General features: G+C 55.3%; 9 protein-coding genes and 1 long non-coding RNA gene across 24 annotated transcripts in view; 3 read left to right on the top strand and 7 right to left on the bottom strand.

Annotated features, from left to right (window-relative positions):
* The first annotated feature begins 9,570 nt into the window (after positions 1–9,570).
* OR1I1 (olfactory receptor family 1 subfamily I member 1) lies at positions 9,571–10,518 on the top strand. Its single transcript, XM_012758312.2, has one exon. It carries the CDS (start codon positions 9,571–9,573, stop codon positions 10,516–10,518), a length of 948 nt encoding a protein of 315 aa, XP_012613766.2.
* Positions 10,519–18,573: 8,055 nt separating this feature from the next.
* SYDE1 (synapse defective Rho GTPase activating protein 1) lies at positions 18,574–27,065 on the top strand. The gene is made up of 8 exons (XM_076001495.1): positions 18,574–18,752; positions 20,261–20,602; positions 21,724–22,368; positions 22,497–22,711; positions 23,377–23,503; positions 23,727–23,887; positions 24,815–25,040; positions 25,692–27,065. The coding sequence occupies exons 1-8, from the start codon at positions 18,665–18,667 to the stop codon at positions 26,105–26,107; spliced, it is 2,220 nt and encodes a 739-aa protein (XP_075857610.1). The 5' UTR covers positions 18,574–18,664; the 3' UTR covers positions 26,108–27,065.
* On the bottom strand, positions 27,051–36,322 carry HACL2 (2-hydroxyacyl-CoA lyase 2). The gene is made up of 16 exons (XM_076001496.1): positions 36,125–36,322; positions 35,427–35,571; positions 33,425–33,626; positions 33,152–33,279; positions 32,927–33,065; positions 32,730–32,841; positions 31,306–31,405; positions 31,092–31,189; positions 30,844–30,980; positions 29,928–30,062; positions 28,502–28,616; positions 28,240–28,409; positions 28,090–28,160; positions 27,930–28,001; positions 27,642–27,747; positions 27,051–27,512 (listed from the first exon to the last, which is right to left on the bottom strand). Exons 2-16 carry the CDS (start codon positions 35,559–35,561, stop codon positions 27,334–27,336), a joined length of 1,899 nt encoding a protein of 632 aa, XP_075857611.1. The 5' UTR covers positions 35,562–35,571; positions 36,125–36,322; the 3' UTR covers positions 27,051–27,333.
* A 35,101-nt stretch (positions 36,323–71,423) lies between these two features.
* NOTCH3 (notch receptor 3) lies at positions 71,424–108,124 on the bottom strand. Its single transcript, XM_076001494.1, has 33 exons — positions 108,007–108,124; positions 105,231–105,309; positions 101,737–101,879; positions 101,315–101,653; positions 101,107–101,229; positions 100,781–101,014; positions 99,342–99,497; positions 99,057–99,242; positions 98,337–98,450; positions 97,293–97,406; positions 96,527–96,760; positions 96,315–96,425; positions 95,674–95,866; positions 95,444–95,595; positions 95,142–95,255; positions 94,511–94,666; positions 93,347–93,572; positions 92,859–93,060; positions 92,587–92,734; positions 91,980–92,164; positions 91,378–91,510; positions 91,038–91,295; positions 90,836–90,954; positions 89,890–90,455; positions 88,367–88,699; positions 85,925–86,079; positions 84,693–84,915; positions 84,215–84,299; positions 80,774–80,936; positions 78,715–79,019; positions 77,964–78,111; positions 74,819–74,916; positions 71,424–73,487 (listed from the first exon to the last, which is right to left on the bottom strand). Exons 1-33 carry the CDS (start codon positions 108,122–108,124, stop codon positions 72,450–72,452), a joined length of 6,951 nt encoding a protein of 2,316 aa, XP_075857609.1. The 3' UTR covers positions 71,424–72,449.
* Positions 108,125–119,768: 11,644 nt separating this feature from the next.
* EPHX3 (epoxide hydrolase 3) lies at positions 119,769–123,940 on the bottom strand. Its single transcript, XM_012758379.3, has 7 exons — positions 123,421–123,940; positions 123,223–123,308; positions 122,672–122,829; positions 122,386–122,514; positions 120,811–120,914; positions 120,579–120,715; positions 119,769–120,473 (listed from the first exon to the last, which is right to left on the bottom strand). Exons 1-7 carry the CDS (start codon positions 123,661–123,663, stop codon positions 120,248–120,250), a joined length of 1,083 nt encoding a protein of 360 aa, XP_012613833.2. The 5' UTR covers positions 123,664–123,940; the 3' UTR covers positions 119,769–120,247.
* A 1,799-nt stretch (positions 123,941–125,739) lies between these two features.
* Positions 125,740–213,010, bottom strand: BRD4 (bromodomain containing 4). Of its 4 annotated transcripts, none has more exons than XM_076001491.1 (20): positions 212,921–213,010; positions 161,887–162,205; positions 158,302–158,439; positions 156,829–156,964; positions 154,849–155,138; positions 153,922–154,284; positions 153,018–153,146; positions 146,629–146,838; positions 145,743–145,942; positions 144,997–145,292; positions 143,799–143,909; positions 134,633–134,685; positions 134,118–134,511; positions 132,926–133,504; positions 130,125–130,237; positions 129,877–130,039; positions 129,642–129,772; positions 129,184–129,389; positions 128,866–129,112; positions 125,740–128,590 (listed from the first exon to the last, which is right to left on the bottom strand). In XM_076001491.1, the coding sequence occupies exons 2-20, from the start codon at positions 162,169–162,171 to the stop codon at positions 128,522–128,524; spliced, it is 4,113 nt and encodes a 1,370-aa protein (XP_075857606.1). In that variant the 5' UTR covers positions 162,172–162,205; positions 212,921–213,010; the 3' UTR covers positions 125,740–128,521. The 4 variants fall into 4 exon arrangements, with proteins under 4 accessions (XP_075857606.1, XP_075857605.1, XP_075857607.1 ...); XM_076001490.1 differs by lacking the exon at positions 212,921–213,010 and adding an exon at positions 212,464–212,517; XM_076001492.1 differs by lacking the exons at positions 158,302–158,439; positions 161,887–162,205; positions 212,921–213,010 and adding an exon at positions 157,584–158,267.
* Positions 213,011–213,106: 96 nt separating this feature from the next.
* LOC142870557 (uncharacterized) lies at positions 213,107–224,432 on the top strand. 2 transcript variants are annotated; one of them, XR_012918875.1, is made up of 4 exons: positions 213,170–213,258; positions 214,623–214,654; positions 216,005–219,276; positions 221,529–221,624. It is a non-coding gene; the product is annotated as an uncharacterized LOC142870557 (long non-coding RNA). The 2 variants fall into 2 exon arrangements; XR_012918874.1 differs by lacking the exons at positions 214,623–214,654; positions 221,529–221,624 and adding an exon at positions 223,580–224,432 and having other exon boundaries at positions 213,107–213,258; positions 216,005–218,955.
* Positions 224,433–224,531: 99 nt separating this feature from the next.
* On the bottom strand, positions 224,532–240,904 carry AKAP8 (A-kinase anchoring protein 8). 3 transcript variants are annotated; one of them, XM_012758351.3, is made up of 14 exons: positions 240,790–240,904; positions 238,596–238,661; positions 237,267–237,299; positions 236,447–236,717; positions 235,509–236,010; positions 234,594–234,723; positions 234,314–234,360; positions 232,536–232,569; positions 230,677–230,764; positions 228,776–228,917; positions 228,432–228,525; positions 228,188–228,318; positions 227,204–227,299; positions 224,532–226,272 (listed from the first exon to the last, which is right to left on the bottom strand). In XM_012758351.3, the coding sequence occupies exons 1-14, from the start codon at positions 240,806–240,808 to the stop codon at positions 225,724–225,726; spliced, it is 2,202 nt and encodes a 733-aa protein (XP_012613805.2). In that variant the 5' UTR covers positions 240,809–240,904; the 3' UTR covers positions 224,532–225,723. The 3 variants fall into 3 exon arrangements, with proteins under 3 accessions (XP_012613805.2, XP_012613806.2, XP_012613807.2); XM_012758352.3 differs by having other exon boundaries at positions 238,623–238,661; positions 240,790–240,903; XM_012758353.3 differs by lacking the exon at positions 240,790–240,904 and adding an exon at positions 239,903–240,204.
* A 227-nt stretch (positions 240,905–241,131) lies between these two features.
* Positions 241,132–271,675, bottom strand: AKAP8L (A-kinase anchoring protein 8 like). 3 transcript variants are annotated; one of them, XM_012758347.3, is made up of 14 exons: positions 271,223–271,674; positions 266,073–266,147; positions 261,796–261,828; positions 261,255–261,495; positions 259,021–259,474; positions 258,827–258,923; positions 258,677–258,747; positions 258,324–258,384; positions 257,403–257,511; positions 255,829–255,970; positions 255,635–255,740; positions 255,269–255,399; positions 241,593–241,688; positions 241,132–241,508 (listed from the first exon to the last, which is right to left on the bottom strand). In XM_012758347.3, the coding sequence occupies exons 1-14, from the start codon at positions 271,356–271,358 to the stop codon at positions 241,203–241,205; spliced, it is 2,058 nt and encodes a 685-aa protein (XP_012613801.2). In that variant the 5' UTR covers positions 271,359–271,674; the 3' UTR covers positions 241,132–241,202. The 3 variants fall into 3 exon arrangements, with proteins under 3 accessions (XP_012613801.2, XP_012613804.2, XP_075857604.1); XM_012758350.3 differs by lacking the exons at positions 241,132–241,508; positions 241,593–241,688 and adding an exon at positions 242,918–243,093 and having other exon boundaries at positions 271,223–271,665; XM_076001489.1 differs by lacking the exons at positions 241,132–241,508; positions 241,593–241,688 and adding an exon at positions 249,454–249,929 and having other exon boundaries at positions 271,223–271,675.
* A 2,476-nt stretch (positions 271,676–274,151) lies between these two features.
* WIZ (WIZ zinc finger) overlaps positions 274,152–278,103 on the bottom strand; it is a 24,902-nt gene continuing 20,950 nt past the window's right edge. For all 7 annotated transcript variants that reach the window (XM_076001487.1, XM_012758335.3, XM_012758337.2 and 4 more), the window contains 4 exons: positions 277,271–277,798; positions 276,637–277,056; positions 276,174–276,369; positions 274,152–275,273 (listed from right to left, as the gene is read on the bottom strand). In XM_076001487.1, the coding sequence (XP_075857602.1) occupies positions 275,114–275,273; positions 276,174–276,369; positions 276,637–277,056; positions 277,271–277,798 (1,304 nt within the window). In that variant the 3' untranslated portion in view covers positions 274,152–275,113. The remainder of the gene's footprint in view (positions 275,274–276,173; positions 276,370–276,636; positions 277,057–277,270; positions 277,799–278,103) is intronic.

Raw genomic sequence — 278,103 nt, 5'->3', positions numbered from 1 at the left:
ATATATAGAAAAAATTAGCTGGGCATGGTGGCACATGCCTGTAGTCCCATCTACTCGGGAGGCTGAGGCAGGAGGATCGCTTGAGCCCAGGAGTTTGAGGTTGCTGTGAGCGAGGCTGACACCACGGCACTCACTCTAGCCCAGGCAACATAGCAAGACTCTATCTCAAAAAAAAAAAAATATTTGGTAAAGGACTTGAATGGATATTTCTCCAAAAAACGCATACAATAGGCCAACAGGTGTATTAAAATATATACAACATCACTAATCTTCTGGGAAATGCAAATCAAAACTACAAAGAGACATCACTTCACAGTGGTTAAAATGGCTATTATTTTTTTAAAAAAAGATGTGTGTGAAGAAGATGTGAAGAAATCAGAACCTTTTGGCCGGGCGCGGTGGCTCACGCCTGTAATCCTAGCACTCTGGGAGGCCGAGGCGGGCGGATTGCTCAAGGTCAGGAGTTCAAAACCAGCCTGAGCGAGACCCCGCCTCTACCATAAAAAATAGAAAGAAATTAATTGGCTAACTAATATATATAATATAAAAATGAGCTGGGCATGGTGGCGCATGCCTGTAGTCCCAGCTACTCGGGAGGCTGAGGCAGGAGGATCACTTGAGCCCAGGAGTTTGAGGTTGCTGTGAGCGAGGCGGACGCCACGGCACTCACTCTAGCCTGGGCAACAAAGCGAGACTCTGTCTCAAAAAAAAAAAAAAAAAAGAAATCAGAACCTTTTGATTTAAAAATTGGAACTTAAAAACTGGTAACTTAAAAATGGAATTAGCATGTTATGCAGTGCTCTTACTTCCGGGTGTATATCCGAAAGAAGCAAAATCAGGACCTCAAAGAGGTGATCTACTCCTCCTGCAGCACTATTCACAACAGCCAGGATATGCGAACAACCAGGGCATCCATCAACAGATACAGAAAATGTGTCATGTGCAAACAAAAGAATATTTTTTCAGCTTAAAATAGAAGGAAATCCTGCAATCTGCAAAGGAATGGATGAACCAGAAGTACATTATGTTAGCTGAAATAAGTCACAGGAGGTCAGACACTGTGCGGTTTCACTTATACATAGACTCTGGAAACAGAAAGTAGAATAAAATGGTGGGTCCCAAGGGCCAGGGAGAGGGAAAAACGGGGAATTGTTATCCAACAGGTACGAAGTTCCAGCTATACAAGATGAATAAGTCCTTGAGATTTGCTCTGAAGCATTGTGCCCCACATTAACGATCCTGTGTTTTGCATGTAAAACTTTGTTAAGAGGGCTAGATCTGCTGTTAGGTGTTCTTGCCACAATGAAAGAGGAAAGAAAAAAAGAAGGAAGGAAGGAAGGAAGGAAGGAAGGAAGGAAGGAAGGAAGGAAGGAAGGAAGGAAGGAAGGAAGGAAGGAAGGAAGGGAGGGAGGGAGGGAGGGAAAAAAAAAGAAAGAAAAAGAAAGAAAGAGAAAGAGAAAAAGAAAGAAAGAAAGGGAAAGAAAAAGACAAAGAAAAAGAAATAGAAAGAAAGAGAAAGAGAAAGAAAGAAGAAAGAAAGAGAAAGAACAAGAAAGAAAGAAAGAGAAAGAAAAAAGAAAGAGAAAGAAAGAAAAAGAAAAAGAGAAAGAAAGAAAAAGAAAGAAAGGGAAAGGGAGAAAGAAAGAAAGTGAAAGGGAAAGAGAAAGAAAGGGAAAGAAAAAGAAAGAAAGGGAAATATAAATAAGGAAAGAAAGGGAAAGAAAGAAAGAGAAAGAAAAAGAAAAAGAAAGAAAGGGAGAAAGAAAGAAACAGAAAGAAAGAAAGAAAGAAAGAAAGAAAGAAAGAAAGAAAGAAAGAAAGAAAGAAAGAAAGAAAGAAAGAAAGAAAGAAAGAAAAAGAAAGAAAGAGAAAACAGGAAAGAAAGAAAGAGAGAGAGAGAAAGGGAGAGAGGAAGAAAGGAAGAAAGAGAAAGAAAGAGAGAGAGAGAAAGGGAGAAAGGAAGAGAGAAAGCAAGCAAGCAAGCAAGCACAGCAGTCACCCTGTCCGTCAGCGGGGAGCAGGTGTGGCGGTGGGGAAGGCACCGTCGAGGCCTGGCTCACCTCTGAGCCGGCTTGCAGGAGCAGAGGTGGCTCCCTCCGGGGACAGCCTCTGTGCCTCTGTCTTTGCCGCCTAGAGGTCTTGCGCAGCACTGTGGGAATTTGCCCCGCCAGTTTGCAGTGGGGGGCAGCCTGGACAGCGGGGCACCTGACACCCCAGGGACCCCCCTCAACAAGTAAGATGTGAGAGTCAGTGGCATGCCACCAAGCACCCCTCCCTCCATGGAATAATTCCGAAAGCGAGGTACACGTGACGCCCTAGTCCCCCGCGGGGTGGAGCCCTTTTCCCAGAGAGGGACTCTCCGCGCCTGGGACCAACGGCCAGATAAACCACCTGCCCCCGAGTGCGTTATGATGACATAATGCACTTTGAACCCAAGTCAAGGTGGTCAGTTCTACTTGGCGGCTGCCACCACACCAGGAGCCCTGGACCACCCAAGAAGTCAGGGACCCCTGGATTCTTTTTGTTTTTGAGACAGAGTCTCGCTCTGTTCCCCGGGCTAGAGTGCCGTGCGTCAGCCTCGCTCACAGCAACCTCAGACTCCTGGGCTCAAGAAATTAGTTGGCCAATTAATTTCTTTCTATTTTTAGTAGAGACGGGGTCTCGCTCTCACTCAAGCTGGTCTCCAACTCCTGAGCTCAAATGATCCTCCCGCCTCAGCCTCCCAGAGAGCTGGGATTATAGGCATGAGCCATCGGGCCTGGCTCATCTCCTGGATCCTAATCAAGGAAGAAAAAAAAAATACATATATATATATATATTTTTTTAATGGGCTCTGTAAAAACCTTTTAGGTATTGGATAAAAAAGTATTTGTGACCAGGCACGGTGGCTCACACCTGCCTGTAATCCTAGTACCCCGAGAGGCTGAGGCAGAAGGATCACTTGACCTCAGGAGTTCAAGACCAGCCTGAGCAAGAGCAAGACCCCGTCTCTACTAAAAATAGAAAAATTAGCTGGGTGTCATGGTGCAAACCTGTAGTCCCAGCTACTGGGGAGGCTGAGGCAGGAGGATTGCTTCAGCCAAGGAGTTGGAGGTTGCTGTGAGCTATGGTGAAGCCACGGCACTCTAGCCTGGGTGAGACTCTATCTCAAAAAGAAAAAAAAAAATAGCATTTGTGCCTGGACAAATGGGTAGGGAGTGCCTGAAGCCCAATACTCTAAAAGAAGAAATATGGGCATTGATCCTAGGGGGAATAGAATGAACTAGAACAGCCGTCCTCTCCCTCCTCCCTCCCAATGTTCACTGATGCTTTCTGGGTACCAAACTTGATCCCACATAAAGACTCTGAGTGGCCAGCACAATCAGCTCCTAAACTCCAAACCAACATAGACTAAAAATTTGGGCTCTCAGAAGAAGTATGTGATTAGCCCCGCCTCACATCAATTTCCCAGAGGGGCAGAAACGTTATTCCTGTTAACATTTTTTATAAGACCATATCAAAACACGCGCTCTTTTTTTTTTTCCTTCTTGAAGATATCTCTTGTTCTTCTTTATCTCTTCTGCTTCCTTTCTTCCACTCCTCCTTCTGTAACTGGTTTCAGAATCCCTGGGACAGTCTGGATGGGAGACATCAACGTCCTGCCGTGGCTTTGGGCGGAATACTTTTTCAGGACCATGGACAGTGGCAAAAGTATGCTCACCCTCTGGGTTTTTAAGCTGGGTTTCCTCCTACCACTGGGCTCAAACTGAAAGTAATTTTAATATTTAAAAATAGGCCAGGTGTGGTGGGTCATGCCTGTAACCCTAGCACTCTGGGAGGCCGAGGTGGGAGGATCCCATGAGCTCAGGAGTTCAAGACCAGCCTGAGCAAGAGCAAAACCCCGTCTCTTCTAAAAATAGAAAAATTAGCTGGGCATCGTGGTGCAAACCTGTAGTCCCAGCTACTCAGGAGGCTGAGGCAGGAGGATCGCTTGAGCCCAGGAGTTGGAGGTTGCTGTCAGCTAGCCTGGGCAACAAAGTGAGACTCTGTCTCAAAAAAAAAAAAAAAAAAATCCACATGTGTAATATGTCATAGCATACCAATAATAATTGTAAGTCTGTATAGAAACTGGTGAAATACAAACAAAGTCTTTCATTTAGCGTACAATATTTTTACCAGTGTCAGTTTTCTGGGCTTGACAAGGTACTACGATGATGTCAAATGCCATCAATAGGGAAAGCTGGCTAGCAAGGTACACATGGCCTCCGTACTATTTCTGCAGATTCTTATAAGTGTTAAATTATAAATTTAAGTAAATTCAAAATAAAAAGTGTGTGTATGAAGAAAGAGAGTTTATTGCTCAGGAAGCCGAGCAGTCCGGGGGCCCAAAATGACTGAAAATATGAAAGAATGAAGATAAAAAGAAGAAAATCCTGAGAAAAAGTTTTTAAGGGCCCAGAGATTTGCAACTTGTATCATAGACAAATGGTTGATGCCCTCCATATATAAAGAGCTCTGTGATGGTTCGTGGTATGTGTGAACTTGACTGAGCCATGGGGTGCCCAGATAAACAGTGCTGTTGGGTGTGTCTGTGAGGTCATTATAGATATCTAGATCAACAGATAGATAGATAGATCTACATACAAACATCTGTACTGGTAGATAGATAGTTATATAGATATTTCATTGGTCTGGAGAACCAGGCCAATGGAGAACCCTAATACAAACTCCTAGAAATTTTTTTTAAGCTCCTAGAAACTGGTAAGAGAAAGACCAACAAACAGAAAGAGACATGGACAAAGGCCCTGACAATATAGTTCACAGAAAACACAAATGTCCTTTAAATATTGTTTTAAAAATTGGGACCCCCTCACTCATAGTCAGAGACATGCAAATTAAAGTCATGCTGAGTAATGAGCCGACACTGGTTCCTTCATTGCAACACATGCAAGAATTTAATAATAGGAGAAACTGTACGCAGAGATGGGAAGGGGGCAGTGGGTGTATAAAGCTGTATGTGCTATCTACTTGGTTACTCTGCAAGCCTAACGTTTCAAACTGTACTAAAATAATAAGGTCTAATTATTTCAAAATCGTTTTAAGGTGTTATTTTTTTCATCAATCAGAGTGACAAAAACAAAATCCAAAAGATGCTGCTTGGCTGGTGGTGCATTGTTGGTGAGGCTGCAAGAAGAGAGGCGCTCGTGTATCTCTGGGGTAACTGCACATTAGCACAACCCTTGCGGAGGGAAATTTGGGGATAGCTGTCAAAAGGCAACCTTTGGCCCACCAACTCCACTTCTGGAATTCAGGCTACAAATGCGCTGATGTGCATGCAATAACACGTGGTGTGCAAAGTGTTCATTTTAGCGAAGAATGGAAACACATTCATCGATAGAAACTTAGTTACATACATTTCGGCACCGTGCATTCAACAGAAAATAAAGCGGGAAAAAAAGAATGAGGATATTAAAACATCACCAATATTAACTGTGATAAATCCAAGGTGCAGAACAGTATTATGCTATATGCTGGTTTTACATACAAAAGTGTGTGTGTGTGTGTGTGTGTGAGAGAGAGAGAGAGAGAGAGAGAGAGAGAGAGAGAGAGAGAGAAAGCAATCAATGGGCTCACAAAGAAGCCACTATCATGGCACCAGCCTTTGAGAAAACAAAAGCTCTACTGCAAGATGACCAGCAAAGAGGCAGGAGAAAACGCTCAAATCTGTCTCCCCAAGCTGGGAGCTGAGTTGGGTCTTATAAGCATAGGATAATGAGGCAAGATCTGATTGGATGTTGCAATGTGGGTGATGCCAGGGCTCGATCTGATTGGATCCTGGGGCCCGCCATGCCGTGTCCGCTTCTTAATTTAGTCCCCGCTTTCCGTGGGGTGGAACACTTAGGTTCCGCCTATGGCTGCACGCTTGGTTCATCTGGACATTCTCCGGTTATAGGGCCTCCAACCCAGGGATCCCTGGCCGCCGAAAACAACTCGCAACTGTGTTACATAAAAGTTCAGCCGGATTGGTCTGGTGCAGTTACATGTGTTCATAGTGTGTGTGTGTGTGTGTGTGTGTGTGTGTGTGTGTGTGTGTGTGTGTAAAGGCATTATCTGTGAAAAGTGCTTGCTAAGAGCTGGAGGGTGGACGTCTGCATTGGGGGAAGGCATGTCATTATTTCATTGCATAACTACTTTCTCAAGAGTTAATGTTACCCATTTGAAAATTTAAATTTTTTAAGCATATTATGGGGGTACAAGTGTCAATGTTACTTATATTGCCCATGCCCCCCTCCCCCCTCGAGTAAGAGCTTCAAGCGTGTCCATCCCCCAAACGTTGCACATCTCACTCGTTGTGGTTGTATACACCCGTCCCCTCCTCCCCCCTCCCCCCTCCCGACACCCGATAAATGTTACTCCTATCTGTCCACTTAGGTGCTGATCCGTTAATACCAATTTGCTGGTGAGTCCATGTGGTGCTTGTTTTTCCATTCTTGAGATGCTTCTCTTAGTAGCATGGGTTCCAGCTCTATCCAGGAAAATACAAGAGGTGCTAGATCACCATTGTTTCTTAAACCTGAGTAGTACTCCGTGGTGTACATAGACCACATTTTATTAATCCACTCATGGTTGATGGGCATTTGGGTTGTTTCCACAGCTTTGCAATTGTGTACTGTGCTGCTATAAACATTCTAGTGCAGGTGTCTGAAAAGTTAAATTTTTTAGAGAATTCAAAAGGCCAGTGGAGGAGCAGGCAAACACAGGAGCAGTCTAAGAGACAGGGGCTCCCCGGGAAAAGAGAAGTGGGGGAGGTCATGACACAGACAGCCCCAAGAGCAGAGAATGAAGGCTTGCCAAAACTGTTGGTGAGCAGGGGTAGAGGAGGGAACCCCTAGTCCCCACCCAACGTGGGCTTTGTGGGGACTACGATAGGCAAATGCAGGTGGAGCCTGCTAGGAAGACATTCTTTTTTTTTTTTGGAGATGGAGTTGAGTCTCACTCTATTGCCCGGGCTAGAGTGAGTGCCATGGCGTCAGCCTCGCTCACAGCAACCTCCAACTCCTGGGCTCAAGCGATCCTCCTGCCTCAGCCTCCCGAGTAGCTGGGACTACAGGCATGCGCCACCATGCCCGGTTAATTTTTAGTAGAGACGGGGTCTCGCTCTTGCTCAGGCTGGCTTCCAACTCCTGACCTTGAGCGATCCTCCCGCCTCGGCCTCCCAGAGTGCTGGGATTACAGGCGTGAGCCGCCACCGGGCCCGGCCTAGGAAGCCATTCTTGAAACCTCAGCTGCCAGCACAGCACCTGACCTGTGACAGATGATCAAGAAGGGTTTGATAGAGTCATTCCCTTGATGTCTATTTATTGATGGCTTTATTACCTTCCAGGAGCTTTCTCTCATGAACCAGACAGTTTTTTTTGCATGGGTGCAACGAATGAGAGGACGGCTCAGACTCTGGCATCCAAATGCCCAAAGGAGGGCTGGCACCGCCAGGCCTCCCTGCCTGGGAAATGCCGTGTGGCTCCGTCTGGGCTGGGAGGGGACACTAGGGAGATGGCCCAGTGACAATGAATCCCTAGTGGCTGCTCTGTCTCCTTACCCACCCCCTGATCCCAAAGCACACCCTCTCGCCCAAAGAACAGGTCTCAGGAGGCAAAGAACAGAAACAAAATAATTAGCGTCTTGCTCCTTAACAAAGAGCCATGGGGAAGGAGTCCCTCAGAGTCCCCAAACCATAAATATCCTGCTGGGCCCTGGCCCCACCCCACTCAGGCTGGGGGAGGGGGGGACATGAGAGTCTCTTCCATAGACACCAGCCTCGTCCAGGCCCCTTCCTGGGGACATAGCGCTGACCGCAGGGTCCTCTGGTGGCCGGGGGAGAAGGCGGTTTGCTGAAACTCTCCTCTTGGTGATGGTGTCCTGGCGAGCAAGTGAGAGAGGGGGAAGGGACTGAGCTGGGAGTGGGGGGGGCTGGGGGAGAGGCGTCCATTGCCTTCCAGGATCAGAGAGACAGACAGAGAGACAGACAGAGAGACAGACAGAGAGAGAGAGAGAGAGAGCACCGAGAGCCACTCTAGCTTCTCTGAACGCACAAAGCGCACAGGGGCAGAGCGTCTGCGGCAGGGCAGGCAGAGGAAACACACGAAGAGCCTCCCCCGGGGGACACCTGCACACTCCGCACAGACTGTGCAGGACAGGTTGCCGTCCAAGTCAAAATAAAAAGTCACTGACGTTAACGTTTTACTTGGAAAGCAAGAATTGCTACTTGGGGCATACAGGCAGACCACGTGGTGGCCTTCAGGTATGCCCAAAGATCAAAGAGCAGGTTGGGGGTTTGCAAAAAAGAGAAATGTCACCTGTGGTCTTGAAAGAAAGGTCATTGGTATCAGTGAAGTTTTGGGGAGCCACGGTGGTGGGTAAGATTAGTCTTAGAGCCAGGGGCACGGTGGCTCACGCCTGCCATCCCAGCACTCTGGGAGGCCGAGGAGGGAGGATCGCTCAAGGTCAGGAGTTCAAAACCAGCCTGAGCAAGAGCGAGACCCCGTCTCTACTATACATAGAAAGAAATTAATTATACTTCCAGAGTTCTTTCGCTGATTTCAAAAAAAAAAAAGAAAGAATAAAAAATTTAATATAAAAAGAAGAAATTAATTGGCCAACTAAAAAAATATATATATATATATAAAATAAATGAGCTGAGCATGGCGGTGCATGCTTTTCTTTCTGTGTCCGGTTTGATTCGCCTAACATAACGTCCTGGAGTTTCGCCCATGCTGTTGTCAATGACAGGCTCTCCCTATTTCCTGAATGAACGGAATTCCACCGTGAATGGAGACCCGGTTCTCCTTATCCATTCATCTGTTTTTAACAGATGCTAAAATCCATCGCTGGTGGAAGGGCTAAAGGGAAGGAGAGAGGGAGGAAAGAAAAGAGGGAGGGGTATTAGGAAAGGAAGAGAAGGAAGAAAAGAAAACAGCCGGGTTCCCTTCACTGTGTATAGGGTTTTGGTTCAGGTTTGATTCTGCTTGACTTTGCTTTCTACAAAGCCCCACTTCAGTGAAGAGAAAGAACTGTGTTTATAGTCAACACCCAATTTGACTATAAATAATTAGGTTAGGTCTTTGGGATGCTGACCGTCTGTGACTATCTGTACCTGGATAACTTGGCTTGGGGGTAACAGAAACCCACTGAAGATGGTTTGATGATAGCTTCACACAAAGGATTTTTTTTTTTTTTGAGACACAGTCTCACTCTGTCACCCGGGATAGAGTGCCATGGCGTCAGCCTCGCTCACAGCAGCCTCAAACTCCTGGGCTCAAGCAATCCTCCTGCCTCAGCCTCCCGAGTAGCTGGGACTACAGGCATCCGCCACCACGCCCAGCTAATTTTTTCTATATATGGTTTCAGTTGGCCAATTAATTTCTTTCTATTTATAGTAGAGACGGGGTCTCGCTCTTGCTCAGGCTGGTTTTGAACTCCTGACCTCGAGCGATCCTCCCACCTCGGCCTCCCAGAGTGCTGGGATGACAGGCGCGAGCCACCGCACCCGGCCTGACTCCCCTCCCGTCTCTGTCCCCGGCAGACAGGCCGCGCATGGAACCAGGAAACCAAACAGCGGTGTCAGAATTCATCCTCCTGGGACTCTCAGAAGAGCCGCAGCACCAAGCCCTCCTGTTTGGGGTGCTCCTGTGCGTGTACCTGGTCACCGTCTTTGGGAACCTCCTCATCAGCCTGGCCATCGTCTCAGACGCCCACCTCCACACGCCCATGTACTTCTTCCTCTTCAACCTCTCTCTGGTCGACGTCCTATTCTCCTCCACCACCGTCCCCAAGATGCTAGCGAGCATCCACACCCGGAGCGGGGCCATCCCGTTTGCCGGCTGCCTGGCCCAGATGTACGCCTTCCACCTGTTCGGGACCATGGACAGCTTCCTCCTGGCCGCCATGGCCATCGACCGGTACGCGGCCGTGGTGCACCCGCTGCGGTACTCGGCCCTCATGAGCCCCCGCGCCTGCGGGCTGCTGCTGGGGGTGCCGTGGGTGGCCACCCACCTGCAGTCTCTCGTGCACACCTGTCTCATGGCTCAGCTGACCTTCTGCGCGGGCGCCCGGGTCCCCCACTTCTTCTGCGACCTCATGCCCCTGCTGAAGCTCTCCTGCTCGGACACCCGCGCCAACAAGCTGGCGGTGCTGGCCTTCGGCGTGGCCATGGGCGTGAGCCCGCTCGCCTGCATCCTGCTCTCCTACCTCTGCATCTGCCGGGAGGTCTGCAGGGTCCCGTCGGCCCCGGGCAAGTGGAGGAAGGCCTTCTCCACCTGCGGCTCCCACCTCACGGTGGTGTCGCTGTTCTACGGCACCATCTTCGCCGTGTACTTGCAACCCGAGTCCCCCTCCTCCTCCTCCCGGAAGGACAAGGCGGCCGCCCTGATGTGTGGCGTGGTCATCCCCATGCTGAACCCCTTCATCTACAGCCTGAGGAACAAGGACATCAAGGCGGCCCTGCGGAAGCTCAGCGCCAACGCCGCCTCCTCGCGGTCCTAGGGCAGAGCCGGTGCTGTGAGCCCGCCGCGTTCCAGGGCCACTGCTGGTCCCGGGCTCAGGGGATCCTCCTGCCTCAGCTGCCCCACCCATCCCAGGATACAGCTGCTAACCCCGGCTGGTCTTTTTTTTTTTTTTTTGTAGGCACGGGGTCTTGCTATGTTGCCCAGGCTGGTCTCGAACTCCTGGCCTCAGCCGGGCGAGGTGGCTCATGCCTGTAATCCCGGAACTCTGGGAGGCCGAGGCGGGCGGATTGCTCGAGGTCAGCGGTTCGAAACCAGCCTGAGCAAGAGCGAGATCCCGTCTCTACTGGGAATAGAAAGAAATTAATTGGCCAACTAAAAATATATATAGAAAAAATGAGCCGGGCGTGGTGGCGCATGCCTGTAGTCCCAGCTACTCGGGAGGCTGAGGCAGGAGGATGGCTTGAGCCTCAGGAGTTGGAGGTTGCTGTGAGCGAGGCTGATGCCACGGCACTCACTCTAGCCCGGGCAACAGAGTGAGACTCTGTCTCAAAAAAACACAAACAAACAAACAACAACAAGAAAAAGAACCTCAAGCAATCCCACCCCAGCCCTCGAGGAGTTCAGAGCCTAACGAGGAATAGACATGTGTAAATAAATCCTTATAGTACAAGGTGGTAAACGGGGGGTAAAGAGATGAAGGGGCCCGGCGTAGTGGCTCACACCTGTCATCCCAGCACTCTGGGAGGCCGAGGCGGGAGGATCGTTTGAGCTCAGGAGTTTGAGACCAGCCTGAGCAAGAGCGAGACCCCGTCTCTACTAAAAATAGAAAGAAATGTGATGGACAACTAAAAATATATAGAAAAAACTTAGCCGGGCATGGTGGCGCATGCCTGTAGTCCCAGCTACTCGGGAGGCTGAGGCAGGAGGATCGCTTGAGCCCAGGAGTCTGAGGTTGCTGTGAGCGAGGCTGACACCACGGCACTCACTCTAGCCTGGGCAACAGAGTGAGACTCTGTCTCAAAAATAAATAAATAAATAAAAATAAACTGCACGGCTGCGCTGGCTGGGGCGTCAGCACAACGACAACATTGATGCCGACGGCTGAGTGGCTCTCAGGACCATGCTGCGATGCTGGGTTCTCTATATGCACCATCGCATTAAGTCTTTTTTTTTTTTTTTTTTTTTTTTTGAGACAGGGTCTCGCTCTGTCACTCAGACTAGAGCGCAGTGCTGTCATGGTAGCTGACTGCAACCTCAGACTCCTGGGCTCAAGCGATCCTCCTGCCTCAGCCTCCCGAGTAGCTGGGACCACAGGTGTGCGCCACCATGCCCGGCTAATTTTTCTATTTTTTGTAGAGATGGGGTCTCGCTCTTGCTCAGGCTGGTCTCGAACTCCTGACCTCAAGGGATCCTCCCACTTCAGCCTCTAAGAGGGTTGGGATTACAGGCGTGAGCTGCTGTGCCCAGCCTCATTAAATCATTTTTTTTATTATTTTTATTTTTTATTTTTTTTTGAGACAGAGTCTCGCTTGTTGCCCAGGCTAGAGTGAGTGCCGTGGCGTCAGCCTCGCTCACAGCAACCTCAGACTCCTGGGCTCAAGCGATCCTCCTGCCTCAGCCTCCCGAGTAGCTGGGACTACAGGCATGCGCCACCACGCCCAGCTAATTTTTTCTATATATATATTAGTTGGCCAATTAATTTCTTTCTATTCACAGTAGAGACGGGGGGGTCTCGCTCTTGCTCAGGCTGGTTTCGAACTCCTGACCTGGAGTAATCCTCCCGCCTCAGCCTCCCAGAGTGCTAGGATTACAGACGTGAGCTACCGCGCCCGGCCTCTTTTTTTTTTTTTAAATTTCAGCATATGATGGGGGTACAAATGTTAAGGTTACTTACAATGCCCTTTCCCCCCTCCCCCCTCGGGCCAGAGCTTCAAGCGTGGCCACCCCCCAGACGGTGCACGTCTCACTCGTTGTTAAATCTTAAATAACATCCCTATAAGGTAGGTGATGTAACCACCCCCCCTTTTTTTTTTTTTACAAATGAGGAAACTGAGGCTTGCAAAGTAAAGCTACCAGTAAGTGGAAGCCAAGGTTCAAACACAGGACCCGTCTCAGAGCCCCCGATCTTGATGACACAGTATGTTTTCAAATTTGGAGACTAAAGCAGGGCTCTGCAGACTGCAGTCTAGAGCAGGGGTCCTCAAACTTTCTAAACAGGGGCCAGTTCGCTGTCCCTCAGGCCGCTGGAGGGCCGGACTACAGTTTAAAAAAATCTATGAACAAATTCCTATGCACACTGCACACACGTATCTTATTTTGAAGTAAAAATACAAACGGGCAGGCCGGGCGCGGTGGCTCACGCCTGTCATCCCAGCACTCTGGGAGGCCGAGGCGGGCGGATCGCTCAAGGTCAGGAGTTCGAAACCAGCCTGAGCAAGAGCGAGACCCCGTCTCTAATATAAATAGAAAGAAATTAATTGGCCAACTAATATATATATAGAAAAAATTAGCCGGGCATGGTGGCGCATGCCTGTAGTCCCAGCTACTCGGGAGGCTGAGGCAGGAGGATGGCTTGAGCCCAGGACTTTCAGGTTGCTGTGAGCGAGGCTGACGCCACGGCACTCACTCTAGCCTGGGCGACAGAGCGAGACCCTGTCTCAAAAAAAAAGAAAAGAAAACTGGGACCCAAATAGGCTTTAGCGTCAGAGATGTGAGAGAACCGGTTCCGGGTGCTTCTCTACCCGCTGCGGTGGGCGAGGTGAAGACGGTCCAAACTCTGCTCGGACCGCTTTGAAAGCATCGCAGCTGCAGTTACAGGAAGTGGACACCAGGTGGCGATAGTGCCATTTCATAAAATGGGTTTAAAAAAAAAAAAACGCCTGTGTCTTTTTTTTTTTTTTTTTTTTTGGTCAGAGACCTGCACTGTAGCTGTAAGCTGGCCTAGTTTCACCGGGATGGGGCGGTGCACAGAGCAGAGGGAACCGTGACAAGGTGCACTTAAGTACGGGGATGGACAAGGCCTGTCCCTCACAACAAACGGGCTGGTGAGAACACACCACAGATGAGAAGCCAGCAAGTCATTTCTGTCGAGGACGGGAGAGCAAATGTCGTCAGGTTTACGGACCCTACTGTCTCTGCTCCGATGACTCCGCTCTGCTGTTGCAGGAGGGCCGGAGCAGCCGGAGGTGACGCCTCAAGGAATGGGCCTGGCTGTGTACCAATAAAACTTTATTTATAAACACTGAAACTTAAACTGCATATCCTATGACATGTCACAAAATGTAATCTTTTTGTTTCCAACGTTTTTTTATGTTTTTTTTTTACTTTTGAGACAGAGTCTCGTTCTGTCACCCAGGCTGGGGAGTGCGGTGGTGTCAGCCTAGCTCACAGCAGCCTCAAACTCCTGGGCTCAAGGGATCCTCCTGCCTCAGCCTCCCGAGTAGCTGGGACTACAGGCATGCACCACCATGCCCGGCTAATTTTTCTATTTTTTTTTTTTTTTTTTTTTTTGCAGAGACGGGGTCTCGCTCTTACTCAGGCTGGTCTCGAACTCTTGGTCTCAATCGATCCTCCCGCCTCGGCCTCCCAGAGTGCTGGGGGGGACAGGGCTTGGGGGGAGGGGGTGGAAGGTGGATAAGGGGCAGGAGTGGCCAGGAGCCGCTTCCCACAAAGCGTGAGAAAGACTCACTAAGCTAAGGTTTAGCTGAGGGAAAGCTAAGGTTCAGGCTGAAAGTCCCAGAGGGGCAGCTGTACTCCCCCAAAAGTCCATTTCCCAGGAACCTGTTGGGGGTGGGGGTGCTTTCATCTCTGTAAACCCGTGTGGTGTGTGTGGGGGGCTCCCCGAGTCCACCGTCAGCTTCAGGGGTTCACAGAAGGTCTCGTATAACTCAGCAAAGCTACCGTGGCCACGGCTCATGACAGCGAAACGACGCAGACTGAGATCCGCCGGGGCGAAAGTCGCAGCGCAGCCGCGTGCAGGAGGCGCCAGGCTCGAGCGCCGGGTGTCGTCTCCCAGCAGAGCGGAGCAGGCTGTGCTCTTCTTCGTTCTTGCAGCCACGACGTGCAATGACACATGCAGCAGGCCTGCAGCTGATGAAAGGGGACACGCTGGTGACAGGGCATGGGGGAGGGGGGATGCGAGGCTGGAGCTGGCCCCACCTCCCCCGAGCACCTCTGCTTCAGCTCCACAGCTGCCCGGACCCACCCGGCTTTTGCAAGAGCAGCCTGGAGCACCCCCTGCCCTAACCTGGAAGTTGCCGGAGGTGACCGAGCCCCAGGCGTGGAGGCCGCTGGGAATGACGGCGGCAAAGGGTGGAGAGCGCCCGGGGTCTGCTCTGTCTTCCCCCGTCTCAGGGACTGAGGACCGCAGGGAGCTGGCAGGACGAGGGACTTGGCCTCACAGACACACCCGCTGCACCCTGATAACCACGGGATTTGGCCACCCCCTCGGGCAGGTGAGGGACCTGTCCTCGTCCACGCTTGGGATGCCCCGGAAGCCAGCCCCGAGCACCCTGAGCACGAGTAGTTTATCTGGGAAATAAACAGGAAATGCCGGAAGTGGAGTGGATATGGGAGACGGGGAAGGGAAGGAAGTCAGGAAAGAATGTATCAATAAGCGGATGTCCAGTGTGCGCAGCTGGAGCGCAGTGCAGTGCGGACCCCTAGGGGGCGGTATGGGGCACACGGCGCCCCCATCCCACAGGAGGGTGGGAGAGCTGGGGTATTTCTCCACCAGCTCCCACCCTCTGCTGCCCAGACCTGACCAGCCCCAACTCTTGCATTTTGGTCTTTCAACAAATCTGTGCACGTGCCGGGGGCTGGTTTATCCACCAGGCACCAAAAGGACAGCACATCAGGCCTGCCGGCAATGAGAACATCTGGGGGAAAGAAAATATAAACACAGGCCATTCGCGGTGGCTCACGCCTGTCGTCCCAGCACTCTTGGGAGGCCGAGGTGGGAGGATCGCTCGAGGTCAGGAGTTCGAGACCAGCCTGAGCAAGAGCGAGACCCCGTCTCTACTAAAAAAAATAGAAATTAATTGGCCAACTAAAAACAGATAGAAAAAATTAGCCGGGCATGGTGGCGCACGCCTGTGGCCCCAGCTACTCGGGAGGCTGAGGCAGGAGGATCGCTTGAGCCAGGAGTTGGAGGTTGCTGTGAGCGAGGCTGACGCCACGGCACTCTAGCCCGGGCAGCAGAGTGAGACTGTGTCTCAAAAACAAACAAACAAACAAAAAGAAAATATAAATACACGTGCATGCACACACACACACGCACACGCACACACGCACGCACACGCACACACGCACACGCACGCACACGCACACACACACGCACACGCACACACAGAGGCTCCAAAACCCGTATAGCATCAAGCAGCATCCAGAAGAGTAAGAAAACAAACACCCTTAACTGTGAAACAGTATTCATAATTATTTTATTAAACACAATTTGCAGAAACTTTGTTCTCATTTATCAAGAATTTCTGACTGCTAAGGAAGAGTGATAGCCAATGGGGAATTAAATGGGCCACGTGTAGGGAGATAGAGGCAGCAGGAAAACCTGTCAAAAAGGTTTATTAAAAATAATAACAGCCTGGGCACGGCGGCTCACGCCTGTAATTCTAGCACTCTGGGAGGCCGAGGCAGGCAGATCGCTCAAGATCAGGAGTTTGAGACCAGCCTGAGCAAGAGCGAGACCCCGTCTCTACTATAAATAGAAAGAAATTAATTGGCCAACTGATATATATATAAAAATTAGCCGGGCATGGTGGTGCATGCCTGTAGTCCCAGCTACTCGGGAGGCTGGGGCAGGAGGATCGCTTGAGCCCAGGAGTTGGAGGCTGCTGTGAGCGAGGCTGACGCCACGGCACTCACTCTAGCCTGGGCAACAAAGCGAGACTCTGTCTCAAAAAAAAAAAAAAGAAAAGAAAAGGGAAAAAAAAGGGCAGCAAAAAGAGATGGGATCAGAAATCTCCTTAGATCACGGAGGCAATCTGGGTTTTACCCGGCAAGGGCTGAGCGGTCACGGAAGTGTGCCCATAATCCGATTTCCGTGTGAAGTCCACTCCAGGCGCTATACGGAGAATGGGACATGAGAGCGAGGCGGGTTATATTCTTTTTCAAGATGAACACGGCAGAATCTCCCGCCCCATATCCACTGCACGCGGCCACCCGGACATGCCTCCTGTGAAAAGAGGTGGGACCCTGTGTCTCCTCCCCTTGAAGCTGGTGCCAGAAGTGACACAGCGTGACACCGGAGACCGGGTCAGAAAAGGCAACGCAGGTTCTGCCTTGAAGCTCTGGGTGGCCATTTCACAGGTCTGACTCCCCTGAGGCCGCCATGCTGGGAGGAAACTCGGGCCACCTGGGGATGCCCCGTAGGTGCCCTGGCCCACGTACCTGGTCCCCAGCCCGGCGGAGGTCCCAGCCAGCAACTGGCATCCGTCGCAAGACCTGTGAGTGAAGATGCCTCCAGATGATCCAAGCCCCCCCCCATATTTTTTTTTTTTTTGAGACAGAGTCTCGCTCTGTTGCCCAGGCTAGAGTGAGTGCCGTGGCGTCAGCCTCGCTCACAGCAACCTCAGACTCCTGGGCTCAAGCAATCCTCCTGCCTCAGCCTCCCCAGTAGCTGGGACTACAGGCACGTGCCACCATGCCCGGCAGATTTTTTCTATATATATTTTTAGTTGGCCAATTAGTTTCTTTCTATTTTTAGTAGAGGCAGGGTCTCGCTCAGGCTGGTTTTGAACTCCTGACCTTGAGCAATCCACCCGCCTTTGCCTCCCAGAGTGCTATGATTATGGGCGGGTGTGAGCCACCGTGCCTGGCCCACCCCCCCATTTTTGAGTCACCCCTAGCCTTGCAGTCTTCCCAGCTGAGGGACAGAGCCAAGCAATGCCAGCTCCGCCCTGCCCAAACTCCCGCCCCACAGCATGTGTGAGCATCATAAAAATGCTGTTTGACACCACCAAGTTTGGGGATAGTTTGTCAAACAGTAGCAGTGAACTTGAACTTGGGGAGGGGTGTGAGGATTGGGTGGGGGAGGCAGAGGCAAGAATGACATCAGCTGGGCAAGGGGGCTCACGCCTGTAGTCCTAGCACTCGGGGAGGCCGAGGCGGGAGGATCGATGGAGGCCAGCAGTTAAGATACCAAACTGAGCAAGAGTGAGACCCCGTCTCTACTGAAAATAGAAAAAGTCAGCCGGGCATGGTGGCGCATGCCTGTAGTCCCAGCTACTCGGGAGGGAGGCTGAGGCAGGAGGATCGCTTGAGCCCAGGAGCTTGAGGCTGCTGTTGAGATGACTCTACTGCACTCTAGCTGGGGCAACAGAGTGAGACTCTGTCTCCTCCAAAACTTTTTTTGAAATTTAAAAATTGTTTAGGCCAGGTGCGGAGGCTCATGTCTGTAATCCCAGCACTCTGGGAGGCTGAGGTGGGAGGATCGCTCAAGGTCAAGACTTCAAAACCAGCCTGAGCAAGAGTGAGACCTCCGTCTCTACTAAAAATAGAAAGACATTAATTGACCAACTAAAAATGCATATAGAAAAAATAAGCCGGGCGTGGTGGCACATGCCTGTAGTCCCAGCTACCAGGGAGGCTGAGGCAGGAGGATCGCTTGAGGCCAGGAGTTGGAGGTTGCTGTGAGCTAGACTGACTCCATGGCACTCTAGCCTGGGTGACAGAGCGAGTCTCTGTCTCAAATAAGTAAATAAATAAATAAAAAGTTTTTAAAAACAGAATGACACCAAAGAAACCAAGGAAGGGGAGCGTCATCGACAGGAACGCGGCAGGGGGCGGAGAAGTGGGGCGCGGGGGGCGGAGAAGTGGGGCGCGCCGCGCGCTGTGCAGGTGACCCCGAGAGAAGTCCCGGACGCTGTCGCCGAGGGCGGGCGGGTGCGAGGGAAGACAGGGTCGGGCCTGCGCCGCGACCGCAGCAGCCGGAGCGCAGGGGCGCCGCCCGGAGCCCCCCACCTCTCGTCCCCGCCCCAGGCGACTACATATCCCAGCATCGCCTGCTCGGGCCGCGGGAAGGGAAGGGGAGAAAAAAAAAAAAAAAAAGTTTGGGCCAAGCATTCCGGGAATGCGCTTCCTGCTGGCGCGGGGCGGGCGGGGCGCGCGGGGCGGCGCGGGGCGGCGCGGCCGGAGCCCGGGGGCGCACTCGGCCCGGCCGGGGCCCCAGCATGGCCGAGCCGCTGCTCAGGAAGACCTTCTCCCGCCTGCGGGGCCGCGAGAAACTTCCCCGGAAAAAGTCGGACGCGAAGGAGCGCGGTGAGCGCGGGCCGCCAGGGGAAGAGGGGCCGAGCCCCGCCCGGCCCGGACGGGGATGTCCCGGGGCGCCGGGAGGGACGGCGGCGGGGCGATCGGGGCAGCCCCGCGAAGCCCCCCGCGGCTCAGGACGGCTGGCGCCGGGGCGCGGAGGCCGCGGCCGGGAGGGAGGGGCGCGGACCGTTATGTGCGCCGGCCGCCGGGGATGCCAGCGCCGCGGGCTCCTCGGGAGGCCCGGGAGGGGGCCTCGCCCCTACAGGAAATGGGGCCACGACAGAGCGCCTGGAGGCTGGAGGGGAGGAGGGGCTGGGAGGCCGGGGCACTGGGGCCCAGTCCGGCCGCGCAGGGGGTGCGGGGAGCCCGGGACGCGCGCGGGCCGGGACGTGGGGGGCGCACTCCCGCCGAGGAGACACGGGGCGGCGCATCAACCGTAGTAGCCGCCCCCGCCCCCGTCACCCCCCCCTCCATAACCAGTGGCGGCAGCTGCGTTTGCCTGAGACAGCTCCAGGAAACTGTCCCCTTGATACACACAGACGGGGAAACCGAGGCACGGAGCAGTTGGGTAATGTGCCCCGTGGCCAGTGAAGTGATTGAAACAGCTCTTTTGAGTATCCTGTCAATAGAGACCGCATTCCCTTTCCCCGGCCCCTGGACGGGGTCCTGGGGCGTGGACATCGGAGGGGACCTGAGCAGGGGTCAGCAGGCTGGCAAGATGAGATCCTAGCGAAACCGGGAGCTGCTGCGTGGGATAGGGGGTTCCGGGAAGAAAGGAGTTAAAGGAGGGAGGCCAGACCACTCCGGGACCCGGCCACTCCCTCCCCAGGCCTTCCCAAAGATTCCCAAGGTCCCCAGGGCGGGAGAGGGGACAAGGATGCCCACAACACAAACACACACAGGAAACAGCCCGGAGTGTGGGAGAGGAGGGAGGCCAGAGCGAAGGGAAGGCCCAGAGGCATTGACCATGGGGGTGTGGCTTGCACGGGGACAGGGCCCATGCAGTTTGGAAGACAGGCACGGGGGAGCAGAAGGGGTGGGAGACTGCGGGTGACATGCCGCGGGAGAGAGAGAACCCAGCGCCTGTGTCCTGAGCCAGCCGGCGACCCCCGGCGACCGTGTGTGCTTGACCCGGAGGCTCTCTGAGGCCGCCCTGCAGCGGGGCACCCCGGCTGCTGACCCCAGGGCCACACGGAGCTCGGGGAGGGAAGCAGCCCGCCCCCTGCCAGGGTTAAGGAGAAAGGCTGGGGAAGTGGAGACTGAATTCAGTGCCTGAGGGCCTCTTAGGAAACCCCACGTGGACCCCCCTGAGGCTGGAGGGACAGAGTCCCCCTTGGGGTGCCAGGGATGGAGAGGGGGTGGGCTCTAAGCTGGCCTGTGGCCGCCCACTCCAATCTACACGGCAGGCCTTCAGGGACAGTGACTTATCGCGGCATCCTGCCTGCCATCGCTGGAGTGGGGCTGTTCTGGGGACGTTGGGGGAGGGGCCGGGCGTCACACCCCCTGCTCTCCACCAGGTCGCCCAGCCCAGCGCCCAGAGCCCAGCCCGCCAGAGCCGGCGCCCCAGGCTCCCGAAGGGCCCCAGGCTGGAGCGGAGGGGCCCCCCAGCCCTGAGGCCTCCCGGAGCCCTGCCCGGGGTGCCTACCTGCAGAGCCTGGAGCCCAGCAGCCGCCGATGGGTGCTGGGTGGGGCCAAGCCACCTGAGGAGGCCTCTCTGGGGCCTGGGGCTCCCGGCAGTGGGGAGCCCGCCGGTGAGATCTGGTACAACCCCATCCCTGAAGAAGACCCCAGACCCTCTGCACCTGAGCCCCCAGGCCCGCAGCCAGGCTCTGCTGAGCAGGAAGGCCCGGCTCCCCAAGGTAAGCCCAAGCCTCACACCCCCTCCCCCCAGGTGAGCACTAGCCTCACACCCCCTCCCCCCAGGTGAGCACAAGCCTCACACCCCCTCCCCCCAGGTGACCACAAGCCTCACACCCCCTCCCCCCAGGTGAACCCAAGCCTCACACCCCCTCCCCCCAGGTGAACCCAAGCCTCACACCCCCTCCCCCCAGGTGAGCACAAGCCTCACACCCCCTCCCCCCAGGTGAGCATAAGCCTCACACCCCCTCCCCCCAGGTGACCACAAGCCTCACACCCCCTCCCCCCAGGTGACCATAAGCTTCACACCCCCTCCCCCCAGGTGAGCACTAGCCTCACACCCCCTCCCCCCAGGTGAGCACAAGCCTCACACCCCTTCCCCCCAGGTGAGCACTAGCCTCACACCCCCTCCCCCCAGGTGAGCACTAGCCTCACACCCCCTCCCCCCAGGTGAGCATAAGCCTCACACCCCCTCCCCCCAGGTGAGCATAAGCCTCACACCCCCTCCCCCCAGGTGAGCACTAGCCTCACACCCCCTCCCCCCAGGTGAGCATAAGCCTCACACCCCCTCCCCCCAGGTGAGCATAAGCCTCACACCCCCTCCCCCAGGTGAGCCCTAGCCTCACACCCCCTCCCCCCAGGTGAGCACTAGCCTCACACCCCCTCCCCCCAGGTGAGCACTAGCCTCACACCCCCTCCCCCCAGGTGAGCACAAGCCTCACACCCCCTCCCCCCAGGTGAGCACTAGCCTCACACCCCCTCCCCCCAGGTGAGCACAAGCCTCACACCCCCTCCCCCCAGGTGAGCACTAGCCTCACACCCCCTCCCCCCAGGTGAGCCCAAGCCTCACACCCCCTCCCCCCAGGTGAGCCCAAGCCTCACACCCCCTCCCCCCAGGGGAGCCCAAGCCTCACACCCCCTCCCCCCAGGTGAGCACAAGCCTCACACCCCCTCCCCCCAGGGGAGCCCAAGCCTCACACCCCCTCCTCCCAGGTGAGCACTAGCCTCACACCCCCTCCCCCCAGGTGAGCACTAGCCTCACACCCCCTCCCCCCAGGTGAGCACTAGCCTCACCCCTGCCCCCAGCCCAAGTTCCTGGACGCTGAGTTCCCTCTCCCGCCAGGCGCGGCCCCCGCCAGCCCCGCCAGCAAAGCCGCGCGCACCAAGTCCCCGGGCCCGGCCCGGCGCCTCTCCATGAAGATGAAGAAGCTGCCCGAGCTGCGGCGCCGCCTGAGCCTGCGCGGCCCCCGGGCTGGCCGCGAGCGGGACCGGGCCGCCCCCGCCGGCTCCGTCATCAGCCGGTACCACCTGGACAGCAGCGTGGGGGGCCCGGGGCGCGCGGCCGCGCCCGGGGGCGCCCGGAGCCCGAGGACCGGTTACCTCAGCGACGGGGACTCCCCGGAGCGCCCTGCAGGGCCCCCGTCGCCCACCGCCTTCCGGCCCTACGAGGTGGGCGCGGCCGCCCGGGCGCCCCCGGCCGCGCTGTGGGGCCGCCTCAGCCTGCACCTGTACGGGCTGGGCGGGCTGCGGCCGGCGCCCGGGGCCTCGGCGCGAGACCTCTGCTGCCTGCTGCAGGTGGACGGCGTGGCGCGGGCCCGCACCGGGCCGCTGCGAGGGGGCCCGGACTTCCTGCGGCTGGACCACACCTTCCACCTGGAGCTGGAGGCCGCCCGGCTGCTGCGGGCCCTGGTGCTGGCGTGGGGCCCCGGCGCGAGGCGGCACCGGCCCTGGGCCCAGGGCACCGTGCTGCTGCCCGCGGTCTTCCGAGGTGGGGCGCGAGGTGCGGGGGCGGCGGGGCAGGGCCCGGCTCTGGGAGGGGGTGTGGCTTGGATGGGGGGGCGCCAGGGTACAGGAACCCCAGGGACAGACCTGGCTCAGGCCCGCCTGTGTCCGCAGGGTGCCAGGCCCAGCAGCTGGCGGTGCGCCTGGAGCCCCAGGGGCTGCTGTATGCCAAGCTGACCCTTTCGGAGCAGCGGGAAGCACCTGCCACAGCCGAGCCCCGAGTCTTCGGGCTGCCCCTGCCGCAGCTGGTGGAGCGGGAGCGGCCCCCGGGCCAGGTGCCCCTCATCATCCAGAAGTGCGTTGGCCAGATCGAGCGCAGGGGGCTTCGGGTGAGCCCCCGCCGCGCCCCGCCCCACTGGGCCCCCAGACCCCAGGTCCACTCTCCGTGACCCCCCAGTGTGCGGGCACTGGACCCCTCCCCAAGCACGAGCCACTCCTAGCTCCAGCCTCAGCCCAGACAGAGAGGCAGGAGGCTCCCCCAGACTGCAGCACCCCGCCCAGAACCCAGGGCTCAGCCAACCCTTTAATGACAAGATTCAGGCCCTCCTGAGACCCAGGGTCTGGTGGGGAAAAGACGGGCCTCATAACTCACAGATGTAAAACTGCCACTGGGACGTGAGTTAAGAAGGGGAGGTCACCTGGGGTCTGGGAGCGCTTGCAGCAAAACCTGACCTGGTTGGGGTAGTCAGGGAAGGCTTCCCGGAGGAGGAGGAGTCAGGGGTTTCCCACGCCAGAGGAGGCGGGAGCCAGGACGAGGGATCCAAGCAGAGGGTTTACAAGGTTAGGTTGTCCAGGCGGCCAGGTAGGGGCCCCGGTGACAGGTTTGTCAGAGGAGCAGGGAGGCAGCCAGCAAGGCTGCATAGCCAGTCCCCAAACTCTCAGAACACAGTGTCCACTGCCACCCTGGCCAAGACCTCCAGCCCCCCTGTCCACTGGTCCTGAGTCAGTCTGTGGCCCCGGCCAGAAGACACCCTCTCTCTGTTCCCCCCGCCAGGTGGTGGGGCTGTACCGTCTGTGTGGCTCCGCAGCAGTCAAGAAAGAGCTCCGGGACGCCTTTGAGCGGGACAGCGCGGCCGTCTGCCTCTCTGAGGACCTGTACCCCGACATCAACGTCATCACCGGTTAGCGTGGCCCCCCCTCCCCTGCCTGCTCTCCCCCATCCAGCTCCCTTCCAGGCCGGCCCTGTGGTCCCTCTGGGACTGCGCCCCTCCTGTCCGACCCTGCTTTCGCCATCCTGCACCTCTCTGCCTCCTCCCCCCCCAACCTCCGCTTCCTGTCCCCAGCTGGCCCCTCTGGCCCCAGAAGCCAGGGGCTCCCTGACCAGAGGGAGCTGTGTGTCCGCAGGCATCCTCAAGGATTACCTGCGGGAGCTGCCCACCCCGCTCATCACGCAGCCCCTCTACCAGGTGGTGCTGGAGGCCATGGCCCAAAGGCCCCCGAGCAGGGCTCCGCCCAGCCCCGAGGGCACCCGAGGGCTCCTCAGCTGTCTGCCCGATGTGGAGAGGGTGAGTTGGGCCTGGTGGGAGCAGCGGGACACGGAGCGGGCTGATGACACCCATACAGTGCTTCGCCCGTGCCTGGGCCTTCGGCGGGCATGAGCTTGCAGCAGCGGCGGCAGCAGCAGCGTACCCCTGTGCAGCAGCTGCTGTGGGTATTCCATGTCACAGATTTGGAAACTGAGGCCCGAAGCAGTGGAGTGGGTTGCCCAAGGTCACACAGCCAGCACGTGTCCAAAATGCACCCTGAATGTAGGTCTGTCAGCCTCCCACAAGGGGGGTCCCTGGCCGTGGGGTCCCGGGCAGGTCTCATCCTTCTCCGCGTCTCAGTGCCTTCATCCCTGCCGCGGGGTTTGTGCCAGCCCTACCTAACTCTCAGAGGCGTGGGCGGGCTCAAGTCCAAGCTCTGCCATCCCAAAGCCTAGTTGGCGACGGCCTGTCTCCCCTGCAGCAAAATGGGAGCACAATATTAATACCTAATGACTGACAGCCTGAGCCCGATTACAGTTATGAGATTTTTTTTTTTGAGACAGAGTCTCGCTCTATTGCCCAGGCTAGAGTGAGTGCCGTGGCGTCAGCCTAGCTCACAGCAACCTCAGACTCCTGGGCTCAAGCGATCCTCCTGCCTCAGCCTCCCGAGTAGCTGGGACTACAGGCATGCACCACCATGCCCGGCTGATTTTTTATATATATATCAGTTGGCCAATTAATTTCTTTCTATTTATAGTAGAGACGGGGTCTCGCTCTTGCTCAGGCTGGTCTCGAACTCCTGACCTCGAGCGACCCTCCCGCCTCGGCCTCCCAGAGTGCCGGATGACAGGCGTGAGCCGCCGCGCCCCGGCCAGTGATGAGACCTCGAACCTCGGTTTCCCCACTCCCAGCTGCCTCAGCCTCCCACAGGGGCCTCCCTTTGTCCTTCTCGTGCCCTCCCCCCAGGCCACGCTGACGCTTCTCCTGGACCACCTGCGCCTCGTCTCTTCCTTCCACGCCCACAACCGCATGACCCCGCAGAACCTGGCCGTGTGCTTCGGGCCGGTGCTGCTGCCGGCGCGCCAGGCGCCCGCACGGCCCCGCGCCCGCGGCTCTGGCCCGGGCCTCGCCAGCGCGGTGGACTTCAAGCGCCACATCGAGGTGCTGCACTACCTGCTGCAGTCTTGGCCGGGTGAGCCCGCCCCCAGGCCCGCGGCGCCAATGGGAGCCAGGCCGCGGCAACGACGCCGCCTACGGGGCCCAATCAGAGTCTCCAGACTGAGGCAGGCCACGCCCCCTCGGCAGGGTCCACCCCTGGTTGCCTGAGCAACCAGTTCAGCTTCCTTCAATCCATCTTTTTTTTTTTGTGAGTGCCATGGCGTCAGCCTCGCTCACAGCAACCTCAGACTCCTGGGCTCAAGCGATCCTCCGGCCTCAGCCTCCCGAGTAGCTGGGACTACAGGTGTGCGCCACCACGCCCGGCTGATTTTTTTTTTGTACATATATTTTTAGTTGGTCAATTAATTTCTTTCTATTTTTAGTAGAGATGGGGGTCTCGCTCAGGCTGGTTTCGAACTCCGGACCTCGAGCGATCCGCCCGCCTCGGCCCCCCAGAGTGCTGGGATGACAGGTCCAATCCATCTTTGATGCGGTCAGAGGCCCTGCCTCTTGACATGCCAATCAGAGGCCCGGTTGCCTAAGCAACCAGCTCTAGCTCCGCCAATGAAATCCTAATCCGGTCGAAGGCTTTGCCTTTCCACAGGCCAATCAGGGGCCCGGTTACCTTAAGCAGCCAATCAGAGGTCGGTTGCCGCCGCGCGTGACCCACCCTCTCTCCCCGTAGATCCCCGCCGGCCGCCGGAAGCTCCGGACGTGGCGCCGTACTTGCGGCCCAAACGCCAGCCGCCGCTGCACTTGCCGCTGGCGAGCCCCGAAGTGGTGACTCGGCCCCGCGGCCGGGGAGGCCCCGAGAGCCCCCCGAGCAACCGCTACGCCGGCGACTGGAGCGTTTGCGGGCGGGACTTCCTGCCCTGTGGGCGGGACTTCCTCTCCGGGCCCGATTACGACCACGTGACGGGCAGCGACAGCGAGGACGACGACGACGACGAGGAGGAGGAGGCGGGCGGGCCGAGGGGCGCCGCTGACTTCGAAGACGACTTCGATGCGCCCTTCAACCCGCACCTGAACCTCAAAGACTTTGACGCCCTCATCCTGGACCTGGAGCGAGAGCTCTCCAAGCAGATCAACGTGTGCCTCTGAGCCAACCCGGCCGGGCTCCTGGTTGCTAAGGCGGTGCCCTAACAACCGAGGAGGACCAGACCTGCTTGCCCAGGCCGAGCGCCTGGTTGCCAGGGAGTTGTCAAGGGACCAGTCTCCCTTTGCCGGGCATCGTTCCCAGTTGCCGGCGCCCAGTACTGCGGACCTTAGGGACCAGCGGTTGTGGCCATCTTTCCCGAGCACCAAGGGCTTCTCCTTTTGTGGCCAAAAGGCAGTTCTCCCGCTTGCTAGGCTGGCCTCTCTCTTGCCTCCCCTTGGCTGGGGAAACACCGGTTACTGTGAGCATCGCCCTGGGGTGGTGAGACACCCCTAGTCAGTCCTCTTGCTGCTGCCAACCAAATCAGTATTAGCTTTGAGCACTGCACTCTGTTTCTCCCTTGGAGGACCCAGGGGCCATCGTGAGGTGCTGTTTTGCAGGGGGCAGCCCCTATCCTGGGCTCAGCTGGATAGGGGCCGCCGGGGGCTTACAGAGAGATAGCTGGTTTCCCCACCCCCTTTTCCAGGGAAGACCCCATGATTGGCCTCCAGCCAGCAAATGGAGGTAACAGAGTCTGCCCCTTTCCCTCCCCAACTTCCCTTCCCCTACCCCTGAAAAAAATTTGAGCACTTAACCCCTCCCTTTTGGAGGGGCCCCACCTGAAGCGTCAGGCTCGGGGCACTTTGGTACGGAACATATTTATTGCCTCCGTGCATGTGTGTGTCTGTGTGTGAGGATGAGTGTGCATGGACACGCCTGGAGCAGGCGTGGGGGGCTCTTTCAGGGACCAGAGAGGGGGAAGAGTTCACAGCGCCCAGTCACCCTGAAATGCCCAGTAATGGTGCCGCAGTGGGCTCCAGAGTTCCAGTGGGAGAGTAGGGTCCCCTCCTTTCTCTCTCTTCTTTCCCTCACCTCCATCTTTGTGGACAATAAATCAATATGCACAGGTTGTGGGACTGAGTACTTGGGCCCACACGGGCCAGAGTGGTTTATTCAGTCTTTTAAGGGAGGAGTGGAGAAAGGGCACCATTAGACACAGGGAGAAAAAGGCGCAAGGGCTCTCCAGGGATGCCAGGGAGCCTCTGAGCTTTGGTCCCTCCCCTCCTCAGAGAGGACGGTGGAGTCACCGGGCCTCAAGGGATAGCCCCAGGGCAGGCAAAGATGAGACTCCAAACCAGCTAGGTACAGTCCAGGGGTAGGAAAGGAGCCAAGCGCACTGGCCCACAAGGTCCTACACGGCAATGGAGCCATCGCGGAAGTCCGTCCTCCCAATGAGGATGTTGACCACGACCGGGTGGCCTTCTCGGCACTGCTGCTGGGCATCATGCAGCACCTTGACCACCTGATCCTCATTCTCCCGTGAGAGCAGCAAGCCCCGGGCTCCCAGCCCCATGGCTGCCTTGTGATAATCTAAAAGGAGAGATTAAGTCAGAAGGGGACAGGGACCCAGGCCACCATGCTGCCAGCCCTGAAGAAGAACACAAGCCTGGCTGGGCTGAGGCAGATTCCCAGACCCTCCACCCTGCGGAGGCTCCTCACCCGTGTAGGCCAGGCTACAGGCCACATTGCTGCCCAGAGAGGGCACCTGCTCCCGGGAAATCTGAGTCCAGCCCGCATCATTCCCTATCAAGGCCACCACTGGGATCTGCAGGAAGAAGATGACACCAAGCTGCAGCTTTCAGCCCTGAGGGGTGGCCAGCCAGAGGACAGAGACAGGGACAGGGCCCCTGCCAGACATAGGTGGCTCCCTCCGCACCTCAGCCCACCCCTGACAACATCTCTCCCAGAACCCCAAGCTCTGAGCTTCCCTTTGGGCGGCCCGGTCACCTTGTGTCTGACGAACGTGTCAAACTCGATGAGGCTGTAGCCAAAGGCTCCGTCCCCAAATAGGCACCAGACCTAGAAGGGGTGGTGGGGGACCCGGGATGGTTAGGGTGGCTCATGACCCAGAACGCACGCAGCACGTCTCCCACCTCCAGCGCCTCACCTCAGCATCTGGCCGGCACAGCTTGGCCCCGAGTGCAAATCCCGCACCAACTCCCAGGGTCCCAAAGGCCCCTAGGAGAAAGAAGCAAGAGTGGTGGGCATGAAAGGGTCGGGGAAGCGCAAGCGGCCCCAGGCCTGGGCCCCTCCTCACCAGGATCGAGCCAGCGCAGGGGGCCGCGTGGCTGGACCAGGTGGGCGGCGGAGCCCACGAAGTCCCCGCCGTCCACCACCAGAATCGCGTTGTCGGGCAGGGTGTCCTCCACCAGCTGCAGCACCCGCACTGGGTTCAGGTGCTGGGCCACGGGCATCGCGGCCTTCTCCCTGCAGTGGGGCAGCGGGGGTCAGCAGGGTCGCCAGGGCGGGCAGCGGAGCCTGCGGGGAACCCCCCTCCCACACCCATCCCCGGCCCCCACCGAAAGGTCTGCTCCTTCTGCCGGTCGGCTTCCCGCAGCTCCTCCACCCAGTCTGGGGCCCACGTGTGGCCCTGAAGGCCTTCCGCCAGCTTCAGCACGAAGGAGCCCACGTCCCCTGGAGAAGGGAGAGGGCACAGCTGTGGGAGGTGGCTTCGTCCTGCCCTTGCAGCACCAGGGGCCCAACGACAGCAGGACACCAACAGCCGCGTCCAAGCAGGAGGCCCAGAAGCAGGCCAGGGCTGATTCGAGAACAAGACGGGTGAAACGCAGCCCAGAACCCGCCAGGAAAATGCTAGAGGCCGGGCAAGGCCCGAGAAACAAGGCTTAGGGTGCACAAAACAGGTTATCACACAGCCGAGCTGGTCTCATCACCTCCCTCTTCCCCACACCCCAGATCACAAAGTCCTGTCAACCCTGCCTCTGGAACACACTGATAAAAAATAGCTGCATCTCCTAACACTGTGGGAGGCCGAGGCAGGTGGATCACTCGAGGTCAGGAGCTCGAAACCAGCCTGAGCAAGAGCGAGACCCTGTCTCTACTAAAAATAGGAAGAAATTGGCTGGACAACGAAAAATATATAGAAAAAATGAGCCGGGCATGGTGGCGCATGCCTGTAGTCCCAGCTACTCGGGAGGCTGAGGCAGGAGGATCACTTGAGCCCAGGAGTTTGAGGTTGCTGTGAGCGAGGCTGACGCCACGGCACTCACTCTAGCCTGGGCAACAGAGTGAGACTCTGTCTCAAATAAGTAAGTAAGTAAATAAATAAATAAGAAGTTTTTTAAAGAAAGAATGACATCAAAGAAACCCAGACATCTCTCAAACCCAGACACACGGAAGCCCCCAGCGAGCATTACTGGAGTGAATGAATAAACAGCCTGGCGACACACTTTTCGCCATCCTCGTTTTTGAAGCAATCAAACAGAGGCCCCGAGAAGTGGAGCTTCTCTCATCACTTCTGTCCTGGCCACTTTTAACAGCCCCCCCTGGCCTCCGCCCGGCCCCCTCCAGCCTGCCGCCCGCCAGGTGCCGGGCGAGGACCTGTGCACACATAAAGGGGACGGTGCCACTTCTCTGCTTAACGCCAGAGCGCCCCGTCGCCTGCACTGCCAGCCAGAGTCAGCATGCCTAGAACGGCGGCCCAGGTGGGTGACGGCAAGATGGCAGAAGGCTCAGCGCCAAGGAGGGAGCTCTCTGTCCCGGGCAGCGGGCAGGAGGGAACGTGATCACATGCACGTTTCCAAGCCCCCCGCTCTGCCACCTCACCGTCTGTCCTGCAGACGCGCCCAGCCGTCTGAGAGCCGACTATGTGTCTGGCTGACTGGCTGCCACCAGCTGGGGCAAGGTGTGGGTCTCAATCACCCGGCTGAAGCCAGCTGCAGCAGAGGACAGGGCACGTGTGTCGGGGGCAGGCACCGGGGGGCTCACCCTGCACGACCTCCTCGGGCTTCCAGAAGACGTCCGAGTTGAGCAACATCTCTTTGCGGTTGCGATTGACGATGAGGACCTTGCTTCTGCGGTTGAGGACACGGCCGTAGGATAGGCGGAAGTCACACACAGCCCCTGGGGCGGGAGACAGAGGGCCCATGTCCTGAGGACGGCCCTCACCTTATACTCGATCCGCTGTAGTGGACCGAATGCGAGAGGGTCCCCGTTCCTCACCTCTCCCTGCACCCAGCAGTCTGCAATGACTTGCAGCTGCCCACCCCTTGAATGTGGGCCGGCCTCGTGGCATGCTCTGGCCAACAGAATGTGGCAGAGGGGGCGGGGTGCCATTCCTGAGACGCGGCTTGGAGAAGCCACATGCCTTCCACTCTCCTCCTCTTGAATAACTGTGCTCCCCCAGCCCGCCTTCTCATCTGCCACCAAGCGAGCCAGCCTAGGTTAGCCCGCTGGAGGCTGAGAGACATGGCGGGGCGTGGGGGCAGGAGGGCGGAACGCAGTTACCCGAGCCGAGGCCGTCCCAGACCAGCGACAGAGCCTGCCAGCCCTGAAATGGACGAGCGAGCCCAGCCCGGATCTGCACCGGGGACCGCCAGCTGCCTCTCCCCGCCTACCCAGGTGGAGACTCATGAATGAGCCAGGCGAAACCAGAACCACTGCCCGACCTGTAGCTAGGGCTTGAGAAACCAGAAACGCATTTTAAGCCACTGAGTTTGGGGATGGCTATTACGGCAACAGCTAACTGCTACACCTCATATGCGCCTGGAGGGGCTCAAAGCGCTGTGTGTGAAAAGGGGTGTCGAGCACAGTAGGTGTGCGCTACATGCTCATCCTGTGCCTGGAGCTGGGCCTCAGGGCGAGGGGTGCCTGGAGGAAAGGAGGGGAGGACGCTGAGGCCCACCTGCCAGGACAATGACATCCGCCTTCCTCAGGGCGGCGCTGCGGTTCTGCCGGATGTGGAGGGGGTGGTTGCGGCCCAGCAGGCCCCGTGCCATCCCCCCCAGGAAGCAGGGGACGCCCAGGGTCTCCACGGCAGTCCTGGGGGTCCAGACAGAGCAGAGGTAAGCGGTGACCAAGGGCCTGGCCCCTCCCCGCAGGGCACCAGAGGACTCGGGACACGACAGCAAGGACGGGGCTGGGGCTGCTCACTGAAGCGTGCAGGCAGGTGTTGGGGGCAGCAGGGCCTGGCTTCCCAGCACCATGAGTGGCCTCTTGGCTCGGCTCAAGATCTCCACACAGCGCTGAACCTGGGGCGAGAGGTGGGGGCTCCAAAGCTGTCCTTGAGTCGCCGACAGCCCCACGATCAAGGCCACAGTGCTGATTCAGGGACAGGGTCGGGGGCCCAGGAAGAGAGGTGACTCACCTGCTGGGGGGAGGCCTGGGGGATGTCCAGGGGCAGAGGTCCCTCGGGCTGAGGCTCCCACGCCCCCGCAAAGACTTGGGCCAGGTGATTCCGTAAGTACCTGAAAGGCGGGAAGGCCGGGGCCAAGGAACCGGGATTAATTCCAGGGATTCCACGTGCTACAGAAGGCGAGGGGCTGGGCAAGGAGCCAGATGGAGACAGGGGTGGACAAGCGACAGCCTAGAAACAGACCCCCAGTGGCCGAGTCTCCCGCTGCTGCCTTCCCTCGGTAGTTTCTGGGGACCACCTGAACCCGACATAGCCCCCCGGGGACAAGTAACACAGGCCTGGAGTGCCAGGACCAGGGACACGGCTGTGGGTCAGACCGACGTGCACTTAGGTCCTGGCCCTGCCACTTCCTAGCTGTGTGACTTTGGGCAGGTGACTTCACCTTTTGGAGCTTCCTCGTCTGTAAAATGTAAAAAAAAAAAAACCAGAACTTCCCTCTCAAAGTCCAAGGATCTATCCACTGAGGCTGTAAGGCTCTTTGCAAAACATCTGACTCGCAGGGGTTATTCACATGGTCCTCTCCTGCTTGGGACTTTGCCTGCTCTCTCCTTACTCGCCGGGCCCCGGGGCGCCAACTTTCCTTAGGGCCCTGTGCAGCTCCAAAGACACAAAGATGTTAACCAGGCCTGCCCAGGTCCCGTCCTCAAGGAACACTCGTTCCAGCCAAAGACAGACGCGTGGGCACTGGCAGGAGCCCGGCAGTCGGAACTCAGAGCCAGAAGCCTCTGCTCCCTCTGTTAAGGAGAGGCCGAGGTTGCAGAGAAAGAGAAGAGGCGGAGGATGGATCCGCGGGCAACCCCGACATTTACCGAGAGGCCAGGAAGAGCCAGCTTGAGAGGGGCAGCCCGAGGGAAAGGGAGGAACACAAGGGGACAGGTGCATCTGGAACGAGGCCACTGAACAAAATCACTACTGCCGGAGCCAGACCTCACACTCTTCCCACGCGCCCAGAGCACAGGAACCTGACTGTCCTGTCCGTCGAGGTTGCCCCATGCCTGTCCCGATACCTGGCGCGTAGCTGGCACTCGCTAAACATTTGGAACGGGAGGGGCAAGAACAGGCAAAGGGAAGGGGCAAAGGGGAAGGGGAGGAAGGGGAGGGAGAGGGAGAGGAAGGAGAGGTGGAGGAGGGGTAGGATGGCTGCTCTAGGCCTCTCCCCTCTGCTCACCTGCTGCCTTCACAAGGGCCACCTTGCTTTTCCAACCCACCAAGGTCATTCCTGCCTCAGGACCTTTGCACATGCTGTCCCCTCTACGTGGAACCCCCGGGGATGACTCCTCCCAGTCACGTGCAAATCAAAGGAGGATGGAGAGACGGAGGAGGCCGCAGGAGAGAGCAGGGGGTGGAGAGGGCATGCTGGGGCTGGGGCTATTCACCAGGAGGTCCCTCGAGCAATGAGGCCCTTGGCCGGCTTAGCTGGCGTCATCTCCTTCTGGACCATGAAGTAGGGGTATAGCAAGTCAATGGGTAGCTCCACAAACACGGGACCTGCCGGGGCGGGAAGGACACTGAGCCCACAGCACCTCCCCCTGCCCCTAGGCCCCACGGCCTGACCACCCCCAGCCCCACCGACCTGGGGTGCCTGACTGGGCGGCGGCCATCGCAGCCCTCAGGGTGGGCACGATGTCCCGCACCCTCTGCACGGATGCACAGAACTTGCAGAGCGGCTGGAACAGGGACATCTGATCGATGGCCTGGAGTGCACCCCGGTTCTGGCAGAGACAGGGGTGGGGCAGGGTCACCACGGGAGCCCTTCGAGCCTCCCTGGGGCTCCCACCGCCCCCCGAGGCCTGGGCACCTGCAGCAGAGTAGCGGCGGCCCCACCCAGAAGCAGGAGCGGGGACTGTGCCATCTGAGCATTCTTCACCGCGGTCACCGTGTTGGTGAGGCCGGGGCCTGCTGTCACCGCTGCCACGCCCACCGTCCCTGGAACGCAGACCCCGTCGTCATGGCTGTGCCCGCCTTCCTGGCCACCCTCCCACCCCCATCCCCGAAAAGCCCCGAGCCCTCAGACACCCCATCCCATGCTCCCACCAGCCCCCAGCCGCCCCCAACCCCCCAGCGCCCTCACCGGTCAGGCGGGCCACAGCGTCGGCGGCGAAGACGGCGGTGACCTCATGGCGTGTGTCTACCACACGGATGCCCAGCTTCTCGCAGGCCACCAGCAGCGGGGAAATGTGCCCGCCCACCAGCGTGAAGAGAAACCGCACGCCGTGGGCCCTCAGCACGGCCGCCACGTTCTCCCCGCCGTGCCGGGCGCTCGTCCTGTCCACCTGGGGGGTGGGAGCAAGAAGGTCAGGCCGGGCCCGGTGGCTCACGCCTGTAATCCTAGCACTCTGGGAGGCCGAGGCGGGAGGATCGCTAGAGGTCAGGAGTTCGAAACCAGCCTGAGCAAAAGGGAGACCCCGTCTCTACTATAAATACAAAGAAATTAATTGGCCAACTAATATATATAGAAAAAATTAACCGGGCATGGTGGCACACGCCTGTAATCCTAGCACTCTGGGAGGCTGAGGTGGGCAGATTGCTCGAGGTCAGGAGTTCGAAACCAGCCTGAGCAAGAGCAAGACCCCGTCTCTACTATAAATACAAAGAAATTAATTGGCCAACTAATATATATATACAAAATTAGCCAGGCATGGTGGCGCATGCCTGTAGTCCCAGGTACTTGGGAGGCTGAGGCAGGAGGATCGCTTAAGCCCAGGAGTTGGAGGTTGCTGTGAGCGAGGCTGACGTCACGGCACTCACTCTAGCCTGGGCAACAAAGCAAGACTCTGTCTCAAAAAAAAAAAAAGAAGGACAAGGGCCGGGGCAAGGGCAGCTGGAGAGAGGAGCAATCCCCCTGCCCCAGGTTGGGGGGCTAGAGCAGAGTGAGAGGTCAGGGGGACCTCGACTCAGGCAAGCACGCGTTATACTATACACCAGGCTCAGAGCAAAGAACAACAGGTCAGCAGACGCTGCTATCACTATATCCTTCCTACAGCTAAGGACGCCAAGACTTGGTGCCCAAGCAAGATTCAACGTCTGATAGAGCCCACACTCTCAAGCACCCCGCTCTGTTACGCTGCCCCCCGCCCCTGCCCCGGGTTGGCAGCAATCAGGGCAAGGGGAGAAGGAAGATGGATCTATATAACCCAGGGGAGTGTGGCCAGGGGCACAAGGCAGGGAGCCACCTGCTGACGTCTGCCTGCCCTCTGGAATCCCCGCAGGGCCTGGCAGCTGCACTGCTGCCCCCAGCCTACCTGGCCCCTCCCACGCAGCGCTAAGCAGGCCCAGGCCCAGCTGACAGGCTGCCACCCCCACGTGCCTGGCACAGGAGCGCCTGCCGCCACCCGCACACAGGGCCTTTGCCTTGCCTCTCCACAAGTCCCTGCTGTCAGTGGCATCGCTCCGGGCTAAGAGGAGAAGGACTGGAGAGGGGTTTGGGGAGGGAGAGCTCGAAGCTGGACCCAGCTAGGAGAAAAAAGACTGGGGAGAGGCTTTGGGGAAGGGGTTAGTTCCTGCCAGAGGAGTAAGGAGTTCGGGGCGCACGCAGCCCGTGGGCTCAGCTCTTCCGGACAGGTCACCTAGGGGCAAACGACCACACAACCTCTCTGAGCCTCGGTTCCTGAGGACAGAAACAACAGCACCTACTTTCAAGGGTGTGGCAAGGGGTACGGGAGAAAATCCCTCCAAAGCGCTGAGCTCAGCAGAGGAAACCTGTCACTGCCGCCCCTCTGGTGCCTGCCCTCAAGCCACTGATCCCTCGGGGTTTAGGAAATGCAACCAGAGTGTGGCTATCTGCTCCGTGTAAAGGGCTCCGGGACCCCGGGGACGGAGGCAGGCAGGGTGTGAGTGCCCTCCCAGTGGCTTCCGGATTGTCTCTTACTAGTGGCAAAGTCCAGGCCGTCACATGCAGCTTGGCAATGGGGGGCAGGGCCCTGGACAGAATCTTCCGACCAGGCCCTCTGGGCTAGTCGGGGCTCGCTTTCCCTGCCTGTAAAATGGGTGAGCTGGAAGGAGCGCCATGAGGCCCATCCTTCTTTGGCCGCCCCGCAGCCCACCTCCCGTCTGCAATCTCCCCACCTCCGCACCTTGTGCATCAGCTGATAGAAGAGCCCCAGGCGGTGCGCGACACCCAGCAGGGCGGCCACCAGCGTCCCGCAGGCCAGGAGCAGGAAGGAGGAGAAGGAACACCATGGAAGCACGGAGGCCAAGGGGGTCTCCATGAGGTGGCACCTAAGGGACACAGGGCAGGGCCAAGACCTGAGCACAAACAGGCAGGACAAAAAAAAAAAAAGCACACCCCCCTGTCGCCCCGCCCAGATGCCGGGCCACGCCCCCAGACGACAGTTTCTGCTCGGCCACGCCCCCAACCCCCAGGCCACGCCCTTAGGCGCCCAAGCTCTGGCTGAGGCCACGCCCCTGGCGAGCCAGGCCACGCCCCTTGCGGCCCCAGCCCCAGCCCCTTACGTCAGCACCACAGGTTAACGCGGCGACGACCACATCAGGAGAGTTATTTTCCCACTTACCTATGCGTCACAGGGCCGGCGGGAAGCCACGCCCTCTCCCTAACCTCAGCCCCAGCGGTGAGCCCGCCTCGCGTTACGTCGTCAGGCCACGCCCCCCACGTTACCACGCGCGACCCCTCCGCTCAAGCCACGCCTCTCCCCTCAGACAGCGCAGAGCCAGAGCCTGACCCCCGACCCCAGGCCACGGGTCCAGGTCAAGTCGCATCGGGATGGTTCTCCGACGCTGGCTCGACCGCCGAGGCTCTTCGACCTTCACGTACAGGAAATGGCGCTGACTCCAGCAGAATTCGGCGGCCTCAGGATCACATGACCCGGGCGCGCGGCTGAACCCCCTCTTTCAGCTCTCTTGGCTCAGCGGCGCCCCGTAGTGCGGCCCGACGCGCGTGCGCAGAGCCGGAGCCGTGCCCCGGGGCCGCGCGTAAGAGCCCTGTCTCTATTGGCCGCCTCGCGCACAGGCCCCACATCCCCTCGCCTTTCATTGGTTCGCACCGCGGCCCTTCACATTTCTTCCCCTCCTCTTTTTTTTTTTTTAACCGATAGGCCACGCCCTTCTGCGTCTTCATTGGCCAAGGCCTTTGCGGGCCCACCTTCCGCAGCCTTCCATTGGCCGCACACAGCGGGAACCTAGGTTCGAGCCCCGGGAGGGCAGCTCGCGTTCTACCCTAGGCGGGCCTAGGGTAGTGCCTTTTCACGCAGGCTGGGTGTGGGTGTTCGACAGCCCGCGCCCCAGGAGCCCCGCCATCCAGGACCTCGTCCCGAGCAGCAGGCCCCGCCCCTCGCCCGGGGCCCCGCCCCCATGCTGGCCACGCCCCCGGGGCCCGCACCACGTGGTTTGTTTAATTGCGGGGGGGGGGGGACCGGGCGCTCCGAAGCCCTTAGGTCCCTGGCTGCAGCCCGCGCTGCGCCCCGGTGCTACTATACTGTACTATACTATATCCTCTACTGTAAATGGAAAGAAATTAATTGGCCAACTAATATATGTAGAAAAAAATTAGCCGGGCGTGGTGGCGCATGCCTGTAGTCCCAGCTACCTGGGAGGCTGGGGCAGGAGGATCGCTTGAGCCCAGGAGTCTGAGGTTGCTGTGAGCTAGGCTGACGCCACGGCACTCTAGTCTAGGCAACAGAGTGAGACTCTGTCAAAAAAAAATAAAAATTAAAAAAATAAGAAGCATCAAGGAATGACAGAATTGTGACTTGGACACAGGAAGGCCAGCTCCAAAGTCTGTGTTGTTATCCACCACACTGTCATTTTTTGGAAGAGAACCCTCCCTTTTGCTCAGCTCCATCCTAATATTGTCCGTGAACTCACATTTTTGATGTATTCGTTATGCCTTCTCCGATACCCTTTAAAATACATGCATCACCATTAAAACAAAGAAACATGCATCCTCCTAGCCAGGGGTCCTCAAACTTTTTAAACAGGGGGCGGGTTCACCGTCTCTCAGACCGTTGGGGAGTGCGGTGCACACTCCACACATGCACACTGTGGGCCCGGGACCCATCGGCTGCTAAGCAGGACAGGCAGCGGCCGCAAAAACACCCCGCGGGCCGGATAAACGTCCTCAGCGGCCGGCGTGTGGCCCGCAGGCCGTAGTTTGAGGACGCCTGTGGACCTAGCCCTAAAATCATAAAGCCCACACTTTTGGAAGCTGCGAGCACATGCTGTTACGTTGCTGGCATCGACAGTTTCAGTGCCCAGGGCTAACTTGAGAGCTTTGGGAAGATTGCATCTCCTGGCACCAATGCCTTCTGGTTTGCAAAATGCTTTCCCTATTTGCTGCTTTCACAAACCTGTGTTTGGTTGGCCTTTCATCGTGGGCCTGCCACCAGGCAGATAAGGCAGCGCCCAAATCCGATGTTAGTGCATTCGTTTCCTAGGGCTGTAGTAACGGCTGAGAGGGTTAAGACAACAGAAATTTACTCTCTCACAATGCAAGAGACCAGGAGTCCCAAATCAAGAAATCGAGGTGTCTGCCGGCTTGGTTCCTTCCGGGAGCTCTGAAGGAGAATCTGTTCCATCCGTGTCACTCTCCTGGCTCCTGGTGGCTGCCAGCAACCCCTGGCAATCTTTATGTATTTATGTACTTACGTATTTTTTAGAGACAAGATCTCACTCTGTCACACAAGCTGGAGTGCAGTGGCCCAGTCATAGTGCTCTGCAGCCTTGAACTCCTGGGCTCAAGCGATCCTCCCGCCTCAGCCTCCCGAGTAGCTGTGCACGCCACCATGCCCGGGTAATTTTTTTCTTTTTTGTAGAGACGGAGTCTCGGGGTCTCGCTGTTGCTCAGGCTGGTCTTGGAACTCCTGCCTTAAGCAATCCTCCCACCTCAGCCTCCCAAAGTGCTGGGGTTACAGGCGTGAGCCACCGTGCCCGGCCCAGTGCTTGGCATTCTTAACTGGTAGATGCGTCACTCCACTCTCTGCCTCTGTCGTCCCATCACCTTCCTCTCTGTATCTCTGTACGTCCTTTTCTGTCCTTTTAAGGACACTTGTCGGCCAGGCGCGGTGGCTCACGCCTGTAATGCTAGTACTCTGAGAGGCTGAGGCGGGTGGATCGCTCGAGGTCAGGAGTTCGAAACCAGCCTGAGCGGGATCCCGTCTCTACTAAACAACAACAACAACAAAAAATAGAAATTAATTGGCCAACTAAAAACTATATAGAAAAAATCAGCCGGGCGTGGTGGCGCATGCCTGTAGTCCCAGCTACTCGGGAGGCTGAGGCAGGAGGATGGCTTGAGCCCAGGAATTGGAGGTTGCTGTGAGTGAGGCTGATGCCATGGCACTCTAGCATGGGGAACAGAGTGAGACTCTGTCTCAAAAAAGAGAAAAAAAAAAAAAAGAAAAAGGACACTTGGGGTTGGGTTTAGGACCCACTCTCCTCCAGTATGATCTCCTCTCATGGCCCTTACCTGAAATACATCTGCAGAAACCCTATTTCCAAATAAAGTCACCTTCGGAGGTTCTAGGTGTACATGACTTGGGGGCAGCACTATTCTACTCACTGCAGTTGGGTTGTAGATTGTCTCTTCGAATTTTGAAGCAGGGAGAGAGAGAAACACAGGTGATTTTTTTTTTTTTTTTTTTTTGAGACAGAGTCTCACTCTGTTGCCCAGGCTGGAGTGAGTGCCGTGGCGTCAGCCTAGCTCACAGCAACCTCAAACTCCTGGGCTCAAGCAATCCTCCTGCCTCAGCCTCCCGAGTAGCTGGGACTACAGGCAGGCGCCACCATGTCCGGCAAATTTTTTCCTCTATATATTAGTTGGCCAGTTAATTTCTATTTATAGTCGAGACGGGGTCTCGCTCTTGCTCAGGCTGGTTTCGAACTCCTGACCTCGAGAGCAATCCACCTGCCTCGGCCTCCCAGAGTGCTAGGATGACAGGCGTGAGCCACCTCGCCCGGCCAACACAGGTGATTTGTTGGAAGCATCCGGAGATGCCAAGAGGAGGCAGGATGCAGGAGGCTCAGACGTGAGACACAGAAGCTATGAGGAAACAGGAACCCTGAGGCTGAAATAAAAAGAGGGTTGAGAAAACCATCAAGGGGCTGGCTGGAAGTTACACAAGAAGCCAGGTACCGTGGCTTACACCTGTAATCCCAGAACTTTGGGAGGCTGAGATGGGAGGATGGCTTGAGGCCAAGAGTTTGAGACCAACCTGGGCAATATAGTAAGACCCCATCTCTACGAAAAAATAAAAAAAAACTAGCCAGCCGTGGTGGTGTGTATCTGCAGCCCTAGCTATTTGGGAGGCTGAGGCAGGAGGATCACTTGCGCCCAGGAGTTCGAGGCTGCCGAGAGCTATGATGAGGCCACTGCACTCCAGCCTGGATAACAAAGTGAGATCTCATCTCTAAAAAAAGCCAAAGTAAGAGTAGAGGAGGAGTCATCTGCAAAATGGTGGGGGAGTAACCAACGAGCTGACGGGAGGGAGTTTGGGTACCTTGCACGCAACTCCGCAACTCCGGCTCGCCGATGCAGACTTGGCAGGAGGGCTCAGGATCGGATTTGGTGGAGGGGGTGAGGGTTGGCGGCCATGGCTGAGGCGGGGACAGCCAATCTAGATGGCTTTCCCCAGAAGCGTGGCCAGGAAGACATTAAACAAAGGCATCTGGCTGGTACAAAGGGTTGTTATGTTTTAGAACCTCAAGATGCAACAACCTCCAAACAGGTTTTTCCACATTCCTTTTCTTTTTTTTTTTTTCCTTCTGAGATGATGTTAATAGTCAGCTGTTACCCACGCCAATTGCCAGGCCTCCACTCTTTTTTTGAGACAGAGTCTCACTTTGTTGCCTAGAGTGAGTGCCGTGGCGTCAGCCTCGCTCACAGCAACCTCAATTTCCTGGGCTCAAGCGATCCTCCTGCCTCAGCCTCCCGAGTAGCTGGGACTACAGGCATGCGCCACCATGCCCGGCTAATTTTTTCTATATATATATTAGTTGGCCCATTAATTTCTTAATTTCTTTCTATTTATAGTAGAGACGCAGTCTCTCTCTTGCTCAGGCTGGTTTCGAACTCCTGACCTCGACCAATCTGCCCGCCTCGGCCTCCCAGAGTGCTGGGATGACAGGCGTGAGCCACCGCGCCCGGCCCAGGCCTCCACTCTTAAGGTTTCTCTCCTTAAGAAGGGGAGGGATGAACAGACATTCACGGGGTCATGTTCCATGAACGCAGCCTTCTTGCAAAGAGGTGGAGGCCCCGAATCGACCTCTTGTTCTACACTTGCCCGCTCCCCCCCCAAAACGAAGCGTTACCCACAATGAGATCCAAATGCAAATTTTTCCTGCTTGTCCTGGGTATTGAAAGGGGCAGACTTCTTTAAATGTACTGTAGCAGAAATTCTACAAAGTAGCAAGCCCAGTGTTGCCAGGGGCCGGGCAAAGAGAGGAACTGGGAAGCTACCGTTTCATGGGGACAGAGTTTCAATTTTGCAAGATGCAAAGAGTCCTGGACAGATTGGAGTTGCTGTTGTAGCACATTATGAATGCGCTGTTCACAGCACACAGTTCTGAGGGTGCTGTTGAACCACTTAGACGTGGTTAACATGGGAAATTTGGGCCTGTGGAGGTGGCCCACGCCTGTCATCCCAGCACTCCGGGAGGCTGATGAAGGAGGATCGCTTGAGCTCCGGAGTACGAGACCAGCCTGAGCAAGAGCGAGACCCCCATCTCCACTAAAAATAGAAAAAAATTATCCGGACAACTAAAAATATATGGAAAAAATGAGCCGGGCGTGGTGGCGCATGCCTGTAGTCCCAGCTACTCGGGAGGCTGAGGCAGGAGGATCGCTTGAGCCCAGGAGTTGGAGGTTGCTGTGAGCGAGGCTGACACCACGGCTCTCTAGCCCGGGCGACAGAGCAAGACTCTGTCTCTTGGGGAAGAAAAATAATAAGGGAAACAAATATCGTGTGCCCACAGTGATTGGTATTTAACGGGAAGTGCAGCAAAGTATAGAGTTAGAGGGACAGAGGGAGGGCCGTCTTAGCCAGGGTCGGCAGAGAGGCTCTCTGAGGAGGTGACATTTGAGCAGAGACACCAGGAGGCACTGAGGCAATTACCTGCACAGAGATCCCAGCAGAGGGAATGGCCCATGCCAAGGCCCCGAGGCGGTTTAGTAGTTTCCTTTGGCTGCCCTAACGCATTACCTCAAACTGGTGGCTTAAAACAACAGGAGTTAATTCCCTTATAGTTCTAGAGGCCAGAATTTGAGATCGAGGTATCGGCTGCGCTATGCACTTCTGAAAGCTCCAGGCATTCCTTGTCTCGTGGCCATATCGCTCCAATCTCTGCCTGTGTCTTTTTTTTTTTTTTTTTTGAGACAGAGTCTCACTCTGTTGCCCAGGCTAGAGTGAGAGCCGTGGCGTCAGCCTCGCTCACAGCAACCTCAGACTCCTGGGCTCAGGCGATCCTCCTGCCTCAGCCTCCCGAGTAGTTGGTACTACAGGCATGCGCCACCATGCCCGGCTAATTTTTTCTATATATATATTTAGCTGTCCAAGTAATGTCTTTCTATTTTTTTAGTAGAGATGGGGTCTCGCTCTTGCTCAGGCTGGTCTCGAACTCCTGAGCTCAAGCGATCCTCCCGGCTCGACCTCCCAGAGTGCTAGGATTACAGGTGTAAGCCTCCACGCCCAGCCTCTGCATGTGTCTTCACGTAGTCTCCTAGCCTGTGTCCACGTCTTCTCCTCTTCTGTCTCTTGTAAGGATGATGGCCACTCTAATTTAGGATGATCTCATCTCAAGATCTTTCAGGAGTACGAGACCAGCCTGAGCAACAGCCAGACTTGTCTCTACAAAAATAGAAAAAATTAGCCAGGCGTGGTGGAAGGTGCCTATACTCCTAGCTACTCGGGAGGCTGAGGCAGGAGGATCGCTTGAGCCCAGGAGTCGGAGGTTGCTGTGAGCGAGGCTGACGCCACGGCACTCACTCTAGCCTGGGCAACAAAGTGAGACTCTGTCTCAAAAAAAACCCAAAAAACAGACAAACAAACAAAAAAAAAACACCACTCGGCAAATCTCAAATAAGTACGCTGAGTGAGAAGCCAGCCTCAGAAGGTTACGTGTCATCCGACTCCATTTAGATGATGTTATTCAGGTGACTAAATCATACTGAGGGAAGACAGGTCGGTGGGGAAGGGTGTGAGTATATGGGAAACAGCACAAGAAAGTTTTGGGGGCGTGACGCAGCTATTGCGTGTTATGGTGGTGATCGCCTGCCTTAAAATTCATTGAACTAAATTCTAAAAAATGCAACTTTACTGTATGATACTTTAAAAATAAAATTATGCATATAATTGTATGCATATATGTGTAGATAAAAATGAAATTATATATATGAGTTCATACATGTATGTGTAGATAAATAGACAATTATACACACACACTATGTCCATAAATAAATAGAACTTTTTTTTTGACACAGAGTCTCGCTCTGTTGCCCAGGCTAGAGTGAGTGCCGTGGCGTCAGCCTCGCTCACAGCAACCTCGATCTCCTGGGCTCAAGCAATCCTCCTGCCTCAGCCTCCCGAGTAGCTGGGACCACAGGCATGCGCCACCACGCCCGGCTCATTTTTTCTATTTTTGGTAGAGCCTCGAGTCTCACTCTTGCTCAGGCCAGTCTTGAACTCCTGGCCTCCAGCGATCCTCCCACCTCGGCCTCCCAGAGTGCTAGGACTACAGATGCTAGCCACTGCGCCCGGCCAGCCGAGGGCCTGTGTTTCTAACCACTCAAACAGCCCTGTGAGGGCCTCCCCCGCACCCGGAGCTCCTTCTAAGCTGACGCAAGCCCCAATCCTGTTTCTGTCTCCTTGAGCCAAAGGCAGCGTAGCCCTGGCCGCCCACCGCCCTCACAAGGTATGAGTCAGGCCTGGCCCCACACCTGCAAGTGAGGTGATGCCTAAGAGGGAGTGGTGGAACCAGTATTTCCATCCGCTCAAGCAAATAAAGGAAAACCAGCAAGCCATTCACAGCTGGGAATAATTAAAAATCCACAGAAACCACAAACACATTACATTCAGTGATTTATAAATGAACTGATTCCCGAAATCTAAAGGGAAATTGGAAGCAGCCTACAAAAATGTTAATAAATTGAAATCGAGGCCGGGCTTGCAAGTCACAGGCGGGTGTTGGGACTCGTTAGTGGGTGATTGGATGGAATAGTTGGGATTTGTCTAGAAGCCTGGAGGAAAGGGGTGTTTAAGTCAAGGTTTTGAGCACTCAGGGAGGTCCAGACAGGAGGATCTCTTGAGTTCAGATAAGGGTCTTCTGTCCAGTGGGGCGCGGTGGCTCACGCCTGTCATCCCAGCACTCTGGGAGGCCGAGGCGGGCGGATTGCTCGAGGTCAGGAGTTCGAAACCAGCCTGAGCAAGAGCGAGACCCCGTCTCCACTATAGATAGAAAGAAATTAATTGGCCAACTAAAAATATGTAGAAAAAATTAGCCGGGCATGGTGGCGCATGCCTGTAGTCCCAGCTACTCCTTGGGAGGCTGAGGCAGGAAGATCGCTTGAGCCCAGGAGTCTGAGGTTGCTGTGAGCGAGGCTGACGCCACGGCACTCACTCTAGCCTGGGCAACACAGAGCGAGACTCTGTCTCAAAAAAAAAGAAAAGAAAAAAGATAAGGATCTTCTGTCTTTCAGGAGATGCTGCCCGGGAATGAGGCAGGGACCGAAGCCACATTGCACTGGGCCAACGAAGCCTGCTCAGTGAGATTGCATCATCTGTAGGTGTGACTCCCCAGGCCCTCTTAGAAAGGAATTTGGGGGCAAAAGAAAAGATCAGAGTTCAGTTCTCAGCCCCAAAATTGTACCAGCAGGAAATGGGATGAAAACGCTTCAGAAGTGGCCTTGGGTGTTCTTTTTTTTTGTTTTTTTTTTTGAGACAGAGTCTTGCTCTGTCGCCCGGGCTAGAGTGAGTGCTGTGGCGTCAGCCTCGCTCACAGCAACCTCAGACTCCTGGGCTCAAGCCATCCTCCTGCCTCAGTTCCCTGAGTAGCTGGGACTACAGGTGTATACCACCATGCCCGGCTAACTTTTCTATGTTTAGTAGAGACGGGGTCTTGCTCTTGCTCACGCTGGTCTCAAACTCCTGACCTTGAGCCATCCTCCAGCCTCGGCCTCCCAGAGTGCTAGGGTGACAGGCGTGAGCCCCCGCGCCTAATACAGAGATTTTAAAGGGAGGGTTTCAGCTTCAGTCTGTTGCTGTTTCACTGTAGCTGATGGTCCCGATCAACCCCATCTCCGGAGAAGACAGTCTCATGACCTCTGCCCGGGCAATTCCATCGAGCCATAAGGATGAAGCTTTGAAGACCGCTGGCCTCAGAGCCTCGGTCCCCCACTGGCTGCCGGCTGGAGGGTGCCTCTCCTCTCCGCATCTCCAGACAGGCAGCCGGCTTCATCAAAGCCAGCAAGAGAGAGACTCTGCCACCAAGACAGAAGTCAGAACCTTCGTCACCTGATCATGAAAGTGACATCCAAGGCCGGGCGCGGTGGCTCACACCTTTAATCCTAGCACTCTGGGAGGCCGAGGCAGGAGGATCGCTCAAGGTCAGGAGTTCGAAACCAGCCTGAGCAAGAGCAAGACCCTATCTTTACTAAAAATAGAAAGAAATTGGCCGGGCGCGGTGGCTCACGCCTGTAATCCTAGCTCTTGGGAGGCCGAGGCGGGCGGATTGGTCAGGAGTTCAAAACCAGCCTGAGCAAGAGCGAGACCCTGTCTCTACTATAAATAGAAAACAAATTAACTGTCCAACTGATATATATATAAAAAATTAGCCGGGCATGGTGGCGCATGCCTGTAGTCCCAGCTACTCAGGAGGCTGAGGCAGGAGGATCGCTTGAGCCCAGGAGTTGGAGGTTGCTGTGAGCGAGGCTGACGCCACGGCACTCACTCTAGCCTGGACAACAGAGCGAGACTCTGTCTCAAAAAAAAAAAAAATAGAAAGAAATTAATTGGCCGACTAAAAATATACAGAAAAACTTAGCCGGGCGTGGTGGCGCATGCCTGTAGTCCCAGCTACTCGGGAGGCTGAGGCAGGAGGATCGCTTGAGTCCAGGAGTCTGAGGTTGCTGTGAGCGAGGCTGACGCCACGACACTCACTCTAGCCTGGGCAACAGAGCGAGGCTCTGTCTCAAAAAATAAATAAATAAAAATAAGAAACAGCAGGTAACTCAAGGGGAGGGAACTATATGAGGCCATGAGTACCGGAAGGTGGGGTCACTGGGACCGTCTTAGAGGCTCCCTGTCCTCCTATCCCGACTTTGATTTCAGGACTCCAGTCCCTGACCGCTTGTTTCCCCAACTTTTATCTTCACCCCCTCTCCTGTCTTTCTGGTACTAGAAAGGGTTTTTGCTCCCTCCCCTTCCTAAAGTAGTCTTTCCCTCTTTCTTTCCATGGGACGAGGATGACAGTCGTTTCAGGGGGGTGCGATGGATGGGAAGGAGGCGAGGATCTCACCAAACACATCCGCTGGGAATTTCCAAGGCAGTAGCCCCGTGGGAGTCATATGGTCACGCGCTCGTTCAATATGCGGAACGAATGAGCAGCAGAAACGTGGAACGCAGGGACGCAGGGAGAGGCCTTGCAAAGGCAAGGCAGGAGGGGCTGCATGAAAAGGCAGAGCTGTCAAATGTGGTGGCTTGGTTTCCCCACTGTGATCAGAAGGGTTATAAATGGAAAGAGCTTCCCTTAGGCGTGGCCTCCTCCCTTGGGAGATGCCACTTGCCATCGGGGACAGGATTTCAACAGGAAATGGAGGACACATGCCTGCTGGGTGTTCCTGGGGGAAGTTTTCACAGGGACTGTTTGTAAAGGCGTGGACAAAGGTAAGGGCTGGTGCAGCACCCCGAAGCTAGCAAAAGTGATGAGCTGTTAAAAACTCTTTTTTTTTTTTTTTTTTTTTTTGAGACAGAGTCTCACTCTGTTGCCCGGGCTAGAGTGAGTGCCGTGGCGTCAGCCTCGCTCACAGCAACCTCAATCTCCTGGGCTCAAGCGATCCTCCTGCCTCAGCCTCCCGAGTAGCTGGGACTACAGGCGTGGGCCACCATGCCCGGCTAATTTTTTCTATATATTTTTAGTTGGCCACTTAATTTCTTTCTGTTTATAGTAGAGACCGGGGTCTCGCTCTTGCTCAGGCTGGTCTCGAACTCCTGACCTCGAGCGATCCTCCCGCCTCGGCCTCCCAGAGTGCTGGGATGACAGGCGTGAGCCGCCGCGCCCGGCCACAGAGTTTCAGTTTGGGATGAGGAAAGTGTTTTGGAAATAGATACAGGTGGTGGGCACTGTTAATGTATTTAACACCACTGCGTGGTTAAAATGACAAGCTTTGTGCCATATGTATTTCTTGCCATATTAAAAAATATTTAGTTCCCCTTCTCTGTTGCTCTTATCATGCACCAAAGAAGCAAAAGGATCCCAGGGGAAGCCAGCTAGAAGCCAGCAATGAATACAGGAGCACTGAACGTGCATCCTCACAGGAAGAGAAAAAAGGCAAAGGCAGGCTTGGGTTGGTGACAAACAGAGCATCCCTCCCCGTTCCCCCCAAAAAGTGACCTATTTCTCAGTGTGACAAAATAAAAAGAATGCTGGAGACCACGCCTCGGTGGCGCCCCCGAGTGGCGTGCGGCGGGCACTGCAGACCGCGGCGCGTGCCAGCCAAGCCCAGGCATCAAGATAAATGCAAAAGGCGTCTTAAGCGTATGCCAGGGCTCCCGCACCGCCGGCTAAGAAGGGATGTTTAAGGCCGGGCGCGGCGGCTCACGCCTGTCATCCCAGCGCTCTGGGAGGCCCAGGCGGGAGGATGGCTCGAGGTCAGGAGTTAGAGACCAGCCTGAGCAAGAGCGAGACCTCGTCTCTACTATAAAAACAGAAAGAAATTATCTGATCAACTAAGAATATATAGATATATATGTATATATATATATATATATATATATACAGCATGCCTGTAGTCCCAGCTACTCGGGAGGCTGAGGCAGGAGGATCGATTGGGCACAGGAGTCGGAGGTTGCTGTGAGCGAGGCTGACGCCACGGCACTCACTCTAGCCTGGCCAACAGAGTGAGACTGCCTCAAAAATAAATAAACAAAAATAAAATAAAAAATTTCAAACCTAAGGCATGAAACTACAAGGAAAAAAAGAAAGACATAAAGAATAATAAATTTATTTTTTAAAAAAATTTTTTTAACAGATGGGGGTCTTGCTGTGTTGCCCAGTCTAGTCTGGACCTCCCGAGTTCAAGCGATCCTCCCCGCTCGGCCTCCCGAAGTGCAGGGGTCAGGGGCTGCGAGCGAGTCCCCATTGCGAACCCCCGCGGCTGCGCGCCAGGGTCCTCCTCAGAGCCGCCCGCACCTCCTGGTTGCGCAGCGTGTACACCACCGGGTTCAGCAGCGGCGTCACCACCGTGTAGAACACGGCCACCAGCCGGTCCTGGCCGGGGCGGCCCCGGGACTCGGGCCGCAGGTAGACGGCGGCGGCGCAGCCGAAGTGCAGGGCCACCACGGTGAGGTGGGCGGCGCAGGTGGAGCAGGCCTTGCGCCGGCCGGCCGCCGACGGGATCCTCACCACGGCCGCCGCGATGAAGGCGTAGGACAGGAGGATGGGGACGAAGGTGGCCAGCACCACCAGGACGCTCAAGAAGAAGATGCCCAGCGCCCTGCGGGCCCCGCCGGCGCAGCTGAGCTTCAGCACGGGGGCGATGTCGCAGAAAAAGTGCTCCACGCGGCGGCCACGGCAGAAGGGCGAGGAGAAGACCAGGCCGGTCTCCACCGAGGCCACCGAGAAGCCCGAGCAGAAGACCAGGGCTCCCAGGCTGAGGCAGACGGCCGGCCTCATGATCACGGAGTAGCGCAGCGGGTGGCAGATGGCCGCGTACCTGTCATAGCCCATCAGGGCGAGGAGGAAGCAGTGGCTGCAGCCCAGGCCCAGGAAGAAGAACATCTGGGCCCGGCAGCCCGGGATGGAGATGGCCTGGTCCTCCATCAGCAGGTGGGCCAGCATGTTGGGGATGGTGACCAGCGTGTAGCAGGTCTCAGAGAGGGACAGCACCGCCAGGAAGCGGTACATGGGAGTGTGCAGGGTCCTGTCCACGTGGATGATGGCGATGATGGTGGCGTTGCCACTCAGGGTGACCAGGTAGGTCAGGAGGAACAGGGTGAAGAGCGTGGTCCGCAGGTGCGGCAGGTTGGAGAAGCCCACCAGCAGGAACTCGGTCACCAGCCTGCTCTCGTTGGCCCACTGCTTCTCGGCAGCCTGAGGGGAGGTGACAGAGGAAACGGAATAGAGCCACCCCCTGCAGGGCTCTGCTCTGGGGCACCATCCCTGTGTTGCCAAAAAGGAAAGGGAGGCCGGGCGTGGAGGCTCACGCCTGTCATCCTGGCTCTCTGGGAGGCCGAGGTGGGAGGATCGCTCGAACTCGGGAGTTCGAGACCAACCTGAGCAAGAGCGAGACCCCGTCTCTAGTATAAAAATAGAAAGAAATTAATTGGCCAACTAATATAGATAGAAAAAATGAGCCGGGCATAGTGGCGCATGCCTGTAGTCCCAGCTACTCGGGAGGCTGAGGCAGGAGGATCGCTTGAGCCCAGGAGTCTGAGGTTGCTGTGAGCGAGGCTGACACCACGGCACTCACTCTAGCGTGGTGGGGGTATTTATTTTTATTTTATTTTTTTTTTTTTTGAGACAGAGTCTCACTTTGTTGCCCAGGCTAGGGTGAGTGCCATGGCTTCAGCCTAGCTCACAGCAACCTCAAACTCCCGGGCTCAAGCAATCCTCCTGCCTCAGCCTCCCGAGTAGCTGGGACTACAGGCATGCACCAAAATGCCTGGTTCATTTTGTCTATATATATATATATGTTAGTTGGCCAATTAATTTCTTTCTAATTTTATAGTAGAGATGGGGGTCTCGCTCTTGCTCAGGCTGGTTTCCAACTCCTGACCTCGGGCGATCCTCCCGCCTCGGCCTCCCAGAGTGCCGGGATGACAGGCGTGAGCCGCCGCGCCTGGCCGAGGGTATTTATTTATCCACCCGATCCCATTAGCCCTTGGCTGAGCGTGTCTCCCTCGGGGCGTCGCTGCCCCAGCGCTTCTGGCTTACCATGTGTCCGGAGCATGCAGCGTCTGGCCGGTGAGCAAGGCGCGGTGAGAGCCACGAGGACGGGGTGAGGGTTTGATACGGTCTGCTACAGTCCCCGTGAAAAGACTACCTTAGAAAGACAAAGCCTTGCGGCGTCCATACCTGCAAGGAAGGACATAAACGCGTTCATGGGTCAGCAAGATTGCGGAATATCGGTGCTGCACCCGGCCTGATTCCTTTCTTCTTATTCTTTGTGTATCTATTATAGGTTTTTGCTTTGTGGCTACCAAGAGAGGCTTACAGAACACATCTTATAGTTATAAAAGATTATTGTAAGCTGATGGCAACTTAACTTTGACCATTAAAAAAAGCACGCCTCTACACTTTTATTCCTACTCTCTATTGAATTTTTCAGTTCAGTCATTCAATCTCTAACTCTATGATTTCTATGTGTTTTTAAAAATTCTATGTCTTTGCCAACCTTATAATTTTGTTCACGATTTTTTCCAAATTTCTTTTAACTTTTTATCTGTATTTTATGGAAGTTCCCTGAATTTCTTTAAAAGGATTACTCTGATATATATATATATATATATATATATATATATTTTAGTCATTCCATAAATTTCCTTTTCTTCTGAATCCATTACTGGAGCTGTGTTAGGTTTTTTCCTGGAAGTGTCATATTTCCCTATGTTTCATAATCCCTGTGTCCTTATATTTTTGACGAGACAGCCACCCCCTTCCGGCCTTTGCAGGCATTCTTTGGTGTTGACAGACCTTCATTAGTTAGTCGAGTTTGGGGTTCTGGGTGGGCTGGCTGGGTGTACTGCCAGAGAGCCAGACGTTGGTGTGGGGTCTCTAGTTGGGCTGGGTTGCTTCCTATGCTCTGGGGTCAATTGGCACTGTTGGCTGTGCTCCACCCTGGCGAGACCACCGGCTAATTTTTTCTATATATATTAGTTGGCCAATTAATTTCTTTGTATTTATAGTAGAGACGGGGTCTTGTAATCCTAGCACTCTGGGAGGCTGAAGCGGGAGGATCGCTCAAGGTCAGGAGTTCGAGACCAGCCTGAGCAAGAGCGAGACCCCATCTCTACTATAAAAATAGAAAGAAATTAATTGGACAACTAAAAATATATAGAAAAATTAGCCGGGCATGGTGGCGCGTGCCTGTAGTCCCAGCTACTCGGGAGGCTGAGGCAGGAGGATCACTTGAGCCCAGGAGTCTGAGGTTGCTGTGAGCGAGGCTGAAGCCACGGCACTCACTCTAGCCCGGGCAACAGAGTTGAGACTGTCTCAAAAAAAAAAAAAATGCTAAAACCTTTTGTAATTAACGTTTTTAATGAAGCAAATTTCAACAAAAATCGCTCTATGGCATCATCACAGGCCTCCTGCAGGGATAAGTGGGCCCCTCTCGGCCATCTGATAGAGGGGGAAATGGAATGGAAACACCCCTCAGTGTGCACTCGCTGCAGGAGCGTCCTCTGCTATAATTACCCGGCCTCCATTTGGTTGTGTCCAGTGATGGGAGACTCACTACCTACCCCCACACACACACACACAAATGTCTCCACTACATAGAGCACACACCCTGTGCTCAGTTCAGCCCTCCAGTGACCGGCAGAAAGATAAAGTAGAGTCTGGACTCGAATGTCGACGTTCAAGTTTACTTACCAGGGGCAGCGTGACCCCCGGGCAGCCGGCTTTGCCGCCCCTGGCCTCGTCTGCGGAAGTGGGGATGGACCCGGCGGGCTGGCAGCTATCAAAGCGATCATTCCGGTTCCCCGACGGCGCTGCGCATCCCTCGCTCTCTGCCTTCTGCCGGGGAGAGCCGGGGGTCCCCTTCCCCGGCTGGCAGCCCTGGAGAAGGGGGACGCGGGGCGGTCACTTGCTCACGCCCCCGCCGTCCTGGTGCCGGCACCCAGGCCCGGGCGTCTGTCCCTGGAGCCCGCGCTTTAGGGGCTGCGAGTTTCCTGGGCTCCCTTTTTATTCTACCCGCATCCACGGAGCACCTCTTCCCTGCCACGGGCTGCCGTGGGGTCTGAGGACCCAGCAGGGGACTGAGCAGGCAGGGATCTCTGCCCCGGAGCAGCAGAAGTTACCCATTAGGGGAGGGAGTCCCGCAGACACTGGAGAGAGAAAAGAAGCCCAAGAAACCGCAAAAGCAGAACACTACGAAGGGAGAATCCATCGGGGCCGGGGGCACGGTGGCTCACGCCTGCAATCCTAGCACTCTGGGAGGCCGAGGCAGGAGGATGGCTTGAGGTCAGGAGTTGGAGACCAGCCTGAGCAAGAGCGAGACCCCATCTTCGCTAAAAATAGAAAAAAGATTAGCCGGGCAGAGTGGTGGCACCTGTAGTCCCAGCTACTCGGGAGGCTGAGGCAGGAGGATCGCTGGAGCCCAGGAGTCTGAGGTGGCTGTGAGCGAGGCTGACGCCATAGCACTCAGGCCTGGGCGACAGAGGGAGACCCTGTCTAAAAAAGAGAGAGAGAGAGAGAGAGAGAACTGGGGAGCCGAGGAAGGCTGCAGTTTAAATAGGATGGTAGGAAAGGACTTGTTGAGACTGAACCTCAGTAAGCCCAGAATTTCTTCTCCGACTTCTCCTTTTCCACTTTCCCTTCTGAAGCCAGGGCCGGCCGGGCGGCTTCCCCGTCCAGCCAAAGACCCCAAAGTCACACTCACCGTGGCCCAGGGAGGCTCCCGGGCGCCTGTCCACACCACGGTCGGCCCAGGCAGGGAGGGGCTGAGGACACGGGTCCTGTTATACCCGGGCTCCCCGGAGCTGCCATCCCAGGGGCTGCCAGCCGCTAACAAGCCCCACAGGGCCCGGACTGCCGCCGCCCTGCGGGATTTCTCCCTCCAGGAAACTTGAGGCCCTCGGGGCTGCCTCCCCGGCCCCCCGGGCCCCGACTCGCGGAGTGAGAGCACCGACTGCCACTGTCCTTTGAGCATGGCCGGGAAGCACTCCCGCTACACTGGCGCTGCGGTGCTGGCCGAGCCCACCCCGCGCCCCAAAGCTGCTCCCCTGAGGAATTGCAGCGCCATGCCCGCCCGCAAGAGGCCAGGGGAGAGGGGGTCACTTGATAGCGCCGTGGGAAGGCTGCCCAGGTTTAACTTTTCACGGTAACTTCAGCTTCCACCATCTCCGCTCTCCCCAGATTCAATTAGTCGCCAAATCTCCATTCTTCTCTCCACCTTCCCCCCACCCTCCCCTCAGCTCCGCCCTAACTCAAAGCAGCATCGTTCTCATCTGTAGCAAGAGCCTGCAACGTCATCTCCCTCTAGTGTGGCCTCGGCGCTGGCCTCCAGAACAGGAGGCTCTAGCTGTGTCACTCCTCTGCTCAAGCACCTTCCATGGCTCCCCATCGCCCTCTGAGTAAGGCGGAAAATTCCCCCTCTTTGCATCCAAGACCCTTGAGATCTGGCTCCCGCCGCCTTCTCTCATTCCAACTCCAGCCAAGGCTCCTGCACCCACAGCCCCAGCCACCATTTATTCAATTAGCAACAAGGAAGGAAATCAGGTGTGGAGACCCAGCCATTCCGAAATGCTGACTGCGATTTCCATACTCTTCCACACTATTTTGCTCCTTTCTATGCTGTCTCTTCAGGTAGTTTTTTTTTTTTACTCTCCTCCTCCTAGATTCCTTCCAAACTCCTATTTCTCCTAAACGATACATCGCGAGTGTCACCTCCTCCAGGAAGCCCTCCCTGATCACCCCAGGCTAGTCACATGCAGTGTGTGCCCTCCCAGAGCCCCTAGGTTTCCTCTTCATCCTGTCTGTGTCCCTGTGGGTCTCCCGTTAGCTTGTGAGCTCCTTGGACGTGGCCTCATCTCAGCCCGCCTCCCGGGAGCATTAAACCCGGACGATGGGTCTTGCGATGCCCTCCTCGCTCCCTTGCCGTGGTCCCTGCCTTTTCTGCCCCAGCCTTCCTCAGTCTCCTCCCCTCCTGACCCCTTATGATGAGAATCCTCCGGGCTCGGCCTCAGACGTGTCCCTGGCTGGCGAGGACAGCCTGTGACGTTGCATGCCTGCCCTGTGCCGACACCCCCGTCCCGCTCTGCGTGTCCCCGACACGCAGGCCCCGGGGCGAGCACTCCAGCGGGACCGTGTTTACTTGGGGGCCCCCGGAAGACACCGGCCAGGCCCGTAAGAACGAGAAGAGAAGCAAGCCTACAAAGCACATGTCCTCAAGCCGGCTGTGTCTGGGGACAGCTGGAGTCCAGACCACCGGGGACCTCCGGGAAGCACCGCAGAACATTCACCTCCGGCCGGGCGCGGTGGCTCTCGCCTGTCACCCCAGCACTCTGGGAGGCCGATGCAGGAGGATCGCCTGAGGTCAGGAGTTCGAGACCAGCCTGAGCAAGAGGGAGACCCCGTCTCTACTATAAATAGAAATTAATTGGCCAACTAAAAATACAGAAAAAATTAGCCAGTCATGGTGGCACGTGCCTGTGGTCCCAGCTACTCGGGAGGCTGAGGCAGGAGGATCACCTGAGCCCAGGAGTTGGAGGTTGCTGTGAGCGAGGCTGACGCCGCGGCACTCTAGCCCAGGCGACAGAGTGAGACTCTGTCTCAAAAAAAAAAAAAAAAAAAGTCTTTTCCCTGTGGGTCCTTTGTTGATAACAACTACAGGCCAGTATTTTAACCTCATGGCAACCTGAGGCACCGGGTAAACAGTTGGTACAAATAACAGACGCAACAAAAAGCGTGGGAATGATCTGAACAGAGCTCTGGAGCCTTGAAGTGCCATTGAGCGTACCAACATATGTATGATCGGGGTTCCAGAAGGAAAGGAGAGAGAGAAAGAGGCAGAAAGAATATTTGAAGAAATCATGGATGAAAACTTCTCAAATTTGGCCAGGCGCAGTGGCTCCGCCTGTAATCCTAGCACTCTGGGAGGCCGAGGCAGGAGGATTGCTAGAGGTCAGGAGTTCAAAACCAGCCTGAGCAAGAGCGAGACGCCATCGCCACTATAAATAGAAAGAAATTAATTGGCCAACTAATATATATATATAGAAAAATGAGCCAGGCATGGTGGCGCATGCCTGTAGTCCCAGCTACTTGGGAGGCTGAGGCAGGAGGATCGCTTGAGTCCAGGAGTCTGAGGTCGCTGTGAGCTAGGCTGACGCCACGGCACTCACTCTAGCCTGGGCAACAAAGCACAACTCTGTCTCAAAAAGAAAAAGAAAACTTCTCAAATTTGATTGCAAAGCTCAGATGTATTCCTGGGAATCTAAGGGCCACCTGAATGCCCAGACTGCGTGTGTGCCCAGAGCTTTGCACATGCTCAATAGAGACTTGAGAAGACCCTGAGCTCTCACCTCAGGTTGGCCTGGAGGTGCCACCTGTAAAACTCTCTAAGGCAGAGTTGTCAACCGACTAGCTTCGTGTCAAAGATACGCCTTATCACCCATAGAGAGTCCCTCAGCAAAAACCGAGGTGTTTTCTGTTTCCAAGCATTTAAGAAAATATCTGTGCAATCTTTAGCTGACCACTAACCTAACTGAGTAAAGATTTGAATGGCCACATAGGACAAAGAATAGAGATTTTACAGAATTAGTTCAGAAAAGTGATGAAGAAAATTATAATGGGGCCAGGTGCAGTGGCTCGCGCCAGTCATCCTAGCACTCTGGGAGGCCGAGGCAGGAGGATTGCTCAAGATCAGGAGTTCAAAACCAGTCTGAGCAAGAGCGAGACCCAGTCTCTATTATAAATAGAAAGAAATTAATTGGCCAACTAATATATATATAGAAAAAATTAGCCGGGCATGGTGGCGCATGCCTGTAGTCCCAGCTACTCGGGAGGCTGAGGCAGGAGGATCGCTTGAGCCCAGGAGTTTGAGGTTGCTGTGAGCGAGGCTGACGCCATGGCACTCACTCTAGCCTGGCAACAAAGTGAGACTCTGTCAGAAAAGAAAAGAAAAGAAAAGAAGAGAAGAGAAGAGAAGAGAAGAGAAGAGAAGAGAAGAGAAGAGAAGAGAAGAGAAGAGAAGAGAAGAGAACAATAGCTACAACAAGCAGGAGCAACAACAAATCCTGAAGAAGGGGAGAATCTGACTATTCAAAGTCGCCACATTATATTATTTTTGATTTTTTTAGAGACAGGGGGCCACTCCGTCACCCAGATTGGAGTTCAGGGACCCAACTCTCACGCAAACCTCAAACTCTTGGCCTCAAGCAATCCTCCCCTCTCAGCCTCCCAAGTAGCTGAGACTACTACAGATGTGTACCCACTATGCCTGGCCTGTATTATTTTAAATGTCGAATTTTCAACAACAAAACGAGACATTTAAAGAAATAAGACACCATTCATACCCAGGAACGAAGTAATCAATGAAAATTATTTCTGAGGATGCCCAGACATTAGACTTACCAGACAAAGACTTTAAAGCAGATTTTTAAATATATTCAAAGAGGTAAAGGAAATCATCTCTAAAGAACTAAAAGGGCCAGGCATGATGGCTCATGCCTGTAATCCTAGCACTCTGGGAGGCCAAGGCAGGAGGATTGCTTGAGCTCAGGAGTTTGAGACCAGCCTGAGCAAGAGCGAGACCTCATCTCTACTAAAAATAGAAAAATTAGGCAGGTGTCATGGTACATGGCTGTAGTCCCAGCTACTCGGGAGGCTGAGGCAGGAGGATCACTTTAGCACAGGCGTTTGAGGCTGCTGTGAGCTATGATCATGCCACTGCACTCCGGCCTGAGCAAGACTCTGTCTCAGAAAAAAAAAAAAAGAAAAGAACTAAGACAAAGTATAAGTCTGATGTCCAACCAAATAGAGTATATCAATAAAGACATACAAATTATTTTTTTTTAAGAAAAAAAGAACCGAAGAGAAATTATGGAGTTAAAAGTTACAATGACCGTAATGAAAAATTCCCTAGACAAGCTCAACAGGAGATGGACAAGTCAGGGCTGCGTGGCAGAGTGAGCAAAGCCAGCGGGGAGGGAGACATTTTCCTGTTTGTGTAGCTCTCAGGATCCCAGACTTGCTTGAGCTGCCATAGGTGTTTCAGGTTTTATTTCCAAGAGTCTGCTCGTGCACACAGCTAAGATAAACTTCTCTCAGGCCAAGGATTCAAGCGTAAGGAATTTATTTTCGAGATCATTCCAGAAAGCTCCTGTAGGAGGAAGAGCAGGTGGCTGCTTTGGGCAACTGGGGCTCAGTCTCAACGGGGATCCTGCAAGAGACTCTACGGGTCACATCCCAGAATCGCCCCCAGAGAAAGGCTAGGAAGCTGGGGCATTTACCCACCAACTCTCACCCATCGCTCACTTGTTGAGGGCGGTTCCAGCTCCACACACAGGAAAGTCCCGAGGGGGAGGGTCTCGGATGTTCACAGTCAGACACTGTCAGCAGGCACCGGAATGGTGCGATCCGCAGCAGGTACGTCCCTGCAACAGGGTGCAGCCTACAGATCCCCCAGCTAGCCTGGAATGCCATCAGAGCACACACTGGGCCTCTATAATTCACCACTCTGCTCCCAACAACTTGCCCAGGACTTGGCACACAGTAGGCGCTCGATAAGTGTGTAGAGGATAAATGGATGAACATAAAATGAACTTGAGACAAACATATTTCATCCTCGAAGACAGACAAAGGATGGGGGAGGAGGAGTAAAAATTCGCTAGCAGGTTCCACTAAATTCATGCTCCTGCAAACCTAATTGCCCCTGGGCCGGGCGCGGTGGCTCACGCCTGTCATCCTAGCACTCTGGGAGGCCGAGGTGGGCGGATTGCTCGAGGTCAGGAGTTCAAAACCAGCCTGAGCAAGAGCGAGACCCCGTCTCTACTATAAATAGAAAGAAATTATCTGGACAACTAAGAATATATACATATATATGTATATATATATATATACATACAGCATGCCTGTAGTCCCAGCTACTCGGGAGGCTGAGGCAGGAGGATGGATTGGGCACAGGAGTCTGAGGCTGCTGTGACCGAGGCTGACGCCACGGCACTCACTCTAGCCTGGGCAACAGAGTGAGACTCTGTCTCAAAAATAAATAAATAAATAAAAATAAAATAAAATAAATGTTTATAAACCTAAGGCATGAAACTACAAGGAAAAAAAGAGAAAGAAAGAATAATAAATTTATTTTAAAATTTATTTAACAGATGGGGGTCTTGCTGTGTTGCCCAGTCTAGTCTGGACCTCCTGGGTTCAAGCGATCCTCCCAGCTCGGCCTCCCGAAGTGCAGGGCTCAGGGGCTGCGAGCGAGTCCCCATTGCGAACCCCCGCGGCTGCGCGCCAGGGTCCTCCTCAGAGCCGCCCGCACCTCCTGGTTGCGCAGCGTGTACACCACCGGGTTCAGCAGCGGCGTCACCAACGTGTAGAACACGGCCACCAGCCGGTCCTGGCCGGGGCGGCCCCGGGACTCGGGCCGCAGGTAGACGGCGGCGGCGCAGCCGAAGTGCAGGGCCACCACGGTGAGGTGGGCGGCGCAGGTGGAGCAGGCCTTGCGCCGGCCGGCCGCCGACGGGATCCTCACCACGGCCGCCGCGATGAAGGCGTAGGACAGGAGGATGAGGAGGAAGGAGACCAGCACCACCAGGACGCTCAGGAAGAAGATGCCCAGCGCCCTGCGGGCCCCGCCGGCGCAGCTGAGCTTCAGCACGGGGGCGATGTCGCAGAAAAAGTGCTCCACGCGGCGGCCACGGCAGAAGGGCGAGGAGAAGACCAGGCCGGTCTCCACCGAGGCCACCGAGAAGCCCGAGCAGAAGACCAGGGCTCCCAGGCCGAGGCAGACGGCCGGCCTCATGATCACGGAGTAGCGCAGCGGGTGGCAGATGGCCGCGTACCTGTCATAGCCCATCAGGGCGAGGAGGAAGCAGTGGCTGCAGCCCAGGCCCAGGAAGAAGAACATCTGGGCCCGGCAGCCCGGGATGGAGATGGCCTGGTCCTCCATCAGCAGGTGGGCCAGCATGTTGGGGATGGTGACCAGCGTGTAGCAGGTCTCAGAGAGGGACAGCACCGCCAGGAAGCGGTACATGGGAGTGTGCAGGGTCCTGTCCACGTGGATGATGGCGATGATGGTGGCGTTGCCACTCAGGGTGACCAGGTAGGTCAGGAGGAACAGGGTGAAGAGCGTGGTCCGCAGGTGCGGCAGGTTGGAGAAGCCCACCAGCAGGAACTCGGTCACCAGCCTGCTCTCGTTGGCCCACTGCTTCTCGGCAGCCTGAGGGGAGGTGACAGAGGAAACGGAATAGAGCCACCCCCTGCAAGGCTCTGCTCCGGGGCACCATCCCTGTGTTGCCAAAAAGGAAAGGGAGGCCGGGCGCGGAGGCTCATGCCTGCCATCCTGGCTCTCTGGGAGGCCGATGTGGGAGGATCGCTCGAACTCGGGAGTTCGAGACCAACCTGAGCAAGAGCGAGACCCCGTCTCTAGTATAAAAATAGAAAGAAATTAATTGGCCAACTAATATAGATAGAAAAAATGAGCCGGGCGTGGTGGCGCACGCCTGTAGTCCCAGCTACTTGGGAGGCTGAGGCAAGAGGATCGCTTGAGCCCAGGAGTCTGAGGTTGCTGTGAGCGAGGCTGACGCCACGGCACTCACTCTAGCGTGGTGGGGGTATTTATTTATTTATTTTTATTTTATTTTATTTTTCTTGAGACAGAGTCTTGCTTTGTTGCCCAGACTAGGGTGAGTGCCGTGGGGTCAGCTTAGCTCACAGCAACCTCAAACTCCTGGGCTCAAGCGATCCTCCTGCCTCAGTCTCCCAAGTAGCTGGGACTACAGGCATGCGCCAAAATGCCTGGTTCATTTTGTCTATATATATATATATGTTAGTTGGCCAATTAATTTCTTTCTAATTTTATAGTAGAGATGGGGGTCTCGCTCTTGCTCAGGCTGGTTTCCAACTCCTGACCTCAAGCGATCCTCCCGCCTCGGCCTCCCAGAGTGCTGGGACGACAGGCGTGAGCCGCTGCGCCCGGCCAAGGGTATTTATTTATCTACCCGATCCCGTTAGCCCTTGGCTGAGCATGTCTCCCTCGGGGCGTCGCTGCCCCAGCGCTTCTGGCTTACCATGTGTCCGGAGCGTGCAACGTCTGGCCGGTGAGCAAGGCGCGGTGAGAGCCACGAGGACGGGGTGAGGGTTTGATACGGTCTGCTACAGTCCCCGTGAAAAGACTACCTTAGAAAGACAAAGCCTTGCGGCGTCCATACCTGCAAGGAAGGACATAAACGCGTTCATGGGTCAGCAAGATTGCGGAATGTTGGTGCTGCACCCGGCCTGATTCCTTTCTTCTTATTCTTTGTGTATCTATTATAGGTTTTTGCTTTGTGGCTACCAAGAGAGGCTTACAGAACACATCTTATAGTTATAAAAGATTATTTTAAGCTGATGGCAACTTAACTTTGATCATTAAAAAAAGTACACCTCTACACTTTTATTCCTACTCTCTATTGAATTTTTCAGTTCAGTCATTCAATCTCTAACTCTATGATTTCTATGTGTTTTTAAAAATTCTATGTCTTTGCCAACCTTATAATTTTGTTCACGATTTTTTCCAAATTTCATTTAACTTTTTATCTGTATTTTATGGAAGTTCCCTGAATTTCTTTAAAAGGATTACTCTGATATATATATATATATATATATATATATATATATATATATATATATTTAGTCATTCCATAAATTTCCTTTTCTTCTGAATCCATTACTGGAGCCGTATTAGGTTTTTTTCCTGGAAGTGTCATATTTCCCTATGTTTCATAATCCCTGTGTCCTTATATTTTTGACGAGACAGCCACCCCCTCCAGCCTTTGCAGGCATTCTTTGGTGTTGACAGACCTCTATTAGTTAGTCGAGTTTGGGATTCTGGGTGGGCAGGCTGGGTGTACTGCCAGAGAGGCAGATGTTGGTGTGGGGTCTCTAGTTGGGCTGGGTGGCTTCCTATGCTCTGGGGTCAAATGGCACTGTTGGCTGAGCTCCACCCTGGCGAGACCACCGGCTAATTTTTTCTATATATATTAGTTGGCCAATTAATTTCTTTGTATTTATAGTAGAGACGGGGTCTTGTAACTCCTTGCACTCTAGGAGGCTGAAGCGGGAGGATCGCTCAAGGTCAGGAGTTCGAGACCAGCCTGAGCAAGAGCGAGACTGCATCTCTACTATAAAAATAGAAAGAAATTAATTGGCCAACTAAAAATATATAGAAAAAATGAGCCGGGCATGGTGGTGCATGCCTGTAGTCCCAGCTACTCGGGAGGCTGAGGCAGGAGGATCGCTTGAGCCCAGGAGTTGGAGGTTGCTGTGAGCTAGGCTGACGCCACGGCACTCACTCTAGCCTGGGCAACGGAGCGAGACTCTGTCTTAAATAAATAAATAAATAACACTAATTCTTCTCAAGGTCTGCCAAAACATTGAAGAGCAGGAAACACTCCAAAACTCAGTTTAAGAAGTCAGCATTGCCCTGAAACCAAAACCAAACAGAGGCTTAACAGAAGACGAGAACTACAGGCAACATCCCCAGTGAAGACAGATGCAAAACCCTCAACAAAATACCACCGGCCCTAATTCAACAGCACATGAAAAGGATCCTTCACCCCAGTCAAGTGTTCTTCGTCACGGGGCTGTAGGCATGGCTTGATGTACGCAGATCAATAAACATGACTCATCACGTTAACAGAATGAAGGGCAGAAACCACAGGATCATTTCAATAGATGCAGAAAAAGCATTTGACGAAATTCGACATCCCTTCGTGATAAAAAAAAAAAAAAACTCTCAACAAATTAGATACAGAAGGAACATAGCCCAGCACAATACAGGCCATATATGACAAACCCACAGCCAACATCCTACTGAACAACAAAAAAAAATTTGCAAGCCTTCCCTCTAAGATCTGGAACAAGGCGAGCAAGACCACCCTCACCACTTCTGTCAGCACGCTGCTGGGAGTGCTAGCCAGAGCAATAAGGCAAGAGAAAGAAATGAAAGGCCTCCAAACTGCAGAGAGAAAGAAGCTAACTTGTCCCTGCTTGCAGATGACGTGATCTTTTACACAGCAGTCCTCCTTTTCCGTGGGACGTACAATCCAAGACGCCCAGCAGACGCCTGGAGTAGCAGACAGTAATGAACCTCATATAGACGACGGCTCTTCCGCCTGCTAACCAAGACTGCCACTAGGCGTGCGGGCAGCAGAGACAGCGTGAACACACGGGACTAGGGGGTGACTCACACCCCAGGCAGGATGGGGCGAGATGGCGTGAGATTTCATCATGCGACTCAGAACGGCATGCATTTTAACACTCATGAGGTGCTCTTCTCGGCTGCAAAATGTGGAAAGAAAGAAAAAACTTAACGAATTGTTTATTTTTGTATTTTCCCCTTTAATGGTTTTGGACCGAGATCGAATCACTGGTAATTGAAACAGCAGAAATCGCATATAGGGGGAAATTACTGTATAGGAAACACTGAAGATCCCACCAAAAAAACTGTTAGAGCTAATAAATGAATTCAGTAAAGTTGCAGGATACGGAATCTACACACAAAAATGAACAGCACTGCTGTAGACTAACATCAGTCTATCTGAAAAAGATAGCAGGACGCCGGGTGCGGCGGCTCACGCCTGTAGTCCCAGCACTCTGGGAGGCCGAGGCGGGAGGATCGCTCGAGGTCAGGAGTTCGAAACCAGCCTGAGCAAGACCGAGATCCCGTCTCTACTATAAATAGAAAGAAATGAATTGGCCAACTAATATATATAGAAAAAATTAGCCGGGCGTGGTGGCGCATGCCTGTAGTCCCAGCTACTCGGGAGGCTGAGGCAGGAGGATCGCTTGAGCCCAGGAGTTGGAGGTTGCTGTGAGCGAGGCTGACGCCACGGCACTCACTGTAGCCTGGGCGACAGAGCGAGACTCTGTCCCAAAAAAAAAAAAAAAATACCAAAGACATCCTTCACAGAAATAGGAAAAACAACCCTAAAATTTGCACGGAACCACAGAAAACCCAGAACAGCCAAACAGATCTCGAGCAAAAAGAAGACCCCACAGCCAAAAGAGCGATGAGATGCATCCATTTGAAGTATAATTTCTGATCATCACAAAACATTATTAAACTGAAACAAACATGTAAGCAAATCACAAACTGGAAAAAAAGCCGTGATCCTAAAAAATGTTTAACTCTTACAAATCATTAAAAAAAAAACAAATGAACACCCAGGTCCACCCTCAACATAGGAGAGTTCAAATCAAGGGCCACATACCACATGACTGAATATTTGAAGTTAAATGTATAGCTGGGCCCGGCAAGGTGGCTCACGCCTGTCATCCCAGCACTCTGGGAGGCCGAGGCAGGAGGATCGCTCGAGGTCAGGAGTTCGAAACCAGCCTGAGCAAGAGCAAGACCCCCGTCTCTACTAAAAATAGAAAGAAATTAATTGGCCAACTAAAAATATATAGAAAAAATTACCGGGCGTGGTGGCGCATGCCTGTAGTCCCAGCTACTCGGGAGGCTGAGGCAGGAGGATCGCTTGAGCCCAGGAGTCTGAGGTTGCCGTGAGCTTGGCTGACGCCACGGCACTCACTCTAGCCCGGGTAACAGAGTTGAGACTGTCTCAAAAAAAAAAAAAAAAGTGCTAAAACCGTTTGTAATTAACGTTTTTAATGAAGCAAATTTCAACAAAAATCGCTCTATGGCATCATCACAGGCCTCCTGCAGGGATAAGTGGGCCCCTCTCGGCCATCTGAGAGAGGGGAAATGGAATGGAAACACCCCTCAGTGTGCACTCCCTGCAGGAGCGTCCTCTGCTATAATTACCCGGCCTCCATTTGGTTGTGTCCAGTGATGGGAGACTCACTACCTACCCCCCCCCCCCCACACACACACACACAAAAGTCTCCACTACATAGAGCACACACCCTGTGCTCAGTTCAGCCCTCCAGTGACCGGCAGAAACAGAAAGTAGAGTCTGACCTCGAATGTCGACGTTCAAGTTTACTTACCAGGGGCAGCGTGACCCCCGGGCAGCCGGCTTTGCCGCCCCGGGCCTCGTCTGCGGAAGTGGGGACGGAGCCGGCGGGCTCGCAGCTATCAAAGCGATCATTCCGATTCCCCGACGGCGCTGCGCATCCCTCGCTCCCTGCCTTCTGCCGGGGAGAGCTGGGGGTCCCCTTCCCCGGCTGGCAGCCCTGGAGAAGGGGGGCGCGGGGCCGGTCACTTGCTCACGCCCTCGCCGTCCTGGTGCCCGCACCCAGACCCGGGCGTCTGTCCCTGGAGCCCGCGCTTTAGGGGCTGCGAGTTTCCTGGGCTCCCTTTTTATTCTACCCGCATCCACGGAGCGCCTCTTCCCTGCCACGGGCTGCCGTGGGGTCTGAGGACCCAGCAGGGGACTGAGCAGGCAGGGATCTCTGCCCCGGAGCAGCAGACGTTACCCATTAGGGGAGGGAGTCCCGCAGACACTGGAGAGAGAAGAGAAGCCCAAGAAACCGCAAAAGCAGAACACTTCGAAGGGAGAATCGATCGGGGCCGGGGGCGCGGTGGCTCACGCCTGCAATCCTAGCACTCTGGGAGGCCGAGGCAGAAGGATGGCTTGAGGTCAGGAGTTGGAGACCAGCCTGAGCAAGAGCGAGACCCCATCTTCGCTAAAAATAGAAAAAAAATTAGCCGGGCATACTGGTGGCACCTGTAGTCCCACTACTAACTCCCCAGTCTAACTACTCGGGAGGCTGAGGCAGGAGGATCGCTTGAGCCCAGGAGTCTGAGGTTGCTGTGAGAGAGGCTGACACCACCGCACTCAGGCCCGGGCGACAGAGGGAGACCCTGTCTCAAAAAGAGAGAGAGAGAGAGAGAGAGAACTCGGGAGCCCGAGGAAGGCTGCAGTTTTAAATAGGATGGTAGGAAAGGACTTGTTGAGACTGAACCTCAGTAAGCCCAGAATTTCTTCTCCGACTTCTCCTTTTCCACTTTCCCTTCTGAAGCCAGGGCCGGCCGGGCGGCTTCCCCGTCCAGGCAAAGACCCCAAAGTCACACTCACCGTGGCCCAGGGAGGCTCCCGGGCGCCTGTCCACACCACGGTCGGCCCAGGCAGGGAGGGGCTGAGGACACGGGTCCTGTTATACCCGGGCTCCCCGGAGCTGCCATCCCAGGGGCTCCCAGCCGCTAACAAACCCCACAGGGCCCGGACTGCCGCCGCCCTGCGGGATTTCTCCCTCCAGGAAACTTGAGGCCCTTGGGGCTGCCTCCCCGGCCCCCCGGGCCCCGACTCGCGGAGTGAGAGCACCGACTGCCACTGTCCTTTGAGCATGGCCGGGAAGCACCCCCACTGCACTGGCGCTGCGGTGCTGGCCGAGCCCACCCCGCGCCCCAAAGCTGCTCCCCTGAGGAAATGCAGCCCCAGGCCCGCCCGCAAGAGGCCAGGGGATAGGGGGTCACTTGATAGCGCCCTGGGAAGGCTGCCCAGGTTTAACTTTTCACGGTAACTTCAGCTTCCACCATCTCCGCTCTCCCCAGATTCAATTAGTCGCCAAATCTCCATTCTTCTCTCCACCCTCTCCCCCGTCCCCTCAGCTCCGCCCTAACTCAAAGCAGCATCGTTCTCATCTGTAGCAAGAGCCTGCAACGTCATCTCCCTCCAGTGTGGCCTCTGCACTGGCCTCCAGAATAGGAGGCTCTAGCTGTGTCACTCCTCTGCTCAAGCACCTTCCATGGCTCCCCATCGCCCTCCGAGTAAGGCGGAATATTCCCCGTCTTCGCATCCAAGAGCCTTGAGATCTGGCTCCCGCCGCCTTCTCTCATTCCAACTCCAGCCAAGGCTCCTGCACCCACAGCCCCAGCCACCATTTATTCAATTAGCAACAAGGAAGGAAATCAGGTGTGGAGACCCAGCCATTCCGAAATGCTGACTGCGATTTCCATACTCTTCCACACTATTTTGCTCCTTTCTATGCTGTCTCTTCAGGTAGTTTTTTTTTTTTTTACTCCCCTCCTCCTAGATTCCTTCCAAACTCCTATTTCTCCTAAACGATACATCGCGAGTGTCACCTCCTCCAGGAAGCCTTCCCTGATCACCCCAGGCTAGTCACATGCAGTGTGTGCCCTCCCAGAGCCCCTAGGTTTCCTCTTCATCCTGTCTGCGTCCCTGTGGGTCTCCCGTTAGCTTGTGAGCTCCTTGGACGTGGCCCCATCTCAGCCCGCCTCCCGGGAGCATTAAACCCGGACGATGGGTCTTGCGATGCCCTCCTCTCCCCTTGCCGTGGTCCCTGCCTTTTCTGCCCCAGCCTTCCTCAGTCTCCTCCCCCCCTGACCCCTTAAGATGAGAATCCTCCGGGCTCGGCCTCAGATGTGTCCCTGGCTGGCGAGGACAGCCTGTGACGTTGCATGCCTGCCCTGTGCCGACACCCCAGTCCCCCTCTGCATGTCCCCGACACGCAGGCCCCTGGCGAGCACTCCAGCGGGAGCGTGTTTACTTGGGGGCCCCCGGAAATCACCGGCCAGACCCGTAAGAACGAGAAGAGAAGCAAGTGTACAAAGCACATGTCCTCAAGCCGGCTGTGTCTGGGGACAGCTGGAGTCCAGACCACCGGGGACCTCCGGGAAGCACCGCAGAACATTCACCTCCGGCCGGGCACGGTGGCTCTCGCCTGTCACCCCAGCACTCTGGGAGGCCGAGGCGGGAGGATCGCCTGAGGTCAGGAGATCGAAACCAGCCTGAGCAAGAGCGAGACGCTGTCTTTGCTAAAAATAGAAATTAATTGGCCATCTAAAAATACAGAAAAAATGAGCCGGGCATGGCGGCGCATGCCTGTAGTCCAAGCTACTCGGGAGGCTGAGGCAGGAGGATGGCTTGAGCCCAGGAGTTGGAGGTTGCTGTGAGCTAGGCTGATGCCACGGCACTCTAGCCCAGGCGACAGAGTGAGACTCTGTCTCAAAAAAAAAAAAAAAAAAAAAAGTCTTTTCCCTGTGGGTCCTTTGTTGATAACAACTACAGGCCAGTATTTTAACCTCATGGCAACCTGAGGCACCGGGTAAACAGTTGGTACAAATAACAGATGCAACAAAAAGCGTGGGAATGATCTGAACAGAGCTCTGGAGCCTTGAAGTGCCATTGAGCGTACCAACATATGTATGATCGGGGTTCCAGAAGGAAAGGAGAGAGAGAAAGAGGCAGAAAGAATATTTGAAGAAATCATGGATGAAAACTTCTCAAATTTGGCCAGGCGAGGTGGCTCTGCCTGTAATCCTAACACTCTGGGAGGCCGAGGCGGGCCGATTGCTAGAGGTCAGGAGTTCAAAACCAGCCTGAGCAAGAGCGAGACGCCATCGCCACTATAAATAGAAAGAAATTAATTGGCCAACTAATATATATATATATATAGAAAAAATGAGCCGGGCATGGTGGCGCATGCCTGTAGTCCCAGCTACTCGGGAGACTGAGGCAGGAGGATTGCTTGAGCCCAGGAGTCTGAGGTCGCTGTGAGCGAGGCTGACGCCACGGCACTCACTCTAGCTTGGGCAACAAAGCGAGACTCTGTCTCATAAAGAAAAAGAAAACTTCTCAAATTTGATTGCAAAGCTCAGATATATTCCTGGGAATCTAAGGGCCACCTGAATGCCCAGACTGCGTGTGCCCAGAGCTTTGCACATGCTCAATAGAGACTTGAGAAGACCCTGAGCTCTCACCTCAGGTTGGCCTGGAGGTGCCACCTGTAAAACTCTCTAAGGCAGAGTTGTCAACCGACTAGCTTCATGTCAAAGATACGCCTTATCACCCATGGAGAGTCCCTCAGCAAAACCGAGGTTTTTTTCCCAAGCATTTAAGAAAATATCTGTGCAATCTTTAGCTGACCACTAACCTGAGTAAAGATTTGAATGGCCACATAGGACAAAGAATAGAGATTTTACAGAATTAGTTCAGAAAAGTGATGAAGAAAATTATAATGGGGCCAGGTGCAGTGGCTCACGGCTGTCATCCTAGCACTCTGGGAGGCCGAGGCAGGAGGATTGCTCAAGATCAGGAGTTCAAAACCAGTCTGAGCAAGAGGGAGACCTCGTCTCTACTATAAATAGAAATTAACTGGCCAACTAATATACATAGAAAAAATGAGCCGGGCATGGTGGCGCACGCCTGTAGTCCCAGCTACTCGGGTGGCTGAGGCAGGAGGATCGCTTGAGCCCAGGAGTCTGAGGTTGCTGTGAGCGAGGCTGACGCCATGGCACTCACTCTAGCCTGGCAACAAAGTGAGACTCTGTCAAAAGAAAAGAAAAGAAAAGAAAAGAAAAGAAAAGAAAAGAAAAGAAAAGAAAAGAAAAGAAAATTACAATAGCTACAACAAGCAGCAGCAACAACAAATCCTGAAGAAGGGGAGAATCTGACTATTCATAGTCGCCACATTATATTATTTTTGATTTTTTTAGAGACAGGGGGCCACTCCGTCACCCAGATTGGAGTTCAGGGACCCAACTCTCACGCAAACCTCAAACTCCTGGCCTCAAGCAATCCTCCCCTCTCAGCCTCCCGAGTAGCTGAGACTACTACAGATGTGTACCCACTATGCCTGGCCTGTATTATTTTAAATGTCGAATTTTCAACAACAACAAAAACGTGACATTTAAAGAAACAAGAAACCATACATACCCAGGAACAAAGTAATCAATGAAAATTATTTCTGAGGATGCCCAGACATTAGACTTACCAGACAAAGACTTTAAAGCAGATTTTTAAATATATTCAAAGAGGTAAAGGAAATGATCTCTAAAGAACTAAGAGGGCCAGGCATGATGGCTCACGCCTGGAATCCTAGCACTCTGGGAGGCCAAGGCAGGAGGATTGCTTGAGCTCAGGAGTTTGAGACTAGCCTGAGCAAGAGTGAGACTTCATCTCTACTAAAAATAGAAAAATTAGGCAGGTGTCATGGTACATGGCTGTAGTCCCAGCTACTCGGGAGGCTGAGGCAGGAGGATCGCTTGAGCCCAGGGATTTGAGGCTGCTGTGAGCTATGATCATGCCACTGCACTCCAGCCTGAGCAAGACTCTGTCTCAGAAAAAAAAAAAAAAAAAAAAAAAGAACTAAGACAAAGTATAAGTCTGATGTCCAACCAAATAGAGTATATCAATAAAGACATACAAATTATTTTTTTTAAGAAAAAAAGAACCGAAGAGAAATTATGGAGTTAAAAGTTACAATGACCATAATGAAAAATTCCCTAGACAAGCTCAACAGGAGATGGACAAGTCAGGGCTGCGTGGCAGAGTGAGCAAAGCCAGCGGGAAGGGAGACTTTTTCCTGCTTGTGTAGCTCTCAGGATCCCAGACTTGCTTGAGCTGCCATAGATGTTTCAGTTTTTATTTCCAAGAGTCTGCTCGTGCACACAGCTGAGATAAACTTCTCTCAGGCCAAGGATTCAAGCGTAAGGAATTTATTTTCTAGATCATTCCAGAAAGCTCCGGTAGGAGGAAGAGCAGGTGGCTGCTTTGGGCAACTGGGGCTCAGTCTCAACGGGGATCCTGCAAGAGACTCTACGGGCCACATCCCAGAATCGCCCCCAGAGAAAGGCTAGGAAGCTGGGGCATTTACCCACCAACTCTCACCCATCGCTCACTTGTTGAGGGTGGTTCCAGCTCCACACACAGGAAAGTCCCGAGGTGGACGGTCTCGGATGTTCACAGCCAGACACTGTCAGCAGGCACCAGAACGGTGCGATCCGCAGCAGGTACGTCCCTGCAACAGGGTGCAGCCTACAGATCCCCCAGCTAGCCTGGAATGCCATCAGAGCACACACTGGGCCTCTATAATTCACCACTCTGCTCCCAACAACTTGTCCAGGACTTGGCACACAGTAGGCGCTCGATAAGTGTGTAGAGGATACATGGATGAACATAAAATGAACTTGAGGCAAACATATTTCATCCTCAAAGACAGACAAAGGATGGGGGAGGAGGAGTAAAAATTCGCTAGCAGTTTCCACTAAATTCACGCTCCTGCAAACCTAATTGCCCCTGGGCCGGGCGCGGTGGCTCACGCCTGTCATCCTAGCACTCTGGGAGGCCAAGGTGGGCGGATTGCTCGAGGTCAGGAGTTCGAAACCAGCCTGAGCAAGAGCGAGACCCCGTCTCTACTATAAATAGAAAGAAATTAATTGGCCAACTAATATGTATATATATAAAAAAAATTATCCGGGCATGGTGGCGCATGCCTGTAGTCCCAGCTACTTGGGAGGCTGAGGCAGGAGGATCGCTTGAGCCCAGGAGTCTGAGGTTGCTGTGAGCGAGGCTGACGCCACGGCACTCACTCTAGCCTGGGCAACAAAGCGAGACTCTGTCTCAAAAAAAAAACAAAACAAAACAAAACAAACCTAATTGCCCCTAAATTTAGCACATTCCCTATTTCAAAGAGGGACTTTAAGAATTATCCAGGCACAGTGGGGCATGCCTGTAGTCCCTGCTACTCGGAAGGCTGAGGTGAGAGGATCCTTTGAGCCCCGGAGTTGGAGTCCACAGTGAGCTAGGATCATGCCGCTGCACTCCAGCCTGGGAGACAGAACAAGACCCTATCTTAAATAAATAATAAATGCTTGGAGGCATCAGCACATCCCACTGGGATAGTGATTGTTTAAAGCAGAGGTTGTCACCCAGGTGTGGTTCCACCTCCCGGGGAACAACCGGCAACATCTGTAGGCATTTGTGATTGTCAAAACTGAGGAAGAGGTGCTGCTGGCATCTGATGGGTGGAGGCTAGAGATGTTGTTACACATCCTACAAGGCACAGGACAGCTCCCCAAAGCAGAGAATAATGGGACTCCACATAGGAATGTTGCTAAGAGTAAGAAGCCCCAGGTTACAGGATGGATACATGACCCAATTGGAGTGGACAGAAAATCAACCACATTTGTAGAAGTTCCTCCATTCCCTGGAAAGTGTAATATGGCCTGTGACCTTTGCACTTATTTTGCTAACACAGAGAGAAGGGCTGGAGCCATATGGAGTGGGGAAGAGAGGTTAGGCCGGGCACCATGTGGAGCCTGAAGGTGCAGATGATGCCCAGAGAAAGCTGCAGAGATGAAGAAATACTCAGCCCTTGTCATCTCACTTGAGCCACTAAATCAAATCTACCCTGAAGCTAATCCAAGCTAAACAAACAAACAAATTCTTCTTTAAAGCCAGCTGAGTTGACTCTTGTGTCATTCGCAACCAAGAGAACTCCAACTAACAGGTAGAGTCAATGGACATTGTATCCCATCCTCCTTTTCTGGAGGGCAGCAGTGTAAACACAACCTTCTCTTGGAGCACAATTTGTTGCAAGAAACAGAAAGCCACCCAAGCTGGCATAGGTAAAGAAGTATTTATTAGGCTGGTCCGAAGGTAGTGAGTTATCTCACGTGATTGTTCACAGTCAGTTACAGATTGAACTCCTTGTTCTACTACTTTCCCCCCTCCTCACTACTGCACTTGACTAGTCTTAAAAAAAAAATTAAAAAAAAAAAAGAAGTATTTATTACATGAGTTCAAGATTATCTCCAGAACCCAAAGTAGCAGGAAGTAAAAGTGAGATTCATGCCAGCATCAGGCACTTAGAAGGCGATTAACAAGTACCTGTTGATATCAATGGAATGAATGCTGAATTAACTGGAATCGATTGCATTGGGAACGAATACTGTCTCCAGGCTTCAGGAGCCATTGGAGCTCTCATTTCTGATTATTAGCTGGATATTAGCTCCATTCTTCTGCTCTGCTTCTTGCATCAGCACCCACTGCCTCAAATTGGCCACCCATATTTCTTAATCTGCTGGTGGCCTTAAAAGCTCCACCAACGGATAACTTTCTTATCATCCCCATCAAAGAAAGTTCTCGAGCCAGGGAATCCAATTGGCTCATCTCAAGTCAGGTGAGCCCACCTGATCTGATCAGTGGAGTCATCGGCCAAAAATGGAAGCATGAGTGGGCAGGCAAGTAAAATGGGTTTACCTCCCAAATGGGAGCTTGAGTTAGTCCTGAGGAAAACCCCACCAGCACCCACCCAACCTAGACACAAACCAGTGACACTGGGTGTTAACTATTCCTTTATTAGGTGGTGAGGGGAGTGGGGACTGTACAACGCAGGACCTGGGAATTCAGCTACACAGGGATTGTGACCAGAAGCCATATTACAAAAATAGCCTAAAAATACTTCTATTCTGCCATGAGGCCGGGCCAGGGGAGTACCAGGGAGAGGTGCCACCTGGGCAGCTCCTCTCTTTTCCCGAAGTCCCATATTTACATGGAGACAAAGTGGAATACACACATCTCCCCCGGCCCTCATTTCCCACCAGCCACCCCGCAGTTCCCGAAGGGAGGCGGCCCAGGCTTTGGGGGTGGTTGGAGCTGCAGGTGGGTTCTCAGGCCAGAAGGGCCCTTCCCCTTGAAGGCTACAAAACAAGTCCCATCTGGAATGCAGTGAAGTGAGGGAGGAGGGGTGGGGAGGAGGCTCCCAACTTTCCCCCGGATCCCTGGCCCCGGAGCGTGCGCCCAAGGGTGCCTACTTGGTACATACCCGGGTCGTGTACTTGGTACACGGGATCCCAGTCATGCCTGTGTACTCGGTACACAGAATCCAGCTTGGCCTAATGGGCCCACAGACTCAGCCCCACAGGGGCCCTGGGGGGTTCGGAGGGGGGGAGGGAGCATCTCCATATATATATTTTGTAAAAAATAATAATAATAATGTTTGCTTAAATGAATTTGTTTCTATACAAAACGTGTAAAAAAAAAAAAAAAAAGGAAAGAAAATAATAATAATTCACTCGTTTCAGAGTGTGAGCAAATGAGAGGCCAGGAGGGGCAGGAAAGGAAGGAGGGAAGAGAGAATTCTGGGGGGAAGGCAAGAGGGGGTTCCCACCCATTCATAAATAAAGGAAGACTGAAGCCCTGGGCTGGGGACCTGTCTGGGTCACACCGCAGGGCAAAGGTGCAGGAGGACTGGTGGAGAGAGTGCAGGAAGAGAATGGGAAGACTCAAAGGGAAGGAGAGAGGGGGAAGAATCAGGATGGGATGTCTCTTCAGCCCCCCAAGATCCAGGAGCGCAGGTGTGTCTCAGGCCAACACCTGCCTCTTGGGGGTGACTTCCGGCTGGGGCCCCAGCTGGGTCTGGGCCTGAGCGAGCGCGCTGGGGACAGGCAAGGGCTGGGCGGGCAGCGCCCCGGCGGCGGTGGCCGTGGCCGCGGTGGCCGTGGCCGGGCTGGGCGTGGAGTCGGACCAGTCCGAGAGGGAGGGGGGCGACGGGCTGGCCCAGTGCTCGGGGGACTCGGGGGACGGGGTCAGGTAAGGGTGCTCGCTGGGGACGCGCAGGAAGCGGGCCTTGGGGGGGCTGCCGCGAGCCCCGGCGGCCGGGTACTCCTCGCCGTGTCCCGGGGCTGCCAGGTAGGGCGGTGGCCGCTCCTGGGGGGAGACGGGGGCCCCAGCGTTGAGCAGCTGCGGTCCGGGGGCCAGCGGCAGCAGGAACGAGGGGCCCGGCGGGGCAGGCGGGGGCAGGCGGGCCCAGTCGAGGGGGACGGCCACGGGGTTCAGCAGGCCCAGGCTGAGCACGCAGCCCCCCGGGGGCTGGCGCCCCAGACCCGCCCGGCCCGCGCCGCCCAGCTGCGCCAGGGACACCGCGGTGGCCGCGTAGGGGCCCTCGAGGGGGAAGCCGCCGGGGGACGCGGGGGGCCCGCCGAAGGGCCGCGGGGAATCCAGCGAGTCCACGGGCGACAGCGTGACCGAGCTATCGGCCAGGGGGCCCGGGCAGGCCAGAGTCAGCTTCTTGCCGCGGCCCCGGGTGCCCTGCGGCCCCAGCCCCGCCTTCCCGGGGGGCCTCCGGCTCTTCTTGGCGCCCGACTGTGCCGCCTTGAAGCCCGGGAGGAAGGCCCCCGGCGGGCAGAGCAGGGGCCCCAGGCCGTGGGGGCCCGGGGGGCTGCGGGGCCCGCTGGGCTGGTCCAGCAAGCGCACGATGTCCTGGTGCAGCCGCTCCTGCGCCACGTCGCGCGGCAGCCTGTCCAGGTGGTCGGTGATCTCGCGGTTGGCGAAGTGGTCCAGGAGCAGCTTGGCGGCCTCGTAGCTGCCCTCGCGGGCGGCCAGGAACAGCGGGGTCTCCTCCTGGGGACCCCGAACCCACACGCGTCAGGGTCGGCCTGGCCAACACCGGCAAGCTCTGCCAGCCTCCGGGGGCCCTGAGAGCTAAGAGTCTGCCCGCGCACCTGGGGGACAACCTGGCTGCGCCAGGGGGAACCTGGGCAAGTTCCTTCCTTTAATCCACACTCATCCAGCACCTCCTAAGTGCCAGGCCCCAGAGCCAAGACTACGGTGGGTCACCGTGAGGTGCTCACCTTAGCCACGAAGTTTAAGGGGGCACCAAAAACCTCAGTCGTCAAAGTAAATGATATTTTTATGCAATGGTTTTTTTTGAAGAAAAAAAAAAATAAGATTAATGTAAAAAAAAAATCAGCGGGGAGGGGGGGGAATGGGCATTTATTGAAACCTTAAAATCTGTACACCCCCATAATATGCCGAAATAAAAAAAAAAAAAAAACGAGAGGGTTGTATCACACAGAGTAGTCAACGCCATGGGCAAATTTCGTGTAAAAGAAGGCAAAAAAGTGGTAAAAAAAAAAAAAAAAAAAGCAAGCAATAATGAATAAAATATTGAAATTTTAGGCTGGGCACAAGGGCTTATGCCTGTAATCCTAGCACTCTGGGAGGAGGCCGAGGCGGGAGGATTGCTTGAGTTTAGGAGGTCAAGACCACGCTGGGCAACAAAGAGACCCTGTCTCTACAAAAAAAAAATAAGAAAAAGTAGCCGGACACAATGGTGCATGCACCTGTAGTCCCAGCTACGTGGGAAGCTGAGGTGGGAGGATCGGATGGCTTGAGCCCGGGAGTTTGAGGCTGCAGTGAGCTATGATGACGCCACTGCGCTCCAGCCCAGCCAACAGAGCAAGACTCTGTGTTTAAAAAAAAAAAAAAAATTGAAATTTTAAATACAAACAGAATCTGCCCTGCATGCCTCTGAGCCTCACCCTTCCCATTTGCAAAATGAGATTCCATAACACCACCTTGAGAGAATTTTTAAACAACAACGATCATAACAGTTACCTTTCACTGAGCACTGAGGACCTGCTAAGCACTTTGCAAATGCATTAGCTCCCTGAACCCTCAGGAGATGCAATGAAGTGGGTACTATTGCTTCCCCACTTCACAGATGAGGACTCTGAGGTTCAGAGAAGTTAAGCAACTTGCCCAAGGTCACACACAGCAACTGCCACAAACTTCCTCCTCTGATCCACTGTCAGAGCCTCTGTGCCCCAAATCCCACCCCCGAAAGCCGGCAGGGCCAATGTCCCCACCAGCCTTACCTCACCCTGCTCTCTGCCACCTGCAGGGGGCTGTGCCAGTAATGACGCCCAGGTGGGCCGAGGGCCAGGGCTCACCTTGCTGTCCTGCATGTCCTTGTTGGCTCCGTTTTTGAGCAGGGCCAACGTGGCCTCCACATTGTTCACAGCTGCGGCCCAGTGTAAGGCTGATTTCCCTGGGGGGGTGGGGGGAAGGAGGGAAGGTGAGGCCCAGGTTCCAGGCCCCCCACGGCAGGGAGGCTGGGGATTGTGTGTCATATGGCCTGCGTGGAGAGAGGGCAGGCCTGCCGTGAATATCCGGGCACCTGCGTTTGGGTCTATGTGTGTGCAGATCTGTAGAATGATTCTTTCTGTCCAAGCATGTGGGGGGGGGGCTCAATTTGTGTGCGTGTGTGTGTGTTTATGCACACAAGTGATTCTTCATACATAGCAGGCACTTTGTGGACTCACTCGGTTGAACCCAGAGCTGTGCAATGCAGCCGCCACTAATCACATGCAGTTCTTTCGATTTAAATTAAAATAGGTACCAGGACCATTCAATGAGGAAACAAGTAGTCCTCTCAACCAATGATGCTGGAACTGCATCTGCACATACAAAAGAATGGAGCCGAACCCCTACCTCACACCATATGCCCCGACGACCTCAAAATGGATCAGAGACCTAAATGTAACAGCTCAAACTATGAAACATCTAGCCAGGCATGGTGGCCTCATGCCTGTAATCCCAGTGCTTTGGGAAGCTGAGGTGGGAGAATCACTTGAGGCTAGGAATTTGAGACCAGCCTGGGCAACATAGCAAGATCCCATCTCTAAAAAAAAATAAATTTGTTTAAATTAGCCAGGCATGGTGGTATGTGCCTGTAGTTCTAGCTACTCGGGAGGCAGGGGCAGGAGGATCACTTGAGCCGAGTTCAAAATTACAGTAAGCTAGGATCAGGCCACTGTACTCCAGCCTGGGTGACAGAGCAAGACCTCATCTCAAAAAAAAAAAAATAATAATAATAATAATAAAAAAATATGGCCGGGCGCTGTGGCTCACGCCTGTAATCCTAGCTCTTGGGAGGCCGAGGCGGGCGGATTGCTCAAGGTCAGGAGTTCAAAACCAGCCTGAGCAAGAGCGAGACCCCGTCTCTACTATAAATAGAAAGAAATTAATTGGCCAACTGATATATATATAAAAAATTAGCCGGGCATGGTGGCGCATGCCTGTAGTCCCAGCTACTCGGGAGGCTGAGGCAGAAGGATCACTCGAGCCCAGGAGTTTGAGGTTGCTGTGAGCTAGGCTGACGCCACGGCACTCACTCTAGCCTGGACAACAAAGCAAGACTCTGTCTCAAAAAAAAAAAAATATATATATATATATGTATATATATATACACACACATATAATCTATATAGAAGAAAAGAAAACATAGTAGTAAATCTTCAATCTTCATGACTTTGAATTAGGCACAGATTCTTAGATATGACACCGAGAACACACGCCATGTTAACAACTAAATAGATAAATTAGACATCATCAAAATAGACTTTTGAGGCCGGGCGTGGTGGCTCACGCCTGTAATCCTAGCACTCTGGGAGGCCAAGGCGGGCAGATTGCTCAAGGTTGGGAGTTCGAAACCAGCCTGAGCAAGAGCGAGACCCCGTCTCTACTATAAATAGAAATAATTGGCCAACTAACATATATATAGAAAAAATGAGCCGGGCATGGTGGCGCATGCCTGTAGTCCCAGCTACCCGGGACGCTGAGGCAGGAGGATTGCTTGGGCCCAGGAGTTTGAGGTTGCTGTGAGCGAGGCTGACGCCACGACACTCACTCTAGCCTGGGCAACAAAGCGAGACCTTGTCTCAAAAAAAAAAAAAAAGGAATGTAAATCAGAGCCACCCTGAGATATCACAGTACAATTCCTAGCAGCACTAGGAAGCCTATAATCAAAAAAGACAGATAGTATGGACCAGGTCCAGTGGCTCACGCCTGTCATCCTAGCACTCTGGGAGGCCGAGGCGGGCGGATTGCTCAAGGTCAGGAGTTCAAAACCAGCCTGAGCAAGAGCGAGACCCTGTCTCTGCTATAAATAGAAAGAAATTAATTTGCCAACTAAAAACATATAGAAAAAATGAGCCGGGCGTGGTGGTGCATGCCTGTAGTCCCAGCTACTCTGGAGGCTGAGGCAGGAGGATCACTTGAGCCCAGGAGATTGAGGTTGCCATGAGCTAGGCTGACGCCACGGCACTCTAGTCCGGGCAACAGAGTGAGACTCTTGTCTAAAAGAAAAAAAAAAAACAAACAAAGAATTCTCTAACCCCTCCTTGCTAGTATAGCGGTGAGTAAAAAGTTGAAACATATAAAATAAAATGAAAGAGTTGTCCGACCCTATGGCGCTGACGTTGAGGACTCCTGCTCCACGTTGCTGTGGGCGTCTGAGAGTGTCTGCGGCTGCGTGAGGCCCTCTGGGCCTGGAGACGGACTGCTGGGACCCTGCACAGGTTGGGCTCTGGACCAGCAAGACACCTGCGCCCGCCCGGAGCTGCCACCACGAGCAGCTTTGGCCGATTTGCAAAATTACCGCAACTGCCCAGCAGGTGGCGCAGTCGATTAAGTTCCCCTGATGAAGCGGATGGAAATGACACGTCCTGGGAAGGGTGCCTTTTTCTTTTCTTTTCTTTTTTTTTTTTTTGAGACAGAGTCTTGCTCTGTTGCCCAGGCTAGAGTGAGTGCCGTGGCGTCAGCCTCGCTCACAGCAGCCTCAATCTCCTGGGCTCAAGCGATCCTCCTGACTCAGCCTCCCGAGTAGGTGGGACTACAGGCATGCGCCACCATGCCCGGCTCACTTTTTCTATATATATGTTAGTTGGCCAATTAATTTCTTTCTACTTTTATAGTAGAGACAGAGGTCTTGCTCTTGCTCAGGCTGGTTTCGAACTCCTGACCTCGAGCGATCCTCCCTCCTCGGCCTCCCAGAGTGCTGGGATGACAGGCGTGAGCCGCCGCGCCCGGCCAAGGGTGCCTTTTCCTAAATCCCCGAGGCGCGCTAAGGGCTAGGGCGGGCCGCCTTGCGGGACAGTGCAGGGCCAGAGTGGAGCTCGGTGAGGTGTGCGTGAGCCTCGGGGATCGGGGCCCCGTGTGGGTGTGAGTTCACCCCGATGCCACAGTCAGGGCCCAGGTGGCACGCCACCCCACCCCCGCCCCAGCCTCCACCCGCCAGGTCCTCTGCCAGCCTACCCAGCTCGTCCACGGCGTTGACATCGGCGTGGCTGGCGATGAGCTCTTCCACCATGCCCTCCACCGCCAGGCGGGCCGCCAGGATCAGCGCCGTCGAGCCATCTGCCATGCGGGCGTCCAGGTCTGTAGAGCGGTTCCGGATGAGAATCTGGGGGAGAGAGAGAGAGAGGACGCAGTAGGAAGAGAGGAACAGAGGGGGCAGGAGCACCCCTGGCTCCCCTGAAGTCCCCAACCCCCATAGTCCTGAAATGGATGAGCTCCAGGGAGCGGCTGCTTCTCAGAGACTGTATTCCAGTGTTTCCCCATTTTCCAACTCATAAACGTGAGTTTTTTGTTGTTGTTGTTTTTGTTTTTGAGATAGGGTCTCATGATGTTGCCCCGGGCTAGAGTGTCAGCCTAGCTCACGGCAGCCTCCAACTCCTGGGCTCAAGCCATCCTCCTGCCTCAGCCTCCCGAGTAGCTGGGACTACAGGCATGCACCACCATGCCTGGCTAATTTTTTCTGTATATTTTTAGATGTCCAGCTAATTTCTTTCTACTTTTAGTAGAGACGGGGTCTCGCTCTTGCTCAGGCTGGTCTCGAACTCCCGACCTCGAGCGATCCTCCCGCCTCGGCCTCCCAGAGTGCCAGGATGACAGGCGTGAGCCACGCAGCACCCGGCCCACATGAGTTCTCAAAGGCAGCTCAGCCCCCAAGTGCGCACACACCGGCCGGCCTGGCTCTGAAGTCCACAGGGCAGGTGTGTCTCACCTGGAAGACCCCCTGGGCATCGGCGGTGACGGCCGTGTGCAGGGGCGTCCGGCCCGAGTGGTCCTGGGCGTTAGTGTCGGCCCCGGCGTCCAGCAGCCGCTTGGCGGCGTCGGCCCGGGCGTAGCGGGCGGCCAGGTGCAGGGCGGTCTCGCCCGTGCGGTCCGTCCGCGCCCCGAGCTGGGCGCCCTGGCAGATCAGGTCCGAGATGATGCTGGCTGAGGCGTCATCCGCCTCGTCCTCCTCGGCCGGTGTGGGTTCCAGGGCCCCGCCGCAGAAGGAAGCCAGCATCAGCGGGGTGAAGCCGTCTGCAGGGACGAGAGCCTGTCACCGGGGAGGTGGGCACCGGGCTCTTCCCGGCGAATACCCTCAAGAGCGCCCCCGTTTCAGGGGCAAGCGGGAGACGTAGGAGGGCAAGGAGTGACGGATCCGCCCACCCGCCCAGCCACGCCCAGGACGAGGAACCCTGGGTGCTGTGATTTGTTGCGGGACTCCCAGGGAGCAGGGGACACAGGATGAGGAAGGAAGGGAGTCAAGCAAGCAAGCAAGCAAGCATGCAACCTCAGGAAAATTCCCGAAGGGTTATTCCAGCCTGACCCCGCAGGGGACTCTGGAACCTGAGTTGTGCCCAGAGTTATAATCCAGCTCAAGAAAAAAGAAGGGAAGGGAAGGGAAGGGAAGGGAAGGGAAGGGAAGGGAAGGGAAGGGAAGGGAAGGGAAGGGAAGGGAAGGGAAGGGAAGGGAAGGGAAGGGAAGGGAAGGGGAAAGGGGAAAGGGGAAAAGGAAAGGAAAGGAAAGGAAGAGAAAGAAAGAAAGAAAGAAAGAAAGAAAGAGAGAGAGAGAGAGAGAGAGAGAGAGAGAGAGAGAGAGAGAGAGAGAGAGGGAGGGAGGGAGGGAGGGAGGGAGGGAGGGAGGGAGGGAGGGAGGGAGGGAGGGAGGGAGGGAGGAAAGAGAAAACATCCCTTTCATACTCCTGCATCCACTAGCTATGGGCCACCCCCAGGGACATAAAATCCCAGGCATTTCTGGCCCCAGTAGCCAGAGGGACTTTAAAAGCAAGCCACAGTGCAGGGCACCTGGAGCAAAACCAGAACAAAGCTGGGGCGGGAACACCCTGAAATGTGGTAAAGATGGCTCTAACAGGGTCCAGACACCATAGCCTGCTACACTCTGCATGGCCCTCTGCCCTGGTTTTCCTCGGGAAGCCACCTGCATCCCATTCTCCATCCTCAAGCCCCAGGTAGAGCCCAGTCCCCTTCCCTGGCTCCAGGACAGGTATGCGGGCCTGGCCTGGTTAATCTGCATATTCCCACCCCCTGGCCACACTGATTGGCTCAAAATGAGCATGTGACCCTAGTCTGCCCAATCGGAATGTGTCCTGGGACTTTTGCTGGAGCCGTTGAGAAGAAGGTTTCGTTTTGGAAGATAGGAGCCTAGGGACAGAGAGAGGAAGACCAAGGCCTGGATCCAAATGTGCCTGCTGCTTCCAGTTACATGACTTAGTAAAGCCCTTGATTTACTTAAGCTAGTTTTGAGTTGGGCTTTTGTCATTTACAACCAAGAGTCTTTTTTTATTTTTTTGAGACAGAGTATCACTCTGTTGCCCAGGCTAGAGTGAGTGCCGTGGTGTCAGCCTAGCTCACAGCAACCTCAAACTCCTGGGCTCAAACAATCCTCCTGCCTCAGCCTCCCAAATAGCTGGGACCACAGGCATGTGCCACCATGCCCGGCTCATATTTTCCTATATATATTAGTTGGCCAATTAATTTCTTTCTATTTATAGTAGAGTCAGGGGTCTTGCTCTTGCTCAGGCTGGTCTCGAACTCCCAACCTTGAGCAACCCGCCCGCCTCAGCCTCCCAGAGTGCCAGGATGACAGGCGTGAGCCACTGCGCCCGGCCCACAACCAAGAGTCTTGATTCGACAACACACACACACACACCCCCACAGAAGTCCTAACACGCCCCAGGTCTCCCTAGAACACAGGCTCAGATGTCACCTCTCACAAGTAGGATGGATAAGGGGCACCCCCTGGGGTGGGGTGGGGGGGCACCGTGCCTGACCTGGCCCTCGCACGTTGACATCCATGCCGTCGGCATCTGCGTCCCCCTGAGGCGGTGTCGGCGCCATGGCCGGGGCCACACGGATGTCGGCGGCAACCAGGTGGTGTTGAGTCCACTGGCGGTAATCCACAGCCTCCTCGGCCCCCACGCCAGGCTCCTCCACCTGGGGGGACAGGGACACAGGTCCTCGGATCTCACCCTTTGGAGACTGGGAGAGACACCCCCAGGGACAGGGCTGGGTGTTCCCGCAGGACCGTCCCGCGGAGCTGCACACATAGCCCTGGGAAACCGTTAGCAGTTAGCTGATTTTTTTTTTTTTTAATAGATTGGGAAATGGATGTGCACCAGAGCTCCGGGAGCTACTGAGAAGTAAGAGATGGGATTTCAATCCGGGTTGGAAGGAGCGAGAGGCCGCAAACCCAAAGTGAGAGACCCACAAAGAGGCAGGGTGGCACCTGCCAGCACGCACACTGGACACGGACACACCCAAAAATGGAATTAAGAGAATAATTCCATTGACAACAGGATCAAGGAAAGGGAAATGTTTAGAGTTAAATTTAACAAAAGAACCCAAAAGCTCCAATGACACTCTACAAAAAAGACACCTGCACTCGAATGTTTATAGCAGCACAATTCATAATCGCAAGGCTGTGGAAACAGCCCGAGTGCCCATCAATCCAAGAACGGATTAATAAAATGTGGTATATGTACACCACGGAGTACTATTCAGCTCTAAGAAACGACGGTGATATAGCACATCTTATATTTTCCTGGTTACAGCTGGAACCCATACTACTAAGTGAAGTATCCCAAGAATGGAAAAACAAGCACCACATGCACTCACCAGCAAACTGGTACTAACTGAACAGCACCTAAGTGGACACACAGGTACTACAGTAATAGGGTATCGGGCAGGTGGGAGGGGGCGGGTATATACACACACAATGAGTGAGATGTGCACCATCTGGGGGATGGTCATGCTGGAAACTCAGACTTTTGTGGGGGAGAGGGGGAAAGGGCATTTTTTGAAACCTTAAAATCTGTACCCCCATAATATGCCGAAATAAAAAAAAAATTAACAAAAGAGGTACAAAACTTGGACTCTGAGAATTGCGAATCACTGGTAGAAAGAAACACAGCCCGGGCAACATAGCAACACCCTGTCTCTAAAAAAAAGAAAAAGTTTTTTAAAAAAATTAGCCTGCACAGCGGCACATGCCTTTAGTCCCAGCCACTAAGAAGGCTGAGGCTTGAGCCCAGGAGTTGGAGGCTGCAGTGAGTTATGATTGCTCCACTGCACTGCAGCCTAGAATGACAGAGCAAGACCCTATCCCTAAAATTAAAAAAAAATATTAATTTTTAAATTTATAAAAAGACACATAGAGGTGGAAAGGCGGTCCTTCCAGGACCAGTATTAATCCGGAAAGTGATCTAACAATCAATAAGCCACACGGAATTCCCACCCGGTACCCCAAACACGATCAGGACCGAACACTCGCACACAAACCTACGTCTTTACCTCTGCAAGCCCAGCACCCGGGCCTCGTCGCGCAAGAGCTTGATCGATTTCAGATTCCCCCGTTCAAAAGGCGCGAGAGACATGATGGAAACAGGATAGAATATCCTTAACCAGCCCTGCCTAGGGATTTGACAGCTCGGGGGCCCCATAGCGCCTGATCAACCGAGATCTGATCTTAAGGACCGAGACAGGGAAGTTGAGCTTCACGGAAGGGGAAGGCTGGGCGATGCACAGCTAAACAGAAAGGGTCAGAGAGGATGGGACCGCATTTGACGCAGGTTCAAGTTCCAACTCTGCCCCTTAGTAGCTGTGTGGCCCTGGGCAAACCACATTAGAGCGAGCTTCTCACTGGCAAAATCAAGATGACGCCATCACTCCACGATGCTAAGATGTAGCCAAAGCACAGTGGGCCGACGCGTTTAACACCCACTTTGGGATGGGAAAGGAAGAAAAAAAAAAAGAGTCTGGACGGAGCAGATTCCTTTGGCTGCGGATTGTAACGTACAGATGCCTCCATTTCACACACGCTAAAATACACACAGAGGAAAGGGGGCTGCAAATGGAAGCGCGTGTCCATTGCTGCTTTACAGGGTCCCCGAAAAGGTGAAATGAGATGGTTTGTGTGCACTGGAGACATTCAGCAGGTGCCCATGTAATGCTGGTGAGAGCCTGTCATGACCGGGATTGTGCCCCCTCTAAGAATCACACATTGAAACCCTAACCTTCCATGTGACTGTAATTGGGAGCTAGGGTCTTTAAGGAGGTGACTGAGGTTCGATAAGGTCGTACACGTGGGGCCATAAGCCAATAGGACTCGAGTCTAACAGGATACACTTAATGCGCTTATAACTGGAAAAGACAGCAGATTTTTTTTTTTTTGAGACAGAGTTTCGCTTTGTTGCCCAGGCTAGAGTGCCAAGGCGTCAGCCTAGCTCACAGCAACCTCAAACTCCTGGGCTCAAGCCATCCTCCTGCCTCAGCCTCCCGAGTAGCTGGGACTACAGGCATGCGCCACCATGCCCGGCTCATTTTTTTTCATATGTATTAGTTGGCCAAATAATTTCTTTCTATTTATAGTAGAGACGGGGTCTCGCTCTTGCTCAGGCTGGTTTCGAACTCCTGACCTCGAGCAATCTGTCCGCCTCGGCCTCCCAGAGAGCTAGGATTACAGGCGTGAGCCACCGCGCCCGGCCAACAGCAGATGATCTCTCTCTCTCTCCCTCCCTCCTCCTCCCCCTCCCTCCCTCTCTCTCTCTCTCTCTCTCTCCCCCTCCCCACCCCCTCTCCTCCATGCACCACGGAGGCACAGAGGAAAGGCCATGTGAGCACCCAGCAAGAAGGTGGCTGTTTGCAAGCCAGGAAAAGAGCCCTCACCGGGAACCAACCCTGGCAGCACCTTGATCTTGGACTTCCAGCCTCCAGAACGGTGAGAAACTAAATTTCTCTTGTTGAAGCCACCCAGTCTGTGGGATTCTGTTCCGGCACCCCAGCCGGCTAACACAGAGCCCACGGGCACGGCGGGGCTCGGGGACAGGAAATGGCCGTCAGGACTAGCAGGTAGCACTTCCAGGCTGAGCATCCTGAGCAAAGTCGGAACTAACGAGGAGAAGGCCAAGTCGCTGTCTCCGCACCAAGGGGCCTGCTCCGGGGAGACCCGGGCTGGCCTGGGAGCAGAGGCCCGGCTGGGGAGGGGCAGGATGAGGTAAGGAAACTTCTGCGCACCTGGAGGGACTCAATGGGCCCCCCCCATGGCAAATCTCCTTCCTCCCTCTGAAGCCACAGAGCCGTGGCAAGGAGAAAGTGAGGTCACCAAGCAGGACCAGGGAGGTGGGGAGAGCGGACACTTCCCCTGGGCTCTCCCACCAACCACTGGGGACCCCCCCACCCAGGACCCTGAGGGCAGGTCACGGGAGGAGCAGCACCTTCAGTCGCTTGGCCTCTGGGCACTCCGAGTCCATCCAGTCTGCGGCCACCTCCCCCATCAGACTCTCGCCTTTGGCCATGCTCCTGTGCGGACGGTGGGAAGCAGGGATGTCAGAGCGGGCGCTGGAGGTGCCCCGCGCGGAAAGAGGATTTGGTGTGGGGTCAGGGCACAGGTGGTAGAGGTGGGGTCGGGGGTCTGGAGCCGGGATCAGGGGTCTTGGGTCAGAAGCCAGAGGGGGCAGAGTCAAGGCACGGAGAAAGAAATGGGACGTGGGAAGTAAGTCGGGGGACCCCCAGGGACGTGGGAAGTAAGTTGGGGGACCCCCAGGGACCGTGGGGTCAGAGGACGGAGGGAGGGAGGACGGAATCTGCAGCCAGGGTGAAGCTGGGATCCCAGGGCAGAGCCGGGTCAAGCTGGGGCCCAGGGCTCCCGGGACCCCATAGCCGGGAACAGGGGTGAGCGGGCAGGGTTCTCACTTCATGCCCAGCGCATCTTGGCCCACGGGCTCCCGCCGGCCCTTGTGGCCCGCGGCCACGTCCTTGTGCAGCGCGAAGCCCTCCGGGAACCAGAGGGTGCTGTGCTCGCGCTTGCGCCGGGCCACCATGACGCCCAGGACCAGGATGACCAGCAGGAAGACGGCACCTGCAGCCAGCAGCGGCAGCAGCGGCACGCTGGGCTCCGGGGGCTCCAGCGGCTCCCCTGCGGGCGGGAAGCGGAGGGCCCGGCTTCAGGCACCCGGGCACAAAGGGCACCCGGGCACAAAGCCAGGTTTCAGGGGGCGGGGCTTCAGATGCGGGGGCGGGGCTTAGGTAGTGGGCAGGGCTTTAGCCACAGAAGGGCGGGCAGAGGGTGGGGCTTTGACCACCACGAGGGCGTGGCTTCAGTCAAGGGGGCGTGGCTTCGGTTACGGGGTGGGGCTTCTGTCGGGGGCGGGGCTTTAGCCACAGAATGGCTGGCAGAAGCTGGGGCTTAAACCATGGGCGGGGCTCCAGCCACTGGGGCACGAAGCAAGATTTCAGGGGGTGGGGCTTCGACCACGGGGGCGGGGCTTTGGTCACAGGGTGGGGCTTCGGTCGTGGGCGGGGTTTAGCCACAGAATGGCTGGCAGAGGGTGGAGCGTCAACCATGGCGGGGGGCTCCAGCCACGGGGGCACAAGGCAAGGTTTCAGGGGGTGGGGCTTCGACCATGGGGCGGGGCTTCAGCCACGGGGGCGTGGCTTTAGTCACAGGGTGGGGCTTCAGTCATGGGCGGGGCTTTAGCCACAGAATGGCTGGCAGAGGGTGGAGCTTCAACCATGGCCGGGCTCCAGCCACGGGGGCACAAGGCAAGGTTTCAGGGGGCGGGGCTTCGGCCACGGGGTGGGGCTTCGGCCACGGGGTGGGGCTTCGGCCACGGGGTGGGGCTTCGGTCGTGGACCGGGCTTTAGCAACAGAAGGGCGGGCAGAGGGTGGGGCTTCGATTATGGGCGGGGCTCCAGCCACAGGGGCACAAGGGAAGGCTTCAGGGGGAGGGGCTTTGATCGCAGGGGCGGGGCTTCAGCAACGGGGCGGGGCTTCAACCACGGAGGCGGGGCCTCAACGCAGCGGATTCGAGTGGGGAGGCGAGGAGGATTTCACCATGGGAAAGGGCTTCAGCCCACACCCTCCTGCCCACCCATCCTCCAGTGCCCGCCGCTGCGCCCGCATCACCCTCGGGGCCCGGCGGCACCTCGCACGTCGCGCAGCGGGTACGGGAAGTCCAGGCGCTCCACTGCCGACAGCGCGCCCAGGTAGTCGGCCGCGCTTTGGGCGTCGGGGAAGCAGTGGTCATTCTCGGGGGACTGCAGGCAGAGCCGGTTGTCGATCTCCAGCATCACCACAGAGCTGCGAGGAGGACAGCGGGGAGGGACCAGGGGCCTCAGCGGCAGCCTGGTGCACCCCCTGGCACCGACACCCACCCTCGCTGCCCAGCACCTGGCTCGGAAGAGCCATCTCCGCGCACCACGTCGCCATGGCCCGCCTGGCTCCCAGCTGGCGTCCGACCCCAAGGCACCCCCAAAACCTGCCTTGCTGTGGCCAGCAGTGTGCCCCAAGCTATGAATCCGACCGTTGGTGTTCCTACACCGTCAACATCTCAGTAGCCACCCTCCCCCATCCCAGTGGAAGCTCTTGGAGCGGCGCTTCACTGGGCAGCCCGTTCACCTCCCAGCTGCTATGACAGCGAGGGCTGCTCTTTCTCCCGACCCCCCACAGTGGGTGCCGGAAGTCAAGGCGCTCAGCCAAACGGGGACCGCCCCCTTGGGAGGCGACGTTCCCTAGGGCAGCCCCCCTAGGGCAGCCCGCAGCAAGGGACTGGCTGAGACGCAAGGCACACACGGGCGGGAACCGACCCTGAGGTGCTGCTGCACGCCTGGGCTCCCCGTGGGATCCGACCTGGGCCAGGCTCCAGCTGGGGCTACCGCCGTCCTTAGTTGCCCCCCACCCCGTCCCTCACGGCTCCTTTTCTCTTCAGAGCACCCCTCCAACACATCACATGAGTCTGAACCCCCACCCCCACCCCTGCCTCCAGGAACCCAACTTGACACCCTCACTGTCTCCAAATTCCTTCCTTCATTGGGACCCCAGTATCACCGTGCCCTGATTCAATTCCTGTGTCTCTGCTGCTGCTTTTCTTCTTTTCTTTTTTCTTTCTTTCTTTTTCGTTCTCTCTCTCTTCTTTCTTTCTTCTTTCTCTCTTTCTCTCTTTTTTTCTTATTTTTTTTTAACTGAAGAAGTGTACAAACCTGGGTATCTTTCTCTCTTTTCTGTCTTTCTTTCTTTTCTTTCTCTCTCTCTCTCTCTCTCTCTCTCTTTCTTTCTTTCTTTCTTTCTTTCTTTCTTTTCTTTTCTTTCTTTCTTAGAGGCAGGGTCTCGTGCTGGTGCCTGGGCTATACTGCAGTGGTGTCATCATAGCTCCTTGCAGCCTCAAACTCCTGGACTCAAGCGATCCTCCTGCCTCTTTCCTGTTTCTGTCTTCAGCCCCCAGCTACCGCCTTTGGGGGGGTGTCTTCCCAATGCCTCCACATCCCTGAGACCCTGGAAGCCCCAAAGTGACCCTGGTTTTTCACCCTATGTCCCCGTTATTCCGGCAGCCCAGCCGGGGACTGGTTCCTAGCCACCCTCCTCCATCCTCCCTCCCCACTCCCTCCCCATCTCTGAAGCCCAGCCCTCCTCTCTGGGGCAGGCTCCCACCCTCTCAGGACTTCTCTTCCTCCTCAACAATGGCCCCACGGATCTTGTGGCCTTCAGGGCCTCTGCCAGGCCTCCAGCGGGATAATCCTCCATTTCCCATTTCTTCTGGGGCTGGGGGGGCAGGGGAGCTGTTGTTTTTGTTGTTGTTTTGTTATTTGTTTTTTTAGAGATGGGGATGTCGCTGTGTTGCCCAGGCTAGATTCCTGGGCTCAAGGGTCAAGTGATCCTCCCACCTGAGCCTCCCAAGTAGCTGGGACTACAGGCTGGCGCGGCCGCCACGCCCGGCTCTATTCTCTATTTCTTCAAAAACAAACAAACCTTACACAGGCCTGTAACCACTGCCAAACCACCTGCCACTCCGGAAGGAGGCAGCGCTAGACCTGGCAATTCTGCCTCCCATGCCCATCCCCCCACTAGGGGACACTTGCTCCCAAATTTTGGGTGGTCACGACTACAGATGTCAGGGGCGGTGCCACTGACATCTAGCGGGCAAATGCGTTAAGGGTACAAGACTACATCAATGGGCCCCCGCGCGGTGGCTCACGCCTGTCATCCCGGCACTCTGGGAGGCTGAGACGGGAGGATCGCTCAAGGTCAGGAGTTCAAAACCAGCCTGAGCAAGAGCCAGACCCTGTCTCTACTATAAATAGAAAGAAATTAATTGGCCAACTAAAAATAAATAGAAAAAAAAATAGCAGAGCATGGTGGCGCATGCCTGTAGTCCCAGCTACTCGGGAGGCTGAGGCAGGAGGATCGCTGGAGCCCAGGAGTCTGAGGTTGCTGTGAGCGAGGCTGACGCCACGGCACTCACTCTAGCCCTGGCAACAGAGTGAGACTCTGTCTCAAAAAGAAAAACAAGACTGCGTCAACGGTGCGTCGCTCACCGGCGTCCCCACCGCCGCCCCGTGGCCCCCGGGCTACCCCAGGCGCAGTCACTCACCCGATCACCTCCGGGGCCAGCTCGCGCCGGCTCCGCGGCTCGGAGTCGGGGCTGGGCCGGTGGTAAGGGAAGACCATGGCCTGGCCGCGCGCGTCCAGGCGGAAGCGCAGCGAGGTGCGCAGGATGGCGCTGAGCCGCTGCAGGAAGTCGGCGCCGGAGCGCAGCAGCTCCTCGGGCGGCAGCAGCACGGTGAGCACCAGCACGCCGCGCGCCAGCAGCGCGGGCACGGCGCCCGCGCAGTCCAGCCCGTCCCAGCCGCACTCCTCCGTGTTGCAGCCCTGGTCGCAGCGGCCGTCGGCGAAGTGGTCGGCGCAGTACTTCTCGTACACCGGGCTGGGGGCAGGGGGGCGCAGGGTCAGGGGGGTCCCGCGCCCTTCCCACACCCCCGCCCCGGGCCCCGCACACACAGCAGAGAGCAGGAGAGACTCGGCAAGGCCCGCGATAGGGGGCCTAGGGGGCCGGCCGTATGCACCGGCGTTTGTCAGGCTTTCTGCAACTCCGGTCGTTTACTGGCTATTAATAAATCAATAATATTAACTAGCCAGGCGCGGTGGCTCACACCTGTAATCCTAGCACTGTGGGAGGCCGAGGCGGGAGGATCGTTTGAGCTCAGGAGTTCGAAACCAGCCTGAGCAAGAGCGAGACCCCGTCTCTACTATAAAATAAAAAGAAATCAATTGGCCAGCTAATATATATAGAAAAAATTAGCCGGGCATGGTGGCGCATGCCTGTAGTCCCAGCTACTCGGGAGGCTGAGGCAGGAGGATCGCTTGAGCCCAGTAGTTTGAGGTTGCTGTGAGCGAGGCTGACGCCGCGGCACTCACTCTAGCCTGGGCAACAAAGCGAAACTCTGTCTCAAAAAAAAAAAAAAAAAAATTCGTAGGTGGACAGAAAGACAAATAGGGAGGGACAAACGCAGTGCCTAGGCAGACAGAAAAACAGAAAGGCAGGGCGCATGGAAGAGCAGACAGAGGGACAGAGGGACGCACCAGCTCCCTGGCAGAGAGAGAGAGGCAGGGCACGTGGGAGCTGCAGACTGGGTGCACGGAAGGAGGGGTGCACGGAGGGAGCCACAGACGGGGTGCACGGAGAGAGGGGTGCACGGAGGGAGCCGCAGACAGGGTGCGCGGAGGGAGGGGTGCACGGAGGGAGCCACAGACGGGGTGCACGGAAGGAGGGGTGCACGGAGGGAGGGGTGCACGGAGAGAGGGGTGCACAGAGGGAGCCACAGACGGGGTGCACGGAGGGAGCCACAGACGGGGTGCACGGAGGGAGGGGTGCACAGAGGGAGCCACAGACGGGGTGCACGGAGGGAGGGGTGCACGGAGGGAGCCACAGACGGGGTGCACGGAGGGAGCCACGGAGGGAGGGGTGTACAGAGGGAGCCGCAGACGGGGTGCACGGAGCAACGACGGCCCAAGCGAACGGGACACACGGACGGACAGCCCGAGGCCGGGCGGACGGACAGGGAGACTGGCGCGGAAGGCCGCACGCACGCAGGCACGCACGGCGGGCGGGCTCACTTGCAGGCGCGCTCGCGGCCGCCGGCGCGGCAGTCGAAGTTGTCGTAGAGGCAGGCGGGCGAGCTGCAGGCCGGGTCGCAGCGGCTGTTGTTGAAGAGGCGCCAGCACTGCAGCGCCTCGCACTGCCGCCAGGGGTCGCCCACGCTCAGCGAGCAGTCGCCGCCGTCCCAGCCGCAGCCCGGGCTGTTGCACTCGCGGTCGCAGCGCCGGTCGCCGCGCTTGGCCTGGCAGGCGGCGCGCGGGCACCGCGGCTCCTCGGCGACCTCGGGCGCCGCGGCGGGCGCCTCGCAGCGCGGCCCGGCCCAGCCCGGCGCGCACGCACAGCGGAAGAAGGGCGCGAGCGGCGCGGGGCGGCAGGTGCCCCCGTGGAGGCAGGGGGCGGCGGCGCAGCTGGCGTTGGCCACCCCCGGCGGCGACCCGCGGGCGCCACGGCAGGAGGGCGCGGGCGACCCTGGGGGGCAGGCGCAGCGCGGCCCGCGGGCCGTCTGCTGGCAGGGGACGCCCGCCGGGCACTGCAGCTCCCGGCAGGAGCGCGCCACCCGCTCGCAGCGCGGACCCCAGAACGGCTGGGGGGTGGTGGGGGGGCACGGGCAAGAGATGGGGGGAGGGGCGGGGAGGGAACGAGAGAGAAAAGTGGGGAAGAGGAGCGAGGGTGGAGAGGAGAGAGAGGGAAGAGTGAGGGGTCAAGGCTTGGGAAGGTTGAGTCCCCAACCTCCCCAAGTCCCGCTCCACCTCTCCCGCTTCCAAAGGAGGCCCCACCTGGCGGACAAGCTCCGCCTTCCCCGGGAGGCCACGCCCCCAATGCCAAACTGGGCCTCTTTCCCCTCAAACATCAGTAATTTCCGTATTTCCCAGGAACCCTTTCCCCTCTAAAGCCACACACCCCCCCAACCCCCACCCCCAGGCCGCATGCACTCCTCCCCTACAGGGCGCCACCCATACCTACCTGGACACAGTGGCAGGCAAAGGTCAGCCCACCCCCAGGGCCTGGGCTGGGACGGCACTGGCCTCCGTGCTGGCATGGTTGGGACTCGCAGGGAGACAGGGCGGCCTGACAGCGGGGACCTGCCCGAGCAGGAGCAGGTGGATCAATCCCGTGGGAGATGGGCAGGCAGGGTCCCCAGGCCAGCCCCCTCTCCCGGGCTTACCTGTGAAGCCAGCGCGGCAGAGGCAGCGGAAACCCCCACCTGGGTCCTGCAGGCAGTCCCGGGTGTGTGCCGCGTGGCAGGCACCTGCGCGACACTCATTGATGTCCGCCTCGCAGCGCAAACCGGTGTATCCGGGGGGACAAGTGCAGCGGAAGCCGCCTACCAGGTCCACGCAGGTGCCATTGTGTAGACACCGGGGGCCGGAGTCCAGGGCTGGGCCTGGGCCACAGTCATCCTCATTGATCTCACAGAGCACGCCTGGTGACGAGGAGGGCGCAGTGGTCACCAGGGGTGAAGATTCAGGATCCCAACCGGCCTCCCAACCCTGGCCCTGTCATACCCAGCGTCCCAGGGGGGCAGGAGCAGAGATATCGAGCCACGAGGTCAATGCAGGAGCCGCCGTGCTGGCAGGGCTGGGAGGCACACTCGTCCACATCCTCCTCACAGTCATCCCCCGTGTAGCCGGCCGGACACTTCAGCAGGGCGAGGGGGGGGACCCGATCAGCCCAGAGGGACGCAGACGCACCTGGCCCCACCCCGTGAAGACACAGAGAAGCCCAGCACGAAAGGCCACACACAGACACCTGACACACACAGAGATGCCCCGCGTGCAGGACACATGCACCCAGACACACGGAGTGCCGAGGGACACGCACAGACCAACACGCAGGAAAAACACCCAGGTACCCCCCCCACGACACACGCGACCAGGGACGTGCACTCAGACGCACACAGAGACCACGCAGATATGCCCAGGAAATGACAGAAGACAGAGGCACACCTGGACAGACACAAACCCCCCAGATCTACCCAAAGGGACACCCATGCAGATATACCCAGAGTCACAAAAGCAAAAACCCGGCTGCGTCTAGAGAGAGACACAGACAAACCCGAGCACTGCGAGCTCCTCTTCCCTCCCCCGGGGCGCGGGCACCCTCTTACCTCGCACACGTGGCCCCCCATGTAGCCACGGCAGGTGCCCCCGTGCCCGCAGGGCTGGGCCAGGCAGGGGTCCACCTCCTGCTCACAGCGGCTGCCGGTGCGGCCCTCTGGGCACGCGCAGTAGTGGGAGCTGTCCTGGTCCACGCACTGCCCGCCCGCCTGACACAGCTGATCCGGCCGCACCCCTGCAAAGAGGACAGTGGCGTCAGGAAAACAGGCAGCCCCAGACCCCTTTCTGCCCGCCGCACACAGCATCGCCCACCGTCCCTGCTGGCATCAGTCCCAGGGGCTCGCCCCACGCTCCGCCGGCTCCACACGCATGCCCCAAGCTAGCGGAGTCCGGGTCACCCGACACACACACACGCCTTTGATGCCCGCACCGGCTCAGGCGTCGCAGGCACCCCTTCAGCCGTCTCACGGTGACAATCACACACGCCGTCCCGGCCGGTTGTCACACGGCCACACACACCCAGCCACCCACCCTGCCGCGCACGTGAGCTCGGTGGGCACCGCCATGCAGCTCGCGCCAGCAGGGGGTACGTGCACGCCGCCCCTCCCGGAGCCCCTCACACCGGGCCGTGCGCCACCCCCCTGCACGCCGCCTCACCGATTTGGGCTGCGGCCTCCCTGCAGGGCAGGCGCCGGACGTCGCAGAGGCGGCCGCTCCATCCCGGAGGGCAAAGGCAGTAGGCGCCGGTCTGCACGCAGTGACCGCCGTTCTGGCAGGTCGCGCTGCGGCACCAGTCCACCAGCGTCTGGAGGGGAAGCCCTCGGAGTCAGCGCACTCCGAGTCAGCGCACTCCGTCCCGAGCGGCCCCCACCCCCACCCCAGAACAGCCCTCCAGGCTCCTCCCCCAGGGCCCCAGCGGCTCCGCCCACCTGGCACTGGGCGCCCGCGAAGCCCTCGGGGCAGGCGCAGCGGAAGCCAGGGTGGGCGGCGCTGCAGATGCCCCCGTGCAGGCAGGGCCGCGACAGGCAGGGGTCGGCCTCGTACTGGCAGTGGGCGCCGGTGTAGCCGGGGCGGCACAGGCAGCTGAACGCGTTCACGCCGTCCACGCAGGTCCCGCCGTTGAAGCAGGAGCTGGGGTGGGGAGGGGGCGCAGAGTAGAGGGGGAGGGTGGGTCAGGCCCCGCCCCCTCGCAGGCCCCGCCCTAGCTGTCCCTGGTTGGTCCTAGTAGCCTTGGGGACCTCCCACTCGCTGACCCTTGCGCCCAGGTACCGCAGCACCAAGGTGGGAGCCGAGTGCAGGCTCCGCCCCCTCTGCAGTGACTTCCAAGCCCCATCTTGTCATCACTGTCCAGAAGTGGGTGCCTTCCCTTGTCCCCCCTACTCCTTCCCAGGCCCCATCCCGATAGAGGCCCGCCCACCTGGGGCTGCAGTCCGGCAGGTCCCGCTCGCAGTGGAAGCCACCGTAGCCCGGTGGGCAGGTGCAGGCGAAGGAGGCCACGTGGTCGGTGCACGTGCCCGGGCCGCAGGGGCTGCTAAGACACTCGTCCACGTCGCGGGCGCAGCGTGGGCCAGCGAAACCAGGGAGGCAGGAGCAGGAGAAGGAGCCCACGCCGTCCTGACACGAGCCGCCGTTCAGGCAGGGGTCTGCGGGCAGGAGGAAGGTGGTCTGGTCACCTACCTTGCGCCCATCAGCCCAGCCTGACTCAGCTATGCCTTGCATAGAGCGGAACTCGGGAGGAAACCAAGTTCAATTGGGAGGGCACACGTATAGTCGCAGGGATCGAATTCTGTCCTCCTCTGTGGTCTTATCCCCTCCCTTATGTGGAAACCTCAGCTATGCGGAAGAAGAGTATTGGAAGAACGAGAAGGTTCCTTTGAGCTGCCAAGCAGATGCTGCTAGTTGTACATCGTCTAATTCCTGGGCCACGCACAGACCTGTGCAAGTGGCCACGAGCCACAGGTGGCTCTTGAGCCCTGGGAATCATGACTGAATTGAGGCTGGGCACGGTGGCACATGCCTGTGGTCCTAGCTGCTAGGAAGGCTGAGGCAGGAGGATCACCTGAGCCCAGGAGTTAGAGACTGCAGTGAGCTATGATGGCAACACTCCAACCTAGGTGACAAAGCCAAACCCCATCTCTAAAGAAATGACAAAATAGCCGGGCGAGGTGGCTCACGCCCGTCTGTAATCCTAGCTCTCTGGGAGGCCGAGGCGGGCAGATTGCTCGAGGTCAGGAGTTCAAAACCAGCCTGAGCAAGAGCGGGACCCCGTCTCTACTATAAATAGAAAGAAATTAATTGGCCAACTAATATATATAGAAAAAATTAGCCGGGCATGGTGGCGCATGCCTGCAGTCCCAGCTACTCGGGAGGCTGAGGCAGGAGGATCGCTTGAGCCCAGGAGTCTGAGGTTGCTGTGAGCGAGGCTGATGCCACGGCACTCACTCTAGCCTGGGCAACAAAGCGAGACTCTGTCTCAAAAAAAAAAAGAAAAAAGAAAAGAAAACGCAGTGCTGGCACTTAGTTCAAGCTTGGGGAACGTGTCCCCTAGAGCAGCACCCCCCCAAGAGCTCCCTGCACTTACTGGGGTCACAGTCGTCGATGTCCTGGTCGCAGGAAGGGCCGGTGTATCCCCCACGGCAGGTACAGCTGAAGCTCCCCGCCAGGTTGGTACAGGTACCATGGGAGCCACAGGGTGAGGGGCCGGCACACTCGTCCACGTCCTGCTGGCATCGTGGGCCTGGGGGTGAGGAACAAGGTAACGCCAGGGTTAGAGGGTGCGCGGCAGGGTCTGAGGGACCTAGGACTCCGGAAGAGCCCGCAGACCAACACATGCAGAAGCGGGGATAAGCCATGCTGTCCTTTGCTTCTGGGCATTTTGGGTGTGCTGTTCCAGGACTTCCTCCTCCCCGTGTGGGAGGGGGGTGAATGCGTGCTCTAAGGACTGCTCCTCCAGGAAGTTGTCCCCAAACCCTCAGCCTCAGTCCTAGCATGCCCGACCCCACTTGGGTCCCTTCCTCTCCCCCAGAGCTGGCCCACATGGGCTACAAGTGTCCGTGTCCAGCTCTGTCTTTTCCCAGGAGGGAAGCTCCTCTCAAAGGCAGAGCTGGGGGGTGGGGGTCAGCCCCTCTCTGGGTCCCCAGCACCACCCAGTATGGGACAGGGAGCAAAATAGGCGGGAAGGAAGGAGGAGGCGGAAGAAGCAGCCGGCGTACCTTGCCAGCCCGGGGGGCAGGAGCAGACCGCCAGCTGCCCGGGGGCGGACTCACAGTGGCCCCCATGCTCACAGGGGTTCGGGGTACACGAGGACAGCAGCTCACACTGACGTCCTGTGGGGAGAGCAGGCAGAGTGAGGCAGCCTTGAGGGACCCCCCCCATTCCCATCTCCCTCTGGGGTCCCCACCTCCCAAACTCTTGGGGACAAGGAGGAAAAGTAAAGAGCAGAGTGGAAAGAAAGGAAAAGGACACGAGTGCGGGGGGCAGGGGGGCCTGGGGCGGGAAGGCGGGGCACACACACCCTGGACGCCAGGGGGACAGGCGCAGCGGAAGCCCATCCCATCGCTGGTGCAGGTGCCGCCGGCGCGGCAGGGCTGGGACTGGCAGGCGTCTCGGGCCAGGCCCTGGCTGCAGCGGGGGCCGCTCCAGCCAGGCTCGCACACGCAGCGGAACCTGGCGGGGGAGGCAGTCAGGGCTGGCAGGTGGGCCAGGGAGGGGGACACGGTGTCGGAGGTTGAGGAGGGGCCTCACCCGCCGGGCGCGTCGTGGCAGACGCCGTGGCTGCAGGGCTCGCGGGCACAGGGGTGGCTCGGGGGCAGGCAGAGCGGGGGCAGGGAGCCGGGCGGGCAGAGGCAGCGGAAGCCGTTTTCTCCGTCCACGCAGGAGCCTCCGTCGCCGCACGGGCTGGACGAACACTCGTTGACCTCCACGTTGCAGAGCGGCCCTGGGGAGCACGCAGGCAGCCTCGTCCCGGGCGGTGCAGCCCACCGGGGAGGGACAACCGAACCCCACCTAGCGCGTCTCCACCCCGGGCAAGGACGACTTCTTTCTCTCACCACGCGTCAGCTCCTGCGCAAACCAGGACAGCCCCCTTCCTCAACCAAGAGCTGCCCTGCCCCCAGATCAACCTGGTCCCCAAATTCACGTGAAGTCACTTTCACTTCCGCCTAGGATAACTTTTAAAGCCATCGACACCATCTGCGTTCTAGAATGATCCCGAGCGAAAATGGGGACAACCTCGGGCCCACGTGCCGAGCGAGCACGACCTCAGGGCAAAGCACGGACGCTCTCGTTGGAAAAGAACGTGCAAAGAGAACGGCTACGCTCAGAGACGGGTGACCTCACCGCCATTCTATAAGGAACCCCCCTGGCCATGGCGGCCGCCTGCCCACCTGTGAAGCCGGGCTGGCAGACACAGTCATAGCGGTCGATGCCGTCCCGGCACACCCCAAAGGTGCAGGGGTTACTGGCACAGTCATCGATGTTCACCTCGCAGTTCACACCTGGGGGGAGGGGAACGCGGCAAGGGGTAAGCCACCACTGTGCCCCCGCCATTCCCCCTCCCTCCGGTCGTGCTGCTCCTGCCCCAGGCCCCCAGCCCCACCTGTGGTGCCGGAAGGACAGCGGCAAAGGTATTTGTCCACCAGGTCCAGGCATTTGCCCCCGTGGCGGCAGGGCTGGCTGCGGCACTCATCCACCTGGCTCTCGCAGCGCGTGCCCGTGTAGCCTGGGGCACAGGCACACGAGAAGCTGGCGATGCCGTCCACGCAGCGACCGTGGTGGCATGGGTCCGGAGAGCAGTCGTCCACGTTGCGCTCGCACAGCGCGCCCTCAAAGCCTGCGAGGGCCAGAGGGTCAGGCTCCGCCCACTCGCCCAGGGCCCGCCCACAGCTGTGGCCATGGCCCAATCCTGCCTCAGCTCTCTCTCAGGCCCTGCCCATCAGGGGGCGGGCTCAATTCAGGCCCCGCCCCCAGCCTGCCTCCCCTAACATCCAGCTGCGACCTCTAGGACGCACCTGTGGCCAAGACCCTCCCAGCAGTTAAATCCCACCCCCAGCTCCGGCCCCGCCTCCAGTCCTTACCTGATCCGCCCTGTTCCGCCCTGCCCTGGACTGCCCATGGGAGCACCTGGGCGGTGCCTGGGGAAGGTGGTGGGATTGGGCCCGCCCCCTCCTGTTACTCCGCCCAGCCAGACCCCTTGGCCCCGCCCATATCTTAGATCCAGCATTGGCTCCACCCTCAAGCTCTGTCATTGGCCCTGTCTGAGTCCTGTCTTGCTGCAGCCCCGCCCCCAAGCTCTCCTCCGGTCTGTTATTGGCCCTGTCCCCCGCTAGCCCCGCCTCCAGATTCTGAGCCAGCCTCAGCCTCACCCTCCGCGCAGCGGCACTCGTAGCCATCCGGCTGGTCCACGCACTTGGCGCCGTTCCGGCAGGGCGTGCTGGCGCATTCGTCCACGTCCAGCTGGCACATGGACCCGCTGAAGCCTGGCGTGGGGGAGTGGGACGAGCGCAGGCCCAGATAGGGTCAGTGCGGTCACCCCCTCACCAGCCCCGCCTTGTTTGGGTGGGAAAACCCACTGACTTGCATTTACGTTCACGTCAATGTTTCTCATAGCATGCGTTTTCTATTACAAGTTAGCATGGTCTTATAGGGGTCCGCGAGCATGGCCTTATGGGGGTCTGCGAGCATGGCCTTATGGGGGTCCGCGAGCATGGCCTTATTTATAGGGGTCCGCGAGCATGGTCTTATAGGGGTCCGCCAGCATGGCCTTATGAGGGTCCGCGAGCATGGCCTTATAGGGGTCCACGAGCATGGCCTTATAGGGGTCCGCCAGCATGGCCTTATAGGGGTCCGCCAGCATGGTCTTATAGGGGTCCGCCAGCATGGCCTTATAGGGGTCCGCGAGCATGGCCTTATAGGGGTCCGCCAGCATGGTCTTATAGGGGTCCGCCAGCATGGCCTTATAGGGGTCCGCCAGCATGGTCTTATAGGGGTCCGCCAGCATGGTCTTATAGGGGTCCGCCAGCATGGTCTTATAGGGGTCCGCGAGCATGGCCTTATAGGGGTCCACGAGCATGGCCTTATAGGGGTCCGCGAGCATGGCCTTATAGGGGTCCGCCAGCATGGCCTTATAGGGGTCCGCGAGCATGGCCTTATAGGGGTCCGCCAGCATGGCCTTTTAGGGGTCCGCCAGCATGGCCTTATAGGGGTCCGCCAGCATGGCCTTATAGGGGTCCGCCAGCATGGTCTTATAGGGGTCCGCCAGCATGGCCTTATAGGGGTCCGCGAGCATGGCCTTATAGGGGTAAGCCAGCATGGCCTTATAGGGGTCCGCCAGCATGGCCTTATAGGGGGCCCCTCCGGAAGCTGCACAGCACAGGCGCGTCCTAGGGCCCCCGTCGCAGGGTCCTCACCCGAGGGGCAGGTGCAGCTGAAGCCGTTGACGCGGTCCTTGCAGGCGCCGCCGTTGACGCACGGACTGCTCTGACACTCGTCGATGTCCAGCTCGCAATAGGTTCCCGTGAAGCCTGAGGGCAGGGGAGGGGGATTAGGGCAGTGGGGGGGACACCCTGTGGTCTGAAGGGGGCTCCACCGGGGAGGTACTCCCCTTCCCACTCCTAGACGGCCTTGGTCCCACCCCCCGCCCAGCCTCAGGGGCAGTTTCCAGCCACAGCCTGGACCCTCACCCGGCTCTGGTTTGGACTGGCCCAAGGCTCGTGAGACTAGACTCTACGGGGGCCTCCAAACCGCCCCCTTCCCCCAGTCCACGGACTACGCCCTGCCGCCACGCCCGAGCCCCAGGGCCCACCATAACCTTGTGCCCAGCCCCAAGTCCAACCCAGCCTTAGCTAGCGCGAAGTTGCAGGCTCCACCTTAACCCCGCGGCACCCCGCCATCCCACCCCCCCTTCCCCAAGTGGGTCCCCACGCCCGGACCCCCTCCCAGCCCATCCACCGACTCCGTTGGACCACTCCTCACCCGGGATTCCGCTCTGACCCTGGCCCCCCCCACCCCGCGTCATGCGTCATCCCAGGCTCCAGTCCCCAAGGGTCCCACCCCAAATTTAAATCCAGCCCTCATCCTCCTCCCAGCCCCATCTCCCCGGTGCGGCTTTTCTCTCGGCCGCTGCGCACCTGCCATGCAGATGCAGGTGAACTGGCCTATGCGGTCCAGACACGTGGCTTGGTTGCGGCAGGGCCCCGACAGACACTCGTTGACGTCGGTCTCACAGCGCGGGCCGGTGTAGCCGCGGCCGCACTGGCACAGGAAGGAGCCCTGCGTGTTCACACAGCGGCCCAGGTGCTCGCACGGGTTGGCGCCTGCGGGACGAGACCCCCCCCATCGGTGTGGGCGTGGCCGGCCGAGGCCCCGCTGCTCCGCCCCCCCAGTCCCCGGATGGTGGTGCCCCACCCCCTCACCGATGGAGCACTCGTCCACGTCCTGGTCACACGCCCCGCCTGTGAAGCCGGGTGGACAGGTGCAGATGGCCCGGCCGTTCACCGGGTTCGTGTCGCAGATGGCGTCCTCGTGACAGGGGTTGCTCACGCAAGCGTCGTCGAGGTGACACAGAAGGCCTGGGAAGCGGTAGGCAGAAGTCAGCGACAGGCCCTCCAGCTCTGCCCGAGGGTCCCACACCCCTCGCATACTGTGTTCCGCACTGGCAGGATCATCGCTCACTGCAGCCTCCAACTCCTGGGCTCAGGCGGTCCTCCTGCCTCAGCCTCCCCAGTAGCTGGGACTACAGGTGTGCGCCACCATGCCCGGCTAATTCTCCTATTTTTTGTAGAGATGGGGGTCTCACTATGTTGCTCAGGTTGGTCTCGAACTCCTGGCCTCAAGTGATCCTCCCTCCTTGGCCTCCCAAAGTGCTGGGATGACAGGCATGAGCTACTGTGCCTGGCCTACCTGCCACCTGGACTCAGCTATTATTAGCTTAATCTATCGATCTTTTTTGTGGGTGAACTATTTGAAAATAAATTGCAAACATCCACATATGGTTTTATTTTATTTTATTTTATTTTATTTGAGACAGAGTCTCACTCTGTTGCCCGGGCTAGAGTGAGTGCCGTGGCGTCAGCCTCGCTCACAGCAACCTCCAACTCCTGGGCTCAAGCAATCCTCCCTCCTTGGCCTCCCAGAGTGCTAGGATTACAGGCCATGCCTGGCCTATTGACTCTTTATTTGATTACAAAAGGGCCCCGCCCTCAAGCCTTCACCTCTACAGTCCCCTCTGCAGGGCATGCCCCCCCTTCCATTTCCAAGTCCCCTTCCTAAACACCTCCTCTGACCTTTGCCACTTGCAAAGGTCCCCTTCCTTTCTAGGTTACACTTCCCAGGAGCTCCCATGGCTTCTTCCCGGGACCACATGTCAGCCTCCTCCCAGGCCTCTCCCTTCACCCCAAATCCAGCTCTCCAGTCTAATCTTTTTTTTTTTTTTTTTTTTTGAGACAGAGTCTCACTTTGTTGCCCAGGCTAGAGTGAGTGCCGTGGCGTCAGCCTCGCTCACAGCAACCTCCAACTGCTGGGGTCAAGCAATCCTCCTGCCTCAGCCTCCCGAGTAGCTGGGACTACAGGCATGCATCACCATGCCCGGCTCATTTTTTCTATATATATCAGTTGTCCAATTAATTTCTTTCTATTTATAGTAGAGACGGGGTCTCGCTCTTGCTCAGGCTGCTTCCGAACTCCTGACCTCAAGCAATCCGCCCGCCTCGGCCTCCCAGAGAGCTGGGATGACAGGCGTGAGCCACCACGCAGTCTAATCTTTCTAACACTCAAGTCAGACTTTCTCATTGCCACCCCCCACTCAATAACCATCAATGGCTCCCTGCTGCCTACCGGGAAAACGGCCACTCACCGGTCTTGCCCATGGGGCAGGCACAGTAGAAGGAGGCCACGCGGTCATGGCAGGTGGCCCCGTGGAAGCACACGGCCGTGGCACAGTCATCGATATTCTGACTGCAGCTCTCGCCTGTCCAGCCGTTGACACACACGCAGCTGTGGCCGCCCAGCGTGTTGAAGCAGGTGCCTCCGTTGTGGCAGGCATTGGGCTGCAGCTGACACTCGTCCACGTCCTCCGTGCAGAATTGGCCTGGGGCACACAGACGCGCCCATCCAGCCGCCCGCCGCCCGCCCGCCCACGGCCTGCCGCCCGGCCCGCCACGCCCCCCCCCGTGCGCCCACCTGTCCACTCCGGAGGACACTGGCAGTTGTAGGTGTTGACGCCGTCCACGCACGTCCCCCCGTTGAGACATCGGTGCCCTGGACAGTCGTCCACGTTCACCTCGCAGTTCTGGCCCTCGAACCCTGGCACAGAAAGAGGCGGGGAGAAGGCGGTCACCGCGGGGCCGGCCCGCCGTCCCCCAAGCCCAGCTGAGCCCGGCCCACTCACCGGGAAGACAGGCGCAGTCATAGGTGAGGTCGCCGCTCTGCCTGCAGGTGCCCCCGTTGCGGCAGGGAGAAGGAGCGCAGGGCACGGCGGGGCTCTCGCACAGTGGCCCCGCGTAGCCGGCCGGGCACTGGCAGCGGAAGGAGCCGGGCGTGTTGAGGCAGGTGCCCCCGTGGCGGCAGGGCCCGCCCACCCGGCACTCGTCCAGGTCGCTGCGGCAGCTGCGGCCCTGGTAGCCGGGCGGGCAGGAGCAGGCGAAGCGGCCGTCCGCCCCCACTGAGCAGCGGGCGCCGTGGGCACAAGGGCTGCTGAGGCAGGGGTCCGGCAGGGAGCAGTCCGGGCCTGGAGGGACCGGGGCAGGGTGAGCTTGGGAGCGACCACACCTCGCCTCGCCCTGGGCTCCCCTCGGGGCTCTGCCCTCTCACCTCGGAAGCCACGGGGGCAGCGGCAGGAGAACCGGGCGGTGCCGGCCACCACCGAGCTCTGGCAGACGCCGCGGCCGGCACAGGGGCCCGAGTGGCAGGGGTCTTCCAGCTGGCACCGCTCACCCACCCAGCCTGGGGGGCACCTGCGGGCAGAGATGGCTTGGTGCGGCCAGCTCGGAGCAAGGTGTCCCCAGACAGCAGAGGCGCACACAAGGCAGGCAAGAAACACACGGGCAAAAAAAAAAAACAACACCCAGCAAACACACACACACATTCATTCATGCAACGGCTTTTTACTGAGCACCTACTACGTGCCACGCAATAGGAATACAGCAGCAAACGCAATAAAAGTGGTCTCTACCCTCTGGATCTGCATAGCCAGGTCCAGGCAAAGAGAACATACACACATGACAAATTAACGTACAATGTGCCAACAGGGTGTGGTGAGGTACACAGGGGACCAGGAAGGTGGGGGGGGGGCGAGTTGGCTGGGAGTGGCAGCCTCCAAAAAAAAACACATCCATGTCCCAGAACCTGTGACCGTGACCTTATTTGGAAAAAGGATCTTTGCAGATTGTAAAGGACTGTCACCATGAGGTCGTCCTGGCTCATCCAGGTGGGCCCTGAATCCAATGACAAGCGCCCTTGTAAGAGACAGACAAGCCAAGGAATGCCTAGAGCAGGCGTCCTCAAACTACGGCCCGTGGGCCACATGCCCGCCACCGAGGACATTTATCCGGCCCGCCGGGTGTTGTTGCCGCCGCTGCCTGTCCTGCTTAGCAGCCGACTGGTCCCGGGCCCACAGTGCCCACGTGTGGAGTGTGCACCCCACTCTTTAACGGTCTGAGGGGCAGTGAGCTGGCCCCCTGTTTAAAAAGTTTGAGGACCCCTGGCCTAGAGCCACCAGAAGCCGGAAGAGGCAGGAAAGGATTCTCCGCTGTGGCCTCCGGAGAGGCCCTGAACACACCTTGATTTCGGACTTCGAGCCTCCAAAATGGCAAGAGGGTAAATTCCTACTGTCAACGCCAGACACTTGGTCACAGCAGCTGCAGAAAACTAGCACCCAGGCTAAGAGGAACAGAGTGGAGGAGGGTGGCGAGGAGAGGTGAATGTTATATTTTCATAGACAGAAGAAGGTGAGGAGGGGGCCATGGGGCTGCGTGTGGGGAACAGCATTCCAGGCAGAGGGAACAGCAAATGAAAAGTCTCAGACTCTCAGAGACAGGACACACCCACCGGGCCCATGGGGCTGGCAAACACCCAGGGGCAGCTGAGGGCTCCCACGTGGATGCGGGGGCCTCTGGCTCACAGGGACAGACGCGAGGACGTCCACAGTCCCTGGGACGCCCACAGCCCGCACGTGGGGTCAGGGGCTGGAGCGGCCCGGACCCCTGCGTTGGCGCCCGCACCTTGGAGGTGGCCCTCCTTCCTCGAGCCCACCAAGGCAGCTTTTGGGTGTGGGAGAAACGAGAGTCGGTGCGTGGGGTTGGTCTCAAGATTGGAAATCTCCAGGGGGCACTGGCGGGGTGGGCGGGAGGGGCTAGGAGAAGCGACAGGGTCCGGGCTCCGCCCCCGACGCCGCCAACCCTCACCCCCCCGCCCCTCGGGCCGGTCCCCTCCCTCTGGCTTGTCCTGAACGCCTGGACCGAACTCAAGCAGGTGACTGACTCAGTCTTTGGCGTCGCCCACGAGATCCCCCCCCCCCGCCCGCCTCCACCCCGGCCCCTGGAGAAACAGGTCGGGGCGCGGCCGGGCAGGGGCGCGCGGCGTCGGGAGGGCCAGGCCCGCCCCCAGCCCCCTCCCCAAAGGCCCGCAGGGCCACGACCGCGCGCAGGGAGGGGGCGCGCTGCGCCGGGCGCGGAGGGCCCGGGTCCCACCGCCAGGCAGGGCGCGACCCGCGCGGCCCCCTCCCGGCGCCCCGGGCGGGTTCCCACGCTCCGCGCCCGGCGCCCCCGCCGACCGGTCGGGCCGGTTCCAGCCCCGGCCCGCGCCCCGCCCCGCGGCCCGAGCTTTGGGGGAGACGGAGGGGAGAACGCAGACTGGGGGGTGGGGTGTGCAGGGGGGAGGCGAGGACTAGAAGACAGAGGCGAGAGCTCGGAGCCTACGTGCGGGGAGACCCGGGGGTCCACAGGAGTGGGGTGACAGTCTGGGGCATCCTGGAAAGGGCTTGAGCATCTGGGACCTTGAAAGAGGGTGTGGAGGGGTGGGGCGTAGGGAGCGGTTCCCACAGCCCGCGCTGGGGCCCGAGCCCGCTCCGCTCCGGCCGATCCCGGCTCCGGGCGCCGCGCGCGCCGGTGATTCACCTGTTGGGGAGGCGGGGCGGCCGCGGGCGCATTCACCTGTCGGCAGTATTCCAGGCGCGGAGCCGCACCGCGCAGGCGCCCGGCCCCAGGGCTCAGCCTCCCAGGTGAGTGGCTCCAGGTAAGGTCGCCCTTTCCCCCAGCCCCACCGTCGCAGACCCCTCAACTCTACTAGGAACCCCCCCCTCCGCCCCCATAGCCGGGCTCAGCCTTCCACACAGGGGAGCCCAGGTGGGGCTCCAGCCAAAGTGCGTGGGTGCGTGTCAACTTGAAAGGGGCTCCTTTGGGTCTAGAGTCACCCCAGACCTACCCAGCTAGGGCCTCGCCCAGTGTCTGGCACACATGATGTCGAATAAATGAACACATTAATGAATCAATTAATGGCTGCTGAGTGAACTGCTATTACTAATTATAGCATAAAAGAAGCCAAGCAGTTCCAATAACCTTGAGGGGTCCCCCCACATCGATCCTATTTCCTGAGTCCCTACCAAATAACACTGTTTATGGAGCACTTAATATACACTGAGCGGCTGAGCACATCATATGAAGAAGCCTCGTTTAATCTTTACGATTACAGCCAACCCCGTAGGAGGAGTTCTTGCTGCCCCATTTCCCAGATGCAAAAACTTGAGGCCGCAGAAAGCAAAGCCAGGGAGAAGCACTATTTCACAGATGCAGTGAGGTTCAGAGAGGGGAAGTAAGTAGCCCAAGTAGTTCAGACAGCAAGAGAGTGGCAGAGCAGGACTGTATTCCAGGCCCCCTGTGCCCCCCACCCCACCACCACTAAATGCTGAGATATGGGAGCATGCGGATGGCGTCCCCACCCCTGCCCACCCACTGCCATGGGTCCCTGAAAGTCTGTTGATTGAATAATTAATGCCCGCCTCATCAGGGGCTTAACGCATGCCTTCAGATGGCCAAGAACTCTGTGAAGCTAGGATTACTGGGCCCATTTCCCAGACCAGGAGACTGAGGCTTATAAGGTTTAATTCCCAGCCAGTCAGCAACATGACGTGGGATGTGAACCCAGGCCAGGCAGGCTCCAGAGCCCCTGCTCAATTTCCAACGGGGAAACAGGAGAGGTTGCCCAAGCCACACACATGTAGGAAGTGGCAAAGGCATGGTGGGGGACGCAGAGGAAGACAAACCGCCTCCCCACATGGGGCCACAGGCAGCCCCGAGACAGGCACTCACAGGCAGGCAGCCTCCCGGGAGGGCAGCTGGGTGCAACGGCCTCCATTTGCACACGGGCTTCCGTCCAGGCAGGGGGGGGCTGTGGGGGGGGGCGAGGGAAGGTAGGGGGTCAGCCGGGTGCCCAGGAACCCCAGCCCTGAGTGGCAGACCCCCTCCCTCCATCCCTCCCTCCCTCTACCAGGCGACAGCTGCACTGGGCTGGGGTGTCTCTGAGGGTGCAGGGAGCCCCCTCATCCCCGGTTCCCACGGCCCCCCGCCCAGCCCCAGCTGTTGGGGCTGCAGCTGTCCCTGCCAGCTCGAGCCCTGGGAACCACAAGGCAGGGGCGGGCAGGAGGAGGGGCTGACTTGGGCCAGATGTGGGGGCTCGGGAAGCTGCCCGTGCTGAGCTGTGTACCATGGGGGGTGCCAAGGTAGAAAGTGAGGGTGCTGAGTGCTATAGGGTGGTCTGGGGGCTTCGTGCCCGGGTCCTGGGTTGGGACCCCGTCCCCTGGAAGGGACAGGGACAGAGAGTCCCCAACCCCTGGGTTGGGTCCCGGTGCCCTGGAAGGGACAGGGACAGAGAGTCCCGGGGTCACGGGTCTTCTTTCCCCTGATGTAGGGCACCCACTTCGGCAGGGCAGGCTCTCGGGACAGGGGCCAAGGCATGTACCCACGGGTGAGCACGGAGTTTCCAGGGGCAGCGGCGCTGGCTGTGGCGGGTTGGGGGGTGTGTGTGGAAGGAAGGGGCAGCTGGCACAGGACGTGTGCTGCCCTGCCCAGCACTGCCACCCCTGAGGGCTGGGTCCCTCTGGGGTGTGGCAGAGTCTAACTGTCCTGCCAGACGGGCCAGCCGTGTGGCCGGGTCTGAGTTAGTGGGGCGCTGTGTGTTTGCGGGCAGGTGTGTGTGCACGCGTGTGCGTCCGCGTGTGCGTCAGAGAGAGGGAGGGAAATTGAGAAAAACAGAGACAGAAAGACATCAAAGAAGAAACCAGAAGCAGGTACCAGGAGAGAAGGAAACAGAGAAGGGCAGAGAGAGAGAGATAGCAAGGGGGGACAGATGAGCTGAGCTCAACATGAGAACGGGTCCCCCTGGCATGTGTGCCCTTCCTCAGGGGACAGGGGGACAGGAAAGACACTGCACTCTACACTCAGGGGGCCGTGTGACACGGGCCGCACACTCATGCGTGTGCCGGCGTCACCCTTGCCGTGTCCACGTGCAGCTCAGGGTGAGGCGGTTCACGCGCGCCGGTGTGCGTGTGCCCGTGGGTCTGTGAACTGCTGGTCCATGCGGGGGGACAGATGTGTGTGCTGTGTGCGTGCGGGCTGCGTGTGCTGCGTGTCCGCATATGGGAACCGCGTATCTGCGCGTGAGGCTGCGTCCTTGCGTGGGCCTACGTGTGCACTCGTGCGTGTGTAGGGTGGATGTGCCGGTCTGTCTGCACGTGCGAGCTGGGAGCAGGCGTGTCCCGGGGTCTGTGTCTGTGGGTGCCCGAGTGTGCCAGGCCTTGGGCTAGAGACGCGCAGGATGCGTGGTCACCTTTGATTGCGTGCGTGCGTGCCAACGCGTGAGCTGTGTGCGCCTGGGTGTGTCTCGCGCGAGCCAGGTGTGCACGTCGGCCTGCGAGCTGCGTCTGTGTGCGCCCGTCTGTGTGTGCGTGCGCGTTTGCAGCTCTGTCTCCGTGCGACCCAGAGCCGTGTGCGCCAGCGGGTGTGTGGCAGGCCATGTGTGCATGTGCCGGCCCGCGGGGGCGGGCGCTCCTGCCCAACCCTGGCCCGTCTTCGCGCGGGGCTGGGGCTGAGCTGGGGAGGCTGTTCCCTCCCCCACCCCACACCCTGCCCAGCGCCCGGCCGCAGAGCAGCGCCCCGACCCCTGGCCAGGGCCCTCGGCCCGCGCCCCTCCCCCGCCAACCAGGCCTCCAGCGGCGGCGGCGGGGGCGCCCCCGCACCCCCGCTCCGGCCCGGCCCGCCGCGGGTCCGCGGGTCCCGCTTTGTCTGGCAAAGAAAGCGCGAGGCCGGCCGGGGGGAGGGGGTGTCTAGACGGCGCGGCCATTGTCCCGAGCGGGGGAGGGGAGAGAGGAGAGGAGGGGAGGAGGGGCGGGGGGCCCCCGGCCGGCTGGGGAGGGGCTCGGGCCTCGGGGAGGGGGCGCTGGAGCCCGAGGGGAGCACGTGGGCCCTCGCCCCTTCCCCTCCCCGCGCAGGGCGGGGCCCCAGGGCCGCCGGGTCCCCGCGGCCCGAGGAGCGGGCTGGACTGCAGCGGGGGCAGTGGGGGGGCGCGGGCACCGCGGCGGCTCCAGCTCCGGATCCGGGTCCGGGTCTTGCCGCGCTCCGGCCTGGGAAGTTTTCTCCGAGTTCTGAGCTCCGAGAACTTCGCGCCCCCTCCCCGCCCCCCGCCCGGCCCAGCCCGCCCGGGGTGTCGGGGGGAGGGGGCGCTTTTGTGCAAGGGGTCTCTGGCTTAGGGGTACTTGGGCCCCCAACTGCACCCTTTCCAGGACTCCAGGCGGGAGTGGGATGGGGGCGAGCCCCGGAGTCTTAGTACCCCCGCGATCTTGAGTCTCGGATTCGCGAACCTCGAGTCCAAGTCGCCGACTCCTGGACCCCTTCCTCTACGGCCTCGATCGCTCAGGGGCCTCCGGGGCCCTCCCCATTCTGAGTCTCCGGGACCCCCAGGGCTGGCACGCAGCCCCCGGCTCCTGCCCCGACCCTGGCTCCCAGGACCCCCCGCCCAGCCCTGGACTTCGGGGTTCCTGCGCTGCCTCTTCCCCGCCCCGGCCCGGTCCGCCCGGCCCCGGCCCCTCACCTGCAGCCCCCGGCCCCGCTAGCAGCAGCAGCAGGGGCAGCGCCCGCACGGGCGGCGGTGGCGGCGGCGGCGACGTCGGGCGACGGCGGCGGCGGCGGCCCCGGGCCCCCGGCCCCATGGCGGCCGGCCGCGACCCTCCCCTCCTCCCTCCTCCCTCCTTCCCTGGGCTCCGGGCGCGTCCCGGGCCAGCCTCCGCGCCGCCAACTTCGCCGAAGTGAGGCCGCCGGGCCGCCCCGCCCCCAGCCCTCGGCGGCTCGCCCCGCCCCGGGGCCGGCCCTGCGCGCCCCCGCCCCCCGCCGGCCTCCGGGGTCCCTGCCCACCCTCCACCTGCACAGCCCGGGCCCCTCGGAGAGAGACCTAGGCCGGCCGCGCGGAGAGAGGCGGCACACCGGCTCCGTGGACAGCCCCACGCCCCACCCTCCTAGCCGTGCGCAGAGCCAGGGCGGAAACGCAGACCCCCAGAAACCCCCAAAACGGAGGCCAGGCGAGTGCGGGGCGGCTCGTGAGCACACAGCCAGCAACGCGCGAATGCAGACCCATGCACCAGACTGCGTGGGGACTCGAACATCTGAAACGCGCGCAAACCTAAGACGCAGGCCCGGCCAGGCCGGAAGCCTAGAGGGGCAGGGCGCGTTTGCAGCCTCAGGGCTCGGACACACAGTAGGAGTCTCGTGCATGCGTGGGTGCTCACACCCACATCCCTGCTCACTCTCGGCCCTCCCTCTCAGCCCCCTTCCTACCCTGTGTGACCCTCAAAGATCCACCCGAGCGCCCCGGCCCGACCCAGTACCCCACGAAGCTTTGCCACTCTCGCTCTATTTGATCAATTGCCTTTTCCAAAATCAGCCGCACTGCAATGCGTTCCTGCAGCCAACCTCTGTCCCTGTGTCAGAGAATGGGGACCCTGAGAGGCCCCAAGTCTGGCCCTGGAGAAAACCCCCAATCTTGGGGAGCAAAAGCTGAACACAGTGACACCCCCCCAACACAGAGGGCTCGGGGCCGGGCCAGATGTAGTTACAGGGTCACAGAAGGGGACAGAGTAGCCGGTGAGGCTCCTGCCTGGGCGGGTTATTTATTTGCCCACGCTTGTATTCGGCAAGTATGACTAAGGTCCCAGCTCTATGTCTGTCTCTGGTCTAGGGATTGGGGGTACCCCTTAACCCCACTCTAGAGAGAGTCTCCCAGAGGAGGCTGTGGTGTCTTAGCTCTGAAAGATGACATCCCATCCCGGGAGAGGGACTGTCCGGCTCCCAGAAGGGGGGACAGAGCCGTGAGAGGGTGTCCAAGCCAGGGGCCAGGAGGAGGGGACACAGGCCAGGCTGGCTTGACGTTCTGGTGTCTGGCCTGGTTGGATGCAGGCGTGCGGTGCTGACTCCAAGGAGTCACCCACAAGGCAGCTGAATGCTGGGGCCGAACGTGGAGGACCGGTCCGAGTGGGAGACAGTCACATGCATGCCCCAGAAATCTTCAGGCAATTTCTTTTAACTTTTTATTTTGAAATACTATCGAACACAGAAAGTTGCAGAAGAGCACCAACAATTCTCGTATACGCCTTTCGTTCGGGCCAGGCGCGGTGGCTCACGCCTGTCATCCTAGGATGACTCTGGGAGGCCGAGGCGGGAGGAGCGCTCGAGGTCAGGAGTTCGAGACCAGCCTGAGCAAGAGCGAGACCCCCCCGTCTCTGCTAAAAATAGAAAAAAAAAATTAGCTGGACACAGTGGCACGGGCCTGCAGTCCCAGCTACTCGGGAGGCTGAGGCTGAGGAGGATCACTTGAGTCCAGGAGTCTGAGGTTGCTGTGGGCTAGGCTGATGCCACTGCACTTTACCTGGGGTGACTGGGGGAGACTCTGTCCTTCCTCCAAAAAAGCCCTTTGTCTGCTCCCCAGCCACCCGCACTGTGCCACATTTGCCGTATAATTATATATATATATATATATGAAACATGCATATATGTGCACTTCTTTGGCTGAACTATTTGAGAGCAAGTTGTAGCTGTGATGTTCCTTGGCCCCCAGTAGTTCACTGTCTGTTCCCTATGAACAAGAGCATCCTCCTGCACAAACATGCTCCCGTTTTCCCCGCAGTCCGTTTTCAGAGTTCACCGATAACGTTTTCTTTGCTGGCCCAAGGTCTAAATCCTGGATCAGTCGTTGCAGCTAATTAATCATCATGTCTCTGGGTCTCCCTTAATCTGAGTCAGTCCCTCAGCCCTTCCTTGTCTTTCATGACAATGACCTTTTTTTTGGAGAGTCAAACAAAGTTAGTTGTTTTGAAGACCGTCCATCAGCTGGCTGGCGTGCTGGTTCCTCGTGGCCAAGGTCAGGTTGTACATCTTTGGCTAGAACCCCAGAAGCCATGCCGGGTCCCCCCGAAGCGCATCCTACCAGGAGGGACCCCGTGTCAGCCTGGGTCACTGAGGTGAGGTGGGCCACGTTTCCCCACTGTGTGAATGCCCTGGTGCCTGTTGCAGTTTCACCCACTGGGTTTGGCATCAGTTCATGATTTCTTCTGATGATTTTTTTTTTTTAAAGTGGCAGTAAAATTCACGTAACATAACATTGACCGTGGGCCTTTTTAAAGAGCACAATTCAGCGGCATTTAGTGCATTCACAGCGTTGTGCGGCCACCACCTGTACTGAGTGACAGAACATTCTTATCATCCCAGACGGAAGCCCTGAGCCCATTAGCAGACGCTTTGCATTCTCCTGTTTCTCCCCAGCCCCTGGCAACCAGTAATCTGCTTTCTGTCTCTGTAGATTTGCCTGTCCTGGACGTTTCACACAAATGGAATCGTACAGTATGTGGCCTTTTGTGCCTGGTCCCTTTCATTCAGCGCTGTGTCTTCAAGGTTCATCCATGGCGTGGCATGGACCAGTGCCTCGCTCCTTTTTACGGCTGAGTAGTATTTCATTGAATGGCTGCACCATTCACCCACTGATGTTTTGGATGAGATTTTATATATATATATTTTTTTTTTATTTACTTATAACTTATTTATTTATTTTTGCCCACCTTGATTTCAAGGACGATTTATTTTTTGTAGAGATGGAGGGTCTTGCTACCATTGCCCAGGCTGGTCTCAAACTCCTGGCCTCAAGCGACCCTTCCCGCCTCAGCGTTCCCAAAGTGCTGGGATTACAGGTGCGAGCCACGGCGCCCGCCCGGCCTCAGGGATGACTTTTAGCCGCTTCGGCCCGGCGCCACTCACCGGCGGCGACGCCTCGCCCGCCCGCGGCCGCCACTCGCGGTCCCCACGGCGGTCTGCGCCGCGCATTGACCACGCGTCCGCCTCGCTCTTGTGTGATGAGGAAAGCTTGAAAGCACTGGAAGCTTCTTTTACTTTGCAGGCAGCTTTACTTGTAATCGGAACAGGTAACATACACACATGTGTTTTCACTGCGTTATTTTTAAATGTTCGCAGTTTTATTTTGGCACATGAGAAATTAGAAAAGCCATAGCACGCTGCCGGCCAGAGTCGCTGCGCGCCTTCACCTGTGGCCGCCGGCGCGGTCCAGGCTGGGCCGGACGTGGTTGGGGGCTGGAAGAGGAAGAGGCCGAGAAGGGGCATGGAAGAGAAAGGAGAAGCGTGGAGGGCTGAGGATGAAAGTTGGATGAGTGGCCAGGGGCAGGCATCGGAGATGACCTCTGGCCCTGCCCGGGCTGGCGGCTAAGCCCAGCCCCGAGGCCCGGAGCTCAGGAGGCCGTGTGGGTGCCGTCCTATGGGTGCAGCCCCTCTGCGAGGGGAGACACCTGCACGTCTTACGGGCGCCGCCGCAGAACCTCGGGCAGAGCAGTGACTTGCTAGAGGCTTTCCGGAGGAAGAGTTGGGATTGGAACCCGAGCCTCGGTGACTTAGGCCACATGGAGTGTACAGGGGCGGGGTAGGGGTTGGGCAGAGAAAAAGAGAAGAGTTGCATAAGACGGTTCACACAGTGACTCACAGCGAGATTGTGCTGAGTCAACAGGCCCGTGGGGCAGGCTCAGCGCGGGTCCCGCCCCCTGTGCCCATCACCCCCCCACACCAGCCCTGCTTTCAGGCCTCCAGGGTTGGGCCTCACCCTCCCCAGCCCCATTAAACCCCCCATCAGCACACAGGGTCAGACTCCACCTGCAGCCCAGTGGCGTAGCAGCTCACGCCTGTGACCCTAGAACTTTGGGAGGCTGAGGCAGGAGGATGGCTTGAGCCCAGGAATCTGAGGCCAGTCTGGGCAACATAGCAAGACTCCCATATGTGCAAAAAAAAAAAAAAATTTTTTTTTTTTAAATTAGGCAGGTGAGGTGGTAAGAATCTGTAGTCCTAGTTACTCAGGAGGCTGAGACAGGAGGATCGCTTGAGCCTGGGAGTTCAAGGCTGCAATGAGCTTGCGAGCACGCCACTGCACTCCAGCCCGGGTGACAGGGTGAGACCCTGTCTCTAAAATACATACAGTAAGACCCATCTGGATCCAGCAGGGCTCATGTTCTCCTGGCCTTTGCCCGGGCTCTTTCCCCTGCCTGGGACACCCAGCTGGACCGAGTGACCCTTTGCTTCCTCCTCAAGCAGGAACTACAGCAAATGAGTCCTCTGCCAGCATGCATTTTTCTTCTGGTTCGAGGGGCCGCTGTGCCGTTTCTCACACACGCCACCCCTTTGCCTATGCTGGTTCCACTTTGTGCAATGCCTTCCCTCCCCCCAATTCCTGTTCCTGGTCACCTCCTATTCACTCTTCCAGGGTCCCACTCTGGGGAGCCCTCCCCGCCCCCAGGCGGAGCCCCTCCGCACCCCTGATGCCCTTTTCTTCAGCTCAGCCTTATTGAAGGGGTTGGGGTGCTTCATCCGCCCTCCAAAGACTGGGGGCTCCATGGGTGCCGGGCAGAGGACGAAGGTTCTTGAGGGTCCCAGCATCCCCTGGCAGGGGGCAGGCACAAAAGCGGGTGACATGGGAGGTTTGGCGGCTCAGGAAGCGGCTGACGGAGTTGGGGTACCCAGCCCGGAATTGCTGCCCCCCGGGGGCCCAAACCCTTCTCTTCAGTACCATTTTTTGGGGGTTGCTGTGGGTGCAGAGAAGGGTCTGGGGATTGAGGGGCAAAGCCAGGGTCCTCAGGGAAGGCCAGCTCCCCGCCTGGCCAATCTGAGACAGGCTTTTCTGCTGGAATGGGTGCTCGAGGAGGTGCTGAGCTCCTCATCACGAGGAGCAATCGAGGGACCGGGACGCACGTTTCGCCAGTCTGTGGCTCTGCCGCTATGGCAGCAGAATGGGTCGGGGTGCCGGGTGCGGAGTGAGACGGGCCGGGGTTGGTGAGGACACAGGCTAAGGGCGGCACAGGGGAACGGGGGCTACAGGAACAAGCGCGCATCTACGGAGCAGCCGCTCAGCAGAAGGTGGGGGCCCTGCTCCAAGCTCCTGCTGCTGCCCTCAAGCCATGGTGGCGGGACTGGCCCAAGGTGTCCGGCCCGCGGGGGGACAGGACAGTCAGAGCAAGCATTCCCACGGCCTGGCCGCCCGCGACCCCACAGTTCCCAACGCGGCCGGGTGGGCTGGAGCCCCCTCCCCTCCCCTGCCCGCCGCCTTGGCCGGGGCCTGCATTTCTCCTCGGTGAGCTCAGTCCCCGGGGACTCGGGCCCTGGGGCCAGGCCAAGACACAGCTGCCGGCCCGCCGCCCAGGAACCTGAGAACGTGACCTCAGCCTCTCCTCCCGGGAGCGCAGGCCGCCCTCTGTGCCTCCCTGGAGCCCTCCAAGGCCGGGCGCAGCCCCTCTCCGCGCCCCAGTTCCACCGCCCTGTCCCAAAGCCTTGGCACGGGGCGTTTCCACTGCCCGGAGGGAGCATGTGCCCCGTGCCCCGGAGGCTCCTGTCACCTCACTGCCCACTCTGACCCTCCGGCTCTTCTCACCTTCACTCCGTCATTTGTCATTCGACAAACACTCACTGCACACCTACTTGGTGCCACGCCCTGTTGTCCATAGAGGTGACCCAGGACAGACCTGGTTCCTGTCCCTGATGGGGCAGACACATGAGAAACAAGAAGGTGAACAAGGATGGGCGTGGTGGCTCAGGCCCGTAATCCTAGCACTCTGGGAGGCCGAGGCGGGAGGATCGCTCGAGGTCAGGAGTTCAAGACCAGCCTGAGCAAGAGCGAGACCCCGTCTCTACTAAAAATAGAAAGAAATCAATTGGCCAACTAATATATATAGAAAAAATTAGCCGGGCACGGTGGCGCATGCCTGTAGTCCCAGCTACTCGGGAGGCTGAGGCAGGAGGATCGCTTGAGCCCAGGAGTCTGAGGTTGCTGTGAGTGAGGCTGACGCCACGGCACTCACTCTAGCCTGGGCAACAAAGGGAGACTCTGTCTCAAAAAAAAAAAAAAAGAAAAGAAAAGAGAGGAAGGAAGAAAAGAAAGAAAGAAAGAAAGAAAGAAAGAAAGAAAGAAAGAAAGAAAGAAAGAAAGAAAGAAAGAAAGAAAGAAAGAAAGAAAGAAAGAAAGAAAAAGAAAGAAAGAAAGAGAGAGAACACATAAGAACCATCGGGACAAGAGGGTTCAGAGGGAGCGAGAGATTTCAGCGTGGGGAGGTCAGGACAGGCCTGGCTGAGAAGGGGATCAGAGGGAGGAGAGAGGCCTGCAAGGGAAACAGCCAGGGGAAGGGTGTTCCAGGCAGAGGGAACGGAAAGTGCAAAGGCCCAGAGGAGAAAGGGGTGGCCGGAGAGGAGCGACAGACAGCGAGGCGGCCAGGGTGCCGCTAAGCGAGGGGGCTCGAGGGGCAGGAAGGCAGGGGAGCTGGCGGGGCGGTGTCCCAAGAGGCCAGAGCGTCTGGGATTCTGGCCCCAGCACAGTGGAAGCCCCTGGAGGGTTTTAGCAGGGGAAGCTGGTCTGGCTTAGTTTGTAAAGGATCACTCTGGAAGTTCCGCTTCTCCTCCCAGGGAGCCCTCCTTGGTCCTTCGCAGGGCCTTCTCTGGGCTCCCACGGCCTCCTCCTCCTCCTCCTCCTCGGTCAGGGCTCTGACCCCTCCCCATGGGATCCTGCGGGCGGGCTCGGCGCTGAATCCCCAAGTCCAGCATGGAGCCTGGTGCCCCGCAAGCGAAGTCGCCGCCAGGTGAATGAATGAATCAGGAGCTGGGACCTGAACGTGCCCAAGGCCAGCCCTTGAGACCACCACCCCCAGACACTCCCTGCCTGGACACAGATACATCCAGCCCCCGTTAGAACAGGGCCTTGGTCAGGGGAAAAGATGGGGGCTGGGAGGGGGAGCTTCCCGAGGGAGGGGGCGTGAGAACAGCTGGGAAGAAAGGGAAGTGGAGGGAAGGGAACGCACTTCCGTGGGGCGCCTGCAGCTCTGTCTGCAGCCTGGGGAACAGGGACGGGGGAGGCCGTTCTCCGGCCCTTCTTGGGGAGCGGGCTGTGGTTTCCCTGCCCCGGGCCCCTGCAGCGGGTCTGAGGGCCTGTCCCCTGTCCTGCCCGCCCAAGCTCTTGGGCTGCAGACCACACCAACCTTTTGCGCCCTGGCCTCCCTCTGGACTTCAGGTTCTCTTGCTCGCCTCCAAACCACGATGCTGTGATGTCCCCCAACTGCCTTGTCCTGGCCTCCCTGGCCCCTGAAGCTTGTCCTCTTCCCTGTAGGGGTGTCACTTGCTCCCCCTCGACTCCCTCTCCTGCTGCTTCGGAGAAGGGGAGGACTCCCCTGACCTCCTCCCCCCTGAGCTGGTGGTTGAGGTCTCTTCCGGGATACAGTGAAATGCACACAGCGAACGCCCATCTCACATCTGCCCGGCCCCAGCTCCTGTCACCTCCCCTTGCTCCGCACCTCGTCCCACAGCCCCCCAACTCCATCCTTTCCTTCTCCACCTGCTCTGGCCCCTGTTCTCCCGCTCTGGCTTCTGGGGGGGGGGTGTTGGCCAGTAGGAGGCCCTGCCCGATGGCCTTGGAGGAAAGTGAGAATGGGACACTAATCCTCCTGGATCACTCCCTGTGGGGCCACCTCAGCTGGCTGTGTCCCGTAACCAAAGGTCCTGTCCACATGACTCTCTGCCCCGGCTCTGCTGACCTTTCCTTCCCCTTGCCCCAGCAGGAACACCCGGAGAGGGTGCCGCTAACCCAGGTGCCCCCCCAAACCCTGCCCGCCCCACGGCATATAGTCCCTGTAGCACACCTGCCTCCAACGACCCTGTTTGAATGTGTCAGTTCTGTCCCCCGGACCCCCACCCCGGGTCCCCGTCTTCCCCTCCGCAGCCCTGTTTAAACCACTTCGGGACGAGCGTGGACTACAGTCGACAGCCGCAGGTGAGCGCGCACGGCGACTGTGGCCGACAGCCGGGAAGCCGTGACTTTTCTAATTTCTCATGTATCAGAATAAAATTGTGAACATTTGAAATTAACGCAATGCAAACACATATTTCGGACTGACGTTACGAGTAAAGCTGGCTGTGAACGAAAAGGAGCTCTCAGTGCTTCCAGGCTTTCCCCATCACACAAGAGCAAGACGGGCGCGGTCAACGGCAGCACAGGCCGCCCTGCGGGACGGACCGCGAGAGCCGGATGCGGGCGAGGCCTGGAGGCCGGCCAGCGCCCTCGCGGAGTGGTTAAGCTCACTGTGACCAGCGAGCCCTCCGCCCTCAGTCCCAGCTCTCCTTCCCCAGCGCTTCGGGGTTTGCATGACTCGGTCCTCTCACTTGAAGCACAGCAGCTTTTGAGGCCACAAACTGTATCCCTGCTCCTGGACACACGCGCTCCTCCCTTGCTGGGGCCTCACACTTGCCTGGCCCCTGTGCTACGTCTGTGGTCTCTTAGATGTTGGGGGCCCCCAGGGCTCAGTCTCCTGGGCTCAGTCTCCTGTCTGGTCCTCCGCTCTGGCCTGGGGGGACTTCGCCCTCTCTCCGAGCCTCGGTGCCTCTCTCTGTCACGACAGGCTGATGCTGGCTGGGCCATCTTTGTCTTTTTTCTTTCCTTTTTTTTTTTTTTTTTTTGAGACAGAGTCTTGCTCTGTTGCCTGAGCTAGAGTGCCCTGGCATCAGCCTCGCTCACAGCAACCTCAGACTCCTGGGCTCAAGCGATCCTCCTGCCTCAGCCTCCCGAGTAGCTGGGACTACAAGCGTGGGCCACCATGCCTGGCTAATTTTTTTTTTTTTTTTTTTGAGACAGAGTCTCGCTTGTTGCCCAGGCTAGAGTGAGTGCTGTGGCGTCAGCCTAGCTCACAGCAACCTCAAACTCCTGGGCTCAAGCAATCCTGCTGCCTCAGCCTCCCGAGTAGCTGGGACTACAAGTATGCGCCACCATGCCCGGCTAATTTTCTATATATATTAGTTGGCCAATTAATTTCTTTCTATTTATAGTAGAGACAGGGTCTCGCTCTTGCTCAGGCTGGTTTTGAACTCCTGACCTCGAGCAATCCGCCCGCCTCAGCCTCCCAGAGTGCTGGGATGACAGGCGTGAGCCACCGCGCCCGGCTAATTTTTTTCTATATATGGTTTTAGTTGGCCAGTTAATTTCTTTCTATTTTTAGTAGAGGCGGAGTCTCGCTCTTGCTGAGGGTGGTCTGGAACTCCTGACCTTGAGCGATCCTCCCGCCTCGGCCTCCCAGAGTGCTGGGATGACAGGCGTGAGCCACCGCGCCCCATCTTTGTCTTTAACCCGTAAGATTCTTCCAGGGCCCTGCCTCCGCCCCAGATGGGACATTACCCAGACCTGCCTCTGTACCTTCCCTGGGTATCTGCTCTTTCTCCAGAGCCTGGGGCACGCCCATCTTCCTTCCAGCCCGCCCCACCCCCCCCTCACCGGGCCCGGAGGAATATTCCAGACACTCAGGCCTCGCGCGAAGCTCCCTACCATCCCCCGTCTTCCTATCCCGAACTGGCCTCCCAGTTTCATGGAAACCCTAAGTCATCCATGCGTGGGAGGCTTCCGTGGGTCGGAGCACAGTTCTGCAAGGCTCAGCGCCAAGGCCGCCTCCTCCAGGCAGCCTTCCCTTCCTGCCGGCAGGTAAGCGCCCCTCCCGGCTGGCTCCTCGTCCCGCCGGTGCCCGACCGCACCCCGCGGTCCGCCGCCCGTCCTCGGGTGCGGGCGTAGAGCTGCTGGCAGGGGCAGATGCATGCGTGAACGAATGAGTGAATGAACGAATGAGGTGCGGGAAAGCGGTCTGGAGGCAGGGGCTCCGGGCAGGGGCTCCGCAGAGGGCATTACCCTCGAGGCCCCAGCTCCGGCCTGCAGCGACGTGCGCGCCTCCCTGGGCCAGGAGGAAGGCGCGTCCGGATTGGCGCGGGCAGGGGGAGGCGGGCCTAGGCCGAGCCGCCGCGAGCCCCTATTGGCCCACTCGTCGGGACTCTGCCCAATCAACGCGGTCGCTTCCTCCAGGGCGCCCTCTCGTCGCCCTAGCAACGGTCAGCGGACCCCAGTCGCCCGGGCAACTGTCCCAGGCCTCCCGTCAGCCTTTGCCTGGGCCCCTCCGGTCACCCGGACAACCGCTCCCCGTTCCGGTTAACCATCACCCTTCCCCCGTCGCCCTGGCAACCGTCGCCGGGGGCCCCACCAGCCCCCTGGACGCCGTCCTCGTCCTGTCCGCCGGCCTCCGCGCCCCCCGGCCTCCGCGCCAGCCCCCGGGGTCCCCGGGCCCCCCTGCGCTGGCCCGGGGCCCGGCCCTGGGCGGGGGTCCCTGCTCCGCCGGGGCCCGCCCTGCGCGGGGGCCTCCGCGCTCCTGCGTGGGACCGTCCGGCCGCCGCAGGGAGCTCTTCAAAATGCAGGCCATGTCCGTCCCTGCTGAAAACCCTGCCCGGCTTCCCTTGAGAGTCGGGCGCACGCTCCTCGCGGGCCTGGCGGCCTGGCTGTCCCCGCTCGCCCGCCCGCCCGCCCGTCCTGCCTTGGCAGCCGGGCTGGTCGCGCCTCGGACCTTCCCACGCACTGCCTTCCGCTCCCCCTTAAAGTGCGTCCCCTCCCCGAAAGCTGGGGTCCCCCCCTCCCCCGCGCTCCCTCAGGGAAGCCTCGCGCGGGCCGTCACGGCGTGCACGGGAGGAAGGCTGTGTCCTTCTCGTTCACTCTGTCCCTGGAGCAGCGCCTGGCACCTACGTTGAGCGTAAAAGGGTGTTACTCTGGGGACCAGGGAGGGGCGGGGGGGGGGGGTGTCGACCAGCAGGGAGGCCCATCCCAGAGGCAGGAGGATGCACTTCTCTGACCCCACAGGCCCTCAGGCTGCAGGTAATGACGCTGTCCCCCAAAGGCCAGGCAGACGCCAGGGAGATAGAGGCTGATGCCGTGACAGGCCTGGGGTTGGGCGCTTCCCCTCCCCTTGGCAATCCCCCCCCCCATCTGGAAGCTGGAGCCAGAGGCCTCCAGAAAGTCAGCAGGAAGCGCGGCTAATTTGGAGCAGAAGGTTCCAGGAGCCGGAGAGGCAGGCTTGCTTCGGGTCGCAGAGGGGACCTCCTGGGAGCTCAGCGAGTCCAGAATCTCACGCGTGCTTCCAGGGCCGCGAGTCCCTTTTCCCAGGGATGGGAGACGCGGGCCAGCCCCAGGCCGGGGTGGCCAGAGAACTTGACCTGACCAGGCCTAGGGTCAGGAGGAGGAGGAGGAGGGGGATCGCGGGAGCTGCCCCCGGGGCCTGGCTGGAGAGGAGACTGCACACCCACCTGCCTGCCCACCAGGGTCCCCTGCTTGCTGGGGCTGTCAAAAGCCAGGCGGGGAGGCCCCCCCCCTACTCTTAAGCTACAAATACCCTCCTCGGCCGAGGCCGGGGCGCCGCCGTCTGAAAGATCTTTCTGCACTGATGTGGCGATTGAGCACTTGAACCATGGCTGGCGTGACTGAGGCACTGCATTTTAATTGTTATTTCGTTTTAAACTAATTTACATTTTAAGTTGAATCCCGCCAGACATGGCTGGCAGCGCGGTGGCATTCTGCATGAAGACCCAGGCTGGATGTGGGAGCCGGGGACGGGAAGGGCCAAGTTTATCATCTGGCCGGCCACGGCAAGGAGCAGGCTGGGGTCCCAGGGAGGGGAGAGGCAGGACACTCGGTCCCAGCATCTGGCGCCACGGAGCAGAGGGACACGGGAGTGCCCGGGGTCAAAGTGCCGGCTCAGGTGTGCACGCGCCCACGCCTGCAACGTGAAGGCCCGCAGATGCACTCACGTGCCGCCCGGGGTCCCGAGCCTGTGGGAGACCCAAGAGTCTGCCTGCGTGCCCGGACGTCCCTCGGTCCCCGGGCACACTCCCACGGCGGGCGTGTGCTCCTGGGAGTCCCCCCTCCCCCGCTCCTGGGCAGGCTGGCAGGAAGGGGGCCGCTAGTCCAGCAGGTCTTGCAGGAAGGCCCACATGTACTGGTGCATCTCCCGGGGGTGGCTCTGCGGGATCCAGTGGCCCGCCCCTGGCAGGATGTGGGCCTCCAACCGGCCGGGCACAAAGCGGCTGCCGATGGCCGCCACCAGCCCCAGCTCGAAGTACTGGTCTTTCTCCCCCCACAGCAGCAGTGTGGGCGCGGCCAGCTCCTGGGGCTCCAACGGGAAATTCCTGTGGCCAAGACAGACAGACAGACAGACAGACAGACGGATGGATGCCCCCCCACCCCCTGCCCCAGCGACTCTCCTGAGCTTCCGGCCCCACGCCCGTTCTCACCTGAAGAGGTTTCGGTAGTAGTTGATGGGCCCGGTGAGGCCATTGGGCTGTGAGAAGTTATACAGGAAGGCCTCGAGCTCGGTGGGGGTCAGGTGCGGGATGCCTGACTTGCGGTGAGCTAAGGTGGTCTTCAGGATCTGGGCAGACAGCAGGACTCTGGTGTCAGTGCCCGGCCAGCCCCCCGCCTCCCCAGCCTGCCGCCCCCCAGCCCCAGCCCCTCGCCCCACTGCACCTGGAAGTCAGACATGGACAGAAACTTCTCGGGCAGCCAGGGAAGCTGGAACAGGAACATGTAGTTCGAACGGAAGAGCTGGCCAATGTGGCGCAGACAGTAGTCTGGGGTGGGTGGGTTGGGGGACAGAGGTGAGGCCTGTTAGGCCCCCACACACCTGAGCCCCTACGCATGCCCAGGTCGGGCACACGGGCCTCAGGAGTGCCGCCGCTGCGTTGCCTGAGTCTGTAAAAGACACCAGACGGCCCTCCTGGCCCCGTACCAGCCTCCTACCCAGACAGATGGCGCTGGGCGGTCGCCATCCTCAGAATGGGGGGGGTCCTCCGTCTGCAGCTCGGGGGAGCCCCCGCATTCACTGGTGTGCATCCGCTGCCTAGCCCAGGATGCATTTCCCCCTGCTCCATTCAGCTGACATTCATTGAGCACCTACTGTGTGCCAGGCCCTGTTCTAGACCCTGGAGACACAGCAGCGAATGGGACAGACAGGACTTCCTGCCCTCACGGGAGCCTAGAGTCTAGAGCAGGGGTCCTCAAACTTTTTAAACAGGGGGCCAGTTCACTGTCCCTCAGACCGTTGGAGGGCCGGACTATAGTTTAAAAAAAACGATGAACAAATTCCTATGCACACTGCACACATCTTATTTTGAAGTAAAAAGACAAATGGGCAAAAACACCCGCAGGTGGGCCGGGTGCGGTGGCTCACGCCTGTAATCCCAGCACTCTGGGAGGCCGAGGCGGGCGGATTGCTCCAGGTCAGGAGTTCGAAACCAGCCTGAGCAAGAGCGAGACCCCCGTCTCTACTATAAAGAGAAAGAAATTAATTGGCCAACTAATATATATATAGAAAAAATTAGCCGGGCATGCCTGTAGTCCCAGCTACTCGGGAGGCTGAGGCAGGAGGATCGCCTGAGCCCAGGAGATTGAGGTTGCTGTGAGCGAGGCTGACGCCACGGCACTCACTCTAGCCTGGGCAACAGAGCGAGACTCTGTCTCAAAAACAAAACAAAACAAAACAAAACACACAGGCAGGTGGCCGGCGGGCCGTAGTTTGAGGACGCCTGGTCTAGAAGGAGAGACGGGCACGAAATAACCACAAGGAGAGTGAGGAGGGGGAGAGAGAAAGAGAGAGAGGTCACGTAGCTACGACTCCCATGCCGGGAACTAAAAGCAGGAGCTGTGACACAGGCAGTGGGCAGCCTCGGATGGCATCTCATGCTCCCGCAGTGGCTTTAGTTACCTGTGCCTTCCCTGCCAGAAGAAAGTCATTTAACCTCTCTTGCCTCAGTTTCCCCCAGCTGTAACACAGGGGAATAACACTTTCATAAGCCCAGGAGCCTTGGGCAGGTTACTGCACACAGGCTCCTTGCTACTGCGTAAGTGCTCAAAGAATGTGGGCTGCTCCTAAATGCATTATCATCGACTTTAGACTGCGAAGTGACGCAAGGGAAGAAACCCGGGTTCACTGCTGCGCCCCCTGCCCCTGGCAGGTGGACAGGTGTACATTGCAAATGTAGCCACACACACACACCCCCCTGCACGCAGGTACAGCCCAGTGTCCCAGACTCCCCGACACACCTTGGTACACGGACATGGGCGGACCGCTGACCACAACCATGCGCTCCACCATGGACGGGTAGTAGATGGAGAAATTCCAGGCGATAAGAGCACCCCAGTCGTGGCTCACCAGGATGCACTTGGAGTAACCTGAGGGGCAGAGAAGCTGGTGTGAGGTGCCAGGTAGGGCTGAGGGCGGGGGGTCACAGGCCCCAGCAAGGAGGAAGCAGGGGCGGAGGGGGAAGGGGGGATGGGTGTGTGTGCAGGATGGGGGAGGTGGCTTCTGGGACGCGGGGCGTGTCTGCACCCAGGCCTAGGATGACATCCTCGATGTCCGCCATCAGCAGGCTGGTGGTGTAGCAGTCCACGTCCCGCGGCGCGTCGGAAGGACCATAGCCACGCAGGTCCACGGCCACGACGTGGAAGCGGCTCTGGAACTCCCTGAGCTGGTAGCGCCAGGAGAACCTGCCCGGTGGGCGGGGAGGGAAATTGAGTCAGGGCTCCCGGGCTGCGCCTCCGTCCTACGCCCAGCAGAGACCATTGGCAAGCCCAGCTTCCTGCTCCAGATTTCCCAGAAAGGAGGACGGGAATCCCAGGCAGAGGCTAAGACCAGCTGCACCCCAAACCCAGGGCATCTCGACCTCAGCACCCCTTGGTCGCCTCCCTTCATGTCCTCCGGGCCCCAGGCACCCTGGCGCAGCCCCCTCGGCCCCTGGCATCCCCTCCGGGCCCTACACGCTCCGCGCGCCCCAGCCTACCCCGCCCACCCAGCCCTCCTCGCCGCGTCTTGGGTTCCCGGGCGGCTGGTCGGTCCGAGCCCCACCGGCCCCGCGCCCCGCGCGCCCCGCGCGCACGTACCAGTTCTCGGGGAAGCCGTGCAGGAACAGCATGAGGGGTCCGTTGCCTCGCCCAGCCGACACGTAGTGCAGTCGCAGGCCCGAGCTCTGCGGGGTCGGGGCGCACGGTGTGAGGCGCGGGAACCCCCCTTCCTAGGCTCGAAGCCCAGGCCTGCGGGCTGACCGGGCATGCCCGCGGCCCCGGCCCGCGCGCGCTCACCTTGAGGGTCAGGAAGGCGTGCTCGCCCAGCGAGGGGTCGCTCAGGCAGGCGGGGGCCGCGCGCCGGCGGCGCCCGCAGCAGCCGCGCCGGGGCCGGCACAGCACGTGCGCCAGCGCCACGCAGCCGTAGGCCGCCGCGGCCACCAGCGCCGCGGAGAACACGAGGCTCCACAGGAAGGCGCGGAGCAGCTTCAGCGACAGGCGCGACGGCGCCAGCAGCGCCGTCACCACCAGGTCCGGCATGTGCCCGCGCTCGGGGGCCGCGGCGCCGCCGTCGGGGGCCTGCGCCGGGGGCGCGCGCGGCAGCGGCGAGGCGGGCCGCCCTGCGCCCGGGGCCCCGGGCCCCTCCGTGCCGTCGGGCTGGCGGGCCGCGCCGAGGGAGAGGCGGGCGGCTAGGGCCGAGACCGCCGCGGCTCGAGACTCACCTGAGCGCCAGGTAAACAGACACCTGGGCGCGCCAGGGACGGGGACCCGGGCCAGGGCGCGGGGGCGGGGCCCGCGGGGCCGGGGAGGAGCTTGTGCGGAAAACCGGGGGCGTGGGCGGGGCCGAGGGCGGCCTGGGCGGGGCTTAAGCCGGGGGCGGGGCCTGCGGGGACTCCCGCACCAGGCGGCGGCGCCGCGGAAGCGCTGGAGGTAGGTTCGGAGCGGGCGCAAACCTGCGGCAGGACCCCCTGAGGGCGATGGGCGGGGCCAGGGGCGAGGGGGCGGGGCCTATGCAGAGTAGGTGCGGCCTTCGGGCCGGAAAGGCGGACCCAACGTGGCCTGGGCGCGGTGTCAGGGCTAGGGGGCGTGGCCTGCGCGGGTGGGCGGGAGCGTGGGTGGAGCCTAGAGGAGGCGAGGCCTAACATTGGGCAGCGAAGGCCGGAGCCCTCGGTGAGGGGGCTGGGCCAATGGGACGGGGGCGGGGCCGGAACCTAATATGGCGGGTCGGGCGGGCCCGGAAGCGGAAGAAGGGGGACGGGCAATGCTATGGCTCGGATTAGAGGGCGGGCGCGGGCGGCCTCAGCGGGCCGAGGTAGCCTCGGGAGCCCCGGCCGCCGCCCGCTGGGAGCTCCCCGCCCCAGAGCGAGAGACCCTCTCCCCGGCCTGGCGCGGAAGACCTAGCAGCACCTTCATGCAGCCCCGGTTCCAACGGCGGGTCCAGCGGCCTCGGCCCAGCGCCGTCCTCCTGTTGGCCCAGCAGGCCCTCCGGCCCGCCCGCGCACGGCCGTGATTGGATGGCGGCGGCTATTGATGTCCGAGTGACAGGTCCCAGCCGGGGAGCCAATCCGCAAGTGGAGACGGGATACCCTGACTCCTAGGGGGCAGGCCCGGCTCCCCAGAGGAGGACCGGGCCAACTGAGTCACTGGGGCTCTGGCGGAAAGAGGAAGCAGGGCAGGGCCCGGTGTCACAGAGCCCTGTCCTTGCAAGGAACCAGCTTCTTCCTCCTGTTTTGCAACCTGCCCCCAAGATCCTGCAACACGTTAGGGACGCCTGTCATTATTTAACCCTTACAGCAGCACTGTTAAGTGTAGGTAGTCTTATCACATCCCTGCAGTACAGATCATGAACCTGAAATTCGGGGATGAAATCACTTGACTTAAAGCTATAAATCTGGCTAGACAGCAATCCAGAATGACAGGGAGAAAGACAGCAATCTGTCTCCACCTCCCTTCCTCCTGGGGGCGGCCATTAGAATGCCTTTGTATCTTCTGGTGGTTACCTAGGTATCACTAAATGTGCTTCTGTAACTATTTCTTGATTTAACAACTTGAGGCATTACCTACAGATTTACATCGCCACCACTGGACGTGCTATTTTTTCTGTTGGTTTCATTTAAACTACCCACCATCCTTTGACACCTGCTGCTCCTTCTTCTACCTCCCACTTTTATCTATACACCTTTGTATTTATTGTCAAGGCTGCTAAACATCATACTGTCCTGGGACCATAATGCAGTCCAGGAAGTTATTACTTAAAGGTGAAGAGTGGTTTATGGTGTTCTCAGTAAACAGTGCATCTCAGAGTTGGAACAGATAGATGTCTATGATCACACAGTCTCACATTGTTCTCCCTGGACTTAACGACCTAGCTTTTTTCTTGCTTGATTAGCCTAATATCATAATTTTGGCTTCTTTTATACTTTCCATCAAATCAATTCTCTGACAACTTGATGTTCTCAGGATCTCCCAGAGAGAGTCCTCTAATCTGGCTGCACGGCTGGTGGGTGTCTGGGGACCTCTGGTCTTCCTCTGCTACACATCATTGACCCCCGCCCTCACCTCACCTCCTCCCAACTCCTTCTTAAACAAAAAGACAGCAGTAGTCACAGGAAGGTAACTTTATATTCAGTACAAATGTTTATTTTTGCAATGAGAACTGCACAAAAAAAAAAGAACCTTTAGTATATAAGTGAAAAGTCTACGAATTCCCTTCTACAAATGTCTAAAGTGTTTAATACAAGTCTCAGATTCACTGACATAATTATTGGCCAAGCGATCCGTGCATACAGTACATTGGGGGCTTGTACACACCTCTTACTCTTGTATGGGACTAAGATTTCTAGTACTGTGGGAAGGATTGGGAAATGGCTGGAGAAATTAAATAGATCCCAGTTCTAAGGACAACCCAGTTAGATGTGAAGGTGGCCGTGGCAGAGTTAAATCTTCAGCAGGAAGGTGCATACAAAACCATCTCTCCAGCTCAACAGTTGGGCCAGCCTGGGGAAGTTACTGAACAAAACAAGGAACAAAAAACAGGGGGTGGGATGAGATGGAAGAAACCCCAAAGAACCAAAATATGTCACACTTGCACTGGCACAGTGGTCTATGAGGAAGTGCCTGGGTGGGTAGGGATGTCAAGGAAGTCAGGGGCCCCTGGCTGGATGCCCCAGCTACACCCTCGCTGGGAGGTTTGGCAGATCTAAACACAAGACGATAAAGGGCCTTACAGGCTGAAAAGGGGACATGTAGGTTAATAAACAGTGCTAGAAACGTTTCGGTTTGTCTCTGCATACATATAAATTATATACTTGTATCTTACATCCTAGGGGGCTGTTCTTGGGCGCCACCCGTGCCTTGTGGCTAGGGCATGTGCATACACAGGCAGGGCTGGCCAGGCGGCCATCCGTGGGCTTTCTCGGGCAGGAATGTGTGCGTGTGTATGTATGTGCGTGGGGGATGAGGATCCTATTGGGGGGGGGGTGTACACTTATCTAAGAATATCTGGTTAACCCTGAGCTTAAATGAAAGGAGTTAGGTAGAGGCAAGCAAGGTAGGAGAAGTGGCCCAAGTCCTTTGGTGAGGGGAGGACCAGGACGGAGGAGGGTGAAGGGGAAGAATACTGTCTGGAGTATGGCCAGGGTTCTGCCGGAGCATGTCACCCACCTAGGCCAGGGGCCCACAGAATGGGTGCCTGGGCTCTGTGTCACAGCTTCTGCTTGGGGTGGCTGCTGCTAGCCTGAGCTGCTCCTGCCCAGGGAAAGCAGGGGCAGGCCACGGGAGAGAGGGGCTAGGTCGCTCCTGGTGGTAATTATTACCGAGAGGTGGTCTGGGGTCCAGGGGGGGAGCCCTGGGCCTAGCCTAGGCAACAGGTGGTTCACAAAGAAATGTCAGGGAGACGCCAGCATTAAAAAAGAGAGATGTGTTTATTCCATGATCAGTACAGACCAAATGCATATTCACCGTATGAAAGTCAAACCAGTCAGCGACTCCAGAGTTTGGCCAACACGGAGGCACCAGCGTTGTGGTGTAGAGTGGGTTCTCATGGCACGCGTAACCTCACCAAGGGCTCCAATTATAAAATTAAAAAAAAGCGTGGGAAGGAGCAGCCGGCTGGTTGGGGCTGGGCACAGGGCTGGGAAGCCTCTGCCTCAGTCTGCGCCCCCCAGCGCCTGGTGCCCACCTTGTCCCCTGGCCCTTCCTTTATTGGTAAAAAAACAACTCAAACAGATCTGACATTAAAAAAACAAAGAAGCCAACAAATGAGGGGATAGGGGAGGAAGAGAAATAAAAGAAATCGCAGCTTTCTGGTTTAATAATTAAAAATAGACTAATAAAGTCTGAAACTGAGTAAAATATAGGCAGGTTTTTTTTTTTTTTTGCATTTTGTGTTTTGTTCTTTTTTGTGGATTTTTGAGTTTTTTTCTTTTTTACACCAGTTTGGTGGAGTCACCAACAAACTTCAAACAAAGATATGCCAACTATGTTCACTATACAGGACAGCCACGGTCACACACTACCCACAGCGCGGTGGCAGCGCCGCTCAATGAGACGATCACACCATTTCGGAGATAAGCAGTGCCATTGTGTCTGGAGAAGAAGAGAGAATTAAAAATAAAATAGAATCCAACAAAAAATATATATATAGAAAAAAAAAAAAAAAAACCAGAAACACAGGTGGGAAGGAACTGACTTTGGTTGGTGGCCTCACTCCCCGGGCGAGGCCTGCCCACACACGCAGGACAGTCACCTCGCCCCAGACTGCCATGGACACACACCTCCACGGCACTATTCCCTTTTGCACAAGCGAACACTTACAGAGAGCGGCTCTCGATTAAAGGCTTGTGGGGGAGGGGAGGGGTGGGATCTGTTCAAGGCAAAGTCAGTGCCAGCAGGGGTGGGCCGGCCTCGCCCGCCTCCAGCCCACGTGGGCCTGCCCTGGCCTCCTGGGAGTGGGCGGCAACGGCTGGGTGTGGGGAAGAACTCCCGGTGGGCGGGACGTCACGAACGTCATGTTCTCGGGGACAGAAACCAGTCACGGTGGCGGCAGCAACGATGTCCTGTGTATACTGTGTAGACATTTGGCGGAGAGAAGGGCCTCTGCCCCCCACGTGGGGATGCAGGGCTTGGGTCCGGCCGGCACTTGCTCGTAACGAGGCGTGCTCTGAGCTGACGTCCTGCGAGGGGTGGCGGGTGGCAGGACGTCTGTCCGGCTGGCCGTAAGGCAGACAGGCTCTGCGATCCTCAGTTGCCCGTCAGGCCTGCCCCGGGCATCGCATGCAGGAGGGCCGGGCCCAGAGACACCCCCTGGCCGCTGCTACTGCCTCCACCGCCGCCCCTAACACTATGGAAAGGTCAACGTTTTGCCAGAAAATCAAAGTCAGAAGCCACCTAGGTGCTCTCAGAAAAGATTTTCTTCAAATATTGACAATAGATCACTCTGGAAATTCATGTCAATGGTAGCTGCCATCTGAAGGAGAGGAAAGAGGGAGGGAGTGAGGCGGGGTGCCCCAGCCGCCCACTGCCCCTGTTGCTGCAGTGGTCCTCAGACCTCCCGGGAGTGTTCCCTCGGTGCCCGCCCGGCACCCTGGTGGCATGAGGCCATCGCGCCGAGCCAAAGGCCGACTGCAGACGCACAGGGCCTGGGGTCCCTGGCTCCGCACCCTCTCAGGCCCCAGGTCCCGATTCCCAGCCCCTCCGGGGCAGACCCCTGCCCAACAGTCCCCTCTGGGACCCCCGACTCACCGCTTCCCGGCGCCTTCGCTCCTGCTCCCGCTTCCGGGCCAGCTCCCTCTGCTGGTCCAGCATGGACTGGGGCTGGGAGGTCTGGGCCTGGGGGGCGGCGGCGGCGGCCACGGCTGCGGCCTGCTGCTGCTGCTGCTGTTGCTGCTGCTGCTGCTCCTGCCGCTGCTGCTGCTGCTGCTCCTGGCGCCGGCGCGCCTCCTCATGGGCCCGCCGGGCCTGCTCCAGTGCGTCCTCGTCCTCCCGGCTCCTGGGCAGAGGAGGGCCGTCAGCTGGGGGCCCCAGTGTGACCCCAGGAGCCCCCCTCGGAGCTCTGCCCACCTCATGCGCTCCTGCCGCAGCCGCTCCTTCTCCTTCTCAGCGTGCTCCGCCTGGGCCTTCAGGGCCTTCTCGCGCTCCTCCTTCTCGCGAGCGGCGCGGCGGAACTGCTCGAAGCTGTCGCTCGACGACTTGGCTGTGGAGGACGGGGTGGTTGGATGCTTCTGCACCAGGCTGGCCCAGGAGCCCATGTTCTTGATTTTCAGGTCCTGTGGGCAGAGAGGCCAGGGGCAGGTGAGGCCAGGGGCAGGTGAGGCCAGGGACAGAGAGGCCAGTGGCAGGTGAGGGCAGGGGCAGGTGAGGCCAGGGACAGAGAGGCCAGTGGCAGGTGAGGCCAGGGGCAGAGAGGCCAGGGGCAGGTGAGGACTGCTGTGCCTGAAGGCAATGGCAGCAGGGGCGCCAGCAGGGTGCAGTCCCGGGACGAGGGGCAGCAGGGACACCCACAGGCCTGCCGTCCCTACCTTTTTGGGTGCAACTGGAGTTTTCGGCTCCTGTTTCTGTTTATCCTTGTCGGGGGCCCCCGGCGGGGCGGCGTTCTGCTCAGGGGGCCGGATCACAGGCCTCCCGACGTCCACGGGCTTCATCTCTGGCCCTGGAACACAAAGAGCCCGTGGGCCTGGGCCACTGGCCCCACAGCAAGCTCACGCCCAACACGGGCCGGCCCGAGTCCCCGTGGTGGGCGGGGAGGGCACTCACGCTGGGGCAGGTGGACGGGGGCCTTGATGCTCTCCGAGTGCTTGGGGGGCTCCGGCCGCAGCGAGGGGCTGAAGGGCTCGCTGCGGATGATGGGTGAGTGGATCTTCTCCTCCTTCACCACCACCAGGGGCTGGGGCTGGACCACGGAGGCCGCACGCAGCTCCTGGGACGGCACAGGCACGGCGGCCGGTGAGGTCGGCAGGCACCCCCTGGCCGGCCCTGGGGCCTTGGCCCAGCCCTGGCCTTACCTGCTTCTTAGGCTGCACGCTTTGCTGGGGCGGAGACTGGCGGGTCAGGTTCTGGAATTGCGGCATCTGGGGGGAGGGCATCATAAGCGGGGAGGGGGCTTCTCGGAGATGACCTAGGACAGGGGATAAGAAGTGTGTCATGGGCTGGAGGGCTACTTGGGCCCTGAGAGAATCGTAACGGGGGAAGGACAGGCTGGAAGCTGCAACAGCACGCGGCCGGCCAGGCTCAAAAGGGTGGAGACCCACAGACGCCACCGAGCCTGGCAAGGACAAGCCCCTGCTCCGGGGGCTGCGTGCCCCCAGTGCTCTGTGCCTGGGGCCCATGCCCGCCCAGTCACATCCCGAGCTCAGCATGCAGCAGGCTCCCGGGAGCCGTGCGGCGCCAGTCCCGGCGCTGCAGTCTCCCGTGTGTCAGACCTACGAAGCTTTGAGAAACACAGACTGGACACATCGGGCCTGAGTGCAGCCGGGTATCCGCACTTTCCAGCCCCGCAAAGCTCAACCCAGGTGCCCGCCTCTGTCCCCACATGGCCTGGGGAATCTCAGGACCCCTCCCCCAGTCCTGCTCCCTAACTTAGCTTGCCTGCCCCGAGGGGGAAGGAAGCCTGGAGCTGGGGTTCCTTTAGGAAACTGGCTGGCCTGCCACCCGCGGCCAACCCAAGGCTGGGCGGGATCCAGGCCGCCACGGGCGTGAGCATGCGGCGCCGGTACTGCTGGCCCTTGGGAAGGGAACAACCCACGCTGAAATCTAACTCCTCAGCCTTGGCGGTGAGCAAGCAGAGCCCTGGAGGAGCCAAGTCCTGCTGCCCTACACACGGACACCCTCTGCTCGAACCCCTGCAGGAGGGGGGCCTCGGTAAACCGGCCACAGGAGAAAACCGGCTCTCTGCAACGCCCCTGGCACCTGGTCGGGTCCCGAGCCTCACACTGGACAACCTAACCTGGCTCCATGTGCTAGCCCTTCCACCGACGACCTCCAGAGCCTGCTTCCGAGCCACTGCCTGCCAGCATGGGCACCCCAGGGTCTCCCGGGGCCCCACCGGCCAGAGGTACCTATAGCAGACTGTAACGCCCCAGGGTGGTCGACCCTCTTGCCTCTCTCTAGAGCCAGGGCCCGCCCCTGACCCCAGGAGGCACCACAGCTGCTTGGGGCCCCTGTAGCTGAGTTTGCTGGCCTCAACATTTCCTTCGACTCCAACACATCAGGACTGCTGTGGATACTGCCATCCCTAGTTGGTGCTGGGAGGCTTTGGGTCTGGCCCCCAGTGATTCACAGGCACGCGGCTGGGACAGCCTCCAGCCTAGGGCAGTGCCCTCAGGAACACCTGCTGGGGCTGACCCGGGCAACGGCGCGTGTGCCGTTGGCCCTGTGGTCTACAGGAACCTCCACCTATTGGTGGCTTTAGAGGGGACGCCCAGGGGTTGAGGGGTGGCGCCTGAAAGCTGGCTGGGTGCCCAGGGATGCACGCTGAGCTTCCCCAGGAGTCTGACAATGTGGCTTTTGGCCCAAAGTCCCCAGTAAGGCTCTAATCCACGCCACTCCCTGTGCCCTGGTCTCAAAACTAGCGTGAGCTGGGGTGGGGGTCCAGGGACTCAAAGCAGAGTGGGCCAGAGGGGATCTGCCCTGGCCCCTGTGGGCCCTACGCACTGCTGGCTCCCCTCTGAAGGCCCCGCACCCCTGTCCCTTCCCTTCCCTGCAGGGACGCCCAGGTGAAGCACACTGCCTGCCCACGCCAGCCTTTCCCGGGGAGGACAGAGAGCCACTCCGGGCTCAGAGCACGCGGCACCACGCTGCTCGCGCAAGGTTCAGAGGTAGTCGCTGCTTTGCTGCTCGGTTTGCAGGCAGCCCCCGGTGCACCCCCAAGATGACCGCACAGTCTACACTGCTGAGTCCGAGAGCCTGTACCCTGGCCCTGGAGCACCACCATGCCACTGGCATCCACTGCACTGTCCCCCTGCCAGGGCCAGCCAGGAAACTCTGGTTACTGACGCTTAACACACTGATTACCACACTAGAGAAGAAATTTTCTCCTTGGGGCCACTGTGTTTTATAACGAAAATAGAACAAAACTTCGGAAAGAAAGCGATCCTTTCCAATTCAATGAAAACTTTGTTGTTTTTTATTGTTTCCTGTGTGTGAGTTACAGGCAACTTGAAAACATAATTCACACAGCTCCCAAGGTGAAAAGACAAGTGAGTTACGTACGCTTCACAAGGACCTGGTCTCAAAACTATTGTGAGTTAAACACTCCTGCCCAGTGCTCCCCACCATGGCGCCCTAGATTTGCCAAGTGTGCCTTGCAAGGCCAAGAGCAGGAACGCCAGGATCCCCCAGGGCCCTACAGGCTGGAGGGACCCATCGTCATGGGCCTGGAGCAGACCACAAGGCCCCAGTCCTGCCCCAGCTCACTCCCCACCCTGCTTAGTCAACTCACTCCTATGCTCACCTCCTCCTCCAGGGAGGCTGCCCCACAGCTCCAGAGGCGGATCAGATGCCTTCCCTGGGCTCTGGCTTCCCCAGCTAGCAGGGAACATGGTGTGCTGTCACATTCCTGACTAAATTCTAAGAGAAGGGCCTACAGGGGCCTTGTTCTGGGTGATCTCAGCTTGCAAGCAAGACAGATACCCGACAGAGACACTGCAGGAAGCACCGACGCCCCCTTTCCAGGCACCCCTCCAGCTAGCCAGAGCCTTTGAGGCTCGACTCTCAGCCGCTGCGCTCTGAAGTACAAGCCAACCCTTCTGGCGTCTCCAGAACAGAACTCTGGGTCTCCCTGGAGTCCCGGAGTAGGGCCACTTACCTGTGGAGTAGGGGTCCGACTTGTGGTGCCGGGGTGACGGGTGATGCTGAATGACTTGTTGAGGCTTGGCGGGCTGCGGCGGGGGCGGCTGCTGGCCCGGGGGCGGGTGTGGGGGCTGCTGGCCCGGGGGCGGCGGGGGCTGCTGGATGTGCGCGGAGAACGGCATGGGCTGCAAGTGCACAGGCCGCGGCGGGGGCTGGTGCTGCTGCTGGGGCGGGGGCTGGGGTGGGGGTGGGGGCGGGGGCTGCTGCTGTAGCTGCTGCACAGAGGGGTGGGGCTGGGGCGGCAGCGGGGGCGGGGGCTGCGACTGCACCTTCACAGAAGGGAGTAGCGGCGTGGGGGGCTGCACCTTCTGCAGCTGCTGCAGGTACAGCTGCATCTGCATGGAGGTGAGGGGTGTGGCAGGCGGCTCTTCGTCCTCCAGCAGCACCTGCGGGGGCTGGGCCATGGGGGGCTGTGGGAGCATGGGGGGCTGGGCCAGGGCGGGCGACACGGCTGGGGGCCGGGCGGGCTTGGGGGGCAGGGCGGCTGCTCGGTTGCTGGGCCGTGAAGGCTGCTGGGGCAGCGCGTTGTGCAAAGCTGGAAGGACACGAGACCAGGCGGTGAGGCCTGAAGGACACGGCTCCAGCCCGGCCTCTGTCCCATCCTGACCTCGCCTGCACTCTAGTGGCCTCCCCCCAACCGGTCAGCTCTCCCCACGCTCCGAGACCCCGGACTCCGGAACAGAGACAGCTTCCAGTGGGGACGCGGGGTCAGGCTCCCCCCAGTCTGGCTGGCGTCTTCCCGACTTATGGTCGGTCTCCCTCTCTCCTCGCCACCCTGCAGGTCTCCATGTGGAGCTCCGTCACCCACTCGCCAAGCCCCTCCCCAGCCCCACAGGCGGGCAAACCCTGTCCCTGTACCACAACCCTCCCACCCCAGGTCCGTGCTGAACAGGCTGCCCGGGAGGAGTCTCGTCAGGACGAGCTTGTCTCCCCGCCCCTGGCCAGGAGGCGCGGAGGGGCCCCCCTCTTTTCTCAGGTAACACCTAGCCCGGCAGAAAAACCGAACCAGAGCCTTCCGAATCAGCGTGCCAGCGCCGTGTGAGCTGTGTCCCGGGGCATCTCCTTTCGTGTCTGAGATGCCCAGAGCGCCCAGTCACTGCGTGGGAGGACGCCAAGGTAGGGGGACACCCCGGAGGGCTGGGGCTCACCTGGAGGAGAGACGACCGCGTGCTGGTTGAGATGGGGTGGAGTGCTGTGCTCGGGCGGCTGGGGCAGGTGAGGGGCCAGCTCGGGCTGCGGCAGGTGCAGGATGGGCTGGGTGAAGTGGCCGATGGGGTCGAAGACGCTGCCCGGGAGCTGGGGCTCCAGGACGGGCACCTGGGCGGCGATGAAGGGTGGGGGCGAGGACTTCATCGCAGGCGCTGCCTGCTGCGGCAGGGAGGGCGGGGGCGGAGGGGGCGCCTGTGGTGGCTGCTGCGGCTGCGGCTGCTGCTGCTGTGGTGGTGGGGGTGGAGGGGGCGGGGGCTGCTGGGGCGGTGGGGGCGGCGGCTGGGGCACAGGGGCCGGCGCCTGCTGCATCTGCTGATGGTGGTGGTGGTGGTGCTGCAGATGGACAGACAGACACAGACGGGTGGACGTCAGGCCGGCAGGCCCGGCCCAGGCCAGACCCAGGGTCCCTCCGGGGCCCCCGCAGACAGTGGAGGAGGCCCCCGAGTCCACGTACCTTCTTCTGCTCCCTCCCGGGGTGCCCCTTCTTTTTTGACTTCGGAGCCATCTCTGCAGAGGAAAAAAGAAGGTGGTGAGGCTCTGGGAGAGATGGGCATGTGCTGGCGCAGACGCGTTCAGACACTAGGGCCGGTGATGCTGAGAGGGTGGCGGGTTTGGTCCAGGACGAGCCGGTCATCACGGGGAAGGGAAAGACACACGAAGCGTCACCTACCCATTGGCCTGCTGCTTTTCCTTGCAGGGACCGTGCCTGACAGAGCCCCTCCCGCCAAGCTGCACACCGCTGGCACCTTTAAAGGCCGAGACACGGGCCGGCGCCCAGCGCCTCCCCTACTTGCAGGTCAGACGCTGCTATGGTGACCAGGTGTCTGCCCGCTCTGGACCCCAACCTGCTCTGTTTTGGAACAACCTGTGCTGTTGGAAACCATCGTGGTCGTTTGACAGTCGAGGGAAGTCAGGGTCACCCAGCTATTCTGTTCAACTCGGGCCTCCAACTGCACGGCCCACTGAGGCCTGCTCCTTCCCATCCTCCAAGCGGGAGCAGAGGTGCTCAGTATGGTAGTGATAAGGGTGTTGGCCTGTGGCATGGCCTGGCCACAGAGTCCCGGGAGTGCTGAGGAAAGTGCCAGGCTGGCCTCCCTGGAATGACCGGAAATGAACAGGGCAGGTGCTCACTGCCACGGCCAGCGGAGGAGGACGCTGGCCAGCTTCTCTTAGCTCGGGGGAGATGGACCCCGGAGAAGTCCCTGCCCTGGGACGTAGTCCCCATGCTGCAGAGAGAAGGCAGCACATGCCCCGGCTCCCTGGGAGCCGACAGCCTGGCATCTCAGCTGTGTGTGCTCAAGAGCCAGCCTGCCCACCTCTGTCCCCACCCCAGAGATTTTATGCTAAGGGACTCCTTCCAGCTGGATGCCCCCATGCCAAACACAGATGATGTGTGAGCCCTAGAGAGGGGAGGTGACCCCGGCCAGTGCTCACAGGCTGGCAGGTGACACAGCTGCCAACCACTGGGTGGAGGCTGGACCCGTGGTCTGGTGCCTTTGGGATTCCTGTCACAGAGAAACACGTCCTGGCTCTGCCTGGCTCCCCCCCGAGTTCCTTGCCAGGGTGCCAGCTCTCGCCGCTGATGTCGAAGGACCCATGCTTTGCCCAAACCAAGGCTACTTCTGCTTGGATCTGCTTCATGAAGGGCCATGCTAAGCTTCCGTGAGTCCACGGCTCCCGGGATGCAGTGGGCCGCCAAAGGGGATGAGAAGGAAGCTCGTGCCCTGCGAGAGCTCAGCACTCCATGCACGAGACAAGACACGGACACAGACCCCAGCAGCTACAGACACACGTCCTCGTACACATGGCAAAGGGCAGCAACTGGGAACGCCTGGGACCCGGGGGCCCAACCCCAACCTGGATGCCAGGATACAGGGCTCTGGACTCCTTGGGGGAGTGGGAAATGTGGTGAGGGGTGCTCTCGTGGGGGAGATGTGCAGAAGGGGACAGTTTGGGCAAAGATGCAGGGTCAGGGCTGGCTGCAGAGGCCCCAGGACCAGGGCCCTGCACGCCGGGGCAGGCGCAGTCCACAGAGCCCTGATGCCTCACAGCAGCTGAGGTCACTGAGCGAGGGGCTCCTCTAGGACAGGCTCCTATCCCAGGATGGCTGGGGCAGCTGCTTGCATGCTGGGCATGCCTTTGAGGGGACCTGGGGACAGGGGAGGGAAGTTAGGGGAAGCAGCAGAGCCACTATGTGAAGAGTGACCAGGAGAAGCCTCAGAGATGTGCCCAGATGCCACTAAGTCACGAGGAGAAGGTTTGGGGGGAGGGGAAGGGTGGACACCAGGGTCAGCGTCTCATGGCCTCGGAGGAAGCCTTGTTTTTTCCCACGATAAAAGAGCGGTGGTTGCTCTGACCCCTCCCTGTCTGCGTGCAGGCCGTGAGGAGAGGCCGCAGGAGAAGGCATGGGGGCAAAGTTCAGTGTGGGGCCTCTGGGGGTTCCAGGCAGTGTGTCCTGGCTGCCTTGGATAGGTCACAGGGAGTATCCCAGGGCTCGTCTCCAGGGCCCCTCGGAAATGCTGGGGCACCTGGGCGGTGCAGGCCCGGAGTGGGGAGAGAAGGCAGGAGGCACAGGGCACCTGCAGGAGGTGACTGAGGGGCTGGTGGCAGGGGCTAAGGTGCCGGTTTGAGGGCAGCCCTGTCTGGCTCGCGCGGCCCAAGCTTCGTGTCAGAGTCACCAGTAAGAAGACAAGACGGGAAGTGCACAGCTTCACGACAGACCAGCCCCAAGACACCCCCCACACAAAACTCTCTGGAAAGGGTTACATGAAGATGGCCTCAAGTATGGTGTGATCTTTATTCCATGACAATCTTCAACTCAACACAAATTTCATCTTTACATAGGATGGTAATTGTACAAAGAAATAAAATGTTTTTGTAAAATCTGATTAAAACACTGATTTCTCCCTCCCCAACAACCCCCTCCCCCGGCCCCACTCCGGCAAAGGAGACAGGATGGAGGACAGGGCACAGGGTGAGGGCGGAGGAACGGAGGCCTCACCGGCGCTGACTGGCTCCCCCTCCCCGCCCCCAGCAGGCACCTCCCGCTGCTGCCCACACACACGGGAGGCTGCCAACACGGAGAAGTGAGTGGGCACTGTCCTCTCTGGCTGTTTCTGGGGCACCAAGCACAGGTGACAGTGTAAGTCTAAAGAGCTTTCAAGTTCTATGGGCCCTGGGTGTTCTCTGCCAGATGGGAGCCCGATGGGCAAGAAGGGCAGGACCCCTGGAAAGCCTGTGGTCCTGACCCGCATGCGCGGGGGGTGGGGGTGGGTGGAGGCGGGGGCAGCACACCACCCGACACTGTGGGAATCCAAGCTGTCGTTTGGTCCAAGACAGCCGAATCTTCCCAGAAAGACAATGCCAGAGGCTTCCCAACTGTCCTGTGGGAATCTCTGGGCACGAAGGCTCCCCGCCTGCTCCCGTCCCAGCCAGGCCAAGCTGCACTGGGAACACATTCAGGCGCAGGCCAAAGGGCAGCTCAAAATAGTCTGTTTGGCAAATGGAGCTTGACTGGAAGCTGGACGCCCAGAGAGGATCAGGAGCGGCCCGGGGACTCCTGAGCAGCCTGCGGGGCTCTGGGAGGCTGAGGCTAGACCCTACGGCCAGGGCAGGTGCAGGGCAGTTACGGCGGCCTGAGCCCAAGGGCCCAAGCAGCTGGGAAGAGCTGCCGGGGCGTCCCCAGGCAGGCGGGGAGCCAGCGCCTGAGGCCTGCGATGGCGAGAGCACCTCCCCGGCCTGCTTCCAGCTCCAGAGGACGGACAGGCCTTTAGGAAGTACACAAAAACTACAGTTAAGAAAAAAAAAAAAAAGCCCCCAAAATGCAGATGCAGTTCCTTAGGGGACTTTTTAAGCAGGCAGTTTTCTGCTGAGATGCTGGATTTGTGACCAAAAAAGGGCCGATATTTATTTTTAGAGCAAAAAGCCTATTCAGTGCCTGTGGGAGGGCTCGGATGATGTGGCCAACCTCGCCTGCCCCGGCCCCAGGGGCTGTCACCATCCTGGGAGGATGTCCACAGTGGTCATGCCCCTCAGAGACGTGCACTGCACAGCAGGGGCCTGCGACGCCCTCTTATCCACTGGCCCAGACCCTGCCCCTGCCCGGGGTCACGATGACGGCCTAAGGGCCCTCACACTGCTTGACGGAGCAGAGGCCTCCAGCCACCTGGGAGGGACCGGCAGCTGCCTAGGAGGCACTTCCCCTACGTGACTGAGAAGACAACAAAGAAATGGGGAAAATGCCTTCCAGGTAGCTTAAGCTTTTGGAAATGCACAGGAACAACGGAGAGGAAGGACTTCAGGAGGCTGTGGGTCAGCCGAGGCTCAAGCCTCACAGGACACCAGACAGAAGGCACACCGTGGGGACAGCCCCACCGAGCCTTCGAGGCCCACTGGCCTCACTGCCAAAGCACGCACTCCTCATGGAACAGCTCTAGAGGCCAGAGTGTTCTTCCCCACACTGAACGAGAGCTCTCCTGGGCTAATGTCACTGCGCGGTCCGGGAGGGAAGCAGTTAGGGCCCAGAGTCCCAGAAAAAGAGGGAGGGGACGAAGAGAGAGAACACACTTGGGATCGGGCTTTGCACATGAACAGCACCACATGTATACATGTGTGGGGGGATTGTCATCACCCTCCAGGAGATGTCACCCACCCAGAGAACCCCAGGTGACCAGGGCGGCTGGGCAGGACAGCCAGGCAGTCTTTACGCAGGGAGGCTGGCCAGGCAGGCAGCCTTCCCAAGGGCGGGACTAGGCGTGTGCTGCTGGACATGACTAATGCACCCTGGGGAGAGGCCCAGGGCTCTGAGGAATTCCATAACTTGATGGAGTCCTGTCCCTTTCACGGAAGAAAATGGACTTAAGCTATAGCTTGCTGGGAAGGAATCTGGAACTGAAGACCGTTTTATTAAGAGTCCGTGTCCAATGATTAGGCAGGACCTACGTAGAGGGAGAGAGAAACCAGTGTGAGAGAAATGGTGTGGAATGTACCGTTCAAAGTCACAAGAACAGAAGAGCTGCAGACCGAGCCAGCCTCCTGTGCCCCCGTGGCTGACAGGGCATGAGAACGGCGCTGGAGACCAGGAGCCCCACCCCCTGCCTGGCCAGCCTCGGCGGGGACAGACCCACCTTCCCCCCTGAGCAAGGCCACAGATCCAGCACGGGTGGACATCTCCAAAACCGCCCCGAGACCGTTCACGCTGCCAGACAGCACTGCTCTCCCTAACGAGGCCCACGTGTGCCCTCCACGAGCACACGCCGGCACTGCCACCGCTGCTCCTTGTTAATCTGAGAGGCGTCTTGCCTGTCGCAGCAGCCAGGTGCGGCGAGCCCAGCCGGCGTCCACTGGCTCCGAGCTGACCTCCCTGGGGGCCGTGTCTACTGTACTGCCTCTCTCGGTCTCCGAGGAAGGAGGTGCCGGAGGGTCCCGAGTGCAGACCTCCAGCTGAGAGGGCAAGAGCCGACAGCCCTGCCTCTGCGTTCCTCTAGGCCCCCAACCCCAAGCACAAGCTACGAAGAGAGGAACCAGCGGCATGTGTTGTTGAGGAAAGCAAGAGGAAACAGAAACAGGTCAAGGAAGAAAACTCTTGTCCTTTTTCTTTTCTTTTCCAGGGCATCCAGCATGGCTTCCTGGACCAGGGAGGGGCGCTGGGCTTGTTCCCACCCACGCAGCAGAGCGGATGCCTCTGCCGGAGTCACGGATGCAGCCGACACACCATCCCTGGCCCCCAAGTGTGCGCATGGGAAAAACCCGCCCACCAGTGGCCTCTCGCTCCCGGCCACATTCCACAAGTCTCGCCCCCTCACACGCCCGTGAAGCCCTAGAACCCTCCAGCTGCACCCCTAGAGGGCGTGTGTGGGATGCCACCTGGCTGAGCGGACACACTGGCTACGGCCCCGCCTTCCAGGTCTCCTTCCACTCCCACCCACTCCAGGGGCCTGACCCCTTCTCCCCAGGGCAAGTGCCATGCTCTTGGAACAGGCAAGCAGCAGGCTCCGAGATGTGACTGGGAATGAGCTCCTCAAAGACCCCGGGGGTCGGGAAGTCGGGGCTGGCTGTGCAGTAAGAATAACCATGGCCTCCCGGCTCAAATCTTTCCAAAACATCAAGCATTCCTTTTTCCCCTGGAGCTATTAAGAAACACCCACTCGCTCCGATCCTGGGAAAAGGAAACCAGGAGACTAAAATAGCTGGCTGTGCTCCTGCTGCAACTACACCACCAAGCCAAAGCCAGAGAGGGCCTCCCGTACCTCCTGGCACTGGTCCAGCCCAGGGATCTGGGGGTAGGGGGTTCTCCTGAGAAGGACACAAGCTGTGGGGCCACCCCTGCCCACAGAGACCTGTGGATGGCATTTAGGAAGAGCCAGACACCAACGGGAGGAGTGCAAGCTGGAGGGAAGAGTCTCAGCACCATCCCGCCCCACATCCAGGCAGACTCACCCCCCCAACGCTGGTGACAGCAAAGCTTCAGCTCTGCCCACAGCCCACTGGGAAGCAGTGGGAAGGGGAGAACCATGCCTACACCTCCTTCAGCCTACCCAGCCCTGGTCTACAGATGCCCTGGGGTGGGGGGAGGGTGGCATTTGTGCCCCACCTCCACCTGCCCCAATACTGAACCCTCCCTCAGGCAGCACCAGGCTTCAGAGCTGGCACTGCAGCTCAATGAAGACCACAGCCCTACTAGTAACAGCTGGGTTCAGAGAAAATGGCAGGGCTGGCCCCTGACACTGCACGCTGCTGGGGCAGGAGGCAGGGGAACACAGGGGGGCCTGGGACAAAGCTAGGAAAACAGCTTCCTGTCCTGGACCCTCCCATCTGTCTGGGTACCGCCTCCCTGAACTGCAGCCTGGCCCAGAGGACCAGCCCCACACCCCGCCAGCCCACAGCATCCTTGTCTATGGACAGCTGCCAGAAGAGGGGTCCGTGTAGCACCCCCGTCCCAATCTAGTGAATCTGTTCGGTTTCTTTTGGTGATTCATGTCTCAGGGCCATGTTAGCAGAACTGACCCTTAGTATAAGTGACAAAAATAGGGCCTTTCAGGAATTTCGGCTCCAATCCAAATGGAAACACAAGAACAAGGAGGGCAAAACAATTACGCCCCAAAAGACCAAAGAGAAACACCTTCAATACCCACCGCCATCCTGCCCTACTACCCCAAGGCAGAGCAGGTGTAACTGGCCACAACACTGGGGCTGCCTGGCGTCCTGGAACCAGGAGAGCAGCTGCCCCTAGCCCCTGCCAGGGAGCCAGTGTGGGGCGCGGGGGCGCGCTCTGGGACTGGGGGCGCAAAGCCCACGCAGCGGCCCCTCCTGAGGGCAGAAGGGCCCGCGGCCCAGACACAGCTGGCCAGTGCACGCAGAAGGAAAAGCTCCTGTTTGGCGGCTGCCCTGCCGGCCAGGAAGGCGAAGACAAAAGGGAGTCAGGCAAACCCCAGGTGGGCAGGGAGCCCACCAAGAGGGAGAGAAGAGGGAGAGGCCAGAGCTCGGGCAGCCCAGCGCGGCCAGGGATGAACTGCCAGAGCCGGGAGCCTGGGAGCCGGCGGCTGCAAGCGGGCTCCAAGACTGTAAATCTTGTCCTCCTTCCCGCCAGAACAGCTGTTCCCAGGACTCTCAGATTACTTGTTGCACAATCTTCCCACTTTCTTTGGGGGGGTGGGTGGGGGATGAAAAAACAAAAAAATCTCAGCAGCAGCACAGAGCTGCTGGAAATGCTGTCACAGCCACCCCCACAGCAGGCGGCGGCGGCGGGAGGGGTTGCAGGGCACTCACTCAGGGAGCCAGGAGTATTCCCACCTAAAGCAGAAGAACCCGGGAGAGGGACGTGGGGGCCAGGGACAAAGGCCACAACCACAGCACCCTAAGGTGCCCTGCCAGAACCAAAGTAGTCCCCTCACAGCCAATTTCAGCTTTTGAGGTTTTATTTTGGTCACTAGGATCCTTAGATGGAAAGGGTGCGAAGCCCCTGGTAGCAGCAGTCTGCTAGAAAACGCAGGAGGTGCAAAAATCCTGAGGCCTGGCTGAAAGGGAAAGTCACTGGCTACCAGGAATGCTAATTGGACCCAAGAATACTGGCCATTATTCACCCCGCTGAGAGCAGGAACCCCTCCTGGGAAGCCAAGGGTTGCAGCGCCCCCTGCTGGGCGATGAGCAGAAAGCAACGTGGGTGGGTTAGAGAGACAGGAAAGGGCAAGGTCGGTGAGCGAGCGCCACTGGCCCAGCGAGCCACCCAGGGCATTTTCTGCACACGTTCATTCTAGAGATACTCCTTTGGGCTCATCAAAACTGAGGTAGTCCAGGGCATCTGGAGTCCCGGAGAATCCCTCAACCTCAGCACTCACTCTGGTGAGACCCCGCACTCACTCCGGAAGCAGAAGGCACTCGGCTGTCCAAGGCCCAGAGGCACCTGTCCCCACCTGTCCTATGGCACATGCACCTCGGAGCAAGGTGGCTCTTCCCAGCTGCTGTGAGAGATCCTGAACCTTCCTTGGCACGATCAGAGTGTTATTTACATGCGCTAGTTACGTGGGGGTTATTTAGCACTTATTGCCAGTTAAAATAAAATTCCGGAGGCGGGATAAGGTCCATGGAAGAGCACACGAGGAATGTTTGCCACCCAAGCACACATGTCCTGCTGTGGATCTGCACGCCCCCGCCTGCCAGGGGAGCGCATCCTCGACCCCAGGGCTGGCTCTCGGTGGGCAGCAGCACACCGGCTCAGCTGACGGAGCTGCACCTGCTTAGCGGCTGCCTGCAAACCCTAGACACAGACTGTCCGCTCCGCCTCGCACGCGCACTGGGCGCCAGGGCTCCTGGGTGCTGTGGCTCCTCCCCATCCTCCCCTCCACGCCGGTCCCAATGCTCCTGAGATCCTGAGAATACCGAGGGAAGTGCACATCTGGAGGAAAGCAGCTACTCCCCACCGCCCCAGCTCTGCCACCTGCTCCCACCTCCTACTCTGAGGGATGAGGCTGCTGCTCAGAAGGTGGGCTCTGAGGAGACGCCAGGGGGCAGGCGTGCGGGCCCACAGAGAGAAGGGGCTGTTAGAAGTGCGGGACACACGTGTCCAGGTGCGTGCAGAGTTAAAGCAAAGTCGGGAGCAGCCAACAGCAGTGTTCACGCTCTTGGGGCCAAGCAGGCAGCGTTCAGAGCCCCGGCTGTGCCACCTGCCGGTTGCAGGTGGCTCCACACCCGCCACAGCCCAGTAAAGCTCCTCCCCTGGAATAGCTGCGCTGCATGACGGTGACCCAGGGAAGGCAGGGTGGCAAAGTTTCCTCTGAGGCAGAAGGCTGGGTGGGGTCACACCAAAATCAATGGCACCATCTGGACCCCACCCCCACCCTGGGCTCTGCAGTGCCAACGTCCTTGGCCACTCATGCCCCCGATCCAGGCCTGAGTGGGCACAGTGTGAGGCCCACGTGGAGGGATCGGACACTGCTGCATGGGGCACATGGCGTCCCGCCACCCTGGGAGAAGTTAACACGGCAGATGGACAGGTAGAGGGGCCCAGCAAGTTCTCATGACCGCCGTCTCTGGCTCTTTAGCAGCAAGGACACAGGACTGGGCTGGTGCCAGGCACGGGTGCGTGGAATTCGACAAGATGCTTAAGACACGAGTCACCTAACCTGTTTCGGAGTCTTCGCTGTCAGAGGAGCTGGACTCACTGGAGCTCTCCGACTCTGAGGACGAGAAGCCCTTCATCTTAGAGGAGCCAGCAATCACCTCGACCTTCTCAGCTGCAATCCAAGCAACAGGAAGCGCGTCAGGCAGGGCCCTGATCCAGGAAAGGGTGCTGTAGCCACAAGCACACCCCACCCACTGGGAGGAAGGACCAGTGGGAAGCCTGTGCCCCGTGAGCTGGCAAGGGCTGCTCCTAACCACCAGCTGCCATCGTCCCAGGACCTGAGTGGCCCCTTGGTTCCCACTGGTAGCCTGCTGCACACTTGCCAAAGACTCGGCTTTTGTTGGAAACTCAAAGCCCCTCCAACCTCTTAGAATATCCTTTGGGAGGTTTATCAAGGATCCAGAGACCAGGCAAGGAGTAATTTCCTAACAATTTCTGCTGGGCTTGGGTTTTCTCAGTTGCTTTTCTGGGAGGGACTGAAGAGGACTCAAAGGGAACAGGACACCCAGACACAGAGCAGGGCAAGGAGAGAGCCCCAGGGCTCTCCTGGCATGGCTGTCCTGTGCCTGAATGTCACACCATGGGCTACACCCCAGGGAGAGGCCCAAGGATCCCAGAAGCCAGTCTGAGCTGGGATCAAGGGCCCTGTGCAATACCCTGACACAGATCCTAAGTCCCAGAGTCCCAAGAGGAAAGCTGTGAGCCAAGGTGGGGCATACATAACATGCAAGAGATGCTTGGAAGAGTGTCCCCAGAAAGGGTGCCACGCCAAGTCGTCCTTGCTAGAGAAGAACAGAAGCTGGCTCAGTCCTAAGACACCGCATCAGCACACAGGCCCCTAAGGCACGGCAGACACGCCTTTCCCATGGCCACGTGCTGCAGACCATGCCCCACAGAGGCAGGAGGTGGTGTTCAGGGCAGACTCAGCACCAGTCAGGTGGGATGAAAGCAGCTGCTGCTTAAAACAAGGGTCAAGACACCGAGCTTTGGGTGGATTCAGACAGCCTCCAGCCAGAGAGGCCTGGAAAGGCACTTGATAGCCCAGGGCTGGGTGTGACCTTCCAGAGGTTTCTATGCCAAAGACACAGATTTTATAATCAGAACAAAAGCCTGCCGAGGTAAAGTGCTGAATGAGGAAGGGGCAGTTAACTGAGGGTGCCCGTGGCAAGGACCCCAAAGCCCACAGGGCCCAAGTGCACCTTGGGGTTTCCTTTTCTTCCGCAAACAGGAGGTGACATAGCGCTCCAGCTCCCGCAGCGTGGACGGCTTCAGGGTCTCAAAATCAATCTCGATCTCGTCGGGGTTGGAGTTCTTGAGTGAGGGCTCCCGAGACTGGATGATGTGCACCACGCGGCCCAGCTTCTCGCCGGGGAGCTTGTTGATGTCCAGGCTGAGCTGCCGCTTCTCCTCGTACGACATGGGCTTGCACTTGTCCTCCTCCTCCGACTCGTACGCGGGAGGCGGCTTGTTCTTCGTGGGCGCCGGCTCCTTCTTGCTACGAAGGGACGATGCAGACACTGTCAAGAGTGTGTCCCCTGAGGAAGCCGGGCACTCATTCCTCTATGTGAGTGGCGGGCTTCCCACAGCCCACCGGCCGGCCTTCACAGCCAATGGGACAAGGGCAACTCAACCCCTGGGAGCACCCAGTGGAGAGTGAAAGCAAACCAGGACCCAGGGGCTGCTGGAGGTGGCTGTGCTGGGGCCCCGAGCCTGCATCTGTACCGCGCTACCCTCCTCCACCAAAGCGCTGAGCCCCAAAGGCTCACCCCACAGACCACGCGGAGCTGCGTCCCACACCTGGGCGCAGCCAGCCCCCACTGTGCTAGCTGATGCTGCAGAGGGCCAGCCTCTACCACGTGGGCAGGATGGGCCAGAGGGCCTGAATGGCCTCAAAGCAGCCCCTGGAAGAAGGGTCCCCACCCAGGGCAAACTCGGGGGCACAGACCTCGCATTGCTGTTGCTGTTGTTATTTTTCTTTGTCTTTTTTGGGGGAAGTTCCTTGGCTTTGCTTTTCTTATTCTCTTCCACTTCCTCTTTCTTTTTGTGCTTTTCTTTTTTCTTTTCCTTCTTGTCTTTCTCCTTTTTCTTTGGTTTGTTCTGCTGGGGCTGCGAGAGGGCTGCGAGCTGCTCGTGCACGGCCTTGAGCTGCAGACCAGACAGGCGAGACACACACCGGGGCTGAGCCCTCCTTCCCAACACACGGGCCCAGGCGCCTGCTCTCAGCCACAGGGGATGGCGTGAAGCCCCGGGGAGTCAGGGTGTGGGCATGGGGGAGGCAGAGGGAGGGCTGGCCCTCGGCTCTGGGACCCACCGTGGTAACCAGATTCCCCAAGTGCCCGCGCCTATCTAGCGCCTGAACCCCAAGGATTGCTGGTGTGCTCCGTGCCAGAGGAGCTGCTCAAGCCAACAGACGCTAAGCCCCATGGCCACCCTGGTCCCAGGAGGAGGGTCCCTAAGAGGCTGGGCAAAACATACAGGCACACTGGGCACTAACAGCTTCATGACTGGCTTGCAGGGAGAGAAACCACCAGGCAGGCCCAGGAGAGACAGACATCCTAGCTCGACCTCCTCCTTCCAGACGTTGGAAGGATCCAGAAGTCTCACCTCTACCCATCAAACAGCTGAGCACCCCCAACCTCGACACATACAGTGCACACATGTGTAGGATCAACATGCACTTGACCTAGCCGAGGGGAAGAGGCCACGAGGTGATCAGCCAAAATTCTGCATCTGTGGGACCTCAGAGCCAAGAACACCCCTCGGCATGCTCTGGGGAGACCGCCCTGGTCACGGACTCCAGGGGCCGGGAACGGAGCCGCGGGTGCCCTCACCTGCTCCTGGAGCTCTGCCAGCCGCTGGGCTCGCTCCTCCTCGGAGTCGTCTGTGGAACTGTCGCTGTCCGAGGAGCTGTCGCTGCTGCTGTCGCTGGAGGAGGGTGGGGCCACAACCTTGGTGGGAGGGGGCACCGCCGGGGAGGACACAGCCACCACTGGCTCCTCAGGCTCGTCGGGCATCTTGGCAAAGCGCATTTCGAACACATCCTGGGAAGGGAAAGTCATGCCCGTGAGGGCTGCTGCGTGCCCAGGCCGTGACCCAGCATCACCTGGCCGCACCAGCCACTGGGGCCAGCTCAACAGGAGGCGATCAGAGGGCCAAGAGGGCTTCCAGCACGGTAACCCCCCCACTGCCACTAACACGCGGTCAAGGGGCTGGCTGAGGCCCTCTAACGGCTCTTTTAATACTCTTCTCTCAACTCTCACTTTGAAGAGCAAGGTGGTCCTGAGGTGGCTGGACGCTCACCTCCTGGGGAACACAGCCCGTGTAAGCACATGTGACCCAGGCCACAGAAGGCACTAGCCACTGAAGATGTCACTCTGGGGGTGGCCAACAGATGGCGGGCCAAGGGCATCCCCAGAAAAGAGTCCCTTAAGGCCCCTGCCAGGTCCGTGACTCCCAGGCAGCGGCAGCGGGCAGGCTCTCTGGTTTTAGAGGGCCTTCCAGGCAGAGGGAATAGCATGTGAAAAGGCCCCAAGGTAGGAGCGTAGGTGGCACAGAGCATACAACTACTCAGGGGCCAGGCCCCGCAGCACTGGGCACGTGCCTGAGTCAGCCTCCCCAAGCAGTGCTGAGCTGCTGGCTCAAGTGTCTCTGGGGCGTGCAGGGCAAGGGCAGCAGGCGTGGGGGCGCTGAAGACAGGCTAAGGGAGGGCGCCGCCTTGTGCGGTGCAAGCAATCTAAGCAGAGGCCACGGGCGCTCACTCCAGGAGACCGAGACCCTTCCACTCTAACACCCAGGAATCGAACGGAACCATGTGGGGTCGCCGAGCTCAGTGACAGCAGCCCTATCTGCACACACGGGGCCTGGCTATGCATTGCCCACCAGCTGGCAAGTCCTGCCCTTCCCTGGGGGCTCTGTGATCAAGCCAGTGATGACCCAAGAGGACAGGGCCGGCTTCCCAGCAGAATTCTGGGACCTGCTCAAAGCCTGGAATAAACTGATCAACGGGGCAACTGACGAAACGAAAGGGCTCTTCCGCCAAGTGTGCGTCGACACTTCAGAGAGCAGCACGTGGGGTCAAGAGCCAAGACTGCTGTTTCGTTCGGCCCTGGGCGCACCTGACAGAGCAGCCCCAGAGCCCTTCCTGATGGCCCAGCAGACTGAGCCCGAGGTTCCTGTCCCAGCAGCAGGGGAGGGTGCCCCCCCTCCCCCCCGCGGCAGGCGTCCCACACAGCTGCGGTGCTGCCCCCGTCCCCAGACCACCCGGCGTGTGGCGTCCTCCTCCCAGCAGGGCGCCTGCCTGCGTTCTGTTAAGCGGTTTTGCTGACCAGGTACTGGAAGGGCAGTAACGTTCTCATCTCTTCAGAAATAAATCCTTGAGCAGGTCTGAGGGGAGGAGGGAGACACATGGGAGGGGACGACTAGACACTATCACCCTGCCGTCAGGGAGAGGGGCCCAGGCACGGAAAGGCAGCGGCTTCCCACCAGGGGGGAGGCCCCCAGTTGGGGCAAGCAGGCAAGATCCCAGTGCTGTGGCACCTGGCCACGTGCCGAGAGAGCAGTGCCCCTCCCGACCCGCAGGGCCGTGGGCGTGGGTAGGCTCAGGGCCCCGAATGACTCCAAGGGTCAGTGGGTTAGAGAAGCGAATGTGCCTCAGAGTGACAGGACACCATGAAGGTAGGTGACCACCTCTCCTTCCCCCGTCAGAGGGAAGGCCCTTTATCAAGGGGGAGCTGCTTCAGGCCACTGTGTCTGTCCCAGACTTGGTCCCCCCAGTCCCCCGCCCAGCCTGGAGACATCGCTGCCCTTGCTATGAGGCAAGGCACTCCTCCCAGGCTGTGGCTGCTGTGGAAATGGGGAGTTGGGGCAGGTGGCACTTGCTCTGAGGCCTCCTGTTCCCTAGGTGTTCGTGGCCTTGGCCTTCCTAAGGCCCCCAAACCAAACAGCATAGAGTACAAGACAAGATGCCAGTGGGATGAGAAGCCAGCGTCAGGTGGGGCTGGGGCTGCTGGTGTCCAGCTGTATGAGCCCATCACCCTCCTGTCTGTAGGATGTGAGAACCCTGCTCTAGCCCACAGAGGGGTATTTCGGGACACTCGTGTCTGCGGGCCCAGGGCCGCTGCAGGAAAACCTTGCTGGGTGGCTCCAACAGTCACATGTCTGCCCCAAGCACCAGTTTTGTGGTCAACAGGAATGATGAACTCCCGTCTCCAGGAGCTCAGTCTACAGGCAACAGAAAGCCACACGAGTGCGAGGACAATGGTAACTGTGTTCGGTGCTAAGGTGGAGACAGCCGGGGTCAGAATGAAACAGCAACTGGAAAGGGTGTGCTGAAACCTAAGCACGAAAGGTGGACACCAGACCAAGTGCCAGAAGACAAACGCTGCTGCAGAGACCAGGGAGGACGGCACCAAGAAGGGAAAGGACACAGGGGCAAGAACGTGGTCAGGGGGGCCATGGGGCCAGCTAGAGGACAGCGAAGCCCAATAAGATGCACTGAGGCAGACAGCTCCCGAGGGAGGGTGGTGATGGTGAGGAGCAGCGGACCCCAAAAGCCAGAACTCATGAGGGAAAAGGGGCCCAGCTGCCTGGCCAGCACCCTGTCACCTCTAACCCACTCCTCTGGGGGTCACGACGTGCTTTGTGGCCTCGGCACACCCCACTGACTTCAGACAAGCATCTGTTCTTGCTAGGACGGTGAGGAGGGTCACCCACCCCGGGCTACATCAGATCCGTGGGGGAAGCCTCCCCATTAGTGAAATGAACACGCTCAGGTGCTGGTGACGCCGCTGTGAGGGGAGGACACGACATACACCGCGACCTCAAAAGCTTCCCACCTCTGGGATTTAACACAGATCCCAACATACTTTTCAGTTTACTTTTCTTTGCTGTAAAAACAATCATATACCTCCTCGAATTTGCCACGTTTTTCTTGAAATAAAACTCTAGTCGTGGCCAGGCGTGGTGGCTCACGCCTCCAATCCTAGCACTCTGGGAGGCCAAGGCAGGCAGATTGCTCAAGGTCAGGAGTTTGAAACCAGCCTGAGCAAGAGCGAGACCCCATCTCTACTATAAATAGAAATAAATTAATTGGCCAACTAATATATAGAGAAAAAATGAGCCGGGCGTGGTGGCGCATGCCTGTAGTCCCAGCTACTCGGGAGGCTGAGGCAGGAGGATTGCTTGAGCCCAGGAGATTGAGGTTGCTGTGAACTAGGCTGACGCCACGGCACTCACTCTAGCCTGGGCAACAGAGTGAGACTCTGTCTCAAAAAACCAAAAAAGGCCGGGCGCTGTGGCTCACGCCTGTAATCCTAGCTCTTGGGAGGCCGAGGCGGGCGGATTGCTCAAGGTCAGGAGTTCAAAACCAGCCTGAGCAAGAGCGAGACCCCGTCTCTACTATAAACAGAAAGAAATTAATTGGCCAACTGATATATATATATAAAAAAAATTAGCCGGGCATGGTGGCGCATGCCTGTAGTCCCAGCTACTCGGGAGGCTGAGGCAGAAGGATCACTCGAGCCCAGGAGTTTGAGGTTGCTGTGAGCTAGGCTGACGCCACGGCACTCACTCTAGCCTGGACAACAAAGTGAGACTCTGTCTCAAAAAAAAAAAAAAAAAAAGAAAGAAAAAAAAAAAAAAAAAAAAAAAAAAAAAAAAAAACCAAAAAAACCCAAAACCAAAAAACTCTGGTCGTCACATGGGTCACAATCACCACCCAACTTCCTAAATACTCTTTAGTTCACAACAGAGCAGAGAGTGAAAGGGGTGCCAGCAGCAGCCCCAGGCCCACCAGCTATGCCAACACTTTTCAGCCCAGGCAACCCTTGGTCTCCCGAGGAAACCCTGACCCCTGAGGCGCCCGGTCATCTTTGTGGCCATAGCTGCCAGGCTTGGAATTTAGAAGCTGGAAGAGGAAAATAGAGTGGATACTTTCCATGCAGCTTTCCAGATAAATCCTACAACTTGAGCACAGCCTAATTAAGAGATCTAATTAAGCAGGTCCCAAAACCTCTTAAAGAGGTGAATGAGGGCTGGGGCTTTGTTCCTCCCTGTCTGTGAGGAAGAGTCTAGCTCTCCAAGCCATGCCAATATAGAAGAGCTCACAGAGAAAGACGAAAAACAAGCCCCAAATGCCATAAACACAACTGCCCGCCAGGAGAGAAGCCTGCTCAGGAACAGCTCCACGCTGACTCTGTCGCCAGAGACACCCCCACCCACCCACTGGTGTGAAGAGACGACCTGCCCTAGGGCAGGCAAAGCAGGCTGGGGGCAGTGGCACCCCCCCCGGGGGCAGGGCCCAGTCTGCTCTAGCCCGGTACCCAGAGCAGTAAGTTTAGGAAGACACCCTTCTGTTACGGAGGCAGACGTCTCAGCGGCTTTGCATGCTACAGGTGAACTCCATGTTTGGTCAGACTCACTCTACCTCCAGACGAAGAAAAATGCCAAAAATAGAGAAAGAAAACAAAAACAAACTTTTAGTGGAAAAGCAGAGATTTGTGAAAAGGAGGTGGCTGCAGGATGTCAGTACAGGACAGGAAGAGAGAGACACAAAAATTAGGAAGAGAGACCTAGAACACAGTAGAGGTGTTTTCTATTTCTTTTCCCTTTCTTATTCATTTTTTAAAAATAAAGTAGCTCAAAATAGCAATCTTTGGTGCTGGTGGACAATGTGCTTTGGTTTAGCTGTTTCTGTGATGGCAAGTACAGGGCACAGGCATCGAGCTGGGCAATGTGGGCAAAGCTACCCCCATCTTCTCAAGAAAGTGGGAGGGAAGAATGGAGGAGCCTAAGGCACAAATCTGAAGTCACCACTGCCACCGCGTGGCCCTGTGTGAAAATTGCATTAAAATTTAAAAAGCCTCAATTTCAAGGGTGGGAAATACACACACAGGGAAGGGGCAGTCGGCACACAAACAGTATGGAATTGCAGAGAGCACAAACCCTCACCTCCAGTGTCACAGAAAATAAAACTAAGAAAGGACCAGTAGAAATAAAAACCTTCCGCGCCTGAGCATGTATTTAAATAACAAGAGCCAGGTCCACAGTAGTAAGAACAAGCCCAACCAACCAACCTCCCAAGCGGAGTGGTTTTCTTCTACATCAAGAGAGTGTGAGGACTTGCCCTCTGAACCCAAGGCAGCCCCTAGCCTACAGAGAATGGGGGACACGGTGCCTTAGGCATCGGGGGACACTGTGGTGGTGAGTCTGGGAGAACTCAGGGGACTAGCGGACCTTGGAGGGAGGCGAGCAGCGGGGCTCAGGAGACCTCTCCCTCGCACAGACACCACCAAAGGCGCCACGAGCCACCACGCTTCTGCCTGGGAAGCACTTCACAGACAGAGCCCCCAGAGCACACAGTGACACTTCGCCAGCAGCAGGTCACCCAGCCACACGGCCTTCCCACGAGCAGAAGCAACCCATGGGGCCCTGGGGAGAAGAGGCAGGCAATTTTTATGATTGTGTATATATAAATTGAAAGAACTTAAAAAGATTATGGAAGCACTAAATATTGACTGTATTCTCCAAAATTTTTAACCCACCCAATCTTACTAACCAAAAGTAATCACTATTTAATCTTGGGTGTGTATTCTTCCTTTTTTTTTTAAACAAGGGACAGTGCAGCTAGTTCACACATCTTGGCTGCGATCTGTCCCCTTCCCTGCTCACACGTGCACTCCGCGGCGTGCACCCCCTGGGACTGTCAACTTGAAGGGAAGGGCCCACGAACAGCACCCATCAGGGAATCGGGGTCACGGGGAAATGGCCAGCCTGCAGCTAGAAGGCAAACAAAGGGCTTCAAGGCTCTGGAGAAGAAACATTCACAGTCACGCAGTTACTTCAGCTTGTAGCTGCGGCGGCGTCTACTACAGGCACGAGTGTGCCCTGCCAACGGGAGACAGGTCTGTCTTTGATAAGAGACTGACCTCATGCACAGCACACACATGCCCTTCTGGCCAAACCCCAGTGTGGGTGGAGGGGGCTTTCGGTGGGACACACCAAAACACCACCAGCCACCCTGCTTTAATAATAATTAAATACTCCCAACTGAAAGCACGTGCATCAGCCTGAGCTGAGTGCACTTTTCCAAAGCAACGTGGCATCATCCTAAGGAACATGAGAGAAATAAAATCTGCCAAAGCCCATAGAGGTCTGGTCCCACCAGGACGTTAGCCTGCTCTGCTGCACTGCAGGTGGCCACGCCCTCTCCCTGAAGCCTCACCTGGAGCTTGCGGGCCATGGCCACCACCTCATGGTCGGGAGGGTTGTACTTATAGCAGTTGGAGAACATCAATCGGACATCAGCACCAAATTCCTGAGCATCGCGGTACTCACGGGCCTCCAGTTTAGACTGGAAAACAAGACAGGTCCCCGTTAGCCATGACTGTCCATGTTCCAACAGGGAGGTGAGGCTTCTAAGTGCCTCTCTCGGTTTGATCCAGACCCTGGTGGGGGGACAGGCCATACCCCAGTCCTCAGCGTCAGGTGGACGAGGAGATGCTCAACAGCAAGTCTCAGGGCTGGGAACCTCCCTCCTCGCATCCCAGGCTCACCCACCAGGACCTGCCTGTCTAAAGGGCAGGTGGCCACAGACCCCACAGAGGTGGCTGAGGTTCAGCCAGTACTGAAGGAGGGAGGAAAGGGGGCTGGGCCCAGTTCTAATTGGATGGTCAAAGGGACACAGCCCTGTCCCCTACTCTGCCTGTCCCGTATTTGGGAAGACTTACTCTACTACCAGAAGGAGAAAAATGCAAAAAAGTCTTAAAACAAACAAAACCAAAAAGGCCTTAAAACACTACAGTGAACACGCCAGCAGGTACAGCGTGCCTTCCACACGGAGGGTCCTCTCCCACACAGAGCGCCGGGCAAGTCACCAAGCCCTGAACTCTCACAGAGCATCTCCTCTGCGCCAGGAACCCGGGGCCCTGGGCCCTGAGGCCAGAGGGCTCCTGCTTTTCCACAGACGAGGGGGAGGGGCAGCACGCTGTGTGCTGCCAGAATGGCCGAGCACGCCCGACTCGGAGCACGTCCCCACAGCCCCAGCAGAGGGCGCCAAAAGGTCTGCACAGACACACAAGTTCCGGAGCCCCAGGCCGGGAGGGGCCTGCGCTGGGCTCCAGGCTCACCTTGATTGTGCTCATGTCCATGGGGTGCTTGATGATGTCACAGTAGTCGTGCAGGCCCAGCGCCTCCACGTCCACGGGCTTGTAGAAGGGCCAGGCGTAGGCGGCGTGCTTCTTGGCAAACATCTCCTTGAGGATGCCGCTGCAGCACTTGAGCTGCTCCGAGACCTTGCTGCTCTTCTCCGGCGCGGGGTGCTGCTGCGAGTCGGGCACGTCCTTCTTTGGGGGTTTCACAGGCCGGCTGCTCTCCCGCCGGGGGCCCACTTTGGTGGCCTTGGGCTCCGGGGGCAGTGAGGGCGGCTCGTGAATGGGGTCCATGGCGGTGGGGGTGGTGGTGTCTGCTTTCCTCTTCACCCCCTTCTTTGTCTGCCAGAAGCACAGGTGAGACAGGCACAGTCAGAGGCGGCACAGCTGCCCCTCAGGGTCACCCCGGAAGCCCGGCCTTGTCGAGGGTCCCAACATTCACGGGACACAGGACCGAGGACAGGGAGATCTTATCCCACCAGTCTGCTCTGCAGCTAGGACGAGGCCTGCCAGCCGCAGAGAAAGTGCACGACCGAGTGTGGGATCTGCTCACTCGGAGGCCACAGGACCTCCTGAAGCCGCTTCGTGCCTAACACCAGGGACCTCCCCCCAGTGCCCATGGTGCAGAGGGACATAATTCAAGGAGTATTTGGACGGTTATCTGCAAATATACACAGTCTAAATCAGAGACAGGACGGGACCCTCTGGGAGCTGCGACATGATTACGGGATCTTTGGGTCAGTAGAGCAGCTGCTTCTGGACTGGGATTTAAACATGGCGTGATCCCCCAGAAACACCCACCAGTGCCTGGGAGCCAGGACAGGCTCTACATAAAGCACAGGGCCCCCGTCTCCTGTGAGGCCCCTCACCGCCCCCCCCCCCCGACGGCAGCACCCAGACGCTCACCTTCACGGGCTGCGGGGTGGCCGCGATGATGGGCGGGTGGCTCTGCACGGGCTGGGGGGCCGGAGTGGGCGGGGGTGGCGGCTGGGGGGGCACCGGTGGGGGTGTCTGCAGTGGCTGGGGAGGCACCACTGTCATGACAGGGGTCTGGACAATGAGGTCTGGGGTGACAGCAGGGAAGGGGTGAGGTGTGGCCTGCACAGGTGGAGGATTCTGCTGAGGAGTCTGGGTCTGTGGAGGCGTTGATGCTTGCGTTGTGTTTGGTACCGCGGAGACTCCAGGTTTTGCCGTCCCTGCCGATCATAAAGAGCACAGAGAGTCGGAGGCTGTGCGCACGTCCCAAGGCTGACCCTGCAGGGACAGCACCACACGTGGCAAGCACCCACCCGCTGAAAGACAGAACGCCCTGCACACCCCAGACTTCGCTCTGCCAGACCTGTCCGCCTGCCCCCAGTGCTCAGGGAGCAGCGGCAAACTGCACGTCCCGCTTCCCGGGTGTCCTGGCCGCAACTCCCAGCTTGGGCACAAAGACCCCTTCATGAAGCCAGGAGGCCCCGGGCGGAAGTCACAGGAAACGCATGCTGAGTGTGGACACTGAAACCATGGACGGGGAGCAGCAAAGGGCTCCTCGGCACCTCCGGCCACAGCTGGCCTCGATTCCAGAAGTGCTGCCTGGCGAGTAAGCACTGCTGGCAGGGGCCGCCCTCACCAAGGCTTCTGGAAACTGGCAGGCCCCGACCTCCCGGGGCCAAAGGGGGCAGCTGGACTGCTGCTGCCCTTTGTGACTGGCTTGGGCTGCCTCCCAGCAGCCGTGCAGGCGACCCTGAGCACACCGCGGTCACGTTGCGTGGCCAGCCGGCTCCAAACACAAGCGGCTATGACTAGAGCTCTCACGTGAGCAGGTGCACTGGGGCATCAGGGCCTGGAAATACGGCGGGCTCTGACACCCGGTGCCTCAGAAAGGTAGCCTTCACCTGTGGGCTGTCCTCGGGCAGCACCTCGGTAGCCGGTACCTAGGTAAGCTAGTGTGCCCCAAGGAGCAAGGGCAAGGTTCTGCCGAGTGTCCCTGTTCTCCTTCCCCAGGCAGCACACCTGGGCTCCTCCCAGACTGGAACAGAGGAGCTGTCACCATGTCTGCCCAGCATGCAGCCCAAACCCCTGGTCCCAGGGACTGAGGACCCGGCTTCTCGAGTAAGGAAAAGGGATATGACCTGACACGTAAAACAGCCAAGGAAGGGGCGATAAGCAATCGAGTCCTCCTTGGTCACCCCTGGGCACTGCAGGGGAGCCAGCCATCCCCCTTCCCACCACCGTTTCAGAGCAAGGTGAGGCTGGGGGAGAGAGAAGCAGCTCACGCCCAGGAAGCAGCCTGCACGCAGCGCCCTTCTGCAGCACAGAGCCCCGAGCTGCGCAGACAGCAGCTGTTAAGAGATTTTCCTAGAGAGAAGCATTTCTTTGAGTGGGCAACTCCTTGCCAGCTGGCCTCTGGAATCCCATGTCAAGGGGGAAGGGGGGGAAACTGAGAGGGATGACATGCAGAGACAGACAAAGAGGGCTTAATTTTGCCTTCAGATGACCAGGAAGGCACACTTCTAACATGCATGCACTGAGATAATTCAAATAACAAACCTCAAGGATTGGGATATTAGTTAAAAATGCTTCTGGCCACCTTGATTTCTTTAAATTGGAAAAGCAAAAAAAAAAAAAAAAAAAAAAAAAAATCTTGTTTTCACTTTCTTTTTAACCTAAGTCAATGTGCCATCCTTAGAAAAGGCAGGGCCACATCATTTCTGCTTGGGGCAGGGTCACAGGAGCCTGTAGGTGGCTCCAACAGTGAAATCACTCCCGCTCCAACCAAACTGCAGCCTACCAGTTAGTAGATGCTGTCCATCCTCCCGCCACTCCCGGTCCTCCCCTGAACTTGGAAAAGGGACAGTGATGGGGGAGAGGTACAGCCAACTACTCGCTACTTCAGTACTCTACCTGCTTCTTTCCTCCCACGTCCTCTTCCTTTTGCCTGGACTATCATGATCTCGGTTTCTTCTGTGGGTAGTTCGTTGATTTTTTGCAAGAAGAGCTTCTCCAGAGCTTCTGCCATTAAGACTATGTCATCTCCAGGCTGGATAAGGAGACACATGGGGTGGAGTCAGAATTCCCTCTGCTCCCACCTCTGTAGACAGGGCACCCCGTGTGCCACCCCCTGCCCCAAAACCTGAAGCGTCGTACTCAGGGTCCTTCCCCAGTCTGTACCCCAAGGAGCCATGATGGCTAGGCTACCAGGTATCACGGAGGCTTGCGCTCCTACAGGTGTGCTGAGCCTGCACCTGTCTGCCTGCACTTCCCTTTCTCGTCTTTTAAGCTCTGGGCTGTCTGCGAAACCATCCTAAAGCCTTAGGCATCTACCAAGCTCAGCCGATCACTGACCGGGGCTCTCCCTGCATGAGGACCTCCTTTGACACAGTTCGACTTCACTAGAAATTCTTGAATGGCACAGGATTTCTTGCCAGGATACTTTAACAGGGCCCCAACAGTGCTCCCCAATGTACCCCCAAGGCAGCTCACCAGGGCTCTTGGGCACTGTCCATCTCACACTGCTTTAGGGGTCCCCACTCTGTCACTCCGTCCATAACATGCTGTTCCCACTCAGCTAGACTGAGAGCCTGGTGTGCACATTTCGCTCAAACCTAAGTGGTGAGAGCTGAGACTTTAAAAAACACAGTAAACTTCAAGAAACTCACCTACCCATCTCTTCTGGGCCATTTTACCCACTACACCAGCAGAGGTCAAAAGCTGAGTTCTGTATAGTGTCTCCCTCCAGAGTCGTTCTATTTGAAAGGGTTGATTTTAATCACATCTGTGGTCTGAACTGTAAACAAATGATCTGGCTTCATGGCACAGCCGAGCCGAGAGGTTTGGCTACGGGGTTAGGAAGTGACCTTCAGGTCTACGAGTAAGATCAGGGGACACTCGATTCCATGGCCACAGCCACGTCCACAGCTCGAGGAGACCATTGCCCACAGAGCAGCTGAGCTCTGCGCCGGCCCCGTCACACCTCGCTCACGTGGAGGTCTCTGTGTGCGCACACCTCTGCACAGCTACGCTTTAGCAGGCTCTTTCCTGACCATTGGCATCACCCGAATGGACTTTGACGGGAGTCACCACTATCCGCCTCACACCTTCTCTACTAGACATGCTCAGGAACCAAAATCCCAAGGGCGTCAGAAGCACATGCTTCAGGCTAACAAGGACGGCTTGCAAGTTACACGTGGCAGCGCCCTCCCCCCACAGAAGAGACACACCCAGTCACAGGCACAACTGCAGGTCCCATTACCTCCACCTCCAAGGGTCTCCTCCTGCCAGACTCGAAGCCCAGCAGCTCCCAGCACCCCTGCCCACTGGCTCCTGACATGCCCGCTGCCTCCCCGGGGCAGCTGGACGCTTGCCCCCACCGCTCACCTTGTTATAGATGTAACAATTTGTAAACATAGTGTTGAAGTCCTGGATACATTCCTGAGCATTCCAGTAATAGTTGTTTTCCAAGCGCTTCTTTATTGTTCCCATATCCATAGGTGTTTTAATGATTTTATAGTAATCCTGGAGAGCAGAGAGAGAGCAAAGGGCCAGCGTCACCCGGGCAGCCGCGTGGCACGCACGCTGGGCGGCCGGGCTGCTCCACAGGTAAACCGGCAGGCGGAAGCCCTTCCTCGCATCGGCGAGGGAGAAAGGCGACTGAGATCGAGTGGACTGGGGAAGGATTCCCAAGTGCTGGCTGGCAATTTGGAGGGAAAACGTACAAGTTAGCTAATTGCCCTATCTCAGATCAGGTTGTCTTTATCAAAATTCATGGTTTTTCTTTTCTTTTCAATGTTGAAATATTTTTTCATTTTTAATAAACAATGTGGAGAACAGATGGCTTTTAAAAACGCAGTTCTTAGCTAGTAAAACAACGCGTGGCGGGTAATACTGTGTCCCTGCCATTTAAGATTTTACAAGTCCATAAAGTGCAAATCCCCACGGCGCCAGTGCTTGAGCCACCCACACCCACCGCACTCCCCGCCTCCTGCCAGGCTGGACAGCCTCAGTCGAGTCCACTGGACTTGCACTTCTTTTACTTACTGAAGCCCAGTCTACCACTAAGGCTTCACTAGTCTCCAGACATGGTGGAGCGACTACCCAGGTTAACTGCCAAATCAAGAATCTGGACAGCTTTCGAAATCCTCAGTTAAAAAATACACATCCAGACCCAACCCTCAAACCTTCCGATCTTCCTCTCCAGGCACCACCCAGGAGCCAGATGGCAGGCGCGAACGTCTCGCAGCCCTCAAGGGGGTCAGACTCCGCACTGTCCTCACAACAACTTGCCTCTAACCATGAACCCACTTAAAAATGAAGTTTATTTTTAAGAACTACCAGAGGAATTTGGGGACAGATCAAGCAGGGCCCAGGTTTCCAGGCTAGAGCACCAAAGAGGGCTGCACACGGACAGCAGGCTGGCCCAGCTGGGGCCTCTCAGAACGCTCCATGGAGAACCAATTCTCTGTAGCTATTACCCCTCCTCTGAGGACAAGTGGGGTCCCAGTGGCAGAGAAGCAGGCTGGGGGCAGAACTGGAAAGGCAAGCATGGGGTACAGGGTTTTGATCTGCTCTGCCAAAAGCCATCCACTTACATGTAAAGGGCTGGCACAGGTCACAGCCCTGCCCTGGTAAGGGCTTAAGTACACACCCAAGTGCCCAAAGCAGGTGGCCAGGAGGGGAGACTGAAACCAGACTTTCTATGCTCTGACCTCCTTTCCCAAGAGAAACAAGTCCAAACACAGCTGCCCAATGGAAATTTAGATTTTATCCTATGGCCAAAGGTCTCTAAGAATGGTGCTGGGAGAAGGTGGGACAAAGGTAGGATACTGGGGGGTGAGGAACTGACAGCTGGGGCAGTGGGGTTAGGGGCATGAAAGGAGGCCAAAATGCAGGTGAATATCTGTAAGGCATCAGAAAACAGAAAAAGAACCAATTTTCTTTTTGCTTGCCCTATTAACATCTCCTGAAGGAGGGGGTCCCCCAGAAAACCAGGCTTTAGCATGACGATGCTCCCAGGCAACCAGCCCCTTTGGGTCAGCCCATACCAGTGCCACGAGAGCACTGTCGCAAAGCAACCTCCCTCCTGGGCTCCTCACTCCCCCGTGTCTGAAAATATCAGGTCAGTGCCACCATTAACCATCCCCTTCTTCCTACGTCAGAGCAGCTACGGGCAATGTCAACAGTTATAGGGACAGGTATGTTCAGAGTGCTGCCCACCCTCGGGGGCCCAGCCTCCACTTCAGAGATTGACCATGAACTCCCAACCCCCTTGGCCTAACTGACCACCCACATGTGTCTGTCCTGCTAGCCAGCACCCAATATTCCCTCGATGTCACCTGTGATGCTGCCTCCTTGGTGACCTCAAGTCCTCCAGCCCCCTTTCCCTTCTCAGCCCTCTAGGCCTCAGTCCCCTCTGAGTTCCGTAACAGACAGACCCTCCGCTCTCCTGGCCCTGACACAGTTTCCCTTCAAAGCCAAGATTTTTGACATGGTGGCTCTGCATCCTTACCTTCTCATTCACACTACGGCAAGTCTGGTTTCTAAAAGCCCTCCTTAAGGCCAACCGGACGGTCAGGTCGGAAACTGCACCTCTGACCTCCCTGGAGCCTCTAATGTGGAAATCTGGGAAACGGCTCTTTTCTGTAGGCCACTGGCCCCACCCCCCAAAAAGCCTTCGTGCCCCATGGGTTCTACCCCCTCTAACTACCTCTCTGCATTTGCTCCGAGATGTCACTCTCGACTGTGGGCCCTGCCCAGCCCAGCTAGAGACCAACGCGGCCTCTCCCGAGGGACCTGCAAGATACCACCACGCCGACTGTCCGCTTCTTGTCTTGGTCAGGGGCCAGTGTGGCCCCTCCTCTGCCTACACCCCTTTCCGGAGGCGGTTCATGACCCAGATCTTCAGTGCCCCTCCCAATTCTCCCTTCCCCCGAGTACATGCGACACGTATCCATGGACAGACAGCACTGGACGGGTGTCAGACATGACTGTCAAGCCAGGAGGGCCACACCGGAGCATTCATTCTTCCTGGGTTGGGACACCTGACAGAGGCTAAGGCTGCCCGCATACAAGCAGTTCCGGGACTTGCAGACCCAGCCTGTGCCGGCAGCTACAATCGCCCAACCCACTCGCCTGGGGGCATAGGGGACCCAGCAAACAGCAGAAGGCAGTTTAAAGACAAGGAAGAAGAGGAAAATAAAATAAAATAAAATGAAAGCAGGTATTCTGCCTGCTCCCTGTGGCTCAGAGATGTAAGCCGTGCTTGCAGAACTGTCTGCTAGGGACATGGGCAAGGCGGAAACTCCCGAGAAAGGGAAGACGGGTGGGGGTACATAAGAACGCGAGCAAGGGCTCTGCAGACGGGACAGGGAGGGAGGGCACAGCGGCTCCCCAGCTGTGCAGCTACAGCCAAGGCCACCTCTCAATGCGCCCTCTCTCTGGCCAGGGCCACCTCCACGCACTTGCTCCCTGCGAAAGAATCTACGACGTTTCCCTACCCTGCACCCCAAGGGATGCTGCTGCTGCTCGTGACCACTACTGGAGCAAGCCAGTCCCCTTCCAGCACAGTCCGACCAGCCACACCTACTTCTCCTGGGCCTAGCCGGCCACACCGGGAAAGAGAAGGGCGCCAGGTTGTCCACGCGCTCTGACTTCAGCTCGACATGGGACTGGAAGGAATCTGTGAGCATCCCATCCCCCCTCGTTTCGACCTTCACACAAGCTTCCCTGGGATCCCAATATCCAAGAAACCAGTTGCTGTTTAAGCCAACTGGCTCCCTCATTCTCCCCCGATTCTTCAAGGCGGGTGAAACCACTCCCTCAAGGGCCCTGCTGGTGCTGGCATCCAGACCTGGGCCCCCGGCTCTCACCACAGACTCCAAACGCATCTCCGCCCTCCCCTGGAGCCTTAACCAGGAAACTTGCAGGAGACCTGGAGGACCCCTGGGCCCTGCCCAAGCTACTCACAGGGAGGTTTAGCTTGACGGCGTCCACAGGCTGCTGGAAAGGCCACGCAAACTGGTGTTTCCATAGTGTCTTGAGCACCACTCTGAGCAGATATTGCAGTTGGTTGGTCTGCCTCTTGGGCTTGTTGGGGTTGGAGGTTTCCGGGGGCGGAGGGTTGGTGCTGGCTGTGTTGGCTGGCTGGGGTTGGGCCTGGGCCTGCGTTGTAGACATTTGGGAAGTTTCTAGTCCATCCCCCATTACTGGCAGATTTCTCAATCTCGTCCCAGGGCCGCTCTCCGCAGACATGCTAGTGATCCCATCACATTCTTCACTGGGTACTCTACAAGGAAGAGAAGAGTCCCCGTCAGAGCCCAGTGAGCAGACAGGTACCATAATGACAAGTCCCTCTGACTGTGGCCTCCAAGGACTGAGCTTTGCTGTCGGTAACTTGTCAGGTTGGCCAGTGGAGCCACTCCATGCGCTGCCTAAAGGGACCCACTGCCTGCTGCTCTCAGAGACTGGCCATCCGGCAGGGAAGAAAAACGACGCACCAACAGAGGGAAGCAGGGCGTGGAGGTGAGAGCCGACACGGCGCCGGCAGGGGCTCTGGGAGCTCTGGAGTTCCCACGGAAGAAGGTACGATAAAGCCACGTCTCCCAAACCTGCATCTCCCTTTCTCCACCGGAGAGCCTTTTAGGGATGCTGCCCGTGTGTGGGAGAGGAGGATCCGCAGGCCTGCAGATATGATGTTTACACCGAAATTCTTGTTTGCATCTGTGGCTCAGGAAGTATGGAGACTAGCCAGTAATTCCATTTGGAGGGCCAGGCAGGGAGGAACGGGAAAGCCAGGCCCGCTCAGCCTCGATGGCCCACAGAGCCTACTGCCAAGTGCTCAGGGCAAAGCCTCACACTGAGAACATTTTCTTGGTAACTTAAAAAATGCATGTTTGCTGATGAGAGAAATCCAAACGTTTACTGCTGATAACATAAAAATGAATCTATACTCAACCTACCATTTTATTAACAAGAAGGGGCATCTTCTGTGGCGACACAGGCCCCCACTGCCAGTGCCTGTCTGAGCACCCCTCTGGTGCCCTCCTCATACCTGGATGACCCTGAGGGCCACGCCAGCCCCACAAACCCTGCCACAAGCACCTGTGCACAGGTGACTTTGTGTACTGTCCATTTATTCCAATGGGACAAACTCAAAGGCGTGTAACCGTAGGTCAGGGCTACACACGGCAGAACCGCATCGCCCCACCCCTTACGGTGCTGGAGCCCACGCTCTAATAAACACCCACTCAGACATACACAGGCTGTCTGCATCCTGTCTGCGCACTGCCTGTTTGTGGCAGTTTCCTACCCAGCCGCACGAGGGGCTGCCTGCATCTGACAAGCACCTTCAGGAATAAAACTAGGAACTGGGGGGGGGAACAAAACCTTTCTGGCGGAGGTAGTCAGACGAGGGCTTATGAGGAAGAGTGGGCAGGCCTTAGGACCACAAGACTGGCAGACAGAGGGGACAATACAGACAGGGCAGACTGGCGGCTCTGTCATGGCTTTCATTCTGGACGGTACTTCAGTGGGTCAAGAAACAGCTTCATGCCTCGCACACACTAGGCACCCTAGCTGCTGATGAATTACTCTGTAATTCAGTCCAAGTGTAATTTAAACCAAGGCTCCCACAAATCCCCTTGTAAACGCAGTCCTGGCAAATTAGTACATTTTAAAAGCACCAAGAGAGAACTTGCTACAGAAAGCCAACTCTGTAGTCTATGTTTAGGGGCTATGGAGAGCTGGACCTCCCAGCCCGCGGCTGGCAGGCTGACTGCCTGACGCATAGGTCCTGGCCACATGCCCCTACACCACACCACGGTCCCGGCTCCAGGGTGAGCCCAAGGGCTGACAAGAAGCTGGAAAAACCAACATCTCCAGACAGACAGCTTCTTCCTTCCCCAATGTTCTGGCTGATGGCAGGCACAGATATCACCTGGCTAGAGAACGCATGAAGAGAGCACCGTGCTAAGGAAGAGGCTGCCACAGGGAAGGGACCTGTCTGGAAGTAGCCCAAGGCCACCTAGTACAAGACTCTGAAGGGAGCAGGGTGCAAATCCAACTCAGAAGTCAACAAACAATTGGCAGTGGTGAACACACTGTACAGGTGTCCCTCAGTATCCGTGGGGTTGGTTCCAGGACCCTCAAGTCCCTTATATAAAGCAGTGTAGGACACCTGCACATAACCTATGCACATCTATCCTCCTGCGCACCTGAAACCATTTCCGCACATTTCCATCCGAGGTTGGTTGGATCCCTGGATGTGGAACCAACAGACACCGAGGGCTGACCGCAGTCTGAATCTCATGGATTCAGCCTGAGAATGGAATCTTTCTTTGCTCTATTCACCAAATAGATGAGAGATTTGAGATACTTGAGTCTTGTCTATTCAGAGCGGGGATGCGACTCATTTTTAAAAGCCTGAGTAATTCATTAATGCTTGAGCTCACAGGAGAGGACAACACTGTTGAGAGAAACACACTCATGCCACCTACACGAGACATCTGGGGAGCTGAAGGGAGGGCGTGCTAGAGTGGTGCTGGCTAGGTGTGTAAAGGCGGTCTTGTAGCCACTGCTGAACAAGCATTTCATGAGGTCCAACCGTGCCCACGATGCCAGGGTAGAATCAACGATCTGCGCTCTCCTAGGGCATTCCTGAGACGTGACAAGGGGAGGGATAGCAACCCCTGCAAGGGGTGTGCCCCACCCAGAGAACAGCCAGCTCAGGAAGAAGGGGTCAGCGAGGGCTTCAGGGATGCCAAGCAACATCCTGGTACCTCTCCCAAACACAGTGCTGGGGATGGAGAAGGGACACCCAAAGCTGAAACCAGACAGACACCTTGTGTCAGCGTGTGATGGGGAGTGGAGCTGGTGACAGCTGGGCAGCAGCCCGTGGAGAGCATGCCCCCAGCGACCCAGGAGCACAAGACCAAGACTGGGCGTTTCCCTGAAGCAACTGTTTGATGGCGGGCCACAACACTGCAACAAGCAAGCACAGCAGACTGCAGCGGCTTCTAAAGGCAGGTGTCCAACCGGGTGAGCCTGCTTCAGGCGACCCCCCATCCGTTGGGGAACTAACTGCCAAATGGTCCTGGGAAGAAGTGCCTGAGGAACGAACCAAAGGAGGCCATAGGAACGGAGACGGTGCAAGGGAGGCGTGAGAGGAGGGCCTGGAAACACGATGGCAGCTCAGGCAGGGCTGGAAGCTTGGAAAGCTTGGAAGCTTGGAGCCCAGAGGCCTGAGTAAACGCACCCCAATGAAAGAAGGAAGGAGGCCACACACAGATCCAGGGAGGGGGAGCAGCTAGTGGCAGGAGGTTAGGTGCAAAACCTCACAAAGAGCCTGCACACAGATGAGAAGAGCAGAGAGGGATAAGAGCCCCCAGGCCTCGGCTGAATCACAGGACACAGTGTTGGAGGCGGGTGTCTGGCCAAGAACACTGGCAACCAGAGAGGGGCAACCCCGCCTGAGGAACGGTAAGAGGGAGGGCACACCCCGGAGGCAGTGTCCAGCGGTGTGAGAGACTGACTGCACAGAGGGTGTGTCTCTGTTCCTGACATGAAAGGCAAGAATGGAAAGACAACAGGATTTGCCCAGAGTTTAGCGGCTAATGGGAAGGACCTCAACCTCAGAGAGGCAAGGTCTACAGCCACCATCAGAGTGCCATGACAGGGCTCGCAGTGGGGCTGAGGGGGGGGGGGTCCTGCAAACTGTGTCCCTGAAGCCACTAGGGGGGCACAGACTGGCTTTAGGTGGATGGTGTGTAATCACTCAGGATGAGTTTCCCCTCTTTCCATCTCTTTTTACTCTCGTCTGACCTGACGGGGAAAGGCCCAGCCTGATGCTAGTGTACAAGGTTGTACTCAGAAGGTGTAGGAGACGATTATGTTATCTGGATAGAATCTAACAATGTCATTTTGTTATGGTAGTATTTAATTTTACTGATTTCCATGAATGGCTTTGATATGGTCTCCCCTCAAAATAAGTGTACCATAAACAAAACAGGAAACTGATTCTTTTAAACACACCTTTAGGTACACGAGTACCCAGACAAGACAGGGGCAGGGCAAAGTGTAAGGGCAGCGCAGCCTCCGGGAGAGTGGTGGGACCCCAGGGGGATCGGAGGGAGGGCTGGTCGCAGCAGAGAGGGTCTCTGGCTCCCCGAGGCTCTCCAGAGGTGAGAGCAGGGAGGGGAGAGCCAGGACAGACTGCAGGCTTCACTGAGAAGCCAGGGCCATGGGAGTTTGCAAGGAACCGCTATTAACACAAGCGGGAAAGGAGCCGGAAAGGCAATCACAGGACGGCAGAGCACTTTTTCCCAAATCCTCCCTGGCTAAGTGGATGGGGGCAGTCACTTCTTTGGCAGCCACAAAAACTCGGGGCGGGGGCCAGTGAGACAGAAGAAGACAAAGGGAAAAATGACACCAGTCACAAGCCAGCTCACCAGGAACCTTGGGTCCCGCGTAACAGCCTTGGTCCAGGCGCAGAGGGATGTGACAGGACAGTGCCACAGAGAAGGAAATATGTTCGTGGGGTTTAAGGATGCCTGGAGTCTGCTAAGAGAGGGTTTCAGTACAGAAGAACCAACATATCCAAAGGGACAGGAGGGGACGAGCTTGACATGGCCCCAACACAAGGGAGAATCCCGAGCACTGACGCAGCCGGGAGCTGGGGCGGGGGTGGGGGGGTGCGCAGCGAGCGAGGCTGAAGAACGCCGTGCAGTCTGGTTCCACCGACTTCTCCCAGGGAGCAGCCCAGCAAACACACTGCTACGCTGTGCTGCGAGCACATGCCAGGTGAGCCGCGGCTGTCTCAGGCGAGGGCAGGGGCAGCCCCTCCCTGGAGGGGAGGCTTGGCCTCAGAACAGTAGAGCAGGTCAGCCACAAGGACACAGGCCACCAGGGGGCCAGCTCGTCCCACCAAGTGCCAGCAGTCTCCATAAATTTTCCATTAAGTAATGACATTCTGGAAATCTCTAAGCAATATCCCTGAGGCAAGATGAAGCCAAGGTAACCGATTTCTAGAGCTTCTGGACTGGGCCATGCCTTCTCTCTTTAAAAAGGGACTTGACTTGCAGCAAAGCCAAGGGATGGAGGACTCTTTTGTGTTCTGGGCTGGTGACCGCCTTTCTTCACCTTCATGCCAGGCCCAGACAGGTCTCCGAGCCAAGAAAGTGGAATTTTCTGCCCATAAGATGAAGGGAGATTATTCTACAGAAAACCTGGACTCTTGAAAAGCCTCATGTTGGTACTTTAAACCACTACAAAAGCCAAAGAACCCTGCTGGCTAGCCAGCTAGCTCACATTCGAAGCATAGTAGCAGTTAAATCCTCACAGTGACTCTAACATTGCTTCTGGCCTCATTACTTTACAGATCAGGAAACTGAGGCAGGAAGAAGTAACTTATCCAGGAGGTGGAAAGACCAGGTCCAAGCAGCCAGGACGGTCCCAAACCTGGCACCCGATTCCTAGGCAGTCTCAGTTGGCGTGTGAACCGCGGAAGCCTCCCCTAGCAAGCTCCACACGCATGCTGGAAGGGTCCCACATACACAGTCACAACAGGCTGGCCACCACCCCTAACCAACATAAACGAGGCACAAGATCCACACACTCATAATGACTGAGGTCAAGTCCATGAGGAAAGAAACTGCAGCACGCTGTAGTTCAAATGCAAAAGCAGGACATCTCTAAGTTCCTTTTAGGAGGCTCCAATAACCACCAGTGACAGGTGACACCCATGGCCCCCACAAGGGGAATCACCAGGTAACGTTAGCTGAGCCACGAGACGCCCAGGACTCCCATCCTGTCCCCACCCTGGGGCCTGCGCAGCACCTACGCCTCGAGGGGCCACCTGAGACGTGGCTATGCCTAGACAGCCTGCATGTTGTGGCTCCGCCTTCCCGTGACCATAGGAAAGCAAAAATCCTCGGGAAACCTCAAGAACCCACTCTTACCAACAGTGAAAAGAAACACAAGGGAAATCGGCCAGAACTTCTAGTCTGTCGGGAGCCGAGGACGAGCGCACCAGTGAGAGTCCCATGCCAGAGCCGGCAACTTTTCTAAGGCACAGGTCTGGCCGGGTCAGCCTCCCTGGTAAGTTCTTCCCACAGCGGTCACCCCTGCCCCACACTGCCCAGGGCGCAAGCATCTATGCTCCGACAACACAGCCACAACCGATCCCCATCGCTGTCACCTTCGCCCTTTCATGTGCTACCTCTGCTGCCAGGACACAGATGGGCGTGCAGACACAGACACACACACAACCCGGCCCACAGACCCTGCGCTCGTCTGCTCTCTGCTCAGTGGCTTCCAGGGTCAGCCTGTGCACACGCCTGGGAAGCCTCGGGCAGGCCCACCTTCATCTCGCTCCTGTCCTCTTAGCGCACAGCAGGTGTACCCTACAGTGACCACACACAGATCGTCACCCCGGGGCTTCCAGCTCAATCTCAAAGCTCTGGACATGCAAAACACTCTCATGTGGACAATGTGGTGACTGCCGGACTCAGTCACTTGCTCAGGCAATGCGTCCTCACATGCCCGGCCCTGGGACTAGTCAACATGTCACTCTCCAGAGTGGTTACTTAAGCAATACTTGGGGTGAGTACCATGAAGGAGAAGGACAGGGCTGCCAGGTACAGGGAGAGGGGGACTTGCACTGACCTGCAGGGACAGGGCAGCACCCTTGAAGGAGGGACAGAGAACAACAGCGGGAAGGGGAGGAAGAGAGTATCTGTGTCTGTGAGGGGTGGGGTGGGGTGGGGTGGGGCAGGGAGGGATGGGAGAAGACATGGCCAAAAGCAGCACCAGGGCAGGTATCTTCAGCCATAGTTTTCTACCTAAAAGATTAAAAACGCTGCTCCCTCCCCATCTTCAGGCTGACCTGTGGCCAAGAGGCAGGAGCCACAATTCACTGTGTTAAAAGCTAGCTGAAGGTCAAAGGGCAGGGAAAAAATTTCACCCATTGTTTCCAACCCCTTTAGAAGCCACATGATCCAACTGGATGCTCTATTTTTGGATCTACTCCCAACAGAAAACCTACATGTTTCTCGTTTACAGGAACAAGAACAAGATGAAGCAAAGTTAGGCAGACAGTGCTGTGGTTTCCAACCTGAATGCCAAGGTGCCCAGGATGTCATGGTGAACTCAGAAGGGCACTGCGGGAACTATCAGCACAAGGCAATTAGTAATTTCAACGTCAGACTGCACTATATTCCTCTCATCAGGGTTACAGCTTGCAAAGCTTAGCGTTCAGCGGTTGCTGTAATAAAAAGCAAAGACCATATAAAAGCCAAGAGGAACAGGCAATGTGTGTGGTGGTGTCTAGCCTGGGTCAAAGGTCTGAGGACGTGCAGTGCCCACAGGCACACACACCCCATCAGAAAGCAACTATTGTTACGTAAGGCTATCGTTATGTAAGAATATTCATCCTTTCAACTCCTGTGTTAAATGTTTTCAAACAGCTAAATGGTTGTTGGGACATTAGTACTCTTTTAGTTGTCTGTACCAAACTACCTAAAAAACAAAATGTTGGGTATTTCCTTTGGCCTGGGAGCACTGAAAAAAAACTGAGACACTTAAGGATGTTGTGAATCAAGGAAGTTTGGGAACCTCTGGGACAATGAAAATAAAAATGTGAAAGTTTCCCAAGTTCATGCCTGCTTTCAACGATGCTATCATAATATTTAAGTGATTTGAGAAAATTTTAAGGACAGCATTTAAAAGACAACACAACAGTAATGTTACCCAACTTTCAACAGAAAATATTTCGTCTACTTTGACACTAACCTTATTTATAATCTGGCCAATTGTCCAGAAATGTAAAGATACAGAAAACAAAAAATCCAAAACAAGTTCAGAAAGTTGGGACATTTCTCACAGTGATGGAGTTCCCACTTGTAAAGCTGTAGCTGTCCCACCCGACCTCCACTTAGCTCCCATCGTTTGTCGAGCCTCTTAGGGTCTCCAGGACTTCGTTCTGACCCCGCTCTCACAAAGCAGCCTGGCCCCAAGCAACCTATTCCCAGACCAGGAAGGAGACAAGGAGGCAGGACAGAGATACAGAGGTGTGCAGGGCAGGTTCAGTGCTGGCATTCTGAGGGCAAGCAAGAGAGGAAAAGAGAAGAGACCACAAACGACGGCCCCGAAACCAGCTGATTTCTGGAGATTCAGTTCCCAGTTCCAGAGGCTGAGAAACAAGCAGGCTGGGACCAGCTACACCTCGTACTTGCAGTTCCATCTGAAGTCCTGGTCTCCCAGCCCAGTGACCCTGCCTCAACTCTGTCCTGTCCATTCAGACTTACTTGCCTCCTGAAGTGACAAGCATGTAGACAACAAGATGCCAGGGAAGGCAGGAGCAGTCGTAAAGATGAGTGTCAGCTAAGGGAAGGGTTTCTGATTCTGCCTGTGAAATATGGTGATGGCACGTAGCAGAGCTTTACGCAAGCCACTGTGACACTTACTAGGAAATTCGCCAGGAGGAGCCGCTGCTTCCTGGGCCGGAACCCTAAAAAGCACTCGACCTCCATCGGCTTAGTTAATCCTCACAGCTACCCTAAAAAGCAGGCAGTGGCTTCATCTTCATCATCATCATCCCCATGGTGACACAGAGGTACAATGACCTAGGTCGGCTGGAGGTCACTGTGCTTCCAGAGCATGCTCCAGGGCTGTCTCCACTCACCAAGCACGGTGGGTCTTCTGCTTGGCCAGCTGTACCACACTTCTGTGTCCCCATCAGCAGGCCTGCCTTATCTGAAGCAGCAACTGAGTGACACATGGCCCGTGAAGCTGGGTCTCAAGTCAGATTTCTAGTAGTGATATTGCCAAAGAATTGTTTCATCCCTGTAATAAATCGGAGCTCAGAAAACTTCCCACAGCACCTGGCCACTTGCTTACAAAGAGACAGGCCCCGACTTAGATAAATCCGAAGTGCACTTCCCTGCGGAAGCCCTGGAGTACAGGGCAGGGGGAGTGGATGCCAAGTTGTCACTTACGCTTCTCAAGCAGTTAAGAGGCCCGAAGGGATATGGCTTGAATCTGTTTTAGGCCAAGCCACCTGCCGGCGGGCACCAGCTGATCCCAGCCCCTAAGGAAACACATTCACAGTGGCACATACCATTCAGGCAGGGGAGGTCACCTCCCTACCCTTACAAGGCTCCTGTGTAGAGATTTGGGGAAATGCTAGCTTCTTCTACTCAAGGACAAAGAGACGGGGACCGGGGGCCCTGACTCTGGTAAAAACCTGGTAATTCTTCAATATTAATATTGTCAATTCACATCTTAGCTCATCCCAGGAACACCTTTGCTGGAATGCCGATCACACATGGGTATCAGAAGGCCCGTGTCCCTTACAGGCTGCGCAGCGGCAGCTACGCCGCACGCTCACGACGACCGCCCTGTTTAACGGTGCGATCTGTGTCAGTGGGGAAGCACAAACAGGATTACTTTTCCCTCTGACCAGCTCAGGCAGCTGGCGAGAACAGCGCTCGTGTCATCAGCCAGACTGCACCGCCTGGAGCCGGGCCAGTGGCCGTGCGCCGAGGCAGCTCTTAGAGGCCTTAATCCTTCTCCCTGCAGCTTGTGCACACCCTGCCCCCACCGCTTGGACCTGCCAAGGAGGGCCCGTGACCTCAGACCCCGCAGCCTGCCTCTCCGCTGGGGAAGAGCGTGAGCCGCACTCAAGCCCCCATCCCTCCATGGAGGGACACAGAAGCACAAGAACCTCGCACAGCCAGGAGGACAAAGGGACTGGGCAGGCCACAACCCTGCCAACCAGAATTGCCATCTCTTTGCTTTAGAAACCGATCAGTGGGCCAATTAAACTTGGGCCCTGGGAACGCTGCGCCATCTCCCGCCTGCGAAAGCTGCCAGCAGCTGCAGGATGGGCAGCCCAGGCAGTGGGAAGGTCCCGCTGTTATGTGCGGCTTGTGTCTGGTACTGATGGCTAAATCCGGGCGGATGGATTTGTGAATTTAAAATGTTCCTGTGAGAAGCACGCAGCAAAAACAAAACAAAATATTGATATGCTCAAGATCCAGACTGCTGGGCTGAAACATGCTCCCACAGGGGCAGGCTGGGCTAACTTTCCCTATAACGGGCTGGAGGGTCAATACCGTCAGCTGTGGAAGACAGGGCTGCTGCGACACTCACTCCATTCTGCCTTTGCCAAAACATGACAGCAGCGTGACAAACCTTAAATGCACCTGGCTATGTGCCAGTGAAACTGACACACAGGCCACAGTCTGCAGCCTACTCCATATATTTCTAGACTTGGTGAAGGTCAGGAACTGTGACATTGCACTAGAAGAGCAGAATGCAAAACTACAGACAAAATGAGGGAATGGCGTGCAGGAGAATGGGCACATGGAACCATACAAGGAAGCGGGATGTGGTGACGGGTCTGTGGACAACTACACGCATTCACACTGCAAAACCAACCCACCCACCAACCAAGCAGCACACACGCCAGCCACGCCCAGCCTCTTTGCAATCCGCCCCCCCTGGCTCCTGCTGGTGTCTGTCTGCCCCTCCCTGGCAAGCTGGCCCCCAGGGACTGCTCCCCAAAGCAGCCGTGATCTAAGTTCCCAAATTAGAGGCTGAAAGATAATGACAGAAATATAATGTCATTAATTCAAACTATGCATTCCCACTGACCCTGGCTGTGCCCTGTGTCTCAGGTTGTGCCCTTCACAGGTAAAGAGTGACATTTTCTCCTGGTTGCCTTTTTTAAAGCTATTGCGCCATCTCCTTTACTTGTCTTCACTTTACACCTTTTTAGTTATTTGTTTTCCAACAGAGCTGGTGCACTGAGACTTATCTACACCATAACGTGAAGCAATGTTAACAAAACTGCAGATTTATGTAGAAAAACCCTTCTTCTTCTTCTTCTTCTTCTTCTTCTTCTTCTTCTTCGAGAGAGAGAGAGAGAGAGAGAGAGAGACTCCAAGATGTGCCGAGGCGGGCAGCAGGGCTGGGCATTTCCCTCTGCCTACAGGGGGGTTTCCCAGCAGGAAGGAGACTCAGGGACACTGGAGAACGAAAGCATCTGCAAGGCAGCAAGAGTGAGAGACGAGGCTTCTTGGAGGACACGAAGAATTGAAATGAGAAAAAAGCTAAAGAGTGAAAAACCAAGGTTCAGTCAAACTAGGCTGGTAATCTGGTCTTGGGCTGCCCCTGGTAGAAAGCAAGGACGATGTCCACTAGTCTTCTGGAATTTCCCCACTTCAAACAAACAAGGATAAAAATCAAGTTCATGATCCCTGTGAACAAAATGTAAAACTATAAAAAAGACAGCCATGACATCTCCAGCCCACCACACACCTTAGTGCCAACTTCCACCTGTGTAAAGGTCAAGCTGTTTGGGATTTGGAGGGGCTAGGAGAGGGAGATGAACGAGACTCACACGAACAACCTGCCCATGGCGCACAACCACATTGCCTGTGGATGAAATGTTCCAGAACGCGCAAGCTCAGCACACAGGCCTGCTGCATGTAAGCAGAAACAACATTGAACACATGGAGCAGACCCATGAGTGGGGAAGGTGACCTTCCAATCAGCTCTCCTACAGTTTCGTCCACTGGGAAGCAGCCTGGATGAGCACTAAGTGAGAACAAATCGTGCCTCTGAGTTTCTTCTCAAAGCAGCAGACCAGCAGACAGTGTGACTCAAGGCACCCCTGGAACCCACCTATGCTCACTGGGGACACAAAAGGGACACAAAGCCGTCTAGCACAAGTGCTTCCAGAGACACCACGACCCCGACACCTCCCCCCCATCACTTTAACCACAGCCACCGAGGGAAGGAAAGCCAAACCAGGCCTCCAACGCCGAGGAGACGTGGAGACACGGCAAGGAGCCAGGACCCAGTGCTGTGCGGAGGCCATCATCAGGCACCAGGACACTCAGGCCTGAGGCCCAGTCACAAAGGATGAGAAGGAGACTGCAGTTAAGAATTCACCGAAAAACAACAGGACCCAGAGGCTTGAGCAGCAGGGAAGGGAAGGAGGGGGAGGACTGGGTTGAGGGTACCGGCTGGGGCTGCGCCACAATGGAAGTAAAACTCCACCCTTGCGCCGCATCTGCACGTGTCCAGCAGAAATCTAAAGCAGCTACTCATGCACTTTTTTTTTTTTTTTTTTTTTTGAGACAGAGTCTCGCTTGTTGCCCAGGCTAGAGTGAGTGCCGTGGCGTCAGCCTAGCTCACAGCAACCTCAAACTCCTGGGCTCAAGTAATCCTGCTGCCTCAGCCTCCCGAGTAGCTGGGACTACAGGTATGCGCCACCATGCCCGGCTAATTTTATATATATATTAGTTGGCCAATTAATTTCTTTCTATTTATAGTAGAGACGGGGTCTCGCTCTTGCTCAGGCTGGTCTCGAACTCCTGACCTCAAGCAATCCACCTGCCTCAGCCTCCCAGAGTGCTAGGATTACAGGCGTGAACCACCGCGCCCGGCTTACTCATGCACTTTTGAATTTTCTAGTAACCACGTGAACATAAACGAAGAGATGAAGGTCACAGTGTATTTCACTGAGTCCAATATATCCAAAATATCATCTGAACATGTAATCACTATAAAAAGCTGAGACACATAACTTTTTTTCCTATACTAATCTTTGAAATCCGAGTATGCTCTCCACACTTAAATATTTTATCTGCATTTAGGTTACATAAAATTTGCAGTTGAAAATGTAGATTCACATGCCCAAGGTGTCCCAAACATACTTACAGGAACGTGGCTCTGGGGCCGCAGGGACCCAGACCACTACACATTCAGCCAGCTCCACACACACAATCCACCTGTGCTTTAAATCAATTTGCTTTTTACAAGCTAAGATGTATTTAAGAGAAAACATTAACATGCCACATGTGATGTGTGAACTTGTGGATGGGGGAGACAGACATTCCTGGAGATAACACCGGAAGTCTCAATATGCAATACGATTGTTGATTTTGCTGTTTGTAATAATGTTTACTGTGGTTCTAGAGGACAGTGCTCATATCCCAAAAAAATAAAAGTTAAAAACTCTAATCATGGCCAGGCGCGGTGGCTCACACCTGTAATCCTAGCACTCTGGGAGGCCGAGGGGGGAGGATCGCTCAAGGTGAGGAGTTCGAAACCAGCCTGAGTAAGAGCAAGACCCCGTCTCTATTAAAAATAGAAAAAAATTAATTGGCCAACTAAAAATATATAGAAAAAATTAGCCGGGTGTGGTGGCACATGCCTGTAGTCCCAGCTACTGGGGAAGCTGAGGCAGGAGGATCACTTGAGCCCAGGAGTTTGAGGTTGCTGTGAGCGAGGCTGACACCATGGCACTGTAGCTGGGGCAACACAGTAAGACTGTCTCAAAAAAAAAACAAAAAACAAAAAAACAACCCAAAAAACCCTCTTATATTTACTTTTATTGTGATAAAGTATATGTAATACAAAATTTAACATTTTAAGCATTTTTAACTGTATACAGTTCAGTGGCATTAAGTACATTCACGCTGCCATGCAACAATCACCACCATCCATTTCCAGATCTTTTTTATCTTGCAAAACTGAAACTCTGAACTCTGTAGCAATTAAACACTAACTCCCCACCCTCTCCCTGGGTAAGCATCCTTCTACTTTCTGTCTCTATGACTCTGACTACTCTAGGCCCATATGAGTGGAATCACCCAGTAGTTACCCTTTTGTGGCTGCCTTATCTCACTTAGCATAATGTCTTCAAGGTTCATCTACATTATAGCACCTTTGAACTTCCTTCCTTTGCAAGGCTGACTAATAGTCCACAGTGTGGATATACCACATTTTGTTTATCCATTTATCCATCGATGAACACTTGGGCTGCTTCCATTTTTTGGCTATTGTGCATAGTTGCTGCTATGAACATGGGTGTATAAGTATCTGTTCTGATCTCTGCTTTTGAGAGAATGCCCTTATTTTTAAAAAGATGTTTGCTGAATTATACAGACATATACTATCACATCTGCAACTTACTATCAAAGGACTTAGGAGGGGGAAAGTACGCACAGATTAATAAAGCAAATGTGGCAAAATGTTAATTGGTGAATTTACTTTTTAAAGGACATAAAAATTTTCAACAAAGCCAAGCAGTGGCTCACACCTGTAACCCCAGCACTTTGGGAGTCTGAGGTGGGAAGATCACTTGAGGCCAGGAGTTTGAGGCCAGCCTGGGCAAGACAGCAAGATCCTGTCTCTAAAAAAAAAAAAAAAAAAAAGAAAAGAAAAAGAAAAAGAAAAACTAGCTGGGCATGGTGGCATGCACCTGTAGTCCCAGCTACTCAGGTGGCTGAGGTGGGAGAATCGTCTGAGTCCGGGAGTTTAAGGCTACAGTAAGCTATACTTGCACCACTGCACTCTAGTCTGGGTGACAAAGCCAGACCTCGTCTTAAAAAAAAAAAAATAAATAAACACAAAAATTAAAAGTTTGAAAAAGAAAAAATAATCACTAATTTCAAAAATAGCATCAGCTGCTATAAAGCAAAAGCTAGTGTAAAAATAAGTGCAATGAAAACAGCTGAATCAATTGGACTCCCAATTGTTGAGGCCAATGAGGAAGCTGCAATCAAGCAACTGCTGAACTATCAAATTGTTCCAAATTTCCAAAGACAGCTCCATCTCTGATTTAAAAATTAACAAACAAAAAAAAACCCTAAACAGGTTACCTGGGTCTTCCATATGGGAGCAGGGCAGAGCAGAGCAGCAGCTGATTAACGAGGCTAAATGAGACCACTTTGGAAAATGCATGTCCAGAGGAGCACACCCAGAAAAGGATATCAAACCAGCAGCATCTCAGATGGCAACCCAGCAAGGCAGGTTAAAAGCAGCAGATATGGGCCATATGGACTCAGGCTGCTGGCAACTTAATCAGAAGAGCGGGGAAAAATAGTTTGTCTTCCAAGAGTTGAACAGTTGATGTAAGCAAAGGGGGAGGAAATGGAATCTACCCTAGAAAATGTTACAAGTGAGGTACACAAAGGGTTTTTTTTCTTTTTGGAGACAGGGTCTCTACTCTGTCACCCAGGCTGGAGTTCAGTGGCACCACCATAGCTCACTGCAGCCTCGAACTCTTGGGCTCAAGTGATCCTCCTTGCCTCAGCCTTCCACCTTGCTAGGACTACAGGTTTGTGTCACCACGTCAGGCTAATTTTTACAATTTTCTGTAGAGAAGGGGTCTCACTATGTTGCCCAGGCTGGTCTTGAATTCCTGGCCTTAAGCAATCCTCCTGCCTTAGCCATCCAGCCTGGCCCACAAAAGCATCAGACTCTAGGAACTTTAAGGATCAAGGTAAATATACAAAAAGAGGGAAGGGGAGATAAAAGTTAACTTCCAAAGAAGGTCCCAAAGCCTAGGCAAATACCTTGCTGGGCCCCTGGGCTTCCCTTATCACTAGGAGGAGGGACTGGAATGCAGTTATAACTTGGACGATTACTCCCTATCAAAAAGTAGCTCCTCTCCAGATGCTACTTATGAGGCACACCCACAATTCACCCGGAACTACTGACACCGCCTAAGCCTTCCTTCCACACCCCGCTGGCTCACAGAGGATGGGTTGGGCTTCACAGTCTTCCCTTGTTCTCGCCATGGCAGCCAAGCAGCTGGTGCTACACAGGCCAGAGCTCGGCCCCCGCAGACACGCAGAGCTGCCTGCCGACAGGAGGAAGTCAAGGCCCGAGGGTGGCCACCGAGCGGGGCAGCGGGAGCCTTCCCCAGCAGATGGACGAGGGCCGAGTTCTGAGCACGCTGCTCAGTGAATGGCATGAATGAGCTCTTTCTCTGGCGCCAGCGAACACGCAGCAGCACCATCTGCTGAGGGGAGGGAAAGGTCAGAGGAGCAGGCACCGACTCCTCAGCCCTCCACAGCCATGGGATCCCCACCACGCCAAGGTGGCTGCAACAGGCAAAGGTTCCCCAAACAGGAGGAGCTACACAAAGTGAGCTACAGCCGCACTGTCCCTACCAATCCTGGGAAAGCAAAATGCAGAGCCACACCAGAACTGGTTCGTGTCTTCTACCTCTGGTCGCCTTTGTTCAGCTCCCCACGCCACTGTTATCTGGGTCCTGGGTTCAGACAGCTAGTGCCCGGGAGCCAGAGGCTAGGCCCTGAAGAACGAGTCTTGGCAGGCTTAAGATGCTTCTCTTACACCATCTCCTAATGACTCCAGTGGAAAGCTAGATTCAGAAAATAGGTGTGCATTACTTCCCCGACGCAAACCCACTTTTAAAATAGCTAAATCTGATGAAACCGGGAGAATGGAAGCTAGGAAAGGTACAGATCTCGGGTGATGGCAGGACTGTGCTCACAAGGGCACTGGAGTCCCCAGTCTCTGGGTTCTGCCCACAGGTGCCACCCACAGTAGGAAGAAGACACAGGGGCCTGTCAAGGAAGGGTTCTTGAGGAAGTAGCCTGAAGGATGAGGAGGAATTCACATTTTTGTTTTAGTTCTTGGAGAGGTTTGGTTTCAAGGCACGACAGATTAAAACACACACACCCCTGACTGCCAGGGTGGGAGGAGTCACTAGTCACACAATGGACACATGAGCCCCCAACAACAGAGGTGTGTGTACTTCTGAAACCCAGAGAATGAAGTCCATAAGGACTTCACTGAGGATTCATCTGGGATTAAAAAGAAACTCCTATCTATGCCGAAATAAAAAAAAAAAAAGGAAAAAAAAAAAAAGATAAGACAAAATACTTTCAAAAAAAAAGAAAGAAACTCCTATCAAGGCCTCCCCGCCTGCTCCCAAAAAACCTAATGACACTTAAAACCAAGACTAAGTTAAGGAGATTATTAAAACTATGCTCAAATGGAGTCAATGTTAAAATTTAGCACTCGACTATTTCAATTCTCTTCAAAATGCAGCACTGACTTATAATGGAATTTTAGATGTTCCTTCACTAATCCTGTTACCACGTTAAAACACAAAAATAGAATTTGTTCCCTTGGAGTTCAGCGGTTGCCATAGAAATAGCATCAAAATGCATTATACTTTCAGGTGAAGAAATGCAGCCCGGGTGCTGAAAAAGAAAAACCCTCACCAAATGCAGTACCAACTCAAACCCCTTTAACAATAAATGGGTGCAAGCATACACCCAGAACACCCCCCAAACAGACATGCCCCAGGCCTGGGGGAGAAAGGAATTTCATTCATTTTGACATATAAAACACCAACTTGTGAGAGATCCTCCAGGGGCAAACAACTGACCTGACCAGCGCGGACCCCCACCACGCTCTTCCAGCCCACCCTGGAGGGACGAGCTCATAGCACACATACCTCCTTCTCACTCTGAGCCCACAATTTCATGTTTCTGGTTTTTTCCATTCTCATACTGATTCCTAATTATGAAAATATCAGCGCCTGCCCCCCACCGACACAAGTTCCCTCATGACGGGGTTCACTATCTCTAACAGATAATGACAGAGATACAGGCCACTACAGATTTGACTTCCACACAAGGGCTGAACTGGGGGTTTTAAAAAGTGTTCTTTATAAGTAAAAAAGAAAAAAATCTATTGCATTATAGAGGTAGACGGTATGTTTGACTGGTCCTAGCAGGACCCGGACGGGGAGAAGTAGGCATTATGGCACTTTAGACACGGCAAAACCCCCAATCAGTGGGTTATGACAAGGGGTCAGCTTGCTCCTTTCATTAACTTTGCTCCTGTGACCCATCTACACTAGTGCTCACCACCACCCCCCCCCCTCACCCTGGTACTAACTGCACCTGTCTACCGGACCCGCTTCTCATGGCTGCTGTGCCCCCTCCTGGAGCAGTTCATAAGCAGATGGTGTTACGGTGAAGAACAGGCTGCAAACCAACTTCTGGTTGGTTGAGGCTGGCCAAGCAGCAGGCACAGGGGATGACTCAGTATATCTCCCTGTCACTTGAGGTGCTCCTGGTTGAGGTGGAAACTTTGCATTTCCAATTCATCCACCCCACTACATACCTTGCAACACTGCAGGCTCTTGAAATTTAGTCCAAAGACACCTACCCCTGTGGGTTCACAGGGACAATCAAGAAGAAAAAATAACTAAAATTACGTGATGTGCTAGGAGGTGGTAAGAGAAAAGGAAAGGTATGGAGAAAAGGAAAGAGCAAGGGGCAGATGGCATAAGGCTTTTAAACTCCTACTCCAGTAACTTTCACAAGTAAGGCTCCGAGGTTCCTCATCTCTTCCCATTTCCTCTGTACTATGCGGTACACAGAAGGACAGTCTGCCCAGGGGACAAACTTTCTCCACTGGAACGTCTCATCCACGTGCAAATTACTCTAAAGCTGGTTCCCCAGACAGATATGTGTTCTGAATACTGGGGGCTTGCGGCTTACTCAACACCACAACTTCCATTCGGAGATAGCATCTTTAGCTATCATCTTCAAAGATAATGAAAAAGGACAGACTTTACTTACACCTTTGAGAATTTACATAAGACAACATAGCTTATTAAAGCCAATCTCCTACTACAACTGGGGTGGTTTTGCAGGCTTTGCTATTTTGCCTAGACATTGATTATAATAAGCATATGCACATTTTCCTGAGCCGAGTGATATTCAGTCATCCTTGACTCCGCCCCTCAGGCAGTTCACACTGACAGCAACTCCTAGGTTTACACTATTCCAGCCAGAAGGATGGCAATTCCTTCTGGTACACCAGTTATTTTGCTAGATAGTAACAAAATGATTCTGTAAATAAACACAATTGTAGGCAGTGCTGAATGACAGCTACTCAGCTAACCAAAGCCAGGTTTTTCACTTCACAAATATGTTCCACCTTCAATTAAGAAAACAAGAAAACAAGACAAGGCCAGGTGCGGTATCTCACTCCTATAATCCCAGCACTTTACAGATGCTGAGGTGGGAGGATCACCTGAGGCCAGGAGTTTGAGACCATCCTGGGAAACAGCAAGATCCAGTCTCTACAAAAAATAAATAAATAAATAAATAAAATCTGGGTGTGGTAGTGTGCATCTATAATCCCAGATATCCTGGAGAGGCTGAGGCAGGAGGCTCCCTCGAACCCAGGAGCTCCAGCCTGGGTAACAGCGAGACGCTGTCTTGCTTTAAAAAGAAGACAAGACAAAAAGAGTTATATCAACAAGCCACTGTGCTTAATGACCCTACCCCGTTCCTCTCAGTATGCTGGAATTCTCAGAAGTTCCACAGCTCCCATGGGCTGAAGGCAAAAGAGCTTCATTTCACAACCATGTACGAAGTGCCGTCCTATTACCTATGGCTGCAGACTTGGATGACTTATCTACATGCCAAAGTGTCTCTGTTTGCTGCTGGAAATGCTGCACCCAGAAGCCCTTGGCATTATGAGCAAATAAGAAAAAGTCTACAGAAGTTTCTCCAAAAAGCCACATCCCCAAGGTGAAAGTGTTCTAGGTCTTGGGTCTCACAATTTTAGACCAGAGAGAATTCCAGCAAAAGAAGGAGAGCAACTCTCTGCTCATTGCTGAGTCAAGTGTCCCACTCTTTAACTCCTCTTGAAGTTAAGTATATCCTTGAAAGGGTGGCTCCTGCCAGACCACCGTGCCAAGTGCATGCCTGGGTGTCTTCACAACAGCTGTCAATGCCAAAAGATCAAGGAGGCCAATGGCAGTAACCGCCAGAGTGAAAAACCAACAAATAATAAACTAACCTTTGACTCAAAACAAGATTAGCTCAGATGCACATGTAAAAACCAAAGCTAAAAAACAAACCTGAAACTGTACAGTTTAGCTTGTTAACTAGAGAGGTTGTTTTCAAGGGGTTCCTGCCCCCTTGAGGCTCACAATGCAGCCCCAAACCAGAGGTCCCAGGAGGGTGGCACCGGGTAAGGCCACCATGAAGCCCACACCAGGGAGAAGGCAGGCTTATCTGGGTTCCCAGGACACTAGATCAGCCCATTAAAAGGGCAGAGCAGCAGTTGAAGGCACACGAGCGGAAGCAGCAGCTGGCAATCTGACAGCAGGCAAGGGGAAAGCTACACCATTTTACCAGAAGAAAAATCAGCCAAAAATTTAACTGCCATGGCAGGAGCCAACATCCTTAGCTGATCTGTGTGGCACCAGTTGTTTTAGAGGGGTAGGGCCTTCGGCCCCAGCCCCCAAGCGCAGGGGATATGATCAGTAACGAGTCAGTTGTCTTTGCACTTATTTTCTTATGGTAAAATAAACAGAACACAAAATCTACTGTTTTAGCCATTTTTAGGTGTATAGGTCAGTGGCATTAAGCACATATACACTGTTATACAGGCATCATCACTATGCTCCAAAACTTTTTCATCATTCCAAACAGAAACTCTAGGTGCTAAACAGTAACGTCACTCCTGCCTGTACTACCCACTATGCTATTTTCCGTCTCTGTGACTTTGACTATTTTAGGTATCTCGTGTAAGTGGAACCAGACACAAAAGGATTTGTCCTTTTGCGTCTGGCTTCTTTCATTTAGCATAGTGTTTTCAAGGTTTATCCAAGTTGTAGCAAGTGGTACTGACTCCATCCTTGCTTCCAGGCACACAACTCCTAAAACCCAAGGAATCTCCGAAGTGGTGTCTTTTTGTATGTTAACGACCTAACCGAAGATTGGGAGCCCCAGGACAGCTTCAGGATGGGGGCCAGTTGTCAGGGGAACCAACCATGTGATTAGTGGGCTGGGACCTTCTGCCCCACCCCACCCCCACCTCAGGGAAGGAGAGGGGCAGAAGTTTCAGTTGATCACCAATGGCCAGCGATTTAATAAATCCCATCTATGTAATGAAGCCTCCGTAAGAACCCAAAAGGACGGGATCCAGACAGCTTCCAGAGACCCGAACTCGCGGAGGTTCCTGGAGGGTGGTATGCCCAGGGAGGGCACAGAAGCTCTGTGCCCCCCCCCCCATACCTTACACTCTGCAACTCATCATCTGTATCCTTTGTAATACCTGTAAGGAAGTGTTTCCCTGAGGTCTGTAACCCGCTCTAATGAATTAACTGAATCCGAGGAGGGGGTCATGGCAACCCCGAGTTACAGCCGGTCAGTTAGAGGCATGGTATGGGGCACGGTATCGTGCAACTGAGCCCTCACCCTGTGGGAACTGATGCTATCTCCAGTATCAGAATTGAGTTAGAGGCTATCTGGGATGTCCACTGAAGAATTAAAATGATTGGTTGTTAGTGGGGAGAAATTCCTACACACTTCTTGGTGACCAGAGGTCACAGAAGTCTCTGATTGTGACTGAGAGAATGAAAAACACTTTGGATTTTTCCCTCTATCCATGGATAGCATGTGTCAGAATTTCATTCCTTTTAAAGGCTGAGAAATATCCCATTGTATGTATATGCCATGTTTTATCCATTCATACACAGACATTTGGACTTTCTACCTTCTGCCTATCATGAACAGTGCTGCTATGAACATTGATGAAGGCACACTCATTTCTACCTCAGGGCAAAGATTCTGGTAATTTATTCGTTCCAGAAAGTTCTCCATTTCAAATGACCGGCAGAAACAGTGTCAGCACTAAAGACAGGGCCCTGCTTCCCAGATTTCATCAGGGCCCAAATGCATCCAAAACTGTCAACTGGGCCTTGATAAACCGGACCACCATCCTCTCCATCCTCAGACGAAGGCAGAATTCTGTGATAAAGATGGCAAAGGAAGAATCCAGGAGGCAGCTGGAATTAAAAAAAAGCATTTGGCCAAGCATGCCCAGACGATTCTGCACCGTGCCCAGCGTACGTCTCTTCTCACGAGACTGCTGCTTCTGGATTCTCAACACTCACCACACAGCCCAAGGCGAGTCCTGCTACAAGCAGTGGTGTGCAGAACCATACAGCGGGCAGCATAAAGAAAACCTTAAAAAATATCCATGCCTACCCCCCTACATTCCAATGAAAAGGATCCTGAGTGGGGGCCCAACTATTGTGATTTTCGAAAACTTCCCAGATGATTCTAACATTCAAGACACGACTTCTGAACACAATCAAGAACAAGAAATGGAACACCATGCTACCACATGCCAGGTGTCTGAGTTCAACCAATGCAATTCACAGCAATTTTCTCATAATCTGAAGCTAAACATTTCTGTGTTGAGTAACACATAAATGAAAACGCCGAGGCAAAATGCTCTCCTTCCTGTGCATTTCTGCAGCTGTGACGGCTAAAAGTCTGGACGTGCAGCTCACAGGGAGGAGAAACCGCAGCTGCCCCGGACACATGTGGAGGACAGCGCCCAGCCCTCACTCGTGCTCCTGGCCAGCTAGGCGGAAACCACCTCACACAGAACACATTTCCTGGGCTTACTTGCGTTTCTCAGCCCGAAAGCCAAGGGGATGAGAAGTGGACTGATGCCGTGTGGTTTTTGCCACTAGCATTTAACACAACCCAAACTTGGCTATCTTGCTTGACACCTGGGAGTGGGGGTGGGCAGAGGGCGGGCACACTCTGAAAGAGCCGGCCTAGAAATCCTGGGCTAACTTCTTTCTCCTTTCCCACTGTTTCTGCAGAAGTCTCGTCAATATACCACAGGCAGCCAGCAACCTAGGACAGGCTCGTGTTTCAAAGATTCACAGAGCCAATTCTTCGGATTTCTCTGCCGGGTTCCCAGAGAAGAATGTTGTAAATGATGGCTGGGTGCCACAGCCAATCCAAAATGAACAGAATTGCTGACCTCCTCAGAGCCTGGGGCTCTAGGGCCTGGCTGACATCCAAGATCCCTGGGATGCAGAGGGCCAGTGTGGGGCGCTGGGGCCCTGTGCGGCGAAGTGCACGGCATTCAAGGATAGAGAAGGTACCAGGCTGCCCCATGCCCAGAAGGCCATTCAAAGAGCAAAGAACTAGTATGTCCACTTCCAAAAGGGAGGAGATGAAACTATGCTTCAGCTATGAATGGTTCCCCCAATCATCTCAACATTCAGTGCTGTAGTGACTATTACGTATTGTCTGTAGTTTCCTATTCGCTACCAAATATAAGCTCCATGAAGAGGGACAGACAGTAGCCCTGAGAACAAACCACACAGTTGAAACTGAACCTTGGCAGAGCCTGCCTACCCCAGAGAACCAGCTTGCTGAAGGAAGAGCTGTGCGTATGCCTGGTGTCTACACAGACTGTACCCCTGACACCTCAGGGCACCCAGCACATGACAGGAGCCCAAGGACTAGAGCCAGGTTCCCCTCTCTCTCACAGAGGTGCTCACTGTTGCTAGTACATGTGTCGTCCTGGTGCCTGATCTCTTCCTTTAGATTTACTAAGGCCTTCTCTGCCTAGAATACCCTGTCCTCCACAGCACCCCATCTGGCTAAACCTTCTCCTTCAAGAAGCCTTCCCTGAGTCTCTCACCATTGCCCATCTCAAGTCAAGGCCTTGGGCAGCCTTCCCAATTGTTCCTGTGTCTGCAATCTGTGTTATCACAATCAGAAGATCTACTTAATGCTGAGAAACTAGATGCTCTCTCCCTACGATCTGCAACAGGACCAAGGATGCCCTTTCTCACCATTTCTTTTCAATAGTACTGGAAAGTCCAAACTAATGCAGTAAGACAAGAAAAGGAAATCAGAGGGAAACAGACTGGGAAGGAAGAAATGGCACTGTCTTTGTTCCCAGATGACATGATTGTCTACATAAAAAAATCCCAAAGAATTGACAAAGAAAAACCTCCTGAAATTAAGCAAGCAGCAAGGTTGCAGGATACACAAAAGCCAGTTGCTTTTCTATGGAAGAGCAATGAAGAATGGAAATCAGAAATCATGAACAAGCACAGCATCCACCACACCATGGCGCTGCAGCTGTGTTTGCTCCCCTTCTCTCAAGTCCATGCTGGTATGGACAGCATCCAGTGAGTGCTTGGCGGGTTGAAAGGCCCCAATATATGTTAGACAAAATCCAGAAATTAACCACCTTTGCCAGCCACACAAAGCCCAAAGCTCCGGACAGAAGTCCCCCAGCCCCAGAGACGGAGGCAGGATGCCTACAGACCAGCCAGCGTGTCTTCAAGATGGCAGTGATGCAGAAGAACAGAAGGGTAAGTTGTGGTGCTAAGGCGAGCAGGGAGCCAAGTGAATCAACACGGTGTGTGAGGTGGCACCCCAGTGTGCAAAGCTTCCTGACCCCTCAGAAACACTGAGCTTCTGAAGCATGGCAGAGCTTTAGGTCTGGAAACCCAGGGGAGCAAAGGGAGACAAACCAACTTACTCTAAACCCTCGAAAGTCCCCTAACAAAGGAGGCATGTTGACAGAGGCTTCTCTAATCTGAGGAACACCACTTCTCTCCGGTTCCCTAAACCACACAACTCTTTCTGGCCCCCTTTCGTAGAGGGTGGGCATGATGGCGGCGATAAGCCCCCTCCCGGATGACACACATACTTCACAAGGAAAATCCTGGTCCAGACCCTGCCCAGGGTCACCTCAGCTTGAGGTCCTTCTATGGGGATTCTGTAACATCCACTTTGTATTTTTGCAAGGACTGAACATACGTAAAAGCAATCAACATAGCTTCCATATAAGTTCCTTCCCCTCCAACACACAAAAATCACAAGATGTGAATCAGCAGCGGCCCTCGGCTACATTCTCATGATCTTACCAAAAGATACAGCACCGCAGCCAGGTCTGGCCTGGTCTCCATTATAGCATCCTCAAATGCCAGAAAGCCGCAGGGACCTGTGTTCTGTTGACCAGGCAGCACAAACTGCAAAGCGTTCCAAGCTGTTCCTTCTGCAGGCCTCAATCAACTCGAGAGCTTTCCTCTCTTTTGTTGCTAATACCAGACGGAATACACTGTTCCCTTACCTTCCCAAATAAACAACGTACTCCCAACACAGGGAAGCACTGAGGGCCGGCTCTGCCTCCACAGTCTGCAAATCGCCCTGGGCTTTGGATGCTTTTCAAGTCTTTTACTCATCAAAGCCGGACATACTCCCAACACATTCCTTTGTTGTGTCTACTGGACAAATATAAGAAACTTTATATTTGCATAGCTAATGGGGTCTTTTTCAGAACATGTCAACATTTTGTCTCCTTTTGCACCTGCCTTTTTGCAGGGCTCAGGTCCCGTGGGAGCTGCCCTGCCAGCCGACAAAGGGAATACAGCTGTGAGCTCCAGCTAGGAGAGCCCTCACTCCCTCTGCACGAGGCCAGCCCTCATCACAGGACATGATGATGTAAGAAGCAGAAAGCAGCCAGCTCACTTGGAAATTGCAGGTGAAATGGTAACAGCAGCATGTAAGAACCCAACCCCCGAAACCCAAACACCCTGGGCTCCCAAGGGGCCAGCAGCAGGGGAGAAGAGGCACTGCCTAAGTGTGCTCCCACCCCCAACCTCAGGCATTTCTGCAGCCTCATCTGCTAGGTAAAACAGCAGCCCAACAGGAAGTTCCCTTACAACCAGCAGAGTCTCCAGCAGGGAGAACCACCAAACGAGGGGCTGCCTGACACAGGTTTTGGCATGCAGAGGCCAACGACTGTGAGACAGGGCCCTCTGTGCCTGCCTTGAGCAGGCCCAATCACTCACAACCCAATTTGGACTTTATGGGCCCAGCACGCTTCCGCTGCGCCACTCTGCTATCTCCAATTTGGACTTTATTAAGCAACAGTGTATTGGTGGGCTCTGCAAAGGGCACAGATACAGGCAGATGTCCACAAACAGAAACACTCACTGTAAGTACCATTGTAACATCTGTTTTTGCCTCAGTTTTAGCCAAGTCTGTACAAGACTGTGGTTCATTTGAAAGGCTTTCAAGAAAAGAAATGCAAAATGCTTTCCTTGCATTCTTATTGTGAAAGCTTGCACCCCACCCTGAAAAACGGATGAAAGAACTTCTGTATAGCTTCCCTAACGCTTTGAACCAGGGGTCCTCAAACTTTTTAAACAGGGGGCCAGTTCACTGTCCCTCAGATGTTGGAGAATGCAGTGCACAATCCACACATGCGCACCGTGGGCCCAGGATGAGTCGGCTGCTAAGCAGGACAGGCAGTGGTGGCAAGAACACCTGGAGGGCCGGATAAATGTCCTTGGCGGGCCGCAGTTTGAGGACCCCTGCTTTGAACTAAACCAAAAGTATAACAAACTACTTCCTACAACCAGAAAACCAGCTTAACAGAAACATCGCTAAATCATTCATCCCTAGTTAAATAATCAATCCAACTCTATCCCAGGCCTGAAAAAAGAAAATAGGTCCCACACCAAGAGATCACCAAGCAGCCCAGGCTACTTTCCTGCAATTCTAACACTTGGGTAACCGCAGGCACATCGTGTCACCTTTATGGATCACGCCCCAGAGGTAACAGTAGCCGCCTTCTGCTGGCACAGAGGCCTTCCTCAGTCACAGCAGCACCACGAGCACTCGTACAAGTGGACGCTTGCAGAGCAAACACACTCAGCCACATCACAGCTGCCCACCTGAGAGGCGAGACGTCCCACTTTGCAGAAGCAGGCAGTGCCTTCCATTCCTGGCAGAGAAACAGCTCCGGCTGGGTGCTGCCCATTGTGACCCACACATCTGTGTCAAGGTAGGAGGCTCCATCGCTCTTAATAGAAGGTGATCCTCACACAATGAATGGATGGGAACATAACCCCCACCCCCAATTTTAAAAAGAATCCTCCCCTAATTCAGACTAATGGTTGCTGGAGAGTTCTGCTACTTTCACAGAAAGTCACAAACATTTTTCGTAGTGCTGTATGTGTTCAGTCAGCACAGTAATCGGCCCGAGAGTCTCTAGGCAGGGTGGGGATGGGATGAAGAAGGGACACACAGATATGGCCTGGGACATTCAGGCCATGGCCAAGCCCAGCTAAAAAGCTGGTTCACACAATGTGCAGCTTATTCTGTAGTTCTCCAGGCGTAGGCGGGACTTTCAATAATACGGACACGAGTAAAGAAACATGGAGCAGGCTTCCGTATCCACGGCTCCTTGGCACGGTGCTTCAGCTTCCTTCTCCCCGGGGCAAGGAGCAGCAACAAGCTGGCATCACGTAGGGGAGCAGGCTGACATTCCAGTGCTATCTGTCCTTACGGCAAGCAGCCACCTGCTTCTGCGCCTCACCTACCCAGGCCTTTCAGGACTCATAAGCAAACAACATGACTTAATTGCTGCTCTGGGGAGAGCTTGCAAAGTGCTCGCTCGTTCTCATCTCCAGCTACAAAGAGAATCACTTGGGAGCTTGTTTTAAAAACTCATCGTGGGGTAGGGGAAGCATCATCTGCAGACAAAATAAAAAGATGCACACATACAAAGAAGGAAGAAGATACACATAATTATAGAGGGTTAAGAAAAAAACATCTGTAAAGAGAAAATATTTTCACAGTCCTTATCTGACAAAAGACTTGTGTTTAGAATATATGTGGAACACCCAAACTCAAAAATGAGGAAAAAAAATCTAAGAGGATTTACAGATACTTCCAAGAGCTATGTAAGGCCAATAATCACATGAAAAGATCTCAATGTCGCTAGTCATTAGGAAATGCAAATCCAAACCTATTTGAATCCACTGCACATCCCACCCCAAAAAACCTGACAATACCAAGTGCCAGTGAAGATGTGCAACAACGAGAACTCTCATCCGCCGGTGATGGGGATGAAAAATGATGCAGATACTCCAGAAACATCTGACAGTTTGTTACAAAGCTAAATATACACTTATTCTAATGACCTCACCGTCTCACTTAAGAATCTTTAACCAAAAGAAAGAAAAACACGTTCACGCAAAGAACTGTACGTGAATTATTTTTAGCAGCTTCATTCAGAAACACCCCCAATTAGGAAGTAGCCATATGTCTTTCAAAGCTGTGGTCTACCCATACACTGGAACACCACTCAGCAACGAAAAGGAACTACTGAACCACTCCCACGTCGCAGTCATCGGAGATGACTCCCAGATGACCTATGTCAAATGAAAGAAACCTGACTCAAAAAGCCAGGCACTGTATGATTCCCCTTAATGTGACATTCTAGGACAGGCAACGTTGTAAGGACAGAAAACAGACTGATAGTTGCCAGGAGCTGAGAGCTAGAGGAAGGGCTGACTACACAGAGGCACAAAGGGAATCTGGGGGAATGGTGAAAATGGCCAGTATCCTGACTGGTGGTGCGTTTTATCAAGAATGAATTTTACTGCATACAAACCTATGTGAAAGTGAAGTAACAGACCAACAAACCCTGTGCAGGCCCTTGGTCGGACTGGGGGACACTGCCTTGCAGGGAGGGCAGAGACAAACCTGCAGGCACAGTGGGCAAGGACAGCCTGGTCCAATGAACCCCAAGCTCCAACACTAACGTGGGGGACTCTCAGTGACAGACGTTGCTAGGCTGTTCCCTCTGTCCCTAAAATGGGTAGTTCACGGGACCCCCAGGGCTGTCCCAACAATCATCAGGCTTACAAATGGGGCCCGAGGTCCGTGAAGTGCTCCCTACTCAGTCACAGAGAACAAGGAGGAAAAAACCCAAACCGTTCTGCTCCCAGAAATGATCCATCTATCCTAGGTAGACTGGGAGCTCCTCCAAGACAGGAGCTCCCGAAACACTGTTGATCAACTGAGAGTTAAAAATTGCTTTTCTGAAAGGAAGACTCTAGTTATTGGATTCTGTGACCTCTGGTTGAGACTTAAAAGAGCAAAGCAGCAAGACTAACAATTTTAAGAGTCATAAAAAAAAAAAAATCCATGTGGGCTGCAGGATCCCTGCGTTCACATCGATGGGTGCAGGGAATGCTGCTCCACAGCCGTTCCAGAAAGTGTTTAATGTACAGACAGTTCATCTTCTGAGAGAACTAAAACTAAACTATGCTGATAGAGCAAAGCTTCTGTTTAGAATATTTTTCATACCAATGTTTCCTGGAGGACCTTGGCCTAATTTTTAAGTTTTGATTAAATCTCTAACTCGTAAAAAGATGTTTGCCTCTTCAGGGATGGCGAGGGGAAGATTCTTAGGCACAAAGTGTCAGAGATTTAAAACTCCCCTCTGGCCCTGACAGCAGAACACCTTTGGGATGAGAAGGAAAAAGCTGCACTAAACAAGACAATTCTGCCTGTCCACTGAGATCTTCTGATTAAAATGTAACTGTCGTTACAATAAAATGCAACAAAGCTGCAAGTAGGAAAAAGGTCCCCTGGCTTCACAACACCTATTTCCACCAGTAACCCACAGGGGCTATTTACAAGCAATTGTTCCCTCAGTCTGTGTTGTTTTTGATGGGACACTGTCTTTCACCTTTCGTTATGACGTGATAGCCACTATCCCATCTCGAAAGGCCAGAGCTCACACGGCCACATCCCAGCTGCTCTACACAGGGATGTCTCCAGTTTTCCAAGTAGAAGAAACATTACAGGGTTAACAATGGGACCCCCCATTTTTGATGGCTAATTACTGCATACCCAGCTAAATGGTCCCCTGTGTGAAAGGTAGGTGTCAAAGCCCCGATCAAGATGCCAGCAAGCAAGAACATCCATCACAAAAGACAGCATGAGCAAGCTGACACCATTTGTGCACAAGCAGCCCTCACTCTGACTTCTGACACCAAGGGTACGCTGAGAGAGCTCAGGGCATGCAAAGAAATGCCCACCCAGCCTTCACAGTGAAGGATGACCTTCGTTACCTCTCCCAGAGGAAAACTCAGAGCCTCTCTGATCGCTAACTTTTTAAAACTTACCACACAAACCCGAACCCATTCTATCCCGGAGAAAAGTGCAGTGACACAAATGCTGTCTGTTTGCCTGCAGGAACACACACCGTGTGCTGCATATGTGGTCACCGGCAGTCAACTAGCGAAGCTTTTCTACCCAAGGCAGCCAAGGGTCCTTAAATGCCTTGAGGCTCCCCACCATGGTTTAAGTGTTGGGCTAACTAAGCCATGTCCAGACTCACCCTCGTACCAGGGAGCTAGGAAGCAGTTAAAACACAATTTTATGCTTTCATTTCTAGAATGCATCAGATATGACACGAAATCAGCTCTAGGACTGACTAAGCACCTGTCGCACACCAGGCAGGCTCTGCATGCTGCATGTTCTCCAGGCCACCAGCACCTTCGGGGATTTGCCAAGCAGCCAAACACAGCCTGGCCGCAATGCCTGGAGTAAGTTGGCAGGCGATGTATAATACTAGCAGCAACTTTCTCAGTTAAGCGCCAACTTTTCCTGAGTGTCCACATGCTTAGGGAACACAGTTGGACTCGGACCAACGCAGTTGGACTCACACCAACGAGCAATTACTGAATGCTTACTGAGGCATGGGACTCAATGTGTCTGTGTGTTATATTCCAACCTCATGAGAACGGCACGGATTAGGATCTCTGTTTTGCAGCTGAGGATGCTGATGCCAGAAGAAATCAACGATTTATCTGTGGTCATACTATAAGAGATGTGGAGTATGCCCGACTCTTCACCTTATACCCAAAAATCATTTCCTGATGAATCATGAGCATAAATTGGAAAGGCAAAACCTTACAACTTTAGAAGGAAAAACAGAAAAATTATATTTGACTGCAAGGTAGTGTTCTTCCCACCAATCATATAACAAAGATCCATAAATTCACCTACATTAAAATTAGGATCTGCCAGGCACAGTGGTTCATGCCTGTAATTCTAGCACTCTGGGAAGCCAAGGCAGGAGGATCACTTGAGGTCATGAGTTCAAGACCAGCCTGAGCAAGAGTGAGACTCCGTCTCTACTAAAAATGGAAAAATTAGCCAGGTGCAGTGGCCCGCACCTTTGGTCCCCACTACTCAGGAGGCTGAGGCAGGAGAGGATTGCTTGAGCCCTGGAGTTTCAGGTTGCTGTGAGCTACGCTGATGCCACACAGCACTCTAGCCCAGGCAACAGAGTGAGACTCTGTCTCAAAAAAAATCAAAAACAAAACAACCACAATAAATAAATAAAATTCCAAGATCTTCTGTTTATCAAAAGATATTATAAAAGTAGAAAAAGAAAAAGACACTCAACTAGGAAAGATGTGCAAAGTTACCCGCAAAGATCTGGTTTCTTTGGGATTCTACAAAGAACCCTGCGAATCAATTTAGCACAAGACAGAAACAGGCATTTCAAACAAGGACAATGAGTAAACACAATAAAAGATGCTCAAGGCTCACTAATTTGCATTTCCCTGTAACTGAAGTCACAATGACATTGAAGATGTGGTTCAACATTTTGGGATATGGAATGGTACAATGATGCAACTGTTTCTGAAAACAATTTGGTGCTACAGCATCTACGATGGTCCACGAATTCCAGTCCTGGGCACTCACTGAGAAACTTACACGCGTGTGTCAGGTGCACACACAGCCAGAGGAACGCTCACAGCAACACTCCTCATAACGGCGCCTCCTCCGTCCTCCACTAAAAACAATTCTAATGACCCAAATGTCCAACAGTACGAGAATAAACGGATACATTCACACTTCAGGGACAGCAAACTATAGCTACTGCAACATGGCTGAACTTTAAACCAGAAGTTATTGCTTTAAAAAAAATGCTATCTTCTGAGACTTCAGCGAGTAATAACCTTTTTGCAGAGTCTGGAGATTGATGGCTGCTGGCTGATTAAGGTGTTGGTTGCTGAAGGCTGGGGTGGGAGCGGCAATTTTTTTTTTTCCTTTTTACAAACTGGCACACTGAGACAAAGCTTTGTCAATTTCTTAAAATGACACCACAATGAAGTTTGCCACCTCAGTTGACTCTTCCTTTCACAAAAGATTTCGCTGGAGCATGCAAAACTGCCTGGCAGCATTTTACCCACAACAGAGCTTCTTTCAAAATTGAAGCCAACCTTCTCCAATCCTGAATCCTTTGTTGTCATTTTAACAATGTTCACAGCCTCTTCACCAAGAGGAGATTCCCATCTCAAAAAACCACCTTTTTTGCTCATCCATAAGAAGCAAGTCCACATCCGCTCACGTTTGGTCATGAGATTACAACAGTTCAGCACATGTGCAGACTCCGCGTACAACTGCTCTTTCCACCACAGCTGCAGCAACTCTCTCCACTGAAGTCTTTTTTTTTTTTTTTTTTTGAGACAGAGTCTCGCTTGTTGCCCAGGCTAGAGTGAGTGCCGTGGCGTCAGCCTAGCTCACAGCAACCTAAAACTCCTGGACTCAAACAATCCTCCTGCCTCAGCCTCCCGAGTAGCTGGGACTACAGGCATGCATCACCATGCCCGTCTGATTTTTTCTATATATATTAGTTGGCCAATTAATTTCTTTCTATTTATAGTAGAGACGGGGTCTCGCTCTTGCTCAGGCTGGTTTCGAACTCCTGACCTCGAGCAATCCGCCCGCCTCAGCCTCCCAGAGTGCTAGGATTACAGGCGTGAGCCACCTCGCCCGGCTCCACTGAAGTCTTGAACCCCAAAGTCATCTACGAGGGTAAGAATCAACTTCTCCCAAACTCCTGTTAATGTTGATATTCTGACCTTCTTCTATGATTCATAAATGTTCTTAATGGCAGCTAGAATGGTGAATCCTTTCTGGAAGGTTTTCAACTGACTTTGCCCAGATCTGTCAGAGAATTACTATCTATGGCAGCTACAGCCTTACGAAATGTATTTCAGTTTGATCTTCTATCCAAACCACTAAAACTTTCTCCATATCAGCAATAAAGCTGTGGCGCTTTCTCATCATTCATGTGTCCATGACAGTGGCACTTTTAATTTCCCTCAAGAACTTTCCCTTTGCATTCACATCTTGGCTAACTGGTACAAGATGCCTAGCTTTTGGCCCATCTTGGCTTCCAACATGCCTTCCTCACTAAGCTTAAATCATTTCTAGCTTTTGATTTAAATTTAAAGATGTGAGACCCTTCCTTTCACTTAAACACTTAGAAGGCCACTGTTGGGTTATTAATTGGCCTAATTTCAATAGTGCTGTGTCTCAGGGAATAGCGAAGCCTGAGGAGACGGAGAGAGAAGGGGTAATGACCAGTCAACAGAACACACACATTTGTTAAGTTCACCTTTTTATATGGTCACAGGGCATGGTGTGTAGCATCCCGAAACAATGACAATAGTAACAACAAAGATAACATCACAGATCACCATAACAGATATAGTAATGAAAAAGTCTGCAATATTTCAAGAATTACCAAAACATGACACAGAGATACAAAGTGAGCACAAGCTGTTGGGAAAATGGTGCCAACAGAATTGCTTGATGCAATTTGCAAAAACACGCAGTATCTGCGAAGTACAATAAAACAAGGTACACCTGTATACGCAACCAAGACAAAACCAAAATAAGGCTACCGAGCTCAAATTTAGGATGGGCAAGGAAATGAAGCAGGGAACACACAGATGCCACATCTCTTCAAGCTGGGATACAAATCAGAATCATTCAGAGTGCTAACCAAACCACCACACCTTCAGTCACCCATGACTGAGTTTCTCAGCATCTTTAATGAAAAGTCCTCTCTGCTGTGCCTGACTCTCATCAGTGACAAGTAGAGCTACTTGGTCTCAGACACAAGACCCTTACAACCCGACAGGGGGTGGAGTGCTTTACGTTATCCCATTTTACTGACAGGGAAACAGAGGCCCAGAGGTGAATGTCCATTTTCAGCTCCGGTACCACCAGTCACAGTGACACTCGTATGCTCATCTCCTTAGGCAGCGCATTCCATCTTCGGCACGCTCTAACGGCCAGTGTAAATAAAACACACCAGAGGTAGAGGAAACTTCAACTAAGCACAAGATGTAACACTGACTGACTGTTTCTTTCCCTTTTCAGAACAAAACAATGCCCAAAAAACCAAACCAAACAAACAAAACCTGGGTGTGATGGTACATGCCTATAGTCCTAGGTAGTTACTCAGGAGGCTGAGGTGGGAGGATCGGTTGAGCCCAGGAGTGCAAGGCTGTACTGAGCTATGACCATGCCACTGCACTCTAGCCTAGGCAACAAAGTGACAGTCTCTCTTAAAAGAAAAAAAAAAAACAAAACACTGCCAATGGCAGTTTAATAGTTAAAAAAAACAAACAACCAGTGACTTCAAAGATATGGCTGGTTTCAAAATCTGTGAGGCATCACATAAGTAAGATCCTTGATGGGTCTAGTCTTTATCCCCCGCCCTCAACCACAGCTGTTCAGCAATGAGTACAGTGAGATGGGTTCTGAAATACATGTTTAGCCTCAGGGATACATCTATGGTTGTGGGCAGAAAACAGAGGGAGAATGTGGACTGGAACCGCTGGCTCAAGATCTCAGCACTGTATTGCCTGAAAATACCAATGACAGCATTACTTGAATTAAAAAAGCACAAAGAAAATAAGTCCTCTGATAGGGACTTAAAATGCAACCTCTTGACCACACCATGGTACTCAGGTATGCACATGGAGCCACCTAGCAAAAGGTACATTACATGACAAGACTCACCTAAGCAGAAGTAGCTCCAAGAACACTGAGAAAACGCAAGTACTTATCCTATAATTGCCGCTCAAAGTGATGACTGAAAGGTAGGGGACAAGATAGGCAAGAAACTCCTTAACTGCTGATAGGTTTAACCACGTCGGTACCAGCATCGACTATAGTCGACAGCCACAGATGAACATGCATAGCGACTTTAGCCGACAGCCGTGATGTGACTTTTCTAATTTTTCATGTATCAAAATAAAATTGTGAACATTTAAAAATAACATAATGAAAACATATATGTATATGTTACCTATTCTGATTGACATTACAAGTAAAGCTGCCTGTAAAGTAAAACAAGCTTTCAGTGCTTTCAAGCTCTCCTCATTACACAAGAGCAAAATGGATTCATCACCAATGAACAGCACAAACTATCGTGCGGACTGTGAGTGCCGGCTGTGGGCAAGGTTTCTAGGCCCGTGAGTGCCATACAGAAGTGGTTAATAGGAGCTTGTGCTATAATCAAAACAAGTGTTGGCAAGGATATGGAGAAACAGGAACCCTCATCCACTGTTGGCAGGAATGTAAAGTGGGGCAGCCACTTAGGAAGACAGTCTGGCAGTTCCTCAAAAGGTTAAACCTAGGTACCACATGACCTAGAAGTTCCACCCCTAGGTATACATCCAAGAGAAACGACAACGGATTTCCACACACAAAAAAACCTGTATGTGTACATTAACAGCAGCATTATTTGTAATAGCCAAAAAGTAGAAACCAAAATATCCATGAACTGAAGAACAGATGGTCTCATTCATAAGACTGCAACCAGATTTTCTGAAAATGGGAAAAATATATATATCAAAGATGTTTCCTTCTGGACGAGCAAAAGTGTGGCCATCAGTCCCAAGGTTCCACGCTGCCCTTCCAAGGACTGATGCTCGGTACCCAAGAATCACTGTGCAGGAGTGGAGGACACAGCAATCTAAGTCACCCGGGCTTACGTCACAGAACAGAGTGCAGGGAGGCAGAGCTTGCCAACACTGGTGTCACTGGAGGCACCTCTCACCTCTGCTACATCTGCTCAAGAGTTGACAAGGACCCTCCCACTGAAAACGTATCAAAACGTAGCCTGCTTTGGTCACATTATATACAAAAATGTAAACTGACACTGATTCTGCAAGCCTTCAGGGTCACATGAGTTGAAATCAAGACAGAGGTCAAACTGCTTGCCGTGGAAAGTGCTATACAACATGGGTGGGATGAGATGCCAGAGGCCGTGGGGTAACTGACCAGATGAGACCCTGGGAGGTGGGGAAAGGGCAGGGTCCAATCCGTTTCTACCCAGTCTTTTAGGGTGCCCTGAAAGACAGCTGGCTGGACACTGCGCCACTCCTTGAACCATTTCCCATAGCTTTGTGTCCACTTTTCACAGCTGGCCAGTAAAATTTCCCAACCGCACATCAGTTTCCATGTGCAGGCAGGATGTGGGGAATTTGTGGCCCCCAGAAAGCTTCTGCACCCCCATTCTGGGTTCTGAACTGTGCTCAAAAAGGAGGAAAGTGGCTATGTATGCACCCACATTCACTGCAGCATTATCCAAAACAGCCAAGAGGCAGAAGCAAGTGTCCATCAGCAGATGAACGGATGAAGAAAACTGAGTATATCCACATAATATCCACAATGGAACCTTATTCAGCCTTCAAATGAGATGAAATTCTGACATGCCACAGCATGGATAAACCTAGAAGACATTATTCTCAGTGAAATAAGCCAGTCACAAAAAGACAAATACTGCCTGATTCCACTTATATGAAATATCCAGTAGTCAGCCTCATAGAAACACCGGAAGTAGAAGAGTGTCTGCCATCAGTTAGGGGGAAGGAGTTTGGAAAGGGGAAGCTGTCTGATGAACATAGTTTCAGTTTTGCAAGATGAAAAAGTTCCAGAGATTTGTTACATAACAATGTACATATAGCTAACACTACTCTATACTTAAAAATGGTTAAGACAGTAAATTTTATGTGTTTTTGACACCCCCCCCACACACAAAAGTAGGCAAGTGGCTTCACTTCATGTTCCTCAATTCTAAAATGGAGAGAAGGCCCTCACAGGGCTGGTGTAAGAGTTAAACAAGATGCTATACAAATTAAGTGCCCAGTAAGCACCCACTATTAATAAAAGTGAATGTCATGATTTAGTAATAACTTAAAAATATTTACATTTCCCGAGCCTGTAATCATGGAATGCAGCCAGGCAGGCCACACCGTCTGCTCTGCAGCCCCCAGCACGTGAACTCGGCAGGCAAGCAGGCAGGCTTTGCCCGCCTTGCTTATCTCTGGCATCCAGCACCTGGACGGCTCCTGGCACTCAGCACAAATGACCTCTCAATGCTCAGAAGCATCAAATGGTTACTAGAAAAACCCCATGATGAGGGAGAGGGAAGACTGAGTATACAGGCCAAATTCTAGAATCTCTGCCTTAGGAACTCAGGGGCCATCCTGCCTGAACTATCAGGTGATTCTTTCAAGTAAGTCATGTCAACCTCTGGTCGACTCACTCTAAGTGGACCCACCACTGGCACCTTCTAAAACCACAGGTCAGCCCTCAAGAGTTCCTGCTTGAACCTTCATTCGAATTCCCCACACACAAAGATGATGGGCCAAAATGGGCCGTTCCTGCTCCAAAGCTCTGCTCACAAAGTAAGGGGAGAGGGAACAGCATGCTACGAATGAAATGGAAAGATGTCAGATAAAGCAAATTCCAAAGAGAGGTGGGGAATTTTCTAGGCTCCAACAGAAGGGCAAAACTAGAAAACGTGATACTTATCTGGGTAACTTGAGTTCACTCCAGGACGGATAGTTTTGGAATGAAAAGCTCTTCCCCAAAGAAGGGGATTTTGGCCCAGCGAGATGGCTCATGCCTGTAATCCTAGCTCTCTGGGAGGCTGAGGCGGGAGGATTGCTCAAGGTCAGGAGTTGGAAACCAGCCTGAGCAAGAACAAGACCCTGTCTCTACTAAAAATAGAAAGAAATTAATTGGCCAACTAAAACCATATACAGAAAAAAAAATTAGCTGGGCATGGTGGCGCATGCCTGTAGTCCCAGCTACTCGGGAGGCTGAAGCAGGAGGATTGCTTGAGCCCAGGAGTTTGAGGTTGCTGTGAGCTAGGCTGACGCCACGGCACTCTAGCCAGGGCAACAGTGAGACTCTGTATCAAAAAAAAAAAAAAAAAAAAAAAAAAAAAGGGAATGTTTTGCCAACCTGTGTCCTCACCCCATGCTGGCTTTCCCGAGTCTGGGGCCTTACTGGGCCTCCATTTCCAACTCCCAACGGGGGGGGGGGGAAGACTTGCCAATCTCCAAACATCAAAATTCAGTCCCTGACTATCTTCTCTCCCTACGTGCTGGCCCCAGGCCCCTCTTCTCTCCCCCGACCCTCCTGGCCATGCCAACGCCCTCCGGTCCGATCTAGACACACCCTTGCATTCTAGACCCGGGCAGCCACCTGCCGAAACGTCAGTGTCCATGACGACACCACACAAGCACCATATGGTCAGGAAACTAAAGTGACTCCATTTTCTTTAAAACCTCTCAAAGAAGGCTGATAATAACAACACTAGGGAGTGTTCCAGCCCCCTTCAAAGAAAGGCTCACTAACCACACGAGTCAGTGGCTACCAGGCCGGGTGACCCAGCTGTAGAACCCTGCCATCACTGCAGAAGTTCCACTGGACAGTACTGCTTTGGAAATCGGGCTGGCTAACGTAAGGTAAGTAAGGCCAAACTAGACCTCGAAGATGGGGGTGGTGGGGTTGTCTGAAAGCGAAGAATCTAAGAAACGGAATGAGACAGCAGTGTGTGACGGAGCACGGGGGCCACAGGATGGGAGTTCTGGGTCTACTCTATATGCAGTGGAGGTTCAAAAGCAGGAGAAAAATTATGCTGCAGTAATATATCGATTATATTCTGATCACATGTTTTTCCACTGGTTTACTAGTCAAGTTTTCCACGGAGCTTATTTAACCACTTCTACCATTTTCTCTGGACAAGGTTTTTCTCACAGCTACTCAGAGAGCCAATCTCCTACTGAATGAGATCATTTGTCATTTTCCTAAATCAAAGAAAAGTTTTAAAAGTAAAATGAAAATCCTTCGGGGTACACCTGTCAAATGAATCACCATCCTGCCGCATGGAGACGCTGCCCGCCACTGGAGACATCAGGACCCCTGAAACAACTGCCTCACTCATGGTGAGGCGAGTCACGGTTTAAGTGTGCACAGGACACAGACACAGGAAGCACCCCTGTTCACCACTGAACGCTCACTGCTCACGCAGAACGCAGCGCAGTGCCTGGCGCAGTCCTGCCCAGCAAGGCCAGCTCGCACGCTGGAAAAGGGTGCTGAGTGCAGTCCCATGGGTGCGGCTACCTCAGCAGGAAACTCCCCTCGACTGGGAGTCCCCGAGTGGGGAAAAGCACCGTGAACAGAAACTCAGTTCCACCCGACAGCACTTCGGGACGAGGATCAGAGGCGCATGGTAATCCTCAGAGACCGGCCACAGTTCACACCCCTAATTTTAACAAGCCCCAGGCACCGGGACTAAAGACAGCTTACTCCAGTTTACCAACTCCCCCAACCCCCTCTCTGTACTTACAGACTCTCACTAGAGTATCAAAGGGAAAAACGGAAGTGAAACCAAATCAAGGCAGCTTGGTGCTCTAGTGGAAATGTTTCAGGCTGAGGTTGAACTCCGTCGACGTCTGCCCGAGAGACCCCTCAGGAGGGCAGCGCTGCTTTCACTGCCCAGATGCCTGGATGGAAAGGAGACCTGCCCACTCAGGGCTCTGCATCGCTCCTCGGACAGTGCCCCCAACCCTCATGAGCACCTCCAAGGGACAGGGCCTCGCCTGCAGACCTGTCCGGGTCTCTGTCCAAGCCTCCACTGTCCTCACTGAAGGACCAGACTAAACGCTAGCTCGGTTCCTATGCTCCAGCCAGGTCTCTTCCCCATCAGACTGCCTCCCGTCCGTCGCTCAGCTCTGCCCTTGGCCACCAGAGCTCCCTGAGAGCAAAGCTCTCTACGTGGGGGGTTCCCGCCTCCCGCAGCTTGTAACACAGCAGTCAGACGTTGGCGGGCGCTGGAGCCAGGCACTGCGGCTTACCAGCTCTGGGACCCTGCAATCCTGCCCCAGTGACTGAGCTCTTCAGGCGCCAGCTTGATACCAGTACTCAGTTCATAAGGTTGTCTTCTGAGGACTTAAGGAATATGGAGAGATTCAGAAATATCTGCTAACAGAGTGATCAACAGCAGTGTGCTCAAACCCGACGTCACTGAGGAGAGTGACCAGCCCTACAGCGTCATACAATTGAGGTTAACACAGAAATCTGAGCGGCTGATGCTTGGCTTCGCTATTTCAGAACAGGCATGCAGTAAGAAAGAAATGGAGAAAAATGAAGGAAGACAGCAAGCATCCATTCAGAAAATACCATTCTACACTTTATAGGGAAGCCTATTCACAGGCAGCTATTTGCTAGGAGCCCTGACCTCTCCACAGGAGTCATAAGCACTGCCTTAGGGTGAACAATGGAAGTGGGGGTCAGGAAGGCAAGCGGAAAGAGCCACAGGCCAGAGAGGGTCGCCAGCTCTCACAAATGCAAAGGTCGGACATGGGTTACTAGAGCAAACAGGCCAGAGACGTCCTGAGAGATGACACCAAGAACAGGCAAGCCGCAGGAGGCACGCTGCACAACTGCAAGTACCCAACAGAGAGCTCACTCCAACGCTGGTAATTCAAACTGCATTCCTGGGATTACAAAGACATGTAAGCTATTACCTTGAAATAGATGAACACGGAGGTGGTATGATTTCCAGATTGAGCTAATCTGTCAACTCAATGGTTCCCTAGTGTCTAAAGGAAAACAAATGAAGACACACACACAACTTTATTACTTAGCAGCTTTTTATAACTGAAAGCACTTCAGAGCCAAGTAATTTTTTTATGAAGATTATTAATGAAAATAACCTACACACGGATAGCACCACCTTTTACAAAACTCTTTTCTTGTACATGTTTTTATTTTTCCTAATTACAGAATAGAAAGGGGAAACTGCTGAAATCATAAAAGTCATACCTGTTCATTAAGAGTACAATTCAGGCCGGGCACGGTGGCTCATGCCTGTAATCCTAGCACTCTGGGAGGCCGAGGCGGGCGGATTGCTCAAGGTCAGAAGTTTGAAACCAGCCTGAGCAACAGTGAGACCCCAACTCTACTAAAAATAGAAAGAAATTAATTGACCAACTAAAAATATATACAGAAAAAATTAGCCAGGCATGGTGGCACATGCCTGTAGTCCCAGCTACTTGGGAGGCTGAGGCAGGAGGATCGCTTGAGCCCAGGAGTTTGAGGTTGCTGTGAGCTAGGCTGACACCACGGCACTCACTCTAGCCTGGGCAACAAAGTGAGACCCCATCTCAAAAAAAAAAAAAAAGTACAATTCAAATGAGATTAACTAAAGCCAACAACAACAGTAATTGAAGGAAGGAAAATATCCATTAGCACGTATAAGCTTAATCTTCAAACTTTAAAGATCAGGGAGGGGTGAGTTTGTAATAGAAGAGTTCTTTTCCATCCTCTGACTCAACTCTGTCCTAATTACAGAAGTATGAATTATTCACGTTTACGGTATTGTATTTCTTATTCCTTCCACCCGACAGGCATGTTGGGAGGGAGGGTAGAGTGGCATCGTGCACACCACCTGGTATAGTGTATCAATATTGCTAAGCGTAAGCATGCTATGTTGAAGAATGCTACGGTCCAACAAGCTTTCTTCCTCGACCTGCAGGTTCAAATGCATGTGAGAGCAAATGTCCCACAGCAGAGAGCAGGCACTAAGGCAAGGAAGGGACCCCAGCAAACATCTTAGTTTGTAAGCCTACTTTGAAATGACCAGGCTGGCTAGGGCCCACTGAGTTACCTTCTACAGCAAAGGCTCCAGGCCAAGGCCAAACCCTGGAGACAGTTTAGGAACAGCAGTGGTTTCAGTGAAGAGCCTAGAAGAAAGACCTTCACCTGCAGCTGTAGTGATGGGTCCATTCTAAAATTCCTCACCCCCAGGAAAAAATGAGGAGCACAGGGGCCCTAGGCAGGTTTACACCACTGCTGATACACAGGTTGCCTGGTGGCTCTGTAAAACCTCTGGAGGATTTTTATAAAGACAAACCAAAATGGGCACTGCACACCATTTCCAAGACAGAAAGTTATATATCAAATGTCTACAAAAGCAAGATGCACTGCAAGTCTTCAAAACCATCAAGAGCCTTTTAATTATCATAATAAATTTCTCATCCTCAAGACTAAAATCCAGGAAATTCATTTTAGTACATGCTCCTTAGATGGTCCCTAGGGCTGTGTTCATGCATGTGGGCAATTCTGTCACCACGTTCTCAAGGGGACTTCCAACCTCCCCTCAAAGTAGATGCTCTAGTGAGGCAGGGCCAGTCTCACTCTTGCCCACTGGACTCTCAATTATTCTGAGCCCTTTAAAGGACTGAAAATGTTGAAAAACAATTATTATTGCAGAGCTTAGGCTTAACACTTGTTTTTGATTATGGAACTCTGAGCAGACTTTCTGTAATACTAGAGGAATGCCAAGCAGCCGGCTTTACAAGAACCTGAGTGTAGAAATAACTTAGCAAACAGCAAAATTACAGCTGCAGCTTTTGCAGGCCTGGAAAGATAAATGAATCCAGCCTACTGAAACGTTCTGTAAGCATCTACTGGAACTTATTGTCTACCTCCTCTCTTATCCAAGAGACCTGCAGGCTCTTCCTGTAGGCTCCTGCAATGGTGTAAGATGATCTCACCTCGTGTTCCCTCAGGGCCTTTTTCTGGCCAAATCGGACCCAATCACAGGGGCCTGAGTTCTCCCACCCACCCAAGTGACCCTTGTGACTTGGCTTGACTCCTCCCAGAGCTTCCACAGCGGCTCCTGCTGTACCTGGCACGAGCTGAGATAAACTGTGCCTTTCATTTCAGCCTCTACCAAAAGATCAGGGAGAAACACACCCTTACTCATCTTCGGTTCACTCTTTTTATGAGTAACTCACTCTAAACTGGTTTAACTAATTCTGTTTTACAAACTAGCATGGAAAATGAGCTTTCTTTTCAGCCATTCAAAATTTCTTGCTTCAAGTTAGGGAGCACACACTCCTTCTAATATAGGAAACTCTGTTCAACAAGCCTCCCATCTTGTGTGCCTGGTACCAACGAGCAAGGTGCTGCTGGAGCTACGTACACCTTGCGGTGAGCGTGCAGAGGGCAGAGACCAGCTAAAGGCACTGGGCTCAAAGCAAGCCAGTTCAGCATCCTCGTTCTGCACACGGTCAAGGATGGGCAATGATCCAACTAGAGTCCTTTGCTGCAGGGTAAGATTTACTTTTGACCTGGAGGTCAGAATATCAGCAACAGATAGGTAAGAAGCTCTGAAGTCACTGTGTGGGCCCCTGGATCCAACTACTTCCTAAGCCTCATCCAGACTTCCCGTCACACCTGGCAACAAATTCTCTTTTGCTTTAACTAGTTTTGTTATTTATATCAGAGAGAGACCTAACTAATACAGCCTTTTCCTGAGAAGAGTCACCTTGACAAAGTTCAGATGACAGAATCTGAGAGACAGCAACCAAGAATAAAGGACAAGTGCAAGCCTGGCGCAGTGGCTCATGCCTGTAATCCTAGCACTCTGGGAGGCCAAGGCAGGAGGATCGCTCAAGGTCAGGAGTTCAAAACCAGCCTGAGCCAAGAGCGAGACCCCGTCTCTACTAAAAAAAAAAAAAAAAAAAAAAAAAAAAGAAATAAATTAATTGGCCAACTAAAAATATATACAAAAAATTAGCTGGGCACGGTGGCGCACGCCTGTAGTCCCAGCTGCTCGGGAGGCTGAGGCAGAAGGATTGCTTGAGCTCAGGAGTTTGAGGTTGCTGTGAACTAGGCTGACGACAGGGCACTATAGCCCGGGCAAGAGAGTGAGACTCTGTCTCAAAAAAAAAAAAAAAGGACAAGTACAATAGTTTACCACATGTACTTCTTGTTTCACCTTCACCAAAACATGCTCTTTTAACTTCCCCCACCCCACCCCCTGCAAAGCTTCTAGTAAACAATGGGTACAAGTAAGGAAAGAAACTAAACATTACCCTTCATTTGCTACTAGAAAGCACATCCGAGATAGTCACTCTTGGGCAAATAAAGAAACAGACTGCAAAACAGCCACACTGCAAAATATAAAGCTACCCTCACTACCACCCAGCAACATCGAATACAATGTTATTCACACTTCTGACATGACACGCAGTAAAAACACATTTTATCATGTACACAATGGGTAAGATCACAGTAAAGGCTTTATAAAACATCCTTGAAATGTGTGGCACCCTCTGACTTTTTGGGTTTTTTTCCAAAGAGCCAGGCTGGAATGCAGTGGTGCAATGACAGCTCACCTTAACCTTGAACTCCTGGGCTCAAGCGCCCAGCTTCCTATTCCTAAATAGCTAGAACTACAGGCACTTGCTACCACAGCCAGCTCTCTATGTGTGCATTTTTATTTCTATATATATAAAATATATATATAACTTTTTAAAGACAGGGTCTGGCTATGTTGCCCAGGCTGGTTTCAAACTCCTGACCTCAAGTGAGCCTCCTAAAAGTGCTGGGATTACATGAACCACCACACTTGTCATTTCCTCTCTCACCACCTCCAAACACCAACTGCAAACCACTAAATTCACTTCATGATCCATAATTTGAAAAACACATATGAAGAATCATGTTCTACTGTGGCCCTTGTTCTTCCGAGTAGCCCCAGCTACTTGGAAGACAGAGGCAGGAGGACCGCGTAAGCCCAGGGATTCAAGTGCAGCCTCGGCAACATAGCGAGGGCCCATCTTTCCCCCCAAGTTTAAGAGGACTTCTAGCATGCAAAGCCACTCTCAACTTTATTAAACATAAACTATTACTAGACCCCATCTCTTAAAAAGAAAAAAAGGATTACTTTCTCTGAAAATCCAGGTTCTTGTCAGTTCTCTGGAACCCGAACCTATTTGCCCTGCTTCACATTTGGAAAACTGAGGCTAGGGAGGGCAGGTCCAAGGACAGGCAGCAGGTGTGGCATGCCAGCAGCCCCCGTCAGCCCGCACTGGCACCCTCTCCTAGGGCTGGCAGGTCCCACACTCCATGCCGTTCTCATCTCAACGCTAACAGCAGTGATCCACTCCCACAAACAGCGTGGACAATGTTTAAGGTATAAAATCCCCAAATTTATCTCACCCTCATCCCTTTCTTTTACACAAAACAAAACCACCTCAAAAGCAAATCCACCCACAGGCATGTATGTTACTGCCTGAGGTAGACAACTGGGGACATTAGCCATAAACAAGGACACAGGAATCACTAATTCGAGTTTCTGAAAATTGCATAATACCATGCCCAGGCTGCTCCCCTGGCGCTGGCTCCACCGTGTGCCAATGTCTCCTGATGAAACAGCTAGGAACAAATGAGCGTTTCAGACTAGCATGGAGATGAGACAAGACAATAAAGGTGACCACATGCAAAGCAGGAAGGACCTGGACGGCCCTTCTCAAGGCCTGCAGGCAGACAGCAGAGCAACGCTCCTAGTCTCTGCCTTTCCTGCCTCGAGCATCTTAATACACAGTAAGATATGAGGCCCAGGTCTGTACCCATGTGGTCTCATCTTTGTCAAAATACGTAGGCACACCGATCCCATTTTATAAAAGAGGAAACTGAGGCTTATGGAGATTATGTCATTTGCTTGAGGTCAAGGCCAGAGGGGAGTGGGGCTGGGACTGAGCTCTGATAGAGAACTCCACAGCTCTCCCTCACCGGTACATGGCCCCACCCAAGTCCAATCTGCCCTGTCTGCCACAGCCCCGAGGTCCCAGAACCTTCCCTCAGTGCGCAGAACAGGCTAACACAAGCCAAGGGGGGTGGGGGGGGGGAATCAAAGAGCAGCCTATGCCTACGGTAAGTGTGTGTGTGTGTGTGTGGGGGGGGTGACAGGGAGAGAAGTATTTCTAAGTGTGCACAGATCAAATAGAACAAATGTCATATTTATTCAATTTCTTATAATTGGAAGTTAATCTTCAGATTCCCTAACCAACCTCAGAAAGAAATACAAGCTCCAACACACAGACAAAAGGCAACCCTCCTGGACCTGGATCCCCATGGCTCCCAGTAACAGGGACTGGCACTAACTGGTTCTTCTGGTCAAAAGGTCCAAAGTCTACTAGTAGGACCCCAAGCTCCCAGTCAGGAGGTCCACACATCCAACTGCCTGGTTCGCTCTAGCAAACCCTTCTGGGGAGACCCTACGGTGTGGTGTAGGGCCTACACCTTCCCAGGGCCCAGAATCCTTTCGCCAAGCCCAAACAGCCTGAATCAGGGGCAAGGAAGGCAAGAAGGTTTGAAGAGATGTTGTGCCTGTGTTCTGGAAAAACTTCAGCCCGCCAGTGCCTTCTGGCTCCCTGGCCATGCCTTTGCTCAGACAACCAGGTTTTGATAAAATGGGTAAGTTACATTTCAGGCCTGAGGATACACTGGGCTGAGTTCCCCTGCAGGATCACTTCCCCAAACTGGGCAGCAAACATCCCAGGGTGGATGCCCCAGAGCTGCAGCCTTTCTGCTAATCCCATCATCACCACTCTTAATCTCATTATCAGATAAAAACAAACACAACCCCTTTCAATTGCCTCCTCCATGGGTCTCCACCCAGAGGTCACTCGGAAAAGACACGGCACCCCTGGACCTTAAAGTCACCTAGTGCCCTGCCTGGATCAGCTGGTGCACTTCCTAACTGTCAGTGGCTCTACTCTGGCTTCCTCAGGTTCCCACTTCTGTTCTTTACCTGGTCAATGACAGCAAGTAGCCACACTAACCTTGAGAGGGCACCTTGGCACTGGTGCCAAGATCTGTGCTTTAAGCCCTCTGAGGTACACATTTTTCTACTCTCATCTAAAAGATGAGCAAGTGAAGCTCCGGAAAGAATGAATAACGGGCTGAAGGTCACGCAGTGGGCAGCGGAGCCAGGACTCCAAAAGGGGTCTGAGTGTGCCACACTGGTGGTATCGAGTCTTTGGAGAAGGACAGAAAAGAGAGACAAGCATCGATGCCAAGAGGCCACTCGTGCCTTCTAGGGTCACCCTCCCTAGAGCACTCTGATAGCACTGGGCTCCTATCTCAGGGTCAGGAGACTGACTTGATTTCAGGAAACAAAGTCCAACACTGGGCAAGAGAGGGTAGAAAGGTCAAAGAGCAAGAGCCCAGAAACACTTCTGCTTCTCAACACATTTTGTTTTCACACAATCATCATTTATAGAGGAAAAAAAATGTTAACCTCACCCTTATAAACAAGACACTGCCAAGCTCTGATTGCAAAAATGGAAATGTATGCAACCTTTTAGAGAAATAATTTATATCAAATTTTCAACAATATAGGCTCTTTATCTACTAATCCTCTTTCTAGAAATGAAAAAAGAGAAAACTTGAAAATCATGTCCAAATGTCCACAAATAGCAAATTTAGAACATTTTGGAAATGTTCACAATGTAGTATTTTTTAAAAAACAAAAGAAACCTTGAGTACAACCCAATTTTGTTACTCAAGTATAGGAAAAAGACTGGAAGGAAATAAAAATGAGATTAAGAGGTAACTACCTGACATTTAACATCATTTTAACATTTTATATTTTCCAAATTCTTTAAAATGACCCCACACTACTTTTATTTAATGAGAAAAACTCTTAGGAGCTAATTTTCCAGCGATGTGGACCAACCAATGCTATTTCCCCTACAGGGTGTGGACAGATTGGGACAGATGGCTGTTTTGCAAAAGGTGACATATTATATGATTCCTGAAATATCCGTAACAGGCAAATCTAAACACAGCAGATTTGTGGTTTCCAGGGATTGGTGAGGAAGGACGGGGGAGAATGGGAATTGACTGGTAACCGATAAAGGATTTCTTTTGGAGGGGACAGAAATGTCCTAACATTGGCTGCAGTTATGGCTACACAACTCTGTGGATACACTAAAAATTAACGATCAAAATTCTCTCCCCCTGCACACAGCACAGGAGCTCAGGGACTAACTGTAGACATGGACGGGCTGATCACGGACACATGAAATCAGAACCTTAAAAAGAATGTGTTCAATGTTTTTTAAAAAAGTGGTCAAGTTTCTATTGACAACATGAGATTTACATTAAGAAATGCTACCCATACATGTTTATTACCCACTTCTCTCTCTCTTAAAATACTTTTTGCAGGTCAGGGTTGAACCTCAAGCTCAAACACACTCACCACATTTCAAACTGCTAAGTGGGAAATGTACAGTAGACTGTGCATAGAAGCAAATGCATGCCAAGCTGCTCGAACTATTAATAAACCTACTGCAATTCCTAGGGATCTAAACATTATCTTAATTAAAATTCACATTTCTCGTAAGTCACTATTGACCAATTATGTCCACTGCTAACAATATTTTTAAGAGGAATATTTGCATTTGGTATTACAGGCACACCACATTCTTGCTCACTTCTCTCTCCAATTTACTCAAAGAATGAATGTGGGCCAGGCGCAGTGGCTCACGCCTGTAATCCTAGCACTCTGGGAGCCTGAGGCAGGCGGATTGCTCGAGGTCAGGAGTTCGAAACCAGCCTGAGCAAGAGCGAGACCCTGTCCCTACTATAAATAGAAATTAACTGGCCAACTAACATACATAGAAAAAATTAGCCGGGCACGGTGGCGCATGCCTATTGTCCCAGCTATTCGGGAGGCTGAGGCAGCAGGATTGCTTGAGCCCAGGAGTTTGAGGTTGCTGTGAGCTAGGCTGATACCACGGCACTCACTCTAGCCTGGGCAACAAACCAAGGCTCTGTCTCAACAAAACAAAACAAAACAAAAGAATGAATGTGTGCTCTCTGAGACACAGGATACATGGGAATGGGCAAGGCCAAGCAAACCAAACCCTGCCCTCATGAAACTTACATTCTGGTTTCTAAAAGAATTTTTACTTAAGGAAATTTTATTTTTACAAACTCACATCTTATGTATTAAATGAAATGTCATTATCAGCAATGAATTCTCCACAATTCTCACCTTGCAAATATCCACCCCTTTCTAAACACTAAAAATCACAAAGATTTATGAAACATTAGTAGCAGTTTCTAATGACAGGTTTTTCTTTCCTTTTTATAGATTGGCCAGGAACATAAAGACAAACTTGGTCTGCTCTGAAAGTTTATCCAAATTCAGAAATCAAAACATTTTACATCTACACAATCATGACAGACCACAACAATGGGATGTCAGAAGCATATTTAATAGCGCCAGATCTTCACATCACTGAGGTACCAAATGGTTCTTGCTTTAAAAACAAAAAATTCCAATTTCCCTCTCTCAAATCTGTAAATCTCAAGACATTCAATAACTTGAATTGTGTAACGGGAAAATACTGTGCACCCCCAACCTCCAAAAGCAAAAGTGCAATATAGTACAAAGATCAAAACAACTGGCTCAAAAAGGTAACTTTTGGAAACAAAGTCTAAATTCCTTTAAACAATTCAATAATTTAGTGGAAATTTTACTAAGTGGCCAATGATTCTCTCCCAATTCTTTGCTAATTTTTTTTCCCTCACTGCCCTCCCAAGCTAGGGAAGCTAGGCACACAGCACTCCAAAGTAGCTGAACAATTCTTAAAATGCACCTGCTTTCGCGTCTAACTTTCATGTGTAGGCAAAGTTCCTCATCGACAGCAGCAATCCCACTGCGCTGAATGCTAAGCTAGATACATGGAGGGGGGCTCTACTCTTTCCAGTTAAGACCAAATAAAACCATCTTAAGAGACTCGTTTGAGCCTGTAGATACTATGTTTCCTACCAAAGTAAGAGGTATGGCGGATAACAAGGCAACAAAACATTTTGATTCAGATTAGGCTTTTTGTTCTCGATTTGATCAATGGAAACCATCTGAGACGTTTATCTTTCCCTGGTTGAAGTCTTTTGGGGGAATGGGTTGGTTAGTTATCTACAATGCCTCGGTGGAGAGATAATCCCATTCAAATTAAATCGAAAAAATGTTTCAATGTTTTATTAAATTATTGGCAAGGTCATAAAACAGACTGTGCCATCCAAAACCTTCCCGATATTGAAAACACACATTCATAAATCCTTTTGACTATCGCTTTCTTTACAACTTCCAAGGACTACAAATTCCAAGCGAACTTGACAGCTCCATTCATAAAAACCTCCCAGCCATAATTGCAGCACCAAAGACCCTCCCTGGCTTGGAGGGTACACTGAGACTTGGTTTTTGTAACCACGGACTGGTAGAGCCCTCTTGAAGCTAAGCAAAGACATTTCAATTCTGGTGAAGCAGCACAGACTCCAAGAGGTCATTTGCCTCGAACATACACACAGAGATCAATGAACCCAAAAACCGAGACCATAAACCCCACAGGGCTGCATGAAACGTAAATAAGTAAACAAGCAAATTAAAAATAAAAAAAATTACGAAAAAAACAAAAACAAAACACAAAGCATGGTCTTGATGTAAAAAGAGAGGTCAGCCACTCGGCAAAAAAGCACATGACTCATCCCACGGGCCTGAACAGAAGAAGTATTTACACCGTCCACTACACCAAAGCGGGATTTCCCATCTTCACCCAAGGCCGGGCCTTGGGGGCATCCCAGTCGGGTGAAGTTGTGCTATTTCCGTTTGCAGGGGGGAGGGGGGTCATTTTATTTCGCTGAATCACAACTCCCCCAGATCCCCACCCCAAACCACTGCACGCACGACACCCGCAAATGAACGAGGCCGTGGCCAGGGAGCCGGCCAGCACCGGCCGAGCACAACAAAGCGCCCAGCGAGGGGCTGCCAGGCAGGGCCGGCAGGGCCGGGCTGGCTCCCCGGGGCGCCGCTCCCGCCCTGGGGCCTGGCTCGGGCCGGCCGCCGCAGCGGCCCCCGCCCCCGGGGCGGACCTGCCCCTTTCCCTGCGGGGCTCCGGGGACCGCCGCGAGGACGAGGACGCCGGGCGAGGGACGCGCCGCCCCGGCCCGGGCAGGAGGACCCAGGGCCGGAGGGCGGGCGCGCGGCCGGCCCACGTGAGCGCAGGGGCCGGGCCCGCCCCGGGCACCGCGGCCGGGCAGGGGGCGGCGGCGCTCGCGGCCAGCTCGCCGGGCCGGGACTTACCCGGGCCGGGCGCGCCGCGGACTGCGCGGCCGCCGCTTCCTCCTCCTCCTCCTCCTCCTCCTCACTTGACAAAATGGCGGCGGCAGGAAGTGCCGGGCGCCTCGGCCCGCCCCCGCCCGCCCCCGGCCGCCCGCCCCGCCGCCCGCCCGCGCCCCCCGCCCGCGCCCGCGCCCCGCCGGCCGGCCGGCCCGAGCCCGGGACCCGCGGCGCCAACGGCGGGGCGCCCGCGAGCCGCCCCGCCGCGCCGACACCAACGGCGCAGGCCGGCCCGGCGCGGCGCGAGCGGCGCGGGAGGCCCGCAGGCCCGAGCCCGCGTAGCCCCGGCCCCGCGCCCCGCGCCGGTGGCGTAGGCGGCGGCGCCGCGGCCCGACCACGCCATGCAGGTGACGCGGGCCGCGCCGCGGGACCCCGCCGCCGCCCCGCGCCGCCCGCCGCCCCGAAGGGCACCGGTCCTCACCTGAGACGCTAGGCCGCACGCCGCCCCCGCCGGCCGCCCGCCGCCGCCGCCGCCCCCGCCCCGGGCTGGCCTGCGCGGCGCCGGGGCCCGCCCGCCGCGCCCGCCGCTCCGCCGCGCTCCCAGGCCCCGCTCGCCTGCGGGCACCGCCGGCAGCCGCCGCCGCCGCCGCCGCTTCGGCTCCTCGGCTGCGGGAGAGCAGAACAAACAGCCCTGCCGCGGCCGCCAGCGCACTGACGTCACCGCGCACGCTGCGCGCGCGGCCCCGCGCCGCCGCCCGGCGTGCGCGCCCCGCCCCCGCGCCCGGCGCGAGCGAGCTCGGGGGAGACGCCGGCGCTGAGGTGAGCCGGAGCGGCGGGGAAGCGGGCTCCGTGGGGAAGGGGGCCGCGCGCGGACGCGGGGAGGGCGCCCGGGGAGGCCGAGGGGACGCGGGGTGCAGGCCGAGAGACGGCCCGAAGCTTCAGGGGGGCCCGGCGGCACACCCCCCAGAGGGAGGGAGGCCGGGGAGGGGGACCCCGAAGGCGGGCGACGGGAGAGGCCGAGGAGCCGCGCCGGGGCCGGGGGCGCGGTGGGTGCGGGAAGGGCGGCGGGGGAGGCCGCCCGCGAGGCCAGGCTGCGTCTCGGCGCGTCCCCTGCTGCTGCGCCCCGCCGGCCGCCCCGTCGCCCCTCAGGCTCGACCCCGCAGCCGCAGGGCCGCGCACCGCCGCCGGGCTCCGGCGGAGGGGTGGCGCGACCTCTTCCGGGGCGGCCTTGCGGAGCGCCCCACCTGCAGCCCGGGAGACCTGGGCACGCGCTGGCTCCTCTCCTGGCCCCCGAAAAAGAGGAAGTCGGGCTTAAAGGTCTCCTGCCTAGGACGATGGTTCTGGAAACTTTTCAAACCTGGAAGCCTAACTGCCTCCTCTGAGCCCCTCCCCCCCGTTTTTTTTTTTTTTTTTTTGCCTCTTAGCACTTTTAGTGCCATCTTTTTTTAAAAGCAAAAAGAGGGCGTGGCGGCTCACGCCTGTCATCCCAGCAATAACTGGGAGGCCGAGGCGGGAGGACTGTGCGAGGTCAGGAGTTCGAGACCAGCCTGAGCCAAGAGCGAGACCCCGTCTCTACTATAAATAGAAAGAAATTAATTGGCCAACTAATATATGTAGAAAAAAATTAGCCGTGCACGGTGGCGCATGCCTGTAGTCCCAGCTGCTTAGGAGGAGGCTGAGGCAGGAGGATCGCTGGAGCCCAGGAGTCTTAGGTTGCTGTGAGCGAGGCTGACGCCACGGCACTCACTCTAGCCTGGGCAACAAAGGGAGACTCTGTCTCAAAACAAAAAAAAGAAGAAAAGAAAGCAAACTCAGTTCTAAAAATTCTAGGTAATGTAAAAAAAAAGAAAAAAAAATCTAGGTTGTAAGAAATTTCCACGCTGGTCCCTTATTTCAGAACGTATGGATACAGTAGGGTACCAGTCAAATCGTTGTTGTTTTTCTCCCTCCATTGTGGTGTTTGCTCATGCTTTACCAGAGGATGGTCATAAAATGCATAGGTCCTAAGCTAAGGGAACACGAAATCCTCCCCTTTAACAAAGCATGAGGTAAATTATTAGTTGCAAGAAATAAAGGTTGTAATGATAACTGGTTCTTAAAGCGTCTTTCTAACCCTATGTTACAAATATTGAAATTTGCGAATGTCGTCTGGCTCCTGATTTTGCACACTCCGCAACGTGCAGAAGATGATCAGAAATGGAAAAAGAATTAAAAGGTACACAGTACTGTGTCAATATGGAATAGTCACTGGTTTGTTGTTGATTTTTTTTTTTTTTTTTTTAGGAAACCAGAATGTATCTATTTTAAGGTTCCCTTCCCTGTTGTTAGTTAATCTTGTCTTGTTACATTATCCACTTAATTTATTACTGTTGCTGACAATAAATGTTTTTGGAAGTAATTTGGAGCTACCAGTTTGCAAGTCGCATAACAAAATCTGTCACTTTGCTATACAGCCACACTCCATTTTAGACAAAACTATATATTTAGCTCGATATACTGGTCCCAACTGGATGGCTTCTGGCTATTGCTGGAAATTAAATCCAACCTGAAGAGAATATGCAAGCTGTGAAGACAGCTCCAAAAGCTGTTGCAAAACAATCTTCTAGGACGATGATGGTGCTTAGCTTACCTCCTCACAGGTAGCTCCAACTCAGAAAATGCTTACCTGTTTGCATCCGTTTAATAAAAAGTCTTGTTACATAATGGTTCACATTTTAAATAAGCTCTTTTTACTTTCTCCTGTTGGCACCATGTTTGTAATACTAAAACCCAGAAGGGATTATCCACTTTGGCACGGCGCTCACCAGCCGAGAAACCTTGCCCACAGCCGGCACTCACAGTCCGCACGATAGTTTCTGCTGTGCATTGGCGACGGATCCGTTTTGCTCTTGTGTGATGGGGAAAGCTTGAAAGCACTGAGAGTTTTACTTTACAGGCAGCTTTACTCGTAATGTCAATCAGAATAGGTAACATATACATATATGTTTTCATTATGTTATTTTTATTTATTTATTTATTTTGAGACAGAGTCTCACTTTGCTGCCCAGGCTAGAGTGAGTTCCATGGCATCAGCCTAGCTCACAGCAACCTCAGTCTCTTGGGCTCAAGCAATCCTGCTGCCTCAGCCTCCCGAGTAGCTGGGACTACAGGCATACGCCACCATGCCTGGCTAATTTTTTCTATATATATTTTTAGTTGGCCAATTAATTTCTTTCTATTTTTAGTAGAGACGGGGTCTCCCACTTTCTCAGGCTGGTTTCGAACTCCTGACCTTGAGCAATCCGCCGGTCTCCGCCTCCCAGGGTGCTAGGATGACAGGCGTGAGCCACCACGCCCGGCTCGTTATTTTTAAATGTTCACAATTTTATTTTCATACATGAAAAATTAGAAAAGTCATATCACGGCTGTCAGCTAAAGTCACTGTGCGCCTTCATCTGTGGCTGTCAACTATAGTTGACGCTCGTACTGAAGTAGTTAATGAAAATATTAAGGAATGAAACTTGTAATACATAAATAATTCTAATGACTGGTTTTAAATATCTATTATTTATTTATTTATTTTTAGATTCAGCGTCTTGCTGTGTCACCTGGGCTCGAATGCAGTGTGTAGTCATATCTCACGATATCTCATGATAACCTTGAACTCTTGGGCTCAAGTGATCCTTCTTTCTCAGCCTCCCAAGTGGCTAGGGCTACAGGTGCCACCACCATGCCCTGCTACCATGTTTCCCCGAAAATAAGACCTACCCATAAAGTAAGCCCTAGCAGGATTTCTAAGCATTTGCGCCATAGAAGGCCCACCCTGAAAATGAGCCCTAGTGACGGGCGTGGCTACGCAGCACATCTGCACAACCCATGCATTCGTCCCGGAGCCAGAAAGAAGACGAGCAGCCCTTCTCATCTGGCCCATCGTGACAGCTACTATCCCAGAGGTGACCAGAAATGTGCGGACAGCCCCACCAACAAGGTGACCCCCCCAATCAGGTCCCGGCCATCCTGTGCGTGCTGCAGGCTGAGGCTGGGAGGGGGAAGGCTCCTCGGTGAAGTGAGGAGGGACCCTCCGATTTAGGTGTTGTGTGTCCCCAGGGGGAAGAAGGAACGCTGGGCTGCCATTTTGCTATGATGACGTTCCAGAAGAAGACGACTTAACTATATTTGAATAAATGTAGATTGCTGTACCGTGCTTTAAAAAAAATAACACATGCCCTGAAAATGAGCCCTAGGGTGTCTTCTTAAAGAAAAATAGGCCGGGCACAGTGGTTCACTCCTGTGATCCTAGCTCTCTGGGAGGCCGAGGCGGGAGGATTGCTCGAGGTCAGGAGTTCAAAACCAGCCTGAGCAAGAGCAAGACCCCATCTCTACTATAAATAGAAAGAAATTAATTGGCCAACTAACATATATAGAAAAAGTTAGCCGGGCATGGTGGCGCATGCCTGTAGTCCCAGCTACTTGGGAGGCTGAGGCAGGAGGATAGCTTGAGCCCAGGAGTCTGAGGTTGCTGTGAGCGAGGCTGACACCATGGCACTCACTCTAGCCCGGGCTACAGAGTGAGACTCTGTCTCAAAAAGAAAAAAGAAAAGAAAAATAAATATAAGGCCCTGTCTTATTTTCGAGGAAACACAGTAAGGGTTTTTTCTGTGGAGATGAGTTCTTGCTATGTTGCCCAGGCTGGTCTTGAACTGCTGGCCTCAAGTGATCCTCTTGCCTCGGAGCTACCACACCCAGTCTCCGTTACTCATTTTTAATGAAGTAATATGTGAAACCGTTTTAATTGAACCATACACAAGAATACAGAGGAAAAATAAAGAACACCCTGTCTCTCTTCCCTCCCTGACCAGAGTAGCCGCTGTGATCACTTTGATGTGTTTGCTTTTAGACTTGTGCTGTCTGATATGATGGCCACTGACCACATGTGGCTCTTGAGCACTTGAAACGAAAAGACAAATGTAAAACATTTCATTCTTAATTTTTGTATTAGCCAGGCACAGTAGCTTATGCCTGTAATCCCAGGATTTGGGATACTGACAAGAAACAATGCATTTCAAAAGTTTTATTATGTATCTTAGGTGGTGAGAAGTGCTATGAAAAAAAGAAAAAGTGGCCAGGCGTGGTGGCTCACACCTGTAATCTTGTCACTTTGGCAGGCTGAGGTGGTAGGATCACTTGAGGCCAGGAGTTCAAGACCAGCCTGAGCAACATAGTGAAACCCCCTCCCCATCTAAAAAAATTTTTAATTAGCTACGTCAGGGGGTACACACCTACAGTCCCAGCTGCTTAGGAGGGCGAGGTGGGAGGATCGTGTAAGCCAAGGAGTTGGAGGCTGTAGTGTGCGGGAAACAGAGCAAGACCCTGTCCTCAAAAAAAAAAAGGAATGACAACAGGAGCTCGTATACACCACTGGACATCAGGCTTTATCTGGTGAGCTAAAATTGTGTGTAAGTTATGGACCAGTAATTCCAATCCCACAGAAACTTGCAGACACATTTAAGAAGGTTCAGGCCAGGTGTGGTGGCTCACGCCTGTAATCCTAGCACTCTGGAGGCCGAGGCGGGAGGATCGCTCAAGATCAGGAGTTCGAAACCAGCCTGAGCAAGAGTGTGACCCCGACTCTACTAAAAATAGAAAGAAATTAATTGGCCAACTAAAAATACATAGAAAAAATTAGCCGGGCATGGTGGCGCGTGACTGTAGTCCCAGCTACTTGGGAGGCTGAGGCAGGAGAATTGCTTGAGCCCAGGAGTTGGAGGTTGCTGTGAGTGAGGCTGATGCCACGGCATTCTAGTGTGGGCAACAGAGTGAGACTCTGTCTCAAAAATAAATAAATGAACTAAAATAAAATATATAGAAAAAATTAGCCAGGCATGGTGGCGCATGCCTGTAGTCCCAGCTACTTGGGAGGCTGAGGCAGGAGGATTGCTTGAGCCCAGGAGATTGAGGTTGCCGTGAGCTAGGCTGACGACAGGGCACTCTAGCCCGGGCAACAAAGTGAGACTCTGTCTCAAGAAAAAAAGTTCAGAATGACACTGTTCGTAAGTGCCCACCCTGGAAACAACCCAAATGTCCATGGATGGTAGAATGAATGAATCGTAATGAACATGAACAAACCACAGCCATACGCAACAGCATGAATGGTTCTTACCAACAACGGCAGCCAAAGAAGCAAAGGCATGTTGGGTATGCAATGATTCCACTTTCATCTAGGTTTCCAAAACAGGTAAGAATAGATTGAGTTTTTTAGGGAAGTGAAACTGTACAACAAAAACAAACAGGTAATCACCACTGGTTACCTGATGCGGTGATCAGGAATGGCTGAGGCAGGTGGGCCGGGCTGGCAGGTTTCCAGGGTGTATAGAGGTTCTGTTTCTTTTCTTTCTTTTCCAGATTGAAGACCCACATGGCCTTGCTGATTTGCTTTTTTCTTTTAATTGTGGTAGAAAACACATGAGTTCTACCCCTTGTCACAAATTTTTAATTGTTTTTTGGTTTTTTTTTTTTTTTGGCTAGTTGATTCCACAGGTGAGTTATTACAACAAATTTTTAATTGCTCGATACATTATAATTAGTAATATAAACACAATGTTGTATAGCTCTAGAACTCTTTCATTTTGCATGACTGAAAATCGTTCTGTTTTCTTGACTAAGCATTAGCTTTGTAGTCATTCACCCTACTATGCGGGTGCTTTGTGCATATTTTTTGTGTTATATTTTAAAATTTTTTAAAGGAGAAAAAAATGAGTCATATATATGAGGAAAAGTACAAGACAAGTGAACAGAAAAAGTTAATGATGAGCCCACTGGTGGTACATGACTATAGTCTCAGTTTCTCAGGAGGCTGAGGTGGGAGGATCGCTTGAGCCCAGGAGTTCAAGGCTGCAGAGAGCTATGATTGTGCCACTGCACTCAGCCTGGGTGGCAGAGTGAGACACTGTCTCTTAAAAAAAAGGCATCTCTATCTAGACGTGTACACGTGTTGTGTGACAGGCAGTTTCAGAGCTGACTCCCAGTGATCCCTGCCTGTTGGCATTCATGCCCTTCTGTGATCTCCGCTTGAGTGTGTGCTGGACTTGGTGACTCATTATAAGGAATCAAATATCTAACAGTGATGGGAGCCAGGCTCAGTAGCTCAGGCCTGTAATCTTAGCACTCTGGGAGGCTGAGGCAGGAGGATCCCTTGAGGCCAGGAATTGGAGACCAGACCCAAGGGTTATAAAAAGTAAGAAGTTAGCCAGGTGTGGTGGCATGTGCCTGTATTCTTAGGTGCCGGGGTGGGGGGTTAGGGAAGTGATGGGATGTCACTTTTGTGATTCGATTACAAAAGACTTGACAACTCTAGCACTTTTATGCAGGGCTGGGGGGGGGGGCAAGGTTTTCACCCCAGCTAGAGTTCAGTGGCATCACAGCTTGCTGTATCCTCAAACTTCTGGTCTCAAGTGTCTCAGCCTCCCATGTAGCTGGGACTACAGGTGCATGCTACCATGCCTGGCTAATTTCTGGGAGTTTTGTTTTGTAGAGACAGGTTCTCTCTACATTGCTCAGGCCGATCTGCAACTCCTGGCCTTAAGTGATCCTCCCACCTTGTGCTCCCCACATGCTGCTATTACAGGCATGAGCCAGCACACCAGCCTATCTTGCACACTTTGATGAACAAGCTGCCATGTTGGAAAGTCCCGTGTGGCGAGGAACTGAGGGGTGGGTTCTGGCCAATTGCCAGTAGATCCTTTCACAGTCTAGCCTTCAGATGAGACCGCCGCCTTGGCAGACACCTTGATTGCAGCCTTGTAATTTAAGCTAAGGACTCACTCAAGCCACCCCTGGATTTTCCTCATGCATAGAAATTGCCAAATGTGCATTACTTTATGCCACTAACTTTTTTTTTTTTTTGAGACAGAGTCTCGCTTTGTTGCCCAGGCTAGAGTGAGTGGTGTGGCGTCAGCCTTGCTCACAGCAACCTCCAACTCCTGGGCTCAAGCGATCCTCCTGCCTCAGCCTCCCAAGTAGCTGGGACTACAGGCATGCGCCACCATGTCTGGCTAATTTTTTCTATATGTATTAGTTGGCCAATTAATTTCTATTTTTAGTAGAGACGGAGTCTCGCTCTTGCTCAGGCTGGTTTTGAACTCTCCTGACCTTGAGCAGTCTGCCTGCCTCAGCCTCCCAGAGTGCTAGGATGACAGGTGTGAGCCACCGCGGCCGGCCGCCACTAACTTTTGGAATAATTTCTGAGACAGCACTAGAAACTAACAACATCCATCCTGGAAACAGATATCCCCTTCTCCCAGTGAAAGCATAATTCTGCCGGCAGGCAAATTCTTCCTTCTCCATGTAGCTCCCTCTGGTTTTGCCGTTGTTGATTCAAAGTGCGTCTCAAACACTGCGGGGACCGTCATGATCTCAGTGCGCGGGTAATCGGTATCGTCATTCTCACTGTCCTCCGACGGGGAGTAATCGAGTACTTCGGTCTCTCTAAGGAGGCTACAGTTTTCCTCTGTGGGGCCATTGTAGCAGAGAATTTTCACATGTGCACTCCCTGTTACCCTGAAGTTAGTGTTTGTCCCATGGGGCCCCATCCCCAATGAGGACATAGCACTTCTTTCAGAGAAAATTTCCTGGAAGCAAATAAGAAAAAAATTTGCATGCATTTCTGATCTCTCCATTACCCCTATTTAGAGAAACGTTCCTAAATCTTCGTATGCGCGTGAAAATTTAAATTCCCCAAGCATTTCCCACAGGGCAGGTTCGGGGTTTGTGTGGCGTGGGCAGCCGTGCGTAGGTTGCTGGTGAGGACACAGCGGTCCGGGCACCCACAGTGCCCGGGTCCCGCGGGCGATAACAGCTTGTTGACCTGCAACTCACCGCGGGCTTAGACTCCCCCCAAAATATGTTGTGTACTTTACGTTCTTCATTCAGAGAATCCAGCTTACGTGGATTGGCTGGAATTATGTAGTATTGGTGGGAACAAATGGTCTTCCACAGAGACTCAGTGGGATTGACAGGGGAAAGATTACGAGGGTGTAAAAATACTTTAAAAAGAAGTATTGGCCAGGCATGGTGGCTCCACGCCTGTCATCCCAGCACTCTGGGAGGCTGAGGCGGGAAGATCGCTCAAGGTCAGGAGTTTGATACCAGCCTAAGCAAGAGTGAGACCCCGTCTTTACTAAAAAAAAAAAAAAAAGAAAGAAAGAAATTAGCTGGACAACTAAAAATATATAGAAAAAATGAGCTGGGCATGGTGGCATATGCCTGTAGTCCCAGCTACTTGGGAGGCTGAGGCAGGAGGATCACTTGAGCCCAGGAGTTTGAGGTTGCTGTGAACTAGGCTGATGCCACGGCACTCTAGCCCGGGCAACAGAGAGAGACCCTGTAAATAAATGAATGAATGAATGTTTAGTGGTTCTTCAAAAAATGAAACATAGAACGACTACATCACCCAGAAATTGCATGCCTAAGTATATACGCCAAAGGACTGAAAACAGGTACCCCAATACTTAAATTTCCTAGCAGCACGATGCACAATAGTCCAAAGGTAGAAAGGATCCTTATTAACCAGATGCATGTATAAACAAAATGTAGCCTATACATACAGTGGAATATTATTCAGCCATACAAAGAAACGAAGCCTGATGTATGCTACAACCCGAAGGAGCTCAAAAACACCATGCTGAGTGCAAGCTAGACTGAAAAGGTCACACATCATGTGCTTCCCTTTATATGAAATATCCGGAATAGGTAGGTAATCCGGGCACAGAAAGCAGGTCAGCGGTTGTCAGGGATTGAGGGGAGGCGAAATGGGGAGTGACTGCTAACAGGTGTGGAGTTTCCTTTTGGCATGATGAAAATGTCCCGGAACCAGTGTTAATTTTAAATTTGGCATAAAGCCGCCTTTCACATATTTTAAGTTCAGCCTAAAGGTTTCTCTGTACATACTGAACCATAACTTAACTGGATGTGTAAACAGGCTGCTGCAACCTACTCTGGTACTAATCACAGTTTCTGCCAATCCCAAGTGTTCAAACCACCTTCACCTGTAATCCTAGCACTCTGGGAGGCTGAGGCGGGAAGATCGCTCAAGGTGAGGAGTTCGAAAGCAGCCTGAGCAAGAGCAAGACCCTTTCTCTACTAAAAATAGAAAGTAATTGGCCAACTAAAAGTACATAGAAAACCCCGTCTCTACTAAAAATAGAAAGAAATTAATTGACCAACTAACATATATAGAAAAAATGAGCTGGGCATGGTGGTGCATGCCTGTAGTCCCAGCCACTCGGGAGGCTGAGGCAAGAGGATCACTTAAGCCCAGGAAATTGAGGTTGCTGTGAGCGAGGCTGACGCCACGGCACTCACTCTAGCCTGGGCAACAAAGTGAGACTCTGTCTCAATAAAGAAAAAAAAATACATAGAAAAAATGAGCCGGGCATGGTGGCGCATGCCTGTAGGCCCAGCTACTCAGGAGGCTGGGGCGGGAGGATCGCTTGGCCCCAGGAGTCTGAGGTTGCTGTGAGCGAGGCTGACGCCACAGCACTCTAGCCCAGGCACCAGACTTGTCTCTAAATAAATAAAAATGTGTACCCTCAACAAGTAGTGTTTTCACAGGCGGTGGATAGACTGTACGTCCGATTGCAGATAATCACCTACCCTCCTAGGCCTGTGTCCTTGTGGAAGACTATGTCCCTCAGTGAGTTTATCAGTTATTGAAAAGCCTCCTTTAGTGTTCCATCAGTGCAAAGTCACACCCATTTTAAAAAATCCATTCTGTCCATGTTTTTATTGAACCCTCCAGGAAGCTATTATAAAAAAGCAAATGTGAAAAGGCTCTTCTAGAACTCTGCTATTCTAATCACCACGGGCAGCACTGCTCGTGAGCAAGGACCACTTTGAGTTATCGGGCAGCGACAATTTTTCCTTTAGGGTCCCAAATCTAACTGGAGAGGATTTAATAATACCAGTGACTGTGTATACTTTAAATGAGCACTTTGCTTATTGCATTGTTTACCCTTTAGCAACTATACCAATTCCATGAAAGCCTAATGAAATCACACACATAGGTGACATGATTAACGTGAAGTTGAGATCAGGCTGCCATTCTTATGATTTCTTGCATGGGAATTGAAGCAGGGGTTGCCACACTTGTTTCTAACCACTTCAGTACCAGCGTGGAGTATAGTCGGCAGCCACAGATGAACGCGCTCAGCGACTTTAGCCGTGGTGTGAAGGTGGACAGCCGAGTGTCGACTTTAGCCGACAGCCGTGATGTGACTTTTCTAATTTTTCATGTATCAAAATAAAATTGTGAACATTTAAAAATAACATAATGAAAACATGTATGTATGTGTTACCTATTCTGATTGACGTTACGAGTAAAGCTGCTGTAAAGTAAAACAAGCTCTCAGTGCTTCCAAGCTTTCCCCATCACACAAGAGCGAAACGGATCCATCGCCAACGCACAGCACAAACTCGTGCGGACTGTGAGTGCCGGCTGTGGGCAAGGTGTCGCGGCCGGTGAGCGCCGTGCTGGAGCGGTCAGATAATAAATTAGGTGTCCTATGGAGAGTTCATGGCCACTGGCCTCGTGGACCTGCATGTTAATCTGGTGACCCCACATCTTTGCTGCTTTGACATGTGACCCTTAAGTTGACTTAGCCCCCTTCAAGGATTCTCCTCTGCAAATGGGACAGACAACTGACAGATGGGAGCTCCCCTGCCTCAAATGAGGCAGCGTGCAATTCACTGTCGTCATTTCAGGAAATACCAGGGCATCCCTTTTGCGCAACCGCGGCAACACTCTCCATCTTGGGGGCGAGGGCTAGACTTCACCCCACCACGGAGCAAAATGATCCGTGCACATGGGGTGGAGGGGGCAGAAGAGCCTCACTGAGGTTTCGATTGACCTAATGACAGGCCTTGGATTATTTTTAGGAATAAAACCCAAAACGAACGAAACAAACCACCGTCAAAAAGAGCACTTCTGCAGGAGTGTCGTTCTCTTCCAGGCGACGCGTTCGCCTGGGGGAACACGCCTCCGAGGGGCGCTCGCCCCGCGACTAAGCTAGGTCCCGCCGCTCCGAGGAAGGGTGAGCAGAAATGACTCACAGGCACCGTTTCCTCACGGAGCAATTTATTGTTCTAACAGTGACTTCGTCTATATTCACCTCGCCACTCCAGTCCGGTTTCTCGTTCTCAGCGCCCTGTGCCGGGAGTTTCCCGCGGGGTAGCACCTGGCGCACGGTAGATGCCCCTTGAATGTTTTGCCGCCTCTGTCCTAGGCATCTCCCACTGGCCCAGACCTCCCAAAGCGTGAGACGTGCACAGCTCAGAGGCTGCCAGGGAAACAGACAGCGGGACCGATTCACAAGAGATCTTGCAGGTCGTCTGGTCCCCTGGAAGTGGCCGCGCAGGGCCACCCTCCTCAGACGCGGCCGCCCGAGGACAGCACTTATCTGCGACGAAGCGCGTCTGTCCCCCACGCCGCCCTTCCACAGGTCGCCTCCACCCGTGGCAACTCACGACGGTTCTCCATCTATGGCGGTGACCGCCAGGCTTTCTTTTAAATACATTTAAGTGGGAATAACTCAAAGAAAAACGAAAACCTCAAGTAATCTGGAGGCGGAACACAAAATGAGGTAAAATACGATAAAAAGCGATTCGCCAAGGACTGAAGATTGGGGCGATGCCCTACTCGGAGTCGCCTCGTTCCGAGGGTCAGTGGGGAACTCCCAGTGGTGCGGGTCGGCTGGACCCGCCAGACCCCGGCAGCTCACGGACGCGAGGGGCCGGCACCCGTGCTGACGAGGCCGCCGCGCCGCGCGAGGGTCGCGGGCCACACGGGGCGCTGCAAATAGCAGAGGCCAAAAACCGAAGCCAAAGCAAATGCTCGAAACTTAAAAGCAAAAAAGAAAATCCTTTATAAAGCAAAATACATTCCTACTGTTGAGCTGTTCCCAATCAAAAAAACAAAATAAACCACCAAAAAATTAAAAATAAAAATAGGCATTCAGCCTGTGGGCTGTATCTAACAAGCAAAGTATAATACCGTCAAGACCTAATCACCCAGTCTTTATTATCATTCCAACTGCAGTGCAGGGAGGCGAGACTGTCGCAGCTGCCTGGGGGAATGTGCGGCCTCCGCGGCTTGGAACCCCAGGCGGGAAGCGCCGACTGCACGGAGGTGGCGACTGCACGGAGGTGGCGGCTCTTCCCCAGCTGGTCTACGCACGTTCCAGCAAGACACGCCCGCACCGCCCACAAACCGGAGGAGGAAAAGCAAAGGTCCCTGCGACAGGGCAGTGGGGGTCACTCTGCGGGAACTGCGTCCTTGGATTCCACGTCTGTTTGTTCCGCTTCAGCCTCTGCGGCCGCTGGAGCCGCCACCGCTGCTGTGCCTGTGTTTTCTGCCTCGGCCACCGGAGCCTCGGCCTCACTCCTGGCCTCAGCCCCACTCCCGGCCTGGGCCTCACTCCCGGTCTCGGCTTCACTCCGGGCCTGGGCCTCACTCCCGGTCTGGGCCTCACCCCCGGCCTGGGCCTCACTCCCGGTCTGGGCCTCACCCCCGGCCTCGGTGGTCCCCTTCCCAGACGCCGCCTCACAACAGGGCGTCCCGGCCTCCGGAGGCCGCTCAGCCTGGAGGTCGCTGCTGCTGTCGGCGGGCGCGGCTGTGTCCTCCGGGCCTCCCCCCGCGGCAGGCGCTCCTTCCCCGTCCACGGCCTGCACTGCGGCCGCGATCACCTCGGCCAGGACTTCCGCAGCCACCTCCTCGGGCGTCTCTCCCTTCTCCTCGCCTGCTAAGTTGTCGTCGCCTTCCGCGTCTGGGTCGGCGGTTTCACTGGCGAAAGGGTCCTCGCCCTGGCCCAGGAGGAAACACAGGTCAGCGCGGCCTAACCCCAGCTCAGGGGGGGCCCGGGGCAGAAACGTTGCAACCAGACCAGGTGAGGTAGTCCCCAAGGCTCCCAGAGCCGACAGACGCAGGCAAGATCGTCTGGAAAAGCCTCACCAGGAACAGTCGGCACCGTTTCGCTGGTTTTTTTTTTTTTTTTTTTTTGAGATGAGTCACCCAGACTGGAATGCAGTGGCATGATCACAGCTCACTGCAGCCTCCAACTCCTGGGCTCACGCGATCCTCCCGCCTCAGCCTCCCGAGTAGCTGGGACTACAGGCACGTGCCATTGCGCCTGGCGGTTTTTTCATAAAAGCATGTGTCACCTAGTCAGCATCGCACAGCTAGACGATCAGGGTTTCTCTGGTGAGCGTGTCACACGGCACTCCGGTTAATCCCCACAGCCCCGGCAGGCAGGCAGCCAGGGAGGAAAGCCCTAGCCGTGGTGATCCCAGCACTCTGGGAGGCCAAGGCGGGCGGATTGCTCAAGGTCAGGAGTTCGAAACCAGCCTGAGCAAGAGCGAGACCCCGTCTCTACTAAAAACAGAAAGAAATTAATTGGCCAACTAACATATATAGAAAAGATTAGCCGGGCATGGTGGCGCATGCCTGTAGTCCCAGCTACTCGGGAGGCTGAGGCAGGAGGATTGCTTGAGCCCAGGAGATTGAGGTTGCTGTGAGCGAGGCTGACGCCACAGCACTTACTCTAGCCTGGGCGACAAAATAAAAAATTAAAATAAACCCTGGCCATCACGTTCCGCAAGCCTGACACGTTTCAATGTCCCCCAAGCGGTCAGAAGACTCAGACGTGCGAAGTGCTGTCCCCCGAGGACAGTGCGTGCTCAGGGTCTCCCCTGTGTTTCAGAAGCTCTCCCCGCCCGCTGACTCCCCCGCACAAACCTTGAGGTATTTTTCCAGCATCTTCACTATGTGCCTGTTGTTCAGAACGCTCTTGGCCACGTGGAGGCTTGTTTTCTTAAACTGCTCGGCAGCCAACTGCAAAGGGAGCCAGAGGTGGGGCTTTAAGGACGAGAGGAGAAGGCAGCGCACAGAGAGACTCTGCGACCGAGGCCGCAGAGCCAAGGGGAAGGGCCTGATGATCCCAAAGGACGAAAGAACACCTGCAGGGGAGGAGCTACGGGGACTGAGCAGGGGAACAGGGCGAGCTCTTCCCTTTCGGGTTTGCGGTTATGCTGGCTTCGTAATAAAAAAGCCCAAAAGCGAAAGCACGAGTGTGTCAGCGTCTGAGTGCTGCACAGCATGACCGCTCCCGCGAGACTACTCCCGTCCGGGCGCCGCTCCGCAGCCCATCGGTCGCGGCGCCGTGAGAAGGGCGGGCGTTTCTCGGTGTTTCTGTTTAACACTTTGGTCGACTAAGGGTTGAGATGCTAAACCCGGGGCCAGCAACCTACAGCCCACCTACCCCTTGCTGTCAGTGGCTGCTCTTGTGCACCGGCGGCACAGTCTTGCCACCGGCCAGAGACCCGTGGCCTGCAAAGCCGAAACTACTTCCTCTCTGGCTTTACACAGCACACCGCGGACCTCCGGGCTGAAGACCCAGCCTCAGGCCCCAGCTGCTAGCAAGGGCCGAAGCGGCTCCTCAGCCCGGGTGTTGCCCCCTTCCCCGGCCCGGCCACTCAGCGTGGGGGCCCTCCGCCTCAGCTCACAGACTCTTAGCGACGGGGGCTTGCCCGCGTGGCTCCCGGGGACCGTTCTCCAACTGGGAGCCGCTCCGGCGCTGTGTCTGATCAAGCCCGAGCAACACGTTTTCTCACGTTTCAACAGAAATCGAGATGAACCTCACACCCGGCGGGTGGGCGCGGCAGAGGCAGACCTGACGAGCTGCACCCCCCCCCCCCCCGGGTGTCGCCGCGGGGGACTCACCCTGCGGTTGTGGTTGTGGTCAGCCGAGTGCAGGTGCCGCTGGAGCAGCTGCTGCTGCGCCGGGATGAGCATGTCGCAGGCCAGGCAGTGGGCGGCCTCGATGCGCTTGAAGAAGTGCTCCTGGCCGATCCCTGCCGCGACACACAGCCCGGCCTTGTGGGACCTGGGGCAGCAGGCGATGCCTCCCTCCCGCCCCGACGGCGCCCACACGCCCTCCCTGCGGCGCGAGGCTCTGGCGACGCACCTTTGAAAGGGTCGGGTTTCGGTCTCGCGCTCTCCTTCTCCGTCAGCTCCTGGCGCCGCTTCTCGATCTTCTTGTTCCTGTTCACGATGTACTCCTGGAGGGTGGGCGCGCGTCAGCCGGCAGGCCGGCCGCGCCACGCATGGGGACGCGGCTGCCAGAGTGGCTCGGGGGCGCACCCGACTGTCCCTCCGTGACCCGGGGACTTGCACGGCCGTTTTGTTCTGGGAAAAGGAAGCTTGACCGAACTCAGGCCTCCACCTCCCTTCGCTTTCCGCCCTCCGTGAGGGGCGTGGCGCCCGCGGGATCACCGGGAACTGCCAGGCCGGCCGGCCGGGGACCCGCACCTGGAGGAACTCCACCGTCTTGTCGGGCAGCTTGGTGCTTATGAACCGCAGCGTCTCCTTGTGGAACTTGCTCTGCAGATGCTTCTGGATCTCTTCGTCGTCGAAGCTCCGGAACTTGCACACGGAGCAGGCAAACTGGATCCTGGGGAAGGAAGATGAGGAGAGCGGTGAGGCGGGAGGACCGGCGATCTCTGGGCAGGGCCGGAAAGCGAACGGGAAAGCAGCTTCTGAACCGAGGCCTCCGCCTCCTCCCCGGGCGTCCCCGGCTGAAGAACAGGAGCGCAGCCTTGCAAATATCCTGGAAACCGACTCATACGGCAATCTCCTGACATCCCCAAGGGCCCTGAGAAAACACCCTAAACTGGTTCAGAACTGTGGATTCCTGGCCGGGCGCGGTGGCGCACGCCTGTAATCCCAGCACTCGGGGAGGCCGAGGCGGGAGGATCACTTGAGCTCAGGAGTCCAAGACTAGCCTGAGCAAGAGCGAGACCCCATCTCTACTAAAAATAGAAAGAAATGAATTGACCAACTAAAAATATACATAAAAAATCAACCAGGCATGGTGGCGCGTGCCTGTAGTCCCAGCTACTAGGGAGGCTGAGGCAGGAGGATTGCTTGAGCCCAGGAGTCTGAGGTTGCTGTGAGCGAGGCTGACGCCACGGCACTCTAGCCTGGGCAACAGAGTGAGATCTTGTCTCAAAAAATAAAAAAGAACAGCGTGAGTCCCTAAGCTCCGGCAGACTGCCCTGGGGGCCGGGGGCCCAGTGCCGACCCCACAGCGTCTCTGCAGCCAGTGGGACGACGCCAGGTAGCCTTGCTGTAGGTGAGGAGAGAACGCCCGAAGACCTTGCACGATCCCAAACTAACATACCCTGAGACCGGCTGGCCCAGGGGGGCTCAACGTGAAGACCCACCCCGTCAAATCTCTAACATACACTCGAGACGTCAGGCTCCTTTGTCCCATTGCCGTCAAAGCTGCAGCAAACGCAACCCTGCTGCACAGTGAGGAGTGGCCTGCAACCCCCAGGTCTCCGCAGCGGGGCGCTGTCTCCCTGGCTCTGCCCTCGAGGCTGCGGCCCTCCTGGGGTGAGGGTGCAGGCCCTCGGGGTTCCTCCCGCTGACCGCACTTCTGCCGGCTCCCCGACGCCGCCGGCTGACTTCCTAACTGCTGAGCCCCACGGGACACTTGCGCGGATGCCCCCGACAAGAGTGAAGACGACAGCCCGCCAGGTCCCGTGCCCAGGCCGCCAGGGCCTCCCTGCCGCACCGCTACCTCCCCGGCAACCACTCCTCTAAGTCCCTTCCAGGTCCTTGGTCACCAGTGCAGAGCCCGAATGTTTCTTTGGAAAAACGTCATCTCGATTCCCACGTGGCATGAAAACAGGTCTACTCTACCCCTCGCTCGTCTGTTTAAAGACAAGGGTTTCGACGAGCGTCCGCGCCGCTTGGCATTCCTTGGCACAGGAAACTCAGGGTCCCACCCGAACCCTCAGGCCGAGGACTCCCCAGGTGCTCACGTGGTCACCGGGGAGGCCCACCTCCAGACAGAAGCCACCTGGTCACTGCATCGTGTGGCGTGCTCACGCCGACACCCCCGGCCGTGACAGAACGCAGTCTGGAGGGCGGGGCCGCCTCCCTACGTGCAGACCTGCCGCCAAGGCACGCTCGGGGCTGCTCGGGACGAGCACGGTACCCAGAGCGCTGAATGCGGGTCACCTGTCTGGGGGGCCAGACACCCAGCCGGGGGACGGGACACCCTCAGGCCTGCCGGGGGACGAGAGCCCCCTGTTGGGCGTGTCTGGGCTCCTGTGGGACGGGGCTCCAGCGCCCGAGCGGTGCCTGGGCGGATCACACGGCTGCCTCGGGGAGCCAGGACAGAGCCTGCGGTGCCCAGGCCTCACCTGTCGGCGGCGCGGTCGCGCATCCGGTCTCTCCTGCGTTGCTTTTCTCTTCTCTTCTTCACCTCCTCGTCCTCCTCCTCCCTCTCTCCTGTAACAGACAAGTTCCTTCGAGCTGCCCTGAGGGACCGAGGGGGAGCCGAGCTCCTGGGCCTCACTGGCGCCGCGGCTCGGCTCCCGCCTCCGCCTCGAGGCAGGGTCGGGGCGCCTGGGCACCGCCACGGGCTCCCGACAGGCACGGGCTTGACTGAGAGCCCGGAGGAGCCACCTCGCTCCCCCACCGGCCTGGGAAGGCCGGGACGGGCGGGAGACGTGGCCTGCCCGTCCCACGCGCACCGCGCCAAGGGTCCTGCTCGTCCGGCCCGCGCCCTGCGGCGGGGTCCTCTCCCAGCGTCCCTCGAGAGAGAGAGAAGGCGACTCTCCCCAGGTAAAGGCAGCAGCGGGAGCGAAGCGGGCGTCTCGCCCGCCCCGGCTCAGCGAGGCCCAGCAGGTCTGACAGTCCCTGCTGGCCCGGCCTCTGCCTTCCGCTCACAGAGGCCGTCAGTCTACGGCTTTCCCAGGGCTGCGTGGGGAGCAATCCTGGAAGCAAAGGTGGGAAGAGACCGGCTGGTCCCCTGTCTGTGCGTCCGTGCCCCGGGGCCAGCGCAGGGGCGCCTCCAGCGCCGTGCGGCCGGCGACCCAGCGTGAGGCCGGGCCGGTGGTCCCCAAGGCTCAGGCCAGGGCCGGACGCTGCAAAGAGGTCGGAGAAGCATCTGAACTGTAACCCCTACCCCTGGTGCCAGTCCCGAGACTGTCCCACGAAGATGGCGACCGGCGTGCGCTGCTCAGAAGCCTCTCAAAAGGGCGTGTGGGGTTTTTGGCAAGAGGTCACTGCCTGAAACTATGACTGCTGTTTAATAGCACAGTCCTCCCGGGCGGGCGGGCAGCAGGACCTGCGCGCAACAGACACGTCACCTTTGCTTTAGCGCCTGCCCCGCCGCACGAGCCGCTAAATGCTCGGGGTGGCCCCGTGCTACGGGCAGGACTGCTTCGGGACATGGGGTGGGGGCCGCAGGGGCCGCCTAAGCCTGGAAACACAAGAGAAGGAGCATCTGCGCCGAGAGCCGTGGGGCGTGAGGGAGCAGAGCCGCGGAGGAGGCAGCGTGCGGTCCTCGTGGCAGCCGGCTACGGACAGACCCGCGGGAACGGGAAGAGACGGGTGGTGGCTTCCGGGGGGGCTCAGGACCCCTGGCCCCTGCACCTCAGGCCACTCTTCCACGGCCCGCTAAGGGGTGGCACCACTGTCTGCCGCTTCCTTGGGACCCCCAGGTCTCCTGAGCTGGGAATGACAAGCACTGCTGAGCAGTGGCCGCCACCTGCAGCTCTGGGGGCCCGGTGCACCTGACAGCCCCCAGCATATTCCCGTTCTCTGTCCCCCACGTTTGGGCGCCGCGGGCTGCCGGTGTCCCTGGGTGGGCAGCTGAGGGGACTGGACAGAATGAAGCCCAGGAGAGAACCGTGCAGGGGCCTGGCCTGGGAGGAGCGCAGGGCGTGGGCTGGCGAGGGCTCCTCTTTGTTCCTGAGACTCTCCCTCCCCTCCCGCCTGGAGCTGTCGCGGACACCCACAGTCGGGCTGCCGCCTCTGTCCGCAGCCCGCAGGGAGCAAGGCACACGGACCCGCTTCTGGCAAATGGCACCCCAGACGCTTGGAAGCAAGGCCGGGGGCGAGCGCCGTGGCCAAGGCCCGACCATGGTGACCACGGCTCCTCCTCTGCCCTGAGCGGTCGGACCGACCATCGAAGCCCCCAGCCGGGAGCCGGGCCATGAGCGCGGGGTGGCCGGCGGACGCGGGGACACTGCGAGGGGCGCCGGGCCATGCCTACCTCTCTGCCTGCCGGAGTCGCAGAATTCGTCCTCCTGGAAAAGGGCACATGCAAAGTGGGGTGGTGAGGCGGATTCCGGAATGCCCCACAAGCAGCCCAGCTCCTGCCACTGCCCGCTGGGCGGTCTCGCCCTGGACCCAGGACACCGCGCCTCCAAGACACGCGCCACACTGCGCCAGCACCAGCCTGGCGCCGTGGGATAAGCCTGCGTGCTCTGTTCGCCACTCCCGGCTGCCTTCCCAGATTCCCTCGTGACAACTCTTTTATTTTAAAGTCACCCTCTTTCGGTTCGTTCTAGAGCTGCAGAACCGCCTGCCCTGCGGCAAAGGCCCCTGCATGGAAGAGCCCACTGGCCAACTGCAGGGCACGGGATCCTGACCCTCGGGCTGCTAGCTCCTGCGATCTTCGTTCAAAATGGGCTTCGCCAAGTTTCTCGAGCATCGGTTTATATTTACCCAGCATTTTAACAAACCAGCGATAGAGAAAAATGACTCATCTGGGCCAGGTGCGGGGTGGCTCACGCCTGTCATCCCAGCACTCTGGGAGGCCGAGGCAGGCGGATCGCTCAAGGTCAGGAGTTCGAAACCAGCCTGAGCAAGAGCGAGACCCCGTCTCTACTAAAAACAGAAAGAAATTAATTGGCCAACTACATAGAAAAAATGAGGCGGGCATGGTGGCGCATGCCTGTAGTCCCAGCTGCTCAGGAGGCTGAGGCAGGAGGATCGCCTGAGCCCAGGAGTCTGAGGTTGCTGTGAGCTGTGATGACGCCACGGCACTCTAGCCCAGGAAGAAGAGTGAGACGCTGACTCAAAAAAAGGAAAGAAAAAAGGCTCATCTGGCTGGGTGTCTGCAGAAGCCGCTGTGCAGCTGGGCCCGCGCGCCAGGGCTAGGAAGCGAGGCCAGACCTGCAGGGGCCCCCGGACTCGAGACCGGAGCAGCCCAGGAGGGAACAGGCGGCTCTCAGAAAAGCTAAGGCCCGCCGTTCCCTGCCTGCTCCCCGGCTGTCACCTAGAGGAAGCCCCCCACGGCCCTGGCACTCGGGCGGCCGTCTGCACCGGGCGGCAGAGGCCCTGGCTCGGAACTAGCCTCACACGCTGCTCTCCCGGGCCTCGCGTGAGGGTGGAAGGACGCGGGTCCTTAGCACCCGCTCGGGGCGGGCGGCAAGCGCGCCCCCAGCGTCTGGCAGCCTCCGCCCACGGCCTTGTGCTCGGCAGCCTGGCAGCCAGGCCCGCCGCGCTGACACACACAGCAGCGGCTGGGAGAGGGGCAGGCGGCTTCTCCAGAAAGGCAATGACTGTCGCAAGCGGGAAACTCCCAGCAGCCGAGCGACAAGTCCAGGCACTAAACCCACTCGGAGGGCCAGCTGCTGTGGCTCACGCCAGCAACCCCAATGCTTTGGGAGGCCGAAGCAGGAGGACTGCTTGAGGCCAGGAGTTTGAGATCAGCCTGGGCAACATAAGGAAAACTTAAAACGAAAGTCTCTACGAAAAAACTTAAATTAGCTGGCACGGTGGGGCGTGCCTGTGGTCCCAGCTACTCGGGAGGCTGAGGCAGGAGGATCGCTGGAGCCCAGGAGTTTAAAGCCGCAGTGAGCTGTGACAAGGCCACGGCACTCCAGCCTGGGCAAGAGAGCAAGACCCTGTCTCTAAAAGAAAAAAATCCACTCAGAGGTAGAGTTGAGTCTACCGGCCCTCTGTGAGGAAGAACGACTGAGGAAGGAAGAAACCCCACGCTAGACACAGAGGGCTGGGGGCGTGACAGGTAACGGGTGGACTTACACCCCTGAATTCTTCATCTCCTGACCGGAAGTCGCCAGCTCCGTCATCTGCCGACACAAAGGAATAGGAGAGGTCAGGCCCTGGAGGGCGGCCCCGACCCGTTCTGCCCTCCCCAGCTCACTGACCAGAGTGCCCGTCTGTCCTGGCCACGGCGGGGGCGAGGGGGCAGGGCTCAAACGGGCCGCCCTCGAGTGCCCGCGGGACGGACGGGGCGGGCCAAGTACCGGGCGGGCAGCTGACCGCCGCACACCCAGCGGCCCCGCCGGGCCCCAGGGCATACCGTTTTCAGAAAAATCCCCTTCACTGTCAGCCCGGGCCAGTTTGGCGTCCGGCTCCTCGTAAATCTGAAACTGCTTCCGTTTCCTGCCCATGCCGTCTGGTCCGAAGCGGTCAAACCCTCTCCTCCTGGGCTACGGACACAAGCACATCTCATGTACCACTTACCCAGACTGCTAAGACACCCCACAGAAACGAAGACCAGAGAACATAGGCAGAAAACGTCTCTTCAAAAAACAGAGAGGCCGGGCGCGGTGATTGCTCGAGGTCAGGAGTTTGAAACCAGCCTGAGCAAGAGCGAGACCCCGTCTCTACTAAAAATAGAAAGAAATTAACTGGCCAACTAAAAATATATAGAAAAAATCAGCCGGGCATGGTGGCGCGTGCCTGTGGTCCCAGCTACTCAGGAGGCTGAGGCAGGAGGATCGCTTGAGCCCAGGAGTTTGAGGCTGCTGTGAGCGAGGCTGACGCCACAGCACTCACTCTAGCCCAGGCAACAGAGCAAGACTCTGTCTAAAAAAAACAATAATGAAAAAAACCACCAAAGAATGTGTGTGGAATTGAAAGGCAACATCATGCTAAGTGAAAAGCAGCCAGACACAAGAGCCACGTGCTGTGTGACTCCATTTGTACGAATGTCCACAACAGGCAAGCCCCCAGACGCAGAAAGCAGAGTGGTCGCCAGGGTTTGCTGGGCGGGAACGGGGAATTACTACTCGGCAGAGATTTCTTTTTGGTTTGACAGAAACGCCCTAAAATGAACCCGTGGTGATGGCGATGGCTGCAAGAGTTTGCAGACTTAGTAAAGCCAAATCGCACACTTACACGTGAGCGAATCTCGCGGTGGCAGAACTTTTACCTCAACAAAGCTGTCACAAAGAAAAGCAGAGTCGCCCCACCTGACTCCCTGAGCGCTTACCCGGTGGTCCCAATCCCGATCCCGCATCCGGGCCTGCGACCGGCCGCATCCGTAAGGCACCGAGCTGTCGTAGCTGCCCGCCCCCTGCATGCCCATCACGCCGCCGTAGTCGGGAGCCATGGACTGGGAGAAGAGGGACGGGGGCGGCCGGCTCGGGGAGGGGCCGCCCAGGCCCCGGCCGCCCGCGTAGTTCAGCTCGTTCCAGGGGGCGGACAGGGGCTCCGAGGAGGCCGAGGGCGGCAGGAAGGGGTCGCTGCGCATGAAGCCGCTGGGGTTGCCGCGGTCTTGGAAGCGGCCCTGGCCCCGGCCCCGCATGAAGCCATCCAGGGAGCCCCGCTCCCGCACGGGGTCGCGGCCGTCGCTGTACTGCCCGCCGAAGCTGCCGTTGCGCTCGGAGCCCGGGTCGAAGTCGTAGTCGTAGCTGTAGCCGGGGCGGTAGGGGTGGTGCTCGGGCAGGCACGGCCTCGAGTCGTAGGACTCGAATGGCTGGAAGCGGAAGGAGCTGCGAAGGAAGAGCGGCCCGTCGGTGGGGGCGGGGCCCAGGCCGCCCTGGCCACCCACCTCTGCGTCCCCTGGGTACAGCCCGGACGCCCACCTCTGCATCCCCTGGGTACAGCCCCGGGGACACCCCGGATGCCTCCCTACATTCTGAACAGCAAACTGAGCCTCCCGCGCCCACCTACGTGCTCAGGAAGCAAAGCGGCCCCACCCCTCCTCTGCACGCTGCCGAGCAGGGGCCTGGACCCGACCACAGGAGCGGCCGGGGGCGGCTGAGCCGCCGGCCACACGCCAGGCCCCGCCACAGTCCTGTGACGCCCTCGGCGGCCCCATTCATCCACGCCACTCTCGGAACCCTCCCAGACGGACGGGCGCCCACCCCCAACGGCACCAGGGCGGGCACGCAGGGTCCCAGGGGAAGGGCGTGGGCCCATAGTCACCTCTCCCGGTCCTGCACGCCCTCCCCGCCGCCGCCCCTGCCTCCTTCCTTGGACATCATGTCCAAGCGCTGGTTGATCTTGGCGATGAGGGAGTCGGAACTGTCGGCGCAGGGCTCCGGGCCGAAAGTGGCCATGTGCACAGCAGGACCCCCTGCTGCCAGGCCGCCATCATTGGCCTTGCCGGCCTCCCAGGAGGCTGGGCCATAGCCATAGGCTGCTCCCGTGGCAACGCTGGTATTCTGGGTGCCATAATAATTGTAGTTTTCATAACCTGTCGTGCGGAGGGGGGCCGAGTCAGACCTGCGCAGCCACGAGACCCGTGCGTGGCGGAGGGCTCAGGAGAGAAGCGCCCGCCACCCACAGAGGAGGAGGAGGGCCGTGGGACCGAGCACCGCTGCCGCCACCTAGTGCTGTGCTCGGGGCCTGCCGGGAGGCAACGGGAAGGGCAGCCTCTGCACTGGGCGGCAGCCGTTCTGTGCCAGACCCTGGGACTTGCTTCCGCGCAAAGCCAGAGGTCGCCAAGAGCCCAGGCGTGGCAGTTGGGGCTGTCCACAGACCCCACACAGGGCCGCCGCTCGGCCCCAACCCTGTCCAGCAAGCCCCCTCGAGGCCGGCCTGGCCCCGGCCCCCCCCAGCACTGTGAGCTCCGAACAGCAGCCCCGGCCAGCCGTGTCCTCGGCCACAGAGCCAGGGAATCCGCGCCAAACCTCCCCGTCAGCCCGGCCTTCAGGAGAGTTTGCGCGCACGGCCAGGGCGGAGGACGGGGGCCTGCGTCCCAACCCACGGGGCTGCCCACCCGCGGGCGCACGGAGGGGCTCACCTTGCCAGCTGGCCACACCGGTCCCGTATGCGCCTTGGGGGAAACAGAAACACACGACAGCTCAGCGTGCGGAACGGAGGCACCCAACACCGCCCCGCTAAGGGCCGGCTGTCACCTCCCTCCCGTCTGCAGCCCGGGTGGCGGCTCAGGGACGCGCCCTCGGCTGCCTGTTAGGCTGCCTGTTATCGAGCCCCCCGCAGAAGGCCTGGCTGAGCAAAGCCAAAACCGCTCCCCCAGGCAAGCCTGACGCCCCGCCCCCAACGGGGCAGGGGAAAGGACGCCCGTCCAGCGAAGGCCGCCTGCCGGCCAGCCCAGACGCCAGTCGGGCCAGGGCTGCAGGCAGGGCCCTTGTGAAGGGCCAGCGCGCCGGGAGCCAAGGCCCAGGTGCTGCCAGCTGCGGGGAAGGCACTGGTGGGAGGTCACGTCCTCAACTCAACTGAGCGAGGGATGTGACGTGCCACGAGGGACGGGAAAGCCCCTCCTGGGACGCCTGCGATGGGGAGAAGAGCAAGCCCGCCCCGCGGTGCCCCTGCACGGGACAGCACCTTCCGGTCCTCCAGACACGCTCACCCCCATGGCCCAGACTCCAGAGCGGGCCAGCAAAAGGCCCCGGGCCAAATCTATCTAGCCCATTGCCTGTTTCCTTACAGCCCTTGAGCTAAGAATGGATTTTACATTTTTTTAAATGGTTGGAGGGAAAAAATTCCAAAGAATAATTGATGACAGATGAATTTTGACATCAGATGCACCACTTAGACTTCTGTTAAAACTCAGAACTATATGACACAAAGCGAATGTGAATATTAACGTAAACCATGGACTATGGTTATTATCTATCCGCACTGGCTTACTAATTGTAACAACAATGTATCACACCAATGCAAGATCCGAATAAAAGAAAAAACTGCTGGGGCGGAGGTGGGGTGGGCGCACAGAACTCTTACTACCATCAGGCAAATCCTGTAAATCTACAGCTGCACTGAAAAGCAGCCTATTAATTATAGCAAAGAAAAACGTTTGATGACATCCCCAGCTATTTACTTAGAATAAAAGAATAAAAATATTTTACCAAAATCAAAGTTTTTCACGACATGCAAAACTCATGGTTTCCAAATTTCCGTGCCCATGAGTAACTGCGGGCACACGGCCACGCCCACTCTTCAACATGTCTACGGCTGCTTTTGTGCTAGACACTGTGGAGCCCACAGAGCCAAGGACATTTGCCATCTGACCCTTTACAGAAAAGGTTTGCTGACCCCTGGCCTGCTACTTCCATTTACTCCAAGGAGCAGGAGGTTCAGCCTGGGGTGGGGGAGACTTGGCCCTCACCTCGCCCACGAGGCAGGGCCCACTCACCCTGGGTGCTGGCAGGTCCCGCGCTCCACGCCCCGTAGCCTGTGAAGAGAAGGTCCTGTGAGTTAAGATCCCACCTGTAAAAACGCCTCCTTGCGGGAGTCTGGTGCTAGCCGTGGACAAGGCAGCGTAACCATGACACCGTCCCCCTATAAAAGCCACCCCACGGCCGGCTGACTGCATCCCCGCACTCTACCCTTCGGCTGAGGCCAAAGCAGAAGAGAGAAGGGGGGAAGGGAGCGGGCTTGGAAGCCAGCTCTGCCCGCGGTGAGCCCCTGGTGGAGCCACCCCTCCAAGCCTCGACCTACAACTGATGACCCAGGACAGGCCATGCAGCATTAAGGCACGGCCCCCCACCCTGTCTGGCCCAGCCACTACGTGGCTGGGAAACCCGCTCAGACCACCGCCAGCACCCCGAAACTGGAGACGAACTTGGGCGACATAAATTGCTCCTCCTTAGGCCTCACTTCCTCCGATGCTCCCTCCGGCCTTCAAGTCCCCGGGCTTCCCCGGCCAAGAGCAGCATCAGACGACACTCCTCACTCAAGATACCCCACCCACGGCAGCACCTGTCTGGCCTCCCAGGCAGGAGAGCGTGGGAACTGTGTTCTCTCCATTTCTGTGTCCCTGGAGCCCAGCACGGAGCTGGGCACAAGAGGCCACTCACGCCTGTCACTTTGATGAAAAGTGATCTCACTTTGATGAATACATTCTTGCACCCCTTACCGGAACAACACCCGCCACTAGCTGAGCGCCTAACGTGTGCCAACACACGGCAGGCACTTGGCAAACGCTGCTGTCCCCCACGCTTGCTCTTCAGAGACAAGGCAGCGAAGGCTCAGAAGTTAGGGGGCTTGATCCAGGGTTCCCCCTCTGCTCACCTCTACAGGCTACCTACGCCCACCCCTCCCTGTGACACTACCCAGCCTTCCACGGCCCTGCAGCCTGCAGATTCTAACAGCACCCGGCCAAACCCACCGCGCCGACTGCTTCTCTGAAAGACTCCGGGTTCTGAGTGGCGCACACTATTCAAATAACCTCAAAACGCCCTGGGACAGAAAAGTCAGAGGCTGCAGTGTCTTCACTGAATCTGAAAGGTTTTCGGGGTGGGGGGAAAACTCTCCAAACCATGGGCCTAAAAAAGGAATGGAGTGCCTGCAGGAAGACCCCACGCGAGGGCGGCCAAAGAACGGGGAGGCCCACACTGCCCAAACCGCGGAGAGGCAGGTGGCGCCTCCCCTGGGACCCAGCTGGCGCCCAACGCACACCCCACGTGCCCTCACCTTGGGGCCTCTTGCTCCCGCAATCCCCGCCGCCGCCCGGGACCTGAGCCTTCCCTGGCCTCCGCACCCCAACGGGCCCCGGCCGCGCGTCCCCGCCGTCGTCGGTGGGCAAACGTGGCCTCCGGCACAGAGCAGGGGCCTCCCGGGAGGCTGAGTCCAGAGGCTGCGGGCAGGTAGCCCGCAGAGGCCGGTCCGACGGCGGCAAGCGGGGAAAGGCCCGGGCCCTCGCAGAGCGGCCGGGCGCACCGCGTTTCCGGCTCTGCGCCACCCGACTCTCGGGCTTGGCCCCGGGCGTCTCGCTCCGCGCCCGGCCTCACGCGCAGGGGGCGCCCGGGCGGCCAAGCCCCGCGGCGAAGGGGCCGCCAGGACAGCCCCGGCCGGGCGCCCCGGGCCCCGAGAGCCCGCCGAGGCCCCGCCGCAGCCCGAGGGCCGGGCCGGGCCGGGCAGCCCCGACCGCCGCGAGCCCCCGCGCCCGGCCGGCCCCGCGCCCCGCCGTGGCTCCGCCCCCGCGCCGCCATTTTGTGGCGCCCGCGGAAGAGGAAGGCGGGGCTGCGAACGCCGACCGCCCGGGCCGGCACGGGCCGCGCCGGGGCCGCGGGCGAAAACGGTCCGGCCGGCCCGAGGCGCCCCCCGAAGCCCGCCGCGGCGCCCGCCGCCGAGCCCCGCCCGCCCCTCCGGCCCCGCCGGCCAATCCGCACGCGGCTCCCCGGGAACGACGGCGCCGAGGCCCAATGAGCGGCGCGCGCGCGCGGCCGCCTCTCCGCAGGGCCGGCCTGCGGCGACCGCGCTCGGGACGGAGGCCCCGGCCCGCAGCCTCCGCCTGGCGGCGGCCGTACCGCCCGCACGAGCCCTCCCCGCCCCCCCCGCGCCGAGCAGCGGACACACACCTCCGTAACCCTGCTCCATGTCTCTGCGGCCCGCCAGCAGCCCCCTTTTCTAGGTTGCCACGGGACGCATGCGTTCAACGCACCTCCCGCCGCCCGCTACTGGAAGACCAGGCGCACACGTCACTGCCTCCGCGCGCTGCCATTGGCTGACCTCAGGGAGGACCCGCCCCCGGCCCCCCCCGGCCAGCCCTTCTCGCGCAGAGTGGCGTCCGCAGCGTCTCGAGCGCCGCGGCCGAGCCCGGCGCCCAGGGCCCAGCCCGCCCGCCCGTGCGCAGGCGCGCCGCACCCCTCCCCGGCTCCCGGCCGCCCCGCCCGCGCCGCACACCGACTGGCTACCGAGGAGGGTGGGAAGAACTTTATTAAGCTCGGCGTCCAGCCTCCGCCACACGGGCCCCGCCCGCCCCCGGCCCGAGTCACGGAGCGCCCCCGCCGCCCTCCTCGTCGTCGTCCTCCACGTCCAGGCCCGGGATGCCGCGGATCTGGCGCTGAAGCGCCCCTCCCAGCAGGGGCACGGCATCCTCCTCCTCCTCCGGGGGCGGCGGCGGTGGCGACATGGCCCCGGGGGCCGGCTCTGGGGGGACTGGGGGCTGCGCCGGCGCGCCCTCCGCACCCTCCGCGACGCCTGCCGCTTCGGCCTGCACTCCCTCGTCCAGGGCGCCGCCCTCCGCCTCCTCCTGCTCCTTCTCCTCCTCCGGGCTGTCGGTGAAAGGGTTCTCGCCCTGCGGGAAGGGAGGTGGACACTGAAAGTGGGGTTCCGTGCGGGATGAGGCTGGGGACGGGCATGGCTGGGGCCTGCACCTCACCTTCAGGTAGCGTTCGAGCTTCTTGCTGATGAGCTTGTTGTTGAGGATACTGCGGGCCACCATGAGCGAGGACTTCTTGGACTGCTCCATCATGAGCTGCGGACAGGGCAGAAGGGGCTGGAGAGGCTGCTGGGGTGCCCTGCAAGCCCCCACCCCCACCCCGCCAGATCAAAGGGGACCCCCATACCTGCGGGCCAACGAATGGAACCACAACCTGATCTGATTCTTGTCCGAATGCCCTATCCTTCCACACCATACTTACTGTATGTGATTGATTAAAAATACAGATCTGTTATCCTGACGGCTGTACTGCAGAAATCCGGTTTGCTTACATAAAAACTACAAACCGAACACATTAAGAACCTACCAAGTGCCAAGTGTGCAAGGAGCCAGCTGCCCCAACAAGCAAAGGGCACTTTGCAGTCAGCAGGAAGGTCTAAAAGTAGGAATGCAAATGTCTCACAGTATGATTAAATGATATGTGTCCTTTTAACCCATAGGGTTCCAAGGATGAAGAATTATTCTCAGTAAAGCAAGGCTGAAGAGACACTTCTCTGCTTGGTGGGTCAACTGTTTACATACTTTTTAGAAAGTTTGATAGAATGTTATCAAGAATAAAAATCTATCTAATTCCTTCCCAGAACTTATCCCAAATTTAAGAATTGGAAATATACATGCACACTGCTTGTAGTGGTGAAAAACAGGAAAGCACCTAAATGCTCTTCAGTGGAGAAGTGGTTAAATAAATCGTACATTCAAAAGAACACCAAGCAACCCCTTAAAATCAGACTCATCTCTCTACTGGCACAGTAAGAAAGGTATGTGATGGGGCGGGCTGTGTAGTGTTCTAGAGCCATTTTGGCTGGAAGGATTTACACCAACATGCTGGGTCACTTGCTCAGTGGTGGAGTACAGGCAAATCTCACGTTCGTCATTATAAAACCTTAAGCAGAGAGAGGATGACAAAGCTATTTTTGCTGAGGTGGGAGAGCCCATTGCCAGGAACCCTACTGAGCCCCAGCCAACTGTATTTGCATGTTTCTGAAAGCCATCTCACTGGCTCTTTCCTCTGCCTTCATTTATTTCTTTACACGTTTTTTTCTATGACTGGGGGAAAGTATTAAAAGACCTCATGCATGCTAAGTTAAAGATACACAATTAAGACACTACTACAGACCCGTTCCTCAGCAACTCTTTCTCACTTGCCAACACATTATCCTCCCCTACAGATGCCCAGATGGATACACCGCACATTCTACCAACTGAGGCACGTTTACATTGTTTCCAGATTTTCGCAACAATAACCAACCACCACCAGAATACGCTTATGTTTCCATGTCAGTGTTTTTAATTCTAACCAGACAGGTTCCCCAAGGTGATAGTGCCCAATTACTCAGCAAAAAGTTTGCAAGTCATGCTTCCTCCACCTGCATTAAATCAATGAATGGTCCTCTTGCCTGCCCAAGAACACTGGCTGTTCTCACACTGCTGGGTGTTTCTACTGTGGATGAAAGAGAAAAGAATGTGTGCTGCCTCCCTTGGCACTCCCTGCCCACCAGCGACTCTAGCACTCTGGCATGTAGACGGGGCTGCGTGCCTAGTGTTTCTATGAGGTCAACTCCTTTCTGGCCTTTGGGTTTCCTGGCTTGCTCAAGGTAAACACTCTTCTAAATATTTTCAAATCTTGATTTTTCACATTTAAAATTTCTACAATTTAATACAGATTGAGATTTGGTATCCACCATGCTTGGGAGCAGAAGCGTTTTGGATTTCGCATTTTGGAATATTTACATTATACTTACCAGCTGGGCAGCCCTACTCCAAAAATCCAAAATTCAGACTTTCAGATGAGGGATACTCAACCTGTTTATGGTATTGAGGCAGAGGGTCTAACTTTCCAGAAATTTATCAAATAAACCACTATTTTCCTACTAAATCAGCATATACCTCTATAATCCCTTATCTATAAATCTGAAATCCAAAAGGCTCTAGAAAACTAACGTTTTCCCCAAAAACTCATTTTGTGGCAAAAAATGAAATGACAATTACATTTGTATGCCATTTTAATTTACCCTACTTATGCAAGTCACTTGAAGAATGATTGATTCAATAACCAGGCATTTTCCCAGATCCTGCTGGAGAGGTCAGTATTTTTAACATAATGTCTTTCTGAAACCCAAAAATTAATTCAGAAACATCTGGTCCTAACATTTCAGATAAGGGATCTGTATGTACCAACTTTAACAAATATTAAGTTCTGAAACATACTGGGATCTTTTGGTAGACTCTCTATTCTGGTTCCACTGTTTTATTACAGTGTCAATATGACTTCTTTGTTTTTAAATACAGTGGCTTTGTCTTAAGTTTTAATATCTGCTGAAGCAAGTCCCTGAACCTCAGTACTACTGCCCTTTGTATAATCTTCTTGGCTACTGTTAGACTTAATTCTATAATGTATTATAAAACTTTAATATTATTCTATTAATTCTAGGAGAATTTTGCTGGAATCATTCAGCTTTTTAAGAACATAACCACATTTGCACATAAAGACAGTGTTTATATACAGTATTTTATACCAATAATATGTAGCTAGATTTCTTTGTGGGTGTGTTAAATATGGATTTGCTCTGTTACCAAGCCTGGAGTGTAGTGAGTAGCAAGCTCATAGCTCACTGGGAACACAGGCATGAGCTACCGCACCACCTGGTCAAAAGCAGAATTAGATTTCCTTTTTTTTTTTTTTTTTTTTTTGAGACAGAGTCTCACTCTGTTGCCCAGGCTAGAGTGAGTGCCATGGCGTCAGGCTAGCTCACAGCAACCTCAAATTCCTGGCCTCAAGCGATCCTCCTGCCTCAACCTCCCCAGTAGCTGGGACTACAGGCAAGCGCCACCACGCTGGGCTAATTTTTTCTATATGTTTTTAGTTGGCCAATTAATTTCTTTCTATTTTTAGTAGAGACAGGGTCTCGCCCTTGCTCAGGCTGCTCTGTAACTCCTGACCTTGAGCGATCCACCCACCTCGGCCTCCCAGAGTTCTAGGATTACAGGAGTGAGCCACCATGCCCAGCCCAAAATTAGATTTCTTATCGAACCATCCTTGCATTCCAGAAACAAGCCCCACTTACAACTATACATATGAATCACTTCTAGATTGATAATTACTAATATTTTATTTAGCAGTTTTATGTCTTTCTCTTGCCCAGGCTGGAGTATAGTGGAATGATCAGAGCTCACTGTAACCTTGAATTCCTGGGCTCAAGCAATCTTCCTGCCTCAACCTCCTGAGTAGCTTGGACTACAGGTGCATGCCACCACACCCAGCTAATATTTTTTACTCTTTTGTAGAGACAGGATCTCACTGTTACTTAGGTTGGTCTCAAACTCCTGACCTCAAGCAACCCTCCCACCTTGGCTCACCTCCGGAAGTGCTGGGATTGCAGGCGTGAACCACCATACCTGGCCTTATATCTTTAATAATAAACGAATCTACGTAATCTTTATCAGATTTTTGGAATTAAGGCTAAAAAGGCTTTCTAAATATTAGAGACGATAGATTTCTAGCATGGCAGTCACTAATCAAATAGACAAGCAAATATAGTAACAAGATCCTGGGTTGGGGAGGGGGACACCAGCACCTTTCAGCATGGACCCACTACCTAGTGAAACTAAAAAAAAAAAAAAAAAAATAAGCATTTAAGTCTCTGGAAATGTTTTGAAGGATATATGGTGAATGAAGAAATATTTAATGAGGAAAAGTTACTAAAACCCAAAAGAAAAACGAGAGTCGTGGTGTTTGAAACATGACTTGTTGCCTCCCTGCCTCATCCAGCTCAGGGTGATGGAAACTCCGCTCAAGGTGGTATAGCCAAGATGACGGGCCTGCCCACTCCACCCAGCTCTCAGCAGAGGGCTACAGCATCTTTCCAGGAAGAGCAGGATGTCAGCGTTTCTTACCCTGCCCCCACCTACCTGCTGCTGAGGCTAAGTTCTCAGCAAGTACAGCTAAGAGGTAATGGCTCATGTCTCCTAACCAGCCCCCACACATGGAATGGAAGCTTGGCCTTGGGCATGGCAAACAAAGAATCCTGGGGCCCACAGAGCCCTGGGCTCTGGCTTGTTTATAAATGGAAGTCCCATGCCAGGAGAGGCAAAGCAACAGTGAGGCTATAGCCCACCGCACCTCCCGGTTCTTCTCTCCTAAAGTAGCAGAGTCACTCTAAGTGAAGCCCTCCACTGTCCCATCCCTACAGCTCTGGCTCAGAGATTTTGCCCAGTGATAGAGCTGGGTCTTAAAAGAGTGAGCTCCAGCCGGGCGCGGTGGCTCACGCCTGTAATCCCAACACTCTGGGAGGCCGAGGCGGGCTAGAAGTCAGGAGTTTGAAACCAGCCTGAGCAAGAGCTCCACTATAAATAGAAAGAAATTAATTGGCCAACTAATATATATAGAAAAAAATGAGCCGGGCATGGTGGCACATGCCTGTAGTCCCAGCTGCTTGGGAGGCTGAGGCAGGAGGATCGCTTGAGCCCAGGAGTTGGAGGTTGCTGTGAGCGAGGCTGACGCCACGGCACTCACTCTAGCCTTGGCAACAAAGTGAGACTGTCTCAAAAAAAAAAAAAAAGAGTGAGCTCCCAAATCTTTTCTCAAAGGAATTGACTTCATTTGTAAGAGTATAGGGAATTGAGATTAAAGACTCTCCCACAGGCGTGGTGGCTCACGCCTGTAATCCTAGCAGGCTGGGAGGCCAAGGCGGGAGGATCGCTTGAGGTTAGAAGTTGAAGACCAGCCTCAACAAGAGCAAGATCCTGTCTAAAAATAGAAACTAGGCGGGCAACAAAAATAGAAAAAATGAGCCAGCCATGGTGGCGTATGCCTGTAGTCCCAGCTACTCAGGAGGCTGAGGCAGGATTACTTGAGCTCAGGAGTCTGAGGTTGCTGTGAGCGAGGCTGAAGCCATGGCACTCTAGCCCGTGCAACAGAGAGAGGTTCTGTCTCAAAAAAACAAACCAAAAATACTCTCCCAAAACAATGGAGGGTGTGGAGAAAAGAAATTAAAAGGAGACAGATAGATCAGATAGTGATACAAGCTAAACCACAGGTCAGCTAAATTACCAGAGAGAACCAGTAAAACAACCAAGACTGCATCCCTGGGTTCAGAATAAATCTCAGAGAATAACCTCAAAACCATCCCCTGTAAAGTAGCCCAAATTTAATTGGATCAGACTGGCAAACAATTTATGCCCCAAGACATTGTTGAAAACAATAGAGCAGTCAGCCAGCAATTAGTGGAGTTTAACAGCTGAGTGTGTTCTGGGATCAGAGAGAGTCCCGCCAAAACCACTGTCATCCCAGGGTGACTGTGCACATGCCCCTGGCTTCCCTGGCCAAGGCTCAACATCAGCGCTTCACGCTGTGTGAGACAAAAGAGGCGTCACTAAAAGAATCTGGCTAGTCACTAAACAAACAGGCAAGACCCTGGGTCAGGGAGGGACAGACCAGTACCCTAAGTACCCTGAGCCACAACATATTTTCTAAGACTGCAGTCTCTAACCCTGGGCCGTGGACCAGTGGACCAGTCCGGTTCCTGGCCTATTAGGGGCCAGGCCACACAGCAGGAGGCGAGCGGTGGGAGAGCCAGTGAAGATTCCTCTGTATTGACAGCTGCTCCCCATTGCCGGCATCACTGTATAAGCTCCGGCTCCTGTCAGATCATCAGCTGCAGTAGCGTCTCACAGGAGCACGGACCCTACTGTAAACTGCACACGTGAGGGATCTAGGTTGCGCACGCCTTACCAGAATATACTGCCTGATGATCTGAGGTGGAGCTGAGGCAGGGGTACTGGTGCTGGTGTGCTCACGCTGGGGAGCCGTTGCAAATACAATCATTAGCAGAAAGGTTTCACTGCACAATAAATGTGTTTGAATCATACCAAAACTGCCCTGACTCTGGTCCGTGGAAAAATTGTCTTCCATGAAACTGGTCAAAATGGTGCCAAATGGTTGGGGACCACTGTTCTAAGACATCTAGTTTCTAACAAAAAATTGAGACATCCAAAGAAAACTCTGACCCTCACACAGGAAAAAAACACAGCTGATTAACAGAAACTGCCTGGGACAGTGACCAATGTCAGCTTTAACAAAGACTTCAATATAGCAATTATAAATATGTTTAAAGAACTAAATGCTCGAAGAAGTAAAAGGTATAACAACACTGTCTCATTAAACAGAGATAGAAATTATAATAAAAAGAAAATATAAATCTTGGAGCTAAAAAGTACAATAACTGAAATGCAAAATTCACTAGAAGGGCTCAACAGATTTGAATTGAAGAATTAGTAGATCAATAGAGATTAACACAATCTGAAGAACACAGAGGAAAAAAAGAATACAGTCTCAGACAAATCATGACACACCATTAAGTGATCCAACATATGCTTAATGAGAACACCAGAAGAGAAGAAAAAGAAAGGAGCAGGAAAAAAACTTGAAGAAATAATGGCTGGGCTGGCGAGGTGGCTCACCCCTGTCATCCTAGCACTCTGGGAGGCTGAGGCGGGTGGATCGCTTGAGGTCAGGAGTTTGAAACCAGCCTGAGCAAGAGCGGAGACCCCGTCTCTACTATAAATAGAAAGAAATTAATTGGCCAACTTATAGAAAAAATTAGCCGGGCATGGTGGCACATGCCTGCAGTCCCAGCTACTCGGGGAGCTGAGGCAGCAGGATTGCTTGAGCCCAGGAGTTTGAGGTTGCTGTGAGCCAGGCTGATGCCAAGGCACTCACTCTAGCCTGGACAACAGAGGGAGACTCTGTCTCAAAAAAAAAAAAAAAAAAAAAAAAAAAAAAAAAAAAGAAATAATGTCTGGAAGCTTCCCATGTCTGATGATTTTTTAAAAAACTTTACACATCAAAAAAGCTCAACGGAACTCCAAGGGGAAAAAACACAAAGATCCACAAAGACATATAATTAAAAAGCCAAAACTCTATCTTGAAAGCACAAAATCTTTCATGCTTGAAAGAAAAACAAATCATCACCTACAAGGGAACCCCTACAAGCAGACTTCTCATCAGCAACGGGAGGCAGCAGGGTGTCATATTTAAAAGGCTCAAAGGGGAGGGGGCAAAAACTGTCAGCAAGAATCTTATGCCCAATAAAGCTAGCTTTCAAAATGAAGGCAAAATAGATATTCTGAGATAGATAAAAACTGAGAGATTTGCTGCTGGCAGACCTTTCTTCAGGCTGAAAGCAAGTACTTCAGACAGTGATGCAAATCCACACAAAAAGAACAGGAAAGGTAACTATGTAATTATAAAACATACTACAAACACATATTTTTTCCTTTTTTCTCAACTCATTCAAAACACCAATTGTATAAAACTGTGTGTATTTGTGTGTGTATATAAAATCTCGGTTGTTTGGCCTATAACATACAGAAATGTAATATTGTTGCCAGTAACAGCAAAAGAAGGTACAGATGCAAAGCTATATTGGGCTAAGGAATTAACTACAGATGGTAATTTGAATCTACAGGAACAAACTAGGAGAAACAGAAGTGGGAATTAGGAAGACTAACAATAACAATAGCTAGAAATATGCAATTGTTTTCCTTTCTTCCCTAGGTTTATTTTTTGTAAAGCTAGTCAAATTTAGCTGTGGTAGTTGTATACCAACTTTAGTGACACTAATTTTAATAAGTTCTGATAACCCACTACCATCGGACCAGCCCCTCAGCTTCTCTGAAAGACAAAAAATGTCAGATCTATGCAGCTCTGCCAAAAAAAAAAAAAAAAAAGAGAGAGAGAGAGAGACATAAAATCATAAAGACTAATAATTGCAACAATGTATTATGGGTCTGTTTTTTCTTTTTAAAGCCAGTCAAATTTACCAGTGGGGGGTTGAAGAGTATTATGGGTTTTTAACATATACAAATGTAATATGTATAACAGTAACACCACAAAAACCTATGTACACAAAGTTACACACAGGGGCAAGTTAATCTCATTGGAATCAAGTTATATCTGAAGCAGATTTTGAGAAGTTAATAAGTATAAAAGATAAGACCTGGTCCAGCCCAGTGGCTCAAACCTGTAATCTCAGCACTTTGGGAGGCCAAGGTAGGAGGATTGCTTAAATTCGGAATTTCAAGACCAATCTGGGGCAACACAGCGAGACCCCCATCTCTACAAAAAATTTAAAAAATTAGCTGGGCTTGGTAACATGTGCCTGTATTCCTAGCTATTCAGAAGGCTGAGGCAGGAGGATCGCATGAGACCAGGAGTTTGAGGTTGCAGTGAGCTATGACGACACCACTGCAGTATAGCCCAGGCAACAGAGCGAGACTCTGTCAAAAAAAAAAAGAAAAAAGAAAAAAGAAAAGAAAAGAATTAGAGATTTCAATATTCCACTTTTAGTAATGTATAGAACAATTTGACAGAAGATCAACAATAAAAGGCCTGAACATCACAAACCAACTAGGCATAAGACAGATTTATAGAACACTCCATCAAATAATAGCAGAATATATGTTCTTGTCAAGTGAGCAAGCACTATTCTCTAGGATAGACCATATGCTAGGCTATAAAACAAATCTTAATAAATTGAAAAGGACTGAAATAATACAATGTATGTTTTCCAACCAAATGGAATAAGACTAGAAATCAGGAACAGAAAGAATCTGGAAAATTCAAAAATAATATATAATTAAACAACAAAATTTGTGGAATGCAGGAAAAGCAATACTCAGAGAAAAACATATAGCTATAACTACCTACATTTATTTTATTTTATTTTTTTTGGAGACAAGATCTCACTATGTTGCCCAGGTTGGCCTCAAGTACTCCTTTTGTCTCTGACTCCGGGTGAACACCACCTCACCCAGCCATGCCTGCACTCTGAAAGAGAAGCCGTTTGTGGCTGCACACATACGTAGTCCCAGCTACTCAGGAGTCTGACTTACTTGACTCGAATTACTAGAAGCAAATATTAAAGAGGGGACAACACTACCTACCTTACAGAAATAAAAAGGACTATAAAGGAATACTGTGAACAACTAGATGCCAATAAATTAGGTAACTTGGACAAAATGAGCAAATTTCTAGAAAGACACAAACTACTAAAACGGACTCAAAAAAACTGAAAAATCTGAATACACTACAACAATTAGAGATTGAATTAGTAATAAATAAGTTACTTACAAAGAAAAGCCCAAGCCCAGGTGGCTTCACAGGTAAATTCTACCTACCACTTAGAAAATTAATACTAGTACTTGACAAACTTTTCCAAAAAATCCAAAGAAGAAGAAAAACTTCCTAACTCATTCTTTAAGGCCTATATTACCCTGATACCAAAACGAAAGATATCACACAAAAAACTATAGACCAGTATCTCTTATGAATAAAGATATAAAAGCAATCTAAACATATAAATATATATATTATGACCAAGTAGAATAAAGGGATACAAGGGTGGTCTGATATCCAAAAATCAATTAACATAATATATAATGCCAATACAATAAAAATACAAACTATATAAACTACACAAACTACAATCATCTTAATAGATTCAGAAAAAGCTTTTGACTAAATCCAACAGTTTTTTTAGGATAAAAACACTCAACAAAATAGGAATACAAGGGAACTTCCTCAACCCAAACAAGTGCACCTAAGAAAAACCTGCAGCTAACATCATACTTAATGGTGAAAGACTAATGCTTTTCCCTATAAGATCAAAAACAAGACAAGGACATGCACTCACCACTTCTAATCAGTACTGTACTGGAAGTTCTAGCCAGGGCAATTAGGTAAGAAAAAGAAATAAAAGGCATACAGATTGGAAAGAAGAAAAACTTACTCAATTTGAGATGACTGATACTATATATAGAGAATCCTAAGAAATCCACTAAAAAACAGAATAAACATTAGTTTAAATATTATTAAAATCATTAAAAACTAATGGTTCAGAGTAAAGTTATAGGACATAGTATCAATATACAAAAAGAATAGTATTTTTAGGCTGGGCACAGTAGCTCACACTTATAATCTCAGCACTTTGGGAGGCCAAGGTGGAAGGATCACTTGAGGCCAGGAGTTTGAGGTCAGCCTAGGCAACATAGCAAGATCCTGTCTACAAAATTAAAAAAAAAAATACTATTTTTATACACATGCAAAGGACAATCCAAAAATATTAAGAAAATTCCATGTATAATAATATCAACAAGAATAAAATACTTACTGATCTAGACATTGACCACAATCCTATCAGAATACCAGCTGGCTTCTTTAGAGAAACTGACAGGTTGATCCTAAAACTCACAGGGAAACTCAAGAGACACAGAATAACCAAAACAATCTTGAAAAAGACAAACAAAGTTGAAGGACTTGCACTTCCTGATTTCAAATCTTATTACAAAGCTACAATAGCACCTGGCATAAGGATAGATATAAAGACAGATATATAGAACTGAACAGAATTCAGAGTCCAGAAATAAATCCCTGTAGCTATAGTCAACTGATTTTCAACAAGGGTGCCAAGATCATTCAATCGGGGATAAATAGTCCTTTTCCTTCCCCTCGCAAATGGTGCTTGGACAACTGAATTTCCACATGCAAAAGGATGCAGTTAGATCCTTATCTCACAGCATAAAAAAAGATTAACTCAAATTGAACAAAGACCTCACTGTAGGCTGGGTGTGGTAGCTCACACCTGTAATCTCCCAAGATGGGAGGATCACTTGAGGTGAGGAGTTCAAGAGCAGCCTGAGCAAGAGTGAGACCCCATCTCTGCTAAAAATAGAAAAAATTAGTCAGCCATGGTGGTGCACGCCTGGGAGGCTGAGGCAGGAGGATTGCTTGAGACCAGGAATTTGAGGTTGCTGTGAGCTAGGCTGACACCATAGCACTCTAGCCCAGGCAACAGAGTCAAAGGAAAAAAAAAAAAAAAAGACCTAACATCAAAACCTAAAACCATAAAACTCTTAGAAGAAAACATGGGGTAAATCTTGTGACCAAGAATCAATGGATTCTTGGTTATGACACCCAAAGTATAAGCAATAAAGGAAAAACAGATTAAATTGGATTTAATCAAAATTAAACTATTATGCGGCAAAGGATACATTAAGAAGGTGAAAACCCACGGAATGGGAGGAAACATTTGCAAATCATATCAAATAAGGGACTTGTATCTATTAATAGAATATGTAAAGAACTCTAGCAACTGAAAAATACAACACAATTTAAAAATAGGCAAAGAACTTGAATAGACATTTCTCCAAAGATATACAGATGGCAAAAAGAAGCTCATGAAAAGATGCCATTAGTCGGTCACCAGGGACATGCAAATGAAAACCACAATGATACACCACTTCCTACCTTCTAGGATGACTAGATCAAAGTCAGACAATAACAAGTGTTGACGAAGATGTGGGCAAATTAGAACACTCATACATTGCTGGCAGAAATGTAAAATGGTGCAGCCACTTTCAAAAACAGTCTGGCAACACCTCAAGAAGTTAAAAACTGCACACATATGTGCCTAAGAGCATCATTCAAAATAGCCAAAGTAGAAAACAACCCAAATGCTAAAACAGATGAACAAAAGGTGGTATATCTATACAATGGAATAAAAGGCCACACGAAGGAATGAAGTTCTGACACATGCTACAATGTGGATGAACCTTGAACACATCATGCTCAGTGAAAGAAGCCAATCACAGAAGACCACACATTTATTCCATTTACTATGTGATTCCCATTTATATGAAATGTCCATAATAAGCAAACATATAGAGACAGATTCAGTAGTTGCCTGAGGCTGGGGGAAAGAGTGGTGGGGTGGTGAGAGCTAAATGATACACATTCTTTTTGAGGTGATGAAAATGTGCTACAACTGATTGTGGAGATGGCTGCAGACCTCTGAAAACACTAAAAACTACTGAACTGCACACCCATGATGAGTGAATCGCAAGTGTGTGAATTACAGTTCAGTTAAGCTGTTGCCAAAAGCAATAATCATTAGCTGGGTGCAGTGGCCTGCACCTGCAATCCCAGCTACTCAGGAGGGTTTAGTGGGAAAACTGAGTTCGAGCCCAGCCTAGGCACAATAGCAAGACTCATCTCAAAACAAACAAACAAACAAAAAAAACCCAGAAAGTATAGTACTCAAATTTTATTAAAATAATCTCTATAAACCAACTACTTGTGGTGCCTTCTAAGTATCTTTCATCACCCTTCAAAACCCCTCTATGGTTTTTACAAGTTGTTATGGCTTTTTCTTTTTTTACTTATTTTAGGATCAATTTTGAGTTTATATTTTGCTATCACTCTTTTTTTTTGGAGACAGAGTCTCACTCTGTTGCCCGGGCTTGAGTGCCGTGGTGTCAGCCTAGCTCACAGCAACCTCCAACTCCTGGGCTCAAGCGATCCTCCTGCCTCAGCCTCCAGAGTAGCTGGGACTACAGGCATGTGCCACCATGCCCGGCTAAGTTTTTCTATGTATATTTTTAGTTGTCCAGCTAATTTCTTTCTATTTTTAGTAGAGACGGGGTCTCGCTCTTGTTCAAGCTGGTCTCAAACTCCTGAGCTCAAACACTCCACCTGCCTTGGCCTCCCAGAGTGCTAAGATTATAGGCATGAGCCACTGCGCCCAGCCTTATCACTCATTTCCCCTGAATTTCCCAGAAGTTTTTTTTTTTTTTTTTTTTTTTTTTTTTTGAGACAGGGTCTCACTTTGTTGCCCATGCTAGAGTGAGTGCTGTGGCGTCAGCCTCTCTCACAGCAACCTCAACTCTTGGGCTCAAGCAATCCTACTGCCTCAGCCTCCCGAGTAGCTGGGACAACAGGCATGCGCCACCATGCCCGGCTAATTTTTTCTATATATATTTGTCGGCCAATTAATTTCTTTATAGTAGAGCCAGGGTCTCACTCTTGCTCAGGCTGGTTTCGAACTCCTGACTTCTAGCAATCCGCCCTCCTCAGCCTCCCCGAGTTCGAGGATTACAGGCGTGAGCCACTGCGCCTGGCCTCCCAGAGGTTTTAATGCCATGTACATTTTCTGTCCCCTGCAATCTTCTCTCTCCCTACAGCTGTGAGCTCCCAACCCAAGAATCTGAAGCTTCTCTGCTACCAAAGCCAATAGACACTTTCCTTATCTTTCTAGGCCTCTTGGAGGCATTTCCAAATCTTGAGTTTCTGTGACCACCAACCCTGTCCCACTGTTGAGAATCACTGCACTGAGAACTGAAGTCTCCAGTTCAATGCCAACTCTAATCCTGTTAGTCCCCCAGGACTAACTCTTCGCTGCCTACGGGAGCGAGCCCAGACCCCTCAGTGCAACCCTCATGAACCCCAAAGTCAAACCCTCTCCTCCAACACCTGCACTTCTGTTTGGTTTCTGAACCCATTCTGGTAGTTGGCCCCTATGCACGTGGAGATCCTCATATCCCATAGTGTGTTGCTCCTTAAGGTCCAGCTCTGATGTCACCTTCTCCCAGGCAGAGTCCCTATCTCCCACCCTTGTCTCTACAGCTGTGCTGACTGCACTGGGCTGGAAATGTTCACGTCTACCTGCCCCGCCTCTACTGCAGCTCCTCACGGGCGGGCAGAGGCTGTGATCACAGGGCCTCCCGAGAGGCATAACTCAGTCCACCCACAGGATCGAGGGAGGGCACCTGTGGCCACTCACCCTGCGGTTCCGGTTGTGATCCATGGTCTTGAGGTGTTTCTGGATGATGCCAAACTGCATGGGGATGAAGAGGTCACAGGCTGCACAGTGGGCTGCCTCTACCTTCTTCACAAAATGCTCCATGGCAATTTCTGTAGGGAAGACAAGAAGGGAGTTGCTACTGGTTCCTGGTACCTAAGACAGACCCAGGAGTTTGGGAAAAGAACTACACCAGCTTCTCAACTGGCCCTGCCACTTCCACATGGGCCTGAGGCTATTCTCACTGACATTCCCTAGGGAACAGAGGGTGTGGTGATCCCACACTGAGAACCAGACAAGGGCAGGCTGAGACCCTGCCCTGGAGGGAGTGGGATGGAACCTCCTCACCTTGGGTCAGATCCTGGTCTCTGTAGATCTGCTGGATCAGACCATCAAGGTCCTCTACAGTTTTTCGGAGCTCCTCAGTCTTCTTAGTCTTATTAGTGACATACTCCTGCCAAAGATATCGAGGTTCATGTGGGCTGCCCTATGTCCTGAGGGACCTGAAAAGCTAAGAGCAGCTGTGCTGCTCCAAGGCTTACCTGCAGAAAGTCGGCTGTCTGCTTAGGGAGCTTGGTGCCTACATACTTAAAGTGCTCCTTGTGGAACTTGCTGTCAAGGTGGCTGGCCATCTCGTCCTCGTAGAAGGTCCGGTATTTGCAGAGAGAACACACAAACTGGATCCTGCCACAGGAAAGAAACAAAGGGCTAAGGCTGCGAGGGTCGCGGGGGACAGTGCTGCTGCCTCACCCAACCCAGATGCAAGCCCTCAAACAGGCCTTGCTCATGGGCCTCTGAAGTACAGTCCCAGCAGAGGGACACAGGCTGGGACCAGTGGGGTCGGGAGTAGAAAGGGACAGAAAGTCTGCAGGCTGCAGTTTCTGCAACGTAGGGGCCAGGGGAGGAGCTCTTCCTTCCCACAAGCAGGAGGCTGAAGCCTGAGGCAGCTGCTGCTGCAACAGGCAAGGAGTCGCTGGAAAGTTGCCGGAGGAGGGCCTCTCTACCAAGGCTGGGCAGGAGCTTGTGCACTTGGCCCAGCTGGGGACCGGAAGGAAGGATGCCCTGGCGTGAGCCAGGTGGCCCTGAGGTGCAGAGTGGAGTACGCAGTCCCGAGGCAGGGCCCGAAAAGGTGCTGCATCTTCCTTCTGGGGTCTGGGGGACTCAAAGGCCCAGCCCATCCTCTGCTCAGAATGCTTGGGGGTGGTGTCGGGAGGGATGGGAGGCGAGCAGGCCTGGGCACCTGCTGCCTCGTCTTCCTCTTCCAAGAAGAGACCAGTCTGAGCTGGAAGGAGGGCGCCCGCCTTGGCCTGCCAGAGGGCAGCCTGGAGTCACCTGGGCGAGGTGCTCTGTCTGGGCCTGGTGTCCACAGCAGAAGCCCGGGGTCTGGGGCCTGGGCTGGAGCAGGCCGCCGTGGCAAGGGGCGGAGGAGGCCAGCCGCCACCGACGCCTCGGGGCAGGTCCCTACCTCTGCCGGACGTCCTTATCTGGGCCACGGGGTCAGCTTTGTCTGGAGAGCCCAGGGGCCGGGCGCCGGCGAGGCTGAGGAAGGTCCAGCAAGAGCAAGAGTCTGAGGCGGAGGAGGAGGAGGCAAGCGCCAGTGCGGGAGCCCTGAGGGCAGACAGACCCGACCAAGGGGCGTGAAGGACTCAGCCGCAGATAGGCCCGGCCTGACAGGGCCGGCGGGCAAGGCAGAGGGCAGGCCCGAGGCTGCCACAGCCCACAGGTGCTGCCATCTCTCCTGGGCACGGCGGCGGCCTCTTGGCAGCTAGCTGGGGCAGCACAGGCGCCTTGGACCTTGAGTCTCTGATGAGCTGGCCCCCTCCCTCAGGGGCATCGGCCCCCTGTGCACCTCGGGACTCGTGCGCCGAGTGACCTAGCGCCGGAGCTTCTGAGCAACGGTGCCGAGCTGTGTCGGGTCTCAGGCCACAGATGCCAGCGGTCGCCAGGCGGCCACAGAGGGGCAGGGGACGAGTCAGGCCTTGGGAGCTGGGCCTGGCGGGAAGCAGGGTCCATGCACGGCCGAGCAGGGCGGCGAGATGGCAGAGCTATGGCCCTGCTCTCCTGGCGGCAGCCCCAGAGCGAGGCAGAGGCAGAGGGGTGGAGGGAAGCTCGTTACCTTTCCACCATTCGGTCTCGCTGCCGCTTTTTCTGCTTATCCTGGCTCTTCTTGCCTGCCTGCAACTTGCGCTTGGCCTGGCCGTTCTCATCCTGGGTGGTCAGGGCCCCTGTGGGAACAGACGGGCACAGTCACCAGCTTGGCTATGCCAGGACAGGGCAGGCCCTGTGGCCTCTGGCCGAATCACCCGCCATCCGCTCCAGAGGGTCCATCTGAGAGCAGCTGTCCAAGCGAGGCCTCTGGCCACAAGCAGGGTTGGGTACCCTGGGCTGGGCAGGGAGTGGGTTTGGCCCAGTCCCTGAGGAGGGAGGGCCAGGCGCTGACCCCTTTGCTCTCCAGAACACCCACGCTCTCTGCACTGTGGGCCAGGAGGCGGCTGGAAAGCAAAAAGAGGCTATCTTGGTGGGGACACTGGCATATGCTTATCAGGGCTGGATGGTGGGATGCAGGGAGGCCGCTCACATGGCCCTGCCCACCCCCCACCAGGAAACGCGGCAACAGTAGGCTGAGGATCGATTTACTATTAGGTACCTGCTGGCGCTCATCACTCAGGTGGGGGGACACGGACTCCCAACAGGGGCTGGAGAGGCGCTAAGGGAGAGGACACGCAAACCAGAGCCGTAAAAACTGCACCAAGGGTCCCAGCTTGGACACCAGCCACTGAGGACTCGGAAGTGTACGTTACTGAGGCACCGAGGGCAGGGGTGGGAAGCAGGGTCTATGCACAGCCAAGCTGGTGACTGTGCCCGTCTGTTCCCAGAGGGGCCCTGACCACTCAGCCCCCTGCCAGCACGTACCTGGCCCCACAAGGGAGGCCCCCAGCCGGGCACCTATCTGCCACAACCCTGCCCTCAGCCAGATCCCTCCTGCTGCAAGCAGCTGGCAGAGCCATCCCCGCACTCAGACCCCCGGAAGACTCACCCTTCTCTGGGTCCTCTCTGCCTTCTTCTCTCCCGTCCTCTCTTCCCTCTTCGTCCTCTTCCTAACACACAATTTCAAAATCCAATTTTAAAACATGTACAATTATTTATAATGGCTCTAAATGACAAGGCCCAGCCATGTGCCAGGAATCTTATATCCTCTTGCCACCCAGCACAGAGGACCTAGCCCTCCATTTTCCTGTGCCCCGGGCTAGCAGCCCATGCTTCCTACCAAACTGCGCGCACCGTACTACCACAGTGCCGCGGCCCATGGAGAGCACTGCTCTTCAGTCCAGCTCGGTTTCCACAGGCTCCCCCTGCAGAGAGGAAGTCCCAGGGCCAGGGGCCACTTACTGCTCTGCAGCCCTTCTCCACAGCCTCGGCGCCTTCATTGCCCTCTGCGGCTTCGCCCTCGGTGCCCTCATCTGCAAGGGGAGAGGCGGCAAGCTCAGCCCAGGAGCCTCACAGGGAAACAGGGCGGCATCCCAGTGCCACCTGCCTCACCATTGTCTGAATCGCTGTTGTCTGAGCAGTCTGTCCGGGTGGCTTTGCTGTCCGGCTCGTCAGGACTGCCACTCTGCTTCCTCTTCTTCTTCTTGGTCTGGGTCAGAAAGAGGGGGCTGGGTCAGGATGGGTGACTCCTGGCCCTTCGCTCCACTCCAGTCAGGGGCCGGCAGAGGAAGACCACCTCCACTCACCCGGAAGTCGGCTGTGGTCCAGGTCTTCCAGGTCCGCCTCATCTGCTTCATGCCATTGCCAAACCCGAAGCCAAAGCGCGAGCCGCCCGGGAAGGCGGTCCCGCCTCGCATGCCCTGGAACATGCCGTACTCGGGGATGATGTTCTGGGAGAAGAGGGAGGGCAGCCGGGAGGCACCAGACATGCACTGGCCCCGGGCCCCCATGGGGTCTTCCCACATGCGCCCGTAGCCCGAGGCCATCGGCCGGCCGCTCCGGGCATCCCGGGCCCAGCCCTGAGCCCTCGGACCGAAGGTGTCGCCGCCACGCATGCGGAACTGGTCACGGTAGGCATCGTACTGGCCCTCATAGGCCATTTCCATCTCAGGGTCAAGCTCGCCATAGTCATAGCCTGACCGGTACAGGTCGCGCTCACTCAGGACAGCCCTCGAGTCACAGGCCTCGTAGGAGTCATATCTGCAGAGGCATGAGGAAGCATCAGGTGGGGCCCCCTCTGGCGTCTGCTCCTACCCCTCCACAACCTCCACGCCCAGGGCAAGAAGCCCAGCCCCAGCACCCACCCTGCCCTTTCAGAGACGCCAGGTCAAAGGTTCTGGCCTCTCAGGAGCAGAGAGCTCTAGAAGCAGGAAGGGCCCCCCTCAGATGATGTCCGCATAGGGCCCCAGTGGCCCAAGCTTGAATATCACCACGAACCAGCTTGGGAACCCCAAGAAAGAGTGACAACCGCTCTAGTTCAGTGAGTCAAATGAAGGGCAGAGCCACCCCCACCATGGCCCTTGGAAAACATGCACCAACCATGGTAGCCACAACGTGCAAGGCTGCTCCTTGGGGGGCAGGGCCCAGCACCCCCACACCATGCAGGATGCGGGCAGTCCAGCACAGTGAATGTTTAGCCAGTGAAGCTGATAATGCCCATGAGAAACGCTGTGTTGGTCTCATTCCTCATGGCTGGAGGAACCCAAACCCTCCAAAAAGGAGACCAAAGGGGGAATGTTCCCCAGGAAAGACCCTGAGAGCTAGCTCAGGAACCAGAAGAAGAGCTGTATCGCATCTCCTCCGGAGCCCAGGGCTGGACATCAAACCTTACACAGCCACTGGGAAGGCAGGCCCGCCCTCCCACCCGGGAGAGGGCACTGCAGAGGGCCGTTTTCACTGTGCTGCAGCTCGCACACCCCGCCCCGGCCCCACACGCCTCACAGGGACAAAGGGTCCCTCCCTGCACCCTGTTCCCCAGACCTGGACCACGGGAGGCTCACCAGCTGTGAGAGCAGCAGCCGGTGCTGCCACTGCTCCCTCGCCTCTGACTCTGGCTCTAGGTTTGATGAGAGGTTGCCCAAGCCCTTCACACTAAGCCTTCGGCTCCAAGCGCTGCAGCTGTGGGTCCAGGGGCATAGAGCCCATGCCAGCAAGTCCCCTTGTGCCCCGGCCTCTCACTCAGTGCAGCCCTGGGGCCTCACTTGGCTCCACCAGTGCCCAGCCAGGCCCCTCCCTACTCTCTGGTCTCCATCATGTGTTGACCAGAGATCTACCCCATCTCATGCTAGAGATATGTATGCCCTCCTCATTGAAGCCTCTCGCCAGGGCCAATGCCAGTTCAGTTAATGGCAAGCACACACAGTGTGATGCTTTGGAGCAGGGCAGATCTGGGCGCAAGGCCCAGCCCTACCCCTTGCTGGATGTGACCTGCCTGCACTTCAGTTTCCCCATCTGTAAAGCAAGGGCAGCAGCAGGTCCTCACGGGGGTACCTCCAACAGGTTCACGTTTGTAAGGCACAGGAGTGGCCAGCAAGTGTCCACATCTGCCCTGTTCCTCATGTGGGGATGGCCCAGCTCAGGGTGATCAGCCCCAAAGGCTGGTCCCACCCTGTACACCAAACCCAATCTGTCCTGCTCTGACACAAGCAGGAAGCCAAGTCTTGAGAGAACTCCAAATGCATTTCCAGGAGGGAGGGGCCACTAAGCACTCTGTTCTCGAGGAGGCATCCTGAGGATACAGTGACGTCAGCCCAATCCGGGCTTGCTCCTCGCCTGCAAGCCGGGGAGAGGTGCCACCAAGCAGCAGGGCAGGGGTTGGGGGAGGGCGAGAGGAGACAGGTCAGAGAACGGAAGTGCGATGGCTCCACCTCGGGAGCTCCAGCAGGACCAAACGAGGAGGGAAAAGGCAGACGCTAAGGCGCGTTAGGAAAGGCGGGAGCCGCCCGTGCAGAGCTGCGCCTTTAGACAGGCGCCCACTCACCTTTCTCCTCCCGAGCCGTACACGCCTCCTTGTATCATGTCTGTCTCCAGGTGCGGCACCATATCTAAGCGCTGGTTAATTCTGGATAAAACGGAATCGGCACTGGCGCCACCCGAGGCACTAGGATTTGCATTTGTGTCAGAGCTAGGCATTTCCCAAGAGTGTGAAGAGGCCATACCATACCCATAGTTGGTGGTGTTTTCCTGGCCATAGCCATAGCCGTAGCCATAGCCTTCGTAGCCTGCAGTGAGGGAGACAGAGAGACAGACAGATGGCAGGGGCCGGGAGGGGGCAGGCAGAGATGAAGAGACAGACACAGAAACAAGCCATCTTCTCTGTCACAGAGACGAGCTGGGAACCCTAGCCACCTGAGGGTGGGTGGGCCCTAGCCATTCTGATAAGGGTCTCCTGTGAAGGAGCAGCTGGCCCCAGGGACACCCAAAGCTCCCCACCCCCAACCCTGGCCAAGCTGGGCAGTGGCAGAGAAACATAATCAGTACAACCCAAGGGAGAGCAGAGCAAGCAGAGCAATGATACTTGCCTCTGTTTGTCCCAGAGTTCCAAGTTCCATAGCCTACAAAAAGTAAAAGGGCAATTACCTCTACAATTGCTTTCACTACAACAAGAGCTTAATTCAGGCACAAGTGAATATAATTATTCCCAGCATCTGACCGATCACATCAGCCTACAGCTCCCTAACTGAGAAGCCTTGAGCTTGAGAGAGGGCACAATGCAAACCACCCAGGCCACTGGCTGCCCCGGTGCTTGGCCTTGTGTGGCTTTGAGCATGTTATTAAGGAGCCTCCTGTTCCCAGTGCTCTCAACTAACACACGTGGCTCCCATACTCTTCCCTTAAAGAGCTAGAACTAGAAGATGACATCCCCTCCCCAGGCTAAGCACTAATCGGTTTACAGCTCCTCATGTAGATTCTCCTGTACAAGATACCTGGCAGAGTCCAAATTCATTCTGAAATCACGTCAAGTTACCCAACAAAGCCACCTGAAGCAGGGAAACTGACCACCCAGACCCCAAATGTCTACTTTAACAAGAAGGGCCAACAAGCCTCTGAACTGCGGAGTGTGCTGTGCTGGACACACCAGGGAGGACAGGACAAGAAGCAACACCTAGGACAAGAAAAGCTGTTGAGCAAACAATCCGGATTAAAAACTAAATAAGCCCTGGATCTGGTCGCAACACATGGTGATTCATTCCTTCAGGAACACAGCCACTGAGAACCAACAAAGTGCAAAGCCACGTGGGAGCTCGGAGCCAACCAGACACGGCTCCTTCCCAAAGGAGTGCGTGAGAACAGGCGACCGCCTTCCCAGTGTCTCTGGTGAGACCCCACAGTCGCTTCCTATTCCATGTCATCTCTGTCCTGCAGACAGGACCTGCTCATCTCAGGGAAGGGGACTAGCGCTCACTGAGATGGCAGCGAAGATCCAGACCACAACAGAACATGCCCGAGGAGACAAAGATGAAGCAGAGAGAATGGGCGGCCTGTGGTCCCGCACTCAGGCTCCTCCACGCCCAGCGCACAGAGAGCATGGGAGGCCGATGGAAATCAGCTGAGGGACTGCAGGTGACCACTATGTTTAATGAACCAGAGGCATGCAAGAACTCACAGGGCAAGAATCCTCTTGGCCCAGAGAAAAAACAAGAGGCTTCTCAGCCGTTTGCTTTTGCAATAACTATTATCCTCGGAGCACCTGGAGCGAGAGCCTGCAGTACCGGGCGCCTGCAGTACCGGACATGGCTAGGGCATGGAATACTGTTTGTTGTTAAAGCAGAAGCTAATAACCGGGGAGCAGCACGGGACAGCCAGGAGCTGAAAGCCACCCGAGCAGAGAGTGGCTAAAGGAGCTATGCTGACAAGCGAGAGGAGAGGCTGACAGGGCCACACGAAGAACAATGCACAGTTGGCCCCCCGGCAGCGCTGTCCACCTGGCTGTTTGCACCAGCGACAGTGGACACCAGCTATTCAGAAGCGGACGAGATGGGAGGCACAGGCAGACCCATTGGGGCTCTGCTTACTAGGCTATAGTGTGGTCATCCCAGGTTCAGCTGCCGAGGCTCTGCGGAGGGAGTGAGGAGGCACAAGGAAAGCAGAAGTGGGCATCAACTCTGGCAGCACCACTTTAGGTCTCCAGGATAGGCAGGTGGCCTCTCATGACTGGCAAGCTGTCACGAGTCCCTACAGGCAACACTCTCTATGCTACTTGCTAAGCAACACTCTGTGCTACTTGCTAAGCCCGGAGCAACCAGATTTCCTTATGAACTCCCTAGTCAGGTCCCTTTAGGAGGAAGCCTCTGTCTAGACTGGTGTTTGGGGACTCGCAGAGACCTGCTCCTTCTGAAAGAACATCCCAACTCACTTCCAGACTCCAGATGGGATGATGTGATCATGGTTCAAAGGGGAATTTTAAGGATCTTTAAAGAAAGAAAGAAAAAAGGAAATGGGCACAGTAAGCGATACCTATAGAGCAAAAATAGAAAACACATTAAATGTTCAGCTTTGAGGTACTAGTTAATCATATTATAGCCTACCTATTCATATCAGCAAGATATTGTGTAGGCACCACAAAGCATTTATTATGCCTTATGAAACACAGGGAAATGCTTCTAACATAACAAAAGAACACAGGATACATAGTTCTAACCACCTGCAAATTATTAAACTATATAAAATAGCTAAGCTGACAAAGATTAAATATTAAAATGGCAGAATCTTGGCTGACTGGTTTTCAAAATGTTATTTAAATGTTGTTATATTGTTCCTGTAATTTAAGCCAGAGTAAAAATAAACTATTCCTATTCTTTCACAACTGTCTACTAAAAAACCTCAAATCTACAAAAGAGCTAGTAGAATAAGCAAGCCTGGCATGGTTTCTTACAAGGTCAATCTACAAATCAAATTTCAAATGTTACCAGGTCAAAATATACATCGAGGCCGGGCGTGGTGTCTCATGCCTGTAATCCTAGCTCTCTGGGAGGCCAAGGTGGGCGGATCATTTGAGCTCAGGAGTTTGAGACCAGCCTGAGCAAGAGCGAGACCTCATCTCTACTAAAAATAGAAAGAAATTAATTGGCCAACTAAAAATATATAGAAAAAATTAGCCGGGCATGGTGGTGCATGCCTGTAGTCCCAGCTACTCAGGAGGCTGAGGCAGGATTGATTGAGCCCAGGAGTTTGAGGTTGCTGTGAGCTAGGCTGATGCCATGGCACTCTAGCCCAGGCAACAGAGTGAGACTGTCTCCAGAAAAAAAAAAAGCTGGGCAGGGTAGCTCACGCCTGTAATCCTAGCTCTCTGGGAGGCCGAGGTGGGCGGATTGCTCGAGGTCAGGAGTTCGAAACCAGCCTGAGCAAGAGCAAGACCCCGTCTCTACTATAAATAGAAAGAAATTAATTGGCCAACTAAATATATATACAAAAAATTAGCCGGGCATGGTGGCAAATGCCTGTAGTCCCAGCTATTTGGGAGGCTGAGGCAGGAGGATTGCTTGAGCCAGGAGTTTGAGGTTGCTGTGAGCTAGGCTGACGCCATGGCACTCACTCTAGCCTGGGCAACAAAGCGAGACTCTGTCTCAAAAAAAAAAAAAAAAAGAATGAGACCCCATTTCTATTAAAAAACAAAAATAGAAAGAAATTAATTGGCCAACTAAAAATATACAGAAAAAAAATTAGCCAGGCATAGTGGCACATTCCTGTAGTCCCAGCTACTCAGGAGATTGAGGCAGGAGGATCACTTGAGCCCAGGAGTTGGAGGTTGCCATGAGCTAGGCTGACACCATGGCACTCTAGCCCTGGCAACAGAGTGAGACTGTGGGGAGGGGAGGGGAGGGGAGGGGAGGGGAGGGGAGGGGAGGGGAGGGGAGGAAAAAAGGAGGGGGAGAGGAGGGGGAGGGAGGGCAGGATATTGAAGCCAAGCAAACCAAGCTTCTCCTTACTTAGGAAATGCCAGACATATCCTTACCCAATTTTTGAAACATTTTAAGTCTCCCCCTCCCCCTGAAACTAGCTGCTAATCTTTGGGAAGTTTTCTTAAGTCCATTTATTCAGTGATTCCTGAATGTCAGCTGTGCAGGCTTGGTCCTTCCCCAGATCTTGGTAATAAAACAAATTACCCATATTAATAACCTAGATATTACTGTTATTAATTCCAAAGAGGGCTCCTTCTCAACAGACACCCTTAAGGTCACAGACGCCCAAAAGATCAGCTCTACTGGCAGTTCCGGGCTGCCACAGCACACCAACAAAACAGCATCTGTGAATCCTATTGGTGGCTTCTTCTGAATTAAAGGAGTTAAGCGTCTGTGTCCACACTTGAGTAACCAATCGGAGATTTTCACTCAACCCTGTATATGCAGCCTGGCTGACTAGATTTCTAAAAGCCTGCTAGATTCACACACTTAACTTCCCTTCCATAGCGGAACTTGTGCTACACCGGGGCTGGCAGCTAATAGCTCGGTTTTTCCTGGACCAATCCTTGGGACTTTAGCCACTGTCCTTCCTGGTCCCTCAAGGGGATTTTCTGAAGCCAGATCTTTTATCAAAGACCACAGGTACTTCTATAAATGTTAAAGCGTCAAAGGAAGCAACTGTTTACAGTCTAACTTGCTCAGTAACACAGATGCCTTTTTCATGACTGCCCCAGAGGGAAGCACTGACTATTCAGATAGCACACCATCCCACACGCATCGTTTTATACAAGTCTAGGTTTAGAAGGCAAGACAGGTGACAGCAAAGCCAAAGGCAGCTAAGAAGACAAGGGACTGCTCTGGAGAATACTCCAGCTCCCGCTAGGGCCCACACTTACCATAATCACAGGTAGGCTGAGCGCTGGTGTCTGAGTACGTTGACTGCAAAGTGGTTTCAGATCCCTGGACAAAGCCTAAACGTACACAGAGTGTGGTTAACTACCGCAAACAAGCAACAGGAAAATGACCTAGAGTACGTTTCAGTACAGACTTGCTGGCAGGCCCTCCCGTCCATGGAGAGCCACCAAGACCTCTAGCTTCCACACTTTAATTAGACCTCCAAAACATACTAACCAATGGAAGGGCAGGCTATGTTTAACATGCTATACCAGGAGGACTGGACAAAAGGTTTTAAACATTTAAGCCAGGAACCCATTTTGATAAATGAGTACTCAAATTATCAGTTAAATGAGGAAAATGCTTATCAAATCACTAAAAGGCTCGAAACAAGGATGGTGGTTAGCTTTGAAATGATGTTAAAGTAAATACCCCATCTCTCCCGGCCCCAAATCTGAAATATTATAGAAACTGCTTTATATTTTAGTTTGCCCATTATAAAAGTATATATAGCCCAGTGCTATGGCTCATGCCTGTAATCCTAGCACTTTGGCAGGAGGATCACTTGAGATCAGGAGTTCAAGACCAGCCCGGGCAACTTATCAAGACCCCATCTCTATAAAACAAACAAACAAAAAAACGTAGTCAGGCTTAGTGGTATGTGCCTGTAGTCCCAGCCACTCCAAAGGCTAAGACAAGAGGATGACTTGAACCCAGGAGTTGGAGGCTGCAGTGAACTATAAATCACACCACTGCTCTCTGGCTTGAAGGACAGAGTGAGACTCTTGTCTCTTTTTAAAAAAAAAAAAATAGGCCGGGCACAGTGGCTCATGCCTGTAATCCTAGCACTCTGGGAGGCCAAGGTGGGAGGATCATTTGAGCTCAGGAGTTCAAGACCAGCATAAGCAAGAGTGAGACCCCATCTCTCTCTTTCTACTAAAAATAGAAAGAAATTGGCTGGACAACTAAAAATATATCGAAAAATCAGCCGGGCATGGTGGCACATGCCTGTAGTCCCAGCTACTCAGGAGGCTTGATCCTCAGACAGATCACTTGAGCCCAGGGATTGGAGGATGCTGTGAGCTAGGCTGACAGCCACAGCACTCACTCTAGCCTGGGCAACAGAGTGAGACTCTGTCTCAAAATAAATAAATAAATAAAATACATATTTTTATCCTTGGTTGTATAGTGGTATAAAAAAACCATTTTAAAATGATTTACTCTTTTTTTTTTTTTTTGAGACAGAGTCTCACTTTCTTGCCTAGGCTAGAGTGAGTGCCGTGGCGTCAGCCTAGCTCACAGCAACCTCAAATTCCTGGGCTCAAGCGATCCTCCTGCCTCAGCCTCCTGAGTAGCTGAGACTACAGGCACGAGCCACCATGCCCGGCTGATTTTTATATTATATATATTAGTTGGCCAATTAATTTCTTTCTATTTTTATGGTAGAGACGGGGTCTCACTCAGGCTGGTTTTGAACTCCTGACCTTGAACAATCCGCCCGCCTTGGCCTCCCAGAGTGCTAGGATTACAGGCGTGAGCCACCACGCCCGGCCAAATGATTTACTCTTAACACTGAAATTATGACAGATACCATGAGAGATAATATTTGCTGGTTTGCATTAGAGCCAATTCATGACCTGAAAATTAAAGCCTGTGCCTCTAATACCTTGTTTACACCAAAAACCCACACAAGTGACTTCCCCAGGGTAGATATTCTCATATTTGTTAACAGACTCTCTATTTTATCCCTTGCGATCACAGCAGCAGCAGCCAACACTGAGTAAGTGCTTCCCCCGCAGGGGGCTGAGACTTTTTTTCTCCCCGCACGATCTTTCCTCACGACAGCCAGTAAGAGGGACTGGGCAAGATCTCTTACCCTGCCATTCCGCCAGGTCCCAAAGGTCTGAAAACCAAGCATTCTCCACAAATGTGGTGCCAAAACTCATTCTGGGGCCAAACTGACCTGTCAGGACATTTACAGTCTTTCTTTGTCCCACTCAGTGCAGAATTAACGTATTTAAATATAGGATGCAAGCCGGGTGCGGTGGCTCACACCTGTAATCCTAGCACTCTGGGAGGCTGAGGTGGGAGATCACTTGAGGTCAGGCATTCCAGACCAGCCTGAGCAAGAACTGCCCTTGCCTCCATCTCTACTTGAAAAGGAAAAAAAAAAAAGATTTACAGAAATGACTGAGTGTTGATCGTGGAAGCTAAGCAGGGCAGGGCCTGGTTAATATGTGGATGGGAGAAATGACTGAGTGTGACTTCGAGACTTGCTCTTTCTTGGATCATTCAGTCTGGGTCAATCTGCCAGCACAGGCATTTAAGTCACCTTGGAGGTGGGACCTCCAGCCCCAGTCAAGCCTTCAAATGACTATACTCCAGACAGATACCCTAAATGTACCCTCATGAGCTATCCCAAGCCCAAACCACCCCGCTAAACCACGTGCCCATTCTTACACAAAGAAACTGAGGTAATAAATATTTCTACAAAAAGACTGATGGCATTTTAGACCTTTGTTTGAAAGTCTGATTTTGGATTTTTTGTCCTGTTTTTCCATTGCTCCCATCTTCGCTCTCAATATTAGAGAAGGAGCTTCCTTTCCCAAGTAGAAATAAAGTATCTGGGTTCAAAAGTTGGATGAGTTAACAAAAACATATATAACATCAATCACCTTTTACGTTTAATTATAATGGTAACATTTGCTTCAAGGCTTATCCTTATCCTTAAAGCTAATAGTTGTCTGAAATGTGACTTAAAATACCTTTGACTTTAGCGGTCAGCTTCTTAAAAGGTAAAGATTCCCATTATAAAGCTACTGTGTTTTCAGTGTCTCAAGATGAAGGGAGGGAAAAAACTATTATCTCATTAGCTTGGCTATCTCAAACCCAGAACTGCAGACTACAAGACCTAGAGCTGAAACTCAGCCTGGGCCATTACTGACCTCTCTAACTCAGTTTCCTCATCTATAGAGACAAATGCTCCATTAATTAAGCTACCCCACAGCATCCAACCATTCACCTCTGGTTTCTTCAGCACTCCTGCCCCTAAAAACCTTAAAACTACCTTCTAGTTCTTGGAAAGACATGGTGAAGAGAATGACACCCCAATTCCAGAGATGTCAACAACAACCCTAGTATCTTTTCTCCTGAACTAGGAAAGCTACAGAAAGGTTCAGGCAGAGCTGCCCAGCCTTGGAACTACTGATGTTTGGAGCCACATCATCCTTTGTGGCACCATAAAGAATCCTATGCACTGTAGGATACCGAGCAGCATCCCTGATTTCTATCCACTAGTTGCCAGCAGCACCCCCACCCCCAGATGTGACAACCAGAAATGACTCCATACATTGCCAACTGTCCTCCGGGGGCAGAATCCACCCCTGATTTGGTTGAGAACCACTGGAATGGGAGATGATTGCTAGAAAAACTGGGGTTCTTGGCAAGTTCCTGACCTGGGAGCCAGACAGAGCAGGGAGGACGGGCACTACCTTCTTGCCTAGGCTGACCTAAAGCAGCCCACAGAGGAGGTCCCTGAGGCTCAGGTTCCATTCTCAACCCCGAACATTCCGAGTAGAATGCAAGTTACCCAGCAAACGCACATGCTCAAACCCGTAATACCCCCACCAAAGGGGGGGGGCCTCGTCTGCAGCTCCTGGGTGAGAAACCTCATTGGTCACTGCCGAGACAGACCCAGGAGGCCTTGGCAAATTCACCCAGCAAGGATTTACAACCTCTCCTCCCCCAGCACATCCCCGGTGGAGGCAGGCGGGCGGGGGTGGTGTCCTCCCAGCTCTCATCACCCACTCTCTCCCTTTTTTGCTCAAATCCCACCGGCTTTTCCCTGGCCCATCTAACAAGCCAGGCAGCTCCTGCTCCCGGAGGCTGGGAGGCTGGGGGGGGGGGGCTTTTTACAAAAACATTTGGCTCCCCCGGCCAAATACCTTTAACGCCCTCGCTCCGTTTTAAGTCTCCGCTCAAACGTCACCTCTTTTTCCGCAGAGAGGTCTGTAACCACTCCCTGCAATGGAGCAACCTCCTCGGGGGCACCCACCAACCAGCCTCGGGGACACCCACCGACCAGCCTCGGGGGCACCCACCGACCAGCCTCGGGGGCACCCACCGACCAGCCTCGGGGGCACCCACCGACCAGCCTCGGGACACCCACCGACCAGCCTCGGGGACACCCACCGACCAGCCTCGGGGCACCCACCGACCAGCCTCGGGGACACCCACCGACCAGCCTCGGGGACACCCACAGACCAGCCTCGGGGCACCCACCGACCAGCCTCGGGGGCACCCACCGACCAGCCTCGGGGACACCCACCGACCAGCCTCGGGGACACCCACCGACCAGCCTCGGGGGCACCCACCGACCAGCCTCGGGGACACCCACCGACCAGCCTCGGGGGCACCCACCGACCAGCCTCGGGGACACCCACCGACCAGCCTCGGGGGCACCCACCGACCAGCCTCGGCGACACCGTCTACACGTCTGCTGTGACCTGCGCTCGCCCGCGAACCGCTCCGGGAAGCCCTGTCAGTATTCCCAGGGCCCGTTCTGCACCCGACAGGGCAAATTCGACGGACGCTGGGCGGTGGACGTGGGAGCTAGCCACTGCTCGCCGAGGCTCAGGCTCGGCCCCAACACCTTCCAGATATTGACTTGTGTCCCCCCCGCCCGCCCCCGGGGCCTGGCGCCTCTCCCGGCTCGGGGGCGGCCGCGGCGTTTCGCAGAGCAGGCGCGCGGGGGACGGCGACGGCGACCGAGCCCGCCGCGGGCAGCCCGGAAGGGCCACGGCCCGAGAAAGGACGAGCCGAGGCGTCGAGGTCTGACGCCCACCGGCCAGGGACGGAGGTGGGCTGGAGCAGGGTCCTCAGGCCCCGAGGCCAGGGGCCCCGCGGGCCCAGGGGACGGAAGCCGAGAGCCCGGGCGGCCGGGAGCCGGGACGCCGGGCTGCCGGCACGGAGCGCCGAGGCGCCGAGGCACGGGCGGAGCGACCCTGAGGCGGCCGGCCTCGGGCGCCATTTTGTGACCGCAGAGAGAGCGGTGACGGGGCCCCGGGGGAGGTGCGGGCGAGCCCGGCGCGGCACCTGCGAGCCCCTGTCGCACCCCCGACCCGGAGCCCCACCCCTACCCCGCGGAACCCACCTGTGTAGCTCATGGCGGTGGCGAAGGCTACGTCTGAGGACGCGCGTAGCAGCTCTGCGCACCCGACGCCGCGACAGAGGCTATAAGCCTCTGGGCAACTTCTATACACACACCGAGCCCCGCCTCCCGACCGCATTGGCTTGCGCCCGCCTCAGGATTCACGCCTATTGGACCGACTCACTGTCTTATCTCCGCGTCACCTCATGCGAGTGGCTGAAGCTTCCGCCAATCTCGCGAGGGCCCCGCCTTGTCCCCGCCTCCCGTTTATCCTAAGCCCGCAGTGATTGGCCAACAGGAGCCGGCAGACAAGCGGACTCCGGTGGAGTTCGAAGAGGCGGAGCTGTACACTACGGCAAGGCCAGAGGCCCAAGCGCGGCCGAGCGGGAGGCGAGCATGTGCCCTGGAGACCCGCCAGAGGGAGCCGGGTCTGTGGCGCACGCAGGGCACGGCTTCGGTCCCAGCGCTGCCGACGAGGTGCTGTGCGCACTTGGGCTTATTTTCTCAACTTCTCTGGCCTTCAGCTCCAAAATGAGCACGGGGTTAAGCCATGCCCGGAATGTGAAAATTAAAACTAAGAGCCAAACAAGATGCTGGCATGACACGAGAAAACGTATGTAAAGAAATCAGTTTGGTGCCAGGTGCACTAAATGCTGTTTTGTTATTAATGGCAACATAACAATAATAAATATATTTGTATATTTACACAGCATGTTTATATTATGTATGTAATAATTCTGTTTGTATCGTGTAAAATTATTCAAATGTTCCCCCAAACCTGTGAGCTTTTTTTTTTTTTTTAATCCTTATTTAGAAGATAAGAAAACTAAGGCTTGGAATCCATGATTTGCTCAAGGTTTTTGACACTTGTGCGTGAAAACTGGAACTTTGCTTCTAAAACCCTCTTGGTTCATTCTGGACTTCAGAGATTATGCAATAGAACAGCCTGGCCCCAGCCTTGTCCTCAGCACCCTCCCTGGATATGGGGAAACTACTGTCAGGGGCAGCTCATAATTTCAAAAACATAACTTGACAGAGCAACAGATACCGAAAATGGTACTTAGTGTGCGTGTTTGAGAAAACTTAATTATGATTTGTACCTTTTTTGTGTTTTAAAGTTTTTTTTTTTAAGTATTCTATCACTGACTTCTTGATATTAATGATGTCAATTTCTTTAGGTGTAATAGTCACATTTTTTAAAGTCCATATTCTTCAAAGAAACATACTGAAATATTAAGATATTGATTGGATGACCGGGACACACTTCACTTAATTCAGACAGGAAAGAGAAGTTGCAACTGGGGAGCTGAAGATATTGGTCATGAGCTGGTAATTGATGAATAAACAAGAGTTCATTTTACTATCCGCTGAACTATTCTATAGTTGGAATTCCCCATGAAAAAATATTTTATTAATAATAACACTCTCCCCCAAATGGGGATTATGCAGAACTTGCTGCCATAGGGAACAAAGGCATTTATGATGCATTCAGTGAGGAATTCCATATGTGAAGCACATAGATCTCAGATTGCTGTGCATTCTGGCTTTGGGGTTCATCTCCCCGTACCCTCAGGGATAGGGTCCTGTCCTCCAAACTAAGTCAGGGCTGCAGGACGCCTCTCCTGTGTCCTGTAGGTTCCTTCGTGGTACTTGCCACAGCCATCATCTCACTAATTGATGATTTTGTGAACATCCGATGCCCTCACAGGCAAGAGTGAGCTGCTCAAAGGCTGAAACTGAGTTGCCTGAGACAAGACAGCAGAATGGCTTAAGCAGAGAAGGGCCGTGCTCAAGTAGCTAGGGCTATGGGTGCGCACCACTACACCTGGCTATTTTTTTTAAAACTTTTTTTTTTTGGTAGAGACAGAGTCTCGCTGTATTGTCCAGGCTGGTCTCAAACTCCTGACCTCAAGTGATCCTCCCACCTCAACCTCCCAAAGTGTTGGGATTATAGGCGTGAGCCACCATCCTTGGCTCACTTTTATATTCTCAAAACTGATTTACAAAAAGAGGAAGCACCTTTGGGTCAGTTCTCATCCCATAAGCTAGCTGCTTTCTCCACTTCCTAAGTCTTGGATGTTCCCACCCACAGCTCCAGATGGATGGAAGTGGGAAGCCTTCTGCCACCAGGATGTTGACCCCAGGGGATCAGAAAAGCCAAGCTTGTGGGCCAAGACCACCCTTGTGGGTGTGTGATTGCAGCCCGTTAACCCCTTCTTCCCAGGCAGGGCCACAGTGAGGGGCCCGAGGAAACAGGGGTGGGGGTAGAGGAGGCCCCTGCTGTCCACGCCCCATGAGGTCATTCCCACTTTCCAGCACTTGGCCACTGAGTGGAAACGAAAAGAGCTGAAAAACCACATGCAATCAACAAGAAGGAGCAGCCAACAAAATCTCTTAAAATCTCAGAAATGTTCAATAAACATTTGCAGAGCGAGAAAATAAATAACATCACAAAGGAGTCAGCGGCTCCTCTTTTTTCTCGTGTTACTTGGGTTCGGGGGTGCATGTGTCTAAACAGAAGTCACATGTCCTGAAGGCTGAAGGCAGGCAAGTCCCTGGTGTCTATACCCTCGCTGGCTTGTCCCTCCCCCGGCAGGTCCCCGACACCCTCGCTGGTCAACTCCTGCCCTCAGTAAGCTCTTCTAGGCTCCACTGCTCCTCGGTCCTGGCTCCCTTCCCAGGCCGGCAGCCCAGGGGCCCGGTTTCTCTGCTTTACCAGCCAGCCGGAGTCCCCCACAGCCACAGCATCCAGGGCCAGCAGCTGGGAACTTGGGCTCATCCCCAGCTGCGTCTGGTCGGCGTGGCGGCCAACGGGAAAAGCCCAGGAGCTCCAGGGCTCTGGACAGAGGCGGCCCCGATCCCAGCCCCGGCTGCCAGCCAATGCCAGCCTGTCCACTCGACAGAAAAACACACGCTGGCCGCCTGCCCCGGGGTGTTTCCAGAAGAGAAATTTAATCTAATTTACATACTTCTAGTTACATTGATAACCAAAACGTGGCCACTGAAAAAAGTTAAAAGGTCAAATCGGCTCCCGGTTTCTAGCTGGCCCAGGATTGCAAAATAAAAAGATCCACGTTCCTTATTCTCTACACAAAACGCGCTTTTAAAAAAGTGAGAGGTCTAGGGACCTATACATAGAAAGCAACAGTGAAAAGGGGGAGGGAGACAGGAGTGGGGGAGGAGAGTCCCACCCCCCACCCCACCCTCCCGGGCCCCCGGAGCCCCTGAGGCTCTTGGGGGGGCCACTGACATGGCAGGAGGCAGCTGTCAGCTCTGAGCTCTTCCTAGCAGGGAAGGCCCCTCTGGGGGTGGCCAACAAGGATTTCCGTGGCATTGTGGGCTCAGTAGGGGGCTCCCAGGCCGTGGCGGGCCCCACAGAGGGAGCGTGGCTTCCCCTGAGCAAGCACCGTGGCGTGATGTGGTCGTTCGACTCGGGAACTGGGGGGCTGGGGCAGATCCCGTGTCTCACGAGGTGCACGTGTGTGTTCGCATCTACATGCGTGAGAGAGGGTATTCATGGGGGCGAGAGGGAACCAGACAGGGGTCTTTGGGGTCTTTGCAAATGGCCACGGATGGCAGACATAGCCCTGCCTGGCTGCTAGACTCACGGAGGGGCGCAGACCTCCCCTGTGACCAGATCAGCTGCCACCAGAGACCTGGCTGCTGCCCCCGCTGAGCCAGGTGGGCTTGGGCTGAAGGAAGACACCCTGTGGCCCCAGAGTCCTCGGGCTGGGGGAAGGGCGCCCGGCTGTAGTGTGCCCGGCCCCCCAAGGGGTGCCGGTTTGAGGTTTTGGCTTGCTCCTTTGGAAACGGAAAAGAAAGAGGGAGAAGAGGGAAGAGGACAACGAGGAGGAGAGACAGGTGGCACAAGAGGGGATCTGGAATGCTTCTGTGTTAGGGAGCCTCGGCCGCTGCTGCCTGTGCGTGCGGGGCCTGGGGCTCCTCGGGCGGGGGGTCTGCCTTGGAGAAATTCATCTCCAGGATGTGCCGCTGTAAGTGCCGCACCCACTCCTCCTGGACGGAGAGGGGGCCCTGGAATTCCACTTCACAGAACCTGCGAGGGCGAGAGAGGGAGGGAGTGGCCACTGCTGCGAGCAGAGGCACAAGCGCAGCCTTGCCCACAGCCCTGGCACACCGCGGACGGAGCGAGCCCGGGATGTGTGGGGGAGGGGGCCAGAAGCCAGACGGTTCCCAGATGGACAGCCACCTCCGCCCACCGCGGGGTCCCATGGAGAGCCTTTTGCCTCCAAGAGGTCACTGGCACTTTGTAACGGCCACCCAGCTGCCTGAGCACCTCTGCCAGGTGACTGACGCGTGTGATCTGAGACGGCAGAGGGCACAGGGGGCAGACCCTGCCCAACCCGCCAGGCCCCTCTCCTCCTCCTGTCCCCAAAAGAGGCCTCACAGTGCAGGGGCCCCGGGCCCAAGCTCTTGGCCCCAGAGACCAGGGCTTGAATCCTACTTCTGACAGGGCCTGCGGCAAGTCACCTCCCATCTCAGCTGCCAGTTTCCCGGTCTCGGATGTACTCATAGACTTTGGTAAGCCTATTGTTTTCTCCATCAGCCAGATACTCGTCGAGTGCTTACCATGTGCCAGGCTGAGTTCTGAATGCTTTACACATACTACACTCAGTCCTCATCGCAAATCTATTAGGTAGGTCTGTTACCTATCCCATTTTATGGGTGGGGAAACTGAGGCATGGAGTAAGGAAGCCCTTGCCCAAGGTCACTGAGATGCTAAGTGTCAGAGCTGGGATTTGAACACAGGGCTTGCGGGCCGCAAAGCTCAGGGTGTTAGCCCTATGCTCCGAGATGCCGCTGTCTTCGAGGAGGCCTCAGCCCAGGTCCCGCCACATCCAGGGGCAGCCTTTGAGGTGACGTCTCCCAGCCTCCACCGGACCCAGACTGTTCTGGGGCACCCCAAGAGAGTCTCCCTCCCCTGGGGACAGTGTACCTGCATTTGAGGGTATAGATGTTGCCAACGAACTTGACGAGTGACGTCTGGGGGGGCCGGGGCACTAGGGAGGGGACCGGCCGGACTCGGGGCGGGGGCTGCCGAACCTCCTCCAGCTTCTGCTGCAGACCGTTGGCCTCCTCGCCGCCCCGGGCTGCGGAGGCGTCCGGAGGGCGGGCTTGTCGGCGCTCGAATTCTAAGGTGGGGAGAGGGACGGGAGATGAGCAGCAAGGCCAGGACCTGGGGACGTTCCTGCCTTCGGCAGGTGAGAAGCAGACGCCACTTGTAAGGCAGGGCAGCTGGGGACTGGACACCGCCGGGACGGGAGGATGGCAGACAGACAGGTGCACGGGCGAGCAACTGGAGAAGGGACCAAGGGCGACGCGCAGCGCAGGGCCCGGTGGGTGGCTGGGTGGGCCCACGGGTGCCTGCAGCCCCCCGACGCCCCTCCGCCAGCACTCACTGTTAATGTTCTGCCGCTGGTGCTCCTCGGCCTTCACGGTGCCCGGCGGGCTGGCTGCTAGCGGCCGCTCACCACTGTCGGCTGCCCGGCCAGCCTCGAGCCCCGGTTCCCCCCCGGCACTGCGGCCGACCAAGGCCAGGCCCCCAGGAGCCAGCCCCAGGGGCAGCCGCTTGTCGCTGTCGCGGCCGTGGCCGGCGCTGCGGAACTTCTTGGTGAAGGGGCGGCCGCCCTGGATGTAGCTGCGGTAGGGGCCCACCTTCTGGGGCCGGTGCTTGATCCACTCGCTCAGGGTCTCGATGGGCGAGCCGTTGACGCACCACTCGGTCACGCCAAACTGCCGCAGGTGTGCCCGCGCGTGGCTGGCCAGGGCCTTGCGGTTCTCAAAGTAAAGGCCGCACAGCTCACAGCAGGCCTCGGTGGCTGTGGGGCGGAGGGGGTGCTGCTGAGCCCCGGCCTGAACGGGGCAGGGGCAGGCAGACCCAGGCGGCCCTGCCCGGGCCGGGAGCCAATCCCGCCTCCCACGGGGGCCCTGCCGCAGGGGCCCCGCTCGAGGTCAGCGTGGGCGCTCGGGGCACGGCCCGGCTCTGCGTGCCCCAGCGGACGCCCCCCCGGGACCCTGCCGCCCGCTGCTTACAGGAGTGGGAGGCCTTCTCGTGCAGGGTCTTTGCCTTGAAGGGCAGCTCAGTCTGGACGTAGGTCTTGGCCCTGACCTCCGCTGGAAGGAGGCGGTCCTCCTGCAGCGGCCGCTTGGCTGCCACGGAGCCCAGGCAGCCAGTGGCCGAGGGCCTGGCCCCTGTGATGGGCGTCAGACTGAGCTCGCGGGGAACCTGGGCTGGCCCTGCTCCAGGTTTGCCCGGCCGGATGGCCAGGGGCGACAGTGGCAGCGGGGACTGCATGGGCCCGGGGGCCGCCGTGGGGGCGCCATCCTCGGCCAAGGCAGGGGCCAGGTCTCCGGCGGGTGGCTCCTTCTTGATGAGGCACGGCTTGGACTTCTTCTTGAGGATCTCCCGCAGCGTGTCTATGGGCGAGCCGTTGACGGACCACTCGGTCACGCCCATCTGCCGCAGGTGGGAGCGCGCGTGGCTGGACAGGCCCTTGCGGTTCTCGAAGAACTCGCCGCAGAACTCACAGCGGATGTCGCGCACAGGCTCTGCCCGGGACGCTGCAGGGGGTCCGGGGTAGAGGGAGGAGGAGAAGGAGGCGGCAGCTGCCGGCAGGAAGCCTCCAAGCTCAAGGCCCGGATGGGCGCCGCCTGCCTAGCTGCCCCTGTCCACACCGCCCGCCAGACCCCAAGCACCTGCTCCCTCATCTGGGCCTCCAGAGGCCGTGTGCAGGTCCGGCCCTGTGGCTCGTCCTGTCACTTCACATCTAGCTGGCTTCACGGTGTCTCCTCGCGTCATCCTGGGCCAGCCCCTCCCCCCACAACGAGCCTCAGTTTCCTCCTCTGCAAAATGGGGATGGAAACTC

The sequence above is a fragment of the Microcebus murinus genome, chromosome 4, assembly GCF_040939455.1.
Source record: "Microcebus murinus isolate Inina chromosome 4, M.murinus_Inina_mat1.0, whole genome shotgun sequence".
In the NCBI taxonomy this organism is placed as follows: domain Eukaryota; kingdom Metazoa; phylum Chordata; class Mammalia; order Primates; family Cheirogaleidae; genus Microcebus; species Microcebus murinus.
The sequence above is the reverse complement of the archived record's forward strand: the minus strand, read 5'-3'. Positions and strand labels throughout refer to the sequence as shown.

What these genes read in the sequence shown, in the direction of transcription:
- AKAP8 (XM_012758351.3), bottom strand. An exon ending in GGCCCTGCCTCGTGGGCGAG is followed by an intron (nt 237,300 to 238,595) that starts GTGAGGGCCAAG and finishes GTTTCCCCCAAG; the next exon opens with GCGCATACGGGACCGGTGTG. An exon ending in ACCACAACCACAACCGCAGG is followed by an intron (nt 227,300 to 228,187) that starts GTGAGTCCCCCG and finishes CTCCCTTTGCAG; the next exon opens with TTGGCTGCCGAGCAGTTTAA.
- BRD4 (XM_076001491.1), bottom strand. Translation starts at nt 162,171, where the DNA reads ATGTCTGCGGAGAGCGGCCCTGGGACGAGATTGAGAAATCTGCCAGTA. An exon ending in GAAGAAAAGGAAACCCCAAG is followed by an intron (nt 143,910 to 144,996) that starts GTGCACTTGGGC and finishes CTTGGATTGCAG; the next exon opens with CTGAGAAGGTCGAGGTGATT. An exon ending in CAGCGAAGACTCCGAAACAG is followed by an intron (nt 134,686 to 143,798) that starts GTTAGGTGACTC and finishes TTTCCTCTGCAG; the next exon opens with AGATGGCTCCGAAGTCAAAA.
- OR1I1 (XM_012758312.2), top strand. Translation starts at nt 9,571, where the DNA reads ATGGAACCAGGAAACCAAACAGCGGTGTCAGAATTCATCCTCCTGGGA.
- SYDE1 (XM_076001495.1), top strand. Translation starts at nt 18,665, where the DNA reads ATGGCCGAGCCGCTGCTCAGGAAGACCTTCTCCCGCCTGCGGGGCCGC. An exon ending in GTCGGACGCGAAGGAGCGCG is followed by an intron (nt 18,753 to 20,260) that starts GTGAGCGCGGGC and finishes GCTCTCCACCAG; the next exon opens with GTCGCCCAGCCCAGCGCCCA. An exon ending in GTCTGCCCGATGTGGAGAGG is followed by an intron (nt 23,888 to 24,814) that starts GTGAGTTGGGCC and finishes CCCTCCCCCCAG; the next exon opens with GCCACGCTGACGCTTCTCCT.
- AKAP8L (XM_012758347.3), bottom strand. Translation starts at nt 271,358, where the DNA reads ATGCGGTCGGGAGGCGGGGCTCGGTGTGTGTATAGAAGTTGCCCAGAG. An exon ending in CACCGCCATGAGCTACACAG is followed by an intron (nt 266,148 to 271,222) that starts GTGGGTTCCGCG and finishes GTGTACGTTTAG; the next exon opens with GCTTTGTCCAGGGATCTGAA. An exon ending in GGACCACAGCCGACTTCCGG is followed by an intron (nt 258,924 to 259,020) that starts GTGAGTGGAGGT and finishes TTTCTGACCCAG; the next exon opens with ACCAAGAAGAAGAAGAGGAA.
- EPHX3 (XM_012758379.3), bottom strand. Translation starts at nt 123,663, where the DNA reads ATGCCGGACCTGGTGGTGACGGCGCTGCTGGCGCCGTCGCGCCTGTCG. An exon ending in CACGGCTTCCCCGAGAACTG is followed by an intron (nt 122,830 to 123,222) that starts GTACGTGCGCGC and finishes CCCACCGGGCAG; the next exon opens with GTTCTCCTGGCGCTACCAGC. An exon ending in TACTACCGAAACCTCTTCAG is followed by an intron (nt 120,474 to 120,578) that starts GTGAGAACGGGC and finishes TCTTGGCCACAG; the next exon opens with GAATTTCCCGTTGGAGCCCC.
- HACL2 (XM_076001496.1), bottom strand. Translation starts at nt 35,561, where the DNA reads ATGGAGACCCCCTTGGCCTCCGTGCTTCCATGGTGTTCCTTCTCCTCC. An exon ending in ACACGTTCGTCAGACACAAG is followed by an intron (nt 27,748 to 27,929) that starts GTGACCGGGCCG and finishes TTCTTCCTGCAG; the next exon opens with ATCCCAGTGGTGGCCTTGAT. An exon ending in CTGTAGCCTGGCCTACACGG is followed by an intron (nt 27,513 to 27,641) that starts GTGAGGAGCCTC and finishes CTCTCCTTTTAG; the next exon opens with ATTATCACAAGGCAGCCATG.
- NOTCH3 (XM_076001494.1), bottom strand. Translation starts at nt 108,124, where the DNA reads ATGGGGCCGGGGGCCCGGGGCCGCCGCCGCCGCCGTCGCCCGACGTCG. An exon ending in TCCCGGGAGGCTGCCTGCCT is followed by an intron (nt 101,880 to 105,230) that starts GTGAGTGCCTGT and finishes CTCTGCCCGCAG; the next exon opens with GTGCCCCCCAGGCTGGGTGG. An exon ending in CTGTCCTTCCGGCACCACAG is followed by an intron (nt 96,426 to 96,526) that starts GTGGGGCTGGGG and finishes CCCTCCCCCCAG; the next exon opens with GTGTGAACTGCGAGGTGAAC.